Source organism: Bos grunniens, chromosome 13, assembly GCF_055505025.1.
Source record: "Bos grunniens cultivar Pamir isolate PY7600 chromosome 13, Bosgru_T2T1.0, whole genome shotgun sequence".
Taxonomy (NCBI): Eukaryota; Metazoa; Chordata; class Mammalia; order Artiodactyla; family Bovidae; genus Bos; species Bos grunniens.
The window spans coordinates 15,730,484-16,018,841 of NC_141177.1; the positions used below are offsets into that span (position 1 = coordinate 15,730,484).

The 288,358-nt window shown below is 46.4% G+C and overlaps 4 protein-coding genes, 1 non-coding gene and 1 pseudogene across 28 annotated transcripts in view; all 6 read right to left on the reverse strand.

The window, feature by feature from the left end:
- Positions 1–31,233: 31,233 nt before the first annotated feature.
- DHX35 (DEAH-box helicase 35) lies at positions 31,234–101,057 on the reverse strand. 9 transcript variants are annotated; one of them, XM_086331847.1, is made up of 23 exons: positions 101,010–101,057; positions 98,636–98,825; positions 94,210–94,343; positions 89,479–89,571; positions 80,782–80,859; positions 75,205–75,309; positions 72,846–72,907; positions 71,955–72,024; positions 69,993–70,052; positions 64,197–64,309; positions 63,176–63,272; positions 61,877–62,035; positions 59,659–59,869; positions 54,840–54,964; positions 51,107–51,161; positions 48,492–48,587; positions 46,665–46,759; positions 45,948–46,025; positions 44,812–44,941; positions 40,932–41,013; positions 38,206–38,277; positions 36,795–36,906; positions 31,234–32,360 (listed from the first exon to the last, which is right to left on the reverse strand). In XM_086331847.1, the coding sequence occupies exons 7-23, from the start codon at positions 72,890–72,892 to the stop codon at positions 32,316–32,318; spliced, it is 1,647 nt and encodes a 548-aa protein (XP_086187973.1). In that variant the 5' UTR covers positions 72,893–72,907; positions 75,205–75,309; positions 80,782–80,859; positions 89,479–89,571; positions 94,210–94,343; positions 98,636–98,825; positions 101,010–101,057; the 3' UTR covers positions 31,234–32,315. The 9 variants fall into 9 exon arrangements, 6 of the variants coding, with proteins under 6 accessions (XP_086187973.1, XP_086187972.1, XP_086187971.1 ...); XM_086331846.1 differs by having other exon boundaries at positions 98,636–98,850; XR_015139046.1 differs by lacking the exon at positions 98,636–98,825 and having other exon boundaries at positions 54,840–54,984.
- LOC147360246 (cytochrome c pseudogene) lies at positions 87,797–88,360 on the reverse strand (annotated as a pseudogene).
- A 4,643-nt stretch (positions 101,058–105,700) lies between the features above and the next one.
- LOC147360247 (small nucleolar RNA U109) lies at positions 105,701–105,835 on the reverse strand. Its single transcript, XR_015140115.1, has one exon. It is a non-coding gene; the product is annotated as a small nucleolar RNA U109 (small nucleolar RNA).
- Positions 105,836–108,314: 2,479 nt separating this feature from the next.
- On the reverse strand, positions 108,315–131,319 carry SACK1D (scaffolding CK1 anchoring protein D). 2 transcript variants are annotated; one of them, XM_086331854.1, is made up of 4 exons: positions 131,102–131,319; positions 117,746–117,913; positions 113,213–113,337; positions 108,315–109,747 (listed from the first exon to the last, which is right to left on the reverse strand). In XM_086331854.1, the coding sequence occupies exons 1-4, from the start codon at positions 131,291–131,293 to the stop codon at positions 108,772–108,774; spliced, it is 1,461 nt and encodes a 486-aa protein (XP_086187980.1). In that variant the 5' UTR covers positions 131,294–131,319; the 3' UTR covers positions 108,315–108,771. The 2 variants fall into 2 exon arrangements, with proteins under 2 accessions (XP_086187980.1, XP_086187979.1); XM_086331853.1 differs by having other exon boundaries at positions 130,817–131,319.
- A 2,826-nt stretch (positions 131,320–134,145) lies between these two features.
- On the reverse strand, positions 134,146–242,253 carry PPP1R16B (protein phosphatase 1 regulatory subunit 16B). Of its 3 annotated transcripts, none has more exons than XM_086331856.1 (11): positions 242,115–242,253; positions 211,801–212,151; positions 158,289–158,359; positions 153,252–153,397; positions 150,852–150,955; positions 148,772–148,896; positions 144,553–144,678; positions 143,935–144,010; positions 143,192–143,321; positions 142,931–143,099; positions 134,146–139,087 (listed from the first exon to the last, which is right to left on the reverse strand). In XM_086331856.1, the coding sequence occupies exons 2-11, from the start codon at positions 212,048–212,050 to the stop codon at positions 138,578–138,580; spliced, it is 1,707 nt and encodes a 568-aa protein (XP_086187982.1). In that variant the 5' UTR covers positions 212,051–212,151; positions 242,115–242,253; the 3' UTR covers positions 134,146–138,577. The 3 variants fall into 3 exon arrangements, with proteins under 3 accessions (XP_086187982.1, XP_086187981.1, XP_086187983.1); XM_086331855.1 differs by lacking the exon at positions 242,115–242,253 and adding an exon at positions 241,638–241,767; XM_086331857.1 differs by lacking the exon at positions 242,115–242,253 and adding an exon at positions 240,785–240,919.
- Positions 242,254–272,558: 30,305 nt separating this feature from the next.
- The window catches only part of ACTR5 (actin related protein 5), a 22,471-nt gene continuing 6,671 nt past the window's right edge, over positions 272,559–288,358 (reverse strand). For 4 of the 13 annotated variants that reach the window (XM_086331868.1, XM_086331858.1, XM_086331869.1 and 1 more), the window contains 7 exons: positions 285,948–286,165; positions 285,075–285,257; positions 280,058–280,174; positions 279,187–279,326; positions 278,023–278,155; positions 273,971–275,636; positions 272,559–272,840 (listed from right to left, as the gene is read on the reverse strand). In XM_086331868.1, coding sequence (XP_086187994.1) covers positions 275,379–275,636; positions 278,023–278,155; positions 279,187–279,326; positions 280,058–280,174; positions 285,075–285,257; positions 285,948–286,165 — 1,049 coding nt within the window. In that variant the 3' untranslated portion in view covers positions 272,559–272,840; positions 273,971–275,378. Of the gene's footprint in view, positions 272,841–273,671; positions 273,720–273,970; positions 275,637–278,022; positions 278,156–279,186; positions 279,327–280,057; positions 280,175–285,074; positions 285,258–285,947; positions 286,166–288,358 lie in introns of all 13 variants that reach the window. The other 9 variants (XM_086331864.1, XM_086331871.1, XM_086331860.1 and 6 more) reach the window with 7 other exon arrangements.

Consider the following 288,358-nt stretch of genomic DNA (forward strand, 5'->3'; position numbering starts at 1 on the left):
GTTACGGGAGAAATGGAGACTGTGATTCACTGGGGGATAAAAATGACAATGTATTTATTGCAGTGCACTGACAGGAAACTAATTTGTCCCTTTTACTTTTGAGACAGGGCAAGAATTCCGATTTTTCTCTTCCTGCCCTGACTCTGACAGGGGAGCAGAAGACGGTAGCAAATTGTTCTCGGCTTCAGGAGCTGTGTGCTTGTGTTTATGTGTTTGTGTGTGTGCTTGCGTTTGTGTGTGTTTGCATGTGTGTGTTTGTGTGTGTGTGTGTACCAACATGAAGAGTTTCGAGAAAAATAAAACTATATTTCTTACCTTACCTTGGCCTATGTCTTTCTGAGCCTCCAAAAAGTTTATTTCACCTAAACTACATGTGTGTGTGTAAGCTTGTGTATTGCATGTGTGTGTAAGTGGATTGTATATGTGTAAATATGTCGATATGTGTGGGTGCATGTGTTTGTGTACACATGTTGTATTGGGCCATTATCCGCACTGTTTGCAGAGGTAGAAAAATGAATATTGAGTTACCAAAAAGATACATGCTCTAAAGAAAAAAGGAAAACAGAAACATACCAGCAAAAATAAAGTAAATGAAAACTTAGACTGAGGGAAAAGAATAGAAATCAGACCAATGATTAACGGCAGGAAAACTCAAAGGGACCTTCCGGAGTCAAGGGAAATGTTCTATGTCTTGAATGGGGTGGGGTTCCATAGGCGTATGCATTTGTCAAAAGTCATTGATCTATAAACCTAAAATGTACAGATTTTATGTAAATTATACCTCAATAAAGTTGAATTAAAAAAAAAAAAAAACAGTCCTTAGACTAGAAGACAAGAACAAAGGGGAAGGAAGTTGCTTCTAACCTGATGGGTAGTGATCACACATAGTCTGGCACATTGTGGAGCCCAGAGGGCAGGCCCTGAGTGAATGGATGAATGAATAAAAGAATGAATGAAGCACCTGTGTGCACGCTAAGTGGCTTCAGTCGTGTCCGACTCTTTGTGACCCTATGAACTATAGCCCACCAAGCTCTTCTGTCCATGGGATTCTCCAGGCAAGAATATTGGAGTGGGTTGCCATTTCCTTCCCCACTGGATCTTCCTGACCCAGGGATTGAACCTGAGTCTCTTATGTCTCCTGCATTGGCAGGCAGGTTCTTTACCACTAATGCCACCTGGGAACACCAATGAATGAAGGGCTAGACTTAATTTACCCCAAAGACGGAGTCCATTGTTCAGGATGAAGTAAGCTATGGACCGTGACTTCTGGGAAGGTCTTATTACACCCACTTTACAGATGAGGCAGTTGAGGCTTAGAAAATTCACCTGACTTGGCAGATCTCACAACGAAAGAGAGGCAGCAGAGAAAGTGATTCGGCTCCCTTTGGCCAAAAGTCCAAAGGGAGGGTAGTCTCAGTGAGGAAGGGTAGGGTTAGGATGGCTCCTACCAGGCTGATTGGAGCCTTCTCAGATCACAAAGCCCTGTGCACATTGCTGGTGCCAGCAGGGGAGAGGGGGGTACTGTCCACCATGGACTCTCAGGACTGGCCTACCTCCTTGCCCACCCTCCCCCAACTGGCTTCCTACCAGCCAGCTCAGTGCACTCCCCTGGGATTCTGAGGAGCCATAAAAGGTGACTGTGGGCAAGACAGAGATGAGGGCACCAAGTGGGGGTGGGCGGGGACCTGCAATTAACACCAGCACCTGAGCTAACACCAGTCCCTGCACCTGAGAGTGAGAGAGGGGAAAGAGTGCACTGGAGCGCAGCCCCCCAGGTGGGACACGCTTGCAGGGAGGAGAGGGGGCAGAGAGATGGAGCCCAGCTCTCTGTCTTCAGTTCAGTTCAGTCGCTCAGTCGTGTCCGACTCTTCACGACCCCATGGACTGCAGCACGCCAGGCTTCCCTGTCCATCACCAATTCCCAGAGCTTGCTGAAACTCATGTTCATTGAGTCGGTGATGCCATCCAACCATCTCATCCTCTGTCATCCCCTTCTCCTCCCACCTTCAATCTTTCCCAGCATCAGGGTCTTTTCTAATGAGTCAGCTCTTCACATCAGGTGGCCAAAGTATTGGAGTTTCAGCTTTAGCATCAGTACTTCCAATGAATATTCAGGACTGATTTCCTTTAGGATGGACTGTTTGTATCTCCTTGCAGTCCAAGGGACTCTCAAGAGTCTTCTCCAACACCACAATTCAAAAGCATCAATTCTTTGGCACTCAGCTTTCTTTATACTCCAGCTCTCACAACCATGCATAACTACTGGAAAAACCACAGCTTTGACTAGACAGACTTTGTTGGCAAAGTAATGTCTCTGATTTTTAATATGCTGTCTAGGCTGGTCATAGCTTTTCTTCCAAGGAGCAAACATCTTTTAATTTCAAAGCTGCAATCACCATCTACAGTGATTCTGGAGCCCCAAAAAAATAAAGTCAGTCACTGTGTCCACTGTTTCCCCATCTATTTGCCATGAAGTGATGGGACTGGATGACATGATCTTAGTTTTCTGAATGTCGACCTTTAAACCAAGTTTTTCACTCTCCTCTTTCACTTTCATCAAGAGGCTCTTTAGTTCTTCTTCACTTTCTGCCATAATGGTGGTGTCATCTGCATATCTGAGATTATTGATATTTCTCCCAGGAATCTTGATTCCAGCTTGTGCTTCATCCAGCCCGGGATTTCGCATTATGTACTCTGCATATAAGTTAAATAAGCAGGGTGACAGTATGCAGCCCTGACGTACTCCTTTCCCGATTTGAAACCAGTGTGTTGCTCCATGTCCAGTTCTAACTGTTGCTTCTTGACCTGCATATTGATTTCTCAGGAAGCAGGTCAGGTGGTCTGGTAGTCCCATCTCTTTCAGAATTTTCCACAGTTTGTTGTGATCCACACAGTCAAAGGCTTTGGCATAATCCATAAAGCAGAAGATGTTTTTCTGGAACTCTCTTGCTTTTTTGATGATCCAACGGATGCTGGCAATTTGATCTCTGGTTCCTCTGCTTTTTCTAAATCCAACTTGAACACATGGAAGTTCACAGTTCACGTACTGTTGAAGCCTGGCTTAGAGAGTTTTGAGCATTACTTTGTTAGAATGTGAGATGAGTGCAATTGTACAGTAGTTTGAACATTCTTTGGCATTGCCCTTCTTTGAGATTGGAATGAAAACTGACCTTTTCCAGTCCTGTGGCCACTGATGAGTTTTCCAAATTGGCTGGCATATTGAGTGTATCACTTTCACAGCATCACCTTTTAGGATTTGAAATAGCTCAACTCTAATTCCATCACCTCCACTAGCTTTGTTCATAGTGATGCTTCCTAAGGCCAACTTGACTTTGCATTCCAGGATGTCTGACTCTAGGTGAGTGATCACACCATCATGGTTATCTGGGTCATGAAGATCTTTTTTGTATAGTTCTTCTGTGTATTCTTGCCACCTCTTCTTAATATCTTCTGCTTTTGTTAGGTTCATACCATTTCTGTCCTTTATTGTGTCCATCTTTGCATGAAATGTTCCCTTAGTATCTCTGATTTTCTTGAAGAGATCTCTAGTCTTTCCCACTCTATTATTTTCCTCTATTTCTTTACATTGATCACTGGGGAAGGCATCCTTATTTCTTCTTGCTATTCTTGTTATTCTCTGTCTTCCTCCCCTCCAACCCTGTTGGGGCTCCTTTAACACCTCCCCCATTTGGAAACAAGAGCGCAAGCAGTCTTGGAGACATAATTCATGGGTACAGACTTTCAGGGCCCAGGAGAGGTTGGAGACCCATGTGTGGGGGCACAGCCCTGACAGAGCTGGGGTCTGGGCCGGGAATCTGGGAACAGACCTTCCCTGGGTCTCCCTGCTCTCCAGTTAGGCCCTGCTGAAAAAGATAAAGGAAGACAACATTTTGGAGTGAGATATGGGTTGGCAAGTCACATAACCTACTCAGAGGCAGACAAAAAGTTCATTCAAGGCATGGAGAGATGTCCAGCCAGGGTTCTGACTCAGCCCAGCCCTCTGACCTGCCTGATAGAGCATCAGATCCGACCTGCTTGGTATTTACCTGCAGTGGTTAATCTTATGTATCAACTTGACTGAGCCTCAGAGTGCCCAGACTTTTGGTCATTCTTTTGAGCATTTCTGCGAGGGTTGTTTCTGAATGAGATGAACATTTGAATCATCTGATTAAGTAGGGTAGATTGTCCTCCCTAATGCGGTGAGCCTTGTCTAATCAGGTGATGGATGGAATCACAAGGTCAACCTTCCCCCAAGTAAGGGGGAATTCCTCCTGCCCAGTGGCCTTTGGGTGGAACATGAGCTTGTTTCCTGCTTTTAAACTCAAACTGAAATACTAGCTCTTGCTGGCTCTTGAGGCTGCTGATCTTCCGACTGGAAGTACACCACTGGCATTCCCAGGGCTCCAGTTAGACTCACCCTGTGGCTCTTGGGCTTCCCAGGTGGCACTAGTGGTAAAGAACCCCCTGCCAGTGCAGGAGATGAAAGAGATGCAGGTTCAATCCCTGGATAGGGACGAATCTCTGGAGAAGGAAATGGCAACCCACTCTAGTATGCTTGCCTAGAAAATCCCACGGACAGAGGAGCCTGGCAGGATACAGTCCATGGGGTTGTCAAAAGTCAGACATGGCTGAATTGACTTAGCACCATCACTGTGGTTCTTGGGAGTTGACACCCTCCATAATAGCCGATTCTTCTTAATAAATCTCCTTATTTATTATGTCTTAAATGTAAATTTTATACACACACACACATTTTCTGTTTTTCTGGAAAACCCTAATACACTGCTTCTCAAGAATGAGGACTGAAACAGGCCTGAATGAGGTTAGGGCAAAATTTTCTACTCCAGGCAACCAAAGGAAGGTGTCGGGACCAAACCTGAGACTAGATTAGTGAGCAAACTCCCAGGACTAGAAATCAAGGATACAGTAAGGACATCCCTGGGGGTCCAGTGGTTGAGAATCCACCAGCTAATTCAGGGGACATGGGCTTGATTCCTGATCTGGGAAGAGCCCACATGCGGCAGAGCAACCAAGCTCGTGCGCCACAACCACTGCGCCAGCACTCTAGAGCCTGTGCTCCCCAACAAGAGAAGCCACCACGATGAGAGGCCCACACACAACCACTGCGCCAGCACTCTAGAGCCTGTGCTCCCCAACAAGAGAAGCCACCACGATGAGAGGCCCACACACAACCACTGCGCCAGCACTCTAGAGCCTGTGCTCCCCAACAAGAGAAGCCACCACGATGAGAGGCCCACACACCGTGACTGGAGAGTAGCCCCTGCCCGCCGCAACTAAAGACAGTCTACATGCGGCAATGAAGACCTGACCCAGCCAAAGGAATGAATAACTGGGGGTGGGGGGGAAGGATACAGCAAGTACAGCAAGGATGCAGGGATGAGAAGGGATCTGTGGCCTACACCTACGGGTCCTGGCTGCCCCGCTTCCACTGATCTTCACTCTGGGTCCAGACCCACGATTTTACTCTGTCCTCTCTCACTGTCAGGTCATGTGGTTTGAATGACTCAGCATTCAGCATGAGCATGGATACATGCCTGGTTCACCCCAGTGAGAGGCAGACTCAGGCTAGTTTCTGGAACTACTATGAAAATGTTTACGTCTTCTTAGATCTGGATTGTTAAACAGTGAAGGGGTAAGTCTCAGGCTGGAGTAGGCATGTTGGCTGAGAATCAAGAACTCGGAAAGGGAAAAGTGCTGAAAGGGAAAGCAGAGCAGATTCCTGATGCCACTGGATCCAGTTCTTCCTGAAGGCAGACATATTTCTAGATGTGTCAATTACACAAGTCAATCATTCCTGACAAATACAGAATTCAGAGCTCAAAAAGCACAAGCAGGAACAGGACTAAAACAAAGGGTAGAGTATGTAGCTGAGAGGAGGATGGGGTTGGTCCTGAAAGATGATTCTGAATGGGTAGGGACTTAGAGGAAAGGGGTGGAGCAGGGGCTGCCCCGAAGTCTCAGGAGGCCAACACCCAACTTCCTAGAGAAAAAGAGCACACAGGGAACACACTTTGCCCGCCTTCCTAAAAGCTGCCTCTCTCTAGCTAAGGTTCTTACCTGACCTTCTGGAAGACTGCCTATGTACAGGAATCATTAGTGCCTCAGGGCCAGCCTCCCAACCCCAGACCGAGGATTAAAGCCACTATATTTATTAGTCAAGTTCCAGGGGTGCTTGTTATCCTCGGTAAATTTTGCAAAAAAAAATATGTGTCTCATTTTGAGACAGGCCTGGAATCCGGGACTTTTTGCAGCAGTGCTTCAATGCTTGCACCTGGACATACCTCTCCTAGATCAACAAAATACAGAGAAACTGTTGGGACTAAATATAACTACCTGCACCTGCAGTTGGGATAAATTCTGGACCCAAAAGATACAAAGTGTAAAAAACCCAACTGCTACTTTTGAGGAGCCTTGGAGCCAAAGCAGGGTACTGCACGTGCCCCCTGCACACACCACCACCAAAGAGGTAGGCAAACCCTCTAAGTCACCTTCTGGCCGACCCCTGGACACACCCCCACCCTCATCAACATAAGGAACAAGCCTGCCGCCTCCTCAGGGAGCGAGCAAGCAAGGGGACCTGTAGTTTGTTCCCACTCCCAGCTGCTCCCAGCAGGGCCCCACTGAAGCCTTGCCTAAATTTCATGTCTGCTCTACAGTCAGTTTCTATTGCTTGGAGATAGAAGCAATGGTCTGTAAACTATTTTCCCTCATTGACCTTCTCTTACTTCCTCCTGCCCAGGCTTCCACACAGCCCCCAGATCTAAGTCCTCCAACCTTTGTTAGCTCCCGTTCCTAAGGAACCCTCCACTGGCACTTCTGTCCATCTCCACTGCCTCCCACGAACCCAAGCCTCCATCATCTCTCCCTGGACCATGTCAAGAATGTCCTAACCCGTCTCCCAACTGCCATTCTTCTGCCTAGCATCCTTTCTCAGCTCCAGCTCCGGGAGGAGCTTTGCTCAATGAACATCTAAATACAGAATCCGCCTGCATACAACTCCTGAGACCTTCCACTGCTCACAGGAAAAAGTTCAACATCTTCAATACAGCTTATCAGTCCCAGTGTGGTCTGGTCCCTGCTAATGCCCCAGCTCTATCTGTCACCTTTCTCCCCTTCCCCAAACCCTGGGAATCCTGTTTTATTTTCTCTACTGTATCTTTTTGTTAAGCTCATTTTTTTTTTAACTCAGGTACAGCATACATACAGAAATGGACAAATGCTGCATGTGTAGAGTTTCACAAAATGAACACAATTGTGAAAGCAGCAACCAGATTTTAAGGTGGGAGCAGAACATTACCCCAGCCCTTCACATCCCCTTCCAGTCACTACCCCACAAGCACAATACTTTCTCGCTTTTGTGGTGTAAATTACATCATCTGTTTTTAGAAATTGACAGAAAGAGACCGACACATAGCATCTTTTGTTTCTAGCTGGTTTGGCTCAACATGGTGTCCAGGAGATTCCTCCTATTGTATATAATGAGACTTCATTTGTATAGCTGTATAGTATTCCACTGAGTATATATGCTTCAGTGTATCCATTCTATGGGCTTCCCACTGTGGCTCAGCAGTAAAGAATCTGCCTGCAATGCAGGAGGCACAGGTTCGATCCTTAGGTCAGGAAGATCCCCTGGAGAAGGAAATGGAAATCCACTCCAGCATTCTTGCTTGGAAAATCCCATGGACAGAGGAGCCTGGTGGGCTACAGTCCACAGGGTCACAATGAGTTGGGCACGATTTAGCAACTAAACAACAACAATAAATCCATTCTATGGCTGAAAGACATTTGGATCTTGTCCTGTTTGGTTTATTATGAATAAAAGTGCTATGAATATCCACGTGTGTGGATATGCTTTTTGATTGACATAAGCATGCCTTCCTCCTGCATCCTGGCCCTGGCAATGGAGCTGAGGCCATTTGGCCTAGAAAAGAAGCTCTCCCCATGAGCTCCCTAGCAAGGGTTTCAGAAAGTACATCCTGAAGCTTGAGGAGGGGCAGGAACCCTTACTCTCCCAGGAAGGAGGGGCCTTTTTCTGTGTGACCCTAAGGCTCGCTACTTTGATGGCGACACTATGAGATACCTTGAACCCAAGGCATCCAGCCAAGACATGTCCTGATTTCTGATCCACCCAGACTGTGAGATAAATATTTGTTGTAAACTTCCAAATTAGGGGGAAATTTGTTACAAAGCCCTGGTGGCTCAGACAGTAAAGAATCTGCCTACAGTGCGGGATACTTGGGTTCGATCCCTGAGTTGGGAAGATCCTCCGGAGATGGGAATGGCAACCCACTCCAGTATTCTTGCTGGAGAATCCCCAAGGACAAAGGAGTCTGGTGGGCCACAGTCCACGGTCTCACAGAGTCAGACACGACTGAACGACTAAGCACACACACACAATAAATAAATAACTAATACTCCCCGTATACAGAGCTACCCACTCAATGTGTATATCTGAAGGATATGCTTTCACTGTGGGTGCAGCTATCTACGTGTCCATGCAGGGTTGCTAGTTACCATCAGTTAGGTGTTAGCACAATACAGCTGCATAATAAATCATCCCAATACTGAGAGATTTAAAATAATTATTATTGCTCACAAGTACGTGGGTCAGCATGCCTGCTTTCGTGTCTGGTCAGCTGCCAGCAATGTAGGGCAGCTCCACTGACCTCGGCTGGACTCTGTCAAGTGTTTGCCAGGCAGGTGGCTGTAAGATGGTCTAGGAAAGCTCAGCTGGGGTCACGGGGCTCCTCTTCATCTGGTGGCCAAAGTCCCTCATCCTCCGTTGGGGTAGCTCAGGTTTGTTCCTATGGCAACTGGGAAGAGTTCTAAGATAGCTAGTAGAAACAATGAGGCATCTTGAGATCTAGGGTCAGAACAGGCTCCCTGTCCCTTCTACCTCATTCTAGGCCAAAAGCCAGTCTCAAGTCAAGTCCAGTTCAAAAGGGTGGAGACAGAGACTTCACCTTCCAGTAGAAGAAACTGCAGTGTCTCATGCAGAGGGCATGGACTCAGGCAGCAACAAAGGAGTGGGGACCTTTATTTGCATCTCTCCCAGCTACCAAAATGGGTGGTGCATTTATCCAAGCCCTGTCTTCATCTGAGGCATCTCTGACCTATATTGTGGTTTTCATAGCAAGGCACACAACGTGCCCAGATGCAGACGTGAGGACAACCCTCTCAAAGAGAAGCGCCCCCCACCACCCCCCATTTGAAAAACAGAATGTAGTCTATGTACACAGAGACACATAAAGACACAAACACATTTGGGATTTCCCTGGTGGTCCAGGGGTTAAGAATTCGCCTTGCAATGCAGGGGACGCCAGTTCGATCCCTGGTCCAGGAACTGGGATCCCACGTGCTGCGGAGAAGCTGGGCCCAAGTGCACCACAACTGCTAAGCCCATGGGCTGCAGAGCCACGTGCTCCAGAGCCCACACGCCACAACTAGAGAGTCCATGCACTGCAACGAAAGATCCCGCACGATGCAATGAAGATCCTGCATGCCGCAACTAAGACCCAACACAATCCAAATAAATAAATACAACAAATAAATATTTTTTTAAAATGAACACATTTGCTAGTTATGTAGATGATGTGCACACATGAAGATGGGCAGACTCACACAGATTTTCCTCACTTTGTCTACAACGTGGAGACCCCAGGTGCACACAAGCAGACACGCCAAGTTAGCTGTGTCTAACATGCAAACGTACACAGACGTGTGCACACAGCTTTGGGATCTGTACACAGTAAGCACACAGTAACCACTTCTGGCTAGAAGAAGTCTGCTTGCTTGGCACACATTGTACATACATTCCCACACCACAAGTCCACACGCACGTTCGTTCCAGGTGGGTGGAACCAGCATATAAACACACCAACAAATCCACACGGGAACCGTGGAATCGTCTCCACTGGGCGGTTCTCTGCTTCCAGAAAGATAAATGTCCTCCTCTCAAAGATGAGTTGCCGACCCCACAAATCACTGCTCCTGGGCTCCGGTGCCCTCCCACCCCCCGACCCTCCCCCATTACTCATCCAAAGAGGAAATGCAAAGAGTAATAATAATTAGACAAGGACAAATCACTGGGCTAGGGTGGGGATGGCTCCACTCAATAAAGGGCCGTTTCCTTGGCAACCAGGGCAGGTGCAGGGCGGCAGGGGGCTCTGGGGGGCCTGAAGTGGGTGGGTGTGGGGAGCTGTAGGCCAGGGCTCAGTCCCTGCACCGTGTCCGGCAGAGATTTAGGGAACCCTGGATCTAGGGGAGCAGGCAAGTCCAACCCCAAATGCAGGCATACTCATAAATTCAGCTTTCAAAGCACACACACTGTGAAACGGAGATTGATGGCCCTCTGTCACTTCCTGTATTCTACATTAAATGGTGCAAATCTTATCATTTTTTTCCAAAAGCTTATCTTTTGCTTCTATAGAGTTAAAATTTCTTTAAAAAAATGAAGATAACACTTTTTTTTTAATTTTAAGTAATATGAAAGTACAAAAAATAAAAAGAGAAAGTCTGTCTCTTATAAGTCCACTCGACTTCCGAGGTAGCACCATTACTCTAGAACTTTCTGTGGGCAGATATAGATACACCAGCAGGGTAATAATATATCTACCCCTTCCATAGCACTGACTACGTGCCAGGCACTGTTTAAGCACTTTATGTCCATTCACTCGTTTAATACTTCTAATAACCCCATAAGGTAGATACTATTATACCCCATTTTCAGATTAGAAAACTGAAGCGCAGAGTCCAGTGGGTAGCTGAACCAGCAGTCGGGCCTGAAAGCCAAGCTCTTATCTACCGCACCCTGCTGCCTCTTGTAATCCCGAAGATGTTCATTTCCACCCGGGTTTGTTGTTGTTTTCATTTGGTTTTATTTGATTTGCTGTTGTTGCCGCCTTTCTGTACAGACTCCTGGAGATGATAAAGCTGGAGGGTCTGGAGGGCAAGGCCTCCAAGGCTTATAGCAAAAAAAGGGAAGTAAGGGAAGAGGGACGGGGGGCTATACCCCCGGAGGGAGGGCTGTAGGGGGCTCAGGGGCGCTGGCACTGACGGCTGCAAACTCAGAGCCTCACAAAGAGACCCTCACTGATTCAATTTGATTTCCAAAACTGGTGGTGTGGCACTGGGGAACTCTCAAACATGACAAGTGGGGCTGTTCATTGGTGCAACCATTTGGGAAACTGGTCTGGCAGTATTTGGTCCTGCTGAAGATACACATGCTCTGTGACCCAGATCATCCCTCCTGGAAATTTGCCCTAGAGAAATGGGGTCCCAGGACTTCAGGGACATGTAATAAAAATGCACCTGGCTGCATTGTTTGCAATAGTCCCAAACAGGAAATAATCCAAAAGTCTATCAAATGGAAAATTGTTCAATTATAGCCATTGTCCTGTTATTACTATAATAGAGCCATACAATGGAATAATATTCAGCCAGGAAATGAACTGCAACGACTCACAAAAACACAGATGAATCCCTCAAAAATGTAATGTTAAATTTAAAAAAATGCAAAAGAATATATGATATTGTTTCACATATATAAAATTCAAAATAGGTAAACTAAACTATACTGGGGAACTATGTATAAGGGATCCATAGTTAGGAGAGGAAAATTATTTTAAAAAGCAAAGTGAAAGTCACTCAGTCATGTCCGACTCTGTGACTCCATGGACTGTAGTCTGCCAGGCTCCTCTGTCCATGGGATTCTGTAGGTCAGAATACTGGAGTGGGTTGCCATTCCTTCTGTAGGGATCTTCCTAACCCACAGATGTAACCCAGGTCTCCTGCATTGCAAGCAGATTCTTTACCACCTGAGCCACCAGGAAAGACCAAGGATAATGCAAAATTTCTCATCAGGACTCTTCAAAACTTTCAAGGTAATGAAAACCAAAGAAAGAGTGGGAAAATGTCACAGAGTCAAAGAAACCAAGAGAACACAACAGCTAAACGCAACGTGGGATTCCAGACTGAATCCTGGAACAATAACAACAGCAAAAAAACAACCTAAGTAGAAAAACCAGTGAACTCCAAGTGAAGTCTGCAGGTCAGTTCACAGCATTGTACTAATATGAATTTCTTTGTTTGATAACCACGCCACAGTTATAGAAGATCTTTTTATTAGAGGAAGTGAGTGAAATGTACACAGTAATTCTCAGTACTCTTTTTGTAGTTATTTTATCCATCTTAGACTGTTTAAGCATAAAAAGATTTTTTTAAAGCAACGATGATTCTTATAAGATTAAGGATAATAGTTACTTCTTAGAGGATTTGACTGGGGAGGAAAACATGGGCGGGGGTGGGACTGGGGAGAAGGCACTCTCCAATTCCTTGACCTAGATGGTTGGTGCTTGGGTGTCTGATTTAAACTGGACATATATGTCTTATGCATTTTTCTGTATGTTAGCTATTTCTCACCATTTTTTAATGTTAAAAGAGAAAGAATGATATCACTTTTATGGGAAATCTAAAATATGACATGACTCAACTTACCTACAAAACAGAAACAGACATAGGTAACAGACTTTTGGTTGACAAGGGGGAAGGGTGGGAGAGGGAAAAGTTGGGGGGTTGAAATTAGCAGATGCAAACTAGTAGACAGAGAATAAACAAGAAGGTGCTTCTGTGTGGTGCAGGGAACTATACTAAGAATCCCGTGATAGACGGTAATAGAAAGAGCGTGGCAAAGAATGCATATATAGATACACGTGTAACCTGATCCGTCTGCCGAATAGCAGAAACTAACACAACGTGGTAAATCAACTCAATTTTTAAAAAAAGAAAATAAAGGTTTTAAAAATTACCAATTAAAAAAAAAAAAGACTAAAGAGATGATCACTCCTAGCAGAAATGTAGATTGGAAACCCACATTAGTGAAAGAGGAGAGAACGGTGATGAAGGCGAATAGAAACCTTTGGTAACAAGAGGGAGGGAGGGAGGGCGAGCAGGAAGGAGGCCTCACTGTCTTTCCCGCAAGCATCCAGCAAATTCACACCCGCTCCAAATATACAGGTGTTTCTGCATAAATGGTGCCACTACGCATAATTCTGCTCCCGTGACGATACCTTGTCAATATCTTCCGCATCTGCACATGCTCAGAGCAGGGCTTGTTCTTCATCCCACCCCACCCCCATCCCCAGATGGATACTCATGTTGTCCCTGGGTCTCCCTGCCCCGCGCAAGGCTGCTACCCACCTCCTTCTCACACACGACCTTGAACACCTGGGGGAGGCTTTTCAGAGACTTGTTTTCCCTGGGTGGAGGCTCTGTTCAGGGTCAGAAAGCCATTTTCAAGTATTCATTATTACGGGACTTTTCTGCCCTGTTGCCTTTTTTTTTTTAACTATTTTTTATTGGGGTGAAATATATATAACATTTGCCATCTTGACCATTTTTAAGTGTACGATTCAATGGCATTGATGGCATTCACAATGTTGTACGACCATCACCACCTCCCATCTCTAAAACCTTATCCCCCAAAACTAATCTGTACCCATTAGCAATGGCTCAATTCCCCTCTCTTCCCAGCCTTGGTCACCTCTAGCCCACCTCTGTCTCCAGGAGTTTGCCTGCTGTGAATATTTCCTGAGTGGAACACAAAGGGTGAATATTATGTGAAACTTGTTGCCTTTTACACCCCCACCCCCACCCTCGAACTCTCCCACCCAGGCACCAGCTTCCCAGAGGGGGCTGAGTGAGGCAGAAGAGAAAAACCGAGGGGGGAATTCTGACTTTTAGGTTCAAAAGGGACGATGCAGAAGACTGCCTATTGAAGGAGCGTTTCTTCCTGCACTTGGGGAATTAAAACAAGGAAAACGGGACTTCCCTGGTGGTCCAGTGGTTGAGAATCCATATTCTTGGGCTTCCCTTGTGGCTCAGGTGGTAAAGAATCCGCCTGCAATGCGGGAGACCTGGGTTTGACCCCTGGGTTGGGATGATCTCCTGGAGAAGGGAAAGGCTACCCACTCCAGTATTCTTGCCTGGAGAATTTCACGGACTGTATAGTCCATGGGGTCACAAAGAGTCGGACACGACTGAGTGACTTTCACTTCACTTCATTGCCAATGCAGGGGACACAAGTTCGATCCCTGGTCCAGGAAGACCCCACATACCACGGAGCAACTAAGCCCATGAACCGCCAGCTACTGAGCCAAAACACCCCAGAGCTCGTGCTCTGCAACAAGAGAAGCTACGGCAATGAGAAGCCTGCAAATCGCAACTAGAGAAAGCCTGGAAAAGCAATGAAGACCCCGCACAGCCAAAAATTAATTAATTACTAAAGAAAAAAAGAACACGGAAAATGGTCTGAGCTAGGAGGAAGAGAGGGGGTCAGAGAACGGACGGGAAAGTTAGAAGCGGATGATAGACTCCAGGAAAAGACATGCGTGCTGCAGGCTGCTCAGGGTTAGTGCTCAGTATGGGACCTCCAATGAGATTGGGGATTTGAAAGCAAAGGCAACCTGGGCCCCATTTCCTGTCTGCAATCCTCAGTCGTGCTAGCAGAGTTGGCAGAAGGAGATATATATATATATATATATCTTTTTATCTATCAAGTCTGTACATCAGCCTAAGCCCACACATTCCGGGGCTCCGGAGTAGCGTGGACAGACAATCCAAGATCTCTGTGCTTCTGAGAACAGGGAAGTGAGCTGAGACACAGGACTGGGACCCCCAAACATCAGACAAATGCAGCGCTGGCCAGCAGCCACCACCACAGACACCAGTGGGGGAAAGGGGTGATGATCCAGCAGAAACCGACTCCGTACGACACACCCACCACCTCCAAATACACTGTCTCCCAAGGAAGGAGGGGGTTAGAGAAGAAATTTCAACTGGCTGAAGACCCTCTCGAGTGGTGAGTTTATCTTGAATTAACTGGAAATAATTATCTGCTTAATTGGTTAATTTTCTGCCTAATAGGGAAGGAGGGGGCAGTTTTGCGACAGAAACCAGATTCAAATACAAAACAACAAAAACTTGCGTTTCTTGCCTGGCTGAGTTTTGAAGACTAAGAAACCCAAAGCCACTACTCAGGTTTTATGTCTCAATGACATTTCTGAATCTTTCTCCATAAGCATTATGAGGCTCATACTCCCAGATCTGCTGGAGCAGGGCATGGCAACCCACTCCAGTATTCTTGCCTGGAGAATCCCATGGACAGAGGAACCTGTCAGGCTACAGTCCACAGGGTCACAAAAGAGTCAGATGCTACTGAGCGACTAGTCAGCAACAAAAGCAAACAAACGAACACATGGTTATGACATTTCCTCTCGCCCACACCAGCATCCACTGCCAGTGTGAAAGACGGTGGTTTAGTCGGTAAGTCATGTCTGACTCTTTAGTGATCCCATGGACTGTAGCCCGCCAGTCTCCTCCGTCCAGGTGACTTTCCAAGCAAGAATATTGGAGTGAGCAGCCATTTCCTTTTCCAGGGGATCTTCCCAACCCAGGGATCGAACCTGGATCTCCTGCGTTGCAGGCAGATTCTTTACTGGCTGAGACACCAGGGAAGGTAAACATCAAAAAAAAAAAGTTCATTTTTTTTCTGCCTGAACAATCAGTTACATGTACCAGTCCATGGCATGATGAATTCTGTCCACACCAGTTCCTGGTACAGAAAGGGGAAGAGACTATCAAACCAACATTAATGGATGTGGAAGAGCATGTTTCTGGTTGAGAAATACCATAGCTCATAGAGAAGTGTTGTTCCTTCGGGGTTATGAACATCTATCGTGTCCAAGGCAACGCCCACGTGGAGACGGCTTTACTGGCAGAGAAGGGGACCTTGAGGGGTGCTCTAGGGGTCTCACCAAGGACAGAGCCCAGGAGATGCTCCACCCACCCAGCAGTCAGTCTCTCAGCATCCTCCTCTCCCATAGACCCATTTCTCTACCAAAACACCGCCATCAATCAGGACACCTACCTGGCTGCCCTCTCTAGGTCCTCTGCCATCCGTCTAGAACTGTATTTCTTTCTTTGCACCAGTGCACAGACTCTCAAGGCTAGAGAAGGGCTAACAAGTCCAACTATGTAACAGATGCTTAAGCTCCCTTAGGGCCATATCAGCAATGGAGTGCTGAAATGTGTCTCCTTCAAAACACAGCCCAGCCCAGCCCTGGAATCTGGGCTGTAGAAAATCCTCTTTGCTAAGAGCTGGAAGGCTCCGCGTCTGTAGGTCCCACATTCCTCCAGGGTCACAGATTGAGTGGAAGCCCCCTTCGCATGTCAATTCTCACTTCTTCCAGAACAGTCCCCCCACATATATAAATTTCCTAGCGCTGGCATAGCAAAGTATCACACATGTGATGGTTTAAAGCAACAGCAAAATATTGTCTCGCAGTTCTGGAGGCCAGTTCAAAATCAAGGTGTCAGGAGGATTGGTTCCTTCTGGAGGATATGAGGGCTTCCCAGGTGGCACTACTGGTAAAGAACCCCCTGCCAGTGCAGGTAGATGTAAGAGACACAGGTTTGATCCCTGGGTCGGGAAAACCCTGGAGGAGGGCATGACAGCCCACTCCAGTATTCTTGTCTGGAGAATCCCCAAGGACAGAGGAGCCTGGCAGGCTACAGTCCATGGAGTCACAAAGAGTCGGACATGACTTAGCGACTACACCACCACCACCACCAGGTAATCCAATAATCCAGAATGATCTCATCCTGCGACCCTTACCTTAATTACATCTGCAAAGATGCTTTTCCCAAATAAGGTTATTTATTAGTCTGTCTGGGCTATATAAGGAGATGCCACAGATAGGGGAGTTTATAAACCACAGAAATGTCTTCTTCACAGTTCTGGAGGCTGGATGTCTGAGATCAGGGTGCTGACATGGTTCTTGTGAAGGTCCTCTTCTGGTTCATAGCATCATCTTTCCCCATGTTCTCACATGGTAGAGGGGACTAGGAGCTCTGTGGGGGCTCTTTTATAAGGGCACTAGTCCCATTCATGAGGACTCCACTCTCATGACGTAATCACTTCCCAAAGTCCCCACCTCCCAATACCATCACCTTTGGGGGCTAGGATTTCACATGAATTTGGTGAGGGTGGGGGGGACAGACCATAGCAGACCACGAGTTCCAGGTAGACATATCATTTGGGGTTCCATTATTTAAATCAGTACACTCCCCCAAGCTCTTTATTCTGCTAACAGAACAGCCTCTGTCGTCCTGCTATTCCTCAAGTTGCAAAATGTCAAGTCCATTCTAATCCCACTGGTACTGGTTTGGTCCACCTGCATGCTAAGTCACTTCAGTTGTGTCTGACTCTTTTCAACCCCATGGACCATAGCCTACCAGGCTCCTTTGTCCATGGGATTCTCCAGGCGAGATTACTGGAGTGGGTTGCCATTTCCTCCTCCAAGGGATCTTCCTGACCCAGAGATTGAACCCAGGTCTCCTGCACTGCAGGCAGATTCTTTGAGCCACCAGGGAAGCCCACCTAATTGCCCCAAATACTGGTAGAATTTTTCTCTTTGTTTTTTCTCTCCCCTCTTCCTTTCCACATCTACACTTTTTCTCTCTATTGTACACTTTGGCCTGTTAGATACAGTTTTCCAGTTTCCACTTCTCTCTCCACTCCCTCCCATAATAATAACTTTCATAACAAACGTTGCATCTTTGGGGCTAGAGGCAGAGGAAGGTGGAAAATGCAGTGGAAAGTGCAGAAGAAACGGTTTAACCCACAGGCACACATGCCCTGCCCTCAAATGCACCCATGTGTGCTACTGTGGGTGCACATTCATGTAGCAAGTGTACTCACATGCACACATGCATGGCCACACGTGTGCACACATGAGTGTGGTGGCATGCATACATGTGCATTGTGACATAGCCATGATACATGCTTGGGACTTGTACATGCATGCACAAACATGCAAGGTATCCATGTGTGTATATGGCTGTAACATGTCTGTGCATGTGTGTTGTGTGGCTATTATACATGTTATAGCATTGCACATGCATGCACAAACATGCCCAGGCAAATTGGTACACATATGTGCTATAGTGCGTGCATGTCTGTGCACACACATGGCATGTGTAAGTGGTGTGTGCCGTAGCCAGCACACACACACGCACCCACACACGGGCTCTGGGATTCTGTGGTCCAGGCCCACATCCAGCCAAGAGATGCAAGTCAAACCGCAGCCAAGCCAGGCCTCCCTCAGCTAGTCCTCCCCCTCACTGGCCTCAAGAAACAAAGACAGTTTAGCAAGAACTCCTCAGCTAAGCGGTTTTTTTAAGACCTTCAGCCAGCAGCCGCCTGGCTGAGCTGAACGTCTCACTTTATTAGTGAGTTTGGCCTTGGGTGTCTGGCTGTTTGATCAATCCTGCCGGGGGTCAGTGATACTTCCTCCGGGCCCCCCGCCCCTGCCCTGCGTCCCCACGCACCTGATGAACAGCGCTGCCCCTGGAGCGCTGATCACCTATTGATTTTCCAGCTGGAGGTTGCATCCGCCGCCAGCTGCCTTCTCCAGCCCTGTCACCAGGACCATTGGTGACTAACGGATCCCCCGGGCCCTCCCCAACCACCCCCTCACTCCAGACCCAGCTCCCCTCCCCGCGGGTCCATCCTGCCCAGCTTGCTTTGTCTGTGTCCAGGCTCGGCCCTGTCTCTCAGGGCTGAATGCTAGGGCCATGGACACCAAAGTCAAGGGCTTTTCCCAGTGACCTGCCCCCCGGCTCCCACCCAAGCGACCTGGCCTTGAATTCCAGCTGCATGACCTGATGCAAGTTGCTTTAATCCTCCCGTGCCTCGCTTTCGTCATCTGTCAAGCTGGGGCATATTAGGATGTATATAAGCCAGTAGTTTCTAAAGTATGACCTGCGGACCTCTGGGGGACCCCGAGATCCTTCCAGAATGTCCATGATAGTTAAAACTATTGTCATAACAATACTCAGACAGTACTTTATTTCCATTCTCAAGTAAACAGTTTTTTGACTCTCAGTGTAGTGTTCCAGAGATGACATGACATGTGATATCTCAAAACCTCGAAGGCAGAAGCAGCTACGAGAACCCAGCTGTTTTCTATTAAGCCTGACATGATAGAGATCTGCACAAATGTACAGCAATGCCATGCTCCCTTCTCCCTAAAATATTTGTGTTGGGAAATACCACTATTCTTCATAAAATATTTATGTGAACATGTAATGTGTTTATGTTATGGTGATTTGAAATAAATGAAGAACAAATATGATCACAGTTTCTCAGTTTTAACTCCTCGAGTGCTAAATCGTGATAGATATGGCCCACATTAACAAGAGCGCTGAGATCCTCAGTAGTTTTTAAGAGTGTGAAGAGCTGTTGAGGCCGAAATGTTTGAGAATGGCTGATACAAGATGCCAGCACAGTGCCCGCCGGCTCACTGCACTATGATTGAGATATTATCATTGGGGGTAATTATCAAGGGGGGATTTTTCCACCTGAACTGGGGTTCTCAAGGTTATGGGGAGGGGGTTGCTGGAGAGCTTGATTAGGGATTTAGCCCCTGCAGCCAAATGGCAGAGGTGGGACCCCTCTTCTGGGCCCAAGAAGCCTCCGTCCTCACCTGGCTCTCACTGTTAGCTTCGGGTGCTTGGCACCCCTGCCAAGGGAAGGGAACACCTGGGTGACCTGTGACCAGGCGCCTGGCGCTGCCTGCACCTTGTGCTGCACCAGCGCCCAGAGGGTGGCAGCTGGTGCAAACAGGATAGGGGAGTGTAATAATAATAGCTCCTCCTGGCCTAGCATCCAGGTGTGTCGGGAACTGTCGTAAGCATTTTAGAAGAGTTAGGTCGTTTCATCCCGGCCAATCTTATGAGGTTGTTTTAACATGTACCCGGGATTTTGTTGTAATCTGGTATGGTAGCTTGACAGACAGGGAGACAATGTCTTGAAAGAAGAGTTTACTAATCAGTTTCAGAGAGGAGGTGGCATGACCCACCACACAGGACCATGGGGGGAAGCACCAGAGTCAGTTGGGAGGCAGGAGCAGGGAGGGGAGAGCGAGGACCAGAGCCTTCACTGTGCTTTGCACAGGAAGTGATGGGTGAGACAAGGTAAGCTGTTTGGGATTGGCTGGTTTGAATAATTTAGTGGGCTCCAGGCTACTGGGGGCTTCCCTACTGTCTCGGATGGTAAAGTATCCACCTCCAATGCAGATCAACCCAGGTTCAATCCTTGGGTCGGGAAGATCCCCTGGAGGAGGGAATGGCAACCCACTCCAGTATTCTTGCCTGGAAAATCCCATGGAAAGAGGGAGCCTGGCGGGCTATAATCCATGGGGTCACAAAGAGTTGGACCCAACTAAGTGACTAAGAACATGGGCTACTGGGCTTGTCACTAGCTGCACCTGTGCCCGGCCCGCAGGTGATGGAGGGCAGGGCAAATATCAGCTTGGTTTGCAAGTTAGAAAAAAGGAGATGGTTGGGGTATCGGTTCTGGATGGATGTGTTTGCAGGTGAAAGGCGCACTCTGGTTAGTTGTTTGCTGGGAATTTCCTAGCCCTGGGAGAGGCAGAGCCTTCCTGGGCTGCAAGATACCAAGATGCCAAAGCATCATAAAATATACACACAAAAAGGCATGAATTATGCAGAGATAGTCTATTATCACCTTCTTTTGAAAGCAAGGGGCTCAGCCTCCTGCCCAAGACCCACAGCTGGGAGGTGGTGATAGCCGGTCATGAACCTCAGCACTGCAGCTCCAAGTCCAAGTTTTTAACCACCTGCCACACTGCCTCTTGCCACGGCTGCCTCCCCAGCCAGTACTGCTCACTGGCTCGTCTTCAGTGTGGACTGGGTTGGAGTCAGGCCCCTCGAGCCCTTGGCTGTGGCCATGGCCTCCACCTTATGCCCCTGGCACAGATGGGCACCACTCTGTGGTCAGGCTGTAGCTCTGAGCATCATGACCCTGGTGAGTGCCACAATGCTCCTGGCCACTAACCAGGCACTCCAGCCACTTTAGGCTGCAGAGAAAGTATGGCCACAGGGGCAAAAATGCAGATACGGGGTGCCCAGTGGGGGGGTGGGCTACACATCCCATTGGCCCTAAGATTTTACTACCGCCCACCTGGCCCACCTGCTCTCCCTACAGGTCCTCAGATTTGCAAGGAGCCCGACGTTGGGGCAGGGGGCTCCTAGGGCGGCCACCTCCCCAAAGCTGGCTTTTCACCCTCCTCTGTCGGCCCCAGCTCCCCTCTGAAGGATCCTGGCAGACCAGGTCAATGATTAGAACTCCATAAAGGTTAAGGGGTTATTATTCGATTTCAGCTGTTTGTAGCATCACAAACTGTCAACTGGGGACAGTCATGTCTTCCTCCGGGAGGTGCTCAAGATTCAAGGACCTGGCGGGTCACGGGCACGCAGCGGGGAGCGTGTCCACTGGGAAGGTGGCGAGAGGGGGCGAGGGGGCCCCGGTAGGAACCGTGGGCCCTCGCGATCTCAGGACCCTGAGCCGGGACTGCAGAGTCCGGGCCGCGCAAACGCGGGGCGCCTGCGCCTCCTAGCGGCCGCCGCGCGCAGCACCGGCCCGAGCGTCCCGCCGCCTCCTCCGGCGCTGCGGGCGTGCTAGGAACACTCAGCTGTGCAACACGGGCAGGACTCGGGGCTGGAACTGCCTCCCCCTGCGCAGATCCCGCGGGTCCGCCGCCCGCCGAGGACACAGGCAAGCCTGGGGGGGACAGGGATCCAGCACAACATGCATCCACCTTGGCCATGGCCCCTGGCCCTTGAGCCTCAGTTCCTCCTTCCAAGGAAGAAAGGGGCGATGTCCCTGCAACCTCGAACTCGACGGTGTCCCTGCCTTCCCTCGGGTCCACTCCCACCCCACGTGCGTGACTCTTCCTGTAATTCCAGGTCTGGGTGTGTCACTCCTCCATTTAAGACCCTTCAGACGAAATGGTGGTCACACAAAACCTTGCTTTCCTGTTCGAATGAAACACGGATCAAACAGACCCAATCTGGGAGAGCAAGGAGCTGACCAGCTCAGGGTCACCAGCCCCTTAGGAATCTCAGGGGATGGAGGCGCCCGGAGCTCCAGGCCGCTTGGCCAGAAGGGGACCCGGTCTCCCAAAGAAACAGCCTTACCAAGGTGGGTCCCAGCTCCAGGAGCCCATTTAGGCCACCACGGTCTGGGTCTAATTAAATGATTATCATGGTGCTCTGGGAGCTGCATAACCGTCACCCCAGAACTTGGTGGCATGAAACTACCTCTTTATCATGTCCACAGGCTCTGTGGGTCAGGAATTTGGACAGGGCACAGAAGCAATGTGTTGTCTCTGCTATCTGGGCCTCAGGTGAGGGTGATTCAAAAGGGGCTTGAGGCTGGAGGATCCGCTTCCAAGACAGTGTCTTCACGGTCATCTGGCCCTGGGCTGCGAGGGCTGAGGCTGGGTTCCCCCTGTGCCTACTGGCCGTCGTCTCCCGCATTCTGGCCTCAAGTAGTTGGCCTTCTTAGGTGTCAGCTAGATTCCATCCTCATATTTGGGAAATGGGTCCCTCCATTCCTGCTGGAGGGAGGAAGGCTGAGAAGGAATCCCCTGGAGCAGCTACACAGCTAGGGGGCATTAGGGTGGTGCCGTGGGAAGCCGTGCTGGAGACGGCTCAGAAAAACATCGTGAGTTGGTTCAGCTCTCACTTTTCAAATCCAGGAACTTATAGGGAAGAAAAGGGCATGCAGAAAGCGACAAGGAGATCTGGGCACTGGGGCAGGGTTCTTCACACTGTCCTGCCCCTCCATGTTTGCTCTGCCCAGGTGACGGAAGCAAGGTAGGTTCCTTTTCTACCTCAGCCCCGCGGCAAAGCTGGAACCTTCCAGCCTGAGCTGGCACTGCCTGCATGTGGCCAGCAGGGGGCAGCACAGCCTCATCCTGTGGCAACAGATGCTGAGTGGATTAACAGGACCGACTCTGTTGGATGGAACTCAGGGCCACAGTGGCACCCCACTCCAGTACTCTTGCCTGGAAAATCCCATGGATGGAGGAGCCTGGTAGGCTGCAGTCCATGGGGTCGCTAGGAGTCAGACACGACTGAGCAACTTCACTTTGACTTTTCACTTTCATGCATTGGAGAAGGAAATGGCAACCCACTCCAGTGTTCTTGCCTGGAGAATCCAGGGACAGGGGAGCCTGGTGGGCTGCCGTCTGTGGGGTCGTACAGAGTCAGACACGACTGAAGCGACTTAGCAGCAGGGCCACATTGAGGACCCTCTGCATCTCTGGCTAAGGAGGGGGAGCAGCCTGAATGTGCAATTATCTTCCAGCACATGAGCTCCAGGGAGCAAGGATTTGGATGTGCTTGATACTGTTATCTCCCACGGCCTCATCCGAAGGAGATGTTAATACACATGAGGGTGTAGGTGTGAGAGGGGTGAGTATATGTGCCCTGCAGGGTGGGTGTGTCCCCGATGCACCACTCACCTGAGTGTCCGGCAGCCCCACACGTCTCCTGCTCACACTTGCTCCCCTCGAGAAACCCCAAGGTCCTGAGCCCCAGAGTCAGTAAGGCCCTACTCCAGGCCTCCGTTGATGCCTCCCACACTCATCTCTCCCCTCCGCCCAGTCTCTGGCCACCTCTGCCCATCTGGGGGATCCTCATTGCTACATCCCTTTCTTTCCTGGGGTGTCTTTGAACCTCTCTTATTTAAATAAAAGGAGTCCTCCTTGATGAGGGTGTGGGGACCTGCCGATCACGGCACCAGGGCGGCTAGGATAGGTGTGCAGGGACGGGGCACGAGGAAGCCTTCTGGGACACAGTCTTGCTGAAACGAGCAGAGAGCCCTGATCTCTGAGGAGCTCCTGACCTGGAACCTTTCCAGAGCCCCAGCACCACCACACTTGGTTGACTGGTGTTCTAAGTTATTATCCTTACTGTACAGAGAAGGAAACTGGGATGAAGACGGAAATCGTATCCTACCAAGGGTCATGGAGTTGTCTGATTGTGAGACCGGGGGTCTTCTCCAAACACAAAAGAGTTTATTTGGAATTATTCCATTTAGATGACATTCTACAAAAGGCAAAACTAATTCACAGTGGCAGAAAGCACACTGCGATGCTTGCCGGCAAGGGGTGGGAGCGGGGGTTGACTACAAAAGATCTTGAGGGAAGTCTTTGGATAGAAACGTTTATACTGGACTTTGATGGCCATTTGGGATTTGTGTATTTGTCAAAACCCATTGAACTATCCAAATAAAATGAGAGCCTTTGTTACATATAAATAAAGGTTTTTTTTTTTTACCTTTTGAATTTACTTTTTTATTGAAGCTAGTTGATTTACAATGCTGTGCTAATTTCTGCTGTACAGCAAAGTGACTCAGTTAAACAAACACATACATTCCTTATATTCTTTTCCATTATGGTTTATCCCAGGATATTGGATATAGTTCCCTGCGCTACACAGTAGGACCTTGTTTATCCATCCGACATATAATAGTTTGCATCTGCTAATCCCCAACTCCCAACCCATCCCTCCTCGCTCTCCCCCACCTTGGCGACCACAAGCCTGTTCTGTGTGTCTGTGCGTCTGTTTCTGTTTCATAGATAAGTTCATTTGTCATATTTCAGACTTCCTGTATAAGTGATATCGTATGATATTTGTCTTTCTCTTTCTGACTTACTTCACTTAGTAGGACAATCTCTAAGTCCATCCATGTCGCTGTAAATGGCATTCTTTCATTCTTTTTTATGGCTGAACTGTTTTTGTTTTTAATCCAGGTCTTCTGACTCAGATTTCAATGCACTTGCCCCTATCACTTAGGAGACATGGCTTGTGCCTGCAAAAGTTATTCTCACACCCAACGGGTGTCAGAATGCCAACTGGGCACAAACCAGGAGAGCATCCAGGAGGGAGCCTGGGTGAAAGCAGGAGACTTTCATCCTAATTCCGGCTGGAACGGACTAATCGATTGGCCAAGATCAAATGTCAAAAATTTACACCGTCGGCACTTCCTCAGAATTGGCCCGGCATCGTCATCGTTCAGGAGGGCTGACTTTGGTTTATAAAGCTGGCAACAGGAAATCTGCCCTGTTTCTCTGGAAGCTGGGATTCCATGACCTCATCCCCCGCTCCTGGACAGGTAAACGGCTCAGTAACTGGGACAAGTAATGCTTCCTCCTTCTGAGTCTGCAGCCCAAGTCAGGAACACTCAGGATGAGTGATAATATCCTTTTCTCCAGGCAATGAAAAGTTTAGAGTCAGACTTAAATTTAATAAGTTCCCTGGTGGCCTCTTTGAATTTGCATGTTGCCACGCTAACCTGGCCCAGATTTCTCCCCCTACAAGGCAATTCTTGGAAAATCAGGCATCAGTGCTCATTAAACTGGTTCTAAATGTCCAGCGAGCCAATAACAAGGGGAGAGGGAGCCCCACCCAGGAGCAAACACAGTTGAAGTTCCTGAGCTCCTCAGGGTGATCAAAGATCATCAAAGGATTTTCAAAGCCTTGACGTATCCTGTTCCTTGTAGCCTCTAGGCTTACTCTAAGGGCAAGAAGGTTCCAGAAACACAGTGCCAGGAGCTGAAATGGAGGACAACAGTCCCCATGGGCTGAGAGCATCAATTCCATCTTATGGACAAGATCATCAGGAAGGACTCATGAGGAAGTAGTCTTAGAAATCCAGCTAAGCTTTGCCCAGATGTGTCTATTTATAAATTTTGGAAGAGTTTGTCTAGTGAATTCATTTGCCTCTCCTGACAGTGACCAAGGGGGGCTACATGCCTTTCTTTCCTTGGTGGTCATCCAAGGCCCATTGGCTTTCCGATGGCCAATGAAAACTAACTCCACGTTGGGGTATGTATTTATTAAAAGGGCATCACAACAGGGGGGACTCCCCTGGCAGTCCAGGGGTTGAGAATCTGCCTTCCAATGCAGGGTACGCAGGTTTGACCCCTGGTTGTAGGTGAGATGGTAGCCTGAGATACCGGAGACTTGGGTTCAATCCCTGGGTCGGGAAGATCCCCTGCAGAAGGGAATGGCAACCCACTCCAGACTCCAGTATTCTTGCCTGGAGGAGTCCATGGACAGAGGAGCCTGGTGGGCTCCGAGTTGGGTTGCAGAGTCGGAGACGACTGAGCGACCAACACTTTCACTTTCACTTGGGGAACTAAGATCACACGTTCTGCAAGGCAACTAAGCCCACACATTGCAACGAGAGAGAAGCCTGCATGTGGCAATGAATGACCCCAAACATCACAGGGAAGATCCTGTGTGCTGCCACGAAGACCTGATGCTGCTAAATACTTTTTTTTAAGGGTATCACAACGAGAATAGCAGCCAAGTAGGAAGGCACTGTGATGGAGAATGTGAGCATTAAGGCAGGTCATGGTGGTCCTCGGAGCATCACGTCCAGGATCAAAGAGGTGCCTTGGGGATCTGACCTGGGAGGCAGCAGCAGCAAGCCCACTGAGGTCGACACTCATAAGTGAGGCCAACCCTGCACACCTTCCACCCGCCTGGCCCTTGAAGAAGAAAGCCACCTGGCCTAAAAGCAAGGCCTCCTGCAGATGAACACCTGAGTGCCTCTTCCAACCCACCTTGTTTCATTTTGTTCTTTTCTCTTTTCCACATTCCTCACTCCCATCCCCCACCCCCCTACCCTCTACAGGCAACCCTCCTAACGTGCATCTTTTTGTTTATACCTGTTTTTGCAAACGCTGTGTTGTTTCTTGTGTGAATGTATTTGTAGCGTCTGTACACGGTACTGTCCCATCTGTTTCTTATTTTTCTCACGCATCTGTTTTGAAGGTCCGTGTTACATGTTGTCTGTGGCTTGAAAGGGCTTCGTATGCTCCGTGATGCCAACCACTGACTTCCCTGCACATTCTCCCAGTGATGGGCATTCCTCCACCCTGTCCCCAGCCCCTGCCACCTCCGCCACTGCTACCCTCTCACCACAACCAAAGTGGGTGAGCTTCCTTCCGTCTCCTCATGCACCCAGGTGAGAATTTTGTTGGGAACATTGACCCAGACGTGGGATGTCCGGACTGGGGAGCACGTGCTTCCTTCATCCAGTGAGCTGTGCCAGGAGGCTCTCCGCTGGTCCCCATGTCTCTGCCAACACTTGTCATTACTCACCTTTGCTAATCTGATGGGTGCCAACTGCTACTGGATTGGCACTTTAGTTTTGTGTTTCTCTGACGATTCACTCAAACAGCTTTTCACTGGTTTGGTGCACTGGATCTGTTTCTATCGATTGTTCCTTATCTTTTGCGCACTTTTTTCTCTTGGGTTATCTATTTACTGTTGCATATTCCTTGTATATTCTTTACAGTGAATCCTTTGTTGGTTTTAACCAACATCTTGCAAACATCTTTTCTCCTGCTCTCACACCTACAGTTAGGCCTTTTGCCAACCACGGACACCAATTAAGCAAACTAAGAGAAAGGAGTAACAGAAGTAAAATGAAATGGGAAGTGAATTGTTAAGGTAAGTTTAAAACGAATACGTTAAAATGAGACAATGAAAATAATGGAAGAAAATATTTACAGAAAAAAAACAAAAAATTAATATGAGTTTTTTTAACCCCAAAGTATAAAAGCATAACCTAAAAGTAACAAGTATAAAGAAGACCAAGAAGTTAAATATGAAGGTAAAAGTGCTTTTTAAAACAGTATCAACATGAAGCAAATCACACACACCTAGATTTTTTTAAACTTCATGGTAAAAAGGGAAATAAAGCAGAAAAGCCAGGGAGGTAAATGTCAAAGGGACAAAGCATACACACATGTGAAGACGAAAAACAAAGAACTTAAACACAGAGTGGGTACTAAGCAAACCTGATGTCACCTCAAAACTGAAAACACAGGAGGTGGAATTGGAGAGGAAAATGCTCGGAGGAACCAACCGAAGGCAGGCGAGAAACTCCTTGCCAGCCAAGTTCTGCCCTGGGGCCTGGGGTCTGGGCGCACTGGGCTGGAGGCAGGGCCCGGGGCTACTCTGGGTCATGTAACAGTTCACCCATCAGTCTAGGGCCACGGAAAACCCTGGCCAGGTGCTTGTATTCAGAGCCACTGCCCAGACCTGTCAATGGACTGGCCATGAGCAGCAGCTCATGCCTGGCCTTCGCCTGGCTACAGATTCTGGGCGTGCTCCCCCCGGGTCCTTCACGGCCACACCAACTCCTTTGTGCGTATCCCAGCCGCTCTGGCTCGATCTCCGCCTTTGGCAGAGCCCGCAAGTGAGGCTGAAGCCACGCAGGCCACAGGGCCAGGGAAAATGATGCCCTGGCATCCCTTTGCCAGGCAAGGAGACAGCCTGTTTGAACAAGTTCAGTACCACCCAAGAATGCAGAAGGCACCATCTCTGGGATTCATCACAAGTGCCAGAACTTTCTCTTGGTTCGCCAGACAGAGCAGTGACCCTGAGGACCCAGGGACAAGCTCCCTCCAGGACACACCAACTAGCTAGCCGCCCCAAAGTGGCCAAGTATGAAATGGGCGGATAGCCCATTTCTAGGTCCAATGGCAGGACAAAGAGAGGAAACGTAGGAAATCCAGGGTTCCATCAGGCATCAAAAACGCATGCCGGTTGTACTTCACACAAACAGGTTGGAAGGCGGAGGAAGCATCCAGGTGAGTCACTGGAGGTTGGAAAATATCTGATCTTATCAAAAGGTGAAGTCAGCGACCCGGGGGCTGAGTCCCGCCACCTTGAATCCTTCCAATTATGTGAGGACAGGTAGTTCCTCTGCGGCTCCCGAAGCCCAGTTGCAATTCGGTTGTTTGACAAGGCCGCTCTGTCTTCCCAGAGATGTGATGTGTGGTGCTGAGCTGCCGTGTGGCCCTCACAGTCCCCTCTGGCCCACAGACTAGTGGCTCCTGGGTTTGGGGATTTCATCAACCAGTTTTGTTGTTGTTGTTGCTGTTGTTGTTATTTTGGCTACATCAAATCTGTTATGGCTCGCGGGACCTTTTTAGTTGCGGCACGTGGGATCTAGATTCCTGACCAGCATCGAACCCGGGCCCCCTGCATTGGGAGCGTAGAGTCTTAGCCACTTGACCATCAGGGAAGCCCCTTGAATTTTTTTAATCAGGAAACTCGTATACAATTTTTTTCTTCTTTTTAGTTTTTTTGGCCATGCCATGTGGCATATCAGATCTTAGTCGCCCAACCAGGGACTGAACCCAAGCCACTGCATTGGGAGCATAGAGTATTAACCACCAGACCAGGGCAGTTTGACTGTTAATATTTATTTTTCCAAGGAAAACATTTTTTTTTAAGCTACCATCTAATATCACCATTATTTTCTAAAAGAACATTTTAGCACAAAAAAAATAAGACAAAAGGATGGGATGATCTTTTATACAGCATAACTATGAAATGCTCACCATTTATTTGGACAGAGAAGTCAGGAAAAGTCATCATGGGCCAACACGCGCCCATCATCATGACCTGTCGGAAGTTAAATTCCAACCCCAGTGCTTTGGAGAAACAGGCCAGTGGGCTCGGAGTGGATCCTGGTACAGGTTAGAATACAACCTGTGTCAAAACTGTCACTCAAGTCTGATGCTCCTCCTGACTGCCCAGCTGGTGGCTCATCTCCTTTCCTGAGTTGAGGTCCTCGTGACATCTTGTCTCCTTTACCAGTGGTCCCCAAGCCACCACATCATTAGAATCATCTGGCGGAAGCTTTTCAAGTTGCAGGCTCCCAGGTCCCAGCACAGGAGATCTGGTCCCATGGTTCCAGCATGGGGTCTTGTGCTTATCCAAATTTAGGTACCTCAGACCTGTGACCCCACCACTCAACCCTATGAAATGGACTGACAGGAAGCCATCAGCACGGGGTCCTGAAAAGTGAAGCTGAGAACGGGGATGGAAGGCAGGGGAACCCAGACCAGCACCGAGGCCACCAAGAGCAAGCAGTGGTCACAGGCTGTGCTGGTGCTGAAGCTGGTGCCAGAGAGAGGAGCCGCAGGACTGGGCAACTCTCCACGTTCATGGCCAAAGTGAAAGGGTGAGGTAGGAGGGACAGACAGGGCAGCAGAACGCGAGCATGTGCTGTAGGTTCACAAGGAAGGGTCTTGTTATGAGCAAGCTTTTTCTGGATGATGACTGGCTTCTAACCACCGCCGCAGCCTTTGCCATCTCTCACCACTATCACCTTGTCCCCTGCCTCCCTGCAGGTCCCCACACCCAGTCACTTGCTAGCGAACATCTCCACCCCACTCCTGTGTCACATCTGTGTCACACATACAGCCTGGGTGCTCAGCCAGTGTCTGCAGACTGGATGGAGACGGGCCGGAGTGCTGCCTGGCCCATGGGCCTCCTTGTGATGGCACCCTCCAGCCCTGGGGGAGACCGGCTTCGGCACAGAACCCGCAGAGTGTGATCGAGCACAGAGGGGCCCGTCCCTGGGCTTCAGGATGACACCACCCCATGCCACCTCCCAGCGCGGACTTCCCTGCGCCGTCCAACATGAGCAGCTGGCTTCAGAAGACACTGCAAAGTCGTGGAAATGTCACTAATGGTATCTGAGCACCTATGTGGGCCTTGAGAGGGCTCATTCTTGTGGAACAACTGGGGGACAAAGTCTTGGGAGCTGCCAGGCCATCAGGCCCTGCTGGTCTCTCAGCCAGGCTGAGTCAGTGCTCTCTTGACAAGGTCACGTGGTCCTGCAGAGACGTGTAAAGGGGCCCCGGGGCCAAGGCTGGCATTTCGCGGTTACAGGCCTTTCATGGTGATGATCCATCTCCACACACGAGGGGCTGCAACGTGACACAGTGAACACCGCTGGGAGGCCTGCCTGCCCTGCTGGGGACTGCCCAAGAGGTGGAGAGACGGCGATAGATGGGACCCACGGGCAGAGGTGGCCGGGGACACCTTGCTGTCTCCAGCTTGCACCCCGGACTGTTGTTTGATCTCCTGATTTGATGTGTGGTCTCGCCCCCAGGGGATGTGGATTGTGCCCCTTTGCCTCCTCCCACCCCAAGAGAAGTTCAACAGGATCAGCCCTGGTCCTAAATTCAGACTTTATGAAAGCATTTCTGACCTTTCCCCACAAGGATCCCAATCAGAAACTGGTGAGAACTGGCACTTCTTTGGGACTTTATATAAACAACATCCCATGTCTGCTCTAAGGATGTCTGGAGGGCATTTGATCACATGATCTTGCTCTATGGGGCTCCCTGTGCCCACATGAACCCAGAGTTGCTATGTGACAAGCCTCTGGTTTCTCAGCTGATGTCAAGCATTCGCTTGTAAAAATTCATTGGACTGTCTTAAAACATAGACCAGGAGAACCATGGATGGGAGGGACTACATTTACTTTACGTATAAAGGTTTACTATTATTAACAAGTTACCGCTATTATTTACATGTTTATAAAACAGAAATAAAAATGACATACACGTTTGGTGCCAAAAGTGGCACATCCAAACTAGGATCAGTACAAAAATAAACTTTCAAGCTATGTGTTTGCAGACATCATCACAGCCAAGCAGCCCCGGGGACAATGACACCAGTGCCTGCTGGAAGGGCCCCCGCCTTCTCACAAGAACCCAAGCAAACACACAGAAGACAAACGGACAAGTTATGTTCCTGAGCTACAGAAGCTTAGAGCCTCTAAACGGTTGTGAATTTCTGCTACCGAGGATCTGGGATGGGTTTCGAGTTGATGAGCTTTCGCTAGTGGCATCGGGACATGGTACCGTGCATGGAGGGGAAGCTAAGCTGCTTGTGAAGCCAAGGAGCCCTGTGCACAGGGGTCCTCTCTGTTGACTGCCAATCCTTGCAAATCTCCCGGCTGCAGACAAACAGGAACATGGGCAGAGGGAAACAGAAGCTACTTGGCTTGGGAGCCCCTGTGCCCGCCAAACATGCCCCTGGGTAACTGGCAGAAATCCGCCACATTTCCAGGGTCTCATCATAGATATGCGCCATATCCACACTTGGCCAAGGACCTCATTGGTCAATAGAGGAGGGGTCCCAGCAGGGAGAGCAAGGCCAGCCCAGCAAAGCCCTGCCCACCCCACCTGGTGCTTCAGCGTGCAGCAGCCCACCTTCCTCCCTACTCCCCATGAAGCTGGGCTGGAGTTCATGCCTGGTGACAGGGGCACGCTGGGCCAGGGAGGGTGCTGGGTGAGCCAAGAGCATGGGCTTTCCAACTCCTGCGCAGCAGGACTCCCACCCAGGCACAGACGCCTCCGGATCCCAGTGAGGAATGCAGATGCTGAGGGGAGCGGGCGGGAGGGGGCTGTGAGCGGGCTGCAGCCCACTGCAGAGCCGCTGAAGGGTCCACAGGAGCCGACAGCAGCTTGTCCACCCTGGGCTGGGGTGACAGCGTGGAGGAGGGCACACCGAGCAGCCCCTGCAGCAGCCGCCAGCTCTGCTCACTGGTCCTGGACCTTGGCCCTCTTGGCTCTTAGGGACAGGTGCTGCAAGAGAAGAGAAAACAGCATTGCTGGGGTGGGTCAAAGGAGCAGACTGGAGCACGATTCCCCGAAGTGACCAAATCAAAGCTTCCACCTGGCTCACACTTTCGCAGTAAACGCCCTGCCCCACAGGCAACAGTTTGGAGGGGAAAAGCCCAAGGGACCCACAAAGGCACCAGGGCTTCAGTAAGCCACACAGGCCGAGGTCGGGCCGCTGGGGCTCTGAGGGCAGCTGTCAGTGAGACATGGCTCGCCCTCTGCCCCAGCCCTTCTGCCAGCCCTGCAGCCCAAGAGCCGGGCTGCTCAGACCAGACCAAAGATCACCTCTTGTTTCCTAGAATTTCTTGAGAACAGTCAAGGGAAGGTATCCTTCCCTTGGGAACAAAAAGGTCAGCCAACCTAGCCAGCCATCCCCAGAGGCTCAAGGTCCTGCTCTCATGACGCCTGTGCAAGAGCAGGGAAGACACACAGAACAGGACTTTGTTCCTGGTTTCTCTTTCAGAGACGTCACTCTGTAGCAGTGTAAGCAACCCAGGAAGACTGACACTATAATCACGGGCATCAGATAACAGGATTGGGGGATACAAACATCCTTTGCACTCAAAAGTAAAGCCAGAAGTGCTTTACTCAAAAAATATGCAACTGAAGCAGGGAGTGTAAACAGAAGCTTTTAATAAAGGTCCTCTGTTCCCCAATGGAGGCAGACCTGATGCCCTCTCGATAGTTCTAATCCCACAACCAGGCAACATTCTGAGCATGCTGCCTCACACAGCAGGCTCTTCACTGGAGGGATGTCAATCCCCTGGCTGCAAGCAGAGCAGGGCTGCCAGCCCCAGCACGCTCAATGCCCAAACCCCGCCTCTTGGCACACCTATGATGCCCTCGAGACAGCCATCCCCATCACCGAGAGAAAACCTCAGGGCCTGAAAGAGTGCAGGTGCAGAAGGCGCAGCACCCCACCAAGCACAACAGGATGGGGTGCTGAGGGAGCAGGACACAGGTGTAAATGAGCCACAGAAAGTCACACTTTCTAACCACTTATGGCCGAGAAGAGAAAGAACAAAGTGCTGGTCACTCGGTCACATCTGACTCTTTGCAACCCCATGGACTGTAGCCCACCAGGCTCCTCCATCCATGGAATTCTCCAGGCAAGGATCCTGGAGTGGGTAGCCACTGCCTTCTCCAGGGGATCTTCCTGACCCAGGGATCGAACCCAGGTCTCCCACAGTGCAGGCGGATCCTTTACCGTCTGAGCCACCAGGAAAGCCCAAGAATACTGGAGTGGGTACCTATCCCGTCTCCAGGGGATCTTCCCAACCCAGGGATCAAATCCAAGTCTCCTGCATTGCAGGCGGATTCTCTACCGTCTGAGCCACCAGGGAAGCGCATGCCCGAGAAAGGACCAATGCAGATTCCAGCAAAGGCCTGGAGGGTCCTCCCTCAATCCCAAAGATCGCTCAGAAGCAGGAGAAAAAGCCTGAGGACTTGCAAGGCAAATCTCTGGACAGGTCCCCCGTCCCCCTCTCCCGCTGTGGGTCTTGCTGGATGTCTCCCAATTCTCTCCTCCACGCACGTCACCTGACGTGACCCCACCCACCAATGGAAGGCACCCAAAGCCGTAGCTTAGGGACGGGGATGAGGTCATCGTGCCTGGGGGGCCATTTTGGTGCTCATTTCTGAAGAGAATGTTGTGTATAAACAAAGCGGAGTCTGGACCATTTCAGGCCTCTTAACAGAGCAAGAGCAACACTCTAAAAAACACTGGTAATGGAAAGTCACCAACAATGCCAGGAACAGAGCTGGGGATGACCTGTGGGCTCTGCATGGCCTTGGGGCGCTACGCTGCGCTCAGCCAAGGACCCTCCACCATGCACGGGCAGCCACTGGAGAGTGGCTGGGCTCTTGGAGAAATCAATCCATTTAGGACAAGTGCCTTTGGACTGCTTAGTTAAGGAGGGACCAAGTTTCTTGGAGTAGGAGAGGGTTAGGGCCCTCGCCTGTACAATGAGGTTGTTGAACTAGGTGATTTCTGAGCCCAGCCTCTCTAAAACTACTCTGATCACAAGCAGTCATCAGAATGGAGCAGATGAGCTGAAAAACAGGCATTTGGGGAGAAAAAAAAAAGACAAATTTGGCATTGCCATTTTCTTCAAAATTCTGGGGCAGTCAGTCTGCTCTTTAACTTTGTGGGTTTGACCTAGAAAAACTGTCATTTTGAGGTGAAAAGGGAAAATGACTCTGCTTCTGGGTTAATCCTGTTCTCCCAGAGTCTAAATGAACCTGAGACAACTTCAGAGTCTCTCTTCTCTGCCTGCCTGCCTCTCGTTACGCTAACAAGCGGGCTTAAAACTGCACCATTCTCCTTAAGCTCGAGTTTGCATTTCTAACTGTTCTTTTGGACTTCTGAAGTCTGCTGCGTTCCACCTGAGAGGTTTGGTGGAAGATTTTCTTTCATTTCAGGTTTATTCTTATCAGCCCAATGCAGCAGAGAAAACACACTGCATTCATATCAGTCCCTGAAATTATCTCATTTTTAGCTGAAATATCTGGATGGGGATACAGGAAGTTGAACTATACAGGTCTGAAATGTTTTTTGTTTGATGGTTTAAGATTTAATATGGAAAGATTTAAAATGACAACTTCCCTCGACATTGCTGGAGGGGGAGGGATGAAAAGATCCTTCCCTTTATAGGATCACAACTCAAACATTTCCAGGAGTTGAGCCAGTGAGATAAACGAGGGAGGCAGGACCTGGAGAGAGTCGCTCACAATAGGCCCCATTCCTCAGCCCCTGCTGCAGACTCAGGCTCAGAAACCCAGCAAATTCAACATGTCTTTCAAGAGAGTCTTGAAATCCATATTTAATGTGGACTCTCCCAATTTTAAAAGGCACCAATAAGGCCACATTTTGGTCTGAAAACACTGCAGTCTGGCTACAGCTTTGATGAAGTAACAGGTTTTGGTTTCCCTTTTGTGGTAAACAATGGTCAAACTAGACAAAATATCTGAAGCGATAATTTTCAGGTACTGGGTAACAGAGAACACAGGCTGTAACCCTTGAGAAAAAGGAAACACTCGAGGTGAGTGAAAGTTATAGTCATTCCAGGTCTCCGCGTGGCTCTCCACATTTTGTAGTGTCCAACTCTTTGAGACCCCATGGACTGTAGCCCACCAGGTTCCTCTGTCCATGGAATTCTCCAGGCAAAACTACTGAATTGGGTGCCATTCCCTTCTCCAGGGGAACTTTCCGACCCAGAGATCGAACCCGGATCTCCTGCATTTCAGGCAGATTCTTTCACCATCTGAGCCACCAGGGAAGCCCCTGTCAGAGGGAAGTGAATCCTAAATAGAGAACAGTATTGCTGGGGAGAGGAAACACAGATCAGAGTTCAGAGCTGCTGAGCCTGCTGGAATTTACAGAACAGGGCATCAGAAAAGAGGAGCTCCAGAAATCAACACAGAGCTACCACTCTTAAACCTCTGGCTGAATACTAAGCCACACAGGTGCAGGCCAAGGGTCCATAAGGCTGGCAAAGAACAGGAACTGGGGAGTTGTGACCTGGTACAGAGGAGATTCTGGAGGTCTGCACAGTGCTGGAGACACTGGAGTTCCGTGCAGCCAGAGTGCAAAGGCCTCACTGAACATCCTAGGCATCCAGTTGAGACATCAAAAGTCCATGTCTTGGGAGCAGGGCTACTAGACACCTGCCCGAAAACAACTCAAGTCAGGTCTTGGTAGAATTAAACTGACTGCCAGTATGAACTGTCTACTAGAAAAAACTCAATATTCTTTACAGAAAAGACAACAAATTCAACTCTTCACAACAAACCACTCATAATGTCCAGCACACAACAAAAAATTACTAGACAAGAGAAGCAGGAAATGTGGCCCATAATGAGGTAGAAAAACAGTCTAAAAACAAAATAGATCAGAGACGACAAAGATGCTGAATTAATGCACGTCTTCCATAGAAAAAAAGCATATACTACACACACAGCAATGCGCCCACCAAGTGTTTAAAATGAAACAGGTTTAAGCTTGCACACACGTTCTGCGAGGCAATCCTCATCAGAATATTTGTGCTGCTTCTTATGAACATGGTCCAAAGTGTGACAGACTTTCTTTGGAAATGGTTTAAAAGGGCAGAGGGAGAGGGGAAGAGTTAAAGATATATTCTTCTTTTTTTATCATATAAGCTGGAGGGATTTATTTTTAAATGCACGTTTTAAATATCATGTGAGCATTTTAAATATCATGTGAGCAAACAGTATGGTGCTTTTACCCAGAACGATCTGAGACTATGGTAACAGCCTTTCATCTATGTACCACGGGTTGGGGTTGGGGGGCAGGCAAGTTTAGGACATTACATTGAAAAATAAACGTATATTTAAAATATGAAGAGGCAGGTAACAGGTGGTTTGGGGGTTCATTCCTACCGTTCCTTGTTGATAAAAGTGTGGAGCCAGCTCCAACAGCCAAGCAGACTCAATGGCGGTCACATCTCTCATGTAATACTTGGAGGTTTGGATAACTTCATTGTAGATAACCCTGAAATAAGAAGAAATCACAAGCTACTTTCCTATTTATTATAATTAGAATCAGAACCACAACAATTAGAGATGGTTCCCCTTTACTTTTAAAATGCATCCACCTGTTCTGTGAGCCAGGCACTACACTAGACAAATGTATTCATGTTGCTCACCTAAGCCTCATGACCTGAGTGGTAGGTACCAGTGTGCCCACTGCACAGAGCAGACTCTAAGTCCCACGTGATTTCCAGGACATCTCAGTTGAACCTTCTGGTTCCCTATGCTTTTGTTTACACAACTCTGAACAGAGTCTAATGACTTCATCAGAAAATGTAGAAATAGAAGCAAAGGCTCACTGATTCTGAAAGGAGCTGGGAATTAACTGTAAAGGGACCCAAGGGAACTGTCTAGAGAGATGAAAGCATTCTATATCTTACTGGGAATATGGGTTACACACACACAGTTGTAACGACTGCTAACAGTTTTCTTTAGGAGCTAATGAGAAGATTGATTGTGGTGATGGATATATAACCCCGTGAATGTATTTAAAGTCACAGGACGGTACACGTTAAGTGGGTAAATTGTATGTATGTGAATTACATAATATCTCCATAAAGCTGTCAAAACACACACACACACACACACACACACACAAGAGGGGGGAGCTTGCCTAAGGCTGAGGTAACAGATACCAAAAAGTCAAGCCAAGAAGGTAATTTAAATCCCCAGATTGTAAGACTGCATATATTAATATAGATACCAGTTTCCAGGGACTTCCCTGACAGTCCAGTGGTTCAAGGCTCTGCACTTTCATTGCGGGGGCACGGGTTCACTTCCTGGTTGGGGAACTAAGATCACCCATGCCACACCCTGCAGCCGTATCAGCTTCCACAGCGAGTATTAGTATCTGCTCCCTGAAGCCAGCCCTTACAGCCTGGCCCGCGGAAGTGTGAACCTCAGCCACCTATCAAATACATCCCTCTACGGAAGCCTTTCTCCCCAGGTACTGGAGTCCATCTGTTCTCTGTTGGGCTGTAGAATGGGACCTGGATTCCTCTCTCTGCACAGCTATACCGAGAGTGAGGACAGAGCACCCAGTCTGTGGGTGAACATGAATGTTTGCTGAGGGGATCAGCAGGCAGAGGAATAAGACCATTGGCTTACAGGGATCCTTGACAGAGTAGAAATTCTTTGTAGAACAGAGTCAGCAAATGTGTACTGGGCACCTGGACTCTAGGCGCTGGGGACCCAGAGATGAACCAGAACGAGGCCTTGCCTTCAAAGCACTGACAAAGCAGAGGGGCAGGAGGGGGCTTACCAGCGGGGCGGCTTCTCTGCATAGAGGACCGATGCTGGGTGGATGTGCAATTCATGATCATCACGGATGGTCCTTGGGAAGCAGAGCAATTTTGTCTCAAGTACATTTTAAACACTTCCAGCAAGACCTTCCCACAGATGCATTTAAACTCATCAAAAACACAGGCTGTACTTCACACAAACAAAACTATCCTCTCCATCTTCTCTCGAGCCTTTTATGACCCCTCCCCTACTGTCACCCCAGAAATCAAGAATAAATCATGCTAAAAAAGGGAGAAGGAAAGCAACACATGGACATCCAAATATTTTTCTGCTTATGTTTATGTTTATCTTCTGGAGGTTCTCTTTCAAAAATTTCCTTGAGGACAGAAATAATATACACAATTACTTCTATAAACTTTTATATTAACAAGGTTAAACAGTAAAGAGTATGGAAGAGATAATTATAAATGGGGGGGAAAGAAAGCTCAATACTGGACTATCCACTTCTCTGAGATAATATTTCAAATGCCAACTTAGATTTTATTCAGTTTAATTCAAAAAAATATTTACGGCACACACAACTATTGGTGAGATCAGCTCATGAGAGAAGATTAACAGATCAGAACACTGCTGCTCAAACCATAATTACAGAGCACTTCTGCAGGTGCCAGGAATGTGTGTCAGGAAAGTGCTTTAAGGCCATGACCCAGCGCATCTCCAGCGCTGGAATAAAGCCATTGCCCGGGGTGTTGGCTGTCTTATCAGGCGACCAACACTGAACTTTGTCCCAAAGGGACTGACCACCATGAAGCATGTTGTGTAGCCTGTATTTCTATTGAGGATACTGGTGAAAGACTTTTGTGAATGCTAGTGGGAATTGCTAATTAATACTCTTGAGGAGAGCGGGGTAATCAGAATGACAATGAAACGATGGTTCTCACTGGAGAAGATCACAGCCTGTCCAGAGCTGCCTCGGACAGAACAGCTCAGTGCTGGGAGCTGGGAGGAGAGTACATACGATGGGCAACAGAACCATGACACTGATAGGCTGGAACACCTGGCCTGGGGTGACAAATAGAACATACTAGAAACAAATGTAAAGTGCTATCCTGAGGCCCAGTCAGCAACCAAATACTGGATGAAGGAGACCTGGCTGCCAAAAAAACAAAGAAGGTCAATGCAATTCTGGGCTCATTAACAAAGCCCAGTGGGAGGAGTTTGGGGGAGAATGGGAACCTGTATATGTATGCCTGAGTCCCCTAAGGTGTTCATCTGAAACTAACAAAACATTGGTAATTGGTTATACCCCAAGAGAAAATAAAAACCTAAAAAAACAAAAAAACAGAGCCCAGTATCTGGAATGGGACACCACGGAGAGTTCAGGATCACAGGACTATAATATGTTCTGAGGGGAAAAAGCTAACAATAGTCTCAGGCGAAAACCCAAAGACAAGTTAGGGAGAGGCCCTTTTGAGCACTCCCTTACTAAAGAAGGGACTTTCCTTGTGGCTCAGCTGGTAAAGAATCTGCCTGCAATGCGGGAGACCTAGGTTTAATTCCTGGGTTGGGAAGGTCCTCTGGAGAAGGGAAAGGCTACCCACTCTAGTACTCTGGCCTGGAGAATTCCATGGACTTTGTAGTCCATGGGCTCGCAAACAGCTGGACACGACTGAGCGACTTTCACTTTCACTTTATTAAAGAGGAGCACCTTCTAATCACTGCTCTAAAAAACTGGCTAAAGTGAAGTTACAAAACTAAAACCAGCTCAGAAACAGAAAGACAGACTAAAGTAACACTTCAACAAACTGGAATGATTTGGTTTGGAGAAAAGAGGGCTAACTAGGTGTTAGCTTTCACCAAATTTGAATATACCAGAGGTTATCGGAGGTCATCAGTGAATCTTCTACACCTGGAAAATGGAACTGGAAGAGACAGGCTGTAGTTTTCAGCAGAGGGAGGGGCTGGCCAGCACATGAAGAACACTCACCAACATTCCAGTGTGGCTACAATGCACCTGGGGAGCTTCAGTTGTGCAGACCTCTAAAAACGTCACAAAGCACCCAACAGCAAAACTAACTTCTCTAGGAGAGAGCACCTGTAATGGTTCCCTTGAGTCCTATTACTCTCTGATTACAACAGATATGTTACCAGCCTGCAGACTTGTAACAGGCTTCCCTGATAGCTCAGTTGGTAAAGAATCCACCTGCAATGCACCTGCAGGAGACACCAGTTCGATTCCTGAGTCGGGAAGATCTGCTGGAGAAGGGATAGGCTACCCACTCCAGTATTCTTGGGCTTCCCTGGTGGCTCAGCTGGTAAAGAATCTGCGCATAATGCAGGAGACCTAGGTTCCATCCCTGGGTTGCCAAGATCCCCTGGAGAAGGGAAAGGCTACCCACTCCAGTATTCTGGCCTGGAGAATTCCACAGACTGTATAGTCCATGGGGTCGCAAAGAGTCGGACATGACTGAGCGACTTCCACTTTCAGACTTGTAACTATCATCCTCCTACAACACATGGATGGGCTGAACACTTGAGAATCATTTCCACAAAGTTAAGACATTTTGCTTAAATCTGTACAGCTAACCTCAATGCATCTTTAGAAGGAGGCAAGGTGCAAATAAAGAAAAATGATTTAACCTCTCTGCTTTCTCTGCATGTCAGCTTGCTGTTGGGTTTGGTTTATTTTTAAGATTTTAATAACTTAAGTGACTTCACAAATGACTTCACAAAGTATCATGTTACCTATAAGCTCCAGTAGAATGAAACCTCGCAGCATTTGCAAAGAATCCGGAAACGATGCACCTCAGAACTGGATCTGGATCACCTACACAAACAGGGATGGATGAGATGAGACCTCACCTGCCCTATGCTCTGTCCTGTGAGGCCCACCCCAGGCTGCCTTGAGCCGCCTTGAAACCATCTCCTGAATGGGTTCAGCCCCACGATTCCCAGTGCCAAATGCCTGCCCTGGCACCATCTATAGGGGTCCCCACCCTCCACAATGGCTGCTGATGGAAACATATCAGACTGTTCCTTAACCTGGGACCACCCCCCCAATTCCCCTGCACCCCCAGCCACAGAGGACCAGACCAAGGCTGGGCACCAGAACCTACAGAGCACTCCACAGGCTGGCCAGTGACCTTGGAACTCCTCTTTAGGAGAGCATTTTACAGGAATGATGTTCCTTCCCTAAGACCCAACCTGGGACATTAACACTACAACATTATTTCTGTGATTACAGTTAGTTTGTAATTCTTCAAAATTTTCAAACAGCTCAGTTTAACTGGCGTCTGTGCTGCTGTAGTAAACATCTTCCAAGGATAAAGCCTGCTCAATTAGATGATTTCTACATGATATATCCAAATTATTCTGCAAAAACGATAATGCCATCCATATGGCTTATGACATACAATATTTCATCAATTCTAAGATTTATTTTTTTTTACACTTTAACTCACTGAAATCAGGACAGCATTTTATAATTGGCAACAGTTTTTCTTTCTTAATGACACATAAAATAATGGTATGTCTTAATGGTGTCTTATGTTGGTAAATAGGTTACCAAAAAGTGGTATGATTTACAAAGCCATCAACAGTGTATGAGAATGTCAGTTTTCCTGCATTCTTACCAGCAATGTTCTGGCACAAAGGTACCCCTTCTTTAACTGTACACTTATTTATTACTATTACTGTATTTCTTCTTTTCAAATTTTCCATTCCATTCCTTTGCCCATTTATCAACTTGGAAATTAGGTGTTTTTTTCCTTAATATGTTAAATAAATTCACTCTATAATAATGCTTTTTTTATCCCTTATATCTGTTGAAAATATTTTTTCACTGTTTTCTTTAACATCTAGTTTTTTTTTAATTGGAGGATAATTACTTTACAATGCTGTGTTGGTTTCTGCTGTCAATGTCCATCAGCCACAAGTATACATATATTCCCTCCCTTTTGAAGAGAAGTTTTCAATTTGCATGTAATTTATTGCATTTCCATAATTTTCTCTATTGTTCTTCAGCACAGAACTGAAAAAAATCCCAAATCTGCATTTCCAAACACAATCTGATCCTAGACTCAGCTCCTTCTCTCCACTTGCCCAAAAGAAGTTATCTATGCAGAATGTGCATTGTTACCAAAATGAGATAATTCCCAAGGGATAAAAACTGCCCTCCTTAAGGAGTAGGATAGTGGGAAATCTTAAATATTACAAGGATTGTGGCCCTCCAGAGCTCAACCCTACCTTACAAAATCTTATCCCTTAGTACTGAATTTCTCTTGGTAAAAAGAATTTAAATTCAATATAACTCTTCTCCTGGGAGAGGGGTTTGATAGGGACAGAGTGAAGGGACAAAGCAGGTGATAAACAGTTAATCCCACTAGGGAATTGTAAGCAGTGAAAAAGTATAGGAGATTTAAGTTAATGATCATTCAAGAAAGTAGGTTTAATTAACCACAAAATCCAGCAGGCTTACTTCAAAACAAAACCATGCAACAGAAGCAGGAGACATGCTCAAAAGCACTGAAAGAATGGTGGCCTGAGACCCCACATCCTCAGTGAGCTCAGGAAGCTAACGATTCCTAGGTCACGCTTCTCTGCCCACGCTAAAAACAAAAACATGAGAAAGGTGGCGTTATCCTGAAACCTGCGCTGATTTACCGCATTTTAGTCTGCGTTACCACCTTCTGGCTCATTTTCACTGCACCATGACAGTCCCCGTTTGACTATGTAGGGACAAGAAAGCTCCCTGGCCTGATGGAGAGGAGGAGCTGAAGATGGAAGCTTGATGTCCACTCAAGAATGAGGAAGAAGGTGGTCTTTTTCCCCTCCCCCGATTTCCCTTCAATTATAAAGCTGCAGCCCACTAAGTTCTCCGTGTGCACCTTCTTGCCCGCCCGCTCGTAAGCCTCACGAGCATCCTATTCTAATCAATCGCTTCTTATCTGTCACTTTGTGTTTTCCTAAATTCTTTCTGCACTGAGGCCTAAAGAATTGGAGCTCTTCCTTTGGAGCCTCCAAGACACATTTCTGCTGTTTCAAGCTGACAATGAAAAACAGGTTAAGAAACAAAGATGCAGATGTATGGCTGCTCGCTATCTCCTGGGAGACAGGCACTTGATCAGCTTCTCCCCAGTTAGCTGCCTCTGTGAGCTTCCTGTCTGTACTGATGATACTTTACCCAGTCACCCGGGCTCAGTGCTTCCCTCTCTTAGGAGCGTGGTCATCCATCAACACCCTCTGAGCATCTGATACGCTCCTCTCTGCCAGCACTTGTCTCCACAGTCCTCTTTGCCTAGTGAGCCCTTTGCCACTGGTTTCTAATCCAACCAGTTTGCTCAACTGGACTTCCACCACTACTCGAGGCCCACTGTGAGCCCTCTCAGTACCCCCCAACCCCAGGATTCCATCTTCCCTGCATTCCTACTACAATCCCCATCACTGTACACCATGAGCACTCAAACATCTATTCCTGTAGTCTCTAAGACAACTGATAATCTCATTTGCAGTACTTTGTGTCTCTGTAAGAATCTCTCCCGTCACTGCACTGTTTCAACAGTAAGAACCGCGTCTTTGTCATCATGTAATTAGTTTCCCTTAGTACGAAAGCAACGTAAAGCTCTGGAATGAAGCTGCCTGAGCTCTGAGGCCACTCACTCACTGTGCGACCTCCGTGTGGCACGTCACTCACTACCTCTCAGCCCACTTTTCTCATCTGAAGAATGGGAATCACGGCAGCGCATGCTTCACTGGAGCTCTGTGAGCACTAAATGAACTCACGTATGAAGACACAGCCCTGCTGGGCCTGTAACGGGTGCTGCAGTTAGGTTAGTAAGAGCTAGTAGTGCCAGGAGTGTTTCCAAGAGCCTGGCACACAGGAGATGTTCAAAAGACAACTGCTGACTGGCTAAGCAGACACACCACCCCCCTGAAAGCGTGTGTTGGCGCCACACAGGCCCATCTTTGCTAGTTACCAGCTGTGTTGTCCCAAACTTAAATTAACTTCTCCCTGGGACCTTACAACTCCTCTGTAAAATAAGGATAACATCACCTACACCCTGGAGTAGCAGAGTAAGTGAGAGAATATTAAATAAAACCCCCGTGGTGCAACCGAGCGTGTCCTCAACTAACAGGAGTCACTGGCACTGCCAGAGGCCAGAGACTGTCTTACACAGCACTTCCATCTTACCTGGCGACTGTCTAGGCTAAACACACAGTACGTGCTTTAGTAACACCTGTAGCTGAAAATAAAAGGCAGTTTATACGGAATGGCCATAAATGTTATCCATGTAAAAGTCATTTTTCTTGCAAAGCCTACAATAGGGAAAATTAACCACATGGCATACAATGAGGTAAAGAATGGTAATGATTCGTAAGTGTTGTCAGGGCTTGTTAAAAATTTTAAATAAAAATAGCCCTCGGAAATGAAAATGGACCTCCTTGGCGGGGGGAATATGCTCCCTTCACATGCAGCTTTTCACCAACACAGGCAATTCAAAATGTGAGCCCAGTGTGGGTCCAGTGTATACTGTGTTGTCTCACACCGCCCAGCCTGAGAACGCCAAGAATGCAACTCCACAGGGCAGAGAGAGGAGCGTCATGAGCAGTGGCGGTTTATTCTTACCTTCACTGGATTTCTTGGGCACCTGAAACTTGACGAGAAGCTTTTTCAACTGCTCCCTCACTGTCGCAGCTCTGACGAGACCCTTGTAATTCAGGAAATGTTCCTGACACCACTGGGAGTTCTTGTTGTGCTGCAGGGCAACGCACACACAGGGAGGGTGAGACAGCACAGGACAACTCTCGGCTGAGGCTGCGTGGCGGGCGCCACTCGACTCTGCCCTCTTTAGCTTCCTTAATGGGACAAGATCTTCAAGTCATTACAGGCCTTTTGGGGCCCCATCTCTCTACACAGATGCTGATCACCCTGCTTACCATCTGACTGCTGTCCAATCTCACTCTCTTGTGCTAAAGGGCAAGTGAGAACTTAACAATAAGCAGTCTTAAGTATCTCCACGAGAGTGGCCAACTATCAGACAGAACCCTTCCCTGCGGCTCTTTGCAAATCAACCTTCCCTCTCTGGCAGCTCAAGGTTATCACTTTACTTGACAACAGGCAAGTACAAGAAGGTCTGGTACTGATGCGTAAGCCCAATACTTTGGCCACCTGATACAAAGAGCCGATTCACTGGAAAAGACCCTGATGCTGGGAAAAACCAAGGGCAAAAGAAGAAAGGGGTGGCAGAGATGGTTACATAGCATCCCCAACTCAATGGACATGAATTTGAGCAAACTGCACTGCAGGAGCGGAGAAGGCAATGGCACCCCACTCCAGTACTCTTGCCTGGAAAATCCCATGGATGGAGGAGCCTGGTGGGCTGTAGTCCATAGGGTCGCTAAGAGTCGGACACGACTGAGCTTTCGCTTTCACACGACTGAGCTGAACTTTCACTTTCACTTCTCACTTTTATGCTTTGGAGAAGGAAATGGCAACCCACTGCAGTGTTCTTGCCTGGAGAATCCCAGGGACGGGAGAGCCTGGTGAGCTACCGTCTATAGGGTCGCACAGAGTCGGACACGACTGAAGCGACTTAGCAGCAGCAACAGCAGCACTGCAGGAGATAGTGAAGGACAGGGAAGCCTGGCATGCTGCAGTCCACAGGGTCTCAAAACACAGGACACGAATAAGCGACTGAACAACAGACTACCTCCAATGGACGGGAGCATGGAGGGGGCCTTTGTAGCGGCAACTGTGCTTACTTTGATAAATGCTTCATACACATTGAGCATGGTAAGATGGTCACCCTCCTCCACAGCAAATTTTCGGTGCGCTCGAATCTGGAAAGAATAAGGCAATGTTTAGAAGCTGACTCCTGTGAGCCTCTTGTCCTGGAGGTAACATTACACGATGAATAGCTCAGTATAATTCATTTGCAACACTGTCTTAATTTCAAGTGTACATAAATATCGTAACTTTTCCTTCACAGTCTTTCCAGCATTCACCCATCTACTCATCACGAATGCCTGGGCTGGGAGGGCCCTGTCAGCAGCTTGGCTGTGCCAGGCCTGCTGTGCCCAGGCAAGAACTCCTGGCATCCCTAATGAGCCCACCAAGGTTGCCCCCAGAGAAGCCTTGAAAACAACCTCCCTTACTTTTGAAAAGTCAGTAGGACAATGGTTAAGATTTGGACCGTGAAAGGCAACTCCACCAATTCTGGCTGAGCAACTGTAAGTTACTGAACTTTTCTGTGCCTCCATCTCTAAATATGGTGACAGTAATACCTCCCTCCCAAGTTCACACTGAAGATAAAATGACATGATGTAGGAAAAATTTTGGCACAATGTCAGGCACAAAGTAAGATAAACACTCCAAACTGAAGCTGCTCTGTCACCAGCAGTCCGTGGGCAATTTTAACAAATGAAAGCCCAAAGTGAGCAAGACTCGTACGAACAGCTTGGGGGAAAAGTCAGACTTACAGCCTGAGACTTCTGGTTTGAGGGGACCACAAAGACGTTCTGGATCTGCATCATGGCGGCAATGCTCAGAATTTCCTGAGAACAGCCAAAATTCCCTATAAAACAAAACGCGTGTTTGATTTCAAACATATCATGTGTCACGAGAAGAAAAAGATGTTCTCTGATGTTTGCCTTGCAGCATACTATAAACCAAGATCATCTATTTCTACATAGCTTCATTTTAAAATCTTATATAAACACTTCACCCTGCCAAATGGGATGCTCTGTATACATGGTCCAGATGAATGGAGGCCTGGAAGGACTCCATTCTGCAGCGGTCACACCAAAGGACTCTGCCATGAGACTCAACTAGGGTAGGTCAGCTCCACACCTGCTCCCTCCTCTCTAGATGGATACCTGGAATCCTGGGAGAAAGCCTAAGAGGGAGAGGGGGCAGGGAATACTTGGACTGCGTCCCTCTGCTCTGGGATCTTTCTATGAAGTGGCCTCCCTCTCAACAGGGCTCACTTCACTGGGCAAGGCTGAGGCATACCTAGACCAGGGAAGCATGCAGTGGGCCACAGCTGCTGGCACCTGGGCAGAGTCTGTAGCAACCAGCCCTCCAGGGCATCAGATGGAGTGAACTGCCCTGCACACTCCCCCACAGCTTCCGGCCTCACAAATGATCTTTCCTGCTTCTCAATGCAAGCCCGGTAGCTCCAAGACACAACTATAGCTAACTTTTCACCATGCTTAATCTGAAACACAGCTTTGTTGACTGCCAGTGAATATAAAGTTAGACCAAAGCAAGACAGAACTAGTATTTCCCTTCTCTGGGCTGTTGGGGGTGGCGAGTGCAGTCTCTAGTCTCCAGAGGATTTTGACTTCTACATATGAGAGGATCTTGAGGCTCTACACTTTGATTCCTTAACTAATATTCTCATAAAAATCTGAAAGCATCAGAGAAGCTGGGACTCTTGCCCATGGGTAGTGCAAATACAAAGTGGAGGACGCTGTGGTGATTCCTCAAAAACTAAATGCAGAATCACCGAGCAAGCGATTCCACCCTAAGTATTAGACCTCAAAGAAGTGAAAGCAGGGACACAAGCACATGCTTGTACACCTGTGTGCAGAGCAGCATGAGTCACAAAAGCCAAAGGGTGGCAGCTCCCTGGGAATCCGCCAACAGGTGAATGGTCTATTTGCACAGTGGAATATTACTCAGCCTTAAAAAAATCCTGACACACGATACAATAGGAACCCTGAAGACACTGTACCAACTGAAAAAATCAGTCACAAAAAGACAAATATTGTATGATTCCACTTACATGAGGTTCCTAGAATCGTCAAATTCAGAGAGACAGTAAGTAGAACAGTGGTTGTCAGGGGTTGGGGGAGGGGAGAATGGGAGTTAAGTGTTTAATGGGTAGAGTTCCGGTTTGACAAAAATGAAAACATTCTGGAGATGGATGGTGGTGGTGGTTGGACAACAACGCAAAAGTACTTAATGCTGCAGAACTGTCCATTTTAACATTTTTAATTGTATTTAAAAATGAGTAAAATGGTAAGTTTTATGTTGTGTATTTTTCACCACAAATTTATACAAAAACTCAGATGTCAGACCCACAGGAAGCAAACAAAAGCGTTTCCTGAATTAATGATGACGGACCTTGAATCACAAGTTAACAACATGCCCCAAAGCAGACATCTTTAGATGAAAACTCCTTCAGTGCTTAAAAAAAATGCTGGCACAGGCTACATTGTGCCCTCTCCCCCAAGGTACACAGAATTTGAGAAACAACTTTCCCGACAAAATAAAATCAATGAGAACTGCTGGTCTCCACCTACCTGATTCAAGCAGCACTTTTGCAAACATGGGATTCAAAGGAAACTCTGCTATTCTCACGCCAAGCGGTTCAGTTAGGCGACAGTCTTTGTCCAGACCTGCCGTAAGAACAACGAGAGGCAGAAGGCATGTACCAGTGTTGGAAGATGTACAGTTGTTGGGAGAATAAAAGGTAATACATGCTGGCCAAGGTGTATCCAGGAGATGAATCATACACTATCAGCTTCAACCTGACTGCTGTTACAGTAGAAAAAGAAAAGATTTCCTCGGAGCTCTTGAATACTCAATTTTGAAAAATTAATTCTAATGGCCTCTATGGGCTTCCCTGGTGGTTCAGTGGTAAAGAATCCACCCGCCAACGCAGGAGATGCGGGTTCAATCCCTGGGTCGGGAAGATCCCTTGGAGGGAGGAAGAAATGGCAACCTACTCCAGTATTCTTGCCTGGGAAAGCCCATGGACAGAGGAGCCTGGTGGGCTACAGTCAATGGGGTCGCAAAGAGTTGGGACATATCTTAGGGACTAAACAACAATGGCCTCTATGCAAAGACCTAAGTATAAGGAAATGGACCCAGAGCCGCCTCCGGCCCCAACCCTCTCCTGGTTCTACTTCTCCCCAGAACCTCCCTCTCCAAGGGCCAACCCACAACCAGATAGTGCCAAACACAGAGGGCACTTTCCTCAGGGCCCCAGCAGCCTTCGCGCCTGCTAACTACAGCTCCTTGGAAATACTCTTCCCCAGCGTCCATGACCCACACTGTCTGGCTTCTCTGCCACCTCTCCTGCTGTTTTCTCTGCCTCACCTCTGGACTACTGCACTCACTTCCCACGCTAGCAAGGTAATGCTCAAAATCCTCCAAGCTAGGTTCCAGCAGTGTGTGAATCATGAACTTTCAGATGTACAAGCTGGGTTTAGAAAAGGCAGAGGGAGCGGAGATCAAATTGCTAACATTCACTGGGTCGCAGAGAAAGCAAGGGAATTCCAGAAATAACATTCATTTCTGCTTCACTTACCACGCAAAAGCCTTTGACTGTGTGGATCACAAAAAATTATGAAAAAAAAAAAAAATTATGGAAAATTCCATTTTTCTCCCCATCACTTATGGCAAATATATGGGGAAAAAACAGAAACAGTAACAGATTTATTTTCCTGGGCTCCAAAATCACTGTGGACCATGATTGCAACCATGAAATTTAAAGGCGCTTGCCCCCTAGAACAAAAGCTATGACAAACCTAGACAGCGTATTAAAAACTAGACATCACTTTGATGACAAAGATCTGTATAGTCAAGGCTGTGGTTTTTCCAGTAGTCCTGTATGGATGTGAGAGTTGGACCATAAAGAAGGCTGAGCACAAAAGAATTGATGCTTTCAAACTGTGGTGCTGGTAAAGACTCTTCAAAGTCCCTTGGATAGTAAGGAGATCAAACCAGTCAATCCTAAAGGAAATCAAACCTGAATATTCATCAGAAGGACTGATGCTGAAACTGAAACTCCAAAATTTTGACCACCTGATGTGAAGAGTCAACTCTTGGGAAAGACCCTGATGCTGGGAAAGATTGAGGGCAGGAACAGGAGGGGCTGACAAAGGATAAGATGGTTAGACAGCATCACTGACTCAATGGACATGAATCTGAGCAAACTCCAGGAGACAGGGAAGGACAGAGGAGTTTGGTGTGCCATAGTCCATGGGGCCGCAAAGAGTCTGACCTGACTTAGTGACTGAACAGCAACAACATTTGGGGCTAACTTGAATTGCACATTTTAAATGGGTGAATTACACGGTGTATGAATTGTACCTCAATAAATATCTTAAGAACTAAAAAAAAAATCTTAAAGAACAAAACCGCCACTGAAATTTAATACCAAACTGGATACTATCTTCATTGGAGGCAACCTTCACACAAAAGACACTTCCAAAAGAGGTGAATTTAGGCCACAATTTTCTCTATTTTAAGATAAACACCACATTTTCAAACAAGAGAATAAGAGTTCCTCCATAACATGGTGTCTCCTTGTCCCAACAATATCATAGGCCAGTATTCTACCCAATCCTCCACAGGAACTCCAGGAGTGGAAGGAAGGGGGTTTAGGGAGAGAACACTGAGCCAGTTTCAGAACGGTGTCAGGGACAGAGAATAAGGCCCAGCTGGGTGACAGCTGAAATACTGGTAAAAGAATCTTTCAGGTGTCTCTTAGCAAGTATAGCTATAGCGATGGTTATTAAAAGCTTCTGATGTATTGACATGCTTCATAAATTTATTATCACGATTGGATTTCATGATCCAATCATAAAGTGAAAGTAAAGTGTTAGTTGCTCAGTTGTGTCTGACTCTTTGCAACCCCATGGACTGTAGCCCGCCAGCCTCCTCTGTCCATGGGATTCTCCAGGCAAGAATACTGGATCGAGTTGCCATGCCCTCCTCCAGGGGATCTTCCCAACCCAGGGATCAATCATGGTCCCACCTTATTTCGATAAGCTTACATGTCACTGAGAGGATCATATATATGGCAAGAACCAAGTCCATCCTTGAAGATACCAAGAGCCCTAGAGTGAATACAACCTAATATCACATACTAATAAATATGTAAGAAACACAGAGTAAGAGAGAGACGTACCTCCCAGAGCATAGAGTAACTCCAGTGCTTGAACCATCGACTGTGCTGGAGGTGGCTGGAAGAAGCATAAATCCCCCAAGTTAATTTCATCAGGCACCAGCCATAACAAGGCGACTGTTTCCTGCTCAAACCCACTCTTCGCTTTAACACGCCCCAGACTTCCCAACCTCCACTCTGGAGATGTCCTTCCTCTCCCTCTCGGCACCCTTCCTACTCCTTGGTCTTCAATCTCAGCTTGAGTAAACATTTCCTTTGAAGCTTTCCCTCAGGCTCCACTCCCATCAGAAGAGATGGGTCCTTACCGTGACCTACCTTCTTGCTTTCCCTAAACTCTCATCAAAGATTTCTACTTTTTACCTCATGTCTCGACCTTCTAAGAAGCCCCATGATACTGCAGTATTGACGGACGATTCATCTTTGTACCACCCAGAGCTCTGCCCCAGGCCCTCCCTACAGGGACCAACTGACATCAGTTGGATTTGAACTTCTGGAAATAGAGAGAATGCTAGACAATCTGAAGTTTAACAAAGCTGATACTGTGCTTTCACTGGATCCTCACTGTCTTTTCTTTCCTTCCACGAACCTTTACTGAACACCTACTACTGTATGCAAAGCATCACTACTATCTCCTAAACGATTTCATCCATAAGCCACATAATAAAATTATAGTCCTTTTGCAAACTGCATAACTTTTTTCTAAATGCGTTCACAACAAATGTATTCTAAAAATATACTTTTGCAGGTGAGGAAAGTGAATAACAAAATGTAAGACATTTGAACAAGATCCTAGAGGCCACTGGTGGCAAAGCCAGAGACAGAACTCAGATCTCAGATCTCGTTTTTTCCACTCTGCCACACCCACTTGGAAAAGGAAATGGCAACCCACTCCAGTACTCTTGCCTGGAAAATTCCATGGACAGAGGAGCCTGGTAAGCTAGAGTCCACGGAATCGCAGAGAGTCACACACGACTGAGCAACTTCACCTCACACCCACTGGACTGCCAAGGAACAAAGGTGTACTTCTGGAAGCTGTGCTGACTGCAGGCACATCCTAACGAGGGCAGAACTAGACCTGACTCACGACACACCAGGGCTTCAACAAACCGCTTCGGACTAGATCACATAACTGATTCACTAGTCCTTCCCCAGTGCCCACGACATCCTACTTTACGAAGAGGAAACATACCCACAGCACCTAAAAGGGGGCTTGACCCGTCTTTACGCCGAGACTACACGAGTAACAGGAATGACCGAGCGCTGAATGAGGTTCTGAATAATTACAGAACAAAACAGACAGGCCCTCTTGGACTCCTTTTAATCCTTGGCCCTGTTTGCAGTCAAATCACCAGGCCTGATGAATTCTTCTCTTGGGATTCATCATCAATCAAAAAGCCCACACCTTTACCCCCTCCTCCCCCAATCACATCCAGAAGATTTTCACCTCAACACACACTTACTAGTATTTCTCTACGGCCTCATCTGATTGGAGATCACATAAAAACAGTTTTAATGCAGCTCGAAGGACTGTGTGCGTACAGTTTTAGTTTGCTTTTCTCACTGCCTGGTGTTCTGCTCCCACTGTTTCTTGTACTCATGGCCGCTTCACGGTGATGACCCTGGGACAGCTGCATGCTATCCAACAAGGTCATACACTATGAAATAAGCACCTTTCTTGCTACTGGGCAACTGAGTGGTTTTCAGTTCTTTGCTACTGTAATTATCACTGCTAAATATATAAAATTATATGCATCCTGTGATTTCAACTGTTAAAAAAAAAACCCCACAATTTCAGGGGAAAATAACCAGAAGGGAATATATGAAGATGTATTTATATGTATTTCCTTCGTTTCTCAGCTATCCAAAAGTTTATGATTTTCATTATTATAGTTTTTAATTTAATATAAAATGATACTATAATCATTATCCTACATATAAGTTATTTGTTTCTTTTGAATTATTTTCAGGAGAAAATTTCCCAAGAAGAAATACCAGGCATTGCTACAACTCATAATGTCAGAAAGTCCTCCATGAGGACTGAAATAGAATACAAAACCATTTCCCCCAAGTTGTGTCAGCTGGACTTTATCATTTTTCTTTATGTTTGATCATTCAATTAATGTAGAGTGGAACCACTATTTCAATTAGCATTTCTTTCTCCTAGAGAAGTCAAACATATTCCAATGTTGGTTACTATTTGCGCTGTTCATGCAACATCAGGGACTTTATCATCCAGGAATCTGGCCTAGTTACACACATCAACCAGGTCAGGATAGAATAGAGAGTCAAAAAACACAAGTTTTCAAGTCATAAAAATTCAAGAAGAAAACATGAGTGAGCATTTATTAACTGACTGAGATACGGGGAAGTGCTTCACAAGCACAAGAAAAGAAAATCACAGAGCAAAGGTGGAAAGACCTTGCTGTGGAAACGTTTACAGTGGCTGCACGTAACGAAACAATACCATACAAACAACTAGAAGAACTGTTTACAAGAAAGACTAGAGACAGAGATGAGCAGTTTTAACTAGTTAGGGCTTTAATAGTTAAAGGACTCTTAAAAATCACTAATAAACCTAAAATAGTTTAATTCCGAAGAAATTAAAGTGGCTGATAATGTTCCAGTGGTCATGTATGGATGTGAGAGTTGGACTGTGAAGAAGGCTGAGTGCCGAAGAATTGATGCTTTTGAACTGTGGTGTTGGAGAAGACTCTTGAGAGTCCCTTGGACTGCAAGGAGATCCAACCAGTCCATTCTGAAGGAGATCAGCCCTGGGATTTCTTTGGAAGGAATGATGCTAAAGCTGAAACTCCCGTACTTTGGCCACCTCATGCAAAGAGTTGACTCACTGGAAAAGACTCTGATGCTGGGAGGGATTGGGGGCAGGAGGAGAAGGGGACGACAGAGGATGAGATGGCTGGATGGAATCACCGACTCAATGGACATGAGTTTGGGTGGACTCCAGGAGTTGGTGATAGAGAGGGAGGCCTGGCGTGCTGCAGTTCATGGAGTCGCAGAGTCGGACATGACTGAGTGACTGAACTGAATTGATAATTGTTTTAACCTTATGAGAAATCAAAAAAGATAAGAGATAATATTTTTCCTTCTTTCTCCCACAAACCAAATTAGAAAAACTCTAAAAGAAGATAACACGGCAGGATGGGTGGCCAGTGAGTCAGGCATGCATGCACTATGCAAGCTTATACCTATATAAGGTATAAGCTTTATACTTATAAAGGAATTCGGCCATGTATCGAGGACCTACGAAATGATTATGGCCTTTGACCCAATAAACCCACTCCTGGAAATAATCAGAAATGCAATCCGCTGTAGGGACTTTCCCTGTAGCTCCACCATAGACCTCCTGGCTTCCCCAGTCGGGATACTTCTTTATCATGCCGACACACTCCTGGATCACTCCACCCCTCCCGACTCGCTAAAATCCCACCTGGGTTTCAGGTCTCGCCTCAGACATGACTTAACTGGGCTGCGGGCCTTTCCTGTGTCTCTCAGAGCACAGGACACAGACCCTGTCATTACTGCACTTACTCTCTCTCCCCCAACAGACAAGAACAGAAGTTGTCACCCTTGTCTGGCTGTTCTCCCCTAGGCCCTGCACATGACACCCGCGGCTAAGTGAAAAACACCAGAAAGGTAGCATGCTCTGTACCGATGTCAGCACCCCCCTGGGAGCATTCCAGTGTCCCGACGGCTGCAGATGGAAGGCAGGACTTACCGACATGAAGTGGAACCTGAGGACGCTGTCGATCCCCAGCGCCTTCAGCTGCAGGATGACGGGGGCCAGGTTGCTCCGCTGCATCTCAGGGACAGTGGACTGAGGCAGCTGGTCAAAGGCTTCCTCTGGGGATAGGAAATCAGAACTGTTTGGGATAAAATGTCACAATCAAATGTGACCATTCTGTCAAAGAAACGTTGTCCTTCTCTCACTTTAACGAGGGGCTCTAGGAGTCTAGGCTCAGACTCATATGATACTGTGATAGAACGCTGCTTCCTATTTAGGAAAGCCCTTTTTTTTTTTCAACTTTAGATAAATGTATTTTAACAATTTCAACTTTAGATAAATGTATTTTAACAATATGTCTTTATAAAAGTATGTCCTTTCACTTTAGAATGCTTTTTACAATGTGATTCTTGTTAGCAAAACATTAAAACAAAGCAACAAGTGTTACTGGGGGTGCCCTGTTTCCATTCCCTCTGCGAGGGACAGAGCCAAGGAGCCAAGGCCTATACATAAAAGCAAAGAACAATTTCAGGATAAATTACCAAACAAAACCAAATAACCAAATGTCTTTAAAATATTAAAAAAATGACCAAATCTCATAAAGACCAAAAATTGTCCAACTTTTTAAATCAAGCCAGGCACATACGTCACTCCCAGAATCCAATGCTGCCTCGAACGGATTAATGAATGCTTACACACACCATCAGGAACAAAAGGTGACCTCGAACAGGAAAAGGCACCACAGAGTTCAGGAGGCCAAGATGGGAGGGGCAGGAGCGGGGGGAGGGACAGAGACTCTGGGAAGCCTTTATAAAGAAGCTAGATAAAAAGGGTGAGGGAAAAAAACAGGGAGGAAGAGATTAAACCCTTTTCGTGTATATTCAGAAAGTCTATGGATCATTTAGAGAAGGATTATAGACAAAATCCTCCCACATCAGTCAACATTTTACCTGTGCACACCCTCCTTCACACAAAGGTGGCCTAGCTTCCAACAGAAATCTTTAATTAACCAGAGAAAAGTCAGAGCAGAACAAAAGGTGTCATGAAGAAACAGCACTATCACTGAAGGACTTAAAAAAAAAAAAACTTTAGTTTGACAAAAGACACAATAAATATTCTGTAAGCTGATTGATACAAATCGTCAAATGCATGAGCCCACCTGGAAGGTTCCGGGTAACAGGCAATGGCTGCTGCTGCTAAGTCGCTTCAGTCCTGTCCGACTCTGTGCAACCCCAGAGACAGCCCACCAGGCTCCCCAGTCCCCGGGATTCTCCAGGCAAGAACACTGGAGTGGGTTGCCATTTCCTTCTCCAAACAGGCAATGGCAGGAAGTTCCAAATGGGATATTCCCTTCAAGTTTCAAGAGCGTTTGTGGGGTAGCCTTTTGGTAGGATAACCACATTTTCCAAGCACACTGTGATCAGATAAGAAGACGATACTGATGAAGATGCTCATAGGAAGCAGGTGCTTCTTAAGAGTTCAAGGACACTTCGGTTAAGTTCAAGGACACTTGAGTCTACTGAGGACCAAGTACACAGGGCACTGGGCCCAGGGCTGCAGGAGCTGTGGGCCAACAGCTTTTGAGACATTTCCGTGATTCAGAGGGTCTGGGACCGAGATGAGGATCAGGCTAGGTCCCAGTGGAGGGTCCTCCCGAGGAGAAATGGAGGCTGAAGGGTGGACGGAGGACGGCTGAGGGGAGAAGGGATTTAGGGCACTGACACCCAGGAGCGGAAGCCAGGGACGAGGTGGACCCGCTGGGCAGAGGAAACAGCCCAGGGAAAGGGACCAACAGTGTGAGAAGCGGGTGCGGGAAGACAGAAGGGAGATTCAAAACAGAGAGTAGCGCAGCAGGGGTGCAGTGCAGGGTCAGTGCTGGTGGACAACGGGAGGAGACAAGCCAGAAAGTCCCGGAAGGATCTGGGAAACTGTTAAGGGTCAGAGGAGGTGGCGCCCTGCTCAGAGCTGTGATCTCTAGAAGCATTGGTGGAGGAAACCTAGAGGCTGGATCTGCTGTACCCCATTACTGTCAGCTGGTCTCCCCGCAACCTCACCTCCACTAAAGTTGCCCACACCCTTTACCCAAGTCCACTTGCCTATCTTTAGTCTACAGCCTGCTGTTTGATTTCACTGGGGCATGAGATGATGCTGGCCGTTTCCTCCTTAGAAGTAACTTTAGTTCCTCAGGTTAAATAAAGAATTACCATGTGACCCTGCAATTCTACTCCAAGCTGTACATCCAAAGGAATTAAAAACACAGACTAAGGCACACACACGTACATGCTTGTTCATAGCAGCGCTATTCACAACAGCCGAAAGGCAGAAACAACCGTCAACTGATAAACAAATTGTGGTACCTTCATACGATGGAATATTATTCAGCCATAAAAAGGAATAAAGTACTGATACACTTAAATGAACCTGGAAAACATTATGTTGAATGAAAGAAACCAGACACAAAATGTCACATTGTGTGAATTAATTTGTGAAATATCCAAAACAAATACACTCACCCCTTGGTACCCACAGGAGAATGATTCCAGGACACCCCTCTCCCCCACTGCAGACACCATAATCCGAGGATGCTCAAGTCCCTCACAGAAAATGGTACAGTATTTGCATATAACCTACACACATCCTCTGAATACTTTAAATCATCTCTATATTTACAGTTGGAGAAGGAAATGGCAACCCACTCCAGTATTCTTGCCTGGAGAATACCAGGGACGACGGAGCCTGGTGGGCTGCCGTCTCTGGGGTCGCACAGAGTCGGACACGACTGAAGCGACTCAGCATAGTATAGCATAGCATAGCATACTGACAGTACTTAATAGAACGTAAACACTATATGAACTGTTGCTAGTGTGTAAGCAACTTCAAGTGTTGCTTTCTGAAACTTTCAGGAATTTTTTTTCCAAATATTTTCAATCTGCAGTTGGTTGAATCTATGGATACAGAGGGCCACCTGACCATTCAAAATGACAACAAAGATTGCTGGTTGTCACAGGCTGGCAGCAGGGAGAAAAGAAGAAAGAAATACTGCTTAACAGGTAAGGACTTTTACTTTAGAGTGATAAAGATGTTTCCTAACTAGATAAAGGTGGTGGCTGCACACTGTGAAGATAATAAATGCCTGAACTGTTCAAGTTAAAAGGGTTAATTTCATGTTATGTAAATTTCACCTCAATAAAAAAAAAAATTTAAGTTTCCTGAAACTTCCTCTTCCCCATATTTCAGTTCGCCTTTGAAACTGGCTTTCCTCTTTCTATTTCCGTTATTCCCTCTTAATACCTTCAGTGGAAGAACCTTACCTCTCTGACTTCAGGTTCTGTATTCTCCCTCCCTTCCACGAATCCTTCTTACCCTGTTCCTCCCCTCCAAGTACTAGTACATTCCACTTCCTCTGCTTGCTGTGATGAAATCTAACCCCCGCTGCTATCCCCTCACCTGGATTAACTACTGAGTTGCCGGTAAGATCAGGCTCAATTATGGACTGTGAAGCCCTCCCCAGTAGGAATAACTCCCTGCTGTCTGCTTCCAAGGCTCATTCAGTTATGGCAACTATCACACCATAACATGCTAATCTGTTCATAAGCCTGCCTCCACCACCAGGCTGTCAGCAATGTGGCCTCAGACCGTATCTCAACTGGCTTTAGATTTCCATGCCTGGCACAGAGCAAGTGCTCTGTAAACATCTGTGAAAAAGAATAAATGATGTCAAGGACTGAACAAGGATGATGGTAATCTGAAAGGAAAGGAGAGATAAAAGGTAAAACCCCCGGATCTGGTTAAGTGACTGCAGAGGGATACTGGACAGAGGAGGGAATTAAAAATGATTTGAAAATTAAGTCTAGATAATTAAGAGAAACCTTGACACCGTCATCCACAGAAGAGAGGTACAATGAAGTAAAGAGCAGCTCTGGAGACCTCATTTTCTGCAGACAAGACTGCTGTTTAGTTGGAGAGAAAACTCCTTAAGGGCTAAGACCGTCTTCATTGTAATTTCCTGTTGCTCCTTCAAAGACAAGCATGGAGCAGGAGCTGACCAACTGCTATCAATGAGTCTCAGGAGAGACCCTACTGGTTCAGCTGTGCAAAGGTGCTCTGAACCAGAGGAAAGATGGAACCCACTGTGGGGCCCCACAGGATTCAAGGATCCCAGAATAAAAAAAAAATGCCACAGGATGCTAAGAGAATGTTAAGAAAGACAGAACAAGGGCCCAAGCTACATGTCACATGGCTGCTGACAGGCCAAGGCCCAGACTAGGTCAGAAAAGGGGTGGCAAATAATCGGTAATTCATGGGACTTCAATGGTGGTCCAGTGGAGTTAAGACTCCAGAGAAAACTCCTTAAGGGCTGGAGTTAAGTCTTAACTCTTAAGAGTTAAGTTAACTTAAGGGTTAACTTAAGGGTGGTCCAGTGGAGTTAAGTGAGGATTCTTAACTCCTCACTCCCAGTGCAGGGGGCCCTGGGGTGCCATCCCTGGTCGGGGAACTAGATCCTACATGTTCCAACCAAGAGTTCCCATGCTGCAACTAAAGATCCTGCATGCCACAACTAAGACTCCGTGCTGCCAAATAAATAAATATAGATTTTTTTAACTGGTCTAGCTTTGGCCAGTGAGGAACAGTAGCAAAGAAGGGCCATGTCTGGAGTGAGGAAGGTGGCGGGGGTCAGATTACAGAAGGCCTTGTGAGGGAGATCTGGGTCTTAAGTTCTGCTTAATAGGGGTAGATACCTGTAATATTCTCTGATGCCCAGGCTGACTAGGAGAAAGGCAAAACCCCTAAAAGAGAAAAGAGCCACATTTACCTGTATAAAGGCGGTAACATTTCCCTGAGCGGCTGCGGCCACTGCGTCCTGCTCGCTGGTTGGCTGATGCCTGGGACACTGGGACCACCACCAAGCACTCGATAGCTGTCCTGGGGTTGTAGGCCCGGAGCTTCACGAAGCCACAGTCAATCACATACACGATCCCGCTGATTGTGATGGAGGTTTCTGCTACATTGGTGGCCACGATCACCTAGGTTCCCCCACAGGAAGGAGAGTCAGGATAAAAGTGTTTTGGTTGTCTTCACTCTGAATAAACTAGTCAAAGTCCTAAAGATGTCAAGATATCTTCAACAGTGTAGAACCTGTGAGAAGCAGTTAGGTATCCTGGATGGACTAGGATGAATTTCATGCTCAGGGTGCCTTGGGTTTCAATTCTCCCTAAGCTTGGGACCTTGGACAAGTTCCTTAACCTCCTGAGCATGTTTGTTTGTTTCCATAATAAAATTTACCCTCTCCCAGGGTTCTTCAGCGGATTAAATGTGAAACATACATGAAATGATTATTAGAGCCTAGTACTTGGCTCAGAGCAAATATTCAACAAACATTAGTTTTTACCTTTTGTACAACTCAAGTGATGCACATAGCCACCTGTACCTGCCCTTTATTCGTGTTCTAACTGCTTTCTGAGGGTCTGCACTTTGCCAGGCACACTTTAAGGTGCTAGGAATGGACAATGGACGAGAGTCCACATTCCAGTGTGAATGTCTGGGTGGAGAAATAGTGAACATAAGACAGTGACGAACACCTGGACGAAAACGCAATAGGGTAATACTCTAGTATTACGTAGTGTTCAATATATACATCATGTTATAATATGTTAATAATGGAGCATGCTTACTTCAGGTTAGATGGCCAGGGAAAGCCTCTGTAAAAGATGATTTTAGGCTGAAACCTGAATAAAAAGCAGCAACCGGCCCTACATAGATCCAGGCAGAGGAAGGAGAAACAGCCGATGCAGCCACAGGCCAGGATAATTAAATAAAAGATGAGGTTAGGAGGGATGCAGGGACCCGATCATGCACGGTCTCTGGGCCACAGGAGGGGTTTGCATTTTATTCCAAGGGCGCTGAGTGCTGCCCCCTGGAGGGTGTGAAGCAGCAGGAGACATATAAATAGCACTTGGAACTTTGGTCGGGCACTTTTACTTAGATCATTTTACAAAATCTCCCTACTATTTTTATGTAGCAGAGTCACGATTTTATGCTATAAAACCATCTATCTAAAAGTTACTATTATTCATGTTTTACAGCTGAGAAAACCAGACCTCGGGGTTGAGTAACTCATCCCAGTGCACAGGGTAACCCAGGTCTCCTGACTGGATGGCTACAGTTCACGTTTGACTGGACAGACTTGAGCAAGCTCCATCCCAATGGCCAGAATGCCCTCTTAAAAGTGACCTGAAGTTGGGAGTGGAGCCTCAGACCAGCCGTCGCTCACCTACTGTGTTCCCTGCTACCTGCTGATAAATAGCTGCTGTAAGGCAACTCTGGGCCAGTGCTGTACCTTCCTCACCGGATGAAGGGTAAACAGCAGGACCCAGGCAGGGGACAGAGAGGAAACAAACTGGTTGCCTACTGGCTCCTTTAAACCAGTGCTTCTCATCACGCCCTTCCCCACCCCAATTTCAAGGCTAGGTATTTTTAAGCCACACCTTAAATTAACTGACTTAAATTTGGCTCTATAGGCAAACTGATTTTTCAAACACATGGCTGAGAAACCATTTTACAGTAGCTAATCTACTGTTTCTGACTGATCACAATTCACCAAGACAATCCTTTACACCAAGATACTGTTGTGTGATAGGGAAAGTCACCTACTCTGATAACTACTAAACTTTCTGTGAGGCAGGCTGAGAAATCTTTGCAACTCATTATTTATTGTGTGCTTTTATCCTTGTTTATGTTTTGGGGGGGGGGTTGGCTATGAAACTTAAGGGAAATTAGTTTCCCAACCAGGGATTGAACCCAGGCCCTGAGCAGCGGAAGAGCAGAGTACTAACCACTGGGCCACCTGGGAATTTCTTTCCGTTTGCTTTTAGCTCTGCTGCACAGAAATACAGACCTTAAGTTCTTTAAAATACCTTCCTATTTAGCAGGTTCTACTTCAATGTAAAATAAACCTTTCCAGTAGAGGCCAAGGGGGCACCAACATGATTACAGACAGCTGCAAACGCCCTTGGTCCCTGGGTTAGTCTTACCTTTCTGACACTGCGTGACACCCTTTCAAACACTTTCATTTGCTCAAAGGAGGGCAGTCCTGCATACATGGGGAGAATCCGGAGGTGTCTCTTCATCCCAGTCTGACCCAGTGCTCGAGCCTGCTCGATCAGCATTGACACGACAGTTTCCACCTCTTCCTAAAATCATCGAGATGGGGACCAAAGAAAACGAGGTCAGACCGAAGCATGTCATTTTATCCGACTGCAAGAAAATGTAGGATGGGGTCAGGACTATAAATCCAGTCAGATCTGTGACTGTCAAGAGTCCTCACACTCCACAGTGGGGTGGTATTTGATCAAATGCAACCGAACAATGGGGCCAAGGGGTGAAAAGTCGTGACTGTCCAATTAATTACTCAAGTCCACACTACCTGCAGTCAACAGAAGAATTTCTGATGCACCAAAACGACTATTTTACTGAGTTTTTTTTTTAATACACTGCAGCAAACTGTGTGGCATACACATGGACAAGCTGTGGCACACAGAATCGCTGTGAGCCTGTCCTAGAAAAGATTCCTGAACAATGGAAAATGCTTGCCAGTGGAAATGATTACAACTAGAGGGTAGTTCTGAACAGAGCTACAACCTTGAGTGAGCCTTTAGGCCTGTCTGGTTGTTTTTCCAGTGGTGTGCCAACCTGTTCCCTCCAGGGTGAGCTGCAAAGGTCACTGGGAAAAAGGTGCAGCAGCGACACAGAGGCGCAGCATGTGCCTCGTGCAGGATTCAATCCTGGCATCAAAACGGCCCACTGGCTTAGCTCTCGGATTTACTCTGGAATCAGCTGATAAATTTAAAACGTCTGGCAGACAGAACAGGCAGGAGCTAATGATTCTCTGGCAACTGAGTCAACAGATGAATGACATCAAACTGAACAATTTTTTAATGCAATCAAGTAACCACAAAGACAATAAAACATGAGACCGACAGCTAAGTAAAGTAATATGCCTCTGTATATATTTTGGTGCTGCTTTTTTAAAAGATTTTTTCATGGACGGAGGAGACTGGTGGGCTGCAGTCTATGGGGTTGCTAGGGGTCGGACACGACTGAGCGACTTCACTTTCACTTTTCACTTTCATGCATTGGAGAAGGAAATGGCAACCCACTCCAGTGTTCTTGCCTGGAGAATCCCAGGGACGGGGGAGCCTGGTAAGCTGCCATCTATGGGGTCGCACAGAGTCGGACACGACTGAAGTGACTTAGCATAGCATAGTGTAGTTGTATTTGGTACTGCCTTAACGTGTCTGTTCGCCAGAGGAAAAAAGGTTCAATGGAATTACCTGACCAGTGAGAAATGCTAATATGTCTCCATCTCCCTCAGTCTGGTGAATTTTCATCACAGTTTCTACGGTTGATTTGATGTAATCTGGAACAGGACTGAAAAGATGTATGAGATAAATTCATCACCAGAATATGTTCATTAATTACAGATCAATTACCTTAGTAATCTGCCAGCAAAGCCTTGTGAAAGTTCGTTTGCGCCTTCCCAGCAGATAATCGGCATATGAATAATTAAAATAAACATTCTTTTTTTAATGCAGAATTCAAATACAATCCATAATTACATGTAAACTACTATTTTTGGCTTTATTTGCAGAGACAGAAAAGCAATAAAGCCCGTGAAAACCGACGTCCTATCTTTAGCATGCAAAGATTCCCTGGCCAGGAAAAGTGGGTCTCTTGTCCCAGTGCTGAATTCCACATTCTTTCCATTTCCCCTCCTGACAACCAGCAGCATGTCTGAGGGGAGTGGATGGAGTGCAAGGGTGCCTGCCCCTCTAAAATGACTCAGAAGTCAGGCCCGTAACTCTCTGGATTTATCTGCCTCTGATTCAGGCTCCCAGTCTTCCTCTGTACAGTGAAAAGGAGTAGGAATTAGGATGACCCTTTCCTGTTCAAAGAGGCTCCTCCCGAAAAATGTCAGCCAAGGCCTTCCTGCTAAGATGTAGAGGGCTGAGAACCAACTGATTCAAATCACCAATACCACCCGAGTTGACAGTCTTGTAAAGCCCAGTTTGGACCGTTCTAGAGCCCTCCTCCCTGCAACCTTGTTCCCATTTTGCTCTTTGCTGCTGAGCCAGGGACCACAGAGTCATAGACCTGCACATCTGGAGGGAGACTTGAAATCCTGCAGCAATACTGAGGGAGGGTTCCAGAACATCCCATCAGTGACAAACATGCCCTTCCTCAGCAGCCTGGCGCACTGCCCTAGAAGCCGCAAGCAGACACAGCTGCTTCTCAGCCCACTGAACAGACCTGGTTTTCCAATCGCCCTGACTAAAAATGCAAGGACTGTCAAACCTCTGTAGATAAAAGATGTCCACTGGAAATGTCCGCCCTTCCACAGTAAGGATCACGCACGTATCCCTGGTTGGGTCACTGGTGTCATTGTGATTAAAGAAATCCCGAAATTTCTAAAAGAAATTAAAAAAAAATTCTTCATTGCTCAAATTAAAAAAAAAAAAGGTTCATAGTAACTCACGGAAAGAATGAAAATAATATAAAACTGGCAGAGCAGGGGGTGGGGGGATAGGGATTGGCTATACGTAATACAGACTAAGGATAACAAAATAATTATTCAAAAAATCATATTTTTATTCTTATAATTTTGGGGAGTCACATTTCACTGGCAGACTCTATTGAAGATTTGACAGAAATGATCAAGGTTAGATTTCCAAAGTGCATTCAGCTGTGAACCTAAGTCAACATGCAGCAGAGGGATTACTGATCTTACCCCACCCGCCCCCCGTCCCCCATACTGCATTTAACCACAGACTAGGTCAGAAGGTGTAACTCAAGTCAAAGGTGGATTACATCAGGCTGATGTGTATTTCTGTCTGGAAAGCACAGCTCTGACCACACACGTGATCACTGTATAAAGGAAACCTGTACGTCTGTGAATGGCAGGGATGTTCCTGGAAGTGCAATCTACAGGTCCTGTGTTTGCAGGACAAGAGTCCTCTCCCTCTTCATATGCCCCTCAGGAGGCAGCACTACACTCTGTATGGGCAGGTCAGCAATTCCCCACTTCTCCCACGCTCCCACAGGACCTCGCTGAGAGAAGTGGCTCTTGGCAATTCCACCCAAAGAGGTGGCCACGTTTCTTCAATGGTACTTGATCCCCAGGCCTGCAGTCTCTACGGAGGCCTGGTGGGAGAGCTCTTGACCTTCCCGGTCCCCTGAGGCCTGGCACGCGCTGCATTCTCCTCTCCTAGGAGGCCCACCCATGGGATCACCAGGCCTGTCTTCTTTCCTTCCCAGGTATCTCCCCTAAACACGTCCACGTCTGCTCCTGGAAACCAGGATCCAGGGGTGCCCTGAGAACCTGAATCGAGTACAACGTGAAAAGGCTTGGAGAAGCACTTCTAGAAGAGTCGACTAGATTGACTCCAAAATACCTGCATGCTACATGTCAACCTCCAAGTCACGTCTGAGAAGAGTAAACATAGACATAAAAGAACAAGCCTCAGGCCAAGAGAAGTACTGTGCTGTGCCATGAAGACCCATGCAGCTCCACCCTTCTTTCAGGTAAATTCCCTGCAAGTGACTTCAGCCTTCCTGTGTCCTATGGCATGCAAAGCATGGGCATGCTACAAGTGATGCACAAACGAGGGAGAAGGCACTGCTCCCCTCTCCCCCAAACAGTGAATAAGTCAAGGAGGAAGGTGTGCAAAAAACCAATCATAACATAAACCGAGCCTCAAGGACTGGATGACCAGAGAAGAGCTGCGAGTTACAGTCAGGGGAGGAGGAAAGGGCCCACAATGATGTGGTATAGGGACAGGGTCCTGGAGGTGGCCGGATCTCCTGGCTAAGCCTGAAAGGATGAGGAGGGCTATTACTGGTTGGGAAGGAGAAGAGGCGCACCCCTTCCAAGAATGACAGCAGAGATGTAAAGACAGAGAGTTACTCTTTTAAGAAATAAAACTCAGCATTAACTGAGGAGGCACAAGACTTTTGTCCTTAAGATCTTTATCTTTTATCTGTATTCGGAAGTATTAAACATATATACACAAAAAATTAAAGGCTAGAAAGCAAATAAACATAGTGTCAACAGCGTCTGCATCTTGAGGCAGAATGAAGGACCACCAGGAGTGAAATGAGCTCAGCCCACCAGGAAAAGAAGAGCTGAGAGCCAACTCTGAAAGCCAGGGGTCGTGCTGACACAGACACACACAAAGTGACTACGAGCAAGAGGCTCGTCTGTGACATGGAACACAAATGCGGTGCATGTCTGCGGGATCGCTCCCCTGCTCACCCGTTTCCTTCTCTGCTAGTGGCTCTGATCTGGCCCACAGGAGTGGACCCCTAGCAGCCTCGCCAACACGGCCTGCCCAGCTTTGGCCCATACAGAATGGTTCCAAGTGGGTACCTGACTACAATGGACCCCAAATTCCTTCTCTAAGAAAAATTATTCTCTCTTCAAGCATCTGGACTGTGACCAAAAAACCATGGATGAGTCAGTGATCATGTTTTCTGCCAGGTAAATGGAAGCCAATAAAAGAAAAAAAAAAAAATATACCATGTCATACAATGGTCAATAAATACTTCATAATTATACTCAGTCACATTCTAATTAAGTGCTGACTTAATTAGGCTGATATTAAGATACACCTAAACCAATGAAGGCGACTATTTGATCAGCCCCATCCAACTCCACTGGCCTCTGCCTCCCAGTCGCAGTCACTGGGTGTCTTGGACTGCAGCTTGGGCCACCCCAGGCCCCGAGCGAAACCAGAGCAGGTGGCATCGATCCCTCCAGGCACTGGAGTTAGCAATGAGTCTGCTGCCCACAGACTCAACAGCCAGGAGACAAGGGAGGTGTTCCAGCATCCCTGGGCCTCCAAGTGAAAATACTACCTGAGCCACGCCCCCCCATTCACCACTCTCACACACTCCTCCTCTCTTGTCCACTTCAGCCCATTCCCTCCTCTTCTTCGCCCTCTTACTCCCACCTGGGAACTCACATTCCATACCCCACGTGCATCCACACCCACCCACGTCTCCCCTCATGCGCACACAAACACCCCTCACTCCTCCTCACTCGCCAGGCCAGAAAGGGATGAAGAAATCAATGACCCGGGTCCACTCAAGACTCTGCTGAAAGTTGCTGACATCTGGCAACCCTTGCATCCTAGCACACCCAAGGCTGACACAACTCCTACATTCCACCCTCCCACCTAAAAATATCACTCCCAGGAAGTGCATCACTATGGACTATGGCAGGCAGAATGGAAAGAAGCTATGTTTTTCCATCTCTGTGCCACACTAAAGACAATGAAAGGCAACTGTAAGCAATAAATATTACTGATGATTCAAAGACTTGGACATTAAAGATTTTACCCACAATAAAAACTATTGGAAACAATTTCAAAAAGGGGGTCGTGGTAAAGATAAGAGGTAAAATGGAGATGATGTTCTGGACAACTCAGTCATGGAAGAGGTTGACAGGAGATGAGGTTAAAATAGCATTCCATCAGGGATCACAGGTGAAGGGCATAAGAATTCATTAAAGAGGGCAACAGAGAGCTTTAACCCCAAAGTTATGGTGGGCAGACCTAAGACAACAGACTCCTACACCATGAGACGGTCCAAGAAACCTGTCAGGCAGCATGCAGACCTCTCTCTCAGCCAGGCTGACTTTTTTCTCCCTCCAAGTTGTTCTGTATCCTGGAAGCCACTCGGAGACCAGAAGCGAGGCCCTTTTATCTCAGCTGATTATGGAACTGGCCTCCTGACTGTGATCGCCACATCTGTTTGTGTCTCTTATACAGCACCAGCGTGATCTTTCTAGAACTCAAATATGGGACTTCCCTGGTGGTCCAGTGGTTAAGAATCCACCTTTCAATGCAGGGCACGGGGGTTCAATCCCTCGTCTAAGATGCCACTTGCCACAGAGCAACTAAGCCCACGCGCCGCAGCTACTGACGTCTGCACGCCTAGAGCCAGTGCTTCACAAGAGAAGCCACTGCAGCGGGAAGCCCGCATACCACAACTAAACAGCAGCCACCGCTACTGAGTAACTAGAGAAAGCCTGCACGCAGCAACAAAGACCCAGCTCGGCCAAAACAAAACCCCACAAATGTGGTCAAGTCACTGCCAAGCCTCACACATGCTAGGGCTACTGACCAGTGGAAGGGTGGAGTTCACGTGGCCTGTGGGGTCCCCCCATCATCTGACCCCTACCAGACTCTCCCATTTGAATTTCCCATCGCTTTCCACGCAATCAAAATTCATTCAACCCACAGTCCCTACTCTGTGCCGGACACTGTCTCAGATGAAAGGGATAAAATAGAGTAAGACAGTCAAAGTCCCAGTCTTCACAGTGTTTACATTTTAGTGATGGGAGACATACAATCAACAAACACCCAGATATGCATATGATGTTAGCAAAGGAGAAGGGCTAAACAGAAACGAGGAGGAGAGCAAGAGAATGAAGAGCGACAGGGGCTCAGTTGCAGACAGTGGTCTGGGAAGGTTCTCTGGGAGCTAATACCTGACCAAGACTGGAAGGAAATGAGTACCAGGCCATGAGAACATCTGAAGCAAAAACGGTCTAAAAAGAGGGCTTCCCCACCAAAAGCAGAAGCATGCGTCAACTTATCTGAGGAAAAGCAAGGTGAGGCTGGAGTGTAAGGAGCACTGGAAAAACTGAAAGGAGACAGAGGGGTGACTGCAGGCAGGGGGACAGATCACCCCCCAGCAGGTGCTGCACGCGAGATATGGCTCCCGCCTTACACGTGACCCACAGCCCTCTGAACACGTTTCAGGCCCCTGTGGTTCTCTGCATGCCTAGGACTCCTTCCCCACCCCACAAATCTAGCAGACTTGTGCGCATCTTTCCAACCTAGGTGGGATGTCTCTCCTCCATGAAAGCTTCTGGACACCCTCCAGCTGGCTAGAGAGAAAGCACCCCCTCCCTGGCTGTCTCAGCACCTTGAACAAACTGAACGGCAAACACCTATTTATGTGTCTGCTTCCCTGACCAGTCAGGCAGTGTATGAATCACCTGTAGCCAGCACTGTGCTTCTGTGCTTTGTGTGTGTGTGTGCGTGTGGTCTGCATGTGCATATACAGCAAGTGGTCAAAATTATGTGTTGAGCTGAACTGCTGTTTGAACTAAAATATTAGTTATTAAGAGAGAAAAATAAGGGGGAGGGGGTTGGGGGAGGGACAGAGTGGGAGGTTGGGGTTAGCAGATGTTAGCATTTATATATAGAATAGATAAACAACAAGGTCCTACTACTTAACACAGAGAACTATATTCAGAATTCTGTAATAAACCATATGGAAAGGAATATTAAAAAAAGTGTGTGTATGTATGTATACATACACACGTATAATTGAATCACTTTGCTATATAGCAGAAATTAACACAACACTGTCAATCAACTTATTTCAATAAAAAAATTTTTAATAGTGAAAACTAATGTACATTTAGACATAAAAAATTGTAATGTGAAAATTACTATATGTACAGGGAAAACTTTAATTGTATCCCTCAAATCTAAATATAAATCCTGAAGTCATAAATTCAAGAAGTATTTGGGAGAATGGCACTGAAACATGTAAAATATCATGTATGAAATGAGTTGCCAGTCCAGGTTCGATGCACGATACTGGATGCTTGGGGCTGGTGCACTGGGACGACCCAGAGGGATGGTATGGGGAGGGAGGAGGGAGGAGGGTTCAGGATGGGGAACACATGTATACCTGTGGTGGATTCATTTTGATATTTGGCGAAACTAATACAATTATGTAAAGTTTAAAAATAAAATAAAATTAAAAACAAAACAAAAGAAGTATAGCCTCCTGCTGAAAAGAGTAATAAAAAGAAGCTGCCTGTGTGGGGGAAAACATAGCATGTAGAGAAACAAGACAATAGGTAATTATGAACTCAATTAATTACAGGCTATTTCCACCCACAAGCTGAAAAGGAATTTCCTCCAATGACGAAATCTAGGACATCAGATGGCCCATAAGGAAGGCAGGCCATCCTGCCGAAGATAAGCTCCAGCTGGAGGCAGCTTCCCAAGGACATGACCAACAATCCCCACGCTGACCGGGGACAGAGGGCGACAGTGGACGTGCTCCCACCTCTGCATCCAAAGTGGCCGAAGCCACAATCAGCCGAAGATCCCCTCGCTTCTTCTGAATCTAAAAGAGAAGGCGTGCGGAAAAACAATGGTAACACTGTGACACAGATGAGATAATCTGATATCTGAAATTTATTACAAAATAATCCAATGTGTGGAGGAGGATGGGGGGTTGGGGAGGAGCTTAAAGATGAAACAAGACTGACCACAAATTGGTAACTGTTAAGTAACAGATGAAAAGGCAGTTCATTATACTATTCTTTCTAATTGTGTGAGTGATAAAAATTTTCCAGAACAAAAAAATTAGAAAAGAAAAAAGAAAGTATAAAGGAGCTTTAAGACACAAATTTGAATTTACCAAAAGTAAAACCATTTTTTTTCCTGACACCTGGGTCTCTGAATAGTCAGAATCTGTGTATATACACTTAGAGTGTGAAAAATCAAACAATAAATAACACCCAGACAGAAATATAGATAAAAGATATTAACAGTTATTCAAAGAAAAAGATGAGCAATGGTCATAGGAGAAATGATCAAATAAATTATAGTAAAAAAAATGTAACAATGAGATTATTGTTTCATCCTTCACATTGGCAAGGATTTATTTTCAGTGTTCAGTGTTCACTCAAAGATTCAGTGAAACAGGCCCCCTTGTTATACCATTCCTGAGAAGGTAATAACAGAGTGGGATAATCCCTCACAAGTATCAAAAAGTTTAAATCTTTGGCCAAGAAATAAATTAATAATGAAGACAGCAGCAGCAGCAGCTAGCATATAGTAAGCCATGTGCCATTCCAAGTCCCTGCATACAGCTGTGCAGCACGTGCACTGCACAGAGAGGCGAGGGGCCCTAAAACCCAGCCCACCCTCCCCTCACTCAGCTGCAGACATCCTCCCAATGGGAAAGGCACCTCACTCTCTATTCACGGCCCTGTGTCAGGCACCATCCTAAACATTTTACGTTACCTAAGTTTCACAACAATGATGTTACAGGGCAGCTCTAAGAGAATGCTTAAAGGTTCTGCCCACTGCGGTAGCCACTAGCTGCATGTGGCCAGAGAGTCCTTGAAATACAGCCAGTGGGACTAAAGAAATGAATTTTTTATTTTATTCTGTTTCAACTAATTTAAATCTAAAGTGGCTAGTGGCTATCAGATAGGAAAGTAAAGCAACACAGAGAAAGAAAAACTTGGTATCAGCCCCATCTGAGCGATGAGCAAATTCAGCAGAGTCAGAATTGAACCCAGGTAGTCTGACCCGGAATTCAAGCTTTTAATCACCCTGCTCTAGTCTCTGGGGATCAGAAATTTCCCCAAAGAAAACAACCAGAAAATATAGGAAGGGAGAAGAGGATGCAAGTAAGGTTGAAACAAAACTGGCCATGGGTTATAACTGCTGAAGCCAGGTTATGGGCACATGGGGGTCCTTAAACCCTTCTCTCTACTCTGGGATATGCTTGAAATCTATAATAAAAAGCAAAAGACAGAAAAGAAACAGAAATCCAACAGATTTAACTTCAAGGGTGCTTCCTGCAACATTATGTAAAATATTTCAAATCTGGAAGCCATATAAATGCCTAGCTGTAATCGAGGTGTCAAATACTTTATGGTACAGACACGTGACTATATAGCCATTAAAAATGTCTTTAGAGAATATTTAATGACAGAGGAAAATGATCCTTATGCAACACTAAGAGAAGTATGCAAGATACAAGTGAGCACAACAACCCAATCCCCACTGGGCCAAAACAGGTGCATAAACAGACACCCAAAGGAGAAAGAAGAGAAGGAAACGTTCCAAAACTCTTAACGTAACTGTCTCTGCATGAGCAGGGTGATTGACAATTTCCATTTCTTTCCTCTGCATTTTGTTGAATTTTCTAAACTGCTACAATGACTTTCCTGATCAAACAACAAACAAAACAAAAACACAAAACCGGAAGTCTGGCAGTAAAGCCATATACCTTTTTCAGCAGACCAATGGCAATGTCGGTGTACAAGGTCCTCTCGTGGGCCTCATCCAGCATGATGGCACTAGAATCAGAGGGACAATCTCAGTGGGCATTAGAGCAGCCACCACACAAGCCCATCCAGACATTAAAGGGACTGCTGGGGATTTAGCCCCCATCTGATCACCGTGCAGCAAAAAGTAACACCAAGTACCTCCTCTTTGACAAGCCAGTAACTCAAAAGCTAATAAAAATGGCCACATCAACTTTTCTTGGTAGAGAAAATGCTCTTATTTATTGCTACTTTTAAAGTTTTACCACCAATGCTGGATCCCAACAGAATCTAATACATGATTTTAAATTCCAATATAACATATAGCCCCATTGAGCACATAAAAATTCAGATAAGGCCCAACCACCCAAAGACTAAAAATCTGCATAAAACAGCACGAAGAGGCACCTGGTCATGGCTATGCCACATGTGTACCAGGGAGTCAAATATGACATCCTTCCCCAGGATACACAGAGCCTGAGTGGATCATTTTGTACAATGAGCGATGGACGGGGACCCACAAGGAGACGGAAAACGTGAATAAGTATTTGGGCTCTGCACGTTACATGCAGCAAATCGCTGCCCAGTTTTGTGCTGTGCCTCTGTAGTCACCCTCCAGCAAGATAAAAACAAGTCAACAGATCGTTCAAATAAGGACAGGGATTTTAATGAGCCCAGTTTTGACTCCATATATTCTGAAAAGAACATCAAAGGTCACAACAGTCAAAGGAAGGAGAGAAGCTTTGGGAAAGCTGAGTGTGGTCACGAATCCCAGCTATTAAAACAACTTCTCCTCAATCTACTCATGTATTTTTGAAACTGTAGGAAATTTATCAAAGGAAAAATACACTTACCTGTATTTTGTTAATAATGGATCAACCATCATTTCCCTGACCAGCATCCCATCGGTCAGAAACTAAAACACAGAAACACAAAGGTTTAGAAATGATTCATTTACACTGTATATTCATAACTTTCCTTCAAAGAGTTCAAGTCCAACTAAACACATACAACCTCATCACCAGTGTGTGTATAAGACAATTCCCACCAAGGACTATGAGAAAATACCCCCAAATTTTGGTTATCAAGCACTGGAATGGTTTCCAAACAAGATATTGAACACAGGACCCTCGGTAAGAGCTAGCAACTCTATTAGCAAATTTCACCTGCATTTGCTCTGTGAGTTTTGACTAAGCCCCGTTTCCTCTGAGCCTGGACCACAGGTACTGGCTATGAATAGACAGGGAAGACAAACCTGGGTCTGCCCAGGGGGTTCACTGAGTCAGAGATCACACTTCCTACAATGTCCCAAGGACCACAGACTTGCAGCTCTTGAGGTTATTAACCTCAACTTCAATTGATATTATTTTAGGAAGGCTGACTGGGGCTGTGGTTAGGAACACAAGCTGTCACATCCAGCAGCTGGGTCAGATCTCTGTTCTTCTTCTTACTAGCTGTGTAAACCCTGGGCAAGTTACTTACCTTCTCTGAGCCCAGCTCCTCATTTGTAAAATGGAGAAAATAAAAGTATCTGTCTCGCAGAGTTACTATGAGAATTAAGTGAGAGAGTACAGTGCACATGTACAGGGCTTAGCAAGGGCCCCAGCACACAGAGAGAGCTCAAGAATGTCGATTATTAATATTACCGTTAAGGATTAAGGAGTGTTTATGAATATGCTTCAGAAAAACGCAGTTAACAACTAGATGCTGTTATTCTCATCCCAAAACAAGTCCGTCTTTAACAAAGCTAAACATTTCCCTCACAGGCTATATCTTAGTACTTTTCCTTTTTGTTTTGCTTTTTAAAGCATATTTTTCTTGGACCTGATGCGAGCTGCCACACATACACACAGGAGTGCAAGTGAGAAGGCGCCACCAGTGAGAGCCCACCAGCCGGGGACTGAGTGCCTGGAAACCTACCAATGGAACACAGGACTTTTCATAAAAGACTCTCTCAAGAGTCATGTGATCATGGAATTCACTAAAAGCTGTCTAAAAATTAGCTAGTGTAAATGTATTTGGTGGTACAGAAGAATAAATCCCTTACCTAGCAAAATGAATGTCAAAAGAAAGAAAATACAGACCATTTAGAAAACAAGTTCCACATTTTTACAAATTACTGCATTTAGACCATCTATTTTCAGTTCCTTTGCAGCAACCTGAGAGGTAACTGAGATTCTAATAACCAATGTTTATTTCATCAAACCATTTTTTTTTAATTTAAAGTTTTTATTACTGAAGTATAGTTGATGTACAATATTATGTAAGTCACAGGTGTACAATATAGTGATTCACAAGTTTTAAAGGTTATGCTCCAGTTATAGATATTATACAATATTGGCCACAGTCCCCATCTTGTACAATGCATCCCTGTAGCTTATTTTCTACATTGTAGTCTGTAGCCCCTAATCTCCCACCCCTGTTTTACCTCTCCCTCTTTCCTCTCTCCACTGGTAACCATGAATTTGTTCTCTGTATCTGTGAGCCTGCTTCTTTTTTGCTATATTCATTACTTTGTTGTATTTTTTAGATTCTACACATAGGTGATATTATATAGTATTTGTTTTTCTCCATCAAAGCATTTTCATTCATTGATCCCAGCACTATCTGAGGAGACTCTGATTTGCACAGTGGTATGCAGTAGACACTGCTGAGCTGACTGTACCCTGATTCTATGACGCTAATTATTTTAATAGCAGCAACAAGGTCAAAACACACACAAAATCCATCATCATGTGAAAATGGGCCAGCGCTAATTAGCACAAATAACATTTATGAATTCTACACTTTATCAATTTATACTATTTGTCCCTGTTTTTAAGTCTTTTATAGCTAAGTTTCTATATTTAGACAGCTACGTGGATTGGTGGGGAGAAACAGTGAAACACACATGAGAAAGGACAGCTCTGAGCTCTGGTTCTACCACCAATGGGCACATCAGGCAGGTCACTCAACCTCCCAGGTCCTCAACCTCTTCACCTGAAGAACCAAGGGCATAACTCTACTTCCAAAGTCCTTTCTGGGCTAAGATGTGAGGACACAGAAAGAGCTCTGTACCTCCCAACACGCCGATGTCCCTGAGGGCCAGGATGCTCTCATACGCTTTCTGTCATGGCATTAGAGGCTTAGTCAGCAGCAACGGCTGCGTGTTTTTACCTCCCCCCAAATAATCTTCTTCCTTATTTACAGAAGGAAAGCAGTTGTGAACCTCACCTTAATTCTCGTGGCCAGCGGGTTGGTGCAGTCATCAAAGCGGATGCAGTAGCCCACCTCATGGCCCAGCACCGCACCCCTTTCCTCAGCCACTCTCCCTGCAACCTTTGGGAAGAAAGATCATGCTGAAAATAGAGACATAGAAATTACTGCCCAGAGCACACACTATGGAAAATCTAAAGGTCACTTATTTTTTAAACAGTATGCTGAACACAGTGGAAAATGAAAACAGAAAGGGGCAGGTTAGCAGAGAACTAGTGTGATAATCTTTACAATGATCAACTTTATGTTGACTTGAGGCAACTTATAAGAACAGTAAGTATGGAATAAAAATAGAATCATGTAAAAAGGTTACAGATCAGGATCAAAGAAATTATAGATAATATTCAAAAGGTCAAAGCCAATGAGAAAATTTTTAAAACACAGATATGCCGAAGTTATTTGAGCCACAAATTCAGCTCTAGATTTCCTGGTGGCTGAAGCAAAAAGGGAAAAAGAAGAAATTTCAAGAGTCATCCTTTTCCTAAAGCTTTCTTTAGCATACCAACTAGGGACAAATTTCCACGTCTTCATGCCTTGAAATAAAACAACTTCCACTGGACCACAAAGGCAAAAGAACAAGAATGACCAAATTCAACACTTGGTCACGTTCATTTTCTCTTTGGAAACAAAAGAATAACACTTTCAGAGCAAGATAATCTAAAATGATTTGTAACCATGTCCCAGCTACCAAAACGACTGAAAGGGGAAATAAAGCCAAGGACGCAGGTTAAAAAACTGTTACATGGAAGATGAGAGGAGAAAATTAATGAAGGCGCCACATTAACATAATAAAAGAAATGAACAACACACTATGAAGACCATGAAGTACAGATACATTTTTTACCTTTTCATTTCACGTTTACATTTCATTATACATTTCACTTTTACATTTCATTTACATGACACATGAAAGGTGAGGGTGGGAAAGATCAAAAAGAATCCAGCTGTAAGATCTACTACTCCAGGCCACTCACAGGCTATTAATTTAACAACAGAAAATATCTGGGGACTTCCCTGGCAGTCCAGTGATTAGGACTCCAAGCTTCCAATGCAAGAGGTGTGGGTATGATCCCTGGTTGGGGAACTAGGATCCCACGTGGCATGTGATGCAACCAAATAAAAAAAAGAATGAATAAATAAAATAATTGCTGGATACTTAAAAAAAATAAATTTAAAAAACTATCTGATAAAATGAATAAATATAAAAGCAGAAGAGCAATAACACTTAGAACTTAGTTTACCTTGAAAGAAAATAAAGGGTTAATGCTCATTATGTAAACTATCTAACTAAAAAAGACCCAAAGGGAAGCAAAATTATAGAGCTTTCCCGGGGACCTGGCCTACCAACCAACCCCCAGGCGTCTTTCTCCTCCTTTCACAGGTCCTGAGTTTGGATCATAAGCTGACACAGGGCGTGTCTGAGGCAGAGCTTTCAGCATCAGCCATTGGGCTGCAGCAGCCATTGGGCTGCAGCAGCCCCAGGTCCAGGAGTCCAGAGGCTCTGCACCCAGTGCTGCAAGCCAAGCACACTGGGCGTTATCTGACCATCAGTGTTTAAGAAACTAAAGAGCAGATGAGGATCAGAAAGTGGCTCTGCCCAGTGACTTGAAATTACAGATCTCAGAGGCCAAGACAGAACCTGTCATCAAGCAGCTGGTGTGCACCACAGAATCTTTCAAAACATCTTATGAAACCAGAAATTCATCCTACACTGCTCTACCTCTGGAGGTTACAGCTCCCGATAACCAGTATTTCACCAGGACAGTTTTGTTATTGTTATTGTTTCAATTCCCACCCTACAGATCATTAAACTGTAAATCTTAAAAACTGGCACAGAGAGTGTGTGCATACAGATACTGGAGCTTATGGGGAAAACCAGCTTGTAAGAGTGAGCATAAGGGAACCAACCTCTCCATAAAAATGTGATCATTTTATGAAGTCAAACATTTATTTACTATTTGTATACATTTGCTATAAAATGGATTTTATTTTCAAGTTCCTTTTTAGAAATTTTCTGTATGGTCATACCACTAGACATCTGGAAAGCCATATTCTATGGGCTTTTTTAGTGATTTTTTTTTTTTTTACCTCTACTGTGTAAGTTCTATTCCCAATAAGCTCAACAATTAGACAGGATAAATACTGATAGAAACAGATATAGGAAAAAGGAGGTCAAAAGAAAACCAGGGACACTTCCCTGGCGATCCAGTGGTTAAGACTTTGTATTCCAACACAGAGAGTGTGGGTTCAATCCCTAGTCCGGGAGCTAAGACCCCACATGCCTCTCAGCCAAAAAACCAAATCACAGAACAGAAGCAATACTATAACAAATTCAATGAAGACTTGTAAAAAAGAAAAGAAAGGCCAACCACCAATGACCGAGCACCTCCTATGTGAAGGTGCTGTGCTCCAAGCTTTCACAAAATGTATCTTATTAAACATGCATACAGTCCATTGGGTGGGCCAGAGACCCTCTTTTTTTACAAAGCAAGAAACTGAAAAAAGACAAGCTTAGCACTTGTCCTGAATCACAGGCCCAGGCGGGGGGGCCTGGTCGTGAAGTCAAACCCAGACCAGGAGTCCAGTGAAATGCTCATTAAGGAGCTGCCTCTCACTGAGATCAGGCAGTGGCTTGTGCCATCTGTTCTTCGGCTCTGACATCGTTTTCAGATTCTGGTCTGCACACAAAGTACTTGTGGAGATGGAGCATTTCAAACTTGACAGCTCTATTAATACTACTAGGCTAATTTATATACTTTTTGTCCTTTAAGAGAAAGCATGTGGTTGCATGGAAATTATCCATGGCTACAAATTTGGAGGAAAAATGCAAACTGATTAAGAGCTGGGATTCCAAACTACAAACAGAAAAAATTGCTCGAATGTTTTAAGTAAGTGAATCATCTTTCATGACATCAAAGGTTAAATCTAACGCAGCAGTCAAGTTGCCAAACCACTACTTCCATTTTTACATACACAGAAGAACTTGGAAAATGTTCATCGATGATGCCTAACTAGAAGACAAGTAGAAAGTGAACTTTGGGGGGAAAGAATAATGAAGTAATTAAAACTTAATACAGAAGAAAACTAACGCAAGGAGATAGAATTAATTTCTTGTCCAGGTAGAGATGTCAAAATAAAGGCATTCTGGGGACTTCCCTGGTGACACGGCGGACAGGAATCCAACTGCCAACGCAGGGGATATGGGATGGATCCCTGGTCTGGGAAAATGCCATGTGCCACAAAAGAAGTAAGCCCTGGAGCCCAACTACTCAGCCTGTGTGCTGCAACCACTGAAGCCCACACACCCTGGACCCCATGCTCAGCAACAGGCGAGGCAACTTCCATGAGAAGCTCATGCACTGCAACAGAGAGCGGCCCCCACTCGTCACAACCAGAGAAGAGCCCGCACAGCAACAAAGACCCAGGGCAGCCAAAAATAAACATTCACATTTAAAAGAAAAAATAAATTAAAGAAGTATTACTCAGAGAGACAGAATTCAGCCAAAGAAATCCAGTTTCAAAGAAATCACAAGCTTAAGCTAAAACAGCTTAAAGACGAGACAAAGTCACAGCAGAGTCGAGGAGAAACAAGGTCTCAAAGGGACAGGTCAGAAAAATCAACCTGTGGACATCCTCCAGATCTCACAGCCTGGACCTGAAAGAAACTACCGAGAGGCTTCTCCCAAACCTGAAGACAACCCCCCTAATTTACACAATGCTACAAATGTCAGTTACAAAGCTAAAGGAGCTTCTCTAGTGTCAGTGCAGTACCAACACCACAAAGCACATGTGAATCACCCACATGAGAGAGACACTGAGACACTGCTCTGCTCTCACTGAGGGAATAAAGAGGGGCTCAGTGGGGACAGAGCCAAAAATTGCAGGAAGAAAGATTTACAGAAATGGGTCAGACTGTTAATTAACAAAAATACTATGTTATTTTCTGGGGTTTTTTTTTTTTTAATGTTGGTGATATCAGGGTTTTGCTTTTTATATTATCAGTTTTTAAAATTTGTCATGTATTGTAATATCACCTCCCATTTTAAATATTCACTTCTCTAGTAGAGGAAAAACAAAATGCATTCAAAGAAGTGACTGTGAGACCCAGGTAGAGATGCAAAGAAAACAAAATCAAATAAGTCTGACTAAAAACAATCATGAACATTGTGGACAGGCTTGAAGAAATATCACAAAAGAAACTGGAAAGGCGATGAGCCCAGAGATAGTGATAAATATTACAAAGGCAATCTAATATACACTTAATTGGTGCTCCTAGAAAAGAGAAAAAAAATAAATGGAACAGAAAAGTATGCCGAGATATAACAGAAGAAAACCTGCCCTGATATAAAGTGATTTAACATGAAGATTAGAAGTTCTTCCACATTTAAGAACAAATGAGAACAATCAGAATCAAGACATATCCCAATGAAACAGCAGTACTACAAGCATTCAAGCAGAAAAAGCAAGCTTGGAAGGTGAGGGGGGCTCTGCTGGACCTCAAATTATTTCTATACAGTGATGCTTTAGGCCAAAAGGCAGTGTCTACAGGGCTCTTACAGAGTGCAAATCAAGAATTTTATATCAACAAAGACCACATTCAGACATTCTCAGGCATATACAATTCAGCCAATCAAGAAGTAAAGTGCAAAAAAAAAAGTGAAATGAGCAATTCAAGGTTGGCAAAACCATGGAAAATAATTAGCAATTATTAAACTAGAATTGAAGTTAAATACCTGTGGGAGTTATGATTATAGAAAAGAACATGTACTTATAATCTTGAAATTAAAATTATAGTTCGAAATTTATCACAAATGGAGGAAAGAAAGGTGGAAAGAATAAGCGTGCTAATTTACTCTTATAATAGGCAACTACCTATAACATAGTTCCAAAAATAAGTAACCTTCTAAAGCTTTCTGTAATCCTTTTTCTTCACTTTCAAGCTTTAATAAATTCTCTTGTGCTGAACAAATACTTACCCAAAGTTCAGTACTCCAAAGTTCCTATTTCAATGCAGTTTCTTCTTTTGTTAAATTCAGCAAAAACAAATATATGGCTACAAGCCCATTTTTACAAAATTATTTCTATCCATCTACCCACTCCAGTGTTCTTGCCCGGAGAATCCCAGGGACGGCAGAGCCTGGTGGGCTGCCTTCTATGGGGTCGCACAGAGTCAACACGACTGAAGCGACTTAGCAGCAGCAGCAGCAGCAGCCAACTATTTATCTAAACAGAAAATGAAGCTTAAAATGATGTTCCCAAATACTCACACTGTGTTTGCTATGTGGTGAGATTTGGGGTTTTTTTCCCCTAATTACTTTTTCTGTTTGACTTTAGTACTTTATTATTACATAAAAATTCATGATGTACAGGTATCAATTTTACAAAAATAATCAGACCATAGTTCTTTTTAAGCTGAAGAATTAAATTCTTGAGGAGCAGTGTCATATTCATCTGGAGTTTGTAGGAAAGAAGAAAAAAATAAGTCACTAAAATAGAAGACACAGGCAGAGTCTTTCCAGCAAAAAGGAAACTCACTGTAACAGCAGCCACTCTCCGGGGCTGGGTGACTCCCACCACTCTTCCTTCAGCCGTCCAGCCAGCTTCTGCCAGGTACTGCAAATAAAAGCATGTTTCAGCACACACCTGATACCACTTCACCAGAAACAATCTACCCCAGGATGACCCTGGGTTAAAATTACTGACAAAGGAAATAGCAGATGGTTCTTGTTTCAGCAGATATTTTAAAAATTATTTTGCAAATGAGGGATCTGAGGTTTGGAAATGTGAGGTCATTCACTTTAAGTTCATAGCACATGTATAATAAATTCAACATTCTAACTCCCCCGTCTTATAAAATGTCCCATTCTTCAGCTGCCTCAAGGAATAAAAGAACTATCCATGGGTCCCTCAAAACCCTGCTAAATCTGTAGAACAAAGAATTTTAAAGTACATACATAGACAGTTCAATGAATATCATCCGTACAAAACATTTTAACCAGAGTAAATAAAAACAATTATGATTTTTAAAAAGACCAATAAAACATGTCATTGCAAAAAATTAGATTTTAAATACATGCAAGTATTCCACTAGATATTATACATTAATATCTAATATTTAATATTAATATTTAATAAACATTAAATTAGATTATCTAATTTATTTATTTGCCACATATACTTATTTCTTAGTTATTTGATTATATGCATTTTTAACATGTTTTTGTAGTGTCTAAATTATTTTACAATAAATACATATATTACTTCTATAACAGAAACAAAAAGATTAAAAATACTGTTACATGTATCTGCTTGTTTGTTCAAAAGACTAATAAAGGAAGGGCAAACTAGAAATTAAAGAGAATGGTTTTCTGAGGAGGGTTGGTAGGAAAGGGGTGGAGAAAGGGAGAAACTGAAACAGGGGAGCAGAGACAAAGAGCGGCAATGCTCTGAGCTGACCTTTGTGTGCAGCTCTGACTCTCAGAACTAGAGTCATGTTCCATGTACTCTTCAAATACCCAAACAAATACACGAGAAAAGCAACCAGATGTCAAGGGAAACCAAAAAGAAATGCAAACACTAACAAATGACCCTATCTGTATTACAAATAACTGACTGACCACCCTGGAGAGGGTAGAGAAGAAAATCAACCTAGGATATTGGAAAACAGAACCTTGATGAAAGTCAAAGACAAAAAGAACAGTACCTCAGTGCTATAATCTAGTTAGTAAATGTTAGGGGTACAGGCTAGCAATTCTGGAGCTATTTTATGTGTTCACTACAGTTGGGCCACCTGATGCAAACAACTGACTCAATGGAAAAGACCCCGATGCTGGAAAGACTGAGGGCGGGAGGAGAAGGGGACGACAGCGGATGAGATGGTTGGATGGCATCACTGACTCGACAGACATGAGTCTGAGCGAGCTCCGGGAGTTGGTGATGATGGGGAAGCCTGGCGTGTTGCAGTCCATGGGGTTGCAAAGAGTTGGACGTGACTGAGCTACTGAACTGAACTGAGAGTTTAAGAAATAATAAATACACTGCAGACAATGAGAATGGAGTTTCTCACTATGGAAGAAGAGTTACAGATAAGGAAAGGCTACAATGAGTTCTATGCCGTTGGATTGGAATCCATGAAGTATCAGCATAAATTTGTGATTTTTAACATACACACAGATTGGCACAGATATATAATAAGTGTTTTTACGTAGGAATCTAATACTTCCCTGATAGCTCAGTTGGCAAAGAATCCGCCTGCAATGCAGGATCTTCCTGACCCACATGGTAAAGAATCCACCTGCAACGCAGGAGACCTTAGTTCAATTCCTGGGTTGGGAAGATCCCCTGGAGAAGGGAAAGGTTACCCACTCCAGTATTCTGGCCTGGAGAATTCCGTGGACTGTATAGTCCATGGGGTCACAAAGAGTAGGACACAACTGAGTGACTTTCACTTTCACTTCACTTTAATAAGTATATTATATATATTTAATACATATTATATATATACATAATATATGTACATAATTAAGGAAGTCCTAAGTCTGCCCACTGAGTCTGCCCACTGAGACTTATAGCAAAGACACCTCTGTAACAGTGAGCACTCTAGCAGCAAAATACTGATTTTTAAACAGCATTTCCCAATAAGAGGAATCAGGGCTCCTTGGAGAGGTGGCTGACCCCAAGGTTAGTGCAGGAAAAATAAAAGATGAGCATGAAACACTTTCTGTTACTAGAAAGTAAGAAAGTGTTCAAAAATGAATGGAGTCTTTTAGAAAGAACACAGGAGCCAAATTCAAGGAGCCCCTAATGACCAAAGCTGGACCATTTTGACCAACACAATAAATAATTATAGCATTGGGTTTTAACCCATACAACAAAATAAATCACCATGAGTTCATACTGATATACAAAAATAACTGGATAAACAAACAAACAAAGGAGAAAGGACAGTTCTTCCTTACTGGAGATGTCACTTAATAAAGGCAGAAGGGAAAGGGAGTAAAGTCATCACTAGGCAAACACCTGAGTAAGTGCTGCAGACAAGATCCGCTGAGGGCTGCTACGACCAGCGGGTGACAGTGTGAAAGGAGCAGAATATCTGCAGGTTAAAAATATCTCCTCCAAGATACTTACAACTACAAAGAGAAAAACTTTACAGGTGAAACCTGGGACCTTAACAAAGTGATCAAATAAACCTCACCAGATGAGACTTTTTAACATTTCAGCTCTCTTGATAGAAGGCACCAATAAGGACACATCATTTCTATGGGATTCTTGCCAAAAATCCAAGCTCATTCTAATCATGAGAAAACATCACATAAACCCAGACTGAGGAACACTCTATAAAATAAATGCCCAGTACTCTTCAAAAATGTCACGATCATAAAAGATGAAGAAAGACTGAGGAACTCTCACAGACTGCAGGAGACCAGGGAGAAATAACAACTAAATCCAATGCAAGAATCTGGATCTTCTGAGAAAGAACACTGGTGGGAAAATTGATGAGATTTAAGTTAAGACCTACAGTCTGCTGCTGCTGCTGCTAAGCCGCTTCAGTCGTGTCCGACTCTGTGCGACCCCATAGACAGCAGCCTACCAGGGTCCCCCGTCCCTGGGATTCTCCCTCCCTATTATTAATGTTCTACTTTTGATTACTGTATCATGTATGGGAAGTGATGTAAGGGGTGTAAGGGAATTTTGTATTACTTTTGCAACTTTCCTATACTCAAAAATTAGCTAAAAATAATAATTTAAAAATGACTGTAAGGAACAAATTGTTTTAGATAATGTAGGGTTTTTGTCATAAAAACTGTGAATACAAAATACTACCAATCACCCCAACCAAAACAAATGCAGAAAGACAATTATAAGAATAATGGCTAAGACTCACCAAGCACATCACTAAGTGTCAGCAACTGTCTGGCATGCATAACCCAGTTTAATCCTCGCAAAAAATCCAATTTGGAAGGTACCAGCATCATCAACAATTAAGAGATGAGGAAACAAAGAGGTCATAGGACTTGTCCAAGGACACAGATAAAAATCTAAGAGTTGGGATTCAAGCTCAACAAACCAAACCCACATATAGTTCAGTTCAGTTGCTCAGTCGTGTCCAACTCTTTGCAACCCCATGAATCACAGCAAGCCAGGCCGTCCTGTCCATCACCAACTCCCGGAGTTTACCCAAACTCATGTCCGTTGAGTCAGTCGGTGATGCCATCCAGCCATCTCATCCTGTTGTCCCCTTCTCCTCCTGCCCCCAATCCCTCCCAGCATCAGTGTCTTTTCCAATCAGTCAACTCTTCGCATGAGGTGGCCAAAGTATTGGAGTTTCAGCTTCAGCATCAGTCTTTCCAATGAACAACCAGGACTGATCTCCTTTAGGATGGACTGGCTGGATCTCCTTGCAGTCCAAGGGATTCAAAAGAATCTTCTCCAACACCACAGTTCAAAAGCATCAATTCTTCAGCGCTTAAACTACATAACCAGGACACAATTCTACCATCCAAAATAAAACACACTCATTTGTGTCAATCTCTTAGTAGTAGTGTTAAGGCAAAGAAAAACTAAGTCTCTAATAATAAACCTGACCATGAAGCCAATCTCTCAATATATCTGAGATTCAGACTTCTGCTTGCTTATGTTTGCTGACAAGTGGAAATACAAAGATGCTGCAAATGTAGGTATAGTGCAGACATCAAAAGGCAGTGGATGTCACAGAGGGAGACTGTGGAATTCCACCTCAGTTCTCTCTGCTCTTTTTAAGGGTCATCAAATCTGTTCTTCTTGTTGAGCAGTGGGATTAGGAAGAACTCCACTGAAAACTTTAACAAAAATTGCAGCAAAGAACTTGTTTTCACAGTCCACTGTTTTGACAGAGCTCTAGGAAAAAAATATCATCTAGCTTCCACATACAGTTTGTGAAATTTCAAAACTGGTGCAGGGTGCTAGGGCATGCTGTACTTTTCCAAGGAAAGATATTACATAAATCTAGCAAAATAGTTTGTTGACAAAAACTTGCTTCATATTCTTGCCATGACCTTCAGTTCCTCAGTCCTTCCAATTCTCCTATGCTGTAACTCAAATTTAGCTCCCCAAGAAGGTGGAAACTGTGACTCTCTCAGAGAAGTGGAACTGAGTAATAAGGAAAAAGAGGATAATCCACAGCAAGGAGAGCAGGTATTTGGGCCAATAACATAATCAATCACAAGCCTCTAGTCATTTTCACCAGCAAAGCTTAGAAAATTCACTGTTTACCATTTATTCCTTTGTGTTTTTTTGCATTTTGTACCATGAATAGATCCCCTATTCAGAAAATACAACACTTATTTTAAAAATACAACTCCTAGAATTTCTCTGGAGGTACAGTAGTTGAGACTTTGCTTTCCCATGGAGTGGGTGCAGGTTCGATCCCTGGTCAGGAAGCTAAGATCCCACATGACTCATGGCCAAAAAAAAACAAAACATAAAACAGAAGCAATACTGCAACAAACTCAATAAAGACTTTAAAAATGGTCCACATTACAAAACTCCTAAAACAATACAGGTCCTTAAAAACAATTAAATTCAAATGCATATGCCCTTTGACCCAGCAACTTATAACTACTATATTTATTCTATAAGTATACCTGTATATGTATAAACTGAGACAGGTGCCAACTGACTCACAGCATCATTGTGAGAACATAAAACTGGAAACAACCTACATGTCTACCAACTGGAAACTGGAAAAATAAATGATGTAGAATCTATGCAACTAAAAAGAGGATGATACGCTCAGTGGAAAAAGAAAATAAACAAGGTGCATAAAACATGTACAGACACTACCATCTGAATTTTCAAAAGGGGAAGAATATATATATATGTGTTTTCCTGTAAAAATTATCTTTCTGTGTAAAACCAATAAAAAAAAATCTCTATCCAAGAAAACTGTAGCATCAATTACATCTGTATAAAAGAAGTATCAGAAGACAGGACAGGGAGGTGGGAGGGAGGGGACATACGTATGCCTATGGCTGATCCACGTAGATACATGGCAGAAACCAACACAATATTGTAAAGCAATTATCCTCCAATTAAAAATAATTTTTAACTGTTAAAAGAAAAGAAGATAGGGAAATCTTCCTCTTTTTATATCCTTTTGTGTCTTGAATTTTAAACCATGTGAACCTATTAAATATTCCCCCAAAATTAAAAATACTAAAATAAAACTTAAAAAAGAAACTCCCTGTGTTTGCTGCCACACTGCCAGGCTGGATCCTCAGACCCCAGTTCTTTCTCCCCTTCAGAACATGCTTTCCTGGACTCAGCCCCCCAGCAGGTGCGCTGTGACCCCTGGCAGCCAAGCCTTGCTGGGGGCAATGACCAGACGGTTGCACTGTACTGTATCACTGATCCAGGTGTCTGATACCCATCACTGTGGGAGGACTCCACGCACCGCCACCCTACTGCAATCAGACCTGGCCACATCATTTGCTTTGACCAATGAATGTGACAAGTGTCACTTCCAGGCCACAGTTTTAAGCGCCAGCTCATGACCCTGTCATCTACTACAAGATCCACAAGTCTCTGACAGGAGCTGCGCCATCATCCTGGGTCCCAGTGACCATGTGTGAGCAACCCACACCTTGGGTCATCAACCCCAAAAGACCACACAGTATGAGGAAGAAAGAAACCTTTGTGCTCTTAAGCCACAGAGATTTTCAGGTTCTTTGTTATCCTAACAGTTTATCCTCAGCTGACTAAACAATCACACCAACTAATGCAAAACAAACTAAGATCATCTAATACCATGTGGCCATTAACCTCTGTTCTACACTCCCCATCTCACCACTCTCTACGCTGTCCTCAGCAGTAACATGAAGATAATAACAGTGCCTGTCTCACAGGGCCACTGAGGATGAAACAGTATGTGTAAAGTGATCCCTTTATGTAGCACTTATAATTACTACTTATTGTTACTTGGTTTATTATAATTATTATTAATAACCAATAATCACTCAGAAATGTAACACGGCCCTTTTCCTGTGTCTCTAAGAAACAAATAATATGCTAGGGTTTTGTTTTGTTTTTTAGGTGCTAAATACTCTTTTATTTGATTCTACACATAAACCACACTAAAATGCCTTTCATTAAGTAAAAGGCAATATTTTAGATAAGAGAATTTTAATTAAATTGGCATAGTTAAGACCAAAAAGATAAAGTGGACATTGTCAGTGTCTCTTCAACCCTTGCCTTAACAGACTAATTGAAACATACCTGAATCTTGTTCTGTTCTATGTGACAGCGAAGGCACTGTCTCAGTATTTTAATATATTAATATAATCAGTTCTAGAAATCTACATAACCAATCCTCTAAAGGGCTGGAGAAGGCATTCACCACCTCCCTGAAAAGGTTAACATTCCTTATTCACATTCAATCATCGCTTTAGAAGAGGAAGAGAGTGACAATACGTGTTGAGCCAGAATTACTATCAAAATTCAAAAAGCTGATCATATTCATTTAGCCACAAACCAATCTTATTGAAATCAGGATTGTCCAACAGAAACATTCCATCAGTCATGCATGATCTGAATTTTAGTGTATGAGATCAATTTAAATACAGTACACACAAAAATTCATGAGACATTTCTGTTTCATAATAAATAAGACAGTGGCCAACGATTACTCATTAGTAGCTTTTTTGAGATAAGTTAGCAAGTCTTCCCTTTCTTCTCTTTAATGTCAGCAAAGGTCATTTTTGTTCCAGGGATGTATTTCTTGGGCTTCTCCAAGTATTACATCAGCATCTCCTCTCCCCAGGTGATGCCCTGGTTCCTGCTGGCGCTGGTGTAAGAGAATCTAGCCGCCTGACCTGTCTTTCACTCAAACGGACCATGGAAGTTCGGCCCAGTTTTGTGCTTGCCTCTCTTTTCCACAGTAGAGCAATGGGCACACTTCTGAACAAAAACCTCCCAGTCCTTCTTGACATCACCCATTTTTAAATCATTCTTTCTTCATGCACACCTGAGAGGTCCCTGCTCACAAGCTGAATGTCCTGCTCTCTCTATGCTAGGGTCTTGGTACCATCTACTCGTATGTTCTCCCTCCAGGTCTCCCGTCTCCGCTCCTCTGCCGTCCTTTCCCTCTGTCTACTATTCCCCAGCTGCACACTAGATCACCTGGGGAACTTTTAAGAAATACCTGTGTCAGGGCCCCAACCTACACCCAGTATCGTGTTGGGCAAAAGAAGCTTTACTTTTTCTTTGTAAGAGTTCAAAAATAGGCAGAACTAATCTACAATGCTAGAAGACAGAATAAAAGTTATGCTTGTGTGTGTATGCTTGCGGAAGCAGGAAGAAACGGCAAGTGTCCAGAAGAGGACACAGGGCCTCCAGGGTGCCAGTGATGTTCTATTTCTTGATTTGGGTGCTGGCAGTACTGTATTCACCTGCGAAGGTTTACCAAGCTACAGTTATGATCTATGATATCGGAAGTATACGTATTTTATACTTCAAAAAAATCTATACTTAAAAGGGAAAGAAAAACCTGCAAGGACTCTTATCCCTGACCACTTAAATATCATGCCTCACCCTCCAAGTCGTGGCTCTTAAGACACACTTCGACTTCACCCTGTCTTTCCACTCTTGATCCTACCTGACCACTCTGTTGAGCCCCAAACACCTCTGCACTCCAGTATCTCCACCCACAGTATTCACTGCATGAGGACATCTTCCCAGCCGGCTCCCACTGATCGTTCAAAGTCTATCTCTTTGTCTTGTTTCCCCCTTTCTTTCATTTCAAGATTAAATGCCATTTCTCTTACAAAACCTTTCCCGATCCTCCTTTCCACTTCTATCCACAGCAGAAATGATTTGGCCCTCTAAGAGAGATTTCTTCCATAGCATTGTATAATTCTATAATACACTGTCCATTTTTATTCACAACTATAGCAGCATCCATCTTACCCCTCCTCTTCTGCCTCTCATGCAGGAGACATGGGTTCGATCTGCAGTCTGGCAAGATTCTACATGCTGTGGGGCAGTAAGCCCATACATCACAATTACTGAGCCCATGTGCTGTAAAGCCTGTGCTCCATAAAAAGAGAAGCCATCGCAGTGAGAAGCCTGTGCACCACAGCTAGAGAGGAGCCCCACTTGCTGCAACTAGAGAAAGCCTGTGCTCAGTAATGAAGACCCAGCACAGACAAAAAGAGAAAAAGAAAGTGTTGCAAAAATAAATAAATATATACTCACTTGTGGAATCTGTGTGCTTTTCCCACATCCTGTTTCTCCAATTATCACTACTGTCTGATAGTTTTCTATCAAGTATAATATGTGATTCCTCAGCTGAAAAAAAACATAACCAAACACTGTAAACAGACATACATTTTCTCAAAAGACCTAAACAAAGATATTTAAACATTATGAAATGAGCTATTTGCCAAAAGAAAGGACATTTTCAAAAGGAACTACCAAAACATATTCCAAATATCTATCAAAATGTATCTCAGGTACTGTTGGTATAAGGCAACACAATTGCAACTGAATATAATAACTTATCAAAATATATAACGCACATACTTCTTGATTCAAGAATTCTACTTTTAAGAAGTTATCCTAATACATGTGAACAAAGATGTATATACAAGCATGCTCACTGCACTGTTGTTTGTAAGTACCAAAAGTCCAAACGGCCCATATGTTTATCAACAGGGGAATGATCACAGTTATGGAAAGACCCCACTAATGGAGGAATATGTAGCCGTTAAAAAGAACAAACGCCGACTTGTACTGATGTGCGATGGTCAGTGAGGTCTGCGATGGTAAGAAAGCAAAATGCACGACAGTGTGGTAATACACTACTATTCATGTTTTTAAAAAAGGGTAAATACACATATGCTTCTTTACATATGTGGGGGAAAAGCAAAATAAGGCACTGGTAACTGTACTGTCTCCAGGGAGGGGAAGAAAGTGGGGGGCAGGGAGCAGGCATATGAGGAACCCCTTTAACTTTGTGCAATATGCATGCATCACGTTATTTTTCATTTACTAGCTGGTGAAAACAAAAAGAATATGCTTTCATCTCTGCCTCTACAGCCAAGTGCACAATAAAGCACCTACACATTACTTCTGTATTTCAACTGGGCCTTCTGTTACCCATTCAGTGGGAGAAGAAATGCTATTTTGGCCACTGGAAAGTCACAGACAACTCCAAGATCCCATGTACTCAGCTTCAGAATGTACTTCTGTACCCACATTTGATAACAGACACACCCACTGATCTGTAAAGTCATGATGATATTCCATAAATTCCTGGTTTGAGGTAAAAATCTGCCAAATTCTCCTACTCTCATCACTGTTCAACTCATCTGACTCCACAGAAGACTGAGACACATGATGCTGCCTTATTGCTTAAATAAGGTATTGGGGTGTTTGGGGGTTCCAATTTAGCATTATTTAGGGTCTAAATAGGAGAAGGAAATGCCGGCCCACTCCAATATTCTTGCCTGGAGAATCCCAGGGATGGGGGAGCCTGGTGGGCTGCCGTCTATGGGGTCGCACAGAGTCGGACACGACTGAAGCAACTTAGCAGCAGCAGCAGGGTCTAAATATGTAATTCTCCAGTTTTAGTGTAAAAATCTTTTAGAATATTTTTATTATCGATTTAACAGATATTAAATAGATATTTAACTATTTGTTAAAAATGAAGATTCCTAGCTCTACCTTCAGGGTTTCTGATTCAGCAGGGCTAGGGTAAGTCCAGGAATTTGCCATTTCTGCAAACACCCAAAGGGGATTCTGCTGCAGGCAGTCTCATGACTCATCTCGATGCTTTCCTTTCAATTGCCTGGACTCTGCACTTTCTTTTGGGTTAGTTTTAGGCAAGGAAAGATTTGGGTTCTTTGCAACCATTTTGGTAACTGATATCTTGTCAATCCATCTGCTGAATGGATGAATGGATGAATGGGTGGGTGGTCAAAGACAACTTGAAAGACAATTCGAATACAGACAGAGACACACATGGCATTCTAGGGAAATAACATAAGAAGATGGAAATAAGCAAACTATATGAACTCTATTCAAGAGGTGCTAGAAAAAGCCCATGAAAGGCTCCAGGTTTGATTTGGAAATGAATTACTAATACGAGATGTAGTGAGGGGCTTCAACACAGAGTCAGTCTGGGCTTTACCTAGGAGGCAGTATGTGCTGTGTTGCAAGAAAACCCGGCAGTGGTATACCAGAGTGATTTAAGCGTGAAGAAACTGAAGGCACTAATTTACTTCATGTGCTAAATATGAAGCAATGCAAATGCATATTTGCACACAAAATGATGTGTGACATTCAAGAGAGAGATGACAAGATGATTTCCAGTTTAGAGACTGGGAAAATGATGGTACCACGAACAGGTACAGGCAGGGAAATCGAGGAGAGCTGGTGCAGAGGACCAGACTGAGCTTCAACGAGGTTTGAGTTTAATGGAATAAGAATACAAGCTTGCATTGCAGTGTCCAGGGCCCAGAGAAAATGACAGCCCACGGGAGGCAGCCAACTGGAATGTCACCTTGAAATGGCACTGGGGAAAGGGGGAATGAGCCTTAGATTTACTGCTGCTTTAGTTTCAACTTCTTTTTTTTTTTTTCTCATTAAACTTTTTTTAATGGGTCTCAAATTCTGTGACAGATTTTTGGTCAAGTTGTTTTCATTAAAAAGTACTGATTTTAAAAACTAATAACAAACTGCCACACACAAAACATATGGTCCACAAAAACATTCTCCTCAACTTCTATCTTTACTTTAAAGAAGTTTTAAGTTTTTTAAGTTTTAAGTTTTTAAGTTTTAATGGGGGTGTGGTGGTGAATGAGTTACTTTTATCGTTTTCGTCTCCTGTGCTGTACTAGGTCACTTTGGTCATGTCCACCTCTGTGCGACCTCATGGAGTGTAGCCTGCCAGGCTCCTCTGTCCATGGGATTCTCCGGGGCAAGGACACTGGAGTAGGTTGCCATTTCTTCCTCCAGGGGATCCTCCAGAACCAGGGATCAAAGCCGAGCCTCCTGCATTGCTGCGATTCTTTACCGGCTGAGCCACCAGGGAAGCCCTAGATTTATCTTTAACATCTTATGAGATTACAACTGTGCTTAAACTCTGCTTTGATTTTTATCAATAACTTACACCTCTCATCTTACCATTTTTAATTTGATCAATGTTACCATCCTTGTTTTTTTTTTTTTCCATCTGTTGTTTCATTTATTATATTTTACAAGTACAGCTGGTGGATGAAGAAGAGTCCAGAAAAGTAAATACTCAGTAAACAATAATTAACCTTGTACTTAAATGTGCATAACATGTCAGGTATTTTACTAAATAATGCTCCATGTAGATTATGGCATCTGGTCCTCATAACAATCCTATGAGGTAGGTCCAATATTACAGACAGGAAACAGAAGCTCAGGTGCTGAAGTAAGGTCACACAGCACACAAATGATGAAAACTGCCTTTGAACTCTGAAGTCTAGCTCAAGTCTAGACTCTTCATCACAGCTCCAACTGTGTCCCTCCATGCTGAACCTACAATCTTATCTTCTGAGGGTCAAACTGGTTTACATTCACATATGATGGTTGAGGTTAATCATCTATAGAAGAAACCCAGAGACTGTCAGTACAGGAGTGACTAAGATGTCTGGGGTCACAGAAAAGTCTGATGGAGGTGACTTGGCTACATTCAGAAGGCGGCTGCTTCATATCCATTTGGACAAAGAACGTATTAATAAAAGAGGAATTTTTAGCATAGTCTAGACAAAGAAACTCTCTAAGAGCAAGAACCTGACGGCTTTCACCCAACACTGTACAGGAGAAAAGACAGACACCAGTGCTGGTGGCCCCACCTACTTGAGTCGTTCGAGGGGCCTCATACGAGGCAGCGGGACTTCATCACCCTACATCAGGGGCTACAGGAAATAAATATCCTTCAACTGTATCTAAACCGCCTTTGGCTCTGAGCCCACTTTCTGATTATGGCTTGACTTTCCATGTGGACTTGGCAACAGGGAGAAAGTGTGCTCATGGACTGTATTCTCTGTACTGGAGAACCATGGCTAACTGTAAATGAATATACTCTGAATTCTAGTTTAACACTTTGGTTTCTGACAAGATGAGTGTAAGTGCATTTCATGAGACTAATAAAATCATGCATCTGGATGTGCACGTGGTATGTAATAACCACACCCAAATGCCATCACTCTCCCCGTGGGCGTTAACCTCTTCAACAGAAACCACCTGCTGCTGCTGCTGCTGCTGCTAAGTCGCTTCAGTCCTGTCCGACTCTGTGAGACCCCACAGACGGCAGCCCACCAGACTCTGCCATCCCTGGGATTCTCCAGGCAACAACACTGGAGTGGGTTGCTATTTCGTTCCCCAATGCATGAAAGTGAAAAGTGAAAGTGAAGTCACTCAGTCATGTCCGACTCTTCGAGACCCCCTGGACTGCAGTCCACCAGGCTCCTCCATCCGTGGGATTCTCCAGGCAACAGTACTGGAGTGGAGTGCCATTGCCTTCTCCGGAAAGAACCTGATATTTCTAATTAATCTTGTGTCAAAAAATATGCCTTAAAAAAGCTAAAATTGGCCATATGCCAGTAAGCTACTGAAAATGGATGCATGAAAGTTCACTGTGCTGTTTTCTCTACTTTTCTGTATGTTTGAACTTGTCCATAATTGAAAGCAAAGAGGGGAAAAAAAGAATGTCACTTCATTTCTTTCAGTTTTTCCAATATGCAAGATCTAATTGAAAAAAACCTTAAGGACTTTCCGGATTTATAAGATTAACACACACAAGTATTCTAAAGACACTCTTCAGATAGGCCATCTCTGAGCTCACTGCATTCTAAAGGATCATTAACAGTAAGGAACATTATTCACTTCAGTGCCAAGTATTAAGCTACTGCAGGCTGCTTCGGGCCGACGACTGAACATGCTTATTCAATGTACCTTGAACACTGGCAGCTTCTGCCTCTGCTGCTCTATAGAAAGGGCAGCATAAGGGTTGTAAACAACAGTTGTTGCCGAGTTTTCAGCTAGACTTTGTCTCTCTTCAGAGATGCTGACACCTGGCCCCTCTGTACCTGCAACAGAAATGTTTTTGGGTTTTGTTTTTTTTTCAGATTCTCTGATACAAGGAACAGGAAAATTGTGAGAAAATTACAAATTCAAAGATGAAGATATACAATGGAAGCCATGCGTTTTTATTTCAAACCACTAAGAGTAATTTCAGGAAAACATTTAGAAAGGTACCTATGAGACTACAGAAAAACATCACACTGGTGTCAAGAACAGAGGAGATGGCAGTCCCACTGGGCTGCAAATTGTTTACACACAACTGTAGGTGACGGAGGACAAGGTGTTGAGTTCTGGTCACCAGGCTGGGATTATTACCAAACTCTCAATAAAAGTGGTGGGAACCCACCAGGAATTAGCTGAAGCAAACGAAGAATCCTAACACCGTACAATGGCAGCAAGGTTCAGGGTCAAGGGGTACCAGGGACTCAAACACCGCCTGGCCTTTCTCCTTCTTTCTCTGCTCCTCTTAACAAGCTCCTTTCTGGGCTGGGTTCTCTACAGGAGCTGGAATCAAGGCTGCAGCCAATGCCAGAGCTCAGGCTCACAGTTCCTCCACCATTCACTCACTCATCCACAGAACAAAGATGACTGTGCCAGCGATACAGCAGTGAACACTACAGATGCAGGCCCCACCTCTGAGCAGCTGACTTGCTTCTCTTATTCTTCCTTCCAAAGGAAGAGGACTTAGAGCATGAAGTGGCGATGGAGAAAGACCCAGGGAGGGGGACCGGGAGTCCCAGGTGTGTGCTATTTGGAAGGTGGGGACGGCTTTCTTTCCCCCGGTTTAAGGCCATTGCCCTGCCCGATCCAGTCAACCATGGCCCTGGAATGGGCTACAACAATTGGCAGCTTCTATTTGAGTCACAGAACTGAAGTGGTTGGGAAGGAAGTGCTGGTCTACTATGCTGAGCAGATTAGACACCAGATACCCACAGTGGCTTCTTCTTTTTTTAATTATTTACTTGGCTGTGCTGGGTCTTAGTTGCAGCATGCAGGATCTTTAACTGCAGCGTGTAGGACCTAGTTCCTTAACCAGAGATTGAACCTGGGCTCCCCTGCATTGGGAGCAGGCATCTTGGCCACTGGACCACCCAGCAAGTCCTACCACAGTGGCTTCTTGGTAAGAACAGTAACAAACTGGGACTCAGGGAGGAAAAGAATAGGGAAGCCACATCCTGCCTGTTTGAAAAACTGTTTGAGGTCCTATGGATTTTTAGCCTGAAAAGGAAAATGCCTTAGGAGTAACATGGGTTCCATTTTTATGATCAGCCTCTGTAGTCTGTCACACCAAATTGTTCGTGCATCCCAAGACAGAACTCAAGAGTTGTAAGTAAATGGTACAGGGTTCAGAATTCAACTCAACATAAGAAAGGTATCTCTAAAAATAAGACTTGTTCAGCACAAGAGACTGTCGCCTTTGGGAATTAATAAAAACCCTCCCTAGAAGTTCACAGCCCTCTGTGAGGGGTGCTTCAAGAATAATTACCCAATACTATCATCACCCAGGTTTTCTGAATGCATAATCCATGATGCTATGTAAAAGTGCAAAGGTTTTGTGATCAGAATACTTAGCCCAGTGATTTACTTTTACATTTTTTGAAGGGTCCCAAACCCCCCTGACAATCTAATAGAGCCTATGAACTCCATCTCCTGAAAAATACACCAGGGATAATTTATGAGAACACAAAAACGCTGGAGGTCCAGAGACCACCCCCAGAGCTAAGTTCAGAATCACCGCTGTAGCTCTCTGATCCCTTTTCCATTCGTTTCTAGGAACATAGTTGTATTCCGGAGGTCCAAGACCGTCAAAAATCAGGTAAGTGGGGCACTACTATATTGTTTTTGCCAAAATGTTGACCTTCCTTTCAACAAGATAAAAGAACAGGACTTGGAACAAAGCCTGCACTCAAAGAGGCACATTTCCTTTCCTTTCTCCCTTTCTTATCACTACATCGGATTAATTCCTTGTGATCTTCACTCAAGAAAACTAGAGCAAAGAAATAGCTTATCTTCATCAGCTCTGCTTTTATCCTGAATTATCTTCTTTTCAACACATTTTAAACCTTTATAGCATGCTTAGAATCTTTTAACATTGCTCCTACGTCTCACCTCCTCCCACTCCAAGATTTAATCCACCCAGGTGTCTTCCTGACTACCCCAACCCTCCTGTCTCTAACCTACAGCCAAGTTCACCTCGGTACATGCGGTTATGAGGTCTTTTACAAGAACAGGTGCTGTCAATCAATGAGGAGCATGTCTCCTCCATACAAAAGACTCCATTCAGCCAAACTAGGACTGCTTCCTGGCTGTCTATACATCCCATGGTCCATTCTGGCTGCCTAGGGTTTGTTTTTCCCTTGGGAATATTCTCAGTGCTTAAATGAGTAACAAGTTTGTAATTCTTATAAATTATAAAGGCCTTCACCTCTCCATCTATAAAATAAGTTGATAACAGCACACCCCCTCCCCCTCTTCAGCATTCCTTCTAACCCAGTTTTTCAGTTTAAGTGGTGATCCATCAATGGGTTATAAAACTCATGAACTTCTTTAATATGCTATGCGACTCAATTATTTTGGTGTTTGGGATACTGCTGAGGCGCCATCCCACTCTGCCTTTGTTCATGCTAAACTAGAAATCAAACAGAAGTATCAGAGTGCATTCCAAAAAGCACTGTTGTTTTTGTGCAACTCTCTTCAATTGTGTGTGTGTGCACACACACGTGCGTGCGTGCTGGATCACAGCACATTTCTTGCTGTGTATCAGATCAAAAACTCTTCAAAGCTGTTGCTATAAAGTGTTTGCCAGACACGTGGTCAAACACTGATTTATCACTAAATATCTGTTGAATGAAGGAAGGAAAATGGCCAGGCCCTTCTGATTCACTTGGACTAACACGTCAAATTTTTTTTTCCCTACACAAAACTCAGGCAGCTCCTACAAAGATCTTAAGGCAGAGATCACAAAATGGTAAAGATCACAAACTATGAGGTCCCCAAACATGCCTTCGTTAAAATGTTTGAAATCATTAGTTTAAAACATGTAAAAACTTACCATTCTAATCTGGGTGTTGAGGCCATGTGACAACCTTTGGGTGGAACCACCCAGAGCTTCCTGCTTTAGACAGGATATTGTATGCCTCGGGCTAATTGACACAGTACACACTCCAGTTTGCCACAGTTCCTTCCTCTCCTTACTGCTTCCACCCGGCTGCTGCACTCATTTAGATTGTCCAACAGGCCCCTGTAGCTACCTGAGCTTGTGACTCCCAGCCTGTAGGACACATGTTCCTCTACCCTTATACCCAGTCTCAGTCACTTCCCTGACCTTCCCTGTGTATTTCTCGTATCCTGTTTTCACACCTTCAACTTCAGTTTCCTCATCTGTAAAATGGAGTAATACCTCCATCACAAGACATCGTGACCACTTAATAAGATGACGTAAGTAAAAGTGACTAGCACAAAGTGTCCAGTAAGTGTCATCAAATTCATTACAGTTAATGACAAAACAGTTTACCTGGACCAGTGGTTCCCAAACTTTAATGCATACTGGAATCACCTGGAGATCTTTTAAAAAATACTGATGCTTGGTTCTGAGCCCCTCTAGACTTCTCATTTCGGAGAAGGCAATGGCACCCCACTCCAGTACTCTTGCCTGGAAAATCCCATGGATGGAGGAGCCTGGTGGGCTCCCGGGTCGCTAAGACTCGGACAAGACTGAGCGACTTCACTTTCACTTTTCACTTTCCTGCATTGGAGAAGGCAATGGCAACCCACTCCAGTGTTCTTGCCTGGAGAATCCCAGGGACGGGGGAGCCTCGTGGGCTGCCGTCTATGGGGTCGCACAGAGTCGGACACGACTGAAGCGACTTAGCAGCAGCAGTAGCAGACTTCTCATTTATCACCATGGAGTAAAACTGAATAGCAGGAGTTTTTAAAAGCTTCCCAAGTGATTCAACTACACAGCAAAATTTGAGAACCACTTACCTAGACAGTCACCGAACCCAGAAATCTGAGTCATTACTGACCTCACCTTCCTCTGTATCTGCCTCTAAAACGTCTCTCCAATTAGGTCCCTCCCTACTGCTCACACGCCAGAATCGAGGGTTTCAATATCCCTCCTCGGTTTTAGCAGCATCTTCTCTTAAGGGTGTCCTTGACCTTAATTTCCTCCCCTAAGCATTTGCACACTAATGCCAGTTATCTTCCAAGAATAAACTAGATCATGTTATCTCCCGCTTAAAAACAGTGAAATCTGAATTCTTACATGAAGACTTCTCACGATGACGCCCCTACCTACCTTTCTGGCTTCATGTTCTGCCACGATCCACGCTGTGTTGGTGTTGTTGTTTAGTTCGTTGTTGTTTAGTTCCTAAGTTGTATCTAACTCTTCTGTGACCCCATGGACTGCAGTCTGCCAGGCTCATCTGCCCATGGGATTTTCCAGGCAAGAACACTGGAATGGGTAGTCATCTCCTTCTCCAGGGGATCTTTGATCAAATGAATCTGTGTTTCCTATGTTGGCAGGCGGATTCTTTACCACTGAGCTACCTGGGAAGCCCCGCCCCAAAACATATCCTACCACTAAGCATCCCCATGCTACTCAACTACTTTGGTGTTTTGGACACTGCTAAGGCACCATCCCACTCTGCCTTTGTTAGTGCTACACGCTTTAGAGTTCCATTCTCCTACCTCTCCATGGCACAAAGCCTTATTTGTGCTTCAGCGTTCATCTGAAAAAATATCACTATCTTGATGAATGATATCTTATCCACACATTTAACCTCTCCCTCTCATCTATCTGTGTGTGCGCTTACTCGTTCAGCCAACTCTGTGTGACCCATGGACTGGAGCCTGCCAGGCCCCTCTGACAACTGAATTCTCCATGCAAGAATACCCAAGTGAGCAGCCATTCCCTTCTCCAAGGGATCTTCCCAACCCAGGGACTGAACCCAATTCTCCTGCATTTTACTGTCTGAGCCACCAGGGAAGCCCTCCTCTCTCCAATACTTCCATGAATTATAATAGTTAAATATGTATCTAGGGCTAAGAGCTTGACATGTATTCTCATTTAATCCTCAAAACAATCCTCTGGGTAGGTGCTTTGCCCAATTTACAGATAGAGTAAGTGTGATTTTCCCAAATCACCAAGTTAGAAAATGGCAGTCAGGATAGTCTCGACAGTCTGATCCTAGCAGAGCTCCTCTTCCTTACCACTCCCTTTTTCTGTCTCACTTTAAAATCTCTTAAAGAGGATATCCAACTTCGTATTACAATTGAGAGAGAGAAAGCATAAATCTTGAGAGCAGAGCCTTGGTCTAGAGATATTTGTCTCCTGACCACAAGGCTAGGTGTTCAGTAAGTACAGTGAAAGAGCGAAACAATGGAGGAGAACTCTGGGAGTAATCCCATGTTCTTTAACCAAAAGAGTATCCTGGCCTGATTTTCAACAATTTATTCAGACCTTTATTGTACTTAACACTCTGACCTGTTATTAAAGGCTCAAAGAGATAAAACAGAGAGTATCCTAACTGGATACTCACTACCTAACTGGACTTTAGTTTTGGCTGCAAATAAAACTCAGGATGTGGCTGAGGACTTGAAATGCTGAATCATAAAATCATAAAACTCGTTAAGTGACAAACTACAGATTTTAAAAAAGAATTAACACATCCCTTGCTTGGGTTTTCTTCCGCATCACTGATACGCATGGTCAGAATTTCAGGGACTCGCTCTAAAATACCCTTGAAAACCTTCCCCTATATTACCCTTCTCTGTCTTATTTCATTTTTGCTGCAATATACTTTACACATCTAGACCTACAGAGGTTCAAGTGGTGGACAAAAGTAAGTTGGCAACGATTAAGAAACTTTTGTTTTCCACAAGAAACTGATGGAAGGGGAGGGAGGGTCTGGTACATAAACATTCAACAAAATCTTGATTAATGAGTAAATTCAAACAAAACAAGCAAACCATTTGGCGGCTGAGACTGTGTTAGCCTGCAAGACGGGAAGTGGGTGACAGCCAACGCGGAGAGTGTTCACTTCTGGCAGACACGCGGGGTGGACAAAAATTACCCTAAAACATACTAAGATGCTTTCCCTTTTAACGAGCACTTACTCTACATGAAACAACGCGCGCACGTTCTCCTTACTCTAGCCCATACGATAGGTGTTATTATTCCTCCCATTTCACATATGAGAAGTCTAAGGCTAAGAAGGAACTTGTTCAGAGGAACTCTACTACTCTATGGCAGAACTTAGAATTCTAATCCAGGCAGTCTGATTTCCTAACCTGAACTCCTAAACCCAGGGCAGCACCACCTGTCCAGTCCCAGCGTAGCCCCAGGGCGGTAAAAGGACACGCGTGGGCGCTTCAGCTTTTCCCCATCTCACGGGTTGGGCAAGACCGGCACCAGGAAACGAGGAAAACGAGGCCCGGGGAGGCTGAGACTGTAACGAGGTCACACAGAATTTCTGCCCAGGCCGGGGGCGGATCCCTGAATCCCTCGGGACCACTGTGCACGCCTAAGCTTCCGAGGCCACCAGCGCGGCAGTGGCCAACCCGCCGAGGTCAGGGCTGCAAGCAGGTCCTCAGGCCCCAGCAGGCTGGCCGTGGGGCCAAGACTGAAGTCGGGCCGCCGCATCTGCCCAGCGTTCCACCAAGGGCCTTACCGGGTCGCCAGAACTTCACCGGTCCCACGGGCGCTGCCATGCTGGGGTGAAAGGTCACAAGGAAGGCTCCACCCCTCCGCCGCGCACCAGCCCCCAAAGGGGCTGGGGGGCGTGGCCCGCGAGGAGCTTGGATCTAGGAGGTTCCGCGGTGTTACGGCTACGCCCCCGTAACCACCCCCCCTCGAGCCACGTGATCTGCGTTTCAGCCCCGCTCCGGACCCATGTGATCGGTTCCGCCATATTGGAGGGAGGGCGCGCCTCTCTTCCTCTTTAGGGTAGCGGACCTGGGTTCTGAGTGGCCTTAGGAGTTTGGGGTGACCCGGAGGGCGGCAGCACGCTACTGGAAGGTTGAGCTTGGCAAGAGACCGCTGGTCCAAGAGTTTGTCGCCGCCTGCGGTACGCGGTGGGCAAGGAAGCAGTGCATCCCAAATTAACATTACGTTGTAAGCTGTCACGGGTGTATGATTTCTTTTAGTCTCCTCCACATTTTCCGATTGGAGGATAATAGTAACTACCTAGTGGATTTTGTGGTTCAGTAAATATTGGGCGCCTATCGTGCGGCCAGGCAGTGCAGTTTTGGTCTCTTTCATGAGTTTCTGTCCCAGAGTGGAGAGGCGAGGGTGTCCTGGGAGTAAATGAGTAAATGCACGATAAGCAGTGGTGTTTGGGGTCTTCCCTGGTGGTCCAGTGGCTAGGACTTGGCATTCTCAATGCAGGGTGCCTGGGTTGCATCCCTGGTCCGGGAACTAGGTCCTGCATGCCGCAACTAAGACGGGGCAGCCAAACTAAAAACAAAACCAAAAAAAGTTGATAATTAGCAGTAAATAAAAACGATGGAAACCAGTATGGAAGTCTCCAGAGACCCTGAGAGTAACTCTGAGAAGGGAGAATCGATTGAAACAAGAAAATTAGAAATGGGTAGATCTGTTAGGACATCGACCCAGTGTTTCCTCCAGTCTCACGACCCATGTTTTAAATGCTGACCCCCAATCCAATCCCGAATCAGAATATCTAGGGGTGTGTCCTAAAAAACTGCATTGGAAACATGCTACAGAAAATTCCAGTAACCTACTTGAGAAAGATTCCACTAGCTGATACACTGGAGTAGAGGAAATGATTAATGGGTAGGCAACTAACTGGAAGGAAGTGAGAGGGTTCAGAATCTGTGTATTTTAGAGCTGTGAAGCAAATTCTCATTCCTGGAGAGAAATGGTAGTCGTGGAAAGATCAAAGGCTTTGGAGACAAGTCGAATTTGGAATCCTCACTTTGCCTTTCCTAGCTGTCATTTAATCTTAGTTGTAAGATGAAGTTTAAAAAGTTTTTATTAAATGTGAGAACATGTAAGGTAGGCTGCAACATAGGATATCCAATCAAAGTTTGCTGTCAATAGCTCATAGAGCAAATTCACCACGGGAAAAATTAGAACTCACACATACACACACTCATTTTCCAACTATTCTCTTTATTTCTGTAAGGAAAACAGGGTTCCTTACATGATCATCTCTGCCTAAAATTCTCCACTGATCCTTTAAAATATCCTTATGTCAGCTGTAAGGCTTCTCTAAATTCACAACTTCAGTATTCTCCTCCTGCAGACTCAGAACCTGTGTGCTGCTTCTGTGATTTAACACTCATTTAGTTAAACTATAATCTGTCCCCACTGTTTCACTGGAAGCATCTGAGAACATGCATCATATTATTACAACTCAAAGCAAAGTGCCCACTGAGTGATATATATGTGAACACCATGCTTTATAGTTTTAATTCTTAATGACATTGACCCTTCTTTATTTTTGTCTAATTTTCAATAAGGGCCCAAGTATACAAAACGGGGTTTATATTAACACATAAGTACAAGGGTAAATTAAATAAATGCCACTTATTATTATTTCTATGTATTTATTTATTTTGGTCACACTGTGTACCATCTGGGATCTTAATTTCAATCATGGAACAAACCCATGCCCCGTGCATTGGAGGCTTGGAGTCTTAACCATTACCAGTGAAGTCCCTGATTTCTATATTCTATAAACTACCATTTATATGATGAAGACTTCCTGTTTACAGAGAGAGTGTAATGGCCATGTGCAAATTACCAGATCATAATCTTAAAGCTAGAGGAGACTTTAATCATCTAAATTCTTTATTTTATAGAAAGAAACAAAAACAGCCTATGGAAGTTGAAAGGACTTGGTCAGAATAAATGGGCTAATTTAGTATCAGAATTGAAACTAGACTTTAGGCTTTCTAATTCCCAGGTCAGTGGTTTTTCAACCACATGGACCATTTAAAACCATTAGAGTTTAGCTCTCCTTGATGAGAATTAGTTCATCTGCCTCAGAAAGTTCTCTTAGCCCAACTGTCTCTAATGGGTCATTTTGCTTTCAAAGACTTCTACTACAGAAAGCATCTAAATAATACCCTAGATGTTGATGAGTGGTTTTATTGCCACAAACTAGGAATGGTCTCCATGGACTATCTTATCTTTCCTAATTAACTATTTCAGATAGAATGGTCTAAAATAACTACTAATTAAAATCCGTTGTTTCTTGAGATGGCATCTAGTATTTAGCTCATTGCCAACAATCACATGAAAGTTTGATCACTGTTACATTGTACAACTTCCAAATGATAGATTTTCCACAGATAGTCCTCAAAATGTTCCATAGGTATTTTATAGAAGTTTTTCTCTGCCTCTGATGGTTAACTGGTACTTCCTGCTTTGAAATATAGCCCATCTGTCTTGGCCATGTTTAGGAGGCATAGGATTTGGAGTTTTCATCATTGTACCAGTAAAGTCTTTTATGTTACAAGTAATAGGAAACCCAATTCATTTTTATTAGGCAAAAATAGCTCGCATAATCTAAAAAGTCCAAGTAATTCTGACTTGCGACACAGCTGCATTGAGGCACTTAGGACATAATCAAGACTTGCTTCTGATCGTAACATTGTGCCTCCTGCTGACCCAGGTGTCACATGGTAACTAGATGGTCAACTCATGTCACATCCTCTTAGCATCAAGCCTTTTTCCAAAAATTCCTGGCAAAAGCATCTAGCTGGGCACATATCCATCCCTGAATCAACCACTAGGGCAAGGAAATACGGCATACTGACTGGCTTAAACCTGGTCATACACTCCCCAGGTGTGCTCAGCTTTACCTGAACCGCATGGACTGAGAACTGGAAACGAATGGTCCCTCAGAGGGTCTTCTGAGAATGAGATTATCAGAGGTGGAATGAAGGCAGCAAAAACAATAAGTAGCCTCCCATGTGTTCATGAACTATACTAGAACTCCTGGCTTCCTAAGAAAATCCTAGCTGCCCTTGGGTCTCCTTCAGGAAGCCAGATCAGTTATCCCCCAGCTTGAAAAGAGACAGTTCTTTGCTGAATTGCCTTTTCTGAATTGTACTATAATGGGGGTTTTCCACTGACTTTAAGGTATAGCCCTCTTGGACTTGTATAATATATATATATATATATATATATATATACACACACACACACACACACGTATATATATACTTGTATATATAAACCTATCTGTTCACTTGCATACAAATGATCAGGTTCATACAGGTGTTAGCATAAACAAGTGTTTACTCAGCTCCAGGAATCTGGGTAGAGGTGTGGAGAATCCACCAGGAGAGACTCAGCTAAATACTAGGAGAGTCTCTACCATGTAGGCCTGAAGAATTTTGCGCATCTATGGAACAGGGTGAACTGGGGAGGCCAGGGTCTGCCAGGTGCTTTCTAAGATGACAGTATGCTTTATCAGAGAGTGAAAGGCCGGGTTCAGGGGCATAAACTGGACCTCTGCCAGGCAAATTGGGATGTATTTCCAGGTGCAAGGCATCAGGAACCTAGAATCACAGTGCCTCTGTGGACATACTCACATAAGGTATGTATTCCACACTCACAGAATATGTATGAATGTTCAACTGCTTTCTAGCTGTAGACAAACACCTTGTGGAGTCAGTGTTTGGGCACACCCCAGAACATCTGTCGTCGTGTTTATTATCAGAATACTTCACAGTACCACTTTTATAAAAGGATTCTTCTAAGACATTCTCACCTGATCTTAGTGCCAAGAATTGTTCTTCCTGTACCTGGAGTTAATTTTGGGTGCTGGATCTGACCAGGCTTCTCTTTTCTGCCTCGGCTACTGAGAAGCTTAAAGTGTGTGCTCTGCCCACAGTGTGTCAGTCAGGGTGGCGTGTACTGACAGTGTCCTGCCTAACTCCCCACCCTCTGGTTTCTCTCATGTAACTTCTCACTTATGTGATTCTTGTACGTTAGGTTTTCTTGTCAGCTGCTTGGAATCCTGTAAGAAGATAGATACTCCCCAACCCAACTGCCCAGAGAAGTCGCGTGGCCATCTCTTCAGTTGACTCCTTCAGTTTTTCAAGAAAGTGCCAACCCTGCCATCTGATTGGGTTGACCTTGAAACTGTACAGCTAATTCAAACAGCTCATCAGGGAGAAAATAATGAGACAGCAGAGTCTGAACACTATTTGATATTGGGAAATTGTTATGAAACATTTAGGTGTGATCAAGGTATTGTGTTTATGCTTTTTTTTTAATCTTTCAGATATACACTAAAATATTTACTGCCAAGTTGTAATGGCTAAGTCTGACATTAAACAGATAAAGAAGTATAACTCTCCCAGGAAGGGACATTTTATTTTTTTCTTATGTAGGAGAAATATACTACTACTCAACCTCTACTGGAAGGTTGGCAGCCCTGAGAACTCCTTTTTTAATGTAGCATGTTATGGACGTATTCCTGCTTCCAAAGGAATGAGAAGCAGACATTTCCACATGCGAGCCAACACATATTTTTGAACCAAACAGTCTGCCATACTCACCCTCCCATTCCCTGGAATTGGGGTCAACAAATCAACATTTTGAACAAGGACCCCAGATGACTGCTGTAAGTGGTCCTTAGATCTCCCCCTCAGAAAACTCAAGCACCATGATAGCTTTGCTTCCTCTTACAGTCCTGGCTATTTTCTTAGGATTCCATATACCTCTTGTTCTTCTTTAACAAATATTTATTTGGCTGTGTCTGTTCTTAGTTGCAGCACACAGGATCTTTGATCTTTGTTGCAACATGCGGGATCTTTAGTTCCGGCATGAAGACTCTTACTTGTGGCATGTGGGATCTAGTTCCCTGACTAGGGATCTAACCCAGGTCCCCTGCATTGGGAGTGGAGTCATAGCCACTGGACCACCAGGGAAGTCCCTCTTGTTCTTATTTCTAATCGCTAGCATTGCTTTCAGAAAATAATGGTTTTTGCATCCTATTCCACACCAAAAAAGGGGGCTCTGAAGTCATTAGTATGTGATGAGCCATATACCTGCCCTCCTCTGAGAAAGTCACGGTGATAAATATCTCATTCCAAAGTCTCAGTAGTCCTGCAACAAAGAATTGTTTAAATTTATCTGATCCATTTGCCAAAGTGAACACAGATCCTGTTTTATGAATGCCTATTAATAGCTCTGTAGAACACACTGAGTTGAAATTTCAAACATACCTGCATTTGTGAATGAGCTTAAGTTTTAATGTTTTCAATTCACCATGGCATTAACTGCCATTTCTCAAGGTACATCTGGGAATTTCCTGGCAGTCCAGTGGTTAGGAATGCCATGCTTTTACTGCTGAGGGCACTGGTTCAATCCCTAGTCAGGGAACTAAGATCCTACAAGCTGTGCAGTGTGGCCAAAAAAAATTTTTTTTTAATTCAGTTCCGTTCAGTCGCTCAGTCGTGTGACTGAGCACCACAGCACACCAGGCCTCCCTGTCCATCACCAACTCCCGGAGTCCACCCAAACCCATGTCCATTGAGTCAGTGATGCCATCCAACCATCTCATCCTCTGTCGTCCCCTTCTCCTGCCCTCAATCTTTCCCAGCATCAGGGTCTTTTCAGATGAGTCAGCTCTTCGTATCAGGTGGCCAAAGTATTAGAGTTTCAACATCAGTCCTTCCAATGAACACCCAGGACTGATCTCCTTTAGGATGGACTGGTTGGATCTCCCTGCAGTCCAAGGGACTCTCAAAAGTCTTCTCCAACACCACAGTTCAAAAGCATCAATTCTTCTGTGCTCAGCTTTCTTTATAGTCCAACTCTCACATCCATACATGTTTTAATTAACAACAAAAAAAGGTACCCCAATGCCTCTCTACTCCATGTAGAGAAATAGTCACATTTCAAAGCACTGAACTCAGAATCTGAAAACCTGTGTTTAAATGCTTGTCACCATTTACCAATCATGTGACTCTGAATATGCTACTTAATCTGAACTTCAGTTCCTCCACCTGAAAATTGGGAGTAAGAGCTGTTCAACCGCTCCTCTGATGAGAGGGTCACAGATAGCACATAGGAAATTATCTAAGTCTGGAAATAATTTCAAATAACAATATATGTTTATCTGAGGCTTGGGCCAGAGTTGTTTGCAAACAGACAGGAACCAGTTGTCTGGTCTGCTTTCCAGTTGAGATTATGGCACTAACCCAGTAAATAACCTGCTGACCAGAAAGGAGTCCTAGTACATACGTGAAAACCTGCAGGCCTGCTCAGATACGGTTGCATCAGCCTGTGGCTTAGTGGCAGACAGCACCCTCCACTACCACAGATCTCTTTTGCTCCAATCAAATCAGGAGGAGGAAGCCATCAACTCTTTCTTTTGCCCATGCACAAGAGAGACTAGACGAAAACAGGATTCCACAGGCGTACCAGCACTGACGAGCAGGGTGTAGAAACTAGTCGCATTGCCTGCCACTGGACTAGGAATCTGGGATAATTGCCACTGCCCTCTTTTGCCCCTACTGCAGGATATCCGATTGCTAAATCATTGCCAATACACCCATCTGATGAAATTAGGCCCATGAGGCCACTACAGTTAATATCAGGGTGAATTGAGGATGCACACGGAGGCCTTCTCTGGCAGAGAAGCACAGAACTGAAGTCCTTGTCTAAACAGCTTTTTCTTTGAAAAAGACAAGCCAGAGCACATTAAGAGACCTGAGATTGCTGGCAAGTTTTCTCATTCAAACTGTAGAGCTAGTGACATAGATATTTATATCTCTAGGGAAGGTGTGACCCTGACACTTTTTAGATGTCATCTAACTTAAATATTTTCTTTTATAATTTGGGTCATCTACTCTTCCACTCAAGACTATTAAGAAAAAAACAAATGCATAAATAGCTATGAGGTGTGTTTACTTGTAACACATTCCTAGAGTTAAACAGAAAAGTGCCAGAGAGGGGAAAAAAAAAAGACACGAGCAACCACCAAACAAGATTTGTTTACATCTATTTAATGCTAAGAACACAGATATCCTCAAGAAGGGACACACCTAAGAAACAGAGTTTTGAGTTTTTTTCCTGAATAGGATTTTGATCATGAAAACTAGCAATTCAAACCTCTAAAACAATAGAGCACATAAATCTAAAAATGCAACACATTATCTCTTACCTGAATTACCTGAGAACCCTGAAACATTCTCTTGAAGAGCTATCCATATTAAAATTGTGCAAAGAAACTATACCCATAGTGTTTAAACCATAAAACCAAGACTGGGTTTATACATGATAAAAATAAAGATATAGCACATAAAATACTATGCAGTTCATCGAATGCAAAGAAAATCAGAGTGAAGGAAAGGCAATGAGGACAGGAGACATTCTGGAAAAGCGGGCACTCCAGTGACATCTACTGCAGCCTGTGTGAGGCCAGGAGCTCTGAATGCATGGAGCCATCACTGATAGGATGGATAAAGCATAATTTCTCTAACCGCCAGCAAGTTAGCGGATGATCTGGCAAAACTTCCAGAATTAAAACTGAGGTAGTTTTCGGTAAGGAATGTTTTTCTTGAAAGCATGGCCAGCATGTGGTTGAGCCGGGACCTGATCCCAGCAAAGTGAAACTCTCTCTCTTTATTCAAGTTTCTTAATGAGTCTCTAAAGCACAGATCGAAGTGGGGGGTGCTCCGATACTTGGGGGGTCCAGGCGTGGCAAAGTCAGTGGATCTGAAGGAAGTCTGGGAGCCGATGGAGCTGGCCACGGAGCCTTGGGAGGACAGAGAGGAGGAGGACCTCAAACTGGAGGAGCGCGACACAGACATCTTTGATACTGGTGACCCTTCCTTAGACTGGCTTCCCGGAGAGGCGAGAATACCCTCGTCCACGTCAGTCTGGGTGGTGGCCGACGTGGTGGGGACCACGGTTTGGGAGCTCACCACCCTGGTGGCCACTGTGGTCTGGGTGCCGGCGCACGCCGTGGCCGCGCTGGCTTGTGTCCCCACGTCACTCGTGCTCACCGCGGGCGTCTCTCCTGGCTCTGTCTGAGTAGCGGCATCAGTCGCCCTCCTGCCCTCCAGCCTGTCCTTGCGGCTGCTGAAGTAGTCCTCCTCGCTGATGGTGGAGGTCTTGGAGGCCCCGCACCCAGCCTCTGCCCGGCCCTCCTCGCCACCTAGCTCGGCCTTCCGGGGAGTGCTTGAGAGCCTGGCCAGCCGCAGCCGCAGCAGGTTGCCCAGTGTGAGCTCCTTGGACAGTGGTTTCTGGTCGATGAGATGGTCAAACCTGCCACTGATCCGGAAGCTGGACAGGAGCTTGGAGCTGATGGGCTTTGACTGTGCGTAGAGGATTCGGAACTCCAAGTCAAAGTGTTCAACCACTTGGCCAGACAGAATCACCAAGTTGCTGCTGTTTAGTTTGCCATCTGTCCATGTAAAACTGCAGGATTAGAAACAAACAGAAGCTGGTAAGAATGATTGATCTTCATTTACTTACTGTCAACCTGATTATAAAGCCCCGACATCCTGTGACATAAGAGTCACAATTCAGGTGACAGCACGCCTACCATGCAGTGTGAATTCCAACTAGCCTTAACACAGGATATAACCTAGGAATATGTTAACATTGAAGTCAAAAAGAGACTTCCCTGGCAGTCCAGCGGTTGAGACTCAACCTCCCATTGCAAGGGGCATGTTTTGGATTCTTGGTCAGGGAACTGAGATCCCATGTGCTAGAGGGGCTCAGCCAAAAGATTAAAAAATAAAAAGACCAGTATTCAACTAACAGGCTAAAACGTATGATCCTCAGCCTCAGAGTTGCTAAAAACTAGAAAGGGCTCCTAAGGTGCTGAGCGCAGCACCCTCCTTTGAGGAGTGAGGAATGTGCCTAGCGATGTCCCGGGGGAAGCTCGTGGTAGAGCCTAGACTGGGCCCCAGACCTTGAGAACCACAGGGGCAGTGCTCCTCACTACCTCGCCCACACTGCTGTTTCCACAGAGGGAGACAGGCCTGTCATTCTAATGATGACACTGTTGCTCAACATACATGTAGGGCTGATTAGTGGCCGCGCGCCCCTGGTGGTTCAGTGTGCCACCTCCTTCCTATGGTGACAGGACCCCACCCACCCCAGCCCAGCCAGCTGCCTGGAGGCACCCTCTCCAGGTACAGCAGGGCTGGGCAGGTGACCCAGGCTGGCCAGAGTATCCTACCCCTTAGATGAGGGGATCTACGCAGGGTGGGTGGTAAGCCAGTGAAAGCCAAGGAATTTTTCAAGGCCTGATAACCATCAGAGAGAGGGAGGAAGTCTCTCACTTTTATAAATAGCTACTGAAGTTCACATGAAGGGAGCCTGGACCTCTGTCTGCAAATAGAAAACCTGACTGAGAATAAAGATCCATGAGAAGACTTCCCTGGTGGTCCAGTGACTAAGAATCTGCCTGCCAATGCAGGGGACATGGGTTCAATCCCTGGTCCGGGAAGATCTCATGTGCCATGGGGCAGATGAATCCCTTCTCCCCAACGTGAGAAGCCACAGTAGTGAGAAGCCCACACACTGCAATGAAGAGTTGCCCCCACTCATCACAACTAGGGAAAACCCATGTGTGGCAACGAAGTCCCAGTACAGCAGGAAAAAAAAAAAAAATCAACTAGAGAAAAGCAGAAATAGGAGACAGTGCTCTGATAAATGCATGGCCCCTAGGTCAAGATAAGCTGAAAGCCAACGGTACCTTTCTATACTTTCAAGTTAGGTGAGACAGTAAATTCCATTTTGCATAAAGTAGTTTGAACCAGCTTTCTGTACCACCGGCAATCACCCCACTGACTCAGAAAAATCTGTATCAGGAGTAGGGTGTTTACATAAGAAATCATAAAACATGGTAGCAACTCTGTCTCTTGTAACCAAGAACCCAGGCTAAAGAAAATTCACCATGTGACAACTGCCTTCAGAGCTGGAGAAGAAAGATCCTTTTGAAAACCATCAGTAAGACCATGTAAACAAGACCCTTATCCAACACCGGGATTAAAAAAAATCCTCAGCATATGAAACCTATCCTTATTCTCATCCTCATGGAAGCATATTTCATTTTTAGGAAGTAATTGTAGGAGCCACTGTGTCCTTGTCTTTTGAAGTAAAATGCCAACTCAAGAGTTAATGATTGGGAAATGTGAAGATGTGGAAACAAAGAGCTGTTGGGCTGGGGAACTGGTAACAATTTAGACTGTAAATCTGCCACACAGCAGGATCACGGAACTCCTAGTTCCCTGAAAGATAGAGATAAAGGCCTGAGGCACATCCCAAATTGTTTCTATAGGAAGCAGAAACCCTCCATATGAAAAATGCTGACTACTAGAACATAGATCCCAGACTGGTTGAAACCAGAAGGCTGATGAAGCTTGAAACTTCACCTTGATGCCAACCAATCCAAAAACTGTCCACAAGCTGATTACACCCTGCTCCTTGAACACAATAAAATTTCCCACCAGCCCCTCCAGGGTGGGTCACAGAGTCTTGAGATCAAAAGCCTGCTGGGGCACTCTCTGCCCGGCAAAGCAATGAAAGCTACTCTTTTCTGCTTCACCTAAAACTCTGTCTTTGTGTTTCTATTTGGCACTGGTGAACAGAGGCCGAGTTTCAGCAACAGTTTTTGTAGTTCAGATTCAGAATGGCCAAAAATCAATTGGAAAGTTTGGTTAATATAGATTAATCCTACTGTGGGTAAAAACCTTAGTTTCCTCCTATTATTGCCAAATAATAGGACTTCTTATAAAAAGAAGTCTTGAGGGGGAGTTCGAATTGTTCTGAGAAATAATGGTACTGTTTGAAAAGAAAGACACCAAGAGTTTCTTCATCTGCCTGCCTCCTCTCACACAAGCCTCTACACACCCACCTTTACCCAGGGCTGACACCCAGTTAGCACTCAGGGCTGCCTGCTTCTTCAAATATAGTTTTTCTTCTTTAAACTGTAGAGACACACCTCAGCTCACATATACCATCAGACAGTCTAACACAGAGATGGCAAAACACACCACCATCAGAGCCACATCCATAAAAATGGTATATCTTAACCTCTGAAGATTATCATGTACACTCCTTATCTTCACCCTCCATTCAAATTCCCTGCTCTCTACCCTAAGATGCCACGCCAACAGGAGACTTCAAAGGTGGAGCCAAAAGCACGGATCTGCTTTCTAGACTAAAGCACCAAATCATAAGGCTTGAACCAAGGTGAAAGATTAAAGCAGGCAGCTTCAGTTGTGCCCTCCATCCTCAGCCCAATGCCTACCACCGCCCTTAATTCAAGTGGGCAGGACAAGGTGGGTCGGAGGCCTGGAGAAACAGGATCTGAGGCTGACGCAGTCACTGTTGTTGTTGCTGCTGTTGTTGTTTAGTCACTTAGTCGTGTCTGCCTCTTTGCGACCCCTTGGACTGTAGCACACCAGGCTCCTCTCTCCGTGGGATTTCCCAGGCAAGAATGCTGGAGTGGGTTGCCATTTCCTTCTCCAGGGGGGTTTTCCCGACCCAGGGATGGAACCCACGTCTCCTGCACTGCAGGCAGATACTTCATGCTGAACCACCAGGGAAGCCCCCCTATTCCAGTCACTGTTAATCCCCAATTCATCCACTGCAAGCCTGGCTAAGCCTTGAATCAAGGACTCCCTCACCATCAGGTCTCCAGATAAGTTTCAACCTCTGCTCTTTAGGTTTGTGAACCACAAGGCAGTGGAGGGGACCCCGGCCCAACCCCCTCCAAGAAGAAGAGGCTTTGACTAACCTATTCACACACACAGAGGTATGCTTGCCCATAAAGGCTCACATTGAGAGGCAAAAGCAGCTTTCACCTTCATAGAGCGCACTTCCTCTTAAAAGTGTAGATTAATAACCATGGATGGGTCAGAAACTCACCTGTAGGAGCCTGTAGCCACACGAATGCCATCAATCAGTGTGAACTTTTCATGAACCTTCCCAACAATTTTAGTTCCTGACCTGGCATAGTAAATATTTCCTGTAATTGTCCGGACAGTCATCAGCTGTTGGTAGGGGAGTGGGAGAAAAAGAAATGAATGATCCAGTGAGCACGTGATAGAAGAAGCCTTAGTTTACGATTCTGAACAGATAAACGTACTGGCAGATGAGAGATTACACTGCTGGGTAACAACGCCCACAGTACAGGAGCCAGGTGAGTCTCAGGACTTAAGTAATGCTACTTCACTTAAGTTCATCTTCTTGCATGCTTTTTTATGCATGCATATTTATTTTTGAGACCTTCAGTTCATGTGGACATGTGCACTAAAAGAAGATTCACTTTTTGGAGACACTAAACAACAGAATTCAAACAATGACTTAAACATGCTAGTAATAAATAACATTTTAACAAAGACTCAAAGAAGCTAAGCTGACAATTCTCCTCTTGTATAATAGCATTGTTAATAAATAACAGCCCATCCACACTTATTCCCACACCATAATGGGTATGGAGAACAGGAAGAGAGGACAAGCCTTCTCTAAATACAGGGTTTCTGAGGCAGAAACACTCATATTATGTGGCTTAATCAGCAATGTTACTTCTCCCACAAGTACGCATGTACCAAAAAGGTGCTCTGGTGACGCACCGGGGCCATATATTGTATAATTATCCTTGCAGAATGACAGACATAAATGTATATACAATGAAATGCAAAATACTAAGCCAATCTACATTCTTTGGAGCAGAGCAGTAGCTCTGTATCTTTAGAAATCTTACACACTAAAATGTCTAAGATTTTTGTTTGATTCTCTCATTCACTCCATAAACAACAGAAAGCCCCTACTATGTACCAAGTCTTGCGACAATAGATATAAGGCATGCTCCTTACCTTCAAGGACCAGGAGACAGAAAATTAATGATTAAGTTACTATAGCAAGACATAACACCATCCAAAGAAGTGAAAACCTACATCTCCACAAAAACCTGTACACAAATATTCATAGCAACTTTATTCATAATTGTAAAAAACTGGAAACTACCTAATATCCATCAATGAGTGAATAGTTAAACAAACTGTGGTTTAACCATACTATATGATACTGTTCGGCAATAAAAGGAAGAAACAGTTGATACACACAACAATTTGGACGTATCTCGAGGGCAGGAAAAAAGCCAGTCTCAAAAGGTCACACACAAGAAGGAGAGGACATATACACCCAAGGCTGATTCACGTTGATGTGTGGCAGAAACCAGCACAACACTGTAAAGCAATTACCCTCCTATTAAAAATAAATACATATTTTTTATAAAGGTCACATACTGTGGAATTCATCTACATACCATTCTCTAAATGCTCTCTAAATGACAAAATGACAGAGATGGGGGACAAATTAGTGGTTGCCAGGGATGAAAGACACAGGGGAGGGAACCAGAGGGGAGTAAATGTGACCATAAAGATGCTGCATGAGGGAGATCTTTGTGGTGATTGAACAGCTCTGTATTCTGATAGCAGTGGTTACACATATGTACACATGTGATAAAATGGCATAAAACAATAGACCCACATGGTACCCATGTCACTTTCCCGGTTCTGGTGTTGTACTGTCAGTTACATAAGGTATAACTGTTGGGGAAAACTGGGTGAAGGATACATGGAAACCTGTATGTTCTCATACTATCTTCCTATCTTCACAACTTCCATCGTTATTTCATAATGAAGACAAAAGACAAACTATGGCATAACACAGCATTGTTTCTGTGCTTTTCTTACCAAAATGCATAATATGAATTTAACCATGAGGAAACATCAGACAAATTCCATAGAAAACTGGCTAATATTCTTCAAAAGCATCAAGACTCTAACTTGAACAGTTCCAGATGAGAGGAAGCTAGGAGAAATGGCAACTAAATGCCAGATATGGTCCCAGATTGCAACCTAGGTAAGAAAACAGGCATTCATGGAATGATTCATGAAATTCACGATGTCTGTAAAATAGGTAATAAGGACTATATCAAGTTTATTTCGTGATTTTGAAATTTGTTCTGAGGTTTCTCAAGATGTTAACATTTAGAGAATCTGGGCACAGAGTATTTAGGGATGCCTTATATTGTTTTTCTAACACCTTTGTAAATCAAATTATTTCAAAATAAAAATTAAAAAAACAAACTAGAAACTTCCATAGAGGTGCACATGACCCTGGCGGGGGAGGGGTTCCTGGATAATATTCCTGAGTAGAGCTTCAAAGGATCTGCATATAACACAAGCACGAAAAACATCACTGTGGGCAGATTTCTGTGTGATTCTGTGCAACTTTCCCTTTGGCATTTATCTGAATACTATATAGGCCTCTGTGATGGTTGTCAATACACTTTTTAAAAAAAATTAGTTATTTATGGCTGTGCTGGGTCTTTGATGCTGTGAGGCTTTCTCTAGTTGCAGTGAGTGGGGGCTACCCTTTACTTGCAGTGCATGGGGTTCTCATTGCAGTGGCTTCTGTTGTTGCAGAGCGTGGGGTTGAGAGTCAGACTCAGTAGTTGTGATGCTTAGCTGCCCCAAGGCATGTGGAATCTTCCAGACCAGGGATCAAACCCGTGTCTCCTGCATTGGCAGGCAGACTCTTAACCACTGGACCACCAGGGAAGCCTAAAGCACTTTTTATTTATTTTTTATTTTTAAAAACTTTTTATTTTATACTGGAGTCTGGTTGCTTTACAATCAAAGCACTCCTGAGTGCCTGCACATTAAGGTATGATCAAGTTCCTGCAGACTGGGCAGAAGTAGTCCCCCCAAGAGGTGAGGGGCAGACTCACCAGCACAGGCAGGCCCTGGTGAGTGAAGGCACCGGGGCAAGGTGATACATCCCAAGAAATAAGTTAAGACATGAACATGAACACAGGAGAGGCCAAAGGGACAGGTTTCCTTACGACCCTTCCTAGAGGATGCAGACGCTCCCCCCACACCCCCAAAGGCAGCAACCAATAGCAGGCAATTGAGTTGGCAAACCGGAGAAGGAAACGGCAACCCACTCCAGTATTCTTGCCTGGAGAATCCCAGGGACAGGGGAGCCTGGTGGGCTGCCATCTATGGGGTCGCAAAAAGTCGGACAAGACTGAAGCGACTTAGCAGCAGCAGAGTTGGCAAACACACCTAGATTTCTGCTGAGTGGATGACTCAGAGCCAATCACTCAATCAAAGTCATGGCCAGGCTATTCTGTGATCTGACTGCTGCTCACACACAGCCTCAATTACAGCAACAGCACTTAGAAATTAAACATCGACACCTTCAATTTCTTTGCCGGGCTCTAGGGCAGAGCAGACTGAACGTCTGGTTAGATCATGATGCACTTTCCAGGCCTGACTTGCACGTCCCTTGGGTTCACCTGATGCATTTTTAAACTGACTGTCGAAAACAAGTTAGTGAAGTCATATAATCTTACACTTAAATACTTGGCTCAAATTCTTTCACGCTCAGGGCAAAGGATATAAAAAGTCTACTTTCAAAATAACAAGAAATGACAGGGATTAAGAACACCGGGGCTGAGACTTCCTTGGTGGTCCAGTGGTTAGGAATCTGCCTGCCAATCCAGGGGACACAAGTTCAATCCTTGGTCCAAGAAGATCCTACATGCCGCAGGGCAGCTCAGCCTGCATGACGGAAGGACTGAGCCTGTGCAAGTGCAACTAGAGAAAGCCCACACACAAAAACAAAGACCTACTGCTGTCAAAAATTAAAAAAATAAAAAGAACACCAGGGCTGGAGGCAAGCAGACAGATGGAGAAACTCCATCCCACTACTTTTCAGCTGTAGACCCTGGGCTCTTGGTGTCACCAATCCCTAATCTGAAAACAGGTATAACACCACTCACCTGGTGGGGCTGCTGTGAGGAGTGAGTGGCATAACACTGCCAACAGCCTAGAACAGCGCCAAGGACAGAGCAGGACTCCATAAACGGTGATCATCACGATCAAAATTGGAGCCCACCAGTGCTGCGGCCCAAAGCAGCAGCTTCTCCTTCCTCCCCATTAGAGAAATGCTATTTACTGTGATGGACAGAATAGCACTTTGTGTGTAAGAAACCAGTCTAGTTCTTTCCAGGATTTTCATCTCATTTTATGTTTCTGGGAATGTCCTTATTTTGGAAAATAAGGCTATTACTTTTGGAGTTTTCCTTTGAAAATATTAGCCATTTTTCTTTATAGATTAAAAAACATTCTCTATGATCATTGTATAATACATTTTTACACTAAAAAAAAAAAAGGCAGCAGCTTCCAAGGCAGCCTTTTGCCAGGAGAAGCCAAGGTCTGAACCTGACTCTGTCCATTCTTTCCAATGAGACTTCAGGTAGAAGACTTTGCTCACACGTCCAGTCCCTCCCCGCTTCCAGTGGGAAGACCACCACCAACTACCCTGTACTCACTGACAGTTATAACTTGCTGAATGTGGTGAAACTAGAGACACTGTAATACAAACCTTTTCTTCTTCAGGATGAACTTTCAGATCCATGCACATATCCAAAAACTGAGAGAGCAAAGCCTGGTCCAGTAGGATATACACAGCAACTCCCTGTTTCCGAGAGATTTCCTGCAGGTCTCGGAAGATGTCGATGTCCGTGAAAACATCCATCACCACTGCAATCACCTAGGGTGTGGGGAAGGGAGAAGAGCCAGAGGTCAACCCACAAGGATACCACCTGACAGCTGGCTGTCAGGACTCTGGACCCCTTCTCAGAGCTGCCAAAGGATCCCACCCTACTCTATCCCTCCTTCCTTCTCCTTCTGCAGTATCAGCTTTCCCCGCACCATGGACTCTTGTCCATTTCCAAAGATGCTCAGGCTACTGTATCCTACAAATCTGGACCTGACCCAGCTAACCCTCCCAACTGCCTCCCAGCCCCTCTCCTCTACCACAAATTTCTCAAAACTATAAATTCAACCACCACCTTGACGTCCTACGAACCTGTTCCATTCGATTCTCTTCCTTTACTAAAACCCTTGTCTTATAGCTCAGACCAGCAAGTTATCCAGGTTCTGCAGCTAACACACTGTTATCTTAGACATATGGCTTTTTGTCTATGTCTGTAACACATGTATGTAAAACCTTAAGAGTTTCTTGGAGGCCCCCTTCTGGGTGTACCAGTCCCCAAGCCTGACTTTATTGTCTGATTTTGGATCATAATATTGTTTTCTATTATAATCTAGAAAGGACTCAAGGCTTGAAACTGATCAAACCAGGCAGGCTGATCCTCCCACCTTCTGCCTCGGCACATCACATCTTCATGACGTCTGCTCCCTCCACCAATCAGGATCTAACCAAATGGCTTCCGGAGCGCCAGCCTCTCCTTTGTAAAAGGTGGTCTCTGCAGTTCTCTTATATCTGTCCACAGTGCAAGCCCACAACAAGAACACGGAAATATGTCCTAAAGACACTGCCCTGGAGCTTGGACCAGTCCTTTCCCTCTTCCCAAGGACCGGGCTCCATTTCGCCTCCTGATCAATTTCCCTTTGTGCTGATCAATGTCACTCAGCACAGACTAGTTAGGGCTGCCATGTGGCCTCAGGCAGATCATAGTTGCTTCGAAAAATCTTACTCCTTAGCTGCAAAATCGGTTCCTAGTGAGCATTAAATGACTACGTTACATGGAGTGCTCTGTAAAGAGATCCCTCTGGTATCTGCTCACTGATTTACATGACCGGTCCTGAGTCTGAGCCGTCCAGACAGTTCAGGGCAGAGAAATATCTACCAGCTCCCAGCTTTCCTGCTCAAGAGAGGCCGCTCCAGTGGCAAAGCCTCTCATCACATCCTCTGCAGGTTGAAAGTGTGGTTGTCAGCTAACTACTGGCAGGGCTGTGGGGGCATCAAAACATGCAGGTCTCGTACAAGCCCCTGCTTCCGGTCAGAGTCAGGGTTGGGGGCCAGCATGGGGAGGGGCTGTCAGCTTAAGAAACCACTCCCAAAGACCAAGGTTCAGAGTTCTTTTGCGGGCTGGAAAACCTCACCAGTAAAAACTCAAGACTCTTCCCATCACATTAACTCCTGATTTACTTAACAGGTCTCACCTCTTCTGTGGAGGCAGAGGCCCTTGAACAAGACTGATTCATCCCTCTGGTCCCAGAGAGCTCAGGACAGTACTCAAGGGTCATTATCCAATGACACCTTATGGGAAGCTCGAACGAACTTTTTGGCCAACTCAATATTTGAATGTCAAAGAAATGCAGAGACAAAGGGACGATTTCGCCATCCTTCTCTAACATCACAGTCTTGTCTACCAGGAGGAGGAACCTTGAAACCCCAGTTCCCGGGAAGTCACTGCTGTGAGTGAATTTGGGAAGGAGTATTTCTCTCTCTGGCTCCCTTTCTCCAATGTTGCCAAAATCCCAGGTATGAGCTATTCTTGGCAAAAGGTACGGCTAAAACCCACTGAAGACAGTGACTTACAAAACAAGCATTCTTTCTAAATTGGTGGCATCTCCAGAAGTTTATATTCTCGAATTTGTTTTTATACATCCTATTTGGAGATGTATCTATCCCATGTAATTCAGCGGTTGAAAGGCAGAAAGGCCTAGGAGCAGACCCCAGCTCTGTGATTTACTAGCTGTGTGACCCAGGGCAAATTGCTTAATCTCTCTGAGTCTCAGTCAGTCTCCTCCTCCAGTAGATATGGATAACAGCATCTGGCATCTACGTCAAAGGGCTGTTGCAAGGATTAAAGGAGACAAAGCCTAGAAACGGCTTAGCTCAAGCGTGAAATCAGTGTTCGATTATGCAGCCAGCACTTCTTTCAGGGTCTACTGTGAGCTGAAGCCTGTGCTAGGTAGGAAAATGGTTATAAAGAATTCGACACACACCTGACTTACCCACAAAGCGAGGACCTGGGATGCAGGCAAGGAACGTGGTACACACACGGTAAGAGGCAATGAAATCAGGGGAACACTTCTCGGGGAGTGGGAGACAGTAAAGCATCTCCCTTGCAGGAGCAGACCCAACAACGGTCCCCAGAGGAGAGCCGAGGATTCCTGGAGGAGACGGCATTTGAGCCGAACCACAAATAAGGACAATTTAGCCAGGGGAGAAGTGAAGCGGGGGTTGGGGGGGTAGGCATCCAGCAGGAAGCCACGTTATGACAGAGGAAGAGGCAGGAAATGACAGGGTATTGTCCCAGTCTGGCTGGAATGCAGAGTATGCACGAGAGGGAGAGACAGCACGTGACTGAGAGACAGGAGAGTGTGCAAGAGCATGGAAGGTCTTGGACGCCAAGCAAGGCTCAGGATCATACAGGTCACGGACAGGAGGAGGTTTAAAGAGTGACAAGGGCAGTGATGGAGCCAACAGGACAGAAGATACTGATGGCGGTGTAGGCTGAAGATGTGGCCCCCTCCTCCAACTCAAGGCCACGTACCTAAGTGCCTACTGTATTGCTTTTTAGGTTCAACAAATGTTTAGGAGGACTAAAGACCGAAATGGGCTTCCCAGGTGATTCAGTAGTAAAGAATCCAACCCCTAATGCAGGAGACATGGGTTCAATCCCTGGGTCAGGAAGATCCCAGGGAGAATGAAATGGCAACTCACTCCAGTATTCTTGCCTGGGAAATCCCAAGGACAGAGGAGGCTGGCGGGCCACAGTCCATGCACTCACAAACAGTCGGACATGACTGAGCGACTGAGCACACAGCACACAAAGACTGGAAGAGGGACTTCCCTGACAGTCCAGTGGTTAAGACTCCATGCTCCATGAAGTTCGATCCCTGGTTAGGGAACTAAGATCCTGCATGCTGCATGTGAAAGTCACTCAGTCGTATCCAGCTCTTTGCAACGCCATGGACTATGCAGACCATGGAATTCCCCAGGCCAGAATACTGGAGTGGGTAGCACAGCACAGCCAAAAAAAAAAAAAAGACTAAAAGAACAAAAATCAGCAACAGAGGTTGCAAGGGGGATCGAGGTGGGAAACCATGAGGGTCACAGAGGAGTCAGATGTGAACTCAGGTCCACACAACAGAAAACAGAAAAAGAAACAATCCTGAGAGGGAGGTTTCAAAATTGAGAGGTGGCATAAAATCTCATAAATGGGTTCTGAATGCACATGTGTGAGAAGAGAGTCCAGATCATATGAGAGAAAAACAAATCCAGAGTCAGTCCCCGTCCTCAAGAGACAGGAGATGAGGTGGGGTATCCCAGCGTGATGGAGTCGCTGGATGTATACCCTGGCACCACCGGGACAGAGCCAAGGAGGCCGCCCAGCTGGCCAGGCTAGAGAGGGTTGGAGGGTTGCTGGGCAGGGCCCCAGAAGTGGGGCCCATAATATATAAGGCACCTGCCAAACTGAATTTTGATTCATCACCCTAACAAAACAACTGCACAAATACCACCATTGTTACGTAGTGACTAAGTATCTAATTTGATATTAGTTTCATTGTTTGGTTTTGAGGCCTCAACCTTTCCTGTGTGTTGAAAATAATTGGATTTGAACTGGCCTCTCACACACCCACGGAGTAGTTAGAGGGTGGATGGAGGTGTTTCTCCTTTTGATTCCCCCAGCAGCCAATATCCCCTCCTCTTTCTAGATCGGGGCCCTTAAAAGACTTCTGGAAGCAGTCGCAGTAAGGCCTGCCTTCCTTCAAGACGGACCCCCACCCTACCCTCCCCCCTCCCCGCCCCGAGTCTCTGCCCTTAGCCCCATGCCACCCCCATGCATCCAAGCCCTGCATAGTTGAACTAGACCTGGGGCTTCTCAAAATGTCAGCCTCTTCACTGAACTGAGCTATGACCTGGGCTCATCCACTAGCCAGCTGAGTACCTGCTCTCCAGGGCCAGCCAGATCTCAGAGGTGTTGGTGTTTATGCCCTAGAATATACACTTGAACTTGAAAGTGGTCATCACTCCCACTTCCTGAGTCATACCACGGGATGGATGTGGGCATTGCCCTGTAATAGCTCATGCTGCAAAGAGTCTGTCTGTTCTCTTAGGGCTGGAAAGCTCTGCAAGTAGTGGTTCGTGAATGTCTTTCAGGGTCAAAGCCCATCTGTGCCTGTCGGTCCTAACATGACACCTAAAGAGGAAACACCCAGCTGTCGGAGCCTGGACGGCTGGTCTGCTGCCTGGTCCTCATGCTGTTCTTGCTTTTCTGCAGCCACATCTAGAGCAGCCACTCCTGAGTCAAGTCCCATGTCATCATCACAGATGACACAACCTCAAGTTACCTCCTTAAGTCACTCCAGCTATCCCCCAATGATTTATACCATGGGACCTGGTGATCCACATGGTTACAGGTAGCAGTCCCTGGAATATCCTGCACAGACCCCCTCATTTATGTTACTTTCCACATACATCTGGAATCTTTTCCGTTTGCCAAAAGCTCTAAAGAAGTATCTTGAGACCTGAAAATCCCATGAATTGTTATCTCCAATTTACTGAAAAGAAAAATAAAGCATGCAGAGGTTCTGTGTCTTGTTCAAGGTGACGCACTTAGTCAAACGCAGGAGCTGGAATTTCAGCCCCGTCTGGGCGCCTCCAGAGCTATCTATTAAAAAGTGTTAAACATTATCCCAAACAAATCTACTTTCAGTCTTCAGATGACTGAGAGCTTGGAACAGATCCTGAAAGGATCAAGTAGAGTATTCCAGAAAGCAGGTAAGATTGAGTCCGCCGGGGAGGACGATCACCAAGGACACAAAACTTGGAATGCCCTAGGACAGCAGCAGGCACTTCTTTCTGCGGGCAGGTTTGCTAACTCTGAATCAACTAATCAGGAAACCTTGGGAGGCACATCTGATGAGGCCTCACGGATGATGACCTGGACACGGATGATGGCTCCTCCACTTCTAAGCACCATGTGCCCTCTGGCAAGCTACTTCCACTGTGCTGGCTTCTACCACATGCAAGTAACTCTACCCACCTGCAGCGTCTGCAGTGGGTTTGGTCACCTGACAGCTCCTGGGACGCAGAAAGCCTTCACACGGCCGCTGGCACAGTCTTAGTTCTCATTTTGTCACCATTCCTGGGTAAGTCATTCTACCTGAGCTCAGCATCCTCAGACACAGCCCCTCTGAGCTCTGCTGTCTGATTCATGCACCCACCATGGGCGGGGTGGGGCTCTGAGAGCTTCATGGGGCCACACAGGGTGGGTCATTCCTGTTCTCATTCCAGCTCTTCCTCTGCCTGGAGCAAGAGGTCCATGTCACTCACCGCGTCTCATTGCATCTCAGTTTCTTTCCCTTCCCACCCACGATCATAAAGCAAAGACACGTATTAGAAATGCTTGGAATTCTACCAGAGGTCTGCACACGTGCAAAGAAGCATCAGCCTGTCTGGTGGTCAACAAGAGCCTGTCTGCTGAATTCCTCACGCTGAGCACACGACACCCAAGTCAACTTCCTTCAAGTTCCCAGGGCTCTTGTCTCTTCTGGAGAACTTCTTGATAAAATTTTTTAAAAAAAGCATAAGACCTGTATTTTCTCCCCAAGTATTACAGATTTTAATAGAACAGAAATGACCTCCTGGAGATTTCTTTTACAATCTTGATACCAACGTCAGAGTTTGAAGACCAAGAAAAATGTCGATGTTCACAGCAAAACCTAAATTTGTTTGTGCCTGTTGTTTTCTCCAAGTTTCATGGGCTGTTATTATAAAATTAGCAATATAAGCACCAGATTAAAGTACTAGTGGAGCCTCTGTCTGCAGAGCGTGGCCTGGGGCCTCTCTGGGAAGGCTAGGGTGACAGAACCAGTTTTTCACTGGCCCCAGGAGTGAGGGGCCAGGCACATATGGTGGCGTTTCCTCTGTACTGTTCCTGCATAAAGTACACAGTGGACTGGACTTTTTCTTTTTGCTCTTTAAACTTACTATTATTTTTAATTTTTTGGCCATGCTGTGCAACATGTGGGATCTTAGTTCCCCAACCAGGGATGGAACACATGCTCTGTGCATTGGAAGCACAGAGTCTTAACCACTGGACGACCAGGGAAGTCCCTGGGCTTTTTCAAAGGGAGGGAAAAGCATCAAGAGGTATTTTGTGGGAGCAGGGACTTATCATTGTGAGTTAGTTTTATTTTTTAATTATGCAAAACATTTGCCTGGCTCCCAAGTCTAACTGACAAAACACACTACGTTCAGAGACATCTGGCTTCCATTCTTGTCCCTTCCTTTCTGCCCTCCCCACTAACATAATAACTTCAACTAGTTTTTTATTTACTTTCCCATTTAAAAAAAATATACATAAGCATATATGTGCACACATCCTCACTTATGTTACTGAAGAAGTATGCATATGTGTGTATATGTATACATATATATGTTCTAATCCCCCTGTAGATAAAAGGCAGCATATGATACGCACCGCTCTAGGCCATTGCATACAACAGAACCTTCTGAGATGATGGAGGTGTTCTGTATCTGCTCTGTCCAGCACGGGAGCTCCTGGCCACCAGCGGCAATTAAACACTTGAAATATGATTAGTATAATAGAGGAACTGAGTTTTTTCAATTGTATTTCCTTTTAAGTCACATAAATGTAAACAGCCACAGGTGGCCAAAGGCTGCTGCACTGGTCAGGACAGTTCTAGCCACTTCATTACGGGAAATAGCTAGTCCCCATCCCTTTTCAGTTGCCAGGCACTCCACTGTGCACAAGGGTTCATTTACTCACCAATCCGCCACTGAAGGATGTTTGAGCCCTTCCAGCCTTTTGCTGTTATACTCAGTGCTGGAACAAACAGCTAACTGCACAGGCCTATTCATATTTTGCCAGTGTATCTTTAAATAACAATCTTGATATCAACTTGAAAGGCAAAAAAGATTGTTGTGTTCACAGAGAAACCTGAATATGTGCCTATTGTTTTCTCTAAGTTTCATGGGTGTTATTACAAAATTAGCAATTTAAGTATCAGATCTGTCTTTGGGACAGATATACAGACATGGAGTAGCTAGGTCCACAGGTCAATACAACTGAAATTTTGCTGAATATTGCCAAATTCCCCTCCAGAGGTTCTATCCTTTGCATTAGGACTTTTAAAAACCCAATATACCTACTACTTCTCTTCCTGAGAGAACTTATTTTTTATGCATAAAGGAACCAGAGAATAATTGTGCAGCTTCTCTCAACTGCCCGACAGATGCCAGGTAAAAAGAACCAGGAAATGAAACGGCAGACAGAAAGCAGCATGGTGGTGGCCAGGGGCTGGCAGGCGGAGGGAGCGGGGAGTTGCTGCTCAATGGGAGCAGAGGTTCCAGTTCCAGAGACAAAGAAGTTCCGAACCTGGACGGTGGTAATGGCCACGGTGGTGACGGTGAATGTCCGTAATGCCACTTTAAAAAAGTCGTAAGTTTTGTTACGTATATTTTACCACAATTTAAAAAGAAGAAAGATGAAATGGTGAAAAATTTCTGAAATCCTTAGGCTAAAGCATAAAGTCAAAAGGAAGGAATAAAAAGCAGCCACACTTAAATCTGGTGGGTAAGGTCTTAAAACGACACATCAGTGAGACTTCCTAGGCCAGTGGTTCTCAACCGGGACAACTTTGCCCCCAGAAGACATGTGGCAATGTCTGGAGATTTTTTTTTTAACTATAAGAAAATATATAACATACAGATACACCATCTTAATAATTTCTAAGTGTATAATTCAGGGGCCTTAATTACATTCACAATATTGTCAACCATCACCACTGTCTGTTTACAAAATTTTTTATCACCTCCTACAGAAACTAACCATCAAAGCAGCAACTTGTTCTTCCCCTGACCCCCTCCCTGGGGGAAACATTTCTGAATATGAGGAGTTTTTCAGTGGGGGCCAGTGCTTCTGGCATCCACTGGGTAGAGGCCAGGGATACTACTCAGCACCCTACGGTGCACAGGACAATCCTTCGGGACAAAGAGCTATCCTGTCCAAAACGTCAGTAGTGGTGAGGTTGAGAAAGCCTGCCCTGGTGGAGACGGGCATCCGCACAGGAACTGATTACACTGCACGGGTTCCACTGCAACTCTGAGGAAGGTTGTGTAAGATCAGGAGGGCCTTAATTTAGATACAGCCACGTACACACAGGGGGGCCTCCGACAGATTCCTCAGCTGCTACTCCTCCTAGGAGGCGGGACTCTGTCAACACGATGACAGCTTCTTCTAATGCTCAGGTTATCAAAAGGATGCCCAAGGGTGAGGTCATAGCAGAAATGTCCCTCTGGAACAAAAGCCCATAGGGAATGGGTGGCTGGTAAGAAAGATGGCTCTGGGAAATGCAGGACCACCTAGAAGGGGGAGCTTTGCCTGGGAACTCCCATCCGGACACTAGGAATATTCCAAGAGCCATGGCAACAGCACGTCCAGGCAAGGTCTCCACTCCCACCCGATCCATGGGGCCCAGAGCCCAGGCCAACACTGATTCACACAGTAACAGAGACAAAGAAATGAATGACTCGTCAACAAATATAGTAGTTCAGGGATAAATTCTAGAGTATGTATTTCAGGGGAAATTCTGTGCAGAATTCTTCTAAAAGCAAACATCTCAGGTCTCAAACAGTTCAAAGCAAACGAAAAAAAGTACAAAACACTACTTCCTACAGCTGAGCCCTAGGTCAGCTGTACTCAGAAGCCACGCTGTACATAAATCGTTGTGTTTTTAAGATGCTGGACCTCACTCAACACAATAGACCCACGCTTTGAAAGGTGCACAGAAACTTCCCAAAAGCAGGACTGGCAGGTTCACAGCCTCAGACCCAACTACCCTGGGACAAGTCCTTGCTGAGCGGAAAGGCAGGCAGACTCACCTGCTGAATGATCAAGGCTGCAGGTGAGCAGTCTCCGCAATATGTGGTGTGCACTATTCGGTGCCAGACATCCTGCAAGCCTAAACAGCTCAAACTGCAGCTTGAGTCCTGGGTGAGGATGAAACCCATTCCAGAACCATCGGCGAGGCTGCAAAGCCCAGATCAGACACCACCATTCACCATCTGAGCCTGGCTTCTCCTGCCTGTACCCTGACCACCCTGGTCTCCCTCCTGCTAAGGGCAGATCTAGAACCGTTGTAGTCATTTTCCTGTTTCTTTGATATGCAATGTGGAAATTAAAAGTCTACATCTTGAGAAACCCTTAAAAACCCCCAGAATGTTGAAAGCTACCAAAGAATCAACACTCCCTTGTGGCAGGGGGGCCCTGAGCAGTGGTGAGTGGTCAAGAGCCCAAGCTTGGGGCCCAGGCTGACTTGGGTTCACACCCAGCTCTGTCACACACGAACTTAGAGGGCAAGCCGCTTCCCCTCTCTGTGCCTGGGCTCGTCTTAGTTGTGGTCTCCTCCTACAGCTGGGAGGAGGGTTAAATGAGAGAATCCAGGGGAAGGGCTTAGACAGACACTGACCCACTCAAAGCACTCAATCACACCGTCAAGTGCTTTCACTGTCTGAACACAGATGCGGAATGGCCTCTCATCTTATCCAGAAACAGCTTGAGACCTGCATCTTCACAGTCCTCGCCATCACAGATCCTGAACTTCAAAGTGGTCAGAGTGACCCGGCCACTCCTGTGAACATAACACACACTTCTACCTGGAGCAGCAGCAATGGACCAGCCACCGGATTAGCTCTCTAACACCTGTTCCCTCCATAGATGTCTCTCCACCTGGGGACAGGTTGAGAGACCTCTACATGGCACAAGGCAGACCATGGTGGCTGATGGTGCTTAAGAGATGCTACGCCTTGGTTTGAGTCCTGGCTCTGTCATTCCCTGGCTACACGACCTCAGGGCAAGGGAACTTTATGCCTCAATTTCATCACCTGCAAAATGCAGATCATAATCACACCTACCTTGGAGTTACTTGAACAATGCTTGGCGGAGAAAGCAATGCTTTTCTGTTTTGTTTTGAACAAAAGAGATGGTCTCTGAGACCTCAAGTTTAGGGTGTCTCAGATCCAACTCATTTCCCCATCCCTACCCTCAGCCTCATTCTCCTCCATATTCTAATTTGGTAGCATCACTGTCCACCCAAGCTAAAAAAATCTCAACTCTTCCCATACCTTCTCCTTGGCTTTGCCCCGTCTCCTGCCCACCTCCCTCACCACTCTTCTGGTCCATCAAATGACCAAGTCCTGTCAGTTCTACCAAAAACTCTTCCCCTGCCCAACCCCCAGCAGTGCCTTAGCATAGACCCTCTTCTCATATATAGATCCCTACAACCCCTCCTTATAACCATCTGACACCAGTCTCACCCCTCTATAACCCATCCTCCTGCAGGCTCCCACCAGAATCTCAAAGACACCAATCTGATCATGTCTCTCTCCTCCCCTTAAACCTTCGATGGGTCCCCACTGGTCCTTCCAGTAGTGTACAAAGCCCTCAACAGTCTGGTCTCAGTCTCCCCATTTAGCCTTCTCTCCTACCATTAACCTACATATACTCTGTGCTCCAGCTGTGAGGAACATGGTGGCCTCAAAAAAATGCCAGGCGTTTTTCACCATTCTGGGCCGGTCCCTATGCTCTCTGTTCTGACAAGCCCCACTCCTCCACTTGGACCCAGCTCCAAGGTCGCCACCCCTCTTAAAGCTTTCTTTCTTCAGCCGGTAGCAACCTCCTCACTGCTTCCTACCAGCTGACTATCAACTCTCAAGTGCAGGCAAGAGTCAGGTCCTTCACCTGTGGCCCCAGGCCCTGGGGGCATAGTGTCTGATATACACTGAATAAGCAAGCAATCTGGCATACAGAAAAGACATTGAAAACACTTATCAAATTTAAAGGTATCATACCACCTTTCTCAGTTAAAACTGTCCAGGTTCCAAATACAGAATCTTGAAGATACAGGGCAAAGAACAAGGCAGGAGATTCTACCCAGGAAGGCATTACAGAATGCCTACAAGACAAAGGACTCTGAGTATGGGTCCTGAGCCCTTTCTAAGACCAGCACTGAGTTGATGGACTGGTCTTAGCTCTAGTGCCCCTTCAGTACTACTGAAAACAGGATGTAAGCAAGTGAAAAAAGTGAAAGTGAAGCCGCTCGGTTGTGTCCAACTCTTTGCAACCCCATGGACTGTAGCCTATGAGGCTCTTCCGTCCATGGGATTTTCCAGGCAGGAGTACTGGAGTGGGTTGCCATTTCCTTCTCCAGGAGATCTTCCCAACCCAGGGACTGAACCCAGGTCTCCAGCATTGCAGGCAGACGCCTCACTATCTGAGCTACCAAGGAAGCCCAAATGTAAGCAAGGGGCTAGGGCAGTTCCTCTCTCATAGAGACCCATTCATTACTTTTCCCAAGTTCCAGGTGCCCAAGTTCTCCCCCTAGAGGTGATCATTGGGAATGCACACCTATTCTACAAAGGTGCTTTTTTCCCTCTTTCCAATCTTCCCACTGAACTCACAAGTGTCTGTAGCATCAAAACGACCCTCAGCATACTCAATGCACTGCAGGGCTGATAACAGCCTAGGTGGCGCCCACACATCCTCCCACAATGGCAAGGCACTAGCCTACTGGATCCCCTACCCACTGCAACCCCACCAACAGGCAAATGGCACTGGGCATCAGGAACACTGGTAAGTCAGGACTTGTCCCCAGCTTGTCTACTTCAACCAGTCGGATGTACAGATACCATAACCATAGTCAGACACACTCATCTATAAGCCCTACCAAGTCTTACCACAACCTGGAGCCTTACCTGCATTTTCTCTGTCACAGGCAAACAGCCAGGAAGCTGGGCACTGCCAGTTAGCAAGCAAGGTGGCAGTTGATCATGGCTCTGGAGGAAGGTGTCTGCTACACCCTACCAGCCCCCGCCACCTTGGGTGCTGCATGCTTTCTCCCTGACCCCTTTGTACCCAGCACCCTGGGTGCAGTCTCATCCAGGCTGGCAGGGAGACAAAATCTCCCACCACGCCCCAATACCTTATCACACTTAAGGGCCAGACAACGGCACCAAAACCCAGCGTGGAGAGATGATTTAATGCATGGCTTTCTGCATTTTTTTTTCCAGCCTATGGAAATGCAAACTCCCTGCGCCACCCATTCACTGAAGGTGCAACTTCCCCTCCAGGCTGGCAGGAGGGAAAAGGGTCAGGGCTCTTGGCCCCTCTGGTTTGCATCTGCTTTCTACAAGACACGTGGGGGTGACTAGCAATGATAGCCTCGAAACGCCCCGCAGCTGTCTCTGGAGACAACCTTTCAGGAATTTCCCCCTAGGTTATGCGCTTCTTAAGTCACACATCTCTAAAGAAACTCCTCAAAGTGGGATCTAGAGTCGGCTGACAGCCAATCTGACAAGTGGTTTTTAACTGAAAGCTGGAACGGACAGGATTTCCGGTCACCCTCCCAGGGAATGTAAACGTTAGGAGTTGGAACTTGAACACAATTCGCATTCTTGGGGATGGAGATTCCTCCCACTCTCCCTGGCCACGAGGAGCGGACGGGGAGGAGATCGGGGATCCGAGGGGATACACACAGAGTGGGGAGAGTTGGGGACCCCCCGACCAACCGGCCCGAGCTCCTAGGAGACCTCAGTTTCCCATTTTTTGAAGACGATGTCCCGTGCGACCGGAAACCGAGGAGACCGGGGGAGCTGGGCCGCGCCGCTCACCTCTCGCGCCAAGCGGAGCTGCTGGCGTAGCGCGTCCTTGCAGCCATAGGGGCCGCCGGCGCCCGCGCCCCGAGGCTGGAAGTGCGCCTCGACGCGCGTGGCCCCGCGGTAGGCGCCCTGATAGAAGGCGGGCCAGCCGAGCTCCAGCAGCGGCGGCTCCAGGTCCGACTGCTCGGGGAAGTAGGTGCCGGACGAGCAGTCGTGCGACGAGCCGAAGGAGTCCTCGGCCCCCGCCGCCGCTCCCTCCTCTCCGGGCCGCTCGGCCGCGCGCAGAATGGAGCGCACCTCGTCCGGGTTCAAGAAGCGGCCGAGGCGCTCGCGTCGCAGGAAAGCCGAGAAGGCGTCTGGGCCGCCCGCCAGCAGCTCCTCGAGCGCCAAGCGCCGCTCCTCGCTGTACAGTTCGGCCGGGTTGGGCGGCCCACACGGCGACAAGCAGGCGGCGGGCAGTTCGTCCAGGCCATCGTATCTCACAGCCATGGCGGCGTTCAGACGCTACCCAGCTCGGGCCAGTACGAGCGTGCGGGACGCTTTATAGGCACCTTTGAATCTAACCAGCCCGCGCCATTGGCCGCCCCGCCCCGCCCGGGCTCTCCCATTGGCTGCCTTCTTCTAACGGCCCGTCCGGAAGCAGGGCTTGCCTCTACGGCCCCGCCCCCTAACTTGCTATTGGTGCCCCGCGGCCCGGCCTCTCCCCGAAGCCCCGCCCCTCCCAGGCCATTGTTAGACGGCTACCGAGTCCACGTTCTCGCTCCAGAGTTGCTTGGTGGAATTTAAATCTTGGCTACTACGTGCCTGCTCCGAGGTGGCATTCCTGCTCTGGCCCTGGCGGGAGCTGAGTTCATCAAGATAGCCGGTGCCAGGCCTAAGTGGCCGTGGTACCCGGGGCGGTGGGACAGACAGTGAGCCTGGATTGAAACCCGAGAGCCCGGCCCCCGCGCCAGCGTCGCGCGCCCTCTGCCGCCCGCCCCACAGCGCGGCCCTTGCAAGGCCCAAGGAAGTCAGGAATCTGCACACAGAGGAGAGGCTGGAGCCTGCTGGGGCACGCTGACCCACTGACTGCGCCTCCCCAGGGCTCACAGAGTTTGGGTGAGGCTCAGCCATGTCGCCTTTATCCCCAGCACTTAAAACATTCATTCGTTCGTTAAAAAATACTAGTCCATCATAATAGCTACTCGTCTGACTGCCCTTCAGGGTAGCTAGCTTTCTCTTCTCTCACCTCACCGTTTTTTGCCTGTCGAACCCCTAACCCTGGCTAAACCCCACTCTCCACCTACTTTCCACCTGCACCAGGGCAGACATACAATTCTGCAGAAAAGAAAACACAACGATGTCTACCAACTGTGCCTGAAATTCATGGTCTCTAGTGGGCCCTTAAGGTTGCCTGCTAGCCTACATTTCCCTACTTCTACCTCTTCCTTTTTCTTACTCTTAAGAGTTTGCCTCCTATTTCACTGAGGAAAATAGTAGCAGTCAGAGAAGACCGTTCCACATGCTCCCACCACATCTTCCTACCTGTCTGCATCTCTGCCCACATACTGGGCCTTGTGTCCAGTTCAGTTGCTCAGCCAAGTCCAACTCTTTGCGACCCCATGGACTGCAGCACGCCAGGCTTCCCTGTCCATCACCAATTCCTGGAACTTGCTCTGCATCTCTGCCCACATACTGGGCCTTGTGTTACTATGGATGAACTGCCCCTGAGCTTGTCTCTGATACCTTCCATTATCACCAATCCCTCTACTACTAAGCTTATGTCTCTAGCAATTCTCTCCTCATTCCTGGATGATCAGTCTCCCTGCTTTACTGTTTCATTCCTATCAGCATACAAATATGCTGAAATATTTTTCATCCTTCAAACAACCCTCTCTTAACCCTACATCCCTCTAGAGCTTCCTCCCCATCTCTCTCTCTCACTTTTATAGCATAAAGCCTCAAACGAGTTTTCTATACCTGCCATCTCCAGTCTTCCTCCCATTCTGTCTTGAATCCTGTCCAATTAGACTCATTCTTCATTGCTCAACCAAAACCTCTTGTCATGCTCATCATGAGGGACTTCCCTGGTGGGCCAGTGGTTATGAATCCACCTTCAGTCCCTGGTTGGGGAACCAAGTTGCCACATGCCGCTACAACTAGAGAATCTGCGTACCACTAAGGAAAGATCCTGCTAGACACAACTAAGACCCAATGCAGCCAAATTAATTAATTAATTAAAAGATCATCATCACAGTGCTAAATCTAATAGCTAATTTTCATGCCTCATTCCCTTTGTGTGAGAAGACATATGTACAACTGTAGAGTGTTCATAAATGTGAGAGGTTACCACTAGCATTGAAAAAACAATATACTTTTCAAATCAATGAATGTCCACTGCTACACAGATATCTCTGTTCATCCTCTCTCCTCAAACCCAGCCTGTTTGTGAAGTTTTTCAAGCTCAAGTATGGGAACTTCTGTGTGTCCCTGTCCTGGCAGCCAGCATCCAAAAGGGTCCAAGAGAGCACCCTTTTTCATCCTCTTTCAAGATACCCACAAATTTCTGTATGTGATGAAAGCAAGGACCACTGTCTAGGGCTGTGTAACCCTAGAGCATATCAATCTCTCCATTGCCTGAGGTCAGAAGTGAGGATGACCACGGTCTTACCTGCTGAGTTGTTGTAAAAATGTGAAGCAGTATTTGACTTCCCCACTGTAAACTATATGAGGAGGACAGGGATAGAGTGGGGAGGAGAGAAGGACAGGTCAAGAGAACAGAAGAGGGGGCAGCCCCATTATATATGTCATCAGACAAACAAAGTGTGGGAAGAGAATGTTAGAGGAGCTATCACAGGGCTCCATGCTCATTTCAAAAGCAACATTTGATAGGATGAAGGTCCTTTCTTTATTTTTGCTGTGCTGGGTCTTTGTTGTGTCACGCACGCTTTCTCAAGTTGTGGTGCAGGGGCTTCTCTTGTTGCACACGCAGCATGGGCTTAGCTGCCCTGAGGCACGTGGGATCTTAGTTCCCTGGCCAGGGATCAAACCCGCATCCCCTGGATTGGAAAGCAGATCCTCAACACTGGACCACCAGGAAGTCCCTGAAGGTCATTTTCAACCACTCTTATTTTCTTGATTTCATCCTGTTTCACCTTCTTGCAGTCTAGAAAGATACTTGCTCCATGGCTGAGCCCTCAGGCCTCCCTGTGATTTAGGGGCCAACCAGGCAAGGCCTCTGTGGTGGGGGCAGGGACGGGGAAGCCTCCCCTGCCATCTATCCCAGGCATCACCTCTTTGTGAATTCAAATCCTTATAGTTCAAGCAAGTTCATAGCAATGACCACAGCCACACCGAGCAGGTGTTATTAAAAGGAATTTAATTCATCTTAATTAAAAACTCTTTAACAGCGAATTCTGTCACAGGCCTTGGCAACTGGAAGCGACTCCAGGGGCACGCCCCTTTGGGATGTGGTTGAGCCATGGTCTCAAATGGCCCACCACTGCCACGTGTGGCAAGGAGCTTACCTGGAAGTTACTTCAATACAATATCAAAGATCTGCGAGGATTTTTTTTTTTAAAAAAGGCTTTAAATATATTAGACTCTCTTGATTGCCATTTTTACACAAAGCTGCTGATACAGTATACAGAGATTTAACTTTTTTTTTCACATAAAATACATTTTTCTTAAGTGTTCTCTGTACATCAGTGGCTTCTGGTCTGGTGAATTATTGCGGGGGGGCTGGGGATCTGCAGACTTTTCCTGGGTGCACAGAGCCAGGCCCCGCACCTTGGCACTCACAGTGCCCATGGGAAGCAGGCCCTCTGACCAACTGACCAACAAGAGACTCTTGTTGAGGGGTGCTTCTAGCGAAGGCAGTCACTTCTGCAAAGTCACCCACTGGCCACATGACCCTTGGCTCTTAGGTGCCCTGGGGGAGGGGAGGCTGTCCCCAGGTCACAATAGCAAGAGTTAAATAGAGTCCTTCTAGGCATCCTGTAAGAAGCGCGCTTCTGGAAAGCATCCCAGTATTCTGCTCTGGAAAAGCAAGTGGGAGAGAGAACTCCAGATCAAAAGGTATCTGATACCAATAACCAAAATGGGTCTCATGTTATGACAAGGCCAGCCAACTGGTGGGTAGGTCAGGGGACACACCCTTGTTAACTTTTCTAAGCCTGCTGAGATTGATCAAACAGTACAGAGCAGTTTCATCAATGCTGCATAATCTGATGGAGAATTACATCCTTAAGTCTTCAGAAGACCTAGGCTTAGGGTTCATTCAACTTCCTGGAGCTACTAGCCAGCAGCTCAGTCTCTGGTGGGAGTCACCAATTTTCAGGGTGGGAGCAAGGGCTGGAGCTCACATGGAGCTATGTGGCACATGCTTTAGAAATAGCCTCCTTTAATCTGCCAGGAACTGCCACCAGACTGGGGTCTAACCAGGAGCTGGGCATCTGGTCGATCTTGCCAGCTTTCTCCGTGCTCCTTGCTCCATATCTGCCAGGAACAGAGGCAGACTTATGAGGAAAGGCTTCGATGTTAAAGGAGAAGCTCCTTTTCCTCCCACTATCCACTGGTGGGGCAGGAGGATTAGGTAATAAACGAGCAAGAGACAATGAGCTGAAGAACCTGAGTTGTATTTGGCAGCAAATTCCAGGCTCCTTTTTCTTCCAGACACTGACTTCAAACTGCTGTTAGACAGTGCCCAAAAGATGCTGGCTGGAAGGCAGCTATCCTTGAAAGTTCCAGATAGACTTCAGATGGCATCTGCCTGGAACCCAAGACCCAGCATCTCCACCATTTAGTGGCAAATGTTATCCAAGGGTGGCCATTTCAGCAACCTCCAAACTAAAGGAATCCACAGTCCAGGGATTCTCAAGAGCAGAAAAGCACAGGGTTGATGGACCAGGACACAGCTTTTCTGTCTCTGAATCAAATGGGAGTTGCTGGTACTCGTGGTCCTCCAAGGATGAGAACTGTAAAGAGCAGTGTCCTCACTCCACCTCGTTCCTCCTCTATCCCCAGAGCCTAACACAGTGCCTGGTGAGCCTCAGTACTCAATAAACTACAGAGTGAATAACTCAATGACCTTGGCCCCAGCTTGTCCCTCGACACCAAGGAGATCCACAGGGAAAGTTTCCCTGGGACTTGATGGGAATGGTTTATCCCTGACTGAAAACATGAGTTAATGCCCAAAAGCCTGAAGTTGGCTCCTGTCAGGCAATCAGCTGGGACTCCCAGCCTTCTGGGTGGGAGACAGTGGCCCAGGAGCAGGAAGCAAGGGAGGAAGGAGGAAACAGCCAGAAGGACTCAGAGGGGGCAATAAATGCCTTCAGTCTCTGGTCTCTGAGCAAACAGATCTGAAAACCTGCACAGCTCTCTCCTAGGAGCGTGTGGCTTCCCTCGGGACCTCCCAGCTCACAGCTCAAGAGGAATTCCAGTGTCAGTCTCATCTGAACACTGTTTTTAAAGCCTAAAGGTATGAGTGTTTTGGATCATCCCTGCCCTGACCCAATCATAGGATGAGATAAGAGAGCCAGCCCCAGACCCCAGAGATGTGGCAGGCGTCACGCACACCTGTCTGCAGTCACCTGACCTGACTTTCCACTCTACACTGGATCCGCCCTGAAACTGGGGTGGGAGTGGTCTGATGCTGTGACTCTCCCTGCATCCAGGAGCCACCAGGGGCGAAGTGACTCCTGAGGCCCTGCTCTCCGGTCCAGCTGCCCTGCACCTGGTGAAGCATCAGCCAGAACCCTTGGAATCCAGCTCTGCCTCTGGGCTACAGGAGCCCTGGGGGCCACAGTGGAGGACTGGGACAAACAGCGGACCCCCTTACTAGCACTGTGGCACAAGGGGCCCCCACCAGCCCCAACTTCTGGCCCAGATGTCTCGCAGGGAGAATTTCTCATAGGTTCAGAAAGAAAAGGGTTAAAGAGAACCCAGATTTGTCCCCCAAATTTCTGAATCTGGACTTCAGGGGCCCCCTTCAGAGCTCTAAAGAGGTAGTTTTAGAACAAGTAAAAGGCGCACGGAGCAGGAAACAGACCTGCAGCTAGTTAGTTACACCAGTAGGTTTTGGCCAAGCCCGTGGACAGCGTCCAACTCGTGGGCAACAATTTCAAAGGGCTCATGAGAGGACGCAGTGGAGAGGAGGCAGGCATCCTGTCCCTCGCAGTCTTCCCTCCCCAGCATCAGAAAGATTGGGGGCCGTGAAACTGTAAAGCTGGCGCAAGACCCAACTCCAGCACCACCACTGGAATGCGGTGCACGACGCTGGAGCACAGATGGGCACCTTGGATTTGCAGGCTTGGGCCGGAGCAGGATAGCAGCCCCTGGGCCAGACAGGAGCTCACAAGAGCCAACTGGCAAGCCCATGTCACTGGGCATTCCTAAAAAAGCAAAGCTGGGCCGGGAGTCCTGAACATTCACTCTAGGAGAGGTGGGGGCCACAGCAGCCCTCCACTGCTCACTCTGATGGCTCAGTCTGAGGAAGACTGGGTGAGACAGGCTGGACTGAAACCATCTGACCAGTCACAAAGCTCGGTCAGGGCGCTGGGCTCTGTCATGCTGAACAGAGATGTCTGCAGAAATTAAAAACATGAACTCACCTCTCTCCCTGGAAAAGCCCTTCCAACTGAAGCTTCTCCCTTAGCTTCACTTTTTTTCAATACCAGTCAGTAAAACCTAGTGATCATGATACTGTCTGTGAAAGAAAGCTAATTCACCGATCCCCCTCCCCAACCTGGAGTTTTACAGTCTAAAAGAATTATTTTATCCAACACACTTATGCTACCTTTGTTCCCTCTCCTCGCCACATTTTGAAGCTTCCATCCAAGAGCAAAATAGATTTGGATTATTCCACGAGCAGAATTACCTGGTGTTCTACCTTGGCCCCTGGGTGCTTACACAGCTGGCTCTAGGCATGGGCAAGGCTGTGGGGAGCAGGTCTACATCCATCTCATCCACCTGCTGTGGGTGCATCAAAGTGAAAGTGTTGGTCGCCCAGTTGTGTCTGACTTTTTGCGACCCCATGAACTGCAGCCCACCAGGCTCCTCCGTTCATGGAATTCTCCAGGCAAGAATACTGGAGTGGGTTGCCATTCCCTTCTCCAGGGAATCTTTTGGACCCAGGGATCGAACCCCCATCTCTTGCATTGCAATCAGATTCTTTACCATAGCTCCCTCTGAACACAGAGAAGACCTCCTGCTCCCACCAGATGGAGACAACAATACCAAGTCATCATAGGACTCCAGGCAAGATGATGGGTCTCAGGTTAGCAGGCCCCCTCCCCTGCTAAAGCCATGTTGGCAGTGGTAACAAAACTCTGAATCTTAACTTCAATCCTCTTAGAAGAGCTCACAAATTTTCATTCCCACCTGCTTCCCATGAGCCCAGCTGTGTCATCCCTACACAAGTTGACTGAGTGTGAGAGTGTGTGTGTGTGTGTGTTGATATGCGATGTGTGAGTACTGGTCCAGAGAAGCCTTGACCAACAATAGAACTGGAATCCCAGCTCGCCCTCCCAAAATCTGACAGCAGGATGAGACAGGAAGCCACGATGGGCCTTGTTTTTTGATGGCAGACAATGCAGCAAGAAGCAGAACCATGGGAAGTGGTGATGCTATAGGCAGCTGGCTGAAAGGTGGGTTCTGAGTTCCTCTGGAACGCAGAGCCCACCTCCCCCTTCCCGCCCCAGCTGCCCTGCCCCCCGCCCCCAGCCAGGGCTGCTGGGCTGGCCTGGATTCCAGGGCCCCTCTCCCCAAGCATCTCTCTCCTCCATCCCACAGAGACTAGGAGATGCGGCAGCAGCCATGGACCTTCTCCTCCATCTCCTCTATGGGGGCCTTGAACTTCAGGAGTGGGGGGTCTCCACTGGTGACCGTGTAATACACCGAGGTCCCATTGCTACTGTACGGAGAAGTTCTGCCTCCGATCAAGGGGGCCTTGCCTTCGCTGCTGCCCTCGCCCGTCCTGGACACGCCACTGCCCAGGTGGGTGCTCAGGAAGGGGTGGCTGAGCAGCTTGGCCGCAGCCCGCTGCCTCTTCAGCTCCAGAAGCGTCTGGGGGCTCTGTTCCTTGTAGCCACTCCAGGATGGGGTGGCATCGGCCACGCCAGGGTTGCCATAGGCCATGCTGTAGTCGGGCACCTCGTGCACTTTCCAGACGTCCCCGTTACACAGCGCATACTGGTAGGTGCTGACTGGAGCCCGGAGGCCGTTCTCAACAGGCATGTCCATGTCGCTGTGTGGGATCTTGGTGGGAAACTCGGAGAGCAGCACGGGCTTCTCCAGCCTGGGGTTCTGAGGGTGAGAAGGACAACATCATCAGCTGGCTAGGGGATCTGAACTCCACCCCTACCTGCGCCTCTACTGAGGGCATGATTGCTTGAACCCGTCCTCTTCCATTTTCTCTACCTAAAACCTCCGTTTTCCTTTGGGGAATCTCACCAGTCGTGGGTTTGGATAGACCCGACTGACTCCCATCTTTGCTCCAGGAGATAAACCATGACCCCAGGACCTGGCCAATCAATTAACTCACTATGGGAATTGGTGCAGGAATGGGTTCAGAAATTGGTTCCATGAAACTCAACCCTGGGACTTACTGCTAGAAAAATTGGGGAAGAGCAGCTCTGTTTCTATAGAAACTGCAGGGGTGAGAATCATAAACTGGGGAGACGGCGTGTCAAAAGGTCTGCTTGGCTGTGAAACCAACATTAAGGAAGAGAGAGATGACAGAGACACTGCACCCTCGTGATATGTTCTTTTTTTTTTTTTTTTAAAGATTCTTTGATGTGGACCATTTTAAAAGTCTCTACTACATTTATTACAACATTGCTTCTGTTTCTATGTTTTAGATTTTTGGCCGCGAGGCATGTGGGATCTTATCTCCCTGACCAGGGATTGAACCTGCACCCCCTGCACTGGAAGGTGAAGTCTGAACCACTGGACTGCTGGGGAAGTCCCCTGATGATATGTTCTGAGTCCCCGGATCCAGTTGGCCCAGACTTTCCAGTTACCCAAGCCAGTGCATTCTTTTTGTGTCTCTAAGTCAATCTTAGTTGGGCTTTTTGGTCACTGAGAATCCTCTCCCTATACTCCTGGGATATCTCTGCTCTAAATGGGAGAGGTTCTTACTCAGAGATCTTTTACACCCAGCAATCCCTGGGTAACAAGAGCTTTAAAAGGAGCTGCTACCTAGAAACTCTAAGGAAAAGGTGGATACATTTGACAGTAACAAAAATATAAAGCATACCAAAAATCACTATAAACAAGGTCAGAAGACACACAAAAAACTTTTTTTTTTTGGCCACACGACAGCACGTGGGATCTTAGTTCCCCAGTCCTTGCCCCCTGCAGTGGAAGCACAGAGTCTAAAACACTGGACCACCAGGGAAGTTCCCCCACTTATTTTTCTGTAAACCTAAAACTACTCAAAAAAATAAAGCCTATTTGTTAATAAATAAATAAATAAATACAATGCCTGAGTCCGAAGCCTGGAGACTGATTTAATTAACTGATATTACAGTCTGGACATCAGGTTTTTTTAAAAACAAAAACAAAACACCTCCCCAAGGTGATTTTCTTGTACAGTTTAGACCGTGAGCCACTGGTTGAAGAGACAGAGTTGTCTTATCACGGCTGTGCCTGCTATCAGGAAGTCAGCTCTGCCAAAAGTGGGTACCACAGCCAGCCCTGGGGGCTATCTGTGCAGAGTCCTGTCAGAAATCTGACTTGGGAGTCAGGCTGAGCAAACACACCCTTAGATCAGTGGTTCTCAAATTCTTGCATGCATCCGAATCCTCTGGAGGGCTGGTTAAAACACAGAGTGCTGAGTCCCAGCCCCAGGATTTATGATTCAGTCCATCTCCTGTGGGGCCTGAGAACCTGCATTTCTCTTTTAATCAGGGGATAATTGCTTTACTATGTTGCGCTGGTTTCTGCGGAACATCAACATGAATCAGCCATAGGCATGCATATAGCCCCACCCCCTTGAACCTCCCTCCCACCCCACCCCCATCCCACCCCTCTAGATTATCACAGAGCACCAGGTTGAGCTGGGCTTCCCTGGTGACTCAGACAGTAAAGAATCTGCCTGCAATGCGGGAGACCTGGGTTCAAACCTTGTGTTGGGAAGATCCCCTGGAGGGGGGCATGGCAACCCACTCCAGTATTCTTGCCTGAAGAATCCCCACAGACAGAGGAGCCTGGAGGGCTGTACAGTCCATGGGGTCCCAAAGAGTTGAACACGACTGAAGTGACTAAGCACACACTCATATCTTTGGGGTAGAAGGGCTGCCTGGAAGAGGGAACGTAGGAGCTTTCTGGGGTGACAGAAATGCGTGTACTTTCACCTAAAGGTACACATTGGAAAGAGGTCATTGAAAAAGTCATTTAAGATTTCTGTAAGTTATACAAGTTACACCTCAATCACAAAGAAAAGATAATTAAGCATATCGGGGAAGAATCTGAAATGTGATTTGATTTCAATCTACAACTCTTTTCTTTCCTAACCCCCAAGCTTAGGTGGGTAGAGGCAGAACTCGAGCTCCGAGTGTACAGGCTCCATCCCAATCAGCGTTTCAGTGGGGATTCTCTCTTTTTAAAAAAACACTTTGAATCAAATCTTTTTTAACATTTATTTGGCTGCGCTGGGTCTGTAGTTGTGGTTTATCCCCTGATCAGGGATCAAACCCAGGTCCCTTGCATTGGGAGCGAGGAGTCTTAGCCCTTGGACTACCAGAGAAGTCCCTCTTTTTGTTTTTTGTTTTTACTCTTTTTATTTTATATTGGAGTATAGTTGATTGACAATATTGTGATAGTTTCAGGTGGGCAGCAAAGGAACTCAGCTGTACATATCCATGGATCTATTCTCCCCCAAACTCCTCTCACAATGGAGATTCTTTAGAGCAGATGCCTTCACTCCTGGTGGGAACATGCCCTATGACAAGCCCTCACGTGACCTCCTTGTTCACGCAGGGAAGCAGGGTCCCACTGAGACATTTTGTATCCCTCCAAGCAACACTGGCTAGAAATGTTTTCCGCTGCTCTTTGTGTGATGGTAGAACCACAAAGGCACACCACTGCTGGTATGGTCAGCCCCTCCCTTGTGCCCAGCAGTTCTGCTCTGGCCCCAAACTTGTATACTCCACTCAGCAAGAGTGCAGCCAGGCATGGACCTGAATGCATCGGTACTGAGTCAAATAGTGCCCCCCGAAACTCACATCCACCCCACATCTCTGAGTGTGACCCTATTTGGAAATAGGGTCTTCACACGTGTGATCAGTTACATTAAGATGAGGTCACACTGGACGAGGGTGGGCCCTAATCCAATGACTGGTGTCTTTCTAAGAGAAAACAGAGACACAGACCCACACACAAAGAAGGCCACGTGGAGACAGAGGCAGAGATTGGAGGCACGCGAGCAAAAAGCCAAGGAATGCCCGAGATGGCAGAAGCTAGGAGACAGGAATGGAGCAGAGTCCCCTTCCGATATCCAGAAGGAACCAAGCCTGGAGACACCTTGATTTTTAGACTTCTGGCTTCCAGAACTGGGAGAAAAGACATTTGTCTCGCTTCAAGCCACCTAGTTTGCGGTAATTCATTACAACAGTTCTCAGAAAACAATACAGCATCTTCTTAGGAAAGCGGTTTAATGCCCAGACCAGTATCTACTCCTAGAACCAGCTTCTTAGACGTTCTGCCAGCCCCTATACTTTTCAAAAATTTTCTTCCAACCCGATATCTCAACACAATTCTCAACATCTTGTTAGGTTCCCCCTAAAAAAGTTTTAACACCCTTCTCTCCCAGAGCTGCCGCCCTACTGAACCTTCTCCTCTGGGAAGCCAAAACAAAATCTCTCTTCTGCTGGAGCTCAAGCAGGCACATGGTGATCACTCACTCCCTGGAAGTTATGAGCCCCTACTGTGTGCCAATCACCCAGCTCTGACGTGAACACATCCTACACTCGCCTCAATAACCACGGTAGGCAACCCCATCAGACAGGATCCAGCTGGTTTAAGGGCGATGGCCAGCTGACCTCCCTCCGAAGGCTCTGAGATAAAGACGCAACACCAGGCTGGGGTTCCATCTGTTCCCCTCCCACGGCAGTGGTCACTGGGGCCAGGTGGGAGGCAAGCTCTCACCGGGTCCTTATTCTCTTGGTCTGTCCTGGTCTCCCTGATGTCCCCGTTGTAGGTGGAGTTCCGCTGATCCTCGGATGCACTCCGCTGCTGCCAGAGTATAGCCTCTCCCTCATACTCCTTCCTGTACAGGTTGGTCCTGTCGGACAGGCTGGCTCGACGTACCACCTTCCTAAGGGGAGAGGGAGGTGCTGGGAGGCTGCTTCCAGGCTCCATGGGCAGGAGCATCCTTGGGCGCCCCTGGCTGTCCTGCCCCCAACTCACCCTCGGCTGCCCGCGCTGGACGTCCTCCTGCTCAAAGATGACTTATGCCTCAGCTGCGACTTCATGATCACGTCGTGCTTGTGTTTCAGCTCCAACAGCAGGACTTTGAACTCCTCCTCTTCACACAGGTCTGAAAGGGTGGAGGAGTCCATGGTAGGGGACAGAGAAGGGTCTGGTGATCCCCGAGGGCCCCCCAGACCCACTGAAAATTCATATCTTCTGGGGTGTGGGTGGAGGGGAGAAAGCAGTGCCAGCCTTATTTCCTGGGCTTTAACCCAATCCTTAGAGGAGTGTAAGAAGAGGAAACCCCAGGTCCCACGCACAGTCCCCATTCACAGGTATGACTGAAGGATTCATACACCTTTGATCACTTCCAAGAGGAGTTATCAATTCTCCACTGATATAAAATATATCAAGAGAAACCAGAAGGTACCCCACAGAGCCCAAGCAAGACATTATGAAAAGAGCCTGAAATCATATATCCCCACCCACTCAATCCCTCTCATCCTTTAGTTCATCTGTCTACCTATTTGCTGAACCAGTCATCATAGGTTCATCCTCTGCCCACCCATCCTCTTATTTATTCATCCATACATTCACCCACTTATCCATCCATTAATCTACCACCCATTAATTTATTCATCAAACTATCCATCTACCATCTATCCAACCATATATTCAACCATTTATCCTCCACTCATCAAAAAAATCAATGAGTGCAGGTGTGGTCCTTCTGAACTTACCAATTGGCATCTCGTCCATGGATGTCCTAGCACTGAGACTGGCCCCATGGGACACCAACAGCTCTGCCATCTGCATCTGAAACACAGGAAGAAGCCCGGGTTCCCCCCTGCCCATAGCTGAGAAAGCCTAGGAGTTGGAGACAGTGAGAGTTCAAAGCTTCTTAGGATATGATCCAAAGAATGGTAGGGCAAAGCTGACTCCCAGGGAAGGCTCTGCCCCCTAAAGCCAGGAACTCTGGCAAATGCAATGGGCTTGACACCTCCTCCAGCATGACTCAGCCATACCGAGGGACAGAAGGAGTCAGCTATAACTCCAGAGCTGTAAAATGTTTAAAGAGGAATGGCGAAAGCTACAGAGATTTCTATCTGGGAAACAAGTAGAAAAACTCAAGACAGAAATGTGGGAAATTTTCTAATTTGGCAAATTGGATTGTCATCTTGTTAGGACACAATTTGACAATCCTTTTTGTAAACTCCGTAGGTCTTTTCACATCCTACACACTAGCTGTAGTCAACACCCTAAGTGGGTCAGGTGTTCTTTTGAACCAACTCCCAGCCCAAAGGTCATCAGGTTGGCCGTAAGCTGGCCTCTCTCACAGCACTGTGGGTGACAATTACCTGTCCCCAGAAGGCAGCGGCGTGCAGGGGCTCCCAGCCATCCCAGTCCTTCACATCCACGCGTACACCATGATCCAGGAGGAGCTCGGCTGCCCGCAGGTATCCGTTGGCTCCAGCTATGTGCAGCTGAAGGAGAGGAAAGGGGTCAGCACTCCCCATGGGGGCTGGTCCCTCATGTGGAAGCAGGATAGCCCATGCCCCAGCCCAAGGCCCAGATCATACTTGGGGCCAGTAGAATGGAATCAAAGGAGGTGAAGATACCAGCCACGTTACAGAGCATTAGTAAGTCTGCAGTATGGAACTAGAAGGTAAGGGAGAAGGGGCTTCTCTTCTGTCTTCAAGCCCCTGTCGTTAAGGCATCAGCATTTACTGAGTGCTTACTCTGCACTGAGCCCTGTAGACGGGGTCTCAGAGGTCCAACAGAACACAGCCCTGATGGCCAGATGCCACGTCATCCGGGGGTCAGGTGGCTACAAGTTTCTGGCAAACAGGTTTTGGGTTTTTTTGCTTTTTTTAATTTTCAGGAAAAAAAAAAAAAAAAAACAGGGTGTGATCTGGAACAGGCACACATGAAAACTGGTATCACTATCTGATTTATAAATGTTTGATGCTTGCCAACTATTAAGAATGACACACACAGCCAGCCAGATATTAAAAGCTGCAGGGCCAGGTACACAGCTGAGAATAAAAAGTTATGACTGGGAGAGTGATATTCATGGTTTTTTTGATTTTTTGTTTTACTAAAGTATAGTTGATTTACAATGTTTCAGGTATATAGAAAAGCAATTCAGTTATTCATCTGCATATATTTTTTTCCAGATTTCCTTCCCCATTACAGGGGATTACAACTATAATTACATTGAATATAGTTCTCTGTGCTACACAGTAGGACCTTGTTATTTATTATATAAATAGAAGTGATCATGTTAATAATAACAATGAGTTCATCACCAGAATCTATTGAGAGTTTACAGGCTCTGTGCTGAGCAGCTACATGCAGAATCTCATTTAGTCCTCCCAACAGCCCCCTGGGGAAGGTACGCCTCCCTGCTTCACTGGGAAGAACTGAGACCTAGTGTGTGCCCAGCCATGTGAGTGAAGCCACTCTGAGGCCAGCCCAGGAGGAGCAGACCCCTGTGTCTTCAGGGCTGAGCCACAGACCCAGAGGAGCCCCATCCAGGGCGGGCAGTCCTGGCACAGCCTGGCCATAACTTCGTCCAGTCTTCATGCAGCATCCAATCCAACTACCTGACTCAACTCTTGAGTGTTGGGCTGAGCAGGGACCCCTTTCTTAGAAAAGAGCATGAGGCACAAAAACCTAAAAAAGAGAACTACTTCCACTGCTGGATATATATCCAAAGAAAATGAAAACACGAATTCAAAAAGATACAGGCACCCCAACATTCATAGCAACATCATTTACAATTGTCAAGATATGGCAGCAACCTAAGTGTCTGTCAACAGATGAATGGATAAAGAAGGTGTGGTGTATATATAGACAATGGAATACTACTCAGTCATATAAAAGAATGAAATAATGGCATTTGCAGCAACATACATGGACCTAGAGGGTATTATGTTTCATGAAAGAAGTCAGACAAAGACAAATACTCTATGTTATCACTTACATGTGAATTTAAAAAAATAAATGAATGTATGTAACAAAACAGACTCACTAATAGAGGGAAGGGAGAGGGGAAAGATAGGGGTAGAGGGCTGAGAGACACAAACTACTATGCATAAAACAAATAAGCAAAGTATATTGTACAGCACAAGAAAATATAGCCATTATTTTGTAATAATTTTTAATGGAGTATAATCTGTAAAAAATATTGAATCACTGTATTATACACCTGAAACTAGTATATGATAAAGCAACTATATTTCACTGAAATAAACAAATAATCAATTTTAAAAGTTTTATTTAAAAAAAAGAAGAAAGGGGGATGAGGCAGAGGGTGGGACTCAGGAACAGGGTGGGAGAAATCCAATGATCACATCTGGGCTACCAGATCAGGCCTGAGGGGCAGTGAGAGGGTGGGCCTCAGGAATAGGGTGGGAGAAATCCAATGATCACATCTAGGCTACCAGATCAGGCCTGAGGGGCAGTGAGGGAACTTGGTACTGCTGAGCCCTACCTGAAAAGCTGAAGATTCTGAGACCCTGAGTGCTCACAATCACATGGACCCCAAGCCTAGGACAGGATGGGCCCAGCCATGGGCAAGGTTGAGGGAGGCTTCCAAGGCCATGTTCTAGTTCTCAGTTTAGAGGCTGCAGAAGCAGACTTCCCCAATACTGAGCTGTATCATGCTATGAAAGGGGAAGAAAGATCAAGAAGGTTTCACTGACACTTGAATTGGAACAGTGAGTGAAGCAAATGAGGCAGATAGAGAGAAGATTCCATCATTCTCTATCTCCAGTGTCTAGTAAAGCATGTGGCACAGAGGATGTGTATGTTGATGATGGATGATGGATGGGTGGACCAATGGATGGATGGGTGAACCAATGAATGGATGGGTGAACCAATGAATGGATGGCTGGACCAATGAACTGATGGGTGGACCAATGGATGGATGGGTGAACCAATAGATGGATGGGTGGACCAGTGAATGGATGGGTGAACCAATGGATGGATGGGTGAACCAAAGAATGGATGGGTGGACCAATGGATGGATGGGAGGACCAATGGATGGATGGGAGGACCAATGGATGGATGGGTGGACCAGTGAATGGATGGGTGAACCAATGGATGGATGGGTGAACCAAAGAATGGATGGGTGGACCAATGGATGGATGGGAGGACCAATGGATGGATGGGTGGACCAGTGAATGGATGGGTGAGCCAATGGATGGATGGGTGAACCAAAGAATGGATGGGTGGACCAATGGATGGATGGGAGGACCAATGGATGGATGGGTGGACCAGTGAATGGATGAACCAATGGATGGATGGGTGGACCAGTGAATGGATGGGTGAACCAATGGATGGATGGGTGAAGTAATGGATGGATGGGTGAGCCAATGGATGGATGGGTGAGCCAATGGATGGATGGGTGAACTAATGGATAACCAGTGAATGGATGGGTGAACCAATGGATGGATGGGTGAAGTAATGGATGGATGGGTGAGCCAATGGATGGATGGGTGAACTAATGGATAACCAATGGATGAATGGGTGGACCAATGGATGGATGGATGAACCAAAGAATGGATGGGTGGACCAATGGATGGATGGGGGGACCAATGGATGGATGGGTGAACTAATGGATAACCAATGGATGGATGGGTGGACCAATGGATAGATGGGCGAACTAATGGATGGATGGGTGGACCAATGGATGGATGGGAGGACCAATGGATGGATGGGTGGACCAGTGAATGGATGGGTGAACCAATGGATGGATGGGGGGACCAATGGATGGATGGGTGAACTAATGGATAACCAATGGATGGATGGGTGGACCAATGGATAGATGGACGAACTAATGGATGGATGGGTGGACCAATGGATGGATGGGAGGACCAATGGATGGATGGGTGAACTAATGGATGGATGGGTGGACCAGTGGATGGATGGGTGAACCAATGGATGGATGGGTGGACCAATGGATGGATGGGTGAACTAATGGATGGATGCGTGAACCAAAGATGGATGGGTGAACCATAGGATGGGTGAACCAAAGATGGATGGGTCCCTGGGGTGTCTGGTCTCTGAAGTCAGGGAATCAGAAGAGAGGCTGTTGCATCAACATCAGGGACAGACAATGAAACAGGCACTGAGGTGGGAGAGGGTACACTGAGGCAGGAGAATGAATGGTGCAAAGCAAGATGGCCTGGATGAGTGGATGAATGTGGCACCCGTCTTGAAGCAGGAGACATCATGGGAGGAGGTGGAAATAATGAACTCAGAATGGACAACTGTAGCATGAGGTAAAGGAGGAGCTTGGAGACAGAAGAGGTGAACGGCAGAGCCAAGCCTCCCCAACCCAGAGCTCCCAACTCCCAGCCCCAGCTTCTCAAAGCAGCTGATCCCTGCTCTGCTAACTCTCCACATTCCAGGGGGGACCCTGTCCCCAAAAGGGGGAGGAAGTCCAAGGCTACGGACAGGGCCCCACTGTGTAGGCTTGACCTCCACCCAGTGCTGGCCCCGTTCAGCTCCAGCCGGTCTGGGTTCTGGTCCCAACCCCCCAGCCCAATCCAGCCTGGCCCCTCTCCTCACCAGTGTGGCCCCCTGGGCATCCACCCAATCAAGGTCCTGGCCAGCTGCGATCATACAGTGAATGTCTGAAATCATCTGCTGCTCGGGAGCTGCCCGCATCTCGTTGATTTTCTCCTGGGTGATGCCTGCAGTGGGGGAGAGGGGCACTGAGTCAGCATTCCCAGGCAGAGAACCCATGGGGGAGGGGAGTGAGGGCAGAGGGGGCAGGAATGACTCCTCTTTCCTAGGGTCTGCCGTCAAGTGGGTAGACAGACGTGCTCAGAGATCATTTCTCCCAGGCCCAGTGAAAATGAACACCACGTGTTGGGCCATGAACAAGAGCCTGGAATCCAGTTGGCACTGTATTAATATCAATGACTGTTACGTACACAGCTCTTCTACCTGGCAGTCCCGACCACCCACCTACCCACCTCCGGCTGCTCAAATTCCTGGTTCGTCTCATCCTTTAGGTCCAGCCTGGATCACCTCCTCAGCTGGCCTCCCCTGCCTGCTCTATCTGACCAGGTCTCTGTTCATTTCTTCCACTTCATCCAGAGCTGTGTTTGCAGCACCAGGCACCAGGCATGCTCAGTGAATCTCTATCACGGCCATGACTAAATTACTGAATATATCACTTCTGAATGGAGAGCTGAATAAATCGAGGTGGAGGGACTCAGAGACACATTTTCAAACCTGAATCTCTGGCTAAAATTTAAGTGTTACTGGCAGCTACTAAAGAGAGAGTGATTGCTCTGAAAAAAAGGTCCATGAGAGCAAGCATTCTTGGATAGAACTCAGGGGAGGTCTGTAAACTTGAAGGGAGAAAAAGAATGATCTATTTTCACTAATTTTTTATTTGTTTAATTTTTATTTGTTTGTCTCTTTTTGGCTGTGCTGTGTCTTTTTCGCTGGGTGCGGGCTTTCTCTAGTTGCGGCGAGTGGGATCTACTCGCTAGTTTCGGTGTCTAAACTTCTCAATGTGATGGCTTCTTGTGTTGGAGAGCAGGGACTCTGGTGCACAGGGGCTTAGTTGTTTAGGGGCATGTGGAATCCTCCTGGACCAGGGATCAAATCCACGTCCCCTGCCTGCCAGTGCATTCTTGGATTCTTATACACTGGACCACCAGAGAAGTCCTATTTTCACTAACTTTTCAATGAGATATAGCATTTCCTTCTAGTCCAAATTCACAGCAGAATTGGCAGTGCCCATGACTTTGTCACCAACAGAAACTATAGGTATTTTCACATCATGCTATCTTATTGTTTCATGAATCAATGAAGTTTCTATATTACACATTTAAAAGTATTTGGTGAGCCTTACTTTAATAGCAGTGGTTTCCTTTATAATCCTATGGCTTTGATAACTCCATTTATAAGTACAGAAGGGGTGGGTTCATAGATTCACCAGACTGGCACAAAAATTATTAGGAAGTTCTACAGAAAGTGGACAGGGAAAGCTCCAGAGCTAGGGAATGGGCAGGCCAAAAGGGAGGTTCCTGCAGCTATCTGGGCAGAAACACAAGGGCAGAGATGAGGGGAGGACCTCAGACTGCAGTCCAGGGTCTGGATTTGAGATGTATTTCTAAAGAGGAGGCCTTTCAGGAGCATGTACTGGGGTGGCGGGGGCGGGCTGGTCTCTGCTGTATTTGTTTCCTCTCTGAAGCTCATTTGTGAGCCGAGAACAGCCCACATCTTGTTTATCCGGGGTCCCTGGCAGCCCAAGTGGTGCCTGGCACAGAGCAGGCAGCCGTGAATGTTCTTGACTTTGTATTTTCCCAAATGGGAATATATCTTTATTGTGAATGTTTTGAATTGAACTGTCACAGCTGATGAAGAGACGGGGCCAGCTGAGGCTGCCCATGCGTGTGGGCGACACAGATGACAGCCACGCCCCTCCTTGTGCACAGCTCGTTTTCCAGGCTTGTTCTGTGTTCAATCTTGTCCATCACATGGGTAACAACCATCGTGGGGTCCTGTCCCAGTTCCTGAGCACTAAGCGATGGGCACGTCTCTAGGTAACTTGTTCACCTGCACTGATCTGAGAGAAGCTCGCCACAGCCCCACACCCAGCCCACTTCACAGCCGGCGGCCCTGTCCTTACCCTGGTACGCCATGCACGTCTCAATAACATCCAGGGTGGGCTCATCCTCACAGAGGTCATAGGGCATGTTCCCATCGGAGTTGACAGCGAGCAAGTCGGCTCCACTGCAGAGAGAGGACCAGGGTGAGGGCCAGGAACGTGCAGAGGGTTGGTCTGACTGCCTCCACTGTCCAGCCTCTCACCCACACCCCGCAGTGCACCCCAACACCCACAACCCAACCACAGTGCAGCCCAGCAAGGACTGCATCTCCAGGGTCTCAGGGGTCCTGGGGGGGAAGGGGACACAGTCCCAGGATAGCTGTGCCTCTTTCCCCAGCTTCCTCCTCTGCTGAACCAGCAGGTGGGCACTTGAGGATAGATGTCAAATAAGAAAAGACAAAGTTAATGGTGGTAGCACTACTTCCCAAGCATCTGCTAGGAGCCAGGCTTGATCTAAGCCCTTTACATCATCTGATATAATCCTCATAATAGTCTTCTTGGTTCAGTATTATTGGCCCCATCTCACTCAAGGGAAAACAAGATTCAGACAGGGTCAGTTACTTGCCTGAGGTCACACAGCTAGGATGTAAGAGGTTCAAGACGGAAACCCGGCTCTTTCATGGGCCAGCTCTTTTTACTTTTCCCTGTCCTATTTCAATATTAGACCAAGTGCAGAAACACCCAAGGATACCCCCAATTCCTCCTCTAAGTCCCTGCCCCAAAGGGAAACCAGGACGAGGCAGGAGAGAGCCTTGGGACCCCGTGGGAGAATTCCCGTTTGGGGCCAGTGGCTCCCAAATGCATGGTCCTGGGCTGCCCTGTGGCAGAATCACTCAGATGCCACTGAAATAAAATGAAGCTTCCTGGACTCCACTCTAGACCTCCTGAAACAGAGTCTCTCAAGAGGATGGGGCGGGGTTGAGGATTACACATTTTAAACCCATGATTCTGGTACAGATTGGCGCTGGGGACTGGCACCATGCTGGTATCCTCTCCCTTTTCCTCTCGCATCACCTCTGATTGAATGGTAGCCATCTGATGCCCCTGCAGACTTAGCCACACCCAGGTGTTCATCAGAGGTGTGGGCACGGGCCACCTGCCAGTCCTCTGGCCTAACAGCCCTCCCCGGGGACCTGTCTGAGCTCCTGTGTGCTCTTGGGTAAGCTAATCCACCTCTCTGAGCCAGGGAAGCATCTCTTATCACCCGAGTAGCCACCCAATGGGCCCTGGCTGCTCTGCTGAGACCTCCGCCAAAGGCCACTTTCCCTTGGCCGCTATACCTGAATCCCTGTGCTCAGATGCTTTCCTGGGACTCCAGCCACCATTGATCTCACTTTGTCTCGGTTCTGGGACTGAAATCACCTGATTTCCTGCTGAGTTTCTCAGGACTTTTGTGTCCCTGAGTGTTCAGTGCCCAGCACAGGGCTTGGCCCAGCTCAAATGCCCACCAATCATTAGATGAGTTCAATGAAATACACTTGAAATTCAAGATTGCCTCTTCCCTGTGTTTGCAGAGCCTGAGCAGACTGGAAAGAAGTTCCGGGTGGGGGAAGACTGTTCAGAACTCTACAGAGGGAAATGGCCTTATTCCTGGAGAAGACATTGCTACATTATGTCCCCCAAAGTAGGTTCTGCCCCAAAGAAAAGCATGTAGATGGGATTTGAGGGGGCAGAGCCAAGGAAAAATGCCTGCTTTTTCATAGCAAGAAAAACAGCAACAACACATAAGTATGGAGATGAATACAGACTCGTGGGGACAGACAGAGAAAAAGAGATGAAAAGAAAGAGAATCTTACCCTGATACAAAGCCAGAGACAATACAAGAAAACTACAGACCAATATCCCTTATGAACAGTGATGCAAAACTCCTCAAGAAAATACTAGCAAACCAAATTCAGCAGCATAGTAGAAGGATTATATGCCATGGCCAAACGGGATTTATTCCTGGAATGCATAGATGGTAAACTGTGCTGCGTATTTTATGACCATCATATCGGGAGAAAGGAAGAGAATGAAAAGAGAGAGAACGTGAATTAAGAGAGACACGGGGGAAAAGACAAAGTGAGATCAAGGAGGAAAGAAGAGACAGAAAGGGAAGACAGGAGAGAAAGACACAGGGATGGAAAGGGGATGTGGGGAGAAAAGGTAAACAGGAGAGAAAGACACAGGGATGGAAAGGGAATGTGGGGAGAAAAGGGACAGGCAGCAAAGAGGCAGGAAAAGAGAGAGAGATGAAAGTCGCCCTATAAACACACCGAAAACAAGGACCCAGAAAAACACCAAAGGCGCGCTGACGGCCGATTCATGTCAGTGTATGGTAAAACCCACCACAGTATTGTAAAGCAATTAGCCTCCAATTAAAATAAATAGATAAACCGAAGGCGGAGGGAAGGCTGCGCCTGGGGAGAGAGGGGCACGTACTACTGAACGAGGATTTTCACCAGGTTAATGTGGCCGCAGGTGGCCGCGGCGTGCAGGGGCGTCCACAGCTCGTTGTCCTTGGCATTCACGTTGGCACCGTGCGAAAGGAGCAGCTTGACAATTTCCTCAAAGTTGTCGATGCAGCACTGCAAGGTGGACACAGGCAGGGTCAGCTCCGGGCAGGTCACGATGAGGGCACAACCAGTTCCCGACAAGGACAACGGAGCCAAGCTGCCTGGGTTTGAATCCAGCTCCATTACGTGTGTGCTGTGTGATCACGGGCAAGCCACGTAACCTTTCTGAGCCTGTTTCCTTGTGAGTAAGTTAATAATGTACAAGATAAAAATATAAAAGCAATATAAAGAATAAAGTCAGCTGTAAGATGCTTCGCAAATGTTGGTGGAATGGGATGAAATTTCGAACAAGGCTTTAAAACCTTTCCTTTTTAATTTCAGAAGGCTTTCTTCAAACAAAACTGTAAGGAGAACTTTAAGTTAGATAGCCAATAAATTCAAGCAGGGAGGCTCAGGCTGAATGAAGCTGGGGTGTGTGTGGGTGGGGTCCCCCTCCCCATCAATGGCCCCCCTAGATTATAGTTTGAAACCTCTGACTTAGGAATTTCTGACCCAGAAGCTAGTTCTTGGGGAAGTCCCAAGTCATGAAGCCTCCCCCTAAAAACCCAGCTCAGCCCAAGGGCTCTACTGGGTCCTGACAGAGTCCCTGTGAGGAAAGAGCCATGTCTGTCCTCCCACTTCTCCACATGTGGGTCAGCCCCAATGAGAAGGCAGCTTACAGAGAGATACTGGGCTCCAAAAGCCACTGAAGCCCCCAAACTCCAGCGAGGGAGAGTGAAAGATTCCAAGGAGACAGAGGGAGCTCAAGCTGGGGCCATGAGCAGAGAGAGGTGAGGATAGAGGAGGCAGAAGACGGGGATCCACTTTGCAGGCTGCAGAAAGGATCTCAGATGACCGCCGGAGAAATCAGCAGGGGACAGGGCAGCAGACCTGTGGCTCAGAACTGCCCATCCAGGGACGGCTCTGCCCTCAGTGCATGGGAGACACTGCAGAGTTATACTCAGAGAAGCAGCACCTCTGACTATTTGTTTTTTTAAAAAAGTCCCTCCTCCAGCTGCATGTGGAGAACAGACTTCCATCACAAGCTTCTGGAGGGAGAAGAGGGAGAGTGGGGAACTATGTCAAAATCACCCCCACTTAAGAGATGATGGCAGCCTGACCTACAGAAGTGACCGCAGGCATGGGGAGAAGCGACTGGATGCTAGCAGAAAGAGCGGGGGCACCTGTGGGAGCCCAGGGCCTCAGGGGGGTGCGGGGACGGGGTGGCACCACGGCCCCCACCCCCATTCCCTGCAGAACCAGGGGTCAGAGGGATGTCCTCGGTGGTCCAGTGGTTAAGACTCTGAGCACCCAATGCAGGGGACCTGGGTTCATTCCCTGGTCAAGGAACTAGATCCCTCATGCCACAACTAAAAGATCCTGCATTCCACAAGTAAGACCTGGTGCAGCCAAATACATACTTACATACATACCAAATACATACATCCATACATACCACACACATACACATCAAATACATACATGCATACGTACCAAGCACACATATACATACCAAACACACACACATACACACAAAATACATGCTTACATACATAACAAATACGTGCATACATACATACATACCACACACATACATACCAAATACATGCTTACACACATAGCAAATACATGCATACATACATACATACCAAATACATACATATATATATTTAAAAAAGAAAAAAAGAATCGGGGGTCAGCCCTGGACATATGAGACATATAGGAAATGAGCAGAGATGGTGCCAGGTTCTCTTTATGCACCATCTGACCTGGGGTTGGCTGGGTCTGGGGGCATCTCTCCAGACAGGAGAGTCAAGGGTGACCCAGTGGAGCAGAGCACTGCCTCAGGTGGTCGAGAGAAACATGCAGTGGCATGGTACCGCCAGCAGAGGGCGCCAAAAGCACCAGGGTGAGGCAGTCTGGAAAGGCGAGGGTCCCCCGGTGGGCGGTCACTGGCAGATGAGTTTGGGATGGCCTGGTCCATAGAAGGAGCCAGGAGCAGCCCGGACTGTAGGGTGAGGGGACAGGAGGGCCAGAGATCCCACCACGAGGGGCTGCAGAAATAAGACAGGCAGGGCGGTGGACAGGTGGAGCGATTACGCACATAGAATTGCAGTCGTGTGAGAAAGATGCCCAGGGGCTGGGCCAGTCTGCAGCTGGGAAACTCGACCTGAGCACGGGCTGGGTTGGGACCTGGGTGCAGGAGTGCAGTGGGGGCTGGTACGTGGTGGAGGGGGGCAGCGTCCTCGCCCACATTCCCCAAGGTGGGCCATAGCACCTGGCATCGATGACTCCTCCCGCCCCCTCACTTCCCACGTTCAATCCATCACCGGCTGTGGATCGTGTCTCCTGACTGCTGTCCCCATCCCCACTGCCCTGGCCGAGGCTTCATCATCTCTCTCTTTCTCCCTGTCACTCCCCTTTCACACACCCTCAGCCAGAGAGAGCTTCCTTGTTAACCCAGGCATGCTGCTCTCCGTTTACAAAACCTCTGAAGGCTCCCTGTTGCCAAAAGCAGAAAATCCATAGGAAGCTCTTGTCACTGTGCTCCTTCGTTGTCCTGGAGCAGTAGTGATGATGACAATGACAACAATAACAACAGCCCCAGAACAGCAGTAATAGTAACAGGTCACATTGCCAATAATAGGAGTTATTGCTTTTTGAGGAGTTACTAGGGCCATGCACTTTGCTAACTTTTGGCCATGCATTGCCTCAGTGAATCCTCAGGAAAACATTTTCAGGGCTCCGTAGCCATGTAGGGCTAGAAGCTACAGAGCTGGACAATGTCCATACACAGAACATGTCATCATCATAAAGGTTGTATTGGATGGTGCTGCCCTGAACCTCAGTTTCCTGAGCTGTAAAAATGGGGATAATAGTATTTCAAAGAGTTCTTGTGATGATCAACCCACACTTCACATATGTGAAGTGGTTTTGTTAGGAAGTGAACATATGACAGATTTTCATAATAATGAATGAAAATCATTCAATCGTATCTGACTCTTTGTGACCCCATGGACTGCAGCCCACCAGGCTCCTCTGTCCATGGAATTCTCTGGGCAAGAATAATGGAGTGGACTGCCATTTCCTTCTCCAGGGGATCTTCCCAACCCAAGGATTAAACCTGGGTCTCCCGCATCGCAGGCAGATTCTTTTCCATCTGAGCCACCAGGGAAGTCCCTCCATAATAATAATATGTAATATTTATCCAGTGTCAGATGATGCCTATAGGGTTTTGTATATTTATTTAATCTTCACAACAATCCAGTGACATGGGTACTTGTTATGCCTCTTTTACAGATGAGGAAAATGAGGCACAGAGAGCTTAAGCAACTTGCCCAAGGTCACACAGCTAGACCCTGTGGATGCATGAAGCCCCACGAGACAGAAGAGAAGCCAAGAGGACACACAGGGAGCTCCCAAGCCGATGGCTGAGGGTGGGGACTTGCCCCTGGGGCTTATGGGTAGGGCAGTGGCTACCTTTCCCGCCCTCAGAGGGAGATGGAGAAGGTCTCGCCAGCCCAGGCTTCCAGAGCCTGGCCAGGCCACCTTCAAGTCCACCTGCTCTGAAACTTGGGCCAGGGCACAGGGAGGTTCAGCGTGTTCAGTCATTAACTCAGCAGGCACATATTGAGCACCTACTTTATGCCAGCATGGTGGGGGACAAAGTGGATACACCAATGAGAAAGAGACATGATAAGCTCTGCCCTCATGCAGTGCAGAGTCTTGGGTAACCAGAGACCAACACTAAATGGTCCCACTAATGGCTGGAAAGCTTCCCTGATAGCTCAGTTGGTAAAGAATCTGCCTGCAGTGCAGGAGACCCCGGTTCGATTCCTGGGTCAAGAAGATCCACTGGAGAAGGGATAGGCTACCCACTCTAGTATTCTTGGGCTTCACTTGTGGCTCAGCTGGTAGAGAATCTGCCCGCAATGCAGGAGACCTGAGTTTGATCCCTGGGTTGGGAAGATCCCCTGGAGAAGGGAACGGCTATCTACTCCAGTATTCTGGCCTGGAGAATTAAGAGTCAGATGCGACTGAAAGACTCCCACTTTCACTTTCACTGGCTGGAATGACAGAGGCGCTCAGAGGATGTAACAGCACAGCTCTCAGACTCTAGCTGTGCACGCACCTCAACACTGGGTGAGATGCGATGGGGAGCAGAGAGTGTGTGCAAAGGACAGAAAACTCAAGTAGCTGAAGGCCTGGCGGTCAGCATGGCCGGCTCAGCAGGGCACTGGGGTGCTCCTTACCCTTAGTGTTATGCGAAGACATGAGACTGCTCTGAGTAACATCAGCAGATGTTGGGTCTGAGCATCCCTGCGGCCACAGCACGGAGGGTGGATCAGGGCAGGATGCCTGAATGCTGGGGCCCAAGGAAGGGGCTGCTGCAGCATGAGATGATGAGAAATGTCAGCCAGAGCAGCCCCTCCTCAGCAAAGCGGGGGTCTGGGCCCATCTCACTGCCCTAAAGAGGCTGTGTGTTATGACAGCACACGGTTCCTGGCCAGAGTCCAAAGCAGTGTGACCTTAGGCAGGTCCCATAACCTCCCTGTCAATCACTGCTGTCACCAGGGTGGTCGGATGCCTTGGTGGGTGTGAACAAATGTGCTTCGTACACTGTCAAGCTCTGAACAAACTTGCTTTGTGTGTCAAACACTTTGCCAGGCAGCGACGATGCAGCGGACAAAGGCTCCCTGTCCCCGGAGGCAGTGTGTGCGCCATGCACGTGGGCACGGGGCTCTGTGGGTGTGTCTGTAACAGACACACTCGTCTCCAGGGCAGACAAGAGCCTTTCAGAAGTGGCAGCTGCAGCTCCCCTCCCCCTCCTCCCTGAGGGTCCTGGGCAGGAAAAAGCAGGGAGGGAGATGGGGCATGTGTCTAGGTGGGGAGCAGGGAGTCAGGGGTCCTAGCAGGTCCTCACCTGGTGCAGGGCGGTGAGTCCATCTTCGTTGCACAAATCAGGGCTGACCTTATTCTTCAGGAAGTAGCGCACTGCAACAGAGGGGAAGAGGTGACTGTCTTGTCACACACTGCATGTGCAGGGGTGGGGGGACCCAGGTAAGACCCACTGTCCCCCCGGTCCTGGCACCATCAGTCGTATTTACTCCTTACAAACCTCCTGCCTCTATCCTCCCCGACCCGCTCAAACCTTAGTTCGCATCCTGGACCCAAGTGCAAAGGGAAAGATGCGGGGGTCTGCACACACATACAGGTACAACTTCTTTACATTCAAGTCTACCCGCTCAGAGACTCGGACCACGGCACAGGGAGGCATCAGTGAGTTCATTCATTAAGTCAGTATGCACATATTAAGCACCTACTGTATGCCATCGTGGGGTAGAGTGGTGAGATACACCAAGGAGCAAGAGACATGGATTCTGCCTTCGTGCGGCTGAGTTCGGGAAATGAAAGACCGACATCCAATGAGAAGATCCAGCAGCCCTGCAAGACCCTTCACAGACGTCCGTTCCTGGTCAGTCTCCAGGCAGGCCACTCCCACAGGGTGAGGTGTCCCTGAGGCCAGTGGGATGAAGCCCATGGTTTCCCTTCTGGTCCATCTTACCCTTCCCTGTTCACATGGCTCCAAAGCCGAATGTAGAGCCTGCGCAAGCCTGTCCCCAGATCCAGCTTCCCAAGGGTGGACCATGCAGCAAGAAAGTGCACCTCTAGGCTGAAGGGGCGACCACAGGATGGCTGTTTGCAGAACCAATGGAGGAACTTGGCTACACAAGCTGGCTGAGGCCCTCATGATGCAGAGAAAGCCAGGGACAGAGGCCAGGGTCCTGCAAGTGCAGGAGCAGGCCAGCCCTGGCCCCTTGGAGCCCCTCCCATGCCCACCTAGTCTGAAAGTGTGAGTCAGCTGTGTCCGACTCTCTGAGACCCCATGGACAGAGAAGCCTGGTGGGCTACAGTCCATAGGGTCCATGGACTGTAGTCCACCAGGCTTCTCTGTCCATGGGATTCTCCAGGCAAGAATACTGGAGTGCGTAGCCATTCCCTTCTCCAGGGGGGTCTTCCCGACCCAGGGATCTGGTCTCCCTCATTGCACGCAGATACTTTTATCATCTGAGACACCACCTTGTCTGGCTCCCTCAAAACACTAGCCGAAGTGCGCCTCCCCTAATGCCCATGGCGGGGCAGTGTCTCCGCGCCACCACCCACATGCTGGGGCAGGGCCACTGTGGTTTCCTAGCCCATTTGCCTCTGCTGTGGGGGGACAAACTCGAGCGAACTGTGAAGGGTAGAGGGCAGGTCATCCATTCTGCACACTGAATATCCGCTGGGCAACCCCAGAGGGTGCGGGGGAGGGAGATGAGGTCTCCGGAACCTCAATGGGATGGGGGCTGTCTTCATTAGGCGCAGATCCAGGAACCACAGGCCCAGCAGCACCCTTGGCCTGAGTGTGACCAGAGGTCCCTGCGAGGGGGAGGCTGAGGTCTCCACCCAACTTCCTGGCAAGAGGTGACATCTCCCACACACTTGCCCAAGATGCTTTCATCACTGCTGGGGGTCAGGGGGACAAGGGGCTTATATATGGTTTACACTCAGGTCCTCTGGAGCTGCCCTGTCCACTAGGGAACCACTGGCCACAGCGAGCTCTTGGGGTTTTTCAAACGTTAACTTGTAAAAATTCAAAATTCACTTCCCTCAGTCACTCTGGCCACATTTTAAGGACTCAAAAGCAAAAGTGTTAGTTGTTCAGTTGTGTCCGACTCTTTTGCAACCCCATGGACTGTAGCCTGCCAGGCTCCTCTGTCCATGGAATTCTCCAGGCAAGAGTACTGGAGTGGGTTGCCATTTCCTACTCCAGGGGATCTTCCCAACCTAAGGATCGAACCCAGGTCTCCCGCATTGCAGGCAGATTCTTTACCATTTGAGCCACCAGGGAAGCCCCCAACAACTACAGGTGGCTACCATATTAGAAGGAAATGGCAAGCCATTCCAGTATTCTTGCCTGGAGAATCCCAGGGACAGAGGAGCCTAGTGGGCTGCCCTCTATGGGGTCGCACAGAGTCGGACATGACTGAGGCAACTTAGCAGCAGCAACCATATTAGAAAGTGCACAAATAGAACATTTCCCATCTTTACAGAAAGTTCTATTGGACATCACTGCTTTGGGGCATTACACATGGAAATTAACTGCATCACCAACTGCTCAGACCCTTCCATGGCTCCCTACGGCCCTGGAAACAAGTGCAAAACCCTGACGATGGTGTAGAAGGTCCGCATGATGTGTGCCCTGTCTGCAGGCCTCCATCTCGCACAGTTCCAGGGGGACCATTCATTCACATTGTGGCCTGTGAGAACGGCACCCTCTTAGGGCAGAGGAGTTCGTTCAGCTGTATACGGCACTCCCAACTTACCCGCCTCTCCAGTCTTTTTCTTAAATTTCAAACACCTTTCACAATAGTCTTTTGTCAGCTACAGAGTCACCAAATCTCCTTTGATTTCTGAGCTTTTGCACTGCCTGTTTCCATTACCTGGACAACTCAGTCACCCATGCGTGCATGCATCCATCCATCTAGCCTCACCCACTCATCCACCCATCCACCATCCATCACCCACCTGCATCCATGCATCCATCCAGCCATCCACCCACCCATCCACCATCCATCCATGCACCCACCGGCATCCATTCATCCATCTATTCATCCACCCATCCACCATCTATCCACCCACCCTCATCCATTCATCCATCCAGTCATCCACCCATCCACCAATCATCCATCCACCCACAGCCATGCATTCCAACACACACACACACACACACACACACACACACCCCTGTCTCACTCCTCATCCTTTACATCTCAGCTAAAACTTCCCAGATGAAGCCACTCCCCCGTTCTGCACACCCACAGCATCTACACATCTCGTATATAGCCTTAGCACAACCATAATTACATAACTATCTGGATAATCATGGTGGGCTCTGGGTCTGTCTGCTGTGACCTGGCACTCACTGCTGAGGTCTGGCACACAGTTAATCCTCAACAAGCCTTCCAGGACCCTGACTTACTTGGTGGCCTCCTAGCTCAGTCTAAGGACACAGCTTATCCATCTTTCAGCACAGCAGACCACCCTGTAGGGCTGTCCCGAATGGCTCACGTCTACAGTATTCAGCGCGGCCCACAGGGTCTTCCTACCAGGATGCACAGTACCGGTCTCAGCCTCAAGGCCATATTGAGAACATTATGGCAAAGCCACTGATCACTGTGGCCCAGCCTATCCACAGGCCACAGGGGTGTCCTGGGCCTGACAGCTGGCCTTTGGAAGAGAAGTGACCACAGTGTCCCTGTGCATCATGGAAGGTTCTGGAAGGTTCTGCTCCCATTAGGCCAGGGTTCAGATCCTTTGGGAGTGGCTGGTGAACTAGGATTCCGGTCCGGGAGACACTCTTTGAGGCAGAAATTAAGCGTCGGCTGCCTAAAGCAGTCTTTGTGTGCAGTAATTATTAGGGTGTTCTCTGTGCGATGTGGGAACCTAAGACATATAATTACTCCAATGTCGGGCAGTTATTTTCAGCCCAAGAGGTGGGACAAGTCATCTCCGTCTCTAAGGAGCCGTCGACAGTCATGACCCAAGGTCCCCCTCTGTTGGTTCTACTTGACTTTAGTTGGGAGCCTGGTTCTGGACACAACCCACTGGAGCAAAAACTCTACCACCCAGGACCTAGCCAGGCTTTCCTGCCTCTGGGGTTCAACAATAAAACGATTCTTCTGGACTTCCCTGGTGGTCCAATGGTTAGGAATCTGCCTGCCAATGCAGGGGACGTGGTTTGAGTCTCTGGTCTGGGAAAATTCCACTGCCGCAGGGCAACTAAGCTCATGTGCCACCACTACTGAGTCCACAAGTCTAGAGCCCGTGCTCTGCAACGAGAAGCCACCGCAATGAGAAGCCCGCACGCCGCAACTAGAGGGAAGCCCCTGCTCATCGCAGCCAGAGAAAGCCCTCTCGCAGCAATGAAGACCCAGTGCAGCCAAAAATAAATAAAAAAATTTTAATGTTAAAAAATGATTCCTCTACTCCTCTACCAACACTGTCTTTTTACTGAGCCCCTCCTATGCACCTGGGTCGATGCGGAACTGCTTTGTTTCGTGGGTTCATGTCTAATCACTCCTCCTATGGAGAAAAGGAAAGTACAGCTCACCGCCACATGAGACCAAGTAGAGGAAGTCAGACTCTCTGATTTCTAAGCCCAGACTCTTGACCACAAGTCTGCTCTTTTCTGCCCCCGGGGCCAGGCATGGCGACCAGCAGTGCTGGAGTATTCAGAGCTGGGCTAAACGCTGGTGTGGGGAGGAGGATGATGGGAGCGTGGACACAGTGACCTCTGCTCTGTGAGCGTCAGAGGCCCTTGAGTCCCAGGCCAAGCCTCTTCTTGCAGACAGAGGGGCTCAGAGATCTACAGCCAGGACAGCAGAAATACCGCAGGCCCCAGGGGGCATGGAGAGACATCTCAAGGGACAAGTTAAACTCAAAGTTGCTTCCTCTCACTCCCTACTTAAAACTCTCCTGGCTCCACATTGCTCTTAGACTAGAGTTCAGGGCTTCCCTGGGGGCTCCGTGGTAAAGAATCTGTCTGCCAATGCAAGGGACGCAGTTTCGACTCCTGGTCCAGGAAGATCCCACATGCCATGGAGCAACTGAGCCCGTGCACCACAACTGCTGAGCCTGTGCTCCAGAGCCCAGGAACTGCAACTACCGAGCCCACGCACCGCAACTACTGAAGCCGGTGTGCCCTAGAGCTTGTGTTCCTCAACAGGAGAAGCCACGGCGATGAGAAGCCCGCACACCGAAACCAGACGGTAGGCCCTGCTCACCACAACGCAGCAACAGAGGCCCAGCACAGCCTAAATAAATAAAATCATACATAAAAGAGTCGCATTCAGAATTCATCCTTGGCCTTCACTGGGTCAGCAAACTATGGCCATAGGCTGTATGTGGCAGGCAGCCTGTTCCGATAAATGAAAATTTCTTGGAACACATCTGCACTCACTCATTTACATATTGCCTGTGACTGCTTTTACCCTACAACACCAGAGTTGATTAGTTACAGCAGAGACATATGGCCCAGACAACCTAAAATATTTACTTTTAATATCTGGCTTTTTACAGAAAAGACTTGCTGACCCTGGTCTTCACAGTCCTGCATGGTGTGGTCTTGCCTACAGGGCTACCATCTTGCTATTTTCATCAGAGTCTATGGGAATGGCTTGCTCTGAAGTTGTGCAGTGTGCAGCCTGCTCAACTGGACCTAGCCATCCTATATCCCTAGCTCTCGAGGCTCTTCTCTTGCTTTCTGAACACCTTGCACAATAGAGGTAGCTGGCTTAGGGGGATCTGAGGGGTTGGTCGGGGCTCAGAAAAGACAAAGGCAAGAAGGGCACGTGCTCCTCTCCAGGTGGACGCGCCCACCACTTCCTGGTCGCCCACCCCCTGGTCTGCTCCCTGCCTCCCCAGCCCCAACAAACACCAGGCTTGCTCATCAGTTTGTCCACATGACCCAAGAGTCCCCATGCATTTGTTCAGCTGTGACTTTAGGCAAGTTATTCCTCTTCTCTGGGCATCAATGTTCTCATCTGTAAAATGGGGATCACAATAGCATCTCCTTTGTGGGGATGCCATGAGGGTTAAGCAAGAACCCCTGAAAGCTACTACTATCATTTATATTAAAAACAACATCAACCACTGAGCTCCTGCTTGGTCCTACTCTGTGCTGGGTGCTAGAAATGTAAACGTGAATATCTTGCATTTCTCAAGAGCCCCTGACCTGGTCTTAAAAGACAAGGACCATCTCTCTCCAGGGGGCTCTGAGCATCTGCTGGTTTAAGGATCACAAGTAAGGCCACAGCCAATGTCCCCACCATCCCCTCCATACAGGCGAGACCCCACTGAGATGGTAAAGAGGTGGCTCCCGCCCTCCCCTCGTGTATTCCTGCGCCTGGCACCAGCCCCGTTGCTCCGCCCACACCTCCCTGGCAATCTGGCTGGAATCTGGGCCAAGCAGGGCCATCTGCTCCCCTCTGTCTCCAGCTGTAGCGAGCAAGCTGAACCGGCCCATCTCGGCAGGAAGCTGGTGGTGGCTGCCTTTGTAGGGAGAAATCACTGCTGACAAGCTTGTGTTTTCTTTGCTACCTGACCCACTCCACCCCATCGAGCAGACTGCCCGACCTCGGGCTGGTCAGCAACCACAGGTGTGGCTCCTGTCTTGGGCAGTGGGGCACAGCAAGGCAAGAGGTATCTGCCCACTGGATGGATGGACCTTGGACAATCTACATCTGCCGGGGGTGCCCTGGGGCTGAGCTGCTGCCGCCTGGCCACATGACTTCCATCCACAATCATGTTCATGGGACACCCACTCACCAGGCCCTCCTCCCTTTCCATCTCGCTTCCTTTCCTGCCCAGCACTCAGCAACGAAGCCTCATCCTCCCACTGCCTCCTAGGCGCTGCATGATCTAGTTTCTGCCCCTTTCCACCCCCACTTTATCCCACCCGCACCTCCTCCCTGAATCCCTCACCAATTCAGTCACACTGGCTTCTTCCATTTCTTAAAGCAAGACAAAAAGTGAGCTCCTCAAGGCCTTTACACAGAGCTTTCTGCACCTGGAACCCTCTTTCTTCCATGACTTGAGCCAGCAAGCTCCTCTTCATCCTTCCAATTCTAGCTGAAATGTCACCTCCTCCATGAGGCCTTCCAAGATCACCCCAATCTCAGTCAAGTTGCCTGAATGATTCTCTCCCACAGTATCCTGGACGTTTGCATTTCTGCTTTGCAGTAGTGCCTACTGCAACCCATACTTACAGGGTCATTAGTGAGCATATATTAATTATATAGTTATATGTTTAGTTTTTTTAGACTCCATGAGGGCAGGGATCCCCCACTGACTGGTGTTCCCAGTGTCCAGAATGGAGCCTGGCTCAGAGCGGGGGCTCAAGAAATATCCATTGTAGTGAGAACACCTGAAATCTACTGTCTTAGTAAATTTCTAGTACTGAGGACAGCATCCTTATTAGCTATAATCATCACGCTGCACACTGGCGCTCTGGATGTAGTCATCCTACATAATGGCAACTGTGTACCGTCTGGCCAATATCTCCAAAAAAATGTAACCTACACGAGGAAACTGGAGAAGGAAGTGGCCATCCACTCCAGTATTCTTGCCGGGAGAATTCCATGGACGGAGGAGCCTGGCAGGCTACAGTCCTTGGGGTCGCAAGAGCTGGACATGAGTTGGTGACTAAAGAGAGCGAGAGACTGAGGAGATGGATGTGTTAATTAGCTTAACTGTACTGACCGTTTTTCTCTATATATATAAAGGTAGATAGATAAACGTCATGTTGTACACTGTAAATATGTACAATTTTTATCAAAATTTTAAACAACCTATCGTATGAGGGAGCAAAGGTAGGAAGGAACAAGAGGAGAGAGGATGGCTCTGGGGGTCCATGGAGCTCCTTGTTCCAACTCCTCATTCCAGGGGCCATGGGACTGTGGGACATGGTCTCCCGCTGGGGACATATGCATAGTCCCGCAAACACAACACAAAGAGTGTGACTCAAGGACTGAAAAGCAACAAGCATGGATTTTGCACAGACGTGCAACAGCAGATACCCCTCCTTGAGCCTCCAGTGGCGGTGCAGCAGACCTGGCAGTTGAGCAGCAGCCCACTCCCAGGCCAGGTACCAGACGCCCATCATGACCCTTCTGCCCCGGATCTCAGTCCTCATTCTTAGTCTGCCCTACACATTTGGTGTTCTTTCTATAATTCAGCATTGACTGTGTTACAGGCACTATCTTAGGAGCTTTATGTCTATCAAATTCATTAGTCCTCCATTTACATCTATCAACCCCATAAATCCACTTATGAGGACCAATGACCTGCTATTATCAATTAACTGCCTGCCATTATCATCCCAGTTTACAGGTGGGAAAACCGAGGCTCGGGCTTGAGCTCGTGAAAATGACTTGCCCAAGGGCACGTGTCTAGGAATGGCAGAGCTGGGATTTTAACTCCCAGATTCTGACTGTCTCCAAAGGCTGCTTAACCATTTTGCTAAAATCATGCCAAACAAGGACCTGGGGAAGGGAAGGTGGGCAGCCAAGAAATGTGTCAGATGGATGCAGATATGAGTGTGAAGAGAGCCACAGAGCTGACAGAAAGCTAGAGGAAAGGTCAAGATTGTTACCAACAGTTCAGCATCCAGTACATGATAACAAGAGGATGATCACTAACGGTCATCCCCAAACCTTCTCTTTAGAGCAGTTTGCAGGTGAGGACTGTGGGGCAGGAGGTTAACACTTAGCCCGAGGTCCCATGGCAGAGGAGTGGGGACTTCGGGGAGGACCCTGAGCGCCACCACTTCCTCTGTTGGTCTTCCTCCTGCATCTCCATTCCTGGCAGACCCTACCCCTCCCTTGATGCGCCCCACCCCAAGCATCCTCAGGGCCTGCCTCCAGCTGCTGCACCCCACCCACTAGGCTGCACCTCCTCCATGGAAAATCATGCCCCCACTGGTCACACTTCCTTTCCTTCCTCATGTCCCAGGTCTGCTTTGCTCAGTCTCATGGGATCCAGCACCTGCAGTCTGGTCAAACCAGATCCTTGGGCCCCCCTTCCCCCTCTGCGTCCCACCCCCCAGGGTGCTGGCAGGGCTGCAGGGGGCCCAGCGTGCTGCTCTGACCCTGATTGAAGGGCCAGCACTCTCAGGAAGCAGTCTCTTTCCTCTCCTCCCAAGTCAAGGTTGTCCTGGGTCCTCAGCGCACTGTGCTTCCCCAGTCACTCCACTGAGCAACTTCAACCTTTCCACCCACCACTGCTCCTCCTTGGAGCAGAAAGAGCCAGAAATAGCTGCTTCCAGGGGAGCCCAGCCGCCTTGGGCCGGGGGTGGAGTCAAGTCTAATGGTGGCTTCTGCAGGGGCTGGTGCCTCCCATCCCAGTGGCAGGAAGTTCACCCCAGGATCCCAGGCCATGACTCAGCCAAGGTGAAGGATGGGCAAGGAAGACCTGGGTTTCCTTCAAAGTCACAGTCCCAGGCCCAGGGCCCAGGAGCCAGCCCTTGTTCTTCCCCGGGAAGCCCCCCTCCAGGGCCCATGTGAGGAGAGGAGAAGGCCGGACAATAACCAGTGTTGGTGAGGATGTGAGGAAGTGGAACCCTCATACACTGCTGGTGGGAATGTAAAACGAGGCAGCTGCTGTGGGAAAACTGGCAGTTTCTCCAAATATAAATAAAGGTTTACCATATAACCCAGCGATTCCACTCTTAGCTATAGACCCAAGAGGAACGAACATATATGTCCACACAAAAACTAGTATCTCGATGTTTATTTACATTATTTACAATAGCCCCAAAGTGGAAACAAGCCAAATGTTCATCAGTGGAGAAATGGATAAAATGTGGTATACTCATACCATGGAATATTATGTAGCCACAAAGAGGAATGAAGTGCTGACACGGGCTACACCACGGATGTTTCTTGAAAACATCATGCTAAGTGAAAGAGGCCAGTAAAGAAAGATCACATATTGTGTGATTCCATTTATAGGAAGTGTCCAGAATAGGTAAACCCATAAAGACAGAAAGTAGATTAGTGGTTGTTAGGAGCTAAAGGGAGCAGGGAATGAGGAATGACTGCTTATGAGTACAGGGTGTCCTTTTGATGAAACTTCTCTGGAACTATTAATAGATAGTGGTAATTGTTATACAACCTTGAATGTTATACAACCTTGAATGTGAGTGCAATAAAGACCACAAACTGCACACTTTAAAGAGAGAATTTTGTAGCATGTGAATGCTACCTCGATTTTCTGTTTAATTTTTTTTTTTTTTTGGGCTGTGCTGGGTCTTCACTGCAGCTCTTGAGCTTAGCTGCCTTGTGACATGTGAGATCTTAGTCCTCCCACCAGGAATCAAATCTCTGTGCCCTGCATTGCAAGGCGGATTCTTAAACACTGGACTACCAGGGAAGTCTCAATATCTCCATTTTAAAAGGAGAGCAAAGGGGTCTATGCTGGCCTGGAGCATCACACTATAAACTCATTTCCCTACCAGCCTGGGAGTTCTGAGAGGTCAGTACAGCATCTGTCCAGTTCACTGCTGTACCCACGTGCTGAGGACAGTACACAGTAGATATTCAATCCTTACTTAATGGAAAGGAGAGGAAGGAGGAGGCCACTGGCCACTTGGACCCTAAGTGATCTGGTTCCTGCCCACCTTTCTTGGAATCATCCATCCCTGCCACCATGGACCCTTCAGGACCACCCAGGCACCACTCTGTCCCTCTCTTGCATCTGTGGGCCTTCTCATGTGCTATTCCCTCTTTCTCTGCCTTCACTTTACCTGGTTAATTCTTCCTTTTTATTATTTATTTATTTGGCTGCATCGCATGGGATCTTTGATCTTCATAGCAGTGTGTGGGATCATTATAGTTGCATGCAGACTTTCAGCTGTGGCATGTGGGGTGGGGGGTGGGCATGGATCCATGACCAGGGATTGAACCTGGGTCCCCTGCACTGGGAGCACAGAGTCATAGCCACCGGACCACCAGAGTTAAACCTTAACCAGGCGTCTGTGTAAATGTCTCAGCTTACACGTTGCTTCCTCCATGAAGTCACCCCAGGCTGGGCCAGATACCCTTCTCAGGTGTTTTCTCAGGTCCCTCCACAAGAACCCTTAACACCATAATGTAGTTGTATATGAATCTGTGTCTTTTCTAGACTATCAACTCTGGAGGAACGGAGAAGTAGGAACCACAAACTTTCTAGCCACCGTGACATAGGTTCCTGGTCAGTATGTGATGGTCACAGGAGTCAGGGGAGCCTGCCTGGCATCTAACCAAGCCTCAGAACTGGCCAGAGCATCTCTCTTGGGTTATTTCATGCTTTGTCCTCCAATCAATGCTCCCAGGCTGGCCCAGAGACCTTTCTGCCTCAAAATTTTCATCCCTTGGCCTAAACAAAGAAGCCTGTTTCTCTCTTAGCATCTCTGTTACCCGAATGATCATGAGGACAAGAGTGCCAAGAATGCACTGACAGGAAGCTCTAATTTTCTCCCTTCTAGAAACCCTAAGCCCAGGGCACATGGCTGAGCTGGGCAGTTGTTGACCAAGACTCATGTCAACTATCCAAATGCATTTGGAAATATGTAACTTGTATCTAGCATTAGGAGGGTGCCAGGAAAATTATTTCAGACCCTTCAGACTATAAGATCCTTGTGGGAAAATCTTGCCTGACTTTTTATCTGCAATATCCAGCACCTAGAGTAAAAGGTCAATAAATATTCATTGAGAGAATGAACAAATAAAAGTTCTGGTCTTCTTCTAAAGAAAATAAAACTAAAGTGACCAGGGAAATTTAACAAAATAAGAACAAGATCTATGTGAGGAAAACTACAAAACTCAGATGAAATCAAAGAAAATTCAATAAAAGGAGAGATATTCTATTTTCATGGATAGGGAGACCTCATACTATCAACAAGTCAGTTCTTCCCAGTTTGAGCTATAGAATCAATACAATCCCAATCAAAAATACAGCAAATCACTTTATGAACACTTTATGATTCTAATGTTTATATGGAGAGGCCAAAGACCCAGAATAGTAAACACAGTATCAAGAGGAAAGGGACATATGTATACCTATGGCTGATTCATGTTAATTTATGACAGAAACCAACATAATATTGTAAAGCAATTATCCTCCAATTAAAAATAAATAAACTTTTTAAAAACTTAAAAAAAGATACTTGAGGAGTGAAATGAAGTTGGAGGACTGATACTAACGGACTTCAAGACTTAGTATAAAGCTATAGTAATCAAAGCGGTATGGTATTGGTGAAATAATAAACAAATAGATCAATGGGACAGTATATAAGCTCAGAAATAGACCCTCATACATATAAACAACTGTTATCCATTGGTGGTGGGAATGCAAAATAATATAGCTACTTTCAGAGGTTTCTTATAAAACTAAACATACTCTTAATGTACAACCCAACAATCTCACTCCTTGGTATCTACCCAAAGGAGTTGAAAACTATATCCACACAGAAACCTGAATACAGACACTTATAGAAGCTTTATTCATCATCACCGAAACTGGGAAGTAACCAAGATGTCCCTCCATAGGTAAGTGGTAAACTGTGAGACATGCAGACAATGGAATATTATGCAGTGCTAAAAAGAAATAAGCTATCAAGTTTAAATGCATATTACTAAGTGAAAGCGAAAGGCTACATACTATATGATTCTAACTATATGACATTCTGGAAAAAAAAAATTGGAGATAGTAAAATGATGGGTTGTTAGTTACCAGGAGTTGGGGAGGAGGAAGGCTTGAAGAGGCAGAGCACAGAGGATTTGGGGCGGGGCACTGAAAATACTCCAAATGATACCTTAAGGATGGATACGTGTCATTATATACATTTGTCCAAACCCATAGAAGGTACAACACAAGAGAGAACCCTAATGGAAACTATGGTCTTTGGATGAATATGACGTTATTAGTGTAAGATCCTCAATGGTAACACATGTACCACTGTGGTACCTGTTGTTGATAATAACATGTGGGGCCCGAGGTGGAGGGGCGGGTATGGAAAATCTCTGTACCTTCCCTCCGTTTTGCTGTGAAACTACAACTGTTGGAAAAGAATAAAGACGACGTGAATAAGCAAACAAATAAAAAGAAACCAGGGAAGCCGATGTACAAAATAAGCTACAGCTAATCCTCTGGAAAAATGCATAGTCTTTCTGAAGTGTGGGGGCGGGAGAGGAATCACTTCATTATGCAGGAGCAGATATTTATGTACTAGATTTCCTGCAAGGCAGGGAGAACTAACTCATCCGATGTGGAGAGGACGTGGGTCTGCAAGGTCTCTCCACCAAAGCCGCAGAGACCTTGCCTGTGTGCGCATTCCTCTCCCTCCCTTCTCGGTCAGCTCCCTGTTACAGGCATCTTGCCACGCCCCTCCCCACCCACACACCTGCCGTACTTGATCTCCGGGACTCAAGGCAAGGACACTGTTGGTCCAGAAGCACGACTCTGAACATCCCCATTGCATTCACGAACACATCAGACTTCAGCTGTACCAGGTCCCCGTTCTTCACTAATTTTGCTTCCAGAATTCTCGAAGCACCTCCCTCTGCAGACCCAAGAATCTGATCTCCCTCCCTTCTGCCCCGCAGAGCCCTGCCGCCCAGGAACTCTCCAAGGTATTCGCTTTGCTCCCAATTCCCCTCTCTCCCCAGACGCCCTGCGCCGCTGCCTCTTCTTGAATCCCTGTTGATCTCCCAACTCCATCTCTCTCACCTCACTTCTCTTTCCTCAGTTTTTTTAAATGGCCCAATTATTTCATATCTCCAGGCAAGCAATAGATAAAAATATTTCCAGTCCTCCAGGTGGGAGCTGCATACACATAAACACTAAAATGGGTTCACAGCCATCATAATACAAACATTTATTGAACATTTTTCACGTGTGAGGCACTATGCAGAGTCATTAAATGTCTCACCCCAGTTCATTTCCACAACAACCCAATAACTTAGGTGCTATTATCAGCTGATTCAAAAGAAAACTGATTTGCCCAAGCTTACTTAGCTAATTAAGTGTGTGTGTATGCTAAGTCGCTTCAGTCATGTCAGACTCTTTGCTACCCGTAGGGACCGTAGTCCACCAGGCTCCTCTGTCCATGGGATTCTCTAGGCAAGAATACTGGAGCAGGTTGCCATTTCCTCCTCCAGGGCATCTTCCTGATCCAGGGATAGAACCCGAATTTCCTGTAGCTGCTGCACTGCAGGCAGATCCTTTACCACTGAGCCACCAGGGAACTCAATTCTGGTCTGGGCAGTTCCAGGTACAACTGGTGGGTCTGGCATAACTAGTAATAAAAGATCCTCACCCAAATATAACCAAAACCAAAATCCAGTCCTATCAATATTTAGGTAGAGAAAACAAATTGCCTATGAAGGGGGAAATTCCCCCAGCTCCTGCCTGTCCACTTTGAACCTTCCAGCTGGTTTCCTCTTGCTGTCCATACCACCCACTACGCTTGTCTGACCAGCTCCTACATTTTCTCTTAAAGATGCTGGGTCTTGCTTTCTTCCCTCAACACAGAGTTACACAGGACGGGAACAAATCCCAGTCTGGGCTTCCTTCTGCCTGTCTGGCCAAGGAAATTATACAAGAGTTTTGAACATTTTAAAGGTAACCACCAGAGAAATTAACATCAGGATTTATATATTTCAGATCAGTGGAAAAGATAAATGCAAAAAAACATGGTATTCATGAAAGTCACAAAATGAAAGAAATAACATAGGAACATAAATGCCACAAAGCCTGAAATAAGATGACCAAAATGTAAACATCTTACAACAATAAACAAAATCATTTATTCTCCCTATAAAGCCGTGAAGATGTCATTGCCAAAAAGAAAAACGTTTGATTATGTGCTGTTAACCAGAGATACAGCTCAACAAAATAACAGTCTGAAAATAAAGGGATGCTCAAATATAAAACCAGCAAACGCAAACACAAGGAGAGCAGGGGTAGTGACACCACTGGGATGCAGAATAGAATTCAGGGCAAGAGGAGGAGGCAATCAACTTCAGGATGATTATTTTAAAAATACTTCAAAAGGAAATCATAAACAGAAAACAGATCAGTGGTTGTCTGGGGCTAGCGGTGACGGGGGGAAAGGGAAGTTGTTATCAGTTAGGAAAACTTTTGACATCATAATCGGTAAAGCAAAATTCAGTGCAACACAAATTGTCAGTAAAGAAGTCAAAACCACAATTTTTGCTAGGAATCTTCAGTACATACACACCCTGAAGAAACGATCAGGCAGGAGGTGAGGGGCAAAGACGTATTGACAAAGATGTTTACAACAGCCTTGTTTATATACACTGCTAAAAATTGAGAAATATTGGAAGCAACCCAAATGTCTAAACAATTTGAGATAGCTTAGATAAAATATGGAACATCCATATAATGGAATATTCCACAGCTGGTATCTTAGAGGAATTTTTAATGACATAGGAAAATGCTTGATATATAACACAGAATGGAAAAACAAAAAACCAAAACTATACATTCAATGCAATCTCAACTGGAAAGGAAAAACCGCATTGTGTCCACACAGAAACACACGTCTCATTGGAAATAAAAATTAAGATTTTAACTGTGGCTATCAGTGACTCTTATTTTATGGTTGCCAGAATTTTCCAAACATTTAAAACTATGTATAGATTACCTTTATAATCAGGATTTTCTGTTTTCACTATAAAACAAAATCCACACACAGAATGGTAGCCAAATGGTAAGAAATATATTCCTGCTAAGAGTTTTTAGGGCAGAAATGAGGTCTCAGGCTGGTTGACTCCATGAAGGAAATGCTGAAGCCAGGATTCTTATGTTGGGTAGGAAGTTAAATAGAAACCAACAATAATAATAACCCCTTTGTTGGTATCACAAAGTAGGCAAACTATGGTCCAATGGCCAAATCTTGCTACTATGAATTGCCTGTATGTTAAGAATGCCTTCTGTACTTTTTTAATAGTTGGGGGAAAATCAAAGAGGAATAATATTTTGTGACATGAAAATTACATGATAGTCAAATATCAGTGTCCATAAGTGAAATGCAATTGAAAGACACACTTTATATATTGGTATATTGTCTACGGCTGCTTTCTCTGTAGTAACAGACTGTACCACCCACAGAACCTACAATATTTCTTATCTGGCCCTCTGCAGAAAAAAAGTTTGCTGATCTCTGGTGCCGCGCTTTTCTGCTAACAAAGCATGTTGAAAACCACAGTCGTTTAATTCTCATGATAAAAGTCTCAGGTAGAAGAGGAAGAAATCAGTGAATGTCCAAGGTAGACCAGGAGGTCCAAGGTCGTGGCCAGGAGGGGCATGAGCGGATTAGGCTCAATGTCTTCACCTGCCAAGGAATGAAGGGGGCACCAGCCCCCAAGAGCCAGCTATTCACTCACCTCGTTTCCCACCATCTCACCACCCCCAGCCCCAAAAGCATTTCCTGTCAAGAGCGTGACCTTCTGAAACCTGCATGGTGGAGGCTGCAGCTGCAAAAAAGATGGTATTTTTATCCAGACCCTGTTTCCTGTTTGCTGGTTGAGGGGTTTTATTTGCTGGTGTTTGGTTTTGTCGCTTCTGATACAGACTATCTCCCTTGTCGCATCAGAATAGAGATGCCTGAGTCCTAATAAGGATGCTGCCCACCATCAGGCCCACCTGCCCCGGGGCTGCCTGGTCCCAAGGACTCTCCCCTCCTGCCGCACTGCCTCCTGTGATGTCGAGATCCCCACCTTCTGCCCTCTCAGGAGCAGAAACCAGGGTGGCTGGATGGGCCAGGGGTGGGGGGTGGGGGCAACAGGAGCATTTCTGCTGCAGGAAATGGAAAAATCCACTCTCTTATCAAGAGGAGCTGCCAGGGCCAGGAAGGGAGAGAGTCTGCAGGTTTTCCAGAGCTTCTAGAATCCACTGCTTTTAGCAAGGCCTGGCTGGGGAAGGATCAGCACAGCTGCTGGAGGCAGTTAAGTACAGGACTTGGGAGTCGCTTGCTGGGAATGTGCTCAGGACTTGGGGATCATTTGCTGATACTCCCAGCAATAGACAAACAGGCACTGGATTCAACCCTCTGGACCCCAGGACTCAGCCAGATGTAGAGAGAAGCTACATCAGTTTCTAACAAGTCAGTGATTAACAGGAGTTCATACTCATTGCGTGCCCAGCACTGTGCAGGAGTTAGCTCACTGAAGCCCTACCCCTGGCCTGGGCAGGAGGGAGACAGCCTCTCTGATAGATGCTATTCATATTGTACAATTGAGGCACAATGAGTGTCATTAACTTGCCCCAAGCTGCTCATCTGATAAGAGACCCAGTAGCCCCACACTTGAGCTCTGGGCTTGCTCCGCCATGTTGGTTTCATGTCTCAGAGCTAGATCTGATCCCAGGTCCCAAGAGCTGGGAGTTCTGCAGCTCAGAGCATTATTCTTGTTTCCTGTTCTGCCACCACACCCATAACCAGGCTCTGAGCCAGACGGATAAAAGGGCTGTCCTTTGCTACCTTCACTCCCACCCTGGACAGAGGCCACGAAAATGTACCACTGAGGGACAGGAAATCCACCTAAGCATTGCCCCTGCCATGAAAACACAGGTGGAGCAGCTAAGAATCCAGACCCCATTTCCCAGTGATCTGACCTCAGGGATGTCATCGCCTCTGTCTGAGCCTGTTTTCCTCATCTGTAAGAGAGGAGTTATAACCTCATGAGGCTATCTGAGAGATTATGGAGTAGATTAGTGTGTGTGTGTGTTAGTTGCTCAGTTGTGTCCTGACTTTGTGACTCTATGGACTATAGCCCACCAGCCTCCTCTGTCCATGGTATTCTCCAGGCAAGAATATTGGAGTGGGTTGCCATTCCCTTCTCCAGGGGAATCTTCCTGACCCAGGGATCGAACCCAGGTCTCCTTCATTGCAGGCAGATTCTTCCCTGGTGGTCTAAGCCACCAGGAAAGCTTCAGAGTAGATTATTACTGGTATTATAATAACAGGAGGAGTATTTAGCTAGTTGGCTCTGCCCCTTCTGAACAGTCATCCCACGGGAATGTGGAGCCCCGTCTTCAAGCCACCAAATGGTGGCTCCAAGTGGTGGGCACCTGTGGAGGTCTTGTGGGCTGACACGAGGTGGAGCCAAAGGGCACTGTGGCTGTGGCATCCAGTCCCCAAGACGCATGGCTTCCTCCTAAGGTTCCCACGCTTGTGCAGGTGCCTCACACACTGAATAGGACCGACTGCCAAGTGTCATCATAGGAGGGCATGTGCCCTGCGAGGCTGGGTCACAGCAGACACTGCAGGCTCCATCTTGCTCCCTGGGCCACTCGCTCTGGAGAAGGAGCTGCCATGCTGTGAGGACAACTTAGTCAGCCTTGGAAAGACCTCATCATGAGATGCTGAGGCCTCCTGCCAACAGCCACGTTGGAGCCATCGTGGAATCAGAGTCTTGAGCCCCAGTCAAGCCCTCAGATGATGGGCATCTGGGTGACATGCTGACTACAACCTCATGAGAGGCCCTGAGCAGGAACCACAGAGCCACCAGCCCAGGCCTCCAAGGTGCCCTAGAATCTGTGCCCTCTCCCCTCCCCATCGGTCAAATTTCTGTTAACCAGGGAAATTCTTCAGTAAACCCTACAGCTGACTAAGAGTTTCTATTTCCACCCACAGGGTTGAAAACACATCAGGCGTCACCTGGGTCTCTGTCTCGCTCTGGAGGCACAACCGCATCTTCCCTGTTGTGTGAGGATGGGAGCAGGTGTTGAGGCACCTTCCTGGGCTGAGGGTACCCACGACCTGGCTGGAGAGAGGCGGGAGAGGAGACAGCAGCCACACACAGTTTCCTGAATCACAGACCTGCATGTGCTTCTCTCCTGCTCAAAAAAAAAACCTCTCACGGCTGCCCATGGCCTCCACACTGTCAGGAGCCAGCCCAGTGATTCTCACTGTGTGGTCCCAGTAGTGGCGGCAGCACCTGGGAATTTGCGAGCAGCACAAATCCTGTGTCTCTGCCTCAGAAAAACTGAATCAGCAGTTCTGGGGGAAGCCCAGGCGCTCAGGTTTCACACTTGCCTCCAGCGATCCTGACGCTCCATCTCCTGTCTCCCCATTCCTTCCCGTGTCTCCCGTGCTCCGGAAACACCCAGTGTCTCTTCCTCCCGGCTCCACCCCAGCGCCATGAATATTCCCTGGCTACCAACTCCGTGCCAGGTGTGAGCACAGAGCAGGGAACAAGGCAGACATCAGCCCTGCTCTCCTCAAGCCTGCAACCTGCCCTACCCTCAGTCTGGAATATTCTTCCCTTCCCCTCACCAGCCAGATCCTCACCCAGCCCTCACGCCAGTGCGGGAGACGCTTAACAATCACAAGGCGAACGTGAAATGAGTCGAGGAATATGTGACTGAATGCACCACCCTCCTTGAGCCTGAATTAAGTGCCCTCAGGAGGCAGTGTGCACCTCCACCCACCTGTCACCCTTCCCGAGGGGCCCATGGAGCACTTGAGGTCTGCACAACCCAGATTGAAATATTTGCACTGTGAGTCTAACATGCACACCGGATTAGAAAGATTTAGTACCCCACCCCCAAAAAAGATGGGAAAACATTTGTTTCAATAATTTTTTGTATAGATTATATGGTGAAAGAATAGACTGAGTTAAAGAAAGTATACAAATTAATTTTACCTGTTTCTTTTCTACTTGAAGGTGCTCCTAGAACATTTGAAATTAAGTATGTGGCTCACTTTTTTTTTTTTTTGACCAGCACTGTGCTGGTTGTAAATATTAGTTTCAGGACTACAGACTCTGTGAGGGCATTTCTGTCCATCTGTCCATCCATGCATCCTGCCTTCCTTCCTTGATTTCTCCCTCCCCTCCCCCTCTCCTCTGTCCTTCTTTCCACAAACATTTATTGGACATCTGCTCTTGACTCTCTAAGACTGGGCACAAAGTAAGCGCCAACACTGTTTGCTGAATGAATAAATCTACGCTCAGAATGCAGACTGACCCACAGTGACCCTGGGGAGTTCCTGTCCTCTTTAACTCCCATACCTGCTTGCTTGGATGTAGCTTTCCCATTTCATTTCAAAAGAAGCCAAATTCCAAAGATTCCTTGAACTATACAAAAAAAGGTCTTAATGACCCAGATAACCACCATAGTGTGGTCACTCATCTAGAGCCAGACAGATATCCTAGGGTGTGTATTCAAGTGGCCCTTAGGAAGCATTATGATGAATAAAGCTAGTGGAGGTGATAGAATCCCTGTGGAGTTATTTAAAATCCTAAAAAAGATGATGCTGTTAAAGTGCTGCACTCAATGTCAGCAAATTTGGGAAACTCAGCAGTGGCCACAGGACTGGAAAAGGTCAGTTTTCATTCCAATCCCAAAGAAGGGCAATGCCAGAGAATGTTCAAACTCAGGGCCAGGGTCAGCTTTCCTCCTGCATTCAGGGCTCAGGTGCCCTCACGTCCCCGGGCCAGGACTCTGCATGCAGTACACTTTGTTCTGGACGCTCCACGAGAATCTGGGCTGAGCTTTAATGCCAAGTTCTCCAGTGAGGGGAGGGCACCAGGTGGGCAGAGCCGTGCACTGCACCTCGCTCACCCTGACCACGAGTCCGGGAGCTGAGACCTGGGCTTCTGAGCCTACTCTGGGCCCCAGGCAAGAATCACTGTGGGAGTAACAGGTTCCAGAATCTCAGACTCAGCTGCCTCTGACTGTACCCCTCCCTACTTCCTACCCCTCCAACCTGAGAGGCTGCAAGACACTGGGAGGAGCCACAGTATCTCAGAGGAGCTGCCCCTTGGAGCTGAGCAGGCAGCTAGGGCACGGCTTTTCGTGTCCTGGGACCCACTCACAGTGTACACGAGGTCATGGCCGCTGCAGCACAACCCTGCAGCCAGTCGTAAGTTTCCTCAGGCCTTCCCATTGCTTCCACATCCTTCCCAACCTCACACTGAACCACCAGAGGTTTCCCTTCCCCAGGGCTCTGGCTTATGCTATTATTTCTTTTTTAAAAGTATTTATTTATTTTTGGTTGCACTGGGTTTTTGTGGCTGCACACAGGCTTTCTCTAGTTGCAGACAGTAGGGGCTGCTACTCTTTGATGTGAAACACAGGCTCTAGGTGTGTGGGCTCCATGGTTGGGGTGCATGGGCTCAGTTGTTCTGCGGCATGTGGAATCTTCCTGGATCAGGGCTCAAACTCATGTCCCCTGCATCGGCAGGCAGATTCTTACTCACTGTACCACCAGGGAAGCCTTTATGCTGTTATTTCTGTCTCAAATACTCTCTTCTGGCTCAACCTTTATCTTTCCACATGGCTGGCTTCTTCTTATCCTTCAGGTCTCCTAAAGATCACCTCCTTGGAGAGAATGCCCCTGACTTTGCTAAATAAGTCACAGCCCTTTTCTCTTTTGCAAAGCACCTATTCCTTCCTAGCAAGGAATTTCACTGTAGGGGAGTGAATTGCCACCTTGGCCTTTAAGAACCTTATCTTCCCCTTTAAGATACGCCATGGATCACCACAGGAAATTTCAGGCACTCAGATACATGTCTGGTCTCCTCATGTACAAGCTGAAGAGAAAGAAATCTCATGCCCAAGAGTCTAGTCTGTGATTACATGGATTCCATGCAATGGATTCCAACATCCATTTGCATGATGTTCTAGAACAAGCGAAACTAATACACTTCACACCCACCAGGGCAGCTATAATCAAAAAGCAGACAGCAACAAGTGTTGGTGAGGATACAGCAGAATGAGAACCCTCCTACAGTGCTGGTAAGAACATAAAACTGTGAAGCTGCTGTGGAAAATAAGGGGGTCTGGTGGTCCCCCCCAAAATTAAGCACAGAATTACCATGTGCTTTGCTTAGTCACTCAGTTGTATCTAACTCTTTGCGACCCCATGGACTGTAGCCCACCAGGCTCCTCTGTCTGTGGAATTCCCCAGGCAAGAATACCAGGGTGGGTTGCCATGCCCTCCTCCAGAGGATCTTCCCAACCCAGGGATTGAACCCAGGTCTCCCACATTGCAGGCGGATTCTTTACCATCTGAGCTACCAGGGAAGAATTCTACTCCCAAATAACTGGAAACAAAAACTCAGATAAATATATACACACTCATGTTCATAGCAGCACTATTCACAAAAGAAAAAAAAAAAGCCAAAATGTAGAAACAACCCCAGTGTGTACACACATTAGGGTCACTAAAAGAAATGAAGTACGGACACTGAGGGTGAACGTTGAACACACGATGCTAAGTGAAAAGAAGTCAGACTTGCAAGGTTACATTTGGCATGACTCCACTTATATGAAACTTCCAGAACAGGTAAGCCCATAAGGACGGAACGCAGATTTGTGGTCGCCAGGGGCTAGAACGAGGGGGAAGTGAGTGGTGACTGATTAATGGGGAAGGGTTTCCTTTTTGGGGGATGAAAAGGGTTTGGAACTACACAGAGGGCTGGTTGTACAACACGGTCAATGTCCTAAATGCCACTGAATTGTTCACCTTAAAACGTTTCATTTTATGTTATGTGGATTTCACTTCAAAAAAGTCAAAACCAAAAAAGAAACTACAACAAACCTGTTAAACCTTAACCCCAGTGGTCCAGTGGTTAAGAATCCACCTTGTAATTCAGGGGACATGGGTTCGATCCCTGGTCGGAGGACTGGGATCCCACGTGCTACGGAGCAACTAAATAAGTCCACGTGCCACAACTAAGACCCGACACAGTCAAACAACTAAATACACATTTTTAAAAAAATTAGGACAGGGGCTTCCCTGGTGGCTCAATGGTAACGAATCCACCTGCCAAAGCAGGAGACACGGGTTCAATCCTTGGTCCAGGAAGACTCCACATGGCCTGGAGCAACTAAACACACGGGCCACAACTACTGAGGGCTCTGGAGCCTGAAAGCCACGACTACCAGCCCACGCGCCGCGACCGCTGAAGCATGCGTGCCCTGGAGCCTGTGCTCCACGACGAAAAGCAGCCGCCGCACCGACAAGCACAAGCACCGCACCAAAGAGCCCCCACTCGACGCAACCGGAGAAAAGCCCACACAGCAACAAAGACCCAGCACAACCACAAATCAGCAAACACTAAAATCAAACAACTAGAACAGTACTTGCCTAGGATTAGGGAGAGAAATGGCTGGGAAAGGGGGTAGGGGACTTTCTGGAGGGATGGTAATGCTCTAGATCACCACTGTCCAGTAGATACACAACAATACAGGCCGTATATGCCATGCTCAATTCTCTGGTGGCAACATGGAAAAGAAACAGGTGAAATTTCGATAATATATTTTCTTTAACCCACTAGCTCCAAAGTATCAGCATTTCAACATGTCCTCAATATTTTAAAATTCTGTGTGTATGACCGTGTGTGTAGTGGTCACACAAGTATGCATCTGCGATTTTAAAGATTGCAAAGAGCTAACTACACACAAACACATCAATGAGAGTATGAAAACTGGTAAAATCTCGGTCCGGTTGATGGATTATATCAATGTCAATTTCCTGCTTGTGATATTACACTACAGTTTCCTAAGATGTCGTCACCATTGGGATAAACTGGGTGAAGGGTAGAAGGGATCTCTTTATGATTCTCAGTCTGCGGGTGAATTTAAAATTATCTCAGGATGACGAGGCATGGGCTTCACCCCGGGGGCGAGGCCTTGGACTACGGTTGGGGCAGAACTGCCCTAGGCATGCAGCTGTTCATAGGCCCTCGTCAGATGTACATACTGGACTGAGTCAAACCAGACTCAGCCCTTGCCTTGCTGGGGTCACAGGGGTGCGCTGTAACCAGACAACCCCTCAGACAGAGGGAACCATGCCGTGAGGGTACACGGCAGGGACCCACCAGTCAGGGGCTCAGCACAGCCACAAGCCTGCAGCTTTAGGGCTAAACATCACCGGATATAATCCAAGAATGATGACAGCTGAGCTGACATGTATTTGAAACTTCCTCTGTGCTGGACATGTGTTAAAGCCAGGCTTCATTTATTCATACAACCCTTTCAAGTGGATGTCATTATTTCCATTTAACTAAAAGAAAAACCGAAGCACAAGAAACCAAGGTCACCCAGAAAGCAGAGGAACCATGATGTGAGCCCAGACCGTCTTGCTCCAGAGCCCCGAGTCTGACCCATGAGCTTTGGTGACTCCCGGGCTGGACCACACAGAAAGCTGAACCTCTTGTGCCTGGTGGATCTTTAACCATCCCCATGCCCTGGAACCACTTCCTCTGTCTCTCCCATCAGCACCAGCTTGAATGTTTGAGCATTAACGTGCTGACGAGGCCTGAGGAGCCGTGACCACACAGTGCCCTTCCACCATCAGCCTTAGGGTGGGTGCAGCTTGTGTGCGTGTGTGTCCCTGTGTGTGTTCTGGGTCCCGCCCTGCCCTCTCAAGTCCCTTTCAAAAACAGCAGTTTCTCCATCAACTGATCAACAAACAAAATATGGCAAATCCATTCAACGGACTATTATCCAAACATAAAAAGCAATGATATGCTGACATATGCTACAACATGTATACTGAATGCAGGAAGCCAACACAAAGCTCACATATCGTATGATCCCATTTACACGAAACGTCCAGATCGGCAAATTTATAGGGACTGAGGGGTTTGCTTCCCTGGTGGCAGTAAAGAATTCGCTTGCAATGTGGGAGACCCAGGTTTGATCCCTGGGTCGGGAAGATCCCTTGGAGAAAGGAATGGCTACCCACTCCAGTATTCTTGCCTGGAGAATCCCATGGACAGAAGAGCCTGGAGGGCTACAGTCCACGGGGTCTTAGAAGAGTCAGACACGATTGAGTGACGAACACTTTCACTTCTCACAGGGACAGAACACAGACTGGTTTTTTGCCAGGGGCTGGGGGGAGGGGGAACTGGGGAGCAACTGCTAACGGGTGCTAGGTTGGGGGCAATAAAAATACTCTAGAACTAGGCGGAGGTGATGGTTGTACAACATTGTGACTGCACCAAATGCAACTGACTTGCCCACTTTAAAATGGTTAATTTGATGCTATATGAATTTTACTTCAATTAAAAAAAACGAGAGAGAGCTTCCCTGGTGACAAATCCACCTGCCAGTGCAGGAGACATAGGTTCGATCCCTGGTCCAAGAAGATCCCACATGCTGCAGAGCAACTAAGCCCATGCATCACAACTACTGAGCCAGTGCTCTAGAGCCCAGGCTCTACAGCAAGAGAAGCCATCGCAATGAGAAGCCCGAGCACGGCAGCTTGAGAGTAGCCCCTGCTTGCTGCAACTAGAGAAAAGCCCGCACAGCAACAAAGACCCAGTACAGTCATACATAAAATAAATAAATCTTTAAGAAGAAAAAGAAAAACAGCAGCTTCCAGATCATGGGGTGCTATAACGCTACCGATGGTGCCTGGCTTCCTGACATAACCAGGCAGAGCTGGGCTCTGGGTCGGGGAGGCCCACCTCCATGCCAGGTTGCCCCCTGCATGGCCCACTGTGCCCTCCCTGTGGGGCAAACAGGAGTCTAGCCCCACACCCTGGACGTCCACGAAGTAAGAGGAAAGCAAAGAGACCGCACTTTGTGTCAGGTCCCCAGAAGCTCTGTGTGAGAGTCCTGCTGAGCCACTGTCCTGTCTGTGGGATACTTACTAAGTGCAAGGCACTGGAAGTGTCACTTAAAAATAATTTTTTAAAATGTATTTATCATTTTGTGTTGCACTGGGTCTTTTACTGCACGTGGGCTTTCTCTCTCCAGTTTCGACAAGCAGGGGCTACTCCCTAGTGGTGGTGTGTGGGCTTCTCACTGCGATGGCTTCTCTTGTTGCAGAGCACGGGCTGTGGGGCACAGGGTCAACAGCTGTGGCACACAGGCTTAGTTGCCCCCAGGCACGTGGGATTTTTCCAGACCAGGGATTGAACCCGTGTCCACAGCACTGGCAGGCAGATTTTTAACCCCTGGACCACCGAGGAAGGAAGCCCCAATGGGTACGTCATCTCACTTAATCCTCACTAGAACCCCGAGATATGTACTGCAATTCCTCTGCTTCATAGACAGGGAAAGAGGCTCAGAGGGATCCAGTTCACCGCTCAAGTTCACCCAGCAAATAACTGCTAGAACCCATGGACCCGCCTCTTCCCGCTGGGCACACACTCGAACAACAGAGGACCGCACACCCAGGATCTGAGACTTCCTCTCTCCCGCCAGGGGTCCAGAGCCTGCATGATCACCCTCCCTCCAAAACCAGGAGCAGGAATCAAGCCTCCACGGGCTTCTGAAAAATGAGGTTGTTGCTCTTGTACAGTTGCCAAGTCATGTCCGACTCTTCCCCAACTACATGGACTGCAGCACGCCAGGCTTCCCTGTCGCTCACCACCTCCTGGAATTTACCCAAGTTCAAGTTCAGGGCTGCCCTCAAAATAGAAATGGGCTCTACGGGGAGCAGGTTGGGGTCACACTAGAAGCCAGGAGCTCTGGAGGGAGGTACACAGGCACTGTCTCCCAGCTGTGTGAATTCTGGGCAAAGGACACCCTCTCCAAGCCTCTCTCCTCACCTGTGAAGTCAAAGGGCTCTGGTATCAGGTGATGTGGCAGAGGATGCAGAGGTATGCACAGGGCATGGGGAGGTGTCCATCAGAGGTCAGAGGTTTGCATCCCGGGGTGGGGGGTGGATGCCCAGGGAGACAGGGTGTGCTGAGATGAAGTTCCTGCTTCTTCCTCCGGTCCCCACACCCCAGGCCCCAGCGCCGTCTCACACTTGCCGGTTCGTGGAGGTATTTCCCTGGGGTCAGACGAGGGTAGGATTTGTCTCACGCTCCAAATCGGAAAGGCGGGCCATCCTGAATTCCAGCCTGGCTAAGAGGACAGAGCCTAAGGGACAGACAGCCCATGGGAGGAGGGCTGAGGCCACAGGCATGATTTCAGGCCAACCCACCCCATTAAACGGTGTTTTTTCCCCAGCCAGAAGGAGGCCAGGCTAATTAAGTGAAATGTGCCAGTCTGTAAATCGATTTTTGTGCGCCAGGAGCTCCCAAACTGGGTCAGAGACTCTTTGTCCCTCAGAGTCACCGGGGAACACCCACTTCCATCTGCGTCTCAGAGCCTGGATCTCTGCAGACACATCTAGCCTCCACACTCTCCCTACCCTGGGACCTGGCTTCAGGTTACTGACTGAACTCTGACTCTCCAACCGCCCAGCCCACCCCAGTGGGTACTAAGCTCCTCTCTGGAGAGGCCAGGCCCCCAGCTACCCAATAAGGCTGGGCTCAGAGGTTCAGGGTGAGTTTAAAGGCATACCTGGTGCATGGTGGGGGAGGGCGGGGCATGTCCGTGTATCATGGACAGTTCAGGGTCAAGGCCTCTAGAGCTGTGAGCAGAACCTGCTGAGCTCACCAATGAGAAGAGAACAAACCAGCCCAATACAAAGTCCAAAAGTGGCATCTTGGTGGCTAAAAATTACCAGCTAGAAGGCCCAGGCTAAGGGGTAGAGCTATACAAGGCCTTCAAAAGAAGCCCGCAGCCACGGCCCAGATACAGGCTGGGGATATTTTCATAATAGAGAAAGATGCTGTTTATCAGGAGCTTGCCGCACGCCAGGAAGTGTGCCCACGCACATGACATACATTTCCTCTTCAAACCTCACAGCTTCCTGTCAGTGACCCCATTTTACAGACAGTGAAACTGAGGCTCAGCAAGACAGAGTGACTTGCCAGGGGCCACGGCAGAGTCAGGGCTGGACCCCAGGCCTGCTGACGCACAAGCCCTCCCTCCATGTGCGGTCCAGCCTCTTGGCTCCTGGGAAACTCTCACAGCACATCCTTGGTGGCCCACCAGGCTGAGAGGGTTGCACGGAGCCACGGAGTCTGACACAACTGTGAACTGAGTCAGCATGGCGAGCCTCCGGGGTCAGCGCTCAACATGGTCATACTGCAGGAGCCTGTGGATGTATCCTAAGGCTCAGGGCCCTGACCAGTGGGGATACAATGAGGGTGGACCTCATGGGCTCGTCCAAAAAAGACAGCCTGACAAGGAGTCAGGCTCCAAGGGGTCTTGAGGACTTCAAAAGCCAGGAAAGACTGAAGGCAGGAGGAGAAGGGGGCGACAGAGGATGAGATGGTTGGACGGCATCACCGTCCAATGGACATGAAGAAAAGAAGTGAAGTTGCTCAGTCATGTTCGACTCTTTGCGATCCCATGGACTGTAACCTACCAGGCTCCCCTGTCCATGGGGTTTTCCAGGCAAGAGTACTGCAGTGGGTAGTAGCCATTTCCTTCTCCAGGGGATCTTCCCAACCCAGGGGTCGAACCCAGGTCTCCTGCATTGCAGGCAGACGCTTTACCGTCTGAGCCACCAGGGAAGCCCAATGTACGTGAGTTTGAACAAACTCCAGGAGATGGTGAAGGACAGGGAAGCCTGGCGTGCTGCAGTCCATGGGGTCACAAAGAGTCGGACACGACTGAGTGACTGAACAACAACAATAACAAAAGTCAAAGGAACCCAGCTAAGCTGGAACTTTCAGTGGAGAGCAATCATCTGAGCCTGGGGCCACAGTGGCTGTTAGGCCTGGCGGGGGAGGTTGCAAGCAGAGGGTTCAGGCTGGCTCTTCTTGGCCAGTTGGGGAGATTCTAAGAGGCTGCAGGTGCGAGGGGTGAGAAGGAAAGTGAGAGCTGACAGAGGAGGTTGCGAGAGCAGGAGGGGGAAATGGAGATGAATTACAGGTACTGCCTCCCCTGAAAACCAGGGGTACAAGCTGCACATCTTCCCACCAAGAAAGCACAACAGCAACAACAGGGTGACCTGACAGCCCTCTGCTCTGCTCCTGGACACAGCCCACCCAGAAGGTCCCTTGTGAGAGGTATGGGGGAGCGTGGAGGTCTTCCCAAGCTGGGGAGGGGTTGTGAACCCCTCTATCAGGCACAGTCTGGATTACTATAAAGTGGGAGGCAGCTTAGTATGGCGATGAGAGCATAACTCAGAATGCCGGGTTCAGTCTCCAGATGTGCCACTAGCTAGCTGTGTGACTTCCAGCAAGTTACTTTACCTCTCTGTGCCTCTGTTTCCACAACCATAGAAACAAGGTTTTTTCACCTCAACTTTTCATATTTAAACAGCTTTCTTGAGGTATAATACATATACCACACAATCCACCTATTTAGAGTATACAATTCAATGATTTTTTCCCCCTGTATCTAAAGAGTGCTACAGGGCTTCCCAGGTGGCAAAGTGGTAAATAATCTACCTGCCATTGCAGGAGATGCAAGAGACTCAGGTTCTATCCCTGGATTGAGAAGATCTCCTGGAGTAGGAAATGGCAACCATAGGGGTATCTGGCTCTCATTGCTCCTCTGGGCCTTAGAGACTGCCGTGGCTCTGAGTCATGAAGTAGAGAGTTTCTGGACTCTCCTGGCTGAGGACTGAAGCCTCCCAGCCACAGAGACTCCCTGGACAGCACAGCATTAAAGGGTCTCTCTGGATGCAAGTTGCCTCTTGTCCTTATCAACCACAGCACAGATAATAAAAGGTGTGGAAATAGAGAAGTTCCTTGAGTTTTTGGTCCTGAGACAAGCCTGGTCTGACCACAGAGAAATGATGTACCTCTTACTTCCCCTCTGGTCTGTGGAGCACAACCTTGGCTAGTTTCATTCTGCCTCAGCCCAAAGGTCCCTGTTGGCAAGTTCAACTCCTTGCACGACTGTGGACTCCTGCAAAGCAGACCACACTACACTGCATGAGGGAGTAGGCTTCCCACACTTTCATTTCTGTCTCCCTGAGCCCCTTGACCCCCACCCCCTGCCAAACCAGCCCCAGTTCTCATCCCATGTCCCCTTTGATCTTGATGATGGAAAGAACCAGATACTTTTCAGATTCATGTTCTGTCTCTTCGCAATATCATGATTCTAGGCAAGTCGGGGTTTCCTAGGTGGCACTAGTGGTAAGAAACCTGCCTGCCAATGTTGGAGACATAGGAGATGCCGAGTTTGATCCCTGGGTCAGGAAGATCCCCTGGAGGAGGGCACAGCAACCCACTCCAGTATTCTTGCCTCAAAAATCCCACGGACAGAGAAGCCTGGTGGGCTACAGTCCATGGGGTCACAAAGAGTCAGATACGACTGAGTGGCTGAGCATGCACACACAGAATTGTACAAACATTGCCACAATCAATCTTAGAACATTTTATCACCCTCAAAGGAAACCCCATACCCATTATAACCCCTCCCCATTCCCCACTGCCACCCCAAGCCCTAGATAGCCACTGCTCTACTGTCTGTCACTACAGATTTGGCTATTCTGGGCATTTCCTGTAAGCAGAATCATATGCGACCTTTTGTGTCTGGCTTCTTTCACTTAGCATGTTTTCAAGGTTCATCCATGTGATAGCATGTATCATTTCTTCTCACGGCAGGACATTCCATTGTATGGACAGGCCACATTTTGTTTGTCCACCCATCAGATGATGGACACTTGGCTTGTTTCCACATTGGGGCTATGATAAACACTCTGGCTACAAACATTCGTGCACAAGGATTGATGCAGACATATGTTTTCACTTTTATTGGGTAAATACCGAAGAATGGAATTAACTGGTTCTTTACAGAAGTTTTTGTTGAATAAAACATCCTTATTTCCTCTAGTACCACCCAGCAGAAAAGAAAGGAATTACTCTTTATTGAACACTTTATGCCAGTTACTGCCCGAGGTACACTTCCACACATAGCTGGATTTAATTTTCATAATTTCATTGAGAGAATTATTATTATTATTATTATTATTATTATTATTATAGTCACTATCTACATGCAAAAACTGAGGTGCAGACGGGAAAGGCAACTTGCTCAGTTGCATGTGTGTGTCCTCAGTTGCTCTGAGTAATTTCAGGGATCTGATGAACAAGCCCACTGCCATCTCCATGGTTTTATGGACCTGAATTATATCTCCCTCCTCAAATCTCATGACCCAAACGGCCACCAGGCCCATTCATTTGCCCAATAACGTAAGGTTTAAGTCCTTCCCTTTGATCGAAGTTCTCCCCTCAAAATGATACATCCTGGACTTCCCTGGTGGTCCACTGGATAAGAATCTGCCTGACAATGCAGGGAATCAGGTTTGATCCCTGGTCCAGGAAGACTCCACATGCCGCTGAGCAATGAAGCCCATGCATCGCAACTACTGAAGCCCTCATGCCCTAGAGCCCATGCTCTGCAACAAGAGACGTTGCCACAGTGAGAAGCCCATGCACTGCAGCCAAAGAGTAACCTCCACTCGCCACAACTAGAGAAAGCCCTCTCGCAGTAATGAAGACCCAGCACAGCCAAAATAAAAATAAGTAAAATAAATAGCCTATTTTTAAAAAATACACATTTACCTTTAAAAAAAAAATGATATAATACATCCTAAATCAGCCAGGATCTAGGGACCCCAAAGCTCATCCAGTCAGCAGTGAAATTTCCTGCAGCCTTGAGTGTCTTCTGTGTTCTCCCCGTGCCCCGGGGGATCCCCACCAGCTTCTCCAGCACTGCAGGAAACCCGAGCAGCATCCAAAGAGCCAGGCGTCTGGCCTGAGGATTGAAATGCCTACCATGGACTGAACCATGCCCTTCCTCAAAGTCATCTGATGAAGCCCCAAATCCCAGCGTGTTTGGAGGTGGTGCTGTTGGGAGACAATGAGGTTTAAATGAGGTCTTGTCATGATGAGATTAGTGCCTTTCTAAGATACATGAGAGAGTCTGCTGTCTCCCTCTCCCTGGCACATGAGGACACAGGAAGATGGTGGCCACTGACAAGTCAGGAGGAGGATTCCCACCAGGAGCAGACCAGGCTGGTCCCTCAGTCTTGGACTTTCAAGCCTCTAGAGCTGTGAGAAAATAAATTTCTGATGTTTAAGCCATCTGGTTAATGTTACAGTGCTATGGCAGCCTGAGCTGACAAGACATAGTCCCCAGGCCATGGCCACCAGGACAGTCTGGGTTGAAATGACTTGGGGGGTCTGGGGCCCCCATCAGCTGTGCCCTGGGAGGCACCCAGGTCAATGCCATCATCAGTCACTGAGTTCCATGAGTCAGAAGCTGTTTATTAGCCAGAGCACACCAAGACCAGAATATACTTGCCAAAAATGGAGTTTGAAGAAATCTACAGAGTTGTGTGGGTTTTATGAATATATTTTCAGCTGCAGAGACAAAGATGGTGTATTTGACATGCCCCCAAACCTACCTACCGATCAATCTGTATAAAACCCAACCCCTTCCATTAATTAGAGCTTAACCTTCAGCTTTTTTAAGTGAAAAACAATTTCACCAAAGAAGAGCTTCGCAGAGTGAGTGGCTTATCTTGGAGACAGCAATAGGACACCATGTCATATATGATATGATATGATTGCATTGTTTTCATGAAATAAGAATAGGCTCTTTAGGACCCAAATGTAAATTGAATTAATTTTTTTTTCTGGAGCCTGGAATTATTGCCACATAATGTTTTCCAGGTGCCTGGTTGAAAACATCAGCTAGGTATGACCCTTGACAAGGTGTCTGTCTCAAGATGTGCCAGAAAGGACAGAAGAGAGAGAGACAAACTTCCCAAACCCAGGAGCTTTCTCTTCCTATGTCTCATTCTATACAGATGATGGAAATTCACCATGGACTATAAATGTCTCGGTGCAAATGAGATCTGATTGCCAGTGGTGGATGCGCCCTGTGAAAGACTAGTGCTTAACTGTGGCTTTCTCTCACAGACCTCATTGGGAATCAGTTTAGAACCCGGCTGCTAGGTGGCTGCGTCCACCCACAGGTGGGGGCAGTGGGCGCTTGTTTTGTTTCTCAGTTTCCTTCCTCAAGCAGGATGCTCTCCCTGAGCCCTCATTCCCGGCCCAGACCTTGCTAAGTTAAATGGTGAATGGGGAGGACTAACCTCCTGAAGAGGGATAAATACTCCACAAGAGGTATGATCCATGTCTGCGGCACAAAGCTTAGAGTGCAAGTTCTGATGTCAGACAGTCCTGGCTCTGCCTTTTACCTGGGGAAGTCATTAGACCTTTCTAAGCCTCAGTTTATCCATCCATAAAATGGGGCTACCAATAGTAGTTGCTCCCACTCCAGGTCTGGGACCCTTCTACTGTTCCATCACAGTAATTCCCATTTCATGCTTCACCTCCACCATCTAGCTACATCCTCCAGCTAGTCCCTCACTGCTCAGCTACTTCCCCTCTCTCCTGCTTCTTCCCATTCCCTCAGTTGCTCCTTCATTATCCAATTCTCAGTCAACCACTCAGATGGCCACCCAGGCGCCAGTTACCCTGCCACTCCCCAATTCCCCTTTCACCCTCATATTATCTCGAGTTATATTCTTCTGACTTAACACAAGCTTAGAACAATCAAGGGAATCTTGGCTTTCATCGGGACAAATCTGTCCTAGTCTATATATACTTTTCTCTGCAGGAAACTGTCTCTTCCTGGACCAAGCAGTTGATGTTAGAGATGGAGTGTTTCCTGCCTATTATCTTTGAGCCCTTTGGTCTGGACTACAGAGAGTGGGAAGGCAAAGCCCACATGGTACAAAGGCTTGGAACATTGCCAGGCAGAACCAGGTGTCTCCACCACACAGGAAGACACTGGCGGGTTGGCTGGTGTAGCCTTGGAGCAGCTCTCCTGGTTCCAGGTGGGATGCTGAAACAAGATGCCCTCCTCACCAGGGCCCTGCCCCTAAGCATCCTGCAGTTCAAGATGCTCTCTCCTAAAAGCTGGGAGAGCTTCATTATGGATCTGATTAAATCATAAGAAACCTCATCCCAAGCTTGCCAGAAAACAAGTTATTTTCAGCATCCGTGGGCAGCAAATGGAGAAGAAAGTCATGAGCCGGAAGAAATGACTATGTAGAAACCGAGCCCATTTAGATGAAGGTTGGCCACCATTTATCCTTGACAAAATGGTAGATGCCAAGGAACTTGGGGGAAGTTTTGTGATATAATCTAAAGGTTGTTTTTTTTTTTTTTTTAATAACAAGGGAACAGATCATATTAACTACAAAAGGTTAGAGAAAGAAATGTATAGAAACCAATTTAAGGTCCCTCCAAAGAGTTTTGTAATTATGGATGGGTTTTAAACATTCAAATGGCTCAAGCCAAGCAAAATAAATTAAGAGATGACACACAGAAATCAGGAAATCCCGGGCACCTTGAATGCTATGGTTTCCATCAGTGGCCTGACAGAAGTTCTTCAGGGGGCAAGTCCTTTCATTTTAGAGACTTTGAAAGGGTTCTCTCATGCAAGCAGGTTTTAAGTGTTACACTATGTGGGGTGGTCAAAGTCTTTCACTTGACACTGGCTTACAATGAAAACCAATGTAAAACATTTTTTTTGTAACTCTTTTATACTAAACTGTAAAATGACTACAATCAAAATAGTCTCTTGTAAATGACTAATAAGAGATTAGCAATGAATAAACAGAGATAGAGAAAATGAGAGTAATTAAGGCAGTATGGGCGAGCAGAAGAAAGAAAGAAAAAGCTAAAGCTAATGGTTCAGTTCATTTCAGTTCAGCCGCTCAGTCGTGTTTTACTCTTTGGGACCCCATGAATCGCAGCACACCAGGCCTCCCTGTCCATCACCAACTTCCGGAGTTCACTCAGACTCACGTCCACTGAGTCAGTGATGCCATCCGGCCATCTCATCCTCTGTCATCCCCTTCTCCTCCTGCCCCCAATCCCTCCCAGCATCAGAGTCTTTTCCAATGAGTCAACTCTTCGCATGAGGTAGCCAAAGTACTGGAGTTCAGCTTCAGCATCATTCCTTCCAAAGAACACCCAGGACTGATCTCCTTTAGAATAGACTGGTTGGATCTCCTTGCAGTCCAAGGGACTCTCAAGAGTAAGCAGAGACATTACTTTGCCAACAAAGGTCTGTCTAGTCAAGGCTATGGTTTTTCCAGTGGTCATGTATGGATGTGAGAGATGGACTATGAAGAAAGCTGAGCGCTGAAGAATTGATGCTTTTGAACTGTGGTGTTGGAGAAGCTAATGGTAGGTGATACTAATAGTGACATTGACTATGCTCGCTGTCCAGCCTTCATGTCAATGAATCTTTCCAATCCCACTACCACAGTCATTATTCTCTCCACTTTACAGATGGGGAATTTGAGCACAAAGAGATTAAGGTAACTTACCCAAGGTCACAAAAGAGAGATTAAAAGTTAGTTTTGTCTGACTCCACGTTCTTAACCTCTGAAGTCTGCCTCCCTCTCTGCAAAGCTTCCCAACTTTCACACAAAAAGCCTCCTTTGATTCAGCTTCCCCTATGCCATCCACATTTTGAAAGATTTTATCTATTGAGCACACTATATTTGTGAACTAATAATTTGTTCCATCTGGCTGATGATTATTTTTCTGTTCCTGTTTCTGTTTCAACATCGATCCAGACTGTAACCCCAATTACTGGGGGTTCAACATAATATTATGAAATCACACAAATCACTGTCATGGCTATGCAGCTAACAAGCAATAAAATTAAATAGGCATAACCACTGTTCCCCAGTGCTGAATTCTGACTGCCACACAGTTTGAATCCATGTCAATCACATACTTGGTATACTCAACCCAGGACTCATGGTTCCCAGATACAGGACTCTGGTACCAGCGTTTGGTCTACCCAATACATCCCAGATATTTCCAGGGAAATAGACAGCCAATTACAGTGCTTGATCCTTGCCTAGAGTAATCACACTGGGTTGCTAGAATTCCAGTCTAGAGCAAAGTGAAGTCTAGAATGTGGAATAGATTCAACAGTAATGGCCCTCAATGAATTATAACTTTTAGTACCCACAGGCTATGTAGATTCCTCCCACAGTGACCCTGAACTTGGCCATGTGACTTCCTTTAGCCAATGAGCCATTAGCAAACATGATGCCAGAAAAGGTTTGATAAATGCTTTGAGCTCGCCTTCTTGGAACCCTAAGACCACCATGCTAGAGGAAGCCCACTTGATGAGAGAAGCCCAGCCATCACAGCTGAGCCCAAGCACTGGCTTACCAGGCAGCTAACTGCAGTCTCATGAACCCAAGCAAGACTGGGAAGAACTGCTCAATCGATCCCAAGAGTCATTGAGAAATAATAAGCTATTTTAAGCTGCTAGGTGGTTTGTTTCAGGGTAGTTTGTTATACAGTAACAGCCAACCAATACAGCACAGTTCTTGATGGTGACTCATCCAGAGGACTATCAGTACTATCTTTGTGGTGCCCAAGGATCCAAAAGAGTTCTTAAGCCAAAAAGCCTGTATACTAGGGTTTCTTTTGAGGGACTGGGAATTCTGACTCCTCCATCAAGATGTAGGTTTCACTTGACTCTTTCTGTGTAAATACAATGGGATCGTTTCCCTTTCCCAGACTCAGTGGGTTTCATATTTATCCTGTCTTAGTCTTCCCCTCTTCTCTAGACACAAATTCCTCCATCAAATATGGTAGACAGAGGATGGGGCAGTGGGACCAGCTCTATTTGTTGGCATAATCATGGGATGAATACACGGGATGATGAAATACTCTGAGCAGATTCTGGAACACTGTTCTGTTTTTCAAACCCCAACCTGCCTCTCCATGTTTGGTACTTTGGCGTATGTGACTGTTGAGAGAAGAACTTAGAGTTTGGCATTTAAAGAGCCTCTGAGTCTCATAGACAGAAATACTGACCATTTTTTCACTCCATTAGAAGAGAAACACTGGTTCCCAGAAGCCAAGCAAGAATAAATCATGCTAGAAATTACTTCATTTATCTCCTCCACAGGGTTGCTAGCCGGAAAAATGCCATCGTTAGGAACTATCTAGACTTCACTGAGCATTTGACAAGCATTTCATATAACTCCTTATCAATGATCAGGAGAAATGCTGGTTGAGTGCCATGGTGTGTTGGGTTTAAGGAGGTTCCAGGAGAGAACCAAATTGGATGAATCTCTCAGAATGGCATCACCTTGGTTTATCAGCCTACTACAAGTGGTTTCTTCTTCCAAGGGTAAACTCACACTATCCAAGCATATAAGGCTAATATCATCTACTGTGCTGTGCTTTCTTCAAAGTGACTTTACTAGACTCAGTTCCAACATGGCCTGGCTGGGTCTCTTATTCACTATCGACCACTAGTGCTGGGCTGAAGATGTCCAGACCATGTTCCATGAATGCTTGTGCATGAATCTCTTACTCTGATTCATTATATGTTTTGTTATCATTTAATTCTCAGAGAGACCTCTCTTCCACATAAGTGTAGGAAAGGAAGGTAGACTCTATTGTTCCCAGATACCAACTACAAATAACAGTACAGTTAAGTTCATTTCAGTTGAACAAATATTCCCAATGGGTAATGACTGACCATGAAACCCTAATATGAAGGCAGCCCCTGGGGTTGTGCTCCCAGGCTCTTGTCTTTGGCCATGATCTATTCAACATTTTTGTCAAGGATTTGACAAAATGGTCAAGGGCTGTACTGTCCTATACAGTAGCCTCCAGCTTAACCACAGTTGACTACTTAAACTATTTTAAATTATTTCAAATTAACTAAAATCAAAGCAGTTCCTTAGTCACACTAGTCCCCTTTTAAGGATTCATTGGCCATATATGACTAGCAGTTGCCATATTGGACAAGGCATTTCCACAATAAAAAAAAAAGTTCTATTGGATCCTTCTGATCTAGAATGCAAATGCTCATTGCATTTATGAACAACACAGAATAGAAACTGTTGATGAATATTTCATTTGAAGTGGACATGTTTTTTAACTATGATCTTGCCAACATCCGTTTTCCCTCCTTATTGTAACAGCATTCCAGTTTTCCTTGGGGTGGGTACAACAAACCTACAAGTACCAGTTCATGTATTTTGGGAAGAGCTGACTCCAGTGGTGAACATATCGCTCAGATCAGACCAATTATAGCTTTATACGCATGCTGTAGCAGTAGTCACTCAGTCATGTCCAACTCTTTGTGACCTCTTGGACTGTAGCCCACCAGGCTCCTCTGTCCATGGAATTCTCCAGCAAGAATACTAGAGTGGGTAGCCATTCCCTTCTCCAGGGGATCTTCCCCACCCAGGGACTGAAACCAGGTCTCCTGCACTGCAGGCAGATTCTTTACCATCTGAGCCATAAAGGTAAGTATATAGCCAATCTCAGCCAATGAGATTCAGTTCTGAGACTTGTTGAACCTAGGACATGATTGGAAGAAGAAATAATTCCTCTTGGAGTTCCAAAAAAGGTAGGATATACACTTCAAACTGTTGTCAGTCATCTACTCAGAGACACTTTTTGACAGTTTTATGTACACATGTGTTAGTTTGAGTTGGATTTCTTGTCTCTTATCTTCATTTATCATTGAAGACATCCAAATTATTTGAGCGGGTGGATTATGGGCTCAAAACTCAGCAAGCTTGGGACTTCCTTGGCAGTCCAGTAGTTAGGACTCTGTGCTTACACTGCTGAGAGCCAGGTTCAACCCCTGGTTGGGGAACTAAGATTCCCCAAGTCCCGTGGCACAGTTGATAAAATAAAATAAAATAACTCAACAAGATAAATGTAGAGCCTTGATTTCAAAGTTGAAAATTACCTGTAGGTCCAGGAAGGCTGCTGGGGTGCTGCTGCTGTTTCGCTTCTTGATCTGAGTGAGTGCTGGTTACATAGGGATGCTCAACATGTGAAAATGCAACCAGTTTTTCCCTTTGCTGTATGAATAATACACTTCAACAAATAGTTTTTTTTTTAATCAATTACATAAGGAGCAGATGGGGAAGATGTAAGTTCACTAACGAGACACCGACTTGAGAGTTTCAGTTTCTCATAAACTCAAGATCTGCCCAACAAGCCAGTGGAAACTTATGTCATACTAACAGACAGACTCAACCTGAATGAGGGCCCTGATAGCTCCATTCACCTTAGGGTGAGTCAAATCAGACTTCAGGAAAGACACAACGTAGAATGTGTCTGCAAATCTCAAAGTGATATCTCATAATGGTCAGGGGGAGAAGAGATGGGAGGAGGGGATACAGGCAGGGCAGGTTCATTGAAACCCTGGAATGAACAGTGTCTGGATAAACAGACAACCCTACCATCTGCATATGAAGTTTTCTACACAGAAAACCCCAAAAGAACCTACTGAAAAACTGAGACTAAGACGTTCAATAAAGCGGCTTGATACAAAGTTAATATACAAAAGCTTAAAGCCCTCCTTTCAAGAAATAAACAGAACTTAACATGGAAAAAAAAAAAAACCCCTAGAGCTTTTCTAAAGGAAAGAAAAGAATACTTTCCCAACAGAGACACGCACTACTCATCTGCTTGGAAAAACTCATTATGACAAAGATACCAGTTTAGCCCAAAACAATTTTTTTTAATTGTGGTAAAATATATATAACATAAAATTTACCACTTTAACAATTTTTAGTGCTCAGTTCAGTGGTATTATACACATTCACATTGTGCAACGATCAGCACATCATCCATCTCCAGAAGTTTTTCCATCTTCCCAAACTGAACCTCTGTACCCAATAGACAATAATGTCTCTTTCTCTCCTCCCATTAGTTCCTGGATAATTTTTTTTTCAGTTTTTGTTATCGTGGTAAAACACGTATAACATAAAATTTACCATCTCAACCATTTTTAAGTGTACAGTTCAGTGGTATTGAATATGTCCACCAACATCCATCTCCAGAACGCCTCTTATTTTGAAAAACTGAAACCCTGTGTCCATTTATAAGACTAATCAATTTTTGCAGGAATCTATTTTTGAGCTTTGGGCAGAAAACTAACCCAAAAGGCCTTCAGTATTACACGAACATGCAAAAATATCCAAGAACATTTTGAAAAGGAAGAGTCATATGAAGGACTTTTCTGTCACACATTAAGCCACAGTATAGACCTACAAGGATCAAAACAGTGTGTAATTGGCACAAAACCAGCGGGTTAGAACAGAATAAACAGTTTGGAAAGTCACCCTTCTTCACAGGTAACGGTTTCAAGTATGAGGGAGGCATGGCAAACTCATGGGGAAGGGAAAGATTCTGAACATTTGATAATTCTTTGGAAACAAAATAGAGACAGGCAGACTTTTCAGTTATTACTTTCTGCTCAAATGAGTTCCAGGAGGATTACATATTTAACTGATTTCAACGAGGCCACAACATCTAGAAAAACATAGAGGGTAATATACATCTCTGGATGAGGAAACACATTAGAGCCAGAGTCAGCAAACTTTTTCTGTAAAGGGCCAGAGGGTAAGGACTTTCATCTTTGCAAGCCTTATGGTCTCTGTTGCAACTCCTCAGCTCTGCCACTGTGCTGTGAGAGCATCCAGAGACAGTATGTCAACAAATGGCTATGGCTGTGTGCCAATAAAACTTTATTTACAAAAACAGATGGTGGGAAGATTTGGCTTTCCAGCCATAGTTTTCTGACCCCTGTTTTAGAGGGGTAAAAGCAAAGAACAAAATAATTGGGAAACAAGCAAATATCATATAGTTTAGCTACATTAAAATTAAGGACTCCAGGGCATAAAGTATATATACCATAAACAAAATATTAAAGCAAACACACACACAACGCAGGAAATATTTGCTCCACACATGCCAGAGTCGACATCTCCTCTGTTTTCATTCTTTCCCTTTCCTTGTCCTTCTCACACACACATACACACCATCATCAAAATCAAGAAGAAAAAGAACACAAGAGTAGGAAAATGGACAAAAATATACACAGAGAAAGGAAGAAATGACCAATAAGCTTATACACAGGTATGCTGTGTGTGCTAAGTTGCTGCAGTTGTGTCCAACTCTTTGTGACTCTATGGACTGTAGCCCACCAGGCTCCTCTGTCCACAGGATTCTCCAGGCAAGAGTACTGGAATGGGTAGCTGTGCCCTCCTCCAGGAGATCCTTCCAACCCAGGGATCAAACACACATCTCTTACTTCTACCGGATGGGCAGGCAGGTTCTTTACTACTAGTGCCACCTGGGAAGTCCCTTATATATAGGTATTTAACCTTAAAAACCTCAATTACATGCATATGAGGACCACAGAACTAATTCTCATATATCAAATACATCATCAAAGTGTCTTTTCAGTGCTATTGACTGGTGTTGATGGAGAATGCACAGGCAGGCCTGGTACCCACTGCTGATAAGGGTTCGGTTCAGTCGCTCAGTTGTGTCCGACTCTTTGCGATCCAATGAACCGCAGCACGCCAGGCCTTCCTGTCCATCACCAACTCCCGGAGTCCACCCAAACCCATGTCCATTGAGGCATCCAACCATCTCACCCTCTGTCATCCCCTTCTCCTCCTGCCCTCAATCTTTCTCAGTATCAGGGTCTTTTCCAATGAGTCAGTTCTTCGCATCAGGTGGCCAAAGCTTTGGGGTTTCAGCTTCAACATCAGTCCTTCCAATGAACACCCAGGACTGATCTCCTTTAGGATGGACTGGTTGGATCTCCTTGCAGTCCAAGGGACTCTCAAGAGTCTTCTCCAACATCACAGTTCAAAAGCATCAATTCTTCGGCGCTCAGCTTTCTTCACAGTCCAACTCTCACATCCATACATGACAACTGGAAAAACCATAGCCTTGACTAGATGGACCTTTGTTGACAAAGTAATGTCTCTGCTTTTTAATATGCTGTTTAGGTTGGTCATAACTTTCCTTCCAAGGAGTAAGCGTCTTTTAATTTCATGGCTGCAATCACCATCTGCAGTGATTTTGGAGTCCAGAAAAATAAAAGTCAGCCACTGTTTCCCCATCTATTTGCCATGAAGTGATGGGATGCCATGAAGATAAGGGTATAAACTGATAATAATTATTCTGGTGACCAAAAAAGCAGTTTAAACTGAAGTTTTGCAGTGTTTATCTCTTTGAATCTATTGACCCTCTGGGAATCTACCCTATGTAAGTCATCAAAAGCTGTGTCCAAATACTCTTATACAATAATAACCACCATGGCATAATTTACAGTCCGCAAAAATTAGAAACAACCTCAAAATCCAATAATAGGAGAGTGGTTACATAAATTATGGTACATTCAGACAAGGATGTATGAGGTTGTCATTTAAAATATCTTTTCCAAAGACTATATAAAGACAGAATAAAATAGTTGACCTCTAAGCAACATTTGACTCAGCTGATAGACTTTTCTTCTAAAGATACTTCCTTCCTTAGTCTTCTGAGATGTCACATCATCTTAGTTTTTTTTCTTCCTCACTGCCAGATGGTTCTTGGTCCCCTTTGTTCTCTTCTTAGATGAATAAGTAGCTAGTCAGGTGACCCAGGGCTTTCTCTTAGGGCCCCTTCTTTGCTCTGTTTTACTTCCTAAATGATCTCAGACAATCCCTTCACTTTAAAAAGGTTACATTTCTAAGCTGGTGATCCCCAAATTTTTTAAATCCCAAGATCACCACTTGGATGTTAAAATGGTGCCAACTGGGGTGACTGCAGAACTCTAGATTCTCTCCAGATTCTCATCTCCCTCCTACCCCAGTGTTTCCAGTCTCAAAACATGGCACCATCATCTACTTAGAAGCCCAAGACAAAAACCAAGGGTCATCTGTGTGTCCTTCCCTTTATCACGTGACACACAAATCCTACCAGCTCTACCTCTATCGTTTCTCCATCTCCACGGCCAGCATGCAGGCTCTCACCTAGGCCCCTGAGATAGCTTGTGATGAGGCCTCCCTGTTCCCACTCATGCTCCCATAGGAGTAGACTTCTACAGCCTACTCTCCACTCAGCAGCCAACAAAAGCTCTTCACAATCTTTATCTCATCACATGCTTCCCCCTGTCAAAACTCACCAGTGGCTTTTCATCTCCACCCAGTTAAATGCACATGTCCTACCAGTCTGCTGGGGTCAACGTCCTCCAGGCTACCTCTTTGCGTCCCCTCTGCTTTCCATCCGCAAGCTCATTCCCACCCCACGCTTTTATCCCTTTCGTCTAGATTCTCATGTGATTCTCCTCTTTCTCCACACTCAAAAGTTAGCTTATACATGGCCTCCCATCCCAGCCCTTATTTATCTCACTACTTGCTTAGGTTCTTCGGAGCGCAGAGGAGGTACCTAATTTTGTTGAGCAGACGAATGCTAGGGTGAAAGTTATTTTGTAAACACACGCTTCCTCACTCTGTGTTTGTATGTGGATACATAGAGGGAAGACAACTGGGTTGAGTATGCCTCATGTGACGCCCCCACCCACCAGGTCCGTTCTTCCTCATGCTTGGGGAAGCCAACCCACTTGGACCACATCACAGACTTCCTTGCATTCTGCTTCCTGGTTAGGTTTGGTAATGGGAAGCATGGGCAGAAGACTGGAGTGCAGCTGCAGTGGGTGGAGGAAGCCTCTGCTCTTGTTGGGCAGCCCTCCCCACAAAATACCTCCTTAGATGTAAGTAGGGTCTCATCTCTTGGCCTCTTCAAGCCTCGGGGGCTCATTGCCCCCACTTTTACTAGCCCCAGAGTTATGCACCAATCCCTGGTGCATAAGGAATGTACCTCAAAGTGGTCCCCAAGACTCTTTCAGGGTATTCAGGTTAAAACGATTTTCATAATAGCACTAAGATGGTATTCGTCTTTTTCACTGTGTTGACATTTGCACTGATGGTGCAAAAGCAACAGTGGGTAAAGTGCTTTTAATAGAGCAAGTCCAGTAGCATCAGACTGTTCTAGTCATCACAATAGTCTTCATTGCTTCATGTTGCTGTTGTTTAGTCACTAAACCATGTCCAACTCTTTTGCAACCCCATGAACTGTAGCCCACCAGGTTCCTCTGTCCATGGGATTTTTCAGGCAAGAATACTGGAGTGGGTTGCCATTTCCTTCTCCAGAGGATCTTCCCGACCCAAGGATTGAACCCAAGTCTCTTATGTCTCCTGCATTGGCAGGCAGATTCTTTACCACTGAGTCACCAAGGAAGCCCATAATGATGGACACATTTGTCCAAACCCATAAAATGTACACCACCAGGAGTGAACTATAAACCACCGACTTTAGGTGATCATGTGTCCGTGTATGTTCATCAATTGTAGTAAATGTCCTATTCCAGTGGGGGATGGTTGATAATGGGGGAGGCTGTGGGTAGTTAGGGGCAGAGCAGGGAGTCTACGAGAAATTGCCGTAACTTACTCTCAATTTTGCCATAAACCTAAAATTGCTCTGAAAAAAAGTCTTAATAAAAACACAAAAACAAAACACACACCACAATAAAAAAAGATCAATACGTTTCACTTTTAAATGTCCTTGCTGATGCCATAAATGTACTAATCTTACTATGTCGCAACCCTTGAGTACATGTTTTTTTATAAATATTCTGCGTGTCAAAATGAGAAGTATGCATGAAGTAGGATCACTGTCTCGATCTACATTAGTTGAGGATTAAGTTGTGTACTAAGCTAGTCCTTTCTCTCCTGGATCACCATTTTTACTTAAAGAATGACTTGCAAACAACGGTTATCAGTCTTTTCCTCTAAAACGGACAAAGAGATTTTTCTCACTGATATTGTTTATTGCCAATGACAGAATTTTAGCTTTCAGGTAAAAATTAGAATTTTGTAAAACTTGTATCACCGCCATGACCTCATAGTTTCCCAGTACTTGAAGAATCTTCTGGTGAGACGGGTGTTAAATATATAAAATTTTTTACTGAAGTAGTTTGGGCTTCCAGGTGGCACTAGTGGTAAAGAATCCATCTGCCAATGCAGGAGACACAGATTCGATCCTTAGGTCGGGAATAGGAAACGACAATCCGCTCTAGCATTCTTGCCTGGAAAATCCCATGGACAGAGGAGCCTGGCGGGCTACGGTCCATGGGGCCACAAAGAGTTGGACCTGAATGAGTGATGAGCACTTAGCACCAATATGAGATAGCTGATTTACAGTTTTGCATTAGTTTCCAATGTACAGTATGGTGATTTGGGGGGGGGTGCAAGTTATATTTTGTTATAGGTTAGAAAATAAAAATATTTTACATTGTATAGTGAAATGTGTCAACACTTAGAAGATGTGCATAACTCAGTGAACCAATACTTTCTGTTTAACTCCAGCTTTACTGTGATATAATTGACATATAACGTTGTGAAAGCTTAAATGTACAATGTGTTGATTTGATTCACATATTTATTACAAAATGATTACCACAGTAAGGTTAGCCAACTTCTCCATCACCTCCCAAAATTGTCCTTTTTACACGTTTGTGGTGAGAACATTTAAGACCTGCTCTCCTAGCAAATTCCAAATATGTAGCATTGTTAACTATAGTCACCCTGCTGTATGTGAGATCCCCAGAGCTTATGCATCTTATAACTGGAAGTTTATACCCTTTGACTCCCACCCTCACCAGCCCCTAGCAAAAACCATTCTACTCCATTTCTGAGTTTGGTTTTTTTAGATTTCACATATAGGCAGTATCAAATAGTACCTATCTTTCTTTGACATTTCACTCAGCATAATGCCCTAAAAGTTCATCCATGTTATTGCAAATAGCAGTATTTCCTTCTTTTTTATGATCCAATGATATACATCTCATTTTTTAATCCATTCATTCATGAAGAAGATTTAGGCTCTAGCGAATAATGCTGCAACGATTACTGCTGTGCAGATCTCTCTCCCAGGTGGTGATCTCTGTCAGATCACTCAGAAGTGAGGTTGCTGGATCATACGGAAGCTCTATTTTTAATTCTTAAAGGAACCTCCATATTGTTTTCCATAGTGGCTTCGCCAATTTATATTCCCACCAACAGTGCACAGAGTTTCCTTGTCTACTCATCCTTACCAACAGATAAATCTCTCATCTATCTGATGAACAGACGACCTAAAAGCTATGAGGTGATATCCCACCGTGGTTCTGATTTGCATCTCCCTGATGATTTGTACGCTGACTGTATTTTCATGTACCTGTTGGCTGCTTCTATATCTTCTTTGGAAAAATGTCTATTCAGGTCCTCTGCCCATTTTTTAAATTGGATTATTTGGCTTTTTGGCTATTGAGTTGTAAAAGTTCTTTATATATTTTAGATATTAACTCCTTATCTGATATATGGTTTGCAAATATATCTCCCATTCTGTAGGTTGTCTCTTCATTTTAGTGGTCTTCTCTTGCCACACAGAAGCTTTTTACTTCGATATGGTCCTACTTGTTTACTTTTGCTTCTGTTGCTTGTGCTTCTGATGTCATATCTAAAAAAGTGAGCCAATACTTTCTAACAGACTAATGTATTATGTTTTTTAAAAAAAAGTATGCGTGGATAAAATAGTCATTCAAAATATAAGAGAAACCAACAGATTTTAATGTATCAATAAGAGCATAAGAAAAGCTAAAAACTGATATGTTTCAGATTCCACATTGCAATTAGCCATCGAGAAACTACTACCTGTTGTATTTGATTGAAGTTTCAAAGAATACCCACATCTATCTGAAAAGGCAATTAAAATATTTCCACACTTTTCCAACTCCATATCTGTATGAGGTAAGACTTTCTTCATTTACTTCCACCAAAATAACATACCACAACAGATTGAATTCAGAAGCAGATGAAAGGATCCAGCTGTCTTCTATTAAGCCAGACCTTTAAAAGATTTGCAAAAGCATAAAACTAGGCTACTCTCCTCACTACTTTTTTTGTTTTGAAAATATCATTTTTCATAAAAAGATTTATGTTAACGTGTGTGGTGGTTTTAAAACATGTCCACAGATGCTCCTCCCTTCAAGAGGTGGAGTCTAATCCCCTTCACCTTGAGTGTAGGCTGGACTTAGTGAATCATTTCTAATGAACAGAATGTGACAGAAGGATGGTATGTGCCTTACAAGGTCGTAAGAGGTACTGTGATTCCCTCTTTGCTCTAGCTCTTGGATCCCAAGCTCTGCAGGAAGCCAGCTGCCATGTTGAGAGGAAACTCAAGCAGTCTGAGGGAGAGGCTCACATGGCAAGAAACTGAGGCCTCCTGCCAAGGGCCTTGTGGGTAAGCCATCATGGAAGTGGATTCTTCAGCCCCAGTTAAACCCTGCTGCTGCTGCTAAGTCGCTTCAGTCGTGTCCAACTCTGTGCGACCCCACAGACGGCAGCCCACCAGGCTCCCCCGTCCCTGGGATTCTCCAGGCAAGAACACTGGAGTGGGTTGCCATTTCCTTCTTCAATGCATGAAAGTGAAAAGTGAAAGTGAAGTCACTCAGTCATGTCTGACCCTTATCGATCCCATGGACTGCAGCCTACCAGGCTCCTCCGTCCATGGGATTCTCCAGGCAAGAGTACTGGAGTGGGTTGCCATTGCCTTCTCCCAGTTAAACCCTGAGGTGATCGCAAACTTATGAGAGATCCTGAGCTGGAATCACGTAAGCTAAGCTGCTCCTGGATTCTTGACTCACAGAAACTGTGTAAGACAGTAAATATGTATCTTTTTTTAATTCTTATAGTTTTTAAAATTAATTAATTATTTGGCTGTGCCAGGTCTTGGTTGTGGCATGAGGGATCTAGTTCCCTGACCAGGCATCGCACCCAGGCTGCCTACGTTGGGAGAGCGAAGTCAGCCACTGGACCACCAGGGCAATCGCAATATTTATTGTTTTAAGTTTCTAAATTTTGAGCTCATCTGCAATGCAACAATAAATAACTAGTACAACAGTTAATAAGTTTATGTTTTAGTCAGTGAATACACATTTATTTTAACTCCTCAGTTTTAATTTCCTATATGGTAAATATTGATATAAAACTCATGTAAATAAGATTTCTTAAGAGTTCTCAGTTATTAATAACATAAACATGCCTTGAGACCAAAATGTTTGAAGACTACTGCCCTAAACTCTTTGCAAATTGCTTCTTTATTAAACTTTACTCAAAATACTCTATGTGAGAACATCTTTTGTTTCCAATCAGGACTCTGATGGATAGAACAATAACAAAAAAATTCTTTTGATATTTCAATGACTGTTGCTCTTCAGTGGAAGGATGAGTGATTTTATTTTCTTCTGAATTTTTTTCTGTACCTTTAAACTTTTCTACAAACAAGGATGCATTATTTTTATAATTAAGTGAAAAGAAACTTCCCTTTGCAAAATCATTCAAAAGTGAAGGTTCAAACTGCGTTTTCTTCAGATGAGTCAATGGTTGAAGCTCGGTGTGCGGGGCCCAGATGTCCGCCAACGCACCTGGGGGTTGGGGAGAGGTTTGGGGGAGCAGAGAGAGGGAGGCAAGGGGAAGAGGAGACAGCATCCCCCGCCTCCTCAGCCAGAATAGTTCTTCATGTGTTTTACATATTGGGGTTCTGCACAACAGTTCATTTAAAGAAAAGTTTCCACTCTTTAAAAAAAGAAGCTTGAAAACCTTTACCGTGAGAATAATAGCTGAAGAGTTAAAATCAGGCTGCATAAGAATCACTCAACTTTTTCTTCAATGTTTTTTTCAGGGTTTCCCTAAAGAAAGCCCTACACATTCTGAGGGAAGAACAGAAGCCCTGACAATTTCATGAATATTTGGTCGTTTCAAGAGAGGCTGGCTCATGTGGCCATGGAAAGAAGTTACAGGTGGGGATGAAAAGGTTATCCAGGGACCGCCACCGCCCCCCTCTCAACCCCCCGCCAATAGTAAGGGCCCAAGAGGACAGCAAAAACACGAGGGGCCTTAAGGCCCACAGAGACACAGATCAGAACCACAAGTGAATCGTTCTCATATTTTCTAGAAAAAACAAAAGCAAGAGGTTCCAGGACCACCCAGTGGTTAAAACCATGGGCTTCAGGGACCACAGATCTGGGTTCAGGTCTCAGGTTTGACACTTCAAACCTATGAGATCTTGGCAAGTGACACTGCCTCTCAGAGCTTCAGTGGAAACACACAATGTACAATTTCACCTGTAAAATGAGGTCTGAGAATGTCAAACAGTGAAGCCGTTTTGCCAAACAGTTTGGCAGTTTCTTAAAAGTTAAGAAACTTAACTTTGGGGATAGATTTACCATCTGACCCAGCAATTCCATTCTTAGGTAACTACCCAAGAGAAATAAAAACAAATGTCCCCAAAAGGACTTGCATACAAATGTTTTTAGCAGCATTATTCATCAAAACCCCAAATGGAAACCATCTAAATGTTCAGCATCTGGTGAATGGATTACCAGTGGCATATCAATACTGCAGAATGGATCTCCCTGGTGGTCCAGTGGTTAAGAACCCACCTGCCAATGCAGGGAACATGGGTTCGATCCCTGGTCCGGGAAGATCCCATGTGCCATGGAGCAACTAAGCCCGTGTGCCATGACTTCTGAGCCCAAGCACCTTGAGCCCATGCAGCACCACAACAAAGAGTAGCCCCCACTCACCACAACTAGAGAGAGCCCATATGCAGCAATGAAGCCAAAAATAAACAAATAAATAAGTGAAAGCGAAAGTCTCTCGGCTGTGTCCAGCTCTCTGCGACTCCATGGACTGCAGCCTGCCGGGCTCCTCTGTCCATGAATTCTCCAGACAAGAATACTGGAGTGAGTAGCCGTTCCCTCCTCCAGGGGATCTTCCCAAACCAGGGATCAGACCCAGGTCTCCTGCATTGCAGGTGGATCCGTTACCAGCTGAGCTACCAGGGAAGCCCAAATAAATAAATAAATAGAAGAATGTGTAAGTGTAGAAGAGTGGATAATGCAAGGTAGCGATTTACATCATGTGTACTTCTCATTTAAATTCCAAAAACTGAAGAATAGTTGATTCACACTGTTGTGTTAGTTTCTTTTATACAGCAAAATGATTCAGTTATACATATGCATTTTTTCATTTTCTTTTCCATTACAGTTTACTATGCTATACAGTAGGACCTCGTTGTTTATCTATTTTATATATAGTAGCTTGTAATCTGCTAATTCCAAACTCCTAATTTATCTCTCCCCGTCCCGTTTCCCCCCTGGTAATCACATGTTTGTTTTCTATGTCTGTGAATCTGTTTCTGTTTTGTAAATTAGTTCATTCGTGTCATATTTTAGATTCCACATATAAGTGATATAAATTATATATCCATGATAAACACTTCTTACCATATCACTCCCACATATATCAACCCAATGTAATCCTACAGGGTTAGCAGGCATATTATAGCATCCTCGTTTTTACAGATGGGGAACTGAGGCACCAGGAAGTTAATGAACTTTCCCAGGTTGCTTAGCTAGTCGGCAGCAGAACTGAGAGGAGGAATCCTGGATAGCTAACTTCAAAGACTATGTTTCTCACCTCTCAGTAAATGTCAGCTGGGTATGGAGTTACTGCTCTACCAAGTGGTGGGGGAAAAGGTCCAGAAAAGGGATCAGAGACGACTCCCCAAGAAGGTCACACAGGAACCCAAACCTGAAGGGTGTAGGAGTTAGTTAGTGGAAGAATGTTCTAGACAGAAGGAACCACATATGCCAAGGTGGAAAGGTAAGAGAATGCAGGGCATGGGGCGGAAGACAGAAGAGTTGGAGGTGGCTGGAGCGTGAACTGATACCCAGCAGTGAGAAGCTGAGAATGGGGCTCAGGAGGCCACAGAGTGTCCCTGGTGTCTGGACATTAACCTGCAGGCGATGCAGGGCTAGAGAAAGAAAGTGAGTTCCTCAGCGCTGCCTTACTCCAGGAATGACTCACATCACCCTGGCAGGCGGAGGAGGTTGACTCAGCCCCTGCTTCGAGCTCCGGGGAGCGGGGGAGCTGCCACCCCACACTCCCATCCCACTGGGAGCTAATGCCCCAGCAGCCACCCCACCGGCAGCCCCATCAGTACACAGAAGCTATCCCAGTCAGCTGGGAGCATCGGGCTCAGTTGTGCTGCTAGAAAGCTGAGCATAGTCTGGTGAGAACGCCTGCTAGCAGCTTCCACACCCTGCTTAAAACCCAGACACCTGTGGTCCCCAGGGGCACCTCTAAATGCACCCCAAAAGCGAGGCCACAGGGCACAGTGCTCTGGCCCTCCACTCTCACTTGGCTCTGCCCAGAGCCAGGGGACCAGCCGGGGGTGGAGGGGGGAGGACCTAGCACTCTTCTCATTCAAATTTAATATCCAGATAAACATTTGCATGTATGCACAAAACATTCACTGTGGCAAAAGTAAAACTACTGAAAAAAACTTATGTGCCAACAAAAAGAAACTAGCTAAAAATACTGGTGAATCCATACTGCGGAATACTGCTGCTGCCTGCTGCCAAGTCGCTCCAGTCGTGTCCAACTCTGTGCGACCCCATGGACTGCAGCCTACCAGGCTTCTCCGTCCATGGGACTCTCCAGGCAAGAACACTGGAGTGGGTTGCCATTTCCTTCTCCAATGCGTGAAAGTGGAAAGTGAAAGTGAAGTCACTCAGTTGTGTCTGACTCTTAGCGACCCCATGGACTGCAGCCTACCAGGCTCCTCCATCCATGGGATTTTCCGGGCAACAGTACTGGAGTGGGGTGCCATTGCCTTCTCCCTGCGGAATACTATGAAGCAGTTAAAAAGAATGCAGATATATTATTCCATTGTACTGGCATGAAAACACCTCCAAGATATATTATTGAGTGAAAAAAAAAACCCTACAGAATAATGTGTCTAGTATATACCAGTTACATAAAAAACAAAGCAAACAAAAGTCAGAAACTAGCTCTATAGTTCATCAAGTCTACAAACACATAGGTAAATGAGAAAAATGCCTGGAAGGAAATATATCAATTGTGGAAGGAAATACATCAATCGTGGAAGGAAGGAAAGGAGGGAGAGAGGAAGGAAAGGATTTTTATAACTCTATGTTGTTTGATTTTTATAAGAAGCATGTATTTGCATTCTTAAAAACACTAAAGTCTGTTTAACACACACACACACAGTGGGAAAATGTGTTAAAATGATCACCCTACTGGTGCAGGGTTCAGGGTCCCTTTTCAAAGAGCTGTGACATCTGGGATCTTGTCTAATTCTTGCCACACCGCCTTGAGGGCAAGTATTCAAAACCCATTTTATAGATTAAGCAACTGAACCCAGGGAGGTGAAACAAGCTCTTCAAGGTCACATACAGGACCGAAGGACCGAGGGGCCTCTGAACCTTGGACCCAAGCCCAGCACTCTTTCTAACCTGGAGGGGTGGGAGTGCACCAGGGCAGGGTGGTGGACTGTGCGTGGATGCTTTGCAGCAGCCCATTGTCAGCTCACAGAACCTCTGAAAAGCCTCTTTCGCAAAGGGAAACGGGGCTCAGGGGAGAAGGGAATGGAAGACAAGTGGAAAAGGAGGGCTGATGCACCGCCGCCCACGACAAAATCACACATCATGATGTACCGCCCACTGAGTGGGAGGGACCTGCCGAGTCACCCGGTAAATGACATGTAGGAAGGAGCCCCACAGGGCAGCGTCCCCCAAGCCTGAGACTTCAGGCCTCTCTCACAGGGGCTGCTCACCCTGGGTTCTGGCTGCGTTGTTTGCAGCTGAGGGGTTCTGGGGACGCCTCTCTGCTCAGTCTCAGGGCGCTCTGTAACCAGGCCAGAAAGGGACCTGTGCTTCTCAGAGGGTTCTAGAATCTAAGGGGCAACAAACATAAACCCTAATACCCACCAGTGTGGTAAGTGCCTCCACCCCTCCGTTCTTTCACTGGCTGCTTTAGCACCAACTGTCTGGAGGATGTGGGAAGGCAGGAGACCAGAGGGACCCAAGAAACACGGCTGGGTCCCTCCAAGGACAGGCAGAAGGGATTCATATTCAGGGAGGCACCAGCGCTTACCAAAGGCAACACATCTCAGCTGCACAGAGAGCAGGCATGAGCCCTCAGAGCATGCTCAAGGAAGAGGGCTTCGGCCAAACCACAGATCCTCCTTTCACTCTTACAACTTACAGCTGCCACAAGGCTGTGAAGCCACAGGGACAAGAGCCTGGATTCTGGGAGTTCTGATCCCAGCTCTCCTCCCTTGCTCAAGTTTCTGAACCTCACTGGTCTCAGTTTCCCCATCTGTAAAATGAGTATTATTATCCCTGCCTCTTGGGTATTATGATATCTGGATAATAGGACATATAATCATGATAACATAATTAAATACTACTAACAAGTACAGGGTATCCAAAAAATCTGGAAACAGATTATATGAATGTATGTATGTGTTCATATTTATTTATTCATCTGCTTTACAGACTGGAAATGTCCCAGTCAACGTTGTGTACATCTGTCTATTTCCAGACTTTCTGGACACTCTTTATATAAATATACTTTTATATAATCATAATTTTATATAAATGTATATAATAAAACATAGTAATAATATAATGAAACATACTAATCACTCACACAGTATGAGGGACCACGTCAAGAACTTACAGGTATTCTCTACTTTAATGCTCAGAGCAAGCCCTGGAGGTGGATGCTATTATTAGCCCCATTTTACAGAAGCAGACACTAAGGTACAGGGAGCTGAAGAGACTTGCCTACTTGCCAGGGTCACCGAGGGAATAACTGACAAAACGAGTTTGAGACCCAGGTCATCCAACCTCAGAGCCTACTTATGCTGTTTTCCACCTGTCTAACCCATCTACCTCTGCAGTGAAGACCCAATAAAAGGAACCAGTTCCCGGGCACAGAGAAGGGGCTTAGGAAATGCAGGGTCCTCTGAGTACTGAGCTCCTGGAAGAGAGAAACCAGATCCAATTGGTTTACCACTCTATCTGGAATTGTAATACACAAGACATAGGCTGGCAGTCAATATTAGTGTGAGGGAAGGAAAATAAGTATGTATTAGCCAAAGGCTGGCATTATTGTCTAAAAAAAAGTCTCATATTCCAGCGCCTTTCCTAGGAACATCCACCTCCTAAGACGCCTGGGGCTGCCCAAAGGTGGGCGAGGAGGGTCAGACCCACCCTGCTCTCCCCTCCACGGCACAGAACCCAGAATCCAAGGGGCCCAGGAGGCCACCCACCAACCAGGCCCAGGAGTGGCCTACCTTCTTCAGCGTCGTTCCTAAGCGAGGCCTCCAGGAGGGCCACACTGGCCTCGAAGGACACCTTCTTTCGCCGGCCGCCCGTGCTGCGCTTCCGCTCATGCTTGCGCTTGCGATGCTGCAGGTCCTGCTCATACTGCGCCCACTTCTTCAGCTGCTGGGCCCGGCGCTTCTGGGCTGCGCGCAGCCGCTCCAACGTGGGCACCTTCTCCAGCAGCTGCAGTTCGGTCAGCAGGTCCACGTGGCTGGCCATGGCCTCCGCGCCTCCCTGCGCCCTGGCTGGGGGCTAGCGCGGCGCGCCAGGGGCCGGGGCAGCATGCGGGCTCCTACGGGGCTGGGGCGGCATGCTGGGGCCTGTGGCAGGGAGCGGGAGAGACACAGATGGACATGGCGTCACACTCAAAACTCCGATCTGATGACGTCACCCAGTCCCACCTTCCAAACGTTTCCCCCGCCCCCTATTTTATTGTCTTCCTTCCTTATTTCTTTTTAACTGAGATATAATTGACCTCTAACATTGTGTAAGTTTCAACTGTACAACCGTGTTGATTTGACATACTTATATATTGCAATATGATTACAACTGTTAGTTAACACCTCCATCACAGTCATACAATAATCCTTACTTTTGGTGGTCGTATTATAATTTCATATAAGGTTGTTCTATTGTTACAACACATACAGGAGTTTATTGTTATAACATGGAAGGGGTTTATTGTTATTTTTAAAGGAGCGAGTACTGTATTTTAAATGTCTCTGTATTAATTTATCACCTGGTAAATATGGGCAGATATAACCTACAGAAACACAAGCTCTTTGGGAACCTCATTCTGAAGAGTCCAGTAGTTAAGAATCCACCTTCCAATGCAGGGGACGCAGGTTTGATCCCTGGTTGGGGGACTAAGATCCCGCATGCCACAGGGCAACTAAGCCCGCATGAGGCAACTGAAGAGAAGCTCCAGTGTGGCAAAGAAGATCACCCACACTGTGTCTAAGACATGATGCTCCCCAGCAGTGCTATTGGTAAGGAGCCTGCCTGCCAAAGCAGGAGACCTAAGAGATGCAGGTTCTATCCCTGGGCCGGGAAGATCCCCTGGAGGAGGGCCTGGCAACCCACTCCAGTATTCTTGCCTGGAGAATCCCGAGGACAGAGAAGCTTGTCAGGCTACAGTCCATGGGGACACAAAGAGTTGGACATGACTGAACAACAACAACAACCCCCACTTTACGGATGTGCCCCAGTTTGCTTATTCATTCACTCACTGAAGATCATCTAAGTTGTCTCCAGCCTGGGGCTAATACATTCACGCACAGGTTTTTGTGTGAACATGAGTTTTCATTTCTCTGGAGTAAATGCCCAAGAGTACAACTGCTGGGTTGTACAGTAATTACATGTTTAGTTTTATAAGAAACTGTCAAACTGTTTTCCAGAGTGGCTGTACCATTTTTCATTCCCTCCAGCCATCTATGAGTGATCCAGTTTCTCTGCCAGAACTTGGCATGCTCAGTGTTTTAGCCACTTAGATAGATACTCCTTTTTAAAAGTAAGGAGCTCAGAGGAGTTGAATTCACAACCATGCTGTATCATCATGAGGGCAGGAACTCACTAGGAGCTAAGGGACCATCTATTTATTTTTCCCTACTTCCTCAAGGAATCAAACAGTGAAACCTGCCCTGTGATGAGTCCTGGTTCAGAGATGGATCAAGAATCAGCTCTGCCTTCTAGGAAACACCACATCTACTGGTCTGTCATGGTGTCATCTACCTATAAATTAACCTGATCCTTCTGATGACCTAATGAGACCAGGTACTATTCTGATCCCTATTTCAGATAAGGAAATTGAGACACAGAGAGACTACCGAATCCCACACAGCTAGAAAATGGATGAGCTATTCTGGCTGGGGTTATCAGGAAAGGCTCTCCAAAGTAGGAAGCAATTGATTTGAATCTCCAAGGATGAGCAGGAGTTCACTCGCTGAGGAGGGCAGACATGAGCTGAGAAGGAGCTTCCCAATGTTCAAAGGCACGTAGACGAGCTGAACACCATGAAGGGAATTCTGGGAGACAACACATACAAACCTGGCTTGAGGGACTTCCCTGGTGGCCCAGTGGTTAAGAATCCACCTTGCAATGCAGGGGACGTGGGTTCAATCCCTGGTCTAGGAACTAAGACCCTACATTCTGTGGAGCGACTAAGCCTGTTCACTGCGACTACTGAAGCCTGAGCACTCCGGATCCCATATGCCACAACTAGAGAACGCGTGCACAGCAGCAGAAGATCCTGCATGATGCGATAAAGATCCTGTGCGCCACAACTAGGAACCGATACAGCCAAACAAATAAATATTAAAAAATAAAATAAAAACATGGCCAGAAGTGGATGGGGCTGCCCAGCCCAAGGGAATAGAAGTCTTGGAGGAAGCAGTGAGTAACTTTTGGTTCAAGGCCAGACAGCCAGAAAGTCCCCCATGGTCCACATCATATTTTGTTTGCTTGGTTGATTTGGGGTCCACACTGTATTTTATGGTATTGTCATTCACTGCTAATATTTAAACCTTGAAGATTTTATATCCAAAATCAGATTTTCAGCCTTTCTTAAAACATCTCAGTAGCTGGCCAAGCTGAGCTCACATGGCAACGATCAGCTGGTACTGAGTAGGACTGCCCAATTTAGATGGGGGCACATCTCATTTTCCATAGTGCCCACAGCCTCCCATTACTCCCATCTGACCTCCGTCACTAACTGGCATCACTTGCTAGCTCCTATAGGATTTACCTGGTGGCCTGATGGTAAAGAATCTGCCCACTAATGCAGGAGACACAAGAGACACAGGTTCGATTCTTAGGTCAGGAAGATCTCCTGGAATAGGAAATTGGAACCCATTCCAATATTCTTGACTGGGAAACCCCATGGACAGCAGACTACAGTCAGTGGAGTCACAAGAGTTGGACACGACTTAGTGACTAAACCACCACCACCACCTCCACCATTAGCTCCTATGATCATTTCACAGGTCCTGCCTTAGGCGAAATATCCACAGGTCCAATACGCACAAGAAAGAGAAGGCAGTCTGTGAGTCTCCTCAATAAAGACCAGGATCAACGTACAGGGGAGTGGTGGTGTGCACCCCAAAACAGGCACCTGGCCTCCAGAGCTGTCCAACAAGCAACTGAACAAGGGCTTGTGGTCCAGTGGCTGTCTTTGGAGGTGGCAAATTCCCCATCACTCACTGGAGAATAAAATTTCCACTGATGTCAGATCAGCCTAAGCATTCTGTACATCTTCTTTCAGCCGTAAGAGTCTGTACACAGATGGTTACCCATTTCTTCATTATTGAATATTCACTGATCACCTACTAATTGGAAAGTGCCAAAACATGCAATAAACTGTGGAAAATTCTGAAAGAGATGGGAATACCAGTCCACCTGACCTGCCTCTTGAGAAACCTGTATGCAGTTCAGGAAGCAACAATTAGAACTGGACATGGAAAAACAGACTGGTTCTAAATAGGAAAAGGAGTACGTCAAGGCTGTATATTGTCACCCTGCTTATTTAACATATATGCAGAGTACATCATGAGAAACGCTAGGCTGGAGGAAGCACAAGCTGGAATCAAGATTGCTGGGAGAAATATCAATAACCTCAGATATGCAGATGACACCACCCTTATGACAGAAAGTGAAGAGCAACTAAAGAGCCTCCTGATGACAGTGAAAGTGGAGAGTGAAAAAGTTGGCTTAAAGCTCAACATTCAGAAAACTAAGAGCATGGCACCCGGTCCCATCACTTCATGGCAAATAGATGGGGAAACACTGGAAATAGTGGCTGACTTTATTTTTCTGGGCTCCAAAATCACTGCAGATGGTGACTGCAGCCATGAAATTAAAAGACACTCTTTGGAAGGAAAGTTATGACCAACATAAACAGCATATTAAAAAGCAGAGACATTACTTTGTCAACAAAGGTCCATCTAGTCAAGGCTATGGTTTTTCCAGTGGTCATGTATGGATGTGAGAGTTGGACTATAAAGAAAGCTGAAAAAAAAGAAAAAGGAAAGCTGAGCGCCAAAGAATTGATGTTTTTGAACTGTGGTGTTGAAGAAGACTTTTGAGACCCTTGGACTGCAAGGAGATCCAACCAGTCCATCCTAAAGGAGATCAGTCCTGGGTGAGCACTGGAAGGACTGATGTTGAAGTTGAAACTCCAATACTTTGGCCACCTGATGCAAAGAGCTGACTCATTTGAAAAGACCCTGATGCTGGGAAAGACTGAGGGTAGGAGGAGAAGGGGATGACAGAGGGTGAGATGGTTGGATGGCATCACCGACTCAATGGACATGGGTTTGGGTGGACTCCGGGAGTTGGTGATGGACAGGGAGGCCTGGCGTGCTGCGGTTCATGGGGTTGCAGAGAGTCGGACACGACTGAGCAACTGAACTGAACTGAAAAACTCGCTAAGACTGAAGATAGGAATAGTCACATCAATCACTCTATCAAAGCCTTTAATCCTTTTCTAAGAACCTCCCCAGCCATTGTCCCAGCCAAGTGTTTCCCTAAGTGTAGAAAGAGAACCCATTCCAAGGGAATTTACAAAAGTTCAGGACAAGATTTAATAAAACATGGACTCAAAGACAGCAAGCTACCTCCCTTTCACTTGTTTTTTTAATAATCAATTTTCTCTTTAGAAGAAAGTTATCAGTTGGGTGCTAATAGATCTTTAACATTTTTATAACATGTCAGTTTCCCTTATAAACAAAGAGAAAGTCAGCCTCAGACTCATAGCCTTGGGCAAGCGAGAGTATTTACGATAGAATGTAATGACAGTGATTTTTTTCCCCTGTGGATCTGGTTTCACAGTTACTGTTTATTTATGGTGGTGATATAAAATTTCCTTTTTAAATAAATCTTCTTTATTTCCCTTGGAAATCCTGCAAGGGAGTAGCAAAGAAAAATTAAAGAATGATGGCATTTAATGCTGGCAAAAATTGTGATTGACGTTTGGGAATCCCTCACCTGGTCACTGATCCTCAATAACAACAATCTGACAAAAGAAGCCCTCTTAAGAGCTCATTATTTCAGCTGACAAATATTCACTGAACATCTGTCACATGCCAGACAGCTAGGGATACAGCAAGGTAAAGACAGGGATGGTCCCTGCCCATTGGATGGATGACAAAACAGAGGTACAAGGGAGTGGAGGACACATTCACAGGAAACAAAGACTGAGCAGTAACTTGAATCCTCAGCCCAACTCCCAGTATAGTGCTCCCTCCTTGAGCCCCAGGGTGGAGCGCCCCATGCAGACAGGAGACACTGCTATGCCTTCCCTGGCTTGGACAGTCTGCTTGAGTAAAGGAATTAAGGGCAGTTGCCCAGCCCCCTGGAGAAAGCTGAGGACAGTGCCTCCCAAGGGCCAAGAAAGGGGGTCAGGGCACACTTCTCTGACTTTGCTCTGTCAGCCCCCAACTGGCTCGCCCCTCTGGGTTCCCTGGAGCTGGGGCTCCAGGACAGCTCCCTCTTGACTGCTGGTTTTCAGGTGACCTAGTTTCCCCCAATAGACCCACACCTCCTCCCACCCCCGTCTAAGAAAACCCTGCTTGGTCTAATTAAAGAATTGCCATCAGTGCTGCTAACACAGCAGCCAGGCAGCCCCCAAGGCAGGGCACTGGCCTGGGTGCTGGGGCAGCCCGCAGAAGTACTGGCTCCTATGAGCTGTGGAATGGCCCCCTTGTGAGATCCAGTGTATCTGCCCATATTTCCAGAGATAGCGCTGGTTGGTGATGGGGACACAGCCCAAACTGCCAGGACGTGGGAGAAGTAATGGCCTCAACTCTAAGAGTAGGGGAGTTTTTATTTAACTTCTGACTGCAATTTCCAGCATGCAGGATTTTAGTTCCCCCACCAGGGATAGAACCTGGGTCCCCAACAGTGGAAGCATGGAGCCCTAACCACTGGACCGCCAGGGAATTCCAGCAATCCTCAACTCTTAAAGGGGATCCTCAAGAAGGAGCTCATTTGAAGGAAAACCAGCTCCGGAGACATATTGAGCCCAGAGTGTTGCAGGAGCAGCCAGATGGACCATCTTGCAGAGAACTGGGCACATGGGGACGCAAGGCAACCAAATGTCTGCGCTGAAGAGGCGGGTAGGGGAAGGGGTCCGCAGAGGCCAGGCTGGGTTAGGTCATCCAGGAAGTGTGTGCACTTTAAGAAGAGAAATCAGAAGTAAGGGGGAAATAAGGTAGGGCACTTAATTATTCCAACCAATAGCTGTGTGAGGTCTGGGTGGATGAGCCAAAACAGCCCTGGTGTGGGCAGCCCCAGGTCTTCAGGGCAAGGCCCTTCACTCTCAGTGAGCCCAGACAGACAACTAGAATGAGCCTCGATTCAGCCTCCGGTTGCCGTCTGACAAAGCTGAACTTGATACCTGTTGGTAAACGGCAATGTAGAGAAGCAAGGGCTGCGCTCCGGAGAGCTGAGCCTTGAGGGCAAATGCGAGGAAGCCTGTGGGGGGATTGGGGACCAGGTGGGGGTGCACCTCACTTCCCTCCTCCAAAGTGAAAAGAAGGCTATTACAGGAATGCTGTTTGGGGGATGATACGTCTCTGAAAAAACAAGAAGAGGAAGAAAGACATGGGCCCATCGAAAGGCTCGGTTTGGTAGTGCTTTCTGTAGTTCCCCCAGTATCACTCCATGCTGGGCCCTGATTAGCCACAGCCCATGAGCGATGGTTTAAGCTCAGCCAGAGTGATTGGCCAGGGGTAGGGACATGACCTAAGCTGGACCAATCAGAAGCTCTCTCTTCTCACCGCCCAAGAAGTGGAAGTGTGAACCCCCATTGCCGCTGTAAATCATCTTGCTCCCAGCCATGCAGGAAGCCGGCCTTTGGATAAAGCCAATACTTGGGAGTCAGAGGAGAGAAACAGGGTCCTTTAATTTAGGGACCTCTGGACTTTATCCCTGTTATTATTTAAGCCAATTGAATTGAATTTTGATATTTGTGGCCAAAAGCACCCTAACAGATATTAATGCTACTTTTAGGGATACACGAATGGGAGCCCCAGGAGGCGATGTTGCCTGAAGCAGGACAGTGGTCTCTTGCTGGGCTGTATCACCAGACACCTCCACTTCCCCTAAAAGGGCCGTTTATGGTCTTCTGACCCAAGCTGAGGACTGGCCTTGAAGAAGGGCTGGGGAAGGTCAACACCAGGTTCCCACAGCAGTCCACCCCGAGGTGGGACCCAGGCCTTGCGACGCCTCCAGCCGAGAGTAGCGGCTGCCTGACACAAATTTGGACTCGAGCCTAGAGCCTTGAGAAAAACAACACGAAGGAAGGTGAATTCAAATTGAAGAGACTTTAAAACATGAGTCAGACGGTGTCTCAAAGTTCACGCTGTTAGAAGAAAACGTTAAGGTTTTTTTTTTTTTTTTCTTTCTTGTTCTTCAGCTATTCTTCTCCACACAATATTGGCAGCACCCTGGAGGAAGGCCGTGAGTGCTTGCGCCTCATGCTTCCTGTAGCACTGAGCACGAGGGAAAAAGGGAAACAAAACACTGCACCGGCTTTCCCTCCTCGGAGCTCACTTGGGACCCACTTTCGCTCCTAAAGGATACACACCCCCGCCCTCCCACAACACACTGCTTTGAATAATAGCGTCATTTCCTCTTTCCTGCCCACCCCCACCCCACCCCACCCCCCAATATAAAAATGCTGTACGTGTGAGCAAAGAGACTTCTAGGGCCCTTGGTGCTCCAAATATCTGAATTAGAAATTATTAGCCTTGTCCTCCCCACCAACCCCATTCTCGTGGGATTCTGCAGACTGTTTTACTCCTGCTGTCATGAACCTTCTAGATTGCGGGCACAGTCTCCTAGACAGACATTCCAATTTAAAAACCTGTTGTAGGACTTGGGTCTTCAAGGGTCTGTTCCTTAACTCTGCCTCTCCCAGCTGTACTCCTTCATTCAGAGCTGAGTGGTGATCCTGGGCTTGGCCTTCATTTGTCACTGTACTCTGAAGCCCATTTACTACAACCCGATTTGGCAAGACCTTGGAGGAAGAGTGGTTGGATGGCATTACCAACTCAATGGACATGAGTTTGAGTAAACTCCAGGAGTTGATGATGGACAGGGAGGCCTGGAGTGCTGCAGTCCATGGAGTCGCAAAGAGTTGGACATGACTGAGCGACTGAACTGAACTGGAGGAGAAGGATGGAGGAGAGGGCAAGATGGCAGAACTTGAAAACCACAAGTTCAACAAGAACAGAGTGCTGAATCAACTAAAGCACCTTGAGCTTTCAGGAAGAGAATCGTGTCCAGCATTGAGATAATAGCCCAGATGACCTCTATCTGAACTGGCTGGACCACACTGGGAATATAGGAGCAGGCCTTAATAAAAGCCATGAATGAAAGGATTAGCATTGTTCTCTAGAGGGCAGAGTTGTGATCATAGGCAAAGTGAAGAAGGATCACCCTGGAACTTCCCTAAAAGTCTAGTGGTTAAGACTCCATGCTTCTACTGCAGGAGGTACAGGTTCAATCCCTGGCTGGGGAACTAGAGATCCCATATGGGGAGTGACACAGCAAAAAAAAAAGAAGAAGGAAGAAGTAGGATCAGCCTGGAATGAGGAAAAACTGTCTCAACACCAGCAATTCAACAAAGTCCAGCCATGGTGTGATGCTGGGGTCCCTGCCACCGAGAACTCCAGTGGCCACTCGTGAGGCTGCTGAGAGAAAGTCCATATTGGGCTGGAGGGGGGACTGTGGGATCCAGTGAGCCCCAGTCCCAGCCTGGCAGAGAGATCATCTCTATTAGGAGGAAGACTCTATCATGTATATTTGCTGCCCACGAGCCTAGCTGGAAGAACCATTCCAAATAGATATTGATCGGTGATATTTTAGATTCTTTCTACCTGTGTAGGTGAGACAGCTGTCTCAGACTCAGCTCCAAGAAAACTTCAAAGGAAGCCACAGCTCAAATGGGCAAAGGAAAACCTGTGAACACACCCATCTTCCATGCCGAGCTTCTCCCCATGAATCTGAACCCACAGAGAGGCCCACATACGTATGGGTAAGAATGCCAGTGTGGGGGAGGCTGCAGGGGACAGAACAAAGGTGCCAAAGATGGGGCACATGCAAAGCTGACATGATGTCTACGAACACATTAGTCAGTCACAGTCACGGTGCTAAACCAGCCAGTCTTCTAAAGAAGCTTATGTAATAGCTAAGCACAGGGAAATGGGAGTCAAATTACACATACTGCTCCTCCAGGCTTGGGGGAGTGTGGTCCACCCCCTCCCTTGCAGAGAGATAAAAACTCCCTTTGCAGCTAGAAGGATCATTTTCCAAAGGAGGCCACCTGTGGCCACAGAATGCCCTCCTGGGTTACACATTTATTGAACAGTGGAGGGCTATTCACACTGGTTAAGCCTTGAGGAGCCTCTGCCACCTCTGCCTCCCTCTCTCAGCATGACATCCTTGGCCAAGCTTTCCTCTGTTGTGCCAGCTCTTAGGTTGGTGGTGGCTTCTTGGAGCACTTTGAGGGCAGAGGGTATGAGGCCACGTGTGATGACAGGAGGAATGAATGTGGTGATAGATTAGTAATGTCTGCCACAGATAAAGGAGTGGCTGTGTGGGTACTGAGCAGGCAGCTCTGTTTTACAGAGTGAGTGCCTACTTGGATTTCAACACTTGCCTTCATCCCATTGTTCAAAATCCTCTAGTCTTAAATACAAACATCTAGAGTGTTATCAGATTAAGTAGAAGGGCTCTTCAATATCAGTATATCATTCAACCAAGAACAAAAAATCACAATGGCCTCAAAGGTAGACAAGAGTCAAGATGAGCTTAGGTTCTAATAAGAATTTCTCCAATACCTTGTGCTAGGGGGTAAAATGAAGACCTGTCCTCGATGACTCCATCCCTTAAGTTGAATGGATCCTACTTCTAGGAAGCAGTATGCTGAGCCAACTCAAGCTAAGGATGGCAGCCCCTTTGGAACTGCTACCTCTCCCAATCCTATCCCAAAGATGAGCATCCCATCCTGTAACTGGATGGGGTCCACTCTTGAAGAGGGAGGGGCAGGGAGCACCATCAGCCAGGGATCACTCCTCCATCCTAAGCATCTTGGGCTTCACACCATTACCACCATGAAGGAGGAAGAAGGCTGTTGTCTGCTTCCTAACAAGGTCCCTTTCTCCTCTTCAGAAACCTCAAAGATATCCCTAGCAAGCTGTCGCCTTCCCTTTAGTCAATTAGAAAACAGCTGGGATAGGAATTTTAAAAGTTTTTCATATTGTTTGCTCACGGAGGTTTGGAGAATAATTCCAAGGAAACAAGGACAATGAAAAACAGAGAGTTGGACTCAAAGGAGAAAGTCCTACCCTGGAGGAAGAAACAATGAGAAGGAAAAGAGAGCCATGCAGACAATGGACACCAATTAACTGCACAGTAAGTGCGGGAACTGGGATCCAAACCCAGGCCTGTCTGATTCTATTGTCTAGGTACCTAAAAGAACAAGGAAGGACTTCCCCTGTGGCCCAGTGGTTAAGAATCTGCCTTCCAGTGCAGGGCACATGAGTTTGATCCCTGGTCAGGGAACTAAGATCCCACATGCCACAGGGCAACTAAGCCTACAGGCCACAGCCAGTGAGCCCATGTGCTCTAGAGCCCTTGAGCAGCAACTGGAGAAAGTCTATGTACCACAACAAAGACCCAGCCTGGCCAAAAAGAATCACAACTGCTTTTAAACAACTTCCTCATGAAATGTAAGAAGATTTCAGGAAATCCAGGGTGTTGATGATTAAGGAGATAAGAGGACATTTCAACTAATAAACCAGATAGATCAACTGGTAGTAAAACAAATACTTGCTGAAATCAGTATAGAATTTAAAAAATGTGCTTAATGTAACTAAACATAAGCATCACAGAATGTATAAAATATGTAGATGAAATGAACCCAGAGATAAATAATGCAGGGTTATAATGGCAGCTTCTGTGCACAACGTATTTTTCCATGGGTCCAATTCGTTATATGTAACATCTCTTGGAGTCACTGCACCAACTCTGTAATGTAGGTCTTGTTCTCATTTCAAAGGGGAAAAAACTGAGACTCAGGTTAAGGAACCTGTAAGGAGTGCTATTTCAGTTGTTTATGGCTGGTATCTCTTCTGATTGATCAATCATATGCTATGATGGTTAAGTATTTTTTTTTATCATCTCTCCTGCTTGAAAATAAAAGAGAAAATGTCAGACAGGAAAGATGGCCCACAAAAGCACGACTAAGAGCAAGAAAAGGAGTCCTTGCAGGAAAATAAATGAAATCTACGCAGAGTACAGATAATCGATTACAGTCATAACTTCCCTTACTGTTGGAGTTGTCATCACCTTTGGAGGCTTAGGCAGGAAATACATGTATCTCATCCTGAATTTCATAAAATCTGCCTTCCAAACCCTGTGAGCTCAGCCCCCTCTGACTAGTGTTCCCTTTCTTGGTGAGTACTTTCTCATTTTCACTTCACCCAACAGCTCCCAAACCAGATTCATAACAGCAACTGTCCTCTCTCCTCTGCTCTCTGTGAGATGAAACTGTCAGTAGAATAAATCAGGAAGTTTCCAGACACTCTGCATTTTGGTAAATGAAGTTTCTGTCCAGCATACAGGCTTTGAAGTCTCTCCGTATGGGATTTGTGACCTTGCAGGTCACCATGCAGAGAGAAGCAAGCTGTAGTTGACTGCCTTTACATTACTTTCATTCCTCCCCTCTTTGATCTCCAGCCAAAGTCCCTTCACTTTGATTCCCTCCTCTTGGCTCCTCTTGGGTGTGCAGAACTCCAAGCATATCTCTGCTTCCCCCTCTGACCAGCTTTATTTCTGTTTAAAATTCTCCATAAGCCATAGATTCAATCCCATGAAAGTGATATTACTCCCACAATTGAATGTATCTCCTTGTGTTGAAATCTCAGGTTCACTTTGTTAGCGACTGGGGTCTACTCTACACTCAGAGCCCTAATATTATTTCAACCCTCTCATCATGTTCTCCAGCAAATTACCAAACTCTCTCTCTATATTTTGTGCTTAACTGTCATCAACAAGTAACCAATCTCAAGATTTTCTTCTAGTAATTTTCTCCTCTAATTCAATTCCACTTTTAATTTAAAGCTGCTTTCATTTAGCCAGTCAACAAACATTTATTGCCATCAACTATGTGCTAGTCAGAAAAGCAAGGGGTCCTAATGTTCCCTTAGTAAACAAAATTATTGATCAGAAAAGTTCTGCTCTAGTAAAAGCAGAGTAACTCTTATAGGATACATCCCCTCACATTTAACTATTGTGAACTCTATGCACCACACACACACTACCTATTGGAAGGCACTAGTCAGTCAGTCCACGGGGTTGCAAAGAGTCAGACACGACTTAGCGACTGAACAACAGCAAGATTTATTCAGCCACAAGCAGATAGAAACTGAAAGGCAGTCAACACTTGATAGAAATTTGCACTAGGCAAATTCTGTGTTTTTGTAGCTTTTTACCCAAGAGCAGTCCCCACTCAGCGTTGTACATGGTGGCTACAACTTGGATGAAAACCTTTGCTCTTATTGTTTGAGGAATTAAAGGACAGAGTTCAGGTGACTACAGTTGAAAACTGAGGAGAAAGCATCCCAGAAAAGAGTTCACAGATGGTAGCCCCAAATGCTGAGTATAAATTCTGTCCAAATCTCTCTGAATGATGCATGTGCAGGGCAGGTTCCAAGCCGCCCAACTAGGGCTATAAGAACTGAAGAAAGATTTCAGCTGCTGCCTACCCAGGGGAAATTGAATTTAAAGTTTGTCTGGTCAAGTCAGCTGACTGATTTTTTTTAAAGTCATCACTAGGACTTCCTTGGTGGTCCCATGGGTAAGACTCTTCGCTCCCATAGCAGGGGGCTCAGGTTCCATCCCTGGCCGGGGAACTAGACCCCACAGCATGTCACAACAAAGATCCTGAGAACTGCAACTAAGACCCAGTTCAGCCAAAAAAATAAATGAATAGTCATTATTGTTCTGAGAAATATAATAGAACCTCGAGTCTCTTAAGTCTGACTCATAATATTCAAGATGTAACCTAAAATTTCTAGAAAAAATTTTTTCAGCAAACAGGAAATGGACTTCCCTGGTGGTCCAGGATTAAGGCTTTGTGCTTCCACTGTCGGGAGTGCAGGTTTGATCCCTGGTCAAGGAACTAAGATCCCACATGCCCTTGTGCAGTCAGATTAAAAAAAAAGCACACAGGAAAATATGACTCAAACTCAAGAGGAAAGGCAATCAATAGAGATCTACTTCAGGATGATCCTTTATTTCCTTTAAGGGTATAAAGGAAAATATGCTAGTAATAAATGAGCAAATATGAAATAGGAACTGCAAAACAGAAAGCACAAAAAGAGATGCAAAGCTATTAATCAGATCAGCTAAATCCACACCAACACCTTCCTCTGCATCCATGTGAGTCATGCTTTTCATCAGGGCCAGTTACATAGTTCTAATATCAACTTCAATGACTTTTTTTTTCTGGAGCACCTTCCCAGCGCCAGGTCTTGGGCAAGCTTTGGAGAGCAAAAATATAACATAACATCCTAAACCCTTAAAAAAAAAAAAACAACAAACCCTGATCCTGAAGAGCAGATATTTTCATCTGACGACATCTGTATAGACTACTCGTCACTTCTCATGGCCTCCTTATCTTTCAGGCCTTAAATTGGAAGAAGAGATTGAAGTCCTGCCATGGGCTCTTTCCAGCCTCCAGATCACTCCATCAGGAACCATTTGCCCATATAAAGCACACAGGAATGAAGCACAGGCTGTCAGGTTTAATACACCTCTACGTTCTTCCGTCACAAAAGCGTCCTCCCCTACTGATTAGACAGATCAGGTCTATAAAAAACTCTGGGTGTGGACGTCAAAGAGGGGCCATGGGGAGGCACTTGCCATTATAACATCTCTTCATACAGCTCCATTAATTCGTGTTCTGCTTTTTCAAAACCTGTTAGGAAAGAGGGTCTCAAACTTGGCTACATGTTGGAATTACCTGGAAATGTTGGGAAATTATATTAAGATCCAGAGCAAGACTACTATATATCCACCAGAATGGCCTTTTTTTAAAAAGACAGAAAATACCAGTCGTTGGCAAGAATTCTTATAAACTGATCAGAAATATAAATTGGTACAGCCACTTAAAAAACTGCTCAAGCAGTATCTTCTACAGTTGAACATATGATGGCCTATACGCCAGCAATTTCATTTGTAGGAATATACTCAACAGAAATTTCTGTATACATTCACCAAAACACATTTATAAGAATGTTAACAGCACTATTTGTATAATAATCTCAAAGTACAAACTATTCAAAATGTCCACCAACTTGAGTCTGGAAAAAAAACTTATGGTGTACTCACAGTGGAACATAGTCCAGAAGCCCGGATGAGTAATACACAATTACACACCACAATCTGGATTTCTCACACTGTTAACCAAAATAAGCCAAACACAAAAATGCATACTATATGATTCCATTTATGTAAAGTTCAACAGGCAAAAAGAATCTATGTTATTATCAATCAAAGTCACGGTTTTGGGGTAGGAGTGACTGGGAAGGCACATAAGAAAGGCTTTTAGAACAATGGTAATATTCTGGTTGGTTTGTTTTGGCCACACCATGCAGCATGTGGGATCTTAGTTCCCCGACCAGGGATCAAACCCATGCCCCCTGCAATGGAACCTCAGGGTTTTAACCACTGAACCGGCAGGGAACTACTAATATAGGGAAGTCCTACATTGTATGGGTTACCTGGGCATGTTCAATCTGTGAAAATTCATTCACTTAGAATATGTGTGTGAGTGAAATGAAAGTCGCTCAGTCATGTCCAACTCTTTGCAACCCCCCCATACAGTCCATAGAATTCTCCAGCCCAGAATACTGAGTGGGTAGCTGTGCCCTTCTCCAAGGGATCTTCCCAACCCAGGGATCGAACCCAGGTCTCCCACATTGCAGGCAGATTCTTTACTAGCTGAGCCACAAGGAAAGCCCTAGGATATGTGCACTTTCCTGTATCTGCTTTACCTTAACAAAATATTACAATTTAAAAAATACAGGGTCCCATCTCAAGAGATTCTAATTTACTTGCAGCCCGGCTTTGAAAAAAATTTTTCTCCAAACTTTAAACTTTTTATTTTGCATTGGGATAGAGCAGATGAACAATGCTGTGGTAGCTTCAGGTGAACAGTGAAAAGACTCAGCCATACACACACATCAGGCCTTGAAATTTTTAAAAAGCTCCCCAGGTGTGTCTAATGTGCATCCAAGAACCACTGTGTTAGAACCTGGCAACCCTCTTCACTGTTTATTTCTTGGAGCAGAAAGTGCTGCTGGTTCTCCAGAAAGTTTAAAGCAGTGTGGTTTCTGTAGAAGACTAGTAGCTCCAGAGGAGGTTAATAGATATTACATGGAAAAAGAGTTCTGTGGTGAAATAAACAATTTTTAAAATTTTAATGATTAACTTTCATTGAACACTTACTACATTCCTAGAACTAGGCTAAATGCTTTATCTACATTATCTCATTTAAGACCACAACAAGTCTGTGAGAAAGGTACTATTAATCCTCATTTTAAAGAAGAGTTAAACTAAAGTTCAGTGTGGTTAAGTAATTACCCAAGGTCACACAGCCAGTAGAATTGATGCTTTTGAACTGTGGTGTTGGAGAGGACTCTTGAGAGTCCCTTGGACTGCAAGGAGATCCAACCAGTCCATCCTAAAGGAGATCAGTCCTGGGTGTTCATTCAAAGGGCTGATGTTGAAGCTGAAACTCCAATACTTTGGCCACCTGATGCGAAGGGCTGACTCATTGGAAAAGACCCCGATGCTGGGAAAGATTGAGGGCAGGAGGAGAAGGGGATGACAGAGGATGAGATGGCTGGATGGCATCACCGACTCAATGGACATGAGTTTGGGTAGACTCTGGGAGTTGGTGATGGACGGGGAGGCCTGGCATGCTGCAGTTCGTGGGGTCGCAAAGAGTCGGACACGACTGAGTGACTGAACTGAACTGAACTGGATACAGCCAGTACGAGACAGCCGTGTGCCCGCGTGCATGCTTAGTCGCTTCAGTTGTGCCCAACTCTTTGTGACCCCATAGACTGTAGCCCGCCAGGCATCTCTGTCCACGGGATTCTCCAGACAAGAATACTGGAGTGGGTTGCCATTTCTTCCTCCAGAGGATCTTCCCGACCCAGGGATTGAACTCGAATCTCTTATGTCTGCTGCACTGACAGGCGGGTTCTTTACCACTAGTCATCTGGGAAGCCCGTACAAGGCAGGATTAGGATTTAAATTCACGTTGGCCTTGACACTGAAGCCCATGCACTGAATCACTGCCCTGATTTGCCTCTCCAGGCAGCACTTGTCCGCAGGACTTAATGGAGCTTTCACTTGGCTAATGTGAGCTGTGGGTTGCCAAGACAGGAATGTCGGAGGCAGCATTTCCCCAAATGATCTCCTTGCCTCCATCTCTTACCTTCCAACCCACAAGCTACACCACCGGTAGAGTTTTCATTCTGCACTCAAGTCTGATCCGGTATTTCCCTTATAGGGAAGCTTTTTTTTTTTTTGGCCACACCACATTGCATGCAGGTTCTTCCCTTACCGGGGATCAAACCCACACCCCTTGCAGTGGAAGCAGGGAGTCTTAACCACTGGACTGCCAGGAAATTCCTGTAGGGAAGCATTTAACACTTCTGCACTGCCTAAAGAGTCAAGTCTAAATTTCTTAGCCTCACAGTCCAGACCATCCAGTATCTGGCCTTGACATGCTTAGTTTTATCTCTGGCCATCCTAACCTCCCTCCCCACCCTCAGTCCACTAAACACTCAATTTTCTGGCTATACTTAATAGGTCTGATGGATTCACATCCCTGCAATGGTACCCACCATTAGCTGAAACTCCACTATGTGTCAGATACTCCTCATAAATTAACTCCCACAGGGAGCCTTTAAAAACAGGTCTGGAGACCTCCCTGGTGGTCTAGTGGCTAAGATTCTCTGTGCTCCCGATGCAGAGGCCCCGGGTTCAATCCCTGGTCAGAGAACTAGGTCCCACATGCTGCAACCAGGAGTTTGAGTGCCACAACTAAATATCCTGTGTGCTGAAATGAAGTTTGAAGACCCCACGTGCTGCAACTAAGACCTGGCACAGCCAAATAAATTTTTTTTTCATGTCAAAAAATAAAGATAAAAACGGGTCTCATTATCCCCAGCAGATAGATTAGGAAAAGGGAGGTTCATCTTGCCATGCCCAAAGTCATACCTAGTGAGTAGCGAAACTAAGATTTGAACACAGATTTAGATTTCTCTTCTATGAAGCTATGGAGTTTTCACTCCTCCACATTCACCACCTGTCCTTCATTCATACTGTTCTGTGCGGTGTTGATACCCTTCTTTCTCTCCACCTGGCAAGCTCGTCCTGTTCTTTAAGAGCTAGCCCAAGTGCTGTAATGATAGTATTTATCATCTCTTAAATGCTTTTCAGGCGCCGTGCTCAGCACTTGACTTGCCTTGTCTCATTTACACAATATTGTCTCCATGCTCCTTTTATTCCATCTGAATTGCTCTTTATCTGCCTTGTGGCAAATGGGTTTCTCTCTCCTCTAGTTCCAAAGAGTCTGACCGCATCTCTACTGTGGCTCTCAACTGTGTGTGCGTGCTAAGTCGCTTCAGTCATGTCCAACTCTTTGCAACCCCATGGACCACTGGCTGTAATTGTTAATTTCATATCTGCATCTTCCACTGGACTAGACGCTCTCAAAAGACAAGAAATATGTTATTCACCTTTCCATCCCACCCTAGGGCAGGGGTCTCCAACCCCCAGGCCCATGGACCAATAGCAGTCTGTGGCCTGTTAGGAACCAGGCCACATAGCAGGAGGTAAGCGGTGGGTGAAAGAGGGCAGCTTCTTCATCTGTATTTATGGCCACTCCCCATCGTTTGCATTATAGTCTGGATCTCAGGAAAACAAGCTTAGGGCTCCCACTGATTCTGCGTTATGGTGAGCTGTAAAATTATTTCATTGTATATCACATTATATAATCACAATAATAGAAATAAAGTGCACAATAATGTAATGTGCCAAAACCATCCCCCCACCCCCCACCCTCCAGCCCATGGAAAAACTGTCTTCCACAGAACTCGTCTCTGGTGCCAAAAAGGTCAGGGACTGCACCTTAGAGTCACCCAGCATGCAATAGACATTCAATAAATAGGAGCGTGTAGACAGAAGGGTGGGAGATGAAGAGACTAAAATTCACGGACATTATTCCATCAGTTGTATCATTGGGAGTGGTCCTCTGGCTTGGAACCACAGCTCTAGCATCAAACCAGACTAAATAGACCTGGCCGCTGGGGAAAGATAGGGGCCAGACCCAAGATGTGCCTTACCTGGCCCCTGCCTTGCCATCCATAAAAGGGTGACCTCGGACTACCTCTGCTCCACAGTCTCTTTTCAACTCTGCACACTGTACAGTTGGCTTTATAGATTCCGGCTTAGAAGTTTTGCTGTAAAATGGTGGTGAGCTCCATTCCACAGCACTGTTTCAGATATTCTCAACTGCTCCTTGCCATGGCCTATGCTGTTCTTAAGATCTCCTAGTGGATGAAGAGCTATCCGTGACAGGTGGCCCAAAGAAAATGTATAGCTAAGGCGTGGCTCCCCACAGGTGGGAAGATCATGTGGTCATAACTCTTTCTAAATGGATCTATTCTTTTTGAGTAGGAGGCCCTTTTATAGGACAGAGACATCTTTGATGCTCACTCATTCATTCAACACCCATTCTGTGCATGCAGTCTACAACGGGTGCATTCAAAGCACACCTCCTTGTAACCCCTGGGGTAACTGCCAACTCATGCCACCCACATCCAACCCCACTGGGCTCCAAGGCTGTGGATTTTTAAAGCCAGGCTTCTGTACCTTTGTTCTCACTCTTTCTGGACTAACATACACACTTTCCCAGGTAACAGTGAGCAATAATCAGCACCAGCTGCAAACTCAGCTGGGTTTCTGCACAGCCTCCCTCAAACATTAGTAAACATGGAAACCACCAAAAAGTCAATTTCAAAATTACTTTATCCCTTCCTAGCTGCCTACCTCTGCTGCTGCCACCAGGAGGGCTAAGATACATGGTTTTTCTGCTTTACCAAGTCATTTTCTTTTGAGGATGTCAAGTATCGCCCCTCCCACTGGGGCACAATGTATGCTGTATTTTACACATTCATTTGTAATATTCATGAAGTCTGTCAAAGAGAACTTCACTTATGCATTTCTCTAGCACAGCTGGAATCACACCTCTGTTCTCATTTGTCCATGTGTCTGCTTCCTTCAGGAGATGGGGAGGAACTTGTTTAAGTTCATTTTTTATCTCTAATTTCAAGCATCAGGCCAGGTAAAATGCAGTTCTTGAATATTTAACAATATGTAGCCACAGTCTAAATGATCATAAAATCTAAAGTACTGTGGAACTTGACTCAGAAACACTCTATTTTATTCCTATCTGACTGGAAAAAAATTGAATGTACTCAATACTCAATGTTAGAGAAACGCCTGGGGGAAAGAAGCATTCACACACATGGTCTAGGGAATAAAAACTGGTTTGCAGGACTTCCCTGCGGTCCAGTGGTTAAGACTGAGCTTTCAGAGTGGGGAATGGGGGCGGGCGGGGGGATTCAATCCCTGATCAGGGAACAAAGGTCCCACATGCCCTCTGGCTCGTCCAAAAGAAAAAAGACAAAACTGGTTTGGCCTCTTGGGAGGACAATTTGACAATGTCATAGTTCAAACTGCAGGGAATTTTCCTTACAGGTAAAATCACCCAAGTGTACGAAGATACACACTGTATAAGCAAGGATGTCATAGCATCATAATGTGTAGCAGGGGGGAAAAAAAACGGAAATAATCTTCACCACCAGCCAGGGACTAGAAAACAAATTATGGTAAATTTTTATCATGGGAATATTGTGTAGCTTTTAGGACTGAGGCATACCTACACGTGTCGACATGTGCTAAGATAAATTAGCTGAAAAGGGAAGTTTCGGGAAAGGGTTGTATAGATGTGTTAACAACAAAAGAGGATAGGATATACATAAATGCATGTGGATTTGTACATGCCTAAGAAATTTATGGAAAGACATAAAACATTCAGTGATTTCTTCCAGGAAAAAAGAAATGTGTGGATGATCATTGGGAAAATTTCCCTTTCCATTTTCCACATTTCTGTACTGCTTGAATTTTAATAATGAGTTTCTCTTTATTTTTATAATTAAAAAGCATAAAGTAAGCAATAAGAAAACAAAAGCTTGATTTCCTATGTAAAAAAAAAAAAGAAGAAAATAAATGAAATTCTGGAGAAACTCTTCCCTGTTTTTTTATTTTAATTTGGCTGCATCAGGTCTTAGCTACACATGCAGGATCTTTATTTTCAGCATTTGGGATCTAGTTCCCTGACCAGGGATTGAACCCAGGCTCCCTGCATCAGGTGGAGAAGGAAATGGCAACCCAGCATTCTTGCCTGGGAAATGCCATGGACAGAAGAGCCTGGCGGGCTACAGTCTATGGGGTCGCAAGAGTCGGGCATGGCTGAGCAACTAAACCACCACCCTGCATTGGGAGCACGGAGTCTTAGCCACTGGACCACCAAGGAAATCCCCTTCTCTGTTTCTTTGTAAGATAGTAAGCAATGACTCTAAAGAGTTTGCTCTCTGCCCAGTTCATGGGGGAGAAGGTGATGGCTACAGAGTTCCAGAAAGGAAGCTGGGGACAGAGAAAGTCACCAAAGAAGAGCCAAGCGCCCTGAAGAAAGTAAGTGTGAGAATATGTGCCTTTTTCTTGCTCTTGGATGACAGGAAATAAAGCCTGCTCTGATTGAGACTCTAAAATGTTCTGGGAGCTAAGAAATTCTGAGAACTCACCAGGTTGGCATGGACACGGGGCCTGCAATCAGCACCAAGAAGCAAAGGCTAGGAATGCCTCGGTAAGTAATAGACATAAGTAACCAGGGTGAACAAAACGACAGACCGAGCACCAGGGACGTAAGTGACACAGGGCTCCGCTCACCTGTCCCTTCTGAATAGACTCCCAGAGGCTGACTGCATGGATACTAAGGTAATAATTATTGTTAGTATGTATCCAGTACACCCCATGTGCCAAACACAGGTTAAATAATCATATCATCTCATACTATTATTATTCCTATTTTACACATGGGGAAACTGAGGCTCAGCAAAGTTAGCAAATAACTTCTCAAGGATACATTAAGTGGGAGAGGGAAGGATCCAACCCAGGTCTGACTCCAGAGCTAGCCAAAGTCACTGCCAGCCTTTCCTCCATCTGAGGAAGAACTGGAGAAAGGCACTCCTTCAGGGCAGGGACAGCTTATGAAGTGCAACTGCATTTTTGCCCAGAGTCAGAGAGCATCATGATTCAGTGCAAGGACTTAGAAGCAAGACAGCCTGGATTCAAATCCTAACTCCACCACTGACTGGCTGTGTGACCTGGGGCAAATCATGGAACCTCTCTGTGCCTCACTTTCCTCAGCAGTAAAATCAGGGTCATAGTAAGGCCACCTCTTAAGAGTTGCTAGGAGGACTAAAAGTTAAACAGTGCTTGGCTCATAAGATAAGAACTAGATGTTAACCATTATTATTAATATTAAGAAAAAGGGACTTTCCAGGTGGTATAATGGATAAGAATTCACCTGACAATTCAGGGGAAACAGGTTCATTCCCTGGTCCAGGAAGATTCCACATACTGTGCGGCAACTAAGCCTGTGTACCAGAACTACTGAAGCCCACGCTCTAGAGCCCACGATCCACAAGAAAAGCCACCGCAATGAGAAGCCCGTGCACTGCAATGAAGAGTAGCCTCCACTCGCCACAATTAGAGAAAGCCCAAGAGCAGCAACGAAGACTCAGTGCAACCAAAAAAGAAATAAATAAGGGAAAAAAGAAAAAAGGTGCCCTTCCTCCCAGGCAGATGCAACCCCGCAGGGTTACAAAGCTTGGCAAGTGGAGCAGGCTAGCTTTTGGCCCCTCTATCAGCCGGGTGCCATCAGGCAGTCCACAGCTCTACAACCCTACACTCGGCCTCCTGAGCAGTGAACTTCCACATGCTGCCAGCTCTTCCTCTTGGCTTCCTTCCCCTCTGCCAACCTGGCTGTGAATCTGGCTGGCACACTTTTGAAAAATACAGACTCCCAGGGCCCCACCATGGCGGGTTCTGACGCAGGTAGGCTGGTCTAGGGCCCAGGGATCTGTGTGTTTAACAAGCCCCAGGTGACCAGGGGACCCAAGACACTGTGTCCCCCCGACACATGTTTCTGGAAGCACCAGAAGCCCCTCGCACCTGTTCTAGGTGTTTCCATGGCTCCTTGGGAGCAAGCAGCCTTTCCTTCATGCTTGGTCCCAGGTCTGAGCACAGAGAAGGGGCACAGTAAGTCTGTTCTCCTGCAAGCCAGCCCACAGAGCAGATGGCTGTGCGAGCAGGCATGACAGGCCGAATTTGCTGGAGTGGGTGACACCGGGGACCCCTCAGCTATAGACCCTTGCTCCCCAAAGTGCAGTTCACAGACCAGCAGCACATGACTCCTTCTGAAACGTTATTCTAAATGCAGATGTCCAGGCCCCAGACCTAAGGAATCAGATTCTGCCTCTTACAGAAACCCGCAAGCAAATCTGAGGCATATGCTTGAGACCCCTTCCCCCATCAGAATGAGTTCTAATCCACGTGCAGCTCTAACCTGTCCAAAAACCCTTTGGGGCCAGTCTCTTCCTTCAGACTCCCAGGGAGGCCCAGAAAAACAGCGTGGCCCTGATGTAGCAGCCAACCTAGGGCTCATGGTGAACCTTCCTTTTGATGAATTATTTATTTCAAAGTCCATGTGAAAATAAACCTTCCCAATAAATTGAAAAAAAAAAGACAATTCTGGCCTCTGTAATTCTGGGGCATAAAACATTCCCGTCTTTTGTACAGAGTTGTGACCCCTACTTCCCTAGCCAAAGCCATCCAAAGACATCAAATGCCCAAAGAAAACAAGCCGTGTCTTCCTGTTGGCCAAGCTTCAAGTTATCAGGCAGATTTCACACTGGAGCTTGACCTCATTAATCCAAGGCCTATCACATTGCTGTAAATGTCAGTGGAAAAACAGCCATTCAGTGGTTTCCTTCATTCCACCAGAAAGGGAAAAAAACAGGAAGCTGACAGCAGCTGCACCCCAGCTTGGCAAATCCCAGGGGCCCCTCTGAGAGGGTGTTCCTTGTGAGTACCTACCTTCCCCTGCCCCAGCCTGCTTGTCCAGATAAAGGGCGGACCTGTGTCTATGTGAGCAAAGTGCAGCCATGATCATAGAACAATTCAGATAATTCGGGCCCCCAAGTGCCTCCTTGGCGGACGGGCGGGAAGGAAAATAGCTTTGGTCTGAATTTCTTTGGCCTGAATGACCAACGTTCATCGCTCAAGTTCATCTGCATCTCTCTCCTGTTCATTCAAAATGTCCCACAAGCCAAACCTCCTGGACTCCAAGAGACATGAGGCCTTCCAAGTCCTCATTCATCCCTTTAATGCTTACTGTCTCCTGTGTGCCCGCCGTCATGCTGGGCAATTGGGGACACAGGGCTGACTGAATCAGACACAGTCACTGACCTGAGGGGCCTCATGGCCAGTAGAAGCCTTCTCAAATCTGGCACTGTTGACATTTGGAGTTGGACAACTCCTTGTTGAGGGGGACTGCCCTGGGCACTGCAGGGTATCTCGCTACATCCCTGGCCTCAACCTGCTAGATGCCAGTAGATCCCTGCCCCTTCTGCACTTTCCCACTTGTGACAACCAAAAATGCCTCCAGACATTGCCAAATGTCCCCTGGAGAGCCAAGCTGCCCCCAGGCCGAGAACCACTGACCTCGTGGGAGAGATAGAGTAAAAGAATAATGACCACAAATAGCCATACAATCACAGTTATGTTAAGCACCATGGAGGAAAATTTTATGGACGTTACATCAATATATCTATGATGTGGAAGTCAATTTTATGTTGGGTTACAAATCTTTATCACAACCCTGAATTATACACACACACACATACATGCATGTATGATCTGTATTTCTGGATGAAGAAACTGAAGTGCAAAGAAGTGAAAAAATTGGCCGAGGCCCAAAAACCAGTGAAAGGCAAAAGCAGGATTTGAACCTTGGCCTTGAACTTTGCCTCCTGTGGAAAAGAAAATTCGAGCCTTTGTTTTGATGTCTTCTGTAAACAGGCAGGGTGTATGGTCACGTGATGCTCTAACCCCCCATCCTAAAAGACTCATTCCTTCCTGGGGTCACCGTGGAGCTCAGTCACCACCTGCTGCATCAATCAAGCTGCAAACTGCCTGCGTCAAGGCACATTTGTGGGACACTAGCGGGCCAGGAAGGTCGCCTTGAATTCTGAGACATCCAAGAATAGCTCCCCATCACCAAGCGCCTGCACTCAGGAACTTCCCAAAAGTCAAGGCCAGGAGAGACTAGGGTAGTCGCCAGATACCTGGAGCACACCCCACTGTGACCCATCACTAAGGTGCCTGCAGTCTAGCATCCAGGGGTGCATGGTGAAAGAAGCCAGACATTCTGCAGGCAGCATTACCAAGAGCATGCATGAGGTGGTACACATAAGCACAGAGCAACTTCAGAGACCTCTAGACATGAGTTCTCACCATTTATAAGCCCTTTAGCAAATCACCTCACTCTCTATGCCTCAATTTTCCCTTCTGCACAGTGGGGATAAATGCATCTACTTCAGTAAGTCTGTATGAGGATTCGATGGCAATACAAGCAAAGACCTTGGACAGTGACCAACATCCGGAAAAGCACTTAGTCCCCTCTTATGGTCAATAAGGGAGCGAGATGGTGGCGCTTCCTCCACCCACACCCCCTTCCTCCAAATGAGAAACGTCCCAGGGTGAGAGACACGGGTGCACAAGTAGCAAAAACATCTCAGGAAGAAGGAGGGAACGTCTGTGCTTTCCGGGTAGAAGGAAGAGGAAAGGACAATTAACGTATCCGCAAACGTGCACAGGCCAGCCATTCCTCCCTTGCAGCAGTAAATTCTAGACTGGATTCAGATGGCTCCATAAGCTGTAGGAGGCCTGCTTTGGGTGAACAAGCATTTAATCATTCGGGACCCCTTAGCAGAACGGCCTCTTGTTCCCTGACCTCGCCTCCATCATGCCCTACAGTGATGGCTTTCCAGCTGTTAACTCTGACCACTGCTCTCTAAGACACCAAACACTTTTTAAGCCTCTATGTCTTTGCATACGCTGTTTTCTCAGCTCAGGCTGCTCACTCCCCTCCACCCCACCTTATTAGCTGCCACCTGGAAAACTGTGTCTGAAGGGCTCACATGTGCCCCAACAGCAAAATTTGCCCACCTGCTATTGATCACTGCAGACTAATAATAACAGCAGCCAGGGTTTCCCTGGTGGCTCAGTGGTAAAGGGTCTGCCTGCCAATGCGGAGGACACGGGTTAAATCCCCAGTCCGGAAAGATCCCACATGCCATAGGGCAACAAAGCCCATGTACCATAAGTACTGAGTCTGCGCTCTAAAGGCCGGGATCCGCAAACGCTGAGCCCAAGTGCTGCAACTACTGAAGCCCTTGTGACCTAGAACCCGTGCTCTACAACAAGAGGAGCCACTGAAATGAGAGGTTCGTGCACTGCAACTAGAGTAGCCCCCAGAGGAAAAAAGTCCACAAAGCAACGAGGACCCAGCACAGCCAAATAAGTAAATAATAAAAAAATAGCAGCCAACATGTGCAAGCAGTGATTAATATCTAGAAGGCTCTGAACTGAGGTTTTTTACCCACATGGTTCCCTCTTTTCCTCACATCACCACTCAGAGGTAACACATCTGTCCATCACCAGCTGGCTGTGAGGTGGCAAACTCAGGAATGAAACCTGGGTTCGTTAGCTGAGGCCACCTGTTCATCCCTCCCTCTACTCTTCACTTCTCTTCTTGCCAGTGAAGCTGTGTTCTCACTATCACTTTTTTTGCCCGTAGATCGAGAAGCCTGAGAGCTGCTTTATTCATCTTGAAATCCCTCTCTAAGCACAATGGCTAAAAGGGAGTACACATCTGTTGAATGAATCAACAGACCCTGCAAAATGGCAGCCATAGGAGAAAGGCGAAATGACTTCCTAGAGACAGGCTGATGCTGGGCTTGGATTCCCAGAAATCAACCCCCTCCCACCCCCAGGCTTGAGGGGCTTTCCCTGTCCTGTTAGCTAGAGGCAGAGAGTTCTGACTTCCCCTGGACTGAGAAGGGGTGGCGAGGGGACCTATGAGACGACAGTGCAAAGGAGGAAATGGTGGTGGTGGTGATGATAATCATTTCCTGCATTCCTGCCCCTACCTGGTGTTGCACTAAGCACTTTCTATGCATCAAGGGCTCAGAGAATCCTCACAAACCCACAGAGGAGGCATTACTACCACTCCCACTTTACAGATGAGAAAACCAGGAGTCAGAGAGAGTAAATAATTTACCCAGGTCACAGAGCTTCTAGGTAGAGAGCTGTAATTTGAACTAGACCTATCTGACTCCCTTGCTCTTCCAACTTTGTGGCCTTCTGTAGGAGACAGGCTTGTCCTAGCCCTCCTGAAATTCCACTGTCTCGGGACTTTCCTGGTGGTCTGCTGCTGCTGCTAAGTCGTATCAGTCATGTCCGACTCTGTGCGACCCCACAGACGGCAGCCCACCAGGTTCCCCCATCCCTGGGATTCTCCAGGCAAGAATACTGGAGTGGGTTGCCATTTCCTTCTCCAATGCATGAAAGTGAAAAGTCAAAGTGAAGTCTCTCAGTCCATCCATGGGATTTTCCAGGCAAGAGTACTGGAGTGGGGTGCCATTGCCTTCTCCTTCCTGGTGGTCTAGTGGTTAAGAATCTGGCTGCCAATGCAGGGGACACGGGTTCGATCCCGGCATCTGGGACAATTCCACATCCTGCGGGGCAATGAAGCCTGTGTGCCACAACTACTGAAGCCCCCATGCCTAGAGCCTATGCTCTGCAACAAGAGAAGCCACCACAATGAGAAGCCCATGCACCACAATGAAGAGTAGCTCCCACTCGCCACAACTAGAGAAAGCCTGCACGTAGCAACGAACAGCCAGCACAACCAAAAAAATAAAATCTCAATGTCTAGGATGAACTCAGGATTAAAAAAAAGACCATCCCAGCCTCTGTTGGAAGAATACCACTTGGGACGCACTCTATACTGAGAGCTTCATGTCCCAGGCGCAGGTGGCATGGGAGTAGGAGTCATTAGATTGGCAGAAGGGTCAAACTTGGCTGAGGTTCCTGAAAGTCCAGACACCACCCAGGAATCCAGGTACTGCCTTCCGTGACCCACAAAAAGTCCAGGCTGGCCGCAGACTCCATTGATTAGAGAATGCTGACTCTGGGTATGGAGTGGGGTTTGAGAAGAACCTGGGGCCCCAGTTTCCAAAGAGAACAAAGATGCTCTGCAGAAGGTTACTGCCTTGGGGGAAAACCCACTTTCCTGCGTCAGCATCATCTTAGCCCTATGGCTCCAGCTCCCGAACTTAACAGGTGGATTAGAATTTAACCTCCGCTCCTGTGTCAGTTACCAAAGAGAACAAAGTCTGCGCGTGCACTGGACCTTGCCTGCCATGTCTCTCCAAGCCAGGGAAGATTCAGAGAGCACAGGGATTCGGGGAGCCCCAACCCAAAGCCTGGCAGATGGGTGGCACAGTGGGAGGAGACCAAAAGATGGGGGAGGAAGGATCAAGTGGTCTTCCTGAAGAAGACATTTCAGAGGCTGGGATGAGCTGGGACCAGGAGAGGGGTCAGGAAGGTTCCAGGGAGAGGGACACCGCTGGACAGACTCCAGTTCACAGGAAAGCACGAAGTTGAAGGTCCAAAATGGCCTGGTTGACATCTTGCCTCCGACATCCTGGTGACACGTGGGAGATGAGGGGCTGGGGAGGGGAGTTGTGTGGGAAGGCCCAGGAGCAGGCTGGGAGCTCAAAGGACTCACCAGCGCCCACCAGCCGCCTGCAAGCTGCCTCTTGATGACAAAGCTGAGGGAGGAAGATGTGGAAACTCCCCCAGTGCCTGCAGAACCACCCACCAGGGCTCCACTTCTGCTCCTGCCTAAAAGGAGACACGCCCCATTCCAAAGCTTTCTGAAAGGCCTGGGTATTAACCTCGGAGCAACCGGCTGCCAGGACCTCACACGGTCCTGCCCCCATCCTCCCACGGCCTGATTAGCCCCATCTCCTAGAGGCAACTGAGGCTCCCGGAGGCCAAGTGCCTTGCCCTCGGGAAGAAAGCGAGTCACTGGCTAAGCTAAGATGCTTATGACCAGCCTCTGAGGAGGCCTCCCACACAGAGGGTTTTTCTCCGGTGCTTCGCCAGCCACAGGAAATGGCAGGGCCCTCAGGGAAGTACCCGCGCCGGCCCAGGAGGCTAACGGCAGGCGCCTTCCCGGGAGAGCCCGGCGGGCAAGGGCGCCTGGTACCCCGGGGCCCCGGGCCCTCCACAGAGGGCGATTCAGAGGTGGCACCTGGTGCGCAGGGCCGCCGAGAGCGGGTGGGCGCTTCTGACAGCGAGAACAGCGGCCCATTATGTGGAATTCAATCACATGCGCGCGCAAGCAGCTCGGCTTTCGGTTCTGAGAAGCTCTTAAGGAGCCGCGTCTCTCTCTCCCTGGGTTTCTGAGATGCCCGGGAGCTCCGAGTCTGGGGCTTTCCGCACGGCCCTCCTGGGAGGGCCAGATTCAAAGCTCCAATTATCCGCGCGAGGCTGGGAACTGCATCATCAGCATCTCCCGCTAAGCCGGTCCGAACTGGAGGAGGTGGCGGGGGTGGGGAGTGGGGGTGGCTGGGGCGGGGGGTGGAGTCGGCCGGCTTCAGGGAAGGCAAATACCTCGCATCTCTAGCTGTCCACGCGGGACGGTCTGGGCAGCTCGGATGACCTTGGGGAGACCCCTCTGCGCGACCTCTCGGAGGAAGGCTGCACAGACTCAGTCCATCCTAGGCATTCGGGGGCGCTCCTGCGGCCGGAGTCGATGCGCGGGACTCAGGAGGAGAGGCGCGCTCCAGGCGCGGGGGACCCAGCCGCGGGCGCACGGCGGCCCTTCGGGGAGATAGGGAACAACCACGCTGGGGTCTCCCCCGGGGCCGCGGGGCGCTGTCAGCCGGATCCCGCGGGGGGCGGGTCTGCATGCGGGGGCGCCTGCCCTCGGGACCTTTCCCGCCCAGGCAGGGAGCGCTCCCGGCGCCCTGCCACCGCCTGCGGGGACCGAGTGCCGCCACGCGAGGGGGCGGCGCCCCCATGCCAGCCCCGAGGCTGGGAGCCCGGACTGTCTGCTGCCGGTTGGGGCTTCTTCTGCCCAGCATTGCGCCCCTTAGGCAGAAGGCGGCCCAAGAGCCCAGAATCCGCCAAGATGCCCCCTGCCCGCCCCAAGATCCGGCTACGGGGACACCAGCCAGCAACCTGCCAGTGCGCCCCGTACCCTGGCCTCGTCTCTGGCGCGCAAGACCCAGGAGAACGCCCCCATCCCAGCCCAACTCCCCAGCCCTGCTCGCCTGGTACCCGCCTTTCCAGTCTCCCTCCAGCCCCCCCAGTTATCTCCTGCCGCCGGCCCTTCGCCAAAGCTCCACACACACCCCCAGTCAGACCCTCAGAAGCTGGGTCCACCTCCCCGCCGCGATCCTCATCCCCTGCCTGGTCAAGCCGCAGAGCGCAGGGCAGCCGGCGATGCCGCCGGGAAACTCACCCGCTCTCCCGAGCCCTGCCCCGGGCGGCTCCCGGCCCTGGCTCGGTCCTTCCGTCCCCGAGCCGCAGCTGCCGGTGCGGCGACAGAAGCCAGCTCTGCACGGCCGCGGGCCTCCGCGCCGCCCCTCGGCTCCTCCCCCGAGGCGGGGCCTGAGCTCGCGGGAAGGGGGTGGGCATGCTCTCGACTAGACCTGGACGGCGCGGGAGCTCCCGGCGAGGGTCCCCTATCCCCCTCCACCACCACCTTTGAGCAGCTAGAAATTGAAGGCAGGTGAGACGCGACCAGGGTTCGGAAAAGAGTTTTCCTTACGGTCTTCCTCCCACCCTTCAACATCACCGCTTTGGAAAGGGGGAAGCCCAGGACGGTATTCTTGCTCCCATTTGATGGAAGGGCATCACGAAGCCCAGAGAGCTGCAGTAAACCACCCAAAGTCACACAGCATTAAAACCAGGGCCAGCGGTTCATGTCTCCTCCTACCTTGAAGCCTGAATCAGAAGGCTTCCTAGGACGTCAAGGAGCCCAGCCAGGGTTTGCCCTGGGGACAGGTCTGTGGGAGCCGGTCCCCTAGCTGAGGGGTAGGAGACGAGAGCCAGACTAGTGGGAACATGGGGGGCCGTGGCCTGCGACGTAGAATCGCATCATTTCCTCTTTCTGGGAGGGACCGAGGTGTAGAGGAGGAGGAAGGAAGTGGTTGTACCTCCACTGACGTCTGCCCCTGTTTGGGAGGTGCAGGATCTAGAAAGGGGCTGCCTTCCTGAGATCTAACGCTTAAAATAGAAAGTAAAACACAAACTGTGGCCCCTGTCATCTAACCCAATCCTTTTTCCTGGGCTGAAGGCCCCTGCACTCAGCACCATCTTTTCTCTATAGGACAATGGATTGAGAAGACCCTTCTCTCCACCCCACCCCCCAGGAAGAGGAGAGAAAGTTAACAAAGGGGAAACAAATCCATCCCCAAACATTCTCTGGAATCCACACTCGCTGAACACTGGCTTTAGAACAATAGAGTTCTCTTCTACACAAAGGGCCTTGTTTCCTGAGCTTTCCCAGTCTCCAGATTAGAGCCCGAGGCACCCCACGGCCAGCCAGAGGGGCGCAGAGAAGGCTTAGGTTTGAGGAGTTCGGGGATGATAGTTCAGTTCCTAGCAGTCTTGTTCAAAGAACTCCTTTACTTGGTACTATATAGCAACTTTCTTCAGAGGCTGACACTATAACCTGAGTTTAGTGATTTCCTGTTTGCTAAGAAAAACCCCATAACCTTTGCTGGGGAAGCAAAAACCCCTGGATTGGGTTTATTCTCTGACCCCAACCTCCCCGGTTTCTCTGAAAGCCAGCTCCCCAATTTGCCCCCTGGCTTCCTCTCAGTTCATTAATAATCCAGTTTTGAATGACACTGTTTCAAAGTAGAGCAATTAGAGAGCAGAACAGGTGGGGAAGACTTAAAGAGATGTTTAAAGTAACCCTAGGGGATCATTGTTCTCTGCAGAATGTTTCCATTGATTTATCCTGGAGAGCTGTAGCTGAGAGAGCAAGCGGGAGTCCATCTCTCCCAGGCTTGCATAGAACTTGGAGCCTGCCTTCCTAAAATGATGCCTTGAGTATGGGCCCAGATCCCCACGCTGTGCTGTTCGTTTACACCATTCACAACATTTTGATATTGAAGATAAGTATACTCAGAATCGGGTGGAAGACTCATACTTCCTGATTTCAAAACTTAACCACAAGGCTACAATAATCAAGACTGCAGTACAGTATAAGGATAGATGGGGATTGATGGAATAAAACAGATTCCAGCTAAAACCCCTTACTTTTAGGACCAATTGCTTTTCAACGAGTGACAAGACAATTTAAAGAATCATCTTTTCAACTAATGATGCTGGATGACTGGATTTCCATATGCAAAAAAAAAAAAATGAGGTTGGACCCCTACCTCACACCATATACAGAAATTAACTCAAAACAGATAAGGCTGAATCCTAAGAGCTAAAACTATGACACTCAGAGGAAAACATAGACATAAGTCATGACCTTGGATTAAGTAGTGTTTCTTAGCTATGGCACCTAAAGCAGAAGCAACAAAGGAAAAAACAGACAAGTTGGACTTCACTAAAAATGCTTTAGAGGACACCATCAAGAAAGTGAAAAGATAACTGTAACGGGCTGAATTGTATTCCCCCCAAATTCACATGCTGAAGTCCTGATCTCTAGTATCTCAGACTGTAACTGTGTTTGGAGATAAGGTCTTCAAAGAGATGACTGTCAAGCTAAGGCCCTTAGGGTGGGGCCCTGATCCAATATAGCTAGTGTCCTCAGAAGAAGAGGAAGAGACACCAAGGATCCTTGCACAGAGGAAAGGCCATGTGAGGGCCCAGGGAGAAGACGGTCATCTACAAGTCCAAGAGAGAGGCTTCGGGAGAAACCAGATCTGCAGACACCTTGCTCTTGGACTTCTAGCCTCCAGAACTGTGAAAAAGAAATTTCTGTTGTTTAAGCCACCCAATTGTGACATTTTGATATGGCAGCCTTAGCGAACAAATGCAATAACCCACAGAACCCACAGAATGAGGGGAAATATTTGCAAAGCATATATCTGATAAGGGGCTTGTATCTAGAATATATAAGGAACTCTTACAACTCAGTAATAGAAAGGCAAATAACAAAAAATGAACAAGGGGTGAGAATAGACATTTCTCCAAAGAAAATGTACAAGTGGCCAATAAGCACATGAGAAAATGCTCAATATCATTAGCCATCAAGGAAATGCAATGCAAAACCCCAGTGAGGGGACTTCCCTGGTAGTCCAGTGGATAAGACTCTGCACTCCCAATGCAGGGGCCATGGGTTTGATTCCTGATCAGGAAACTAGATCCTGCATGCCACAATTCAAGATCCCACTCAAGCTTCCACAGGTTGCAGCCAAAGACACAGTCACAGCCAAAAAAAAACACCCCACAGTGAGGGAATTCCCTGGACGTGGTGATTCTACTGCTGGGGCCAGGTTTAATCGCTGTTCAGGGAACTGAGACACCACAAGCTACAAGGCCAAAACCAAACGAAAACATCACAATGAGATACACTTTCAAACTTACTAGGATGGCTGTGATCAAAAAGACAGGTAATAACGAATGTTGACAAAGATGTGGAGAAATTGGAAATTGTATGCTTTGCTGGTGGGAGTGTAAAATGGTATAGCCCCTTTGAAAACCAGTCTGGCAGTTCCCTAAAATGTTAAACAGAGTTGCCGGATGACCCAGCAATCCCACTCCTAGGTGTGTACCCAAGAGAAGTAAAAACAAATGTCCACACAAACTTGTACATACATGTTCATGGCAGCATTATTCATGATAGCCAAGAAGGGGAGACAACCCAAATCTCTATCAAAAGATGAATGGATCTGGAAAACATAATGTATCCATACAGTGCAGTGTGATTTGACAGTCGAAAGGTATGCAGTATGAATACATGCCACAACATGAACCTTGAAAATGTTATGCAGGTGAAGGAAGCCAGTTACAAGACCATGTATTATATGATTCCATTCCTATCAAATGTCTAGAATAGGCAAATCTATAAAGACAGAAAGTTAATTCCTAGTTGTCTAGAGTTGGGAAGGGTATCTGGGGCAAATGGAGAGTAACCAATAATGGGCACTAGTTTTCTTCCTTTTTTTTTTAAAGAAATATGATTGATGTAATAACCAGTTTCTTTTTGGTGTGTTGAAAAATGAACTAAAATTGATTGGGGCAACAGTTACATGACTGTGACTATACTAAAGCCATTAAATTGTACACTTTAGATCAGGGGGTCCCCAACCTGTGGGATCTAAGACCTGATGACCTGAGTGGAGCTGATATAATAATAATAGAAATAAAGTGCACAATAAGTGTAATGTGCTTGAATCATCCCAAAACCATCCTCTACAACCTCAGTCCATGGAAAAATTGTCTTCCATGAAACCGATACCTGGTGCCAAAAAGGCTGGGGACCACAGCTTTAAATGGAAGAGTTATATGGTATGTGAATTACATCTCAATAAAGTATCACCCCCCTCCTCCCGCCAAAGTCAAACTGTACTCTGGTCCTTGAAAGCAGTACTGACCATGTCTAAACCTCTCTCTTCTGCCCCAGGCAAGAAAGTCCCTCCTTTTTAATTTTTTTGGCTATGCCACATAGCTTGTGCGGTCTTAGTTCCCCAACAGGGATCGAACCCATACCCTCAGCAATGAAACTGCAGAGTCCAGTAACCACTGGATCAGGGTACTCCCGGGAAAGACTTCCTTTTATTTTGAGGCCATCTATGGTCCATCTATTAGACATTAGAGTATAGTCTAATGCCAGTGAACATTCTAATAGACTATGGAAAATGTTTGAGGGCCTAGAAATAAATGGGTTGGCTCCAACATATAAAATCTGAAATATTGGTGTTTAAAAATATAGAATTAAATATCTACACAACTTCAGGTGAACCAGTCAACTGCAACTCAAGCCAACTCATAACATATAAATCATACAGAAAGTAGAACTGGGGTGAATTATACGATTGCTGTGATGTAGGGCAACACCTCAGAAGAAGGAAGGCCTAGAGACTTCTGAGTCTACTAAAAAATGAGCTAATCCAGCCTCAAAGAGATTCACTCAGAAGTTATTTGATCCACTGGTTCTTAACAGCAGCCAGTGAGCAGGTGCTGGGCTGGTTGTTTTCATTCACTCAACAGACACTTAGTCCAGGGGGAAAGAGTATAGAGTTTCCTTAAAAAACTAAAAATAGAGTTACCATATGATCCAACAATCCCATCCCTGGGCATATATCTGGAAAAGATAAAAACTCTAATTCTAAAAGATACATGCACCCTAATGATCATAGCAGTACTATTTATAATGGCTGAGACATGGAAGAAACCCACATGCCCATCAACAGATGGATGGATAAAGAAGATGTAGTAATATTATGGAATGAAATGGAATATTATTCAGTCATAAAAATGCATGAAATCCCCACACCATTTGCAGTAACATGGATGAGCCTAGAGATTATCATACTAAGTGAAGTAAGTCAAAGACAAATATCCTATGATACCACTTTTATATGGAATCCAGAAAATGGTACAATGAACTTATTTACAAAACAGAAATTGACTGACAGACATAGAAAATAAATATATGGTCACCAAAGGGGAAAGGGGCAGGAGGAACCAATTAGGGGGTTGGGATTAAAAGATACACACCACTCTATATAAAAGAGATAAAAGGACCTACTGTATAGCACAGGGAACTATATTCAGTGTCTCATAATAACCTATAATAGAAAAGCATCTTAAAATCAATGTATATACATATATGTATGTTTGTATCTGTAAATATAACTGAATCACTTTGCTTTATACCTGAAACTAACAGAGTTGGACTATGAAGAAAGCTGAGAGCTGAAGAATTGATTATTTTGAACTGTGGTGTTGGAGAAGACTCTTGAGAGACCCTTGGACTGCAAGGAGATCCAACCAGTCCATCCTAAAGGAGATCAGTCCTGGGTGTTCATTCGAAGGACTGATGTTAAAGCTGAAACTCCAATACTTTGGCCACCTGATGCAAAGAACTGACTCATTTGAAAAGACCCTGATGCTGGGAAAGATTGAAGGCAGGAGGAGAAGGGGATGACAGAGGATAAGATGGTTGGATGGCATCACCGACTCAATGGACATGAGTTTGGGTGAACTCCTGGAGACGGTGAAGGATAGGAAAGCCTGGCGTGCTGAAGTTCATGAGGTCACAAAGAGTCGGACATGACTGAGCGACTGAACTGAACTGAACACAATACCATAAATCAACTATACTTCAAGAAAAACAAATACTTAGGGCTTCCCTGGTAGCCCAGTGGTAAAGAATCCACCTGTCAATACAGGAGACATGGGTTTGATCCCTGGCCAGGGAAGATCACACATGCCAAGAGCCAACTAAGGCCATGTGCCACAACCACTGAGCCTGTGCTCTGGAGCCCGGGAGCCACAACTACTGAAGCTTTTGAGCCCGTGTTCTGCAAGAAGAGAAGCTGCCACAATGAGAAGCCCATGCACCACAATTAGAGTAACCTCTGCTCGCCACAACTCGAGAAAGCCCACGAAGCAGCAATGACTCAGTGCAGCCAAAAATAAATAAATAAATAAAAATAACAGATACTTATATATTCCAGTGCCTGGCCCAGAATAATCCTGGATAAGTGGCTGATTCTGCTGGTTGAAGATGCTGGCTCCAGGCCAGGCCCACCCTAGAGAGTGGCAAGTGAAGATGACAGTAGGCTCAAGAGAAGACCACCGAGTAGGGGAAAGTCCTCTCCCCTTAGGAGTCCTAGCTCTTGTGAACTCGCTGGGCAGTCATTTCCTCTTCCAGAGCATCGGTTTCCTGGTCTGCAAAACTCTGATTGTACAATACTTGCTTGGCTTTGTGTGTGTCTTTTTTCCCACGTCCCTGTGCTTTTGAGGGAAGTGACCTTCCTCCGACCTGTTTTGCAAGCTCCCCAAAGCGCACATAAGTGGTGTGAAGAGAACACCAGATGTTTTTGGCCTGCAGGTGAGCGCAGTCCCATGTCACTGAGCGCTTAGGGGGAAGGAAGAGCAGGGGAAGCGGGTTTTCATTTTTACATTCCATTTAGAGAGAACTCTCTTAGCCCAGCGTCTCTCAACCTTGGCAGTACGTTGACATCACTAAGGAAGTTTTTCTTTTTTTTTTAATTTGGATGTGAGAGTTGGACTATAAAGAAAGCTGAGCACTGAAGAATTGATGCTTTTGAACTGTGGTGTTTGGAGAAGACTTTTGAGAGTCCCTTGGACTGCAAGGAGATTCAACCAGTCCATTGTAAAGGAGATCAGTCCTGGGTGTTCAATGGAAGGACTGATGTTGAAGCTGAAACTCCAATACTTTGGCCACCTGATGTGAAGAGCTGACTCATTTGAAAAAACCCTGATGCTGGGAAAGATTGAGGGCGGGAGGAGAAGGGGACGGCAGAGGATGAGATGGCTGGATGGCATCACCGACTCAATGGACATGAGTTTGGGTGAGCTCCGGGAGTTGGTGATGGATAGGGAGGCCTGGCGTGCTGCAGTCCATGGGGTCGCAAAGAGTCAGACACGACTGAGTGACTAAACTGAACTGAATTGAACTGAAAGTTAAGTTAGCAATCCACATGGAATCAATGTCTTTTTATACCATAGTGAGAAATTATTTTTTTCTCTAATGGCCAAGAATTATGTTTATTCTTTTTTTTAGTTTAATTTGTATTTTATATTGGAGTTTTTGAAGCTTCCCAAGTGGTGTTACTGGTAAAGAAGCCGCCTGCCAATGCAGGGAGTCGAAGAGATGCAGGTTTGATTCCTGGGTGGGGAAGATCCCCTGGAGGAGGGCATGGCAACCCACTCCAGTATTCTTGCCTGAAGAATCCTATGGCCAGATGAGCCTAGCAGGCTGCAGTCCATAGTGTCACACAGAGTTGGACACGACTGAAGCAACTTAGCAGGCATAGTTGATTTACAAAGTTGTGGTAGTTTCAGGCGTACAGCAAAGTAATTTAGTTATACACATATAATGAAGCTTTTTATTTTATTTTTTACATTAATTTTTATTGGAGTATAGTTGTTTTATAATGTTGTGAAGTTTCTACTGTACAGCAAAGTGAATTAGCTATAGGTATACACATTTCTCCTCTTTTGTGAATTTCCTTCCCATTTAGGTCACCACAGAGCCTTCAGTAGAGTTCCCTGTTCTCATTAGTTATCTATTTTATACATAGTATCAATGGAAGCTTTTTAAAAATGGAGATGCCAGGCACTCCCCCAGGACTTTTGAATCAGATTCTGGAGGTGGGGCTCTTACTTTTAAAGATAGACAGACACACAGATGGCAAAAACTCCCCAGGGTTGTTGAAAATGCAATGTGCAGCCAGCCTAAGGATCACCCCTTAAGCCTGTGTTTCTCAAATTGCAAGGAGCACAGAATCACTCTGGAAAAGAGAGAAAGAGAAGGTTAAAATGCTGCTTCCTAGGCTTGTCCTTTGCACCCCTCTCTCACTCTTGGGTGTAGGATGGGGCCTAGGAATAGGCATTGGACTGATTGTCATGAATGATTTGAGTCAATGCCTCCAGCTGCCTTGATAGCAGCACTCCATTTTCTGTATCCCTTACCTAGACTTAACCAGGGTTTCCCCAATTCCCCGAGTGGAAGAGTCACCTGGAGCACTTATTAAAAATACAGATACCATTTTGCAACTACTGTATAATCATTGATTGAGGAGGCAAGTCATCTCAGGTGCTAGAGCCACTGGATGGAAAGTTGGATAACAGAATATTCACATGATTCCAAAAGTCAGACCATTTATTGATTAAAAAGGGGGAAACGCACCTTCACAATACAGAGACCCAGCAGTCTCCCCCTTAACCACGGATCAGACCCAGCATCTCAGAGTGAGGAGATGACCTGACATTCCTTGACCCCTTGTGATGCTATAAGATGTACTCGCATCTTCTATGTCATATTCTTGCCAAAAATACTTAACCTGATTTTAATCATGAGGAAAATTTAGACAAATCTAGAATGTGGGGCATTCCACAAGCCTGGACTCTCTTTTAAAAAGCTAATATTTTTTAAGGTGGGGAATTCTAGAGACGGACATAACCAAAAATAGATATACAGTGTGTGGACCTTGATTGGATCCTGGATTGAACAAGTAAATAGCTATAAAAGGAATTATTCTGCAGACCGTTGAGAACTGAACGATTGTTTGCAGGTTTGATGGCGTTATTGAATTAATGTTATTATTCTGAGATGCCATAATGGTATTGTGGTGACAGAGGAAGGGGTCCTTATCTTACTTTTAGGGGATGCTTGCTGAGGAGAGGACGAAGGACAGAGAAAGAAAAGCCTAAATGGGTCAAGATGTTAACAATCGCTGAATCTAGGTGAAGGGTATTTTTCAAAGGGCACTTCTCTTTCAATTTCTTTGCAAGTTGGGTATCTTTCAAAATAAAAAAAATTCAGAGAGTGGGAAGGAATGCAGAGTCCTGAGAATCTACCCCCTGGAGATTCTGATTTAGTAGATCATTGAAGCCTGGGATCTGCTTTTTTTTTTTAATTAAAAAAAAATTTTTTAATTTTTTTGGCCGTGGGGTATATGGGACCTTTGTTCCACCACCAGCACCCCCTGCATTGAAAGGATGGAATCTTAACTGCTGGACCGCCAGGGAAGTCCATGGGATCTGTAATTTTTAAAGAGGGCCCCAGGGTGAAGTTGCGGTTTGGGGAGGGGGGTAGTCATTTTATCTGGCCCAAGGCTTCACCATCCCGAGAGGTCACCGCAGCAACCTCTGCCTCTAACTGCCCTCGGGTTCCTCCAAAGCCCTTCCGGGAGCTACCATCTCTCAGCACACCCCGTTCCCTCTGCCTGGCCTGCTGTCTCCTTTTCCTCTGTTTAACCTTCATTGGTTTTTTTAGATCTCAGCCCAGATACCATTTTCTCAGAGGAGGCTTCCTAGACACCCCTCAGTCAAACCCCCCGGTTTTGGTTCTCATGGCCTCAGGAACCACAGTATAGTTAGTTGTTACGTGGTTGTGACTTGGATTCATGTCCGCGTCTCCTATCTGACAGTGTCATGGGTTGAACTGTGTCCCCACCTCACCCCTAAATCCACATGATGCGGTGCTTCAGAACGTGACCATATTTGGACATGGGGCCTTTAAAGAGGTGATGATGGGGAAAGGAGGTCCTCGAACTGGGCTCTCATCCAGTATGCTTGGTGTCCTTATGAGAAGAGGAGGGACTTGCCTGGTGGTCCAGTAGCTAAGACTATGTCCTCCTAGTTCAGGGGGCCCAGATTAGACCCCTGGCCGGGGAAGTAGATCACTCACGCTGCAACTAAGACCCACTGTAGCCAAGTAAATAAATAAATTTAAAAAAAAAGAAAGAAAGAAGAGAAAGAGTGATTCAGGAGTTCCCTGGTTTCCTAGTGGTTAGGGTTCCAGGCTTTCATCACCAGGGCCCAGGGTCAGACCCTGGTCAGGGAACTGAGATCCCGCAAGCCAGGTGGCACAGCCGAAAAAAAAGAGAGAGATTAGACACAGAGAACAGACCACGTGAGACAGTGGAAGAAGACAGTCATCTTCAAGCCAAGAAAAATGGCCTTAGAAGAAACCAACTCTGCTGATCCCTTGATCTCAGACATCTAACCTGCAGAATTACGAGAAGACAAGTTTCAGTTGTGAAGCCCCCAGTGTGTGGTCTTCTGTTAGGGTGGCCCTAACAAGCTAACATACAGATGGTGAGCACCTCTGGTCAGATGAAAGTATTAGTTGCTCATTCGTGTCCGGCTCTTTATGACCCCGAGGACTGTAGCCCACCAGGCTCCTCTGTCTGTGGAATTCTCCTAGGGGAGGAAATGGCAACCCACTCTAGTATTCTTGCCTGGAGAATTCCATGGGCAGAGGAGCCTGGCGGGTTATAGTCCATGGGGTCGCAAAGAGGTGGACACAACTGAACGACAAACACCTCTGGTCAGGAGCCGTGTCTGTTTCATTTACTGCTGAATTTCCAGGACCTAACAAAGCTGGGCACACAGGCAGGGACACAGAAGGGACTTGTTGCGTGAATGATGTCACCTTTTACGAGACTTTTGAGGGAAAACACAATACAGGTCCTGGCCTACACAAAGGCTTCAGTAAACAGCGCTTGCAAATGCAGCAAGATAATACTTGGGGGTTATAAACTGAAGTTTAGATTGTCTTCCTTCAATTGTTGTTTTGTAACTCTTTGCCTCTGGGAAAGGACAGACACCACCCAGAGGGAACAAAGTGGCTTCTCCGTCCTGAACTGCAAATAGAGTCTGTAACAGTCACAGCCCAGGGAGTCACTGGAGAGCCTAGGCACTTTTCACATACTGCTGCCTCAGGCAAGAGAGGAAAGCTTTTTTGGAATTCTAGAAATCTAGGCTTGGAAGATAAAGAGACAAAGCCTGAGGAAGAAGGTAAGATGTTTCTCCCCAAATGACAGATTGGTTGAAGTGATGCTCACCTTCAGAATGATTAGGGAAGTACAGAGAAAACATCCATAGCAGAAAAGCCGACAGCCGTCAGAAATAGCCACAAAAAAGGTCCTTCCATCCTGAGGCAGTCTAGGATGATGAAGCATGAATCCTAAGGAAAATCAACTCTGAATATTCATTGGAAGGACTGCTGCTAAAGCTGAAGCTCCAATACTTTAGCCACCTGATGAGAAGCACCGACTCATTGGAAAAGACCCTGATGCTGGGAAAGATTGAAAGCTAAAGAAATGGCAGAGGCTGAAATGGTTAGATAGTAACCACCGACTCAATGGACATGAACTTGAGCAAACCTTGGAAGGTAGTGAAAGAGGGGAAGCCTGGCGTTTTGCAGCCCATGGAGTCGAAAAGAATCAGACACGACTTAGCGACTGAACAACAACAACAAGGACTGTGAAATAGGAACTTCTTAGGGTTAAAGAGTCGGACACGACTGAGCGACTGAACTGAACTGAGGGTTAGGGGACCAAACACTAGGCCCACTGCTTTGGAGAGGAATCTAGCATTGTTTGGGAAAGATGGCCCAGCAACTCCACATTTAGGAGTACTTGGCCTGGAGAAAGCCTCACACCTGTGTAGGAACAGGCATTTCTTTGCGGCTTTGAAATCGAAAAAGACTGGCAGCGCTCTAAATGCCGGCTCATAGGGGAGTGGACATAATGAATTAAGGGGTATTTTAAGATGATGAAATTCTAAACAACAGAAAAAATGAACTGAAATAAAGCCACCTGTATCAACACAGAGAAATCTGGAAAACAAAATGCAACTGGGGGGAGGGGTGCAGAAAGCAAGTTGCAAATGGATGCTTTCAGTGTGATACTTTTATATATTCAAAAGGAAATAGCAACCAATATGAAATATACACAGGCGGTAGAATGGCCGCTACAGACTCATTCTCCATCCTTCACTCTGCTCTGCCTCACCGGGGATTAAACTGCAGGGATTCCCGTGTCTTCTGGCTCCTTCTAGGTTTTGGCCAAAGGGAGGCACCAGCGGATCAGTGGGCAGAAGAAATGAGACCATCTGAGTTGTCTGTGTCCCTCCACTGAGGGCCATGGCTCGTGGTGGTGGCCCACTCTAAGTTTTGATAATTGCTCACTCCCCTTGCCTCAGTTTTCCCATTCACAAAACGGGCATGATGGGACTTCCTTGATAGTCCAGTGGTTGACTTCGCCTTTCAATGCAGGTGTGGGTTTGATCCCTAGTCAGGGAGCTAAGATCCTATAGGCCTTGTGGCCAAAAAAATCAAAACCTAAAACAGAAACAATATTGTAACAAATTCAATAAAGATGTTAAAAATGGTCCACATCAAAAAAAAAAAATCTTTAAAGCAGACATGATAAAAATACCTACTTCCTAGCATCATTGTGTGGACGTGGTCGAGGGTAGGCTCCTGGCACAATGCCTGGTAGGTTGTAAACACTCAGCAAAAGCTAGCTTGTATTATTATTAACCACACCCTCTCTCCAATCCTTCAACGAAGCTTTTCCCTTTTGTTTTTCCCCCCACCTTTTTTAAACATAGAAATCTCATGACTTCCTTTAATATGACTTGAAATTTCAAAATACAGGATTACAAGAAATCTGTCATCTGAAACCAAGGGAGCCAAATGTGCTTTAGAATTCAGAACTTTGGGGTTTTACAAATGTCATGTGGAGCTTCCCTGGTGGCTCAGTTGTAAAGAACTCGCCTGCCAATGCAGGAGATGTGGGTTCAATCCCTCGGTCGGGAAGATCCCCTGGAGAAGGAAATGGCAACCCACTCCAGTATTCTTGCCTGGGAAAACCCATGGACAGAGGAGCCTGGTAGGCTATAGTCCGTGGGATCGAAAAAGAGGACACAACTTAACAACTAAGCAACAACAAAGTGTAATGCGATGCATAAACTTTATATCAGTGATTCACATACTTGAACGTGAGTCAGAATCAACAGGAGGATTTGGGTAAAGCACAGAAGTCTCGGGCCCATCCCAGAGGTTTTGCTTCAATAGGTCCAGGGTGGGGCCTGAGAATTCCCATGTTTTACAGGCTCCCAAGTGATGCTGCTGCTGCTGGCCTGGGGACCACACTTGGAGAACTAATGCAGTCTATTATATACCATCCTTAGGGCAGCACCCCATAAATTAATATTTCTGCTATGAAATGTTAATAAAAGACATAACTAACTTATGTCAGTTCAGATTAGGTTAAGCTCCCCAGTGAGCTTTATTAATCTGATGAGAAACCTTTCAGTTTTCAGAGAATTCTGGATTTTGGAAGAGAAATGTAAGAGATTGTGGAGTTTGAAATGTCACGATCAAAGGTGAAAGCATACAAAAACACAGTAAGGTTTACACTTTTTTTTTTTTTAAACTACACTTGACCTATCAGGGACTTGACCATCAGGGACTGTGAAATGTTTGTGGGATGTATGAATGAATGAATGAATGAAAACGTCTCTCTTTAACAGGGAAAACAGTGCGTTTTTTCTATTGTCCACCAGGTAGCAGCAATAGCTTCTATCAAAGTTGGGGGCCGGGGGTGCATGGGATGGAGAATGGTGCTCTTTGCTTTTAGATGAGAAAGCGGGTCTGGTGGTCGCTGTTCTGGAAGAGTCTTTGGGAACTGCTGTTGCTGTGTAATAAACTAACTCCAAATTTAGTGGAGTAACAACAATTTTATCATGCTCATGAATTCTGTGCCAAACTCCAAAGTAGGATAGGGCATGGCAGGGACAGCCCACCTTCCATGGGTCTGGGGCATCAGCTGAAAAGACTCAACAGCTGGGGACTAGAATCATCTGGAGGAGTCTTCACTTATGTGTCTGATGATTGGTGCTGGCTGTCAGCTAGGACCTCACTCAGCTAGATGGTCAGCAGGAGTTACCACACAGGATCTCTTGATGTGGCCCCTCCGTGTGTGCCAGCTTGGGCTTCCTCACAGTATGGCAGCTGGGTTCCAGCGTGAATGTCTGCACCCAGCTTCAAGGGGAGAGGACAGAGCCCTCCAGCGGATGGGAGGAAAGTCAGGGTCGCTGTGTTAGTTTGCTAAGGCTGCTGTAACAAAACACCAGCAGACTGAGTTGCTTAAATGATACAATTGATTTCTCACAGTTCAGGAAGCTAGAAGTCCAGGAGAAGGTGGCAGCAGGTTTGTTTTCCCCTGAGGCTTCTCTCCCCTTGACGTGCTGCCCTCTTGCCGGGTCCTCACGTGGTCTTTGCCGTGTGCCCATGCACCCTGTATCTCTGTGTGTCCAAATTTCCTCTTCTTGGGCCTTCCCTGGTGTTCCAGTGGCTGAGACTCCGTGCAGGGGGCCCAGGTTCGATCCCCAATTGGTAAACTGGATTCCACATGTCGCAACAAAGGTCAAGGATCCCACATGCCACAACTAAGACCCGCCGCCAAATAAATTTTTTTTTTAATTTTTTTCCTCTTCTTATAAACACAGCAATCAGGTGGGTTAGGGGCTCTAATCCTTAATGGCTTCATTTTAACTTAATCACCTCTTTAATGACCCAGTCTCCAATACAGTCATGTGCTGAGGTACTGGGGTTGGGACTTGGAACATGTGGATTTGGGAGACACGATTCAACCCTTAACAGCCACATTGTCGAAAGAGCATGTGGGGTGGGAGGTGTTCTTCCGCCCTCCCTGGCACCCCCTCCTCCGGTTGCCCCACATGCTTCAATGGCACCCGAGTTTATTTAGCACAGCCTACTCATCCTACTCCTATGCCTTCCAATACGCCATGTTCTCTGCCTCAGACGCCCTCACCTGCCCTTCTCTAATGGGCTGCTCTTATTCATCCGTCCAGAGCATCCTTGCCGCTGTCTGCAGTTGACCACCATTACCTTTACCACCAGCCTTACCACATTAGCCACAACCAATGCCATGTATGGACTGCTCCTCTGTGCCAGCCTCAGCTCCACTGATTTTTTTTTTGGGGGGCGGGGGGAGAAAATGTTTTTTTATGCGGACATTTTTAAAGTCTTTATTGAATTTGTTACAATATTTCTTCTGTTTTATGGTTTGTTTGTTTTTTTGGCCATGAGGCATGTGTGATCTTAGCTCCTCAGCCAGGGATCAAACCCTCACGCCCTGCATGCCCTGCGAAGGCAAAGTCTTAACCACTGACTCGCCAGGAAGTCCCTACTGATTTTATTTAATTCTTACAACTATCCGTGAGGTTGGTTTTACAAATGAAGAAATTAACAGTCAGAGTGGAGAAGTTCATTAGCCCAGAGCCACAGAACAAGCAAGTGGCAGAGTCAAGACCTGAACCCAGGTCTTGCCTCCTCCAGAGCCCGTGTCTGTCATCTCTTATTGGGCATTTGACACCTCCTCTGTGCTGCTCCCATTCCTGGTTCATCCCTCTTATAAAAGCATCATTCCCCTGCAACAGTTCACACCACACCAGCTCTGGTCCCATCTGCTGGTCTCACCTGCATGGGCTGCTCATATGCCTAGGCTGCTCCAGAGAAGCTCCCACCTGAGCTTAAGAGCAGGCTGAAGGCATGTTACATTGTACATTACATGGTAACACCATGACATTGAAGGTCCCCGATGAAGCACACACTTCCTGATATCCATGCCTTTGTGCAGCCCTCCCACATTGACTCGGGGTTGTCTGTGTGACTCGCTGTGGTTAGCAGGACCTCGGCAAATGTGATGCAAACAGGCGCTTGAGCCTGGCTCTCTTGGAACACTGCCATCTTGTGGACAAAATCCAGATAGATTTGGGGATAAGCAGCAGACCAAGCCCTGGAGAAGGCAGTGGCACCCCACTCCAGTACTCTTGCCTGGAAAATCCCATGGACGGAGGAGCCTGGAGGGCTGCAGTCCCTGGGGTCGCTAAGAGTCGGACACGACTGAGCGACTTCACTTTCACTTTTCTCTTTCATGCATTGGAGAAGGAAATGGCAACCCACTCCAGTGTTCTTGCCTAGAGAATCCCAGAGATGGGGGAGCCTGGTGGGCTGCCATCTATGGGGTCGCATAGAATCGGACACGACTGAAGCGACTTAGCAGCAGCAGCAGCAGCAGCAGCAGCAGCAGACCAAGCCCAGACAGTGGCCTGGCCACCTCTCCTCCTGGTCTAGGAATTCTAGCTGAGAAGGATATGTGCCTTGGTCTTAAGACAGAGGGGATGTTTTGTTTTGTCTTGTTTTTATTTTACTTTTTATTTTTGGTTGTCTTGGGTCTTCATTGCTGTGCACGTGGGCTTTCTCTAATTGCAGAGTGGGAGCTACTCTGTTTGCAGTGTGCAGGCTTCTCATTGAGGTGGCTTCTCTTGCTGCTGAGCATGGGCTCTAGAGTGTGGGCTCAGCAGTTGTGGCGCACAGGCTTAGTTGCCCTGAGGCATGTGGGATCTTCCTGGACCAGGGATCGAACCCGTATCCCCTGCATTGGCAAGTGGTTTCTTAACCACTGGACCACCAGGAATGTCCTGTCTTGCTTTTACAAGCCTGTATTTTTAATCTCATATTTGATTTGGCTTCTTCACTGGCCTCTCAGTCTCACAGATCGCCTTACTTTGCTCAACTTCACACAGCTTGTGAGTGGAGGATCCAGAATTCCAGCCCAGATCTGTCTCTCTGGAAAGCTATAATAATAATAATAACAATAGGGATTTCCCTGGTGGTCCAATAGTTAAGATTTTGCCTTCCAATGTAAGGGGTGCTGGTTCAATCCCTGGTTGGGGAGCGAAGATCCCACATGCCACGAGGCCAAAACACCAAAATATAAAACAGCAGCAATACTGGAACAAATTCAATCAAGACTTTAAAAAATGGTCTACATAAAAAAAATATTTAAAAAATATTATTAAATACTGTTATGTATTAATTATTATCAAATAATTATTTATTTTCTTGCCCTTATCCTGTACTATATATCTAAGACATTATAGATTTTAACTTTATTCTTATGCATTTTATAGTTTTATCATCATATTCTTTTTTATGTTTTTCATTATCACAAATTATTCTTTAATTTCCTGGTTTTCCTCTTATGTTAGAATGGCCACGATGTTGCCTCTCTGCGGTCCAGTTTTCTGCTCTATTATATCAGTAGAGTATTTTGTATGGTTTTTTTCTCTAGTTCTTTCGTGCTAGACCTAATCTTATGGTTGGCCTGTGTATATCTGTAGCAGGTATAAGCCAGGATCCTTGAGGCCCACCCTTAAAACACTGCTGTTGTCATGAAAACATGGTCCAGCCCACCCCACCCCCAACTGTTACAACTTGACTGTTTTTTCAAACACCATGAAGGGAAATACAACATTCCCAGAAACACTACTTATAAACCCTCTTTTCTTTCCAGTCCACTTACTTCACATGCCCAGAACCTTTGTCCTGTGCCCAGCTCTTGTCTCTGTCTCCTCTGACCCTCTCACTTTCTCTTTTTCTTCCTCGGTCTTCCACTTTCTTCCAGCCTCTGCAGATCTCTTGCTCTCCCCATCTCCTGGATTCTGCATCACAAAACTTGCTTAATCACTTGTCGACCATATGACACTGCGCAGGTCTGTGATTTTATCATTAAAAAGTCCAACAGATCCTCCATTCAGGTCATTTAGAACCAATCGGAGAATTCCTCAAGGCTGTTCGATACAATACCAATAAACAAGCACCAACGATAAAAATCAACTATGTTCCTATACACCAGCAACAACCAATTAGAAAATGTCCTTCTTCAAAAGATGCCATTTACAATAGCAATAAAACTTCAAGGTGTCTAGGAATAAGCCTGCATGATATCTTTATGGGGAAAATTGGAACACTGCAATATGAGATATTAAAGAAGATACAAACATTCCATGATTTAATGAAAGGAAAAACACACACCCAAAATAAAGAACATATACAAAATCCATGTGCAGAAGAGATACATCCCATGATCAAATTAGACAAAAGACGTGAATGGCGAATATTCAAAAGAAATATAAATGACCATAAATCAAAGGAATATTCACTAAAACCACAATATGATATAATTTACCGATTATTAGAAAAAAATTTTAAAGTTGTAAACATGCAGGATGGTCAAAGTGTGAAAACAAAGGGTGGATACCTTTAGGGAGAGTATAAACTGACTTTGTTTTCAGACTGATCTGACAACACTTGTCAACATTTAAAACCTCCTTTGGTGCAGCAATCTCACTTGCAGTATTGTATCCCTTCCGAATATACATATGCAAGGATGTTTATTGCAGCACTCTTTGCAATAGAATAACCTTGGAAACATACTTACTCAAATGCCATTCAAAATGGAATCATTAAATAAATTATGGTATGAAACATAATGCGCAAATGTTTAAATATTTAAAGGAATCAGTTGCTTCACAAAGCATGGAAATATATGAATACAACTTTCCAAGTCTATTAGGTGACATCAAGACATGAATAAAGGGAAAAGGCACATTCCCGTTTTTGGTTAGAAGAATCAATCAAGAAAAGATAGCATCTTTCATCTTTCAATCTGTAATTTTAACGGGATGTAAATACATATTCCAACAGGATTGTTTTGGAACTTAACAAACTGACTCAAAGATTATGCAGGAAAATCAAGAAAAGCCCTGAACAGAGAGAGAGAAATTGGAAGAGATAAACTCTGTTACATCTCAAAGTAGATTATAAAGTGACAGTAATAGTTCATTATGAATTCAAGAATAGACAGAAAGATGAATGGAGCAGATGAGTGAGTCTGGAAATAGACACAAAAAATAAGGTTATTTAACAAATAATAAAGGTGGCATTTAAATCAGTGGAGAAAAGATGGATTACTCAATATTATTAATACACCAGGCTAGCCATCTGAAAAGAAATTCCACTGGAGCCCTACCACAAGCCTTCGCGAAGATGAATTCCAAAAGGATAGATAAATAAATCATGGTACATGCACACAACAAAATATTACACAGCAATGAGAATAAAAGGACTGTGGCTACAGGAAACATGGATGCATATTAGAGGCAATGTTTAGAGATGCATAATCAGGTGGTCAAAATATACAGGAGCATGGGAAGAAATACTGTAGAAATTGGTATAGTGGTTTCCTACAAGGGGAAAGGTTTTGACCAAGAAAGATCATACTGGAGGCTTCTGATTGGGAAGAAGGGTAGCAATGTTTCGTTTGTCAATCATTATGACTGCACAAGTGTTCATTTTACATGTTGTTAGGTTGTTCATTTATATTCTATGCCATTATGTAGGGTTTTTGTTTTTACATAAAAAGCTTTGCAATAATTAAATACACGGGAAGAAAATGTCAGGCTTGGTTTTGTTGTTGTTGTTGTTGTTTTTAATTTTCTCAGCATGAGTAAGACTTTTCTAAAGATGACATGAAACTCAAAAGCAATTTTAAAAGATTGCTTGATTTAAGCCCATAACAAATTCTGCATGGAAAAACACCTCCACCCAGTCAAATGATAAACACCCATTACTGGAAAATGTTTGCAATTATATCACATTTCTTAGTATAAAAGAGCAAAGGATTGAAGGGTGGTTTTTCAGCCTCTTATGAATGCATAATTCATTAAACATAATATAAAACTAAAGAAAGGAAAAAAAGAGTACGGCAGCTGTTTTTATATTGATGGGGGCTGATCTCCAAGGTATATTGTTATATTGTGCATAGTATACGCTACTATTTGTATAAAAAGCGTGTGTGCGTATGATGTGGCTATCCTAATTGCATTCACTTGATGTTCTTTACCATGTTTGTGGCAGATATGCACACATTTACCTCTTTTTTTTTTTTTTTGCAAACACACTTTTAAAAGATGAAAAAGAAGCAACTCCACATATAGTAATATTAAATGATGTCTAAGACATACCACTACATGAGCAACAAAACAAGACTAGACAAGAGTAGCGCTACTTCTCTTTCTTTTAATGGAAAACTTCAAACAGGTACAAAAAGTAGAGAGAGAAGTACAGTGCACCCTTATGCACCTCTCCGGAGAAGGCAATGGCACCCCACTCCAGTACTCTTGCCTGGAAAATCCCATGGATGAAGGAGCCTGGTGGGCTGCAGTCCATGGGGTCGCTGAGAGTCAGACACGACTGAGAGACATCACTTTCACTTTTCACTTTCATGCATTGGAGAAGGAAATGGCAACCCACTCCAGTGTTCTTGCCTGGAGAATCCCAGGGACAGGGGAGCCTGGTGGGCTGCCGTCTATGGGGTCGCACAGAGTCAGACACAACTGAAGCGACTCAGCAGATGTACCTCTCTCCCAGATTCATGATAAAAACACATGGCAACTTTTGTTTCTTCTCTACCTCCCTCCCACTCCCCTCCACACCACGTGATTGTTTTGGAGCAAATCCCAGACATACCATTTCGTCTGCAGATACCTGGGATGTACCTCTCTATAAGCCCTTTCTCTTTGCCTCTATCTCTCTCTCTCCATACCACAATCATATCCAAAAATTAAAAGCTATTAATAATCATACAGTCAAACATCCAGACACTGTTCAACCTTCCCAGACTTTTTCAGGAGTTGATATTCTTTACCAGTTGATTTATTCGCATCAGGGTCCACGTGTCTACATTTCGTATGTGTGTTATGGTTCAAATATCTTAATTTACAGGTCACCTTCTTTTTATACCCTTTGCAATTTATGTAAGGGGAAAAAGGTTATTTAACATAGATTCTCCCACCAGTCCCTTTTTACCTCTCTTTGCAAGTTATTTGATGGAAGAACAAAAAAAAAGGGGGGCGGGGCGGGGGGCGTTGTTTGTCCTGAAGAGTTGTCGGGGTTCCGGATTTTGCTGATGGCAACCTTATAGTGTTATCCTGTTTGTGCTGGATTTCAGCCACTTGCCCTACTCAGGTCTTCCTTCCACTCTTCTCCACCCTACTCTTTGCCCCAGGAGGCTGTATCAGCCAGGCTCTTTTGCCCTCTGGCTTCAGTTGGGCTTGGCTAATAGCGAGCTCTGGTGGGACGGGGAGGGGGCGAGAACAATGAGTTCAGGGTGTTTATTTCCCCAACTCCCTCTGCATGAAGACCATGTTGAGTTCGCTATGCTTCTTCTCTAAAGGTGACTGTTCCTCGAAAGACAGCTACTCTACACAACTGCCCCCCCTTCCAGTTTCTGGTAATTTCTCCCTCTTACTGGCAAAGGCCTCTTGGATCCTCATCCTAGGATCCTTCACATTCTACCGTCACCTTTATTTAAAAAAAAACCCTCTTCTCATTTTTCTAACCTGAGTGCCTCATCCACGTCCTGTTGGGACCCGGTTTCTCTGTACCCGCCCCCCCCCACCCCGCCCCAGTTATTTCCAACAAACTGGCAGTTAAATCTGAAGCTTGATCAGATTCAAGCTAAACATTTTTCTAAGAATACTTCATGGATGTTGTTAAACACATTACATTGTATCACCTCAGAAGGCATGGTAATGTCCACCCATTACAAAGATCTCCATCAACTTTTCACCAAATGGTTTTCAGCTGTCATTGCATCACTGTCTCTTGCCATTATCAGGAGTAAGAAAATGATGCTATTCTATCATCCTTTCTTCATGCACTAGCTGGAAATCCTCTACAAAGGAAAATCCCCTTACCATCTACTTGGTAACCGTGGGTCTAATTATACAAGAAAGGCAGGACCATGCCTGCTTATTTCCCTTCTTTGTTTTTATTGATTTTCAGATGATGAACTGGATCTTTCAAACATAATCAATGATGAATTCATAGATTTCAATATTTAATGTTTTAACTCTTCATCTTTGTTCTTTCCCCATTTTTCAGCCAGTGGGTGGGAGTCACTGAGTTCTTCTGATGTGACCCCAGGAGTCTTTGATCATTTCTTTGGTTTCTGATACAATAAGATATTCCAGGCTCATCTATTTCCTGCCCCTGAACTGGAATCATCCATTCCTCCAAAGAACCCTGGTTCCTTTTAATGAGAAATGGTATTTGAGACTGGGGCTTCCCTAGTGGCTCAGATGGTAAAGCATCTGCCTGTAATGTGGGAGACCTGGGTTTGATCCCTGGGTCTGGAAGATCCCCTGGAGAAGGAAATGGCAACCCACTCCAGGGCTCTTGCCTGGAAAATTCCATGGATGGAGGAGTTGGTAGGCTACAGTCCACAGGATCGCAAAGAGTCAGACACGACTGAACAACTTCACTGGTATTTGAGAAGCCACACAAGGGATGTTCCTTGGTACTCTGTTGTTTGTTATTTCTAGACCGTACTCCAGGTAAGAAATTAATACTTTTAGAAAATTCATCATGTTCTCTTACTGAAATTTATGGTTCAAATTTAAGATTACAGGACTTTCATTTTAATTTTATATTTTGTCTTGTATGCTGAAAATCTTAGTTCCTAATGACATTAACATAATCATTTACATATATATTGATACATAAACATTTATATCTTCATAATAACTATACCAATGCTATTACCAACAACATAATTACTGGAAACAGTAAGATTCCTTTGCTGTTCTTTTTTGTCCTTAGAATATATCCCACTAAAGATGTATATTCAACTATTGGACTTTTTCTCACCACTGTGAAAAAAAAGTCACTTTAAGTCACCTAATTAAAGATTTAAAATAGGACCTCTCTCTGTGAGGAAGCTAACAGCTTGATATAATTAGCTTCATTTATTTCACTTGCTTTTGATTTTTAAAGATTGTGCTTTTATTTCTATTGAAATTGGATTGTTTCATAACATATACACAATTCCAGAGCCACACATACAAAGCATGTACTGTTAATTTAAAATGTAGGTGAAAGAAGAAGGAAATTGCAAGGCTCCTCTGGCCAGTATGGACAACTTAAAAACAGTTGTACCTTCATTTTTAAAAACAGAGCTGTTAAATAAAATGTTATTACTAGAGCAACATATAACTAAGCAATGATGCCAAATTTTTTTTAAGGTTTTAAGAATTTTATGGACATAGTTTGTAAAAGATTTTTTTAAAAACAGCACATGATTACATTTCTCTAAAAAAAAAAAAAAAAACCCGAGTGACTTAAAATAATCCATTGTTGTCCATTGTTACATTTGAAAAATTAAAAAAAACGGAGAATATTAACCACTGGACTGCCAGGGAAATCCCTCCCTTGTTACATTTAACATTTACAACAAAAATCGGAACAGGATGAGAGTTCACATTTTATCAGAACAGGAACTTTGGACCAGTTTTCTACTGCTCTCAGGGGACTGTCTGTTTTTCCAAACAGGCAGAAGAAGAGGGACCATCTTTCTCACCTGAGATACTCTTCACTAGGAATTGTCAATGAGGAGGATCTCCAATCTCAAGGCCAAGCTCCGGAATACCATTACATAGCAGGAAGCAGAAAGAGCAAACTCCAACTCAGAATATGTGAAAGAAAAAGGCCATGAGAAGTTTTAAGTGTCTGCCTCCAAAATTCACAAAGAGCCAAAATCAAGTTATTTCATGTTCTCAGGATACACCTCTGCTCTTACCTTCTTCATCCAACCAGATTTCTCTGGAAGCTCTTTTAAATTTGGTCCTTCTCCAAAGTCAGCTCCAAATTCAGAAAATAACTTTTGGGAAATGTTGCATCTGTGTCATCTTTGAGGGCTTCCCAGGTGGCACTAGTGGTTAAAAAAAAAAAAAAAAATCCGCCTGCCAATGAAGGAGACAAAAGGGAAGTGGGTTCAATCCCTGGGTCCGGAAGATTCCCTGGAGAAGGAAATGGCAACCCACTCCAGTATTCTTGCCTGCAGAATCCCATGGACAGAGGAGCATGGAGGGCTACAGTCCATAAGGTTACAGAGTAGGGCTGGACTGAAGCGACTTAGCACAGCATAGTACTGCATAGCACAGCACAGAACAGCATGCTGCCGCTGCTGCTAAGTCGCTTCAGTCGTGTCCGACTCTGTGCGACCCCATAGACGGCAGCCCACCAGGCTACGCCATCCCTGGGATTCTCCAGGCAAGAATATTGGAGTGGGTTGCCATTTCCTTCTCCAAGGCATGAAAGAGAAAAGTGAAAGTGAAGTCGCTCAGTCGTGTCCGACTCTTAGCGACCCCATGAACTGCAGCCTACCAGGCTCCTCCGTCCATGGGATTTGCCAGGCAAGAGTATTGGAGTGGGTCGCCATTGCCTTCTCCGACAGAACAGCATAGCACAGCACAGATCTTTGATGCTCCCCAGAAAGCCGCTAGGTGGCGCCAAAGAATCTTTTCCCATAACCAATGACTGGACTCACACAGAGGTGATGCTAGGATAACTTGGGTGTAACTGCTAGGTCCCCAAATAGCTCAGTGTATCTTAATAATCTTGTGAGAGGTTTCTATTGTTAGATCCAGAATGTGGGGAAAAGCTGCCAAGAAAAGCGGAAGATCATCCTTCGCCCTGGCGGTGGCGGGGGTGGGGGGTGGGGGGCTCTGTAAATATCTCAATTTTATTCAGATTCTTATTTGTATACTTTAGTATCTGGGTGTACCTTCTCACAATGGCTAAAGGAATGTCTAGAACAAAGGCAGACTGGATCATTATCAACAAAGGGCTTAGTTCACACTCGTGGAATGCTCTTTACTATGAATAGTGACCAAGGCATGGATATAGCTGGATTATAAAGCCTTACAGATTTAAAACAACTATGATGAAATCCAATCCAAATTACTGCAGAACTGTCCCAAGTTGAGGAATGATCCGGCAGGCAAAGGGGAACTTCACCCCCTTCCACCACTAAAACTAAAGTTTCCAGAAGTTCGTCCAGGCCAGGAAATACCCATCAACCCAATTCCCAGGAAATCCCTAGATGGTTGTCCAGATGGAAAGGTCTGGCAGGACAAGATAGAGCCCACCCTCAGTCAGATGTTGACCAAAACCTTAAGCAGGCTGGAGAGTGCCCAGCAGCTGAATTCACCTCTCAATTCTTGTCCAGGTTGAGGACTGGCTGTGAGGAGAATCCAACTGCATTTCCTCTGGGACAGCTAGGTACCAGCCAGAGGGGACCCCTCCACCCCCATCTCTTTCTGCATTCCTGAGAAGAATGTGCAGACTGAGCTCTGTGGCCAAGGGAATGTCCTCCTCCTGTCCCTACTTCCCTGTCCCAGAAAGTTGACTTGGAGGTAAATATAAAAGACCATCTTTTTAGATTTCTCCAAGACTGCTGACTAAATAAAACAGTGTTAACAATATCATGTGGGGGATAGAGCATAAGTATTAGTAAAACACACGATACCAATGGCAAATCCCAAAGTGGCAAAAGGAGTTATACACAGTCACATTCCTACATTGTTGATACACGGGACATTCCTACATTGCATGTGAAGTGTTACAGATTAATTCATGACCAGCTGTAACAAATTGAGGATATACAATGTAATCCTGAGTGTGCTGTGTGTGCTCAGTCCTATCAGACTCTGCAATCCCATGGACTGTAGTCCACCAGGCTCCTCTGTCCATGGAATTTTCTAGGCAAGAATACTGGAGTGGGTTGCCATTTCCTACTCTAGGCGATCTTCCTGACCCAGGGATTGAACCTGGGTCTCCTGCATTGCAGGTGGATTCTTTACAGACTGAGCCACTAGGGAAGCCGGTAGTTCTTAGAGCAACTACCAGAAAAAATATATATAGAGAGAGAGGCACAGTTAGACGTGAAATGGAATACTGAAAAGTTACACATTGCTAAATGATGTACCTTTACCATGGAAGTTGAGTAGGTATGACGTGTGTTATTTCTGGGTGGAAGCATTTGGAAGCCAGGACTTGACTCTTAACGTTCTCTTTTCTTCTTCGTGTTGAGTTGGCACGATCCTAAGATGAAGTGCTGTGATTATGTGCAACAGTGATTCCCTCCAACCTGCACATACATGCTGATATCCACTGGACACACACATAAGCAAGAAACCTGGTGTTAAGCCTCTGAGACTTTTGATATTTGATGGATACCCTTGCATTCCTGGAATAAAATCCCTTTGGTCACTATGGATTACTTTTTCAATGTGCTGATAGATTCTGTTTGTAACTAATTTACTTATGTTTTCTTCACTGGTATCTTTAAGTGAGATTGGGTTATGGTTTTCTTTGTGTGTGTGTGTGTGGACGTGTGGAGGGGGTAATCTATCAGATTTTTATATTATACTTAGTACATAAACAATGGCACCCCACTCCAGTACTCTTGCCTGGAAAATCCCATGGACGGAGGAGCTTGGTGGGCTGCAGTCCATGGGGTCGTTAAGAGTCGGACACGACTGAGCGACTTCACTTTCACTTTTCACTTTCATGCATTGGAGAAGGCAATGGCAACCCACTCCAGTGTTCTTGGCTGGAGAATCCCAGGGACGGGGGAGCCTGGTGGGCTGCCGTCTATGGGGTCGCACAGAGTTGGACACGACTGAAGTGACTTAGCAGCAGCAGCAGCACATAAACATAATTTAGATGATTTCTTCCATTCCTGCATTCTGAAAAAGTTTAAGGAACATTGGAACTATCTAGTCTTTAAAGGTTAATAGAACTCTATGAACATACCTGGACCTGGAGTTTTCTTTGAAGGGGCAGCTCTGGGGGTAACTTTCTTTAGTTCATCTGTGGAAATAGGTTGGATGGACTCTACATATCTCTATGAGGACCAATTACAGTTTTCTAAAAAAAAAAAAATGACTATTTCACCAAGATTTTCAAATGTATTTACTGACAGTTGTGCAAAGTAGTTATACTTTTTTCTTATTTTGGTTATTTATTATTTTGTGTATTTGTGTTTTCTCTTTCTGGTAGTTTTAAAACCTTGTTGGTCTTTCCCTGGTAAGTTTTCTAGTTCTTCAGCTGTGTTTGTTTTTAATAACAGCTGATTTTTTTCCCCTTTTTCTTTTTGGCCAGGCCACACCAGGCAGCTTGTGGGATCTTAGTTCTCCAGCCAGGGATTGAACCCAGGACTCTCAGGCAGTGAAAGTGCAGTGTCCCAGCCACTGGACCACCAGGGAATTCCCTGCTTTCTAATCATCCAGTTTCTCAACTTGTTTGTTCTATACCGTGCTGTTAGTTTGATTCCATCTCATTTTTCTTTATTGTGTAAGTAATCTTATCTATTTTTCCTAGAGGTCAGATGATTTTTTTTTAACTAGACCCTAGAGTTTGACATAATAGTTTTACTGGGCCTTTGTCTTAGAGTTGAGTCAGTTTTCCCAACTATGCATAAGTGTGTCTTTCTAGTATTTATATTCGGGGCCTTTTCCTTTCAGATGGAGGAAAGTTTTACTGAATTATCATTTTAAGTATCAATTTTGTTCCCTTGTTTTCCTTCAACTCCTCTTCAATATAAAATTCAATATAGTTTAATTTTCTTCAACTACATTCAATTTGATTCAATTTCTGTTGCCTCTTATCTATAATTTCTCCTATTTTCTTTCATTTGTTTTTTCCTTTATTTATTCTCAGTTGGATATCTTCACCCGTGTGCATCTTGAATTTAGGTTTCTGAGGTAATTTTTCCTTTTTATTCAATTTCTTCACTGAATCCTGTCAGTTCCCAGTTCACATCTACCTCTCTCAAAGTTTTTCAGTTGTTCTACACCTATATCAGTTAAAATATATATATATATATATATATATATATATATATATATATATATATATATATATATTTATTTGACTGTGCCTGGTCTTTATTGTACCATGTGGGATCTAGTTCCCTGACCAGGGATTGAACCTGGGCCCCCTACACTGGGAGTGCAGTCTTAGCCACTGGATCACCAGACAAGTCCCTGGCTTGTCTATTTTTAATTCATGTTGGAATGTTGCATTCCAGTTTTCTTTTTGCCTGTAGTGACTTTGTGGGGGAGGGGGCAGTATATATTTTATCTGATCAAAAGTTTGAATCTTTTGGTTTTGGTCTTTTTGTTTTAACCATATCCCCATAAGGATGCTGCAGTTTTATTTATGTTCATATTTGAGGATTTTGAGTTCACCTAAACCATATTAGCAGGAGGGTATGGATAAGGGTGGGGCAAGGAGAGGGCTTTGGTGGATTACCACATTTCGCAAAGGCTCCCCCTCCCGGTGCTATAGGGAGAGACAGACTCTTCACTACTGAGCACCTCTTGGCGACTGAACTTCCCAGGTGGTGCTCAGTGGTAAAGAACCCACCTGCCAGTGCAGGAGACATAAGAGACGCGGGTTTGATCCTTGGGTCAGGAAGATCACCTGAAGGAAGGCATGACAACTCCCTCCGGTATTCTTGCCTGGAGAATCTCGTGGACAGAGGAGCCTGGCGCTGCAGTCCACGAGGTAGCAGAGTCGGACACGACTGGAGTGACTGAGCACAGTGACTGAACAAGACCTCTTGGTGGTCAGGCTTCCTCTGATCCAGCCTTGCTTTAGTAAATATCAAGTTGTAGCCCCTTCTGTGCTTCCCTTCACACCACCTCTGGCTCCCAAGGTGCCTCTCTCACCCTCAGAAGGGGTGCCTTTCTAAGACTGTCAGCTCTGGTCAGGGAGGCACCAGGACATGTGAATCCCACGGGGCTCCCTGAGCCGGAGCAGATGAGTAAGGGGCAGAGAGAAGCATGCCTGGGTCTCAGTGGGTGCTCTGAAACAGAAGTTGGAGAAGAGAGGAGAGCACTTCATGCAAGAAAGGAAAACACAGCATCAATCTCTGCCACTTCCCAGGGCTCAGCTGTCTTAGTCCACGTGTGATGCCCATCCTGACCTTGGCTGTTTCCCAAGGTGAAGCTCCTGGCCACCAAGCAGAGGAGTAACAAGAGGACAGAGGTTTGCTGGGCAAGAGGAAATCCTGGGGCTACCCTGGCTGGAGGAGGCTGACTGAGGGGAAGCAGTAGAAAGAATGAAGTAGGGAGGGGATGGCTGAAGTCCCTGAAGTCCCCAAGTTACCAGAATGCAGTTTTCGTACTGGGTTTTATTCAGTAGCCTCTGCATATGCCTGCTTCCACTATAGGAAGGACCCACAAGGGTTTTGAGGACCAGAGAGGCCAACAGAGAAGCTAGAGAAAGAAAATGAAGACAGGATGTGGCTTCCAGCTCAGGACTCTCCCTTCCTCCTGAGCATACCCATTCTGGGGACCATCAGTCCCCTTCCCAGCATCTCAGGGAGCCCGGTCCTTGGGAGGAGTCCTAGGGAGCCCAGGTGTAACTGCCCAGCCTACAATTCTCCTTTGCTCTGCCAAGGGACTGGACTTAGCCCAGAACCTAGAAGTAGCAGACCCACCCTATTCCTGGATCTCATCATCACACCTCCCAAATACTGACTCTAAAGGACCAGGCACTATTTATCTGCCACTTTATGATTCTGTCAATCTGTGCTTTATACATTTTGAGGCTATTTTATGAGGGGCATACAGGTTAGATTCAGGCTCATTGTAACTTTTTCTGAATTGTTTATTACTAAGTTTTTTCCCTAATAATACTTTTTGCCTAGCAGATAACTGGTTTAATGTTTGTTTGCTTCCTTCTGTCCTTTTAACATCTTTGTATCATGTTTTTCAAAGCATCTTTTGCAAATAGCTTACAGCTATACGTTTTTTAAAACCAATCTTCTGTTTTTCTACACTTCCTATCTACACTTCCATTAACACACTTGAATTCATTTATACCACTTTGTTTTGTACTTTTAAAAAAGGTGTTTATCTGGATGCACTGGGTCTTAGTTGCTGTGGATGGCGTGGGCTTCTCTAGTACAGGCTTAAGCTGCCCCACAGGATTTGGGATCTTAGTTCCCCAACCAGGGATCGAACTTCAGTCCCCTGCACTGGATGGCAGTGGCCCAGCAGGGAAGTCCTAATTTTATTCTTTTTATTAACTAGGCTACCTCTTCTTCCCCACACCACCCACCTCCAAACTTTTCTTCTATTAGACTTGGCTTTCCCTAATGTCTGGATTTATATGCTCTGTTCATAAGCTCTCTGTTTCCCTTGCTGCATTAGTATTATCTATTAAGGGAGTTTATTCCAGGTTCCTTGCTCCTTGAGAACCCAGGCTACATCTCTACTTAGGCATTTTAAAACATGTAGTCCCTACCCGTCCAGAGGGCTGATTTCTCTATCTGAACAACTAGGCTTGCCTCAGTGCCAACTCGGTTTACCAGTCTGGCTTTGATTTTCATGTTCATTTCCGATTTCCAAGCTTTTCCATAATATCTATAATTCTAAGGTTAGCATGACAACTTTTTAAAAATTCTGCTTTATCCCACTTTTTGCATAACTTTGTAGGAGGTGCAAGGGGGTCTTTCTGGGTCAGCTTATACAGACAAGTTTCCTGAAATCCTTAGGTGATTTATTCATTAGCTCATTAATCCTACAGGATACAAAGACTTCCCTGGTAGCTCAGCTGGTAAAGAATCCGCCTGCAATACAGGAGACCCTGGTTGGATTCCTGGGTCGGGAACATACCCTAGAGAAGGGATAGGCTACCCACTCTAGTATTCATGCCTGGAGAATCAATCTCCATGGACAGAGGAGCCTGGTGGGCTACAGTCCATGGGGTCACAATGAGTTAGACATGACTGAGTGACTAAGCACAGCACAGGATAAAAAGAATTACTCTCATTTCCTGGGCTTCCGTGGTGGCTCAGCTGGTAAAGAATCCACCTGCAATGTGGTAGACTTGGGTTCAACTGCTGGGTTGGGAAGATCCCCTGGAGAAGGGCACGGCTACCCACTCCAGTATTCTGGCCTGGAGAATTCCATGGATTATACAGTCCATGGGGCCACAAAGAGTTGGACATGACTGAGTGATTTTCACTCATTTCCTAAAGGAGGGGATAACTATCTGTCACACTGTTCTCCTTGTTTCATATTATTTCAAAAATTTTTCCTCCTGAAATCCCCGACGAACACGAAGGTAATGGTTTTTATTTTTAACCTACACTTTTAGTTAGAATAACGCTAGCTTCTGTAACAGACAGAAAAGCTCTCAGTGGCTTAAACAGTAAGTTTATTTCTTACACACTGAAGGATTTGCAGGGTCTCTGCTCCAACCGGTTGTTTAAGGACTCAGCTTCTTCCACTTCTGGTTCCACGCTCCTCCTGGGCCTTGGACAGCTCCCTGTTCAGCCAGATGACGGGGAAAGAGAGGTTCTCGTGGGAGGTTTATGGAAGCAGCCCTGGATGTTGTACATCTCTTCCGTCCGTGTCCCACTGGCCAGAAATCAAATGGCTACAGGTATAACTGTGAGGGAGGCTGGGAAACGTGGTGCAGCTGTGTGCCCAGGAGGAAAGGAAAACGAATTTAGTAAACCGCCAGTCTCCCTGCCTGTATTTTTTAATTCTCTGTTCTACCGTTTTCTAAATATCTGGAAATGATTTAATCACAAGGATCTGTAATGATAAATTTCATCTCATCCATTTAATTCCTTAGGTAGGCATAAAATAATCTTTGTGTATTGTATGAGTTCAGCATCTTCATTTCTTGGTCAGGTGTTCTCTGCCCATACTTAAAACATTTATTTTACTCTTAACTTCTATTTCCTTACCTTTTCACCTTCTTTGTTGCTTTGGTAAAACTGTTTATTGCCAAAGATGTCCATGGAAGGAAGAGGGGGCAAAAAGGGGGGACACCCCTATCAGGGAGAGAGGCCCTGATCACCCTGGGTGGCCACTCAACCTTTGGAGCGGCCCTGACTCAAACCCAGAGCCAGGCTGACCTTGGGCGGACTCTCCCGACCCCGGGCTCTCTTCCCGCGCCACAACGCAGACAGAAGCCCGAGGCTGGGCTACGGGAATCTATTTCTTCAAGGCTGCTCTCAGATCATTCAGCTGGAGTCATACCCACTTTATCTCCAGGAACAGTCCTGGTATGATCAGAGGAAAGACTTAAGATGTCTCAGTAGTGGGCTCCCTGGCTTAGGGGAAGAATAGACTCCTGATTTGTTCCTCCCAATGCAGCAGACAAGCTATCCTCAAAATGTCTTTGTTCACATATTTGGTCAGTCATCCAACCAGCTGGTCACTCATTAGAAACCCTGTGAGCCCTCGACACCCTCCAGGCCCAGCCCTGGGATATGCATATTTCAAGCTGAATGAAACCCACCTCCTGCTCTTGCAAACACTTTCTGAGTTACAGTCTCTCAGAGGCCACCTGGGGGCAGAGAAAAAGCTCAAGGTATTGTGCTGAGCGCCCTGATGGTGGTCTGTGCGCCCTGATGGTGGTCTGTGCGAGGGGCTGAGAGGTGTGAGAAGAGGTCGCGGCAAGCTCAGCATGAAGTTAAAGCAGGAGAGCACAAGGCCCAGCCTCAGCACAGCCCCAACCCTCCTCAGTTCTGGGCTACAAGCACCCCGAACAGAGCTGGCTTCACACTTGTTCTTGGACTACGCTATGTCCCAGCTTACCTGCCCAGTCAGGGTCCTTCCTCAGCAAGGCTGGATGTCCAGGGCAATCTTTGCGCCTCACCATTGCTCTTCAGGCCGTTTAAAATGCTGACTGTGGAGAAAGACCCCAGCAGCTCACCCAACCCCTCTTCCTGGAAACGCCATTATGAAAACCTCTCCAGGGAGGCCAGTCCTGCCTCCTTCACATCTGTCCTTCCTTGTCAGCTCATGCTCACCCTCTCATCCACCCTCAGGCCCAGCTGTGGACGGCCAGTGGCTCCCTGCAAGGCCGTGGGGCATCCTGAGTTGGCCTGAGTCTCCTGCCTCCTCCTCCACCACCGCTGCCCCTTCCTGGTCTTCAGTGTCAAAACCCTGGAGAGCTGGAGCTGCAGGTGACCAAGCCTGGTGAACTGCACAGGCGGACTGGTTCTGAGGAGGCCTCCTCAGAGGGGTGGCCCAGACGCTCCACAGGATTTAAACATATGGATTCTGGGGCAAGGAAACTCAGGGGCCTCCTGGGCTTAAATACTGGTTGTGTCTGAGAGTTAAAATTCTCCCCAAGCATCTCTGGAGAAGAGAGGGGTTATCCATCCACTTAAGAAGAAGCTGCAAAGGCCCAGGAAAGATGAGGTTGTGGCAAAACTGAAAAGGCAACACAACAAACCTTTTCCAGTCTGTTTCTTTCTTCAGGAAGGCCTGCAAAGTTAAGCAGCCAGCAAGTTCACAGGGACAGAGACTTCTAAAACTGTACGAAGGCCTCATACAGTAGAAAAGTTTCCAGCAAAGGAAGTATGAACGATGCTTGGACACTAGCCCCACACCTGCCCATTCAGAAGCCGGCACTGGGCAGGTCCTCAGGAAGCTGACTTTGGACAATCTCGTTTCCCTCTTTGGGCCCCTTTTCCTTATTTCTCAGCAGAAATAACAGGAGGAGGAAAATATTTCCAGTCCTGGAGAGTTCGTGAGTGATGGTTCCCTTAAGTGTCATCTTCTTAGGTGTAGAGGAAAGAACGCCACCTGCTGGGCCTTCACACGGTTTTGGAATCAATTTAGAAAACTAGCTACACGGACAATATAAAATTAAAAGGATTTAAAAAAAAATAAAAACAAGAACGAAAAAGGCTTTAAAGTGTAGTAAGAAGGAAGCCTGTGTACACAGTCTATACAGCTCTGCCACCATCATGCTCATTCACTGCTGCAGAAGCGAAGCCTGTGGCTCACCCACGGCAGGTCCCCGAAAGTCCGCTCGTCCCTTCACTGCAGACGCCCCAAAGAGCACAGTTCCAAAGGGTAACTCCTAGTGGCCCTTAACTGTTCTCCCCTGGAGAAACCCATCTCGAAGCCAAATGTTCCCAGCAGACTCGGGCCGCACACAGCTGGCAGAGTCACTGTCCCGATGTGGCCCCAGGTCCCTGGAGGGGCCCCTCTGCTATGCCTGCTCGCTGGCCCCGCCTCCGCTGGCCCCCGAGCCCTTGCCGGATGCCTGGGCCTCTGCAGAGCGTGCAGCCTGCCTGGGCAGGTGGATGGGGACGTACACGTTGGAGGCACAGTGCTCCCTGAGGTAGCCTCCCCCCTTCTCCTCGTAGTCCTTCCTGGTGATCCAGACGTCCTCGTTGTCCAGGTGGTCCAAGGCCCAGTCGCGAGCTCCGTACCAGGCGTCCAGCACGGGATTTGAGGCCAGCTGAACCTGGAAGACGAGCAGAGCAGTCACCGGAAGGGTATCCCCCATCCGTTTCTAAGGACTGAATGTTTAGCAAGGCTGGCTACAGAGATGCACACACAGGAGGGCCCCCTTTGATTCCAAAATGCGGCAGGACTATCTCTGCACCCCCCAAAGGGAGCTGAGCTGAAATGCCCCAGACATTCCAAGGAAGGACACGAACATGCAGAGTGCACCAGGACCAACCTCACCGAGTAAGAGGTCATCAGTTACTTTATCCACACCACCCTGGGCAGGGGGCAAGGGACCAGCTGCCCCACCTCCTGCCCCCGTCCTGTCGGCCACAGGTGTCAGGTGGAGACCTGGAAGACCTGGACCTGAGCCCCTCTGCCAGTGAGGGAAGCGGAGGCTGATGCGAGGTGGCTCTGGCCATGGTGGCAAATGAGCCTTGGAGGACGTGAGAGCACAGAGGCTGCCCTGGGCTCGGATTCCGCTGCTTATTCCAAGAGCAAGACTGCGGTCAGCAGTCCCGGGAGTGCCCCAGTGAAGTTTAAGCTGATCACAGGGCAGACCGCTGTCCAACTCAGATCGGGCTCCTTTTTCCTGGAGTCACCCAGCTAACCCTCCCTTCTTCCCTCCATCTCCCATAGAAGTCCCAGGCTGGAATGGAGGTTTGGGAACTTTCTGAAATAAAGGGCAGGAGGAATCAGCACAGATGGAGGAGGAGGAGGCAAGGGACCTGCAAGAAAGGACCATCAACAAAATCAGGATCACGAGAGCCCCGGCCGCTCCGGTGTAGAAGTGTCAGTGAAGGAACGAGGGAGGCGCTCGCTCCACTCCTCACACCGGGCAAGTGCCCACTGTGAGGAATATCAAGCAGGATCATATGTGGAATCTCAGCGGGTCCTTCTAGCGACTCACGGAATCTAGTGTGTTCTCAGGGGCCCTCAACACAACAGCTGATGTCTGTCCATCACACGCAGGCCCTGGGCTGAGCACCTGACTCGCCCTGAACACTGAAAGCCGGTAATGGGTGCCAAGATGACCCCCTTCTCACTGCTGAGAAAACTGGGGTGTGGCAAAACTCAGTGACGGTGGTGCTGGAGTCAGAACCCAGGCCCAGAGACCACCCCTTGAATGTATAACACATCACAGAGCACGGGGCAGGCCAAGCCAAGCCCCTCAGCAGGACACACAGGCTCCATACCCCATGCGCCCTGCCGGCCTCTCCAGCCCCGACCCTTCACAGCCACTCTCAGCTGCACACCCCTCAGCAAGATTTTGGCCCCCAAGCCTTTGCTCCTGCTCATCCTCTTGTCCTCAGTCTGGAACATTCTCTCCATCCCACCCCGCTCCACACACTCTACATGACAAACACCTCCTCGCCCTCAGAAGACTCACTTCCAAGAAGCTGTCCCTGAACTCCAAGACCCCTAGGTACCCAGGACATCTCAGCATGCTGAGATGACTGGGCCACGAGGGGAACTCAAACCACTTCTCTTGGTGATCGGGAATCTGGTAAAGAAATTGTGGGGTACCCCCACCAGACAGTTGCTTTTAAAAGTATTTCTGATGAATAATGACATGGGAAAATGTTCCTGGCAGGTTAAGAAGTTCAAGTTACAAAAGCCATGTGTAGAAAATATGTGGAAGAAAGAAAAAACCTCCTCAGTCAGTCCCCTCTGTCTGTGGCCCAGGGCCTGGGTGAAGAGAAGGCCTTAATCTCAATGTACACTCTTTTTAAAGAAAATAATTTTGGGTAATAATGAATCCCACATGCCGCAGAGCAAGTGGGGCTATGCGCCACAAGTACGGAAGCCTGTGAGTCTAAAGCCCGTGCTCTGCAACAAGAGAAGCCACTCTGAGGAGAAGTCCGTGCACCACAACTCGGAAGTAGCTCCCACTCGCCGTAACTAGAGAAAGCCCGTGCGCAGCAACGCAGACCCAGTGCTGCCAAAAGCAAATAAATAATTTTGGTGATAATTTTTAAAAAGTTAATTAATTTAGCTGCCCTGGATCTTAGTTCCAGCATGTGGGATCCTTGGTTGTGGCATGTGGGATCTAGCTCCCTGACCGGGGATCAAACTCGGGCCCCCTGAACTAGCAGCGTGGCGTCTTAGCCACTGGGCCAAGTCCCTCAAGGTACACTCTTGTGTACTCTCTGAATGTTTACTGCCTGCAGGTCTTCCTTTGTCAATGAAAACAAAACAAAGAAGTACATAAATTATGATTTCCATCTTGCTTTAAAAATCTGAAGAATAGAAGGAAAGCCATGAATGTGTTAACAGTGGCTGCTTCTGGATGATGGAATGACTATTTTTCTCACTTACACTGTACTACTTTTGCAACCTAGAAAACAAAAACAAACAATAAGGCTATTTTCGAAACAGCTGGTTCCATGGACAATCAGTACCTGAAAAGAAGACTGAAAGGGCCTCATCTCCAGCAGCTCCTTCTCGATTCTGACCTTCATCCCAGGATACATCATGTTCCCGCCAGTGAGAAAAACGTTCTGAACCAGCAGCTCTTGAACATCCTTTGGGTACCTGGGGATGAAACAATTCCGCTGCTATAGTCTCTCCTACTTGAATATTAGAAGAGAATGTGGATGTGGAAATGTGAGCTCTCAGTACAAATCAGAAAACATCCACACAAAAAGTTAAAAAACAAACAAAAAAACACTTCCCATTTTTCATTTGCCTTTACAGAATGAATGTCAAACAGCTAGCTAAAACCTTATTGAATGGTCAATCCATTTCCTTAACATTATGCCTTTCTAATACATGTTTTTAAAAAATTGACTTCACTAAGGATTGCTTTAAATCCATTTAGATGAAGTCTGACAAATTTATAAACCCCAGCAACCAACACCAGAACCAAGATACAGAACATTTCCATCACCCCCCAAAGTCCTGCCTCTCCTTTAGAGGACCTCCCTCTCCACCTGTGCTTTTTATTACTAGTTTTATCTTACACGTTTGATCACTTTTCTACCCACTGCGAGACAAAACTCTAAGTTATTCAGACAAAGTAGCTGCAGTCACTTTTCTTCCTTGCTAGTTGTTAAGTTGCCGTTCTGTTTGAACCAACAGCAACTAGAGGACCACAAGACCGTGTTCCCTACTTGTTCCCCGTGAATCAGGAAAACTCACACTGCAGAATCATATCTGTATAAATGGCTGGGGAGAGGCATGCTGTTATAGAAATGCAAACTCTTAAAAAATAAAATGCAAGGTGGGAAAAACACTAAGTTCTGCTTGTTTTTAGGGTGATTTAGAACCAGCAGTCTGCAGTGATGTGAAGACTTTTAGAAAAGCCAGTGCACATATATTAACATATTGCCCAAATTTTTAAAAGACATTCTTAAAGCTCAAGTATATACACATTGAGCATCTACCTACACACTGAGAAAAGAATAGACAGCCCTAACTCTGTGCCAGGCCTGGTGAGAGAAAAAGAACACCCTCTGAGCGCAGCAAGTCAATGAAAGAGATGCCCGGCCATCAGCTCTATTGTTCAACGCAAAATTCAAGGGAATGGTTCAAGAAAACAGAAGGAAAAGAAGGTCCAGGCTCACCTGTCCAGGATGTACTGGAGGGTCTCTGCTATGCCGGCCTGCTCCTCTCCGATGAGAGATGGCTGGAAGATAATTTCTGGAGCTCGAATTCTTTCTGTCCCAACAAACAGCTGATGGTACGCTGCCAAGTTAAACACGGGCTTTAAAAACCCAAGGTTTAGAAGATATTTTTAGGCCATAAGAACAAACATCCCAATTGCCAGCTTCCTCAAATTGCATTTCTCATTCCATCATAGCTTTGTTCGTGCCAGAATAACCTCTCCCCACACTCTCTTGATGTGATGATTCAATTTTTCTACCTTCTTTAACCTCTGGATTATAAACTGCTACACATCTCCACTATGAAATGATCCTTGAGATGTAGGAAAGAGACTTGGTGAAGAGCAGTAGCAGCAAGGCTGGCACTGGAAGACCAAGTCTCCGCCAGCAACTGGCCCAGCACCCAGTCCCTGCACGGCCAAGAAAGCCTTCTCCCGGGTGTCTCAGCCTCACGTCCGTCTATCTGGTTGCCACAGTGATGGCAGAAACATGAACCCAGATGAGGATGAAACATCATTACACTCACTTCAATTTAAATAAAAGCATTAAAAGCTACTCTTTGGGTCTCAAAGTCCCTGGTTACTGGGACTCTCCCAATGAGCAGACCGTTTCTCACAGTTCCACAGTTAGTACTGGAACCCCAATCAATCACCACAGGGGAAAAAGTCCCTGACTCTGCAAGTTTTGAGTGCTGGTACTCGCCCTTCTAGAAAAATACAACTGAGATTTGCAGCTGGAGGGGGAAATATTCCTAAAGAAGCAGACTAGACCTGACTGGTCATTCACGCCAAGCTTCAAAGCATAAGCAAGGTCGAGGCTACAGGAGGCCAACCTGGACTGTGGCCACTGGCTTCTCCACTTCCGGCGTCTCCTCCGAAAACAGGGGCTCAAAATCGTTGATGTTTTCCACATCTTCCAGAGATGGCTCGAGCTGCTCCAGGTCAGGAGTCTGAGAAGAGAAGAAACACAAGACAGAACCTGTGACTCAGCAAGCCTTAGCTCTGTGAGCTCATGGTCACCAAAAAGAACTGGGATCTCATCCAGTGTCCTGAACGTATGTCCACACATAAAAACGATGAAAAGTTTCTAAACTATTAAAAAAAAAACCCAAACACACATGAACACAAGGTTAAAAGACTAAAAAGCCAGAGATGGGCTTTGTTCTTACCCCCTAACTTCCCCACTGAGACCAGTCTCATCAACTCCCACCTTCTTTGAAGCCTTTGGAGGGGGCAGCTCAAGTCTGCCACTCCAGAGAGGACTGTCCCAGAGAGACTCCAGAGATGAGGGGCTCAGAATCCAGCTGGTCACCTCCCTAAGCTCGGTCCACGCTGCCTCTCACCCCAGCCGCAGTGACTGGAGAGAATCTGGACTCTAACTGCTCGGATCTGACTCTCAGCCGCGCTGCTTCTAGCTGTTGACCTTGGGCAGATTTCTTCCCTCGCCTCACTCTCAGTCTCCTTATTCATAAAACGGGAATGAAGACAGTGCTTGCGGAATGGTGAAAACTAATCAGGACGATCCTTGTGCGGCAGGGGTCTGGCACAGGCCCCTGTTCTGTCATCAGTCCCGTCGCTCCTGAACGGCGCCAGTTTTCTGGCTCCGACCTTGGAGGGGTGTCCTCCTCCATCCCTGCAGCCTCTGACAAGCTTCAGGTCACACTGGCTCCCTCCTGAATGAAGCCATCCCATTTTCATCCTGTCTTCCCACCTCCAGCCTCGCCTCTCCCTAAATCCATCATCCTAACTGCCACCAGTTATTTTCCTAAAATAAAATCTCGTCAGATTATGCCTTGCTCAGCACACTCTGAAGGCTCTGTCTGAAGGATACTATCCAGGCTGACAGATGAAGACTGTTTCAGGTGGCCTCAGCTTCCCTTCCGGCTTGGTCTCCCACATTCTCCATGCAGGACGGGCCCTGCTCCCTGCATGTATATTTCTTTCCATATAAAATGTCCTTCTCTCCTCATCGGATATCTACTGAAATCAAATAATCTTTCAGGGCCCAGCTCAACCATCCCAATCCTTTCTCATAACTCCATCTGAGGACTTCCCTGGTGGTCCAGTGGTTAAGCATCTGCCTTGCAACTCAGGGGATGTGGCTTCCATCCTTGGTCAGAGAACTAAGATCCCATTTGCTGCAGGGCAACAAAGCCCCTGCAACCACAACTAGAGATCCCGTATGCTAGCAACTAAAACCCAATACAGCCAAAGAAATAAATAAAATATTTTTAAAAACAAACAAAAAAACAAACCTCCATCTACATTCCCACAGACATCTATTAATAGCATCACATTTGATAAAAGTTATCACAGTCTGGGCTTCCCTGGTGGCTCAGACGGTAAAGAATCTGCCTACAATTTGGGAGACCTGGGTTTGATCCCTGGGTCGGGAAGATGCCCTAGAGGCAGGCATGGCACCCCACTCCAGTATTCCTGACGGGAGAACCCCCATGCACAGCATATTACAGTCCTGAGTATGTTCTAGAGCCCTAGGTTCTGAGGTACTGAGGAGGGAAAGGGTTGTCTCTTAGTCACCTCTGTGCCCTGGTCCCTGGCAATCATGCCTAGCACTGAGTGGTAAGTCCCGGGATACACCCTTAGATTTCTCTAGAATAAAGAGGACTGTAAAATGTCTGGATTTTAAAGGCTTTTTCAGTATAACTACTCACTTTCACATCTAATTATATTCAAAAGCAGTCATCTTAAAAACAAGATTTCTTAGCTTCACCAAAATTGTAAAACACACACACACACACACATTTTCCTTATCCTGATTCATGATTCATAGAGAAGAACAAAGCTGGTAATTTCAATGCAGCAACAGGCATCCCAGAGAGAACTGATTTCTCCACCAGTTGGCTGGGTTCTCCCCCTCTTAGGGTTTGCAGGGTCCCCAGGTGTACTGGGTGACAACTGGGAACATATACATGGACTGCTCTTTGGGAACCAAGCAGAACAACAGTTTTCCAAGGCCCATCAGAGAAGATGCAGTGTGGTTCCCCATCAGAGAAGATGCAGTGTGGTTCCCCGTCAGAGAAGATGCAGTGTGGTTACCCAGAACAGCCTTGAGCAGCAGAAAAACAAACAGACCAGTTCAATCTTGATTCCTCAGGTAAGAGATCTTTCTATCTTTGGCCCACTGTGCTTTCCAACAAAGGAGGGTGCTAGTGAGCTGCACTCCCAACCATGTGCAGCGATGGAAAGTGAGCATCTTTTAAGTACTCCATGAAGAATGCTAGCAGGACTTCCTTGGTGGTTCAGTGGTGAAGAATCCACCTCCCAATGCAGGGGACACAGTTTGACCCCTGGTCCCAAAAGACTCTACATGCCACGGGGCTGTGTGCCACAACCAGAGAGTCTGCGTGATGCAGTGAAGACCCTAGTGCTGCAACTAAGACCCAGGGCCGCCAAATAAATAAATAAATAAACATTGAAAACAAGAAGGCTAACAAAACCTACTCCTTTACAACATCCTCACTGAATACCTGCAGTGAGGGATGCAATGGATTGGTCTGTAAGAAAAAATGGATTTTTAGAATACACTGGAAGTTTAAAAATTCAGCTGTATGAATCCAATGCAACTTTCACCATTTAGATGGCATTTCAATATGAACTGTGGTCCACATACATTTGCTCTCTCCCTTCTAAAGGAACTGTACAGTTGGAAAATACAATAAATCTTTTTTGAAAGGTAGAACTGGTTGGCCAGTGTTGTGGCCAAACTTAGCCCATGAATGTTACTGTATTTGATCTAATTTTTAACAATCTCTCTGACTGACCGTTAAGGCTTTGGGACAGACTGATTCATCAGATCTGTTGTACTATGTAGGGAAACCTTTTAAAGTCCAACAATTCAAAATCTCCCCAAGCCCAGAGAGATTTGAATATGTACCCTCAGGTTACAGGACCAAGTAGGGACTTAGTAAGTACCTGCTGAATGAATGAACAGAGTGACTGAATCAGGGCATATAACAGACACAGGAAAATGAACAAAGAAAAGGAAAAGCCAGCTCCCCAACTGCTTGGGAATCACAACTTCACAGTTATTTGATTTCTTTTCTTTTTAAATCTGAAATCCTCCATGTGCATGTAGCTTAGTGGTTCACCTCTGATATAAAGATGCTGACAGCCTGTGGACACGTTGATAAGCATGATAAAACTAAGTACAGATAAACAAACAACAAAGGCAATGTGAACAGAGGATTCGATGGTTGGATGGCACCATCAACTCAATGGACATGAGTGTGAGCAAACGCCGGGAGAGAGTAAAGGACAGGGAGTGCTGCCTCCCATGGGGCTGCAAAGGGTGGGTCACAACTGAGCAACTGAACAACAACAGTGTGGATCCAGATCCCAGTAACCAACTCAAATCTGAAACACACATCTGGAGAGTGGGAGGAGCAAGCCAGAAAAGGCACGCTGGTCCTCCTAAAGCCAATCCAGGATGCTGAGCGAGACGAAGATGGAGGTCAAGGCCCCTTCAACCCCGGACCTCAGGGGTCCAGTATGCTGTGTCTAGGAAGTCTGACTCAGGACCTGCTCTGTCAAGCGTGCATGCTCACGGCCAGTCACCGTCCTCATGTGATCTACAGCCTGTTGGAGAGGTGGGGAAGGGGAGGCTGAGAGCGGAAACCGTGAGAGCCGGCCTCCAGCGGGGACAGTCCCTGCAAAAGCAGGCTGCCTGCTGAGCCAAGGACAGCTCTGAGGCCCCCGATGAGCAGCGCACTACACACGCCCAGCGGCAAACCTCGATTTTCCACCGGACTGTTTCTTTCGAAAAGTAAAGGCTTTAGAATTTAAAGCTGACTTAAAAACAAAGGTCGACAGCTGGACTGGCTAACCCTGCTCTGGTAGTGTCACAAGGCAGTGAACAAGTACCTTTATTTTAGAACTCTAGAGATGACAGATCCAGCAACAATGCATCCACCTACTATCACTTTTTTCCAGATCTAGAGAAGGAGAGCCAACCAGAGAGCTGGGACCGAGGTGTGACCTGCAGGCAGCCCCTTCCACATGAGGCCCAGTGCTAGGGTTTGATTTACCCAGGGCCCTGTCTCAGCTCCACCCACCCGCCCACCCTTTCAGCCACATGAATACTTATTCACAGTCCACAGGCAGGGAAACAAAAAGGAGAGACTGAGAAGATTAAAGAATTAGTTTTGGTAACTAACAAAAGGCTGGTTTTAAATCAACCAGCAAATATCTTTTCAAGGTTTTTAAAATAACATTTCTTAAAAGTTAACATGTGCATGATAGGAAACCGAAAAACACAAGAAGCAAAAAACAGTGTCATTCACAATCACAAGCCATTTACCCTCTGATGTGTCCTTCTGGGTCTCATTTGTATATTTCCTACTGAGCATGTCTATTAGCGCCTATAAAAAAACTCCCAGACTATGTGTGAAGTGTGATCCCTGTCCTTAGGGAACACGAGATGGAAAGGTGGCGAATGAAAGAGTAGTCACAATATATTTAATACGAGATCAGAAGAAAGTTGAGGCATTTATGATGATCCAAGAACCATCAGTGGGGCAGGCTCACGCTCAAGATGGGCCACTCAATCAGCCTGTGTTATGTTCTTCCTTTTCTACTTGCACACTTTCCCCTCCCAGGGGGCCAGGGCGCTACAAGGTAAAACCCCTCGGGTCAGCACTCCAGTTGGTATAAGGTCAGTCCCATCCCTGCCCCCATCCGTGCCCCCAGAGACATCAAACACCACTCTGTTCTGCTTGCTGCTCAAGTCTGGTCACAACCCCTTTGTCATCAGCCTTTCCTGGACACTCCTCTGTCCTCAGAAAGGGCAATTCTACACAACCCCTCGAGACCTCCCTTCTGAGGCCCCAGTACCTCTGGCTTGCTGTCCACCACGTCCACCTCGAGACTGACTTCTGCTTGAAGGATCTTCTGCTTCGCCTGCTCCACTGCAGCACTGAGCTTCTGGATGTAGGACTGCAGCTCCTCCGGGGAGTCCATGTTCAGCTCTATCAGGGCCTTGTGAAACTGATCCATCTGGCCGTCCTCCAGGAGCTCCTGCAAGCAGAGCAGTCATAATCTGCCCTCAGAAATGCAAATCTGGGTGATCACGCCCAGGATGGAGAGAAGGAGCTCAGAAGCTGGATGGACAGGAAGACCGGCGGGAGAGGGCTCCCTGCGCCTGCCCCTCCACACAGCCTGCCCCCTGAAGCTTCACACCACAGCCCTCCTCTCTAGCTATCTCTGGGCTCCCACACATCACCATCTCAGTACCACCTGAGCAGGCAACACTCATCTATGTGGACAGATGTAAGACTGTGAGCTTCTGGGCGGGCCAAAGGCAGGAGAGGGGCTAACAGGAGACGGAGGGAGCCTCCTGGGCCGCTGGGTGCTCTATTTCTTGATCTGGATGTGGCTATGTGGTGCATTTCAGTGGTGAAAACTCACTGAGCTGGACCCTTAAGATTTGTGTGCTCTGCATCACGTGTGCCACACTTAAGCCAAGAAGTTAAAAATCAAACAAAGGGGACTATAAGGATAAAATACATCAACAAGGCCAAGTGCGAAGCTCTTGCAGCAATTCCTGCTGCTACAATGTCCTCCACACACGTCATCTCTACACGGATGATCCCGCTAGACTCCTCCTGGACTTCAGGGTGGGGGGGACTGAGATGGCTGATGCGTTGCACAGCTGGGGCAGAAGCTACAGGAAGAACACTCGGGGACCCACCCAGGGGTCCGCATCACCTGCACATAGAGCAGTCGGTCCAGCCGCTCCTGATCCAACTGCAGCTTCTCCTCCCTTCGCCGGGCGTTGAGCTCCTGCAGCCGCCGCAGCTGCTGCTGCCGCCGCTCCTGCTTCTCCTCAGAGGTCAGGGTGCTGCCCAGAAGCTTGCTGGAAAACGGGAGCTGCATCTTGTGGACGTTGTTCTCATAGTAATCAGGGCACCGCCATTTCTGCAGCTCTTCAAAGGAAGCGTTTCGGAGTTAGGAGACGGGAACACCATGAGCCCTGAGATTAGAAAGGTGGGACCAGGGTCCCAGGTGCAGGGGAAGATGGAGGAAGCATGGTCCCCCCGTTTCTGAACCCACCAGATGGACAAAATGCAGCAGGAAGACTGGACACGATGCCAACACACCTGCTCTGAGAAAATTGGTAAATAAAGCTTTTCAGACGGAAAGGATCTCACCTGGAGCACCAGATATGAACGAAACACAACTGAAACGGTGAATGGACTCTATTAACCTCCTCCGGAATCCTTTACAATATGTTTGATAACTGAAAGTAAAAACTGTGACAATGTCTGATGGGCTTCCCACATATGTAGACGTGACACAGAAAACAAGTCCGACACAAAGGAGGGAGGACACAGGGGCCTCTGGAGCGCTAACATCTCCAGGGTCCACTTGAAGTGGCAAAAAAGAGACCCTAAGACTGTGAGAAGCCAGTTAACTGTCACCTCTTGAGCAACCACTAAAACAAAAAACCTACACAAGAGAGATACGGTGAAAAACACAACAGACAAATTAAAATGGAATGCCAAAAAAACCGGGGGGCCTAAACCCAGACACAAGAGGGACTGAATTCACTGTAAGTGGTTTTATCAGCTAAAAGACAGAGACTGAAAGAAGGGATTTTTAAGGAAAGGACCTGTTAGAAAACTTGCTTTGAATATAATGTTTTACGTAGATTAAAAGGCCAGGGAAAAAACCACCGCACAAGCACCAATCAAAAGAAAGCTCAAGTGCCTATACTCACGTCCAAGTAGACTTCAAAGCAAAGAAAACTGAAAGGGATAAAAAGGAACATTACATAATGGTACAAGATCAATTTGCCAAGAAGATGTAAAAAAGGATGACTACATAAAAGACCGATTTGCCAAGAAGATGTAAGAATCCTAAATGTGCACCTAACAAGAGCGCTTCAGATACTTGAAAGCAAAAACTGACAGAACTGAAAGGAGAAACAGGAAAACTCACAATTCTCCCTGGAGATTTCAACACTCTTAATAATCAGTACAGCTTGATGGACAATGAAGCTGGGTTGACAAGAACTGAACAAAACCAACAACCAGCGGAACCCCCATGACATCACAGACTACTTCATCCAACAACAGCAGGACTACCTTCTTTGCAATTGTACACGGAACATTCGCCAAAACAAACCATGCCTGGGTCCTAAACCAAACCTTCACAAATCTAACTGATACCAAGGAAAAGAAGTTCTTTGGCTATGACAGAATTAAAGTAGATATAAAGCACAGAAAAATAACTAGAAAGTCTCCAACACTTGGCTATATTCTAAATAATCAATGGTTGCAAATAAGGCTTAAGGGAAACTTAAAAATATCTGAACTCAATAAAAATTAAAATACACCATATCAAAATCTATGGAATGTAGATAAAGGACTGCTGAGAGGGAAATTCAAGCTTTAAATGCCTATATTAGAAAGAAGTTATGATAAAAATCTAAGCTTCTACCTCAAGAAACTAGGAAAAAAGGACAAAGTAAACCTAAAGCAACTAGAAAGGAAGAAATAATAAAAAGAAGACATCAATAAAATTGATGAAACTTACACCTACACCTATTAAAGAAAATGAATTCCTTCAGAAAAATAAATCCCCCAGGCTCAAACAGTTCTGCTGTAGAATTCTAACAAACATTAAAAAAAAAAAAAAAAAAAAATCAACTATTTACTCAATCTTTTCCAGAAAGCAAAAGAAAACACTTTTCAGCTCATTTAATAAGACCAGCATTGCCATGATCCCAAAACAAGACAAGGACAGTAGAAGAAAACTGCAGATCAATATCCCTTATGAATACTGACACAAATACTTCATAAAATTTACCAAATTAAATCCAGCAATATATAAAAAATAACACAAAGAAACAAGTAGGGTTCAAGGCTAGTTCAATATCTGAAAAGCAATCCTTATACTCTCTTAAATGAATAGTCCAAAGCACAAACACCACAGGATCATATGAGATGCAGAAAAAGCATTTCACAAAATTCAAAAATCCAATCATGATAAAAATGATCAGCAAAACTTGGAACAGAGAGGAAATTCTTCGATTTGATAAAGAGTAAAAACTCACTGTATTTCATAAAAATTCACTGCATTTCTATACAATAGCAATGAGCAACTGGAAACTGAAA

Excerpts from the sequence above, each read along its gene's own strand:
- DHX35 (XM_086331845.1), bottom strand. The coding sequence starts at position 101,049 with ATGGCAGCGCCCGTGGGACCGGTGAAGTTCTGGCGACCCG. Across the intron at positions 94,344-101,009 it reads GGTGAAGTTCTGGCGACCCG|GTACAGAGGGGCCAGGTGTC; the intron begins GTAAGGCCCTTG and ends TTTCTGTTGCAG. Across the intron at positions 36,907-38,205 it reads GCAGAGAAGCCGCCCCGCTG|GGTTATCTACAATGAAGTTA; the intron begins GTAAGCCCCCTC and ends TTCTTATTTCAG.
- SACK1D (XM_086331853.1), bottom strand. The coding sequence starts at position 131,293 with ATGGCTGTGAGATACGATGGCCTGGACGAACTGCCCGCCGCCTGCTTG. Across the intron at positions 113,338-117,745 it reads TTCATCCTGAAGAAGAAAAG|CTGATGACTGTCCGGACAAT; the intron begins GTTTGTATTACA and ends CCCTACCAACAG. Across the intron at positions 109,748-113,212 it reads GTGGCTACAGGCTCCTACAG|TTTTACATGGACAGATGGCA; the intron begins GTGAGTTTCTGA and ends CTAATCCTGCAG.
- PPP1R16B (XM_086331856.1), bottom strand. The coding sequence starts at position 212,050 with ATGGCCAGCCACGTGGACCTGCTGACCGAACTGCAGCTGCTGGAGAAG. Across the intron at positions 158,360-211,800 it reads TAGGAACGACGCTGAAGAAG|TGCGCTACTTCCTGAAGAAT; the intron begins GTAGGCCACTCC and ends CCTCTGTTGCAG. Across the intron at positions 144,011-144,552 it reads CCGCTGCCTTCTGGGGACAG|ATGCAGATGGCAGAGCTGTT; the intron begins GTAATTGTCACC and ends CCTGTGTTTCAG.